Source organism: Aptenodytes patagonicus, chromosome 8 (genome assembly GCF_965638725.1).
Source record: "Aptenodytes patagonicus chromosome 8, bAptPat1.pri.cur, whole genome shotgun sequence".
NCBI classification, from domain to species: domain Eukaryota; kingdom Metazoa; phylum Chordata; class Aves; order Sphenisciformes; family Spheniscidae; genus Aptenodytes; species Aptenodytes patagonicus.
In genome coordinates, this window is record NC_134956.1 from 18,351,854 (window position 1) to 18,597,092 (window position 245,239).

Sequence of the window (245,239 nt, forward strand, 5' to 3'; positions counted from 1 at the left end):
TTAGAGTGAAAGAGTTAACCTGCAATAAATATTTTTTGTTAACTACAGTCTCTTCTGGAAAAATGTATAGCAGTTCTCATTATGCCACACTGCAAAAACCTGCCTATGGGTTGGCTTAAACTGACGAGGCTGCTCTCCTGATTCTCCAGCTAAAATGAACAATGTGACTGTGTGGTGCACTGAGGACAGATGTGGGCTCAGCCTTGTCCTGCTCTGAGCTGGCCAGATGTAGCTACCTCTGAGGAACCTCTGCCTGCCTGAGGTCACTGCTGCTCTGGAAACGATGCTGTGCAACTACCTGAATGGGTGAATTTGAAAGCCACTCTCTTCAGGTGGTGGGAACTTTCCCCCTCCTGCTCGTCTCTGGGAAACAAATTCAGAAAGCACAGGAAGATGACCAAAATTAAATTATGAATTCTGCAGATATCTTAGTGCTCACAGTTTTCTAGAGCTGGCAGTTAGTGTATACGGCATCAGATGTCTCTTTTCGTACTAGAAGGACAGTTATCGGCCAGCCAGAGTTTCAGATTCTGACACCTGTATTTACCTCAATCTTGAAAGCCTAAAGTGCTAATATCCACACGTTAGACTTGTGATGAGCAGGAAGGCTCTTTGAAAAGCCAAAAGTGACAGAACGTGTCTGCTGGGTGATGGAAACCAGACCAAAAGAGGAGCCAGCCATTCTGCAGGAACCACAAGCCGCTAACCCAAAGTGATCCCTGCAAACTGGGACGGGAGCTTGAGAGTCAGAGACAGCGTGGGAGGAGAGAAAGCTGAGAGAACAGTGTAAGAAGTGTCAGTCCAAAATAACCTTCCCGGCTACCCAGACTGAGAGCTTTTTTCTGCTTTCACATGTTGGGCACATGTTATTCTTATGCATTCATTTAGTGTCACCAAACCCCTTATGTCTGCAGGGAACAAGAACGGGACTGGCATTATAATATCCATTCCTGCATGTGCACAGTACAGAGGATTTTACAAGAAACATGGCAATATATGAGAACCTAATCTCTTTCAAAAAGAGCAAATAACCAGGAAACACTGGAGTGAGTCCCAAAAGAGATGTCACTGCATTTAATGTGTATTTATGCAGCTATTTAGAGGCAAACGAGAAGCAGTGATTATGTATAGAATAAAATGGAACAACAAATTGAGATTGTTTTAGCTTCCGCTTTATCTGATTAGCCAGGAAGAACAACAGACTGATATGCTCTGAACAAACAAAAATATGCTAAGTCTAAATGCTCTGGTCCTTGGGGGATTCATTTTTATTTACTGCATGAAACAAAGAGGGAGAACAAAAGAGATTTATTTCGAATCAGCTGGGAGGCTTGGCAGCCCAGGCTGAGCCACTCCTTTTGTGCACCTACGTGCTGCTGAAGGTAACGGGACTTCTCAGTGCCACTTCTCTGCTCCTTGGCTCAGAAGTCCTCAGTTAATTGTAGCACCAACAATGGCAGCTTTGCCAATCGGTGGGAATCGTGGCACGGGAAAAGGCTGCAGCACGAGGTATTCCTCTCCTAAACGCATTTAACAGCAGAATATTAGGTTCAATAGCTGAACCCGATGCCTCAGGGTCCCCTGGCTCAGATGTCTGCTCAGTGCTGTGAGACGCGAGCCAGATGCTGAGAGAATGAAAACCCATTACGGATATTGCCAGACAGAATGGAAAACGGTGATTTACGGGGACAGCCAGCGATCTTTCCAAACCCCGCGCACAGCTATCAGGAGCGGTGAATCCCTGAGATGGTTTGGCATGATCACGACACAAGATGTAACTGGGGAGACTTCCAGGAGCCAGGTGTTAAAGAAGGAAGCAAATTGTAATTGGGCATGAAGTCCTCGCTAGATCTATAACATGACATCTCAGAAAGACTGAAGTCACCAACCCGTAGCTATGCTCTCCTAGACCCCTGACAGGCACACAAAAGGGATGTGCTTGGGTTGAACAGGAGCTGCTGGATGAGCTCTTTGGAGTTGCATGATTTCATTCATCTGCCTTTAGCACATACTGTGGGATCACAAATCCCTAACGAGCGTCATTGCTCAGTGCACCAGGTGATGTTATATATTACCAAGGCTTAGGTACTACATTGCAATGGTAACATGTCTCGGATAAGTGACAGAGTGGGTGGAATAACTAGTTTAGTGGTAAAGGTAAATGTTTAGCAGCTTTTTCATGCAGCAGATAAAATCCTACACCAACAAAGTCCTCATGACCTAAGTAATAAGTAACAGTACTGGAGCAGGCAATAAGACTGCATGGAACAAGTATTTTGTGTACATGCAGCCATCGAACAAACCTTTCATACCACTGGGGAGGTCAAGCTAAATCTTGTTTACCTCCTGTTCTCTCGTAGGGCCATGCTGCTGTGGGCACCCGTCAGGGTGCAATGCAGTACAGCAGCAAGACATTCAATTAATTCATCACCGCTGGCCATCGGAGCCCTGCTCCCTTCCTGCTCTTTGGGGAGACAGTGGTGCTGTGCACGAGATCGGAAGCCTGAGTATACCCCAAAAGCTGCAAAACAACTGAAATATGGCTTAATAAATGATAGATTTTGTTCTCTCTCATCAAAATACAGGACACCAAGTGCTTCACTCTATTAACCTTTCCCTGTCTTCTTAAATGTTTTAATAATATTCTTTCAGTTTCTCAATTATGTTTTATGTAGAATGAGAAAGTGAGGTTTCCCCACAAAACCTGTTGTACTATAAATACCATTACAGACGTACTTAATAAATGGTCGAATAAACACACTGATGCAGAATAGGAAGAACTATTCCTACTTAGAGTCAATGGTATGATTTTCAACTTGCAAAAAGATCCTGTTAAATATAAAGAAAGGTCAGCAACATAATTCTTTGTTCCTTTCCCCAAAAAGGGAAGATTCATCAGAGAAAAAAATCTATGGTTTCTGCAAACACACTTTAGCAAATTTCTAAATGAAGAATGGCAATAGTTTTACAAAGCCTGGCATGGAAAAGGTCATTCGTGGAAAGGAGAGCCGGTAATGCAAAACCTGAGTGAAACAGAAGCGACTTAATAGCATATGTCAGAAAGGACTGTTCAGCTGTGATAATAACAAGGCTTCTGCATTTTATTATTTTTTAGTCTATTTTCTCAAGCAAGTGAGGCTCACACAATCATACTCCATGTAGCACTATGTGTCTATGTCTGTTCTCCCCGAGTAATTTTTAAATCTGTGGGGCTGTCTGCACCAAATTTGAAAGGGAACAGCAGTTTCAAAGGCAACTGAGATCCTCTGGCTGTCATGAAAACAGGTGCTGCTATCCCTGCTGGTGGAAAGGCTGCAACCAGACCTCATCCCGAGTCAGCCATGGAAGAGTCCACATGGGGAAAGGTGTTAGCAGCACCCCAAACCCAGGAGAATGTTCACCTGGAGTCTGCCCCTTCCTGGCTACCAGAAAATCAAACTACAGAGTACAAAACTGTAAGAAAACAGCTTTTATTAGTCCCACTGCTGAAGGAACTACTCATTTAAAATTCAACTTTTCTGAGCCAGTTTTGTAAGGAGAAATCTTTTTACTTCTGACTTTTACTCAGAGATCTCAAGGCCATTGCAATAACATGGTAGGCTGCTCATTGCTGAAAGCCAGATCTGCAGAGGACATGGCGGGAGAGGTACAGGCAGTGAAACCTTTTCTGCGACTCGTGGAGCCCAGGGAGGTGTTTCACCCCTTGAGCTCACCGGGGAGACCGGCCCCAGGGAGAGCTGCAGTCCCTCCTCTACCATGACCACAGGAACCCAGGATGCCCCCATGTAACTGTCCCCATGATGCCTTTAGAAAAACTACAAGATTGTTATCCTCTAACCTAAAGGTGTCTGGAAGATTTTGAGCTAGATTCTTAACCTCTGTAATGGGGCAAACCCTTGGTGGAGCCAAGGGAAATCCTATAATTTACTAAGCCGGGGGTCAGCGGTACTGTGTCTCTTCTAGGCTCAAGGACCCAGGCAACTCTCTTGGCAGCGTGAGGTCTTGCTTTTCATTGGGCATGCATTGGTCTTTAGACAGGTATGGGACTCTCATTTTGTATGGAGGAAGGGTGCTCTAACTTGTGGCTTTGGACAGATGTGTTCAGTTCTCCCTTAAACATGTCACTTCTTAGTGCCCAAGCTTCTTGGCAGATAAACACTTGTATCTCGCTTTTATCTGCACCGACACTATTGAAGCTACCCTGCCATTACAGCCAAGCTCTGTGACCACTCAGCTTTCCACCACTCGATGCAATTCAAAATACAGGGCAAGTTCAAAGCGCAGCTGGGGATGCACGTCTCCTTCCCAGCGGGGTGTGACTTTGTGAGAGTTTGCAGAGGAGGCTGCAGAGGAGAGGTCCTGGCCTCTCTCCCCCTCTCTCTGACCATCCCTTCTTCATTTCACACTTCACAAGTGCACAAAGTGCCCTTCTCAGCTGATAGCTGAGGGTCTCCGCTGTGTGACCCTACATTTCCCCATGCCAACAGGCTTTGGGGTGTGTGAAAGTTGGATGCTAACAGCCAAGTAAAGCAAAGCCTCTCCCTAAAGAGCCTCTCTCTCCATTCCCTAGGTCCCAATCTGTCATGTGGGGGTAAATGCATGAAAGACTGAGATATTCAAAGACCGCACCACAAAGCAGAGACAAACTAGGTAGACCAAAGACCTCAAGCAATTCCAGCCATAAAACAATATAAACCCCAGAGCCGTGCATGGGAAAGCAAGCCTAGCATGTCCTGAAAGACCCTACTTCCAGACTGGAGCTACCCTTTCTACAGGGTGTTGCACTGCCCCATATAAAAGCTCCCATTCAAGTCAGTGCTGGGTTAGGTTTCATGGATAGGTCAGGATTCGTTTTATGCTGTGAAGTACAGATACCCCTGACACAGTTCCCTTTGTCCCAGCCTCAGTGATACCTCACATTGCTCTCCCAGATTTTGGAAGGATGAAGGCAACCATCCTATTAAAGCATCACAGTACTTCTGTGCTACCCTCTGCAGGTCAGGGGAGAGGGCTGGGAACGTTATTTGCATGGGTAAGGAGGAGGCCGATTGAACTGAGAAGCAGCATTTGTAATCCTGATTTGAGGAAATGCCTGTGTTTATCAGGGCATTATACCCTCCATTTATCTGTCATCTCTTCCCTTCTTCAGCTGACCAGTGAGGTTTTACATTGGCCAAATTTGGCAGGCTTCATTTTGTGTATTTACTTTTTCCTTGTCATCCTTGCAAACAAATGCGCATACCGCACACTGACTAGTTTATCTATATAGCGCATACAGACTATCATCTCTTATGAATGCACCAAAAAGGTCAGAGTGTTCAGCTTGCATTGCAAATAGCACCAGTTATGTACTCTGACAGCACCAGATGTCAGCTCCAAAATGAACTGCATCTGTTCAGCAGTACACGAGGAGCAATGCATGAGAGGATGAGACTAGACTCTCGAATGGCCCCTCAGAGCCAGGGCTGTGGACTTGCATTGCAAATGCAGCAACGAGTCCATCTGCAGACAGGTTTGGACTTCCCTCCTAGGACTTGTTGCTCTGCTTAGGCTGAGTTGAGAATGAGCACTGCAGGTAAAATACAGCAGTCAGACAAAATAACTGACCTTGGGGCTGGCCTGAGCGTGGCAATTCGGCTTTCCCGGCTCTGAGCAACTCAGGTCTGCTCTTATTTTTCTATCAACTGTTTCCTACTCCAAATCTTGCTCCCCACTAGCTAGGCGGTGTTAAGAGACTCTATATTACATCTACAGCAGCCCCTTGCTCTGCCTGTTGGCTGGAGCAGATTACTTCTTTGCTGGGCTTTTGGGACAAGGGGGGCTTATCCACCTAAGCTTTCCAACCTATTGCGCAGGTGCCTCATGCCACATCAGTGGGTGGTGAAGTTTAGCTGAAGTTCAGAGGGCTGGTTTTTGCGGTGTGAAGAACCTTGTTTACGTATCATTTCATGGCTGTTTCAATCAAGATCTGACCTGACTGCAACTACGTCGATGGGAGCAGGGCCAGGGTTTTAGCTGGAGCTACGAAGTTCTGTGCTTTGCCAAGCAGCTCCTCCAATTAAAACTTTTCTAGTATATTTGCAAGCCAAATAATTAGCACCCTTGAGATATCCATGGCCCTCTATAGATGCCCAACTTCTACATTTACAGTAAATCGCTAGAAAACAGGTAACCGCTACATTCAACGAGCATTTCAGAATAAATGCAGTAGCACAAAAAAGGAAACACATTATCTGCTTTAACGTTAATTGTTCGTAAGTATTAAAAAACTTCATGCATTTTAATAGCTGTGACACACTTCCTGCCACCGTTTAGAAGAGGTTTGATGTTACAGACTCAAAGTGGTTCCCTTCATCTTGTCAAGCCCTCAAGTAGCATCTTCCTCCCAGAGTGCCAGTCTTCACTGACCCTGGGGGAAGAGCTGGTTTGGTAGCGACAGCCGGGGCAGGGCTACCTGCTCTGGCCCCAGGGCATCCAGCCTGGAAGGGCTCCTCAAAGTCATACCTTCTGAGCTAATCGTGTCCCTTGTGAGGCTTGGCAAAATATATGCTCACTGAATATGATGAGGATAATTTGGCTTGTTTTGTCTGTTTGATTTTTTTAAGGTAAGGGCAAGGAAGGTTTTCCTTTCCTCCCTTGCACACTGCACCTGACATGATAAATCTTAGAACAGTAATGAGAACAAGTTAATATGGGACTATATTTTCTCTTCTTGTAATGAGCATTGTCATGGAAATGGATTGATTTTATGTCACTTCCTTTTCTCTTTATAATTTTTATGTGTGGAATGAGGTAGCAAAATTTTCTCTCTCATAAATTCAATGTAAATTTGCCTTAGCCTACGCAACTCCGTGTTTATTTTGGCCACCTATTTCACTGCTTCCCTGTTTACAGCCTGGGAAAGAGGGGAAATGGCCAATCAATCAAAATCTGGAATACTGAAAAGGTCACAGCCATCCACACGATACCACCATCCCCTGCAGCATTAGGCATTTCCCAGCTGCTGCATCGCTCCAGATGTGCCTCGCTCTGTTTTCCCTGTAGTTTCCTCAGGCGCTGGAGGAACTGGGGGAAGGCAGATCTTACCTAAAGGAAACCCAAGCACAAAGCATGGGAGCGAGGGGTTTCTGCCTCCCCTCCAACCAGAGCAGATGTCCCGTCTGGCACACGGTGAGCAGCGTGCCGTGCTGCGATGAGCCAGCAAGCTCACGTATGGCAAAGCTCCTGTCACGCTGCTGTTATCCTGTCACTGATATTGTCAGCCCCTCAGAGGGAAAACGTATTAACTATTTACCAGCTTCTTCCAACTGCTCTTCCCTGCAGCCCCAAAGCTTGAGACTGTGGATCAATTCGGAATAATTTCCCCTTGAATGCTGCATGGCTTTGTCCATCCTCTCCAAATTCCTTGCGTACCATTTTTTATTAATCCTCTTTCCCTCCAGTTCAACAGCTGCCACTGTGACAGAGAAGCAATTTTCTCCCAGGTACACACAAATAAATGAGGGGCTGAACTTTAGGTATGCCTCCTTGTAGGGCTAAACTAGACACCTATGTGTTCATCGGTGCTCATCTCTCATCGCACAGACTAATGGAAACTTGAAAATCCTCATTAAAAAATGGAAGCATGGAAATAAAAAGGGATTTTCACTTTGTGCAGCTGACTATATGCAAAAACAGTTGTAACGGCTACAAGTAGGACAATTATCTTCTGCTGCCCACAACAACAAGGCAAAGTGTATGGATGGCCGGCGTGTACCATGGCAGCCTCAGGGTGTACTAAGGAGTTGGACTAGTCCCTACCAGGTAGGGATCTGGCCTCTAGAAGTCAAAGTGGATCAATAATTTGCACTCAGAATGAATTGGCACAGAGTCAGAGGCTAGCTCAACTCTCTGAAAATTGTAACCCTTTGCAGTAAAACTGCATATTCCCGTAATAAGAGACAAAAACATTGCTTAATGGGTTTTTGGATGATAACTCTTAAATGGGAAGACTGTATAGGAGAAAAATTAAGCGGGGGAATTGCAATTTTGCATTTTATGTGATAAAAACAGTGGGGGGATGAAGGGAACGTGGATGCTATTTTACAAATTGAGTTGTGGAAGCCAAGCTCCAGCTTTGCTCCCATTAAGGATTAACATCTGGAGATAAGAGTTTAAAATCCAATATTGCCTTGAAAATGATGCACAAACACAGCTTCAAGTTGCTGTCTTGGCTGCATGTTCACAGCTCACCAGTTTTACACTGCTTGTTTCCCCCTAAATTATTCATCCTGAGCATCCTGCATCATGTTTTCTTTACATCATGTCACAGCTGGAAAAGGAGGAAGACATCCTGCATGTACAGTAGCTCCTTTTGTCCCTGCTTTCACTGTCCAGGTGCAGCACATTTCCTACCTCCTTTACTTCCCTGCGACACCAGTGCAGACAAATTTGGGGTCTCTCTACCTTCTCAAACAGAAGAGTTTAATGCCTGTCATGTTAAGGTGGAAATAAGAAGTGGACAGGTTTGTATATAAATGGTCACAGAAAGCAATGAATGCATCGTGGATCATGCACAGCCCAGGAAATCAGGCATGATCCTACTTCAGATCCTCTCCAACCTGCATCGCTCTTCAAATAAAAACGAGATGCCACTCCAACAGAAAACAACATCCCACTTGAACTGTGTCAAATACTCCTCCACTTGTGCACGACACCCTCATTAACCACTCCCTGCTAAACCGCCAGCCAGTTGTTTCTGCTGTCTTGCAGTTATACCCAAGAAGTGCTTCCAAGCATCCATCAGAAAGGGAAATTCAGAACGTTCCCCCAAGCTCCCATGTGCCCTGTCAGGATACACGCTTACTGTAGGCACTACACAACCGCTTTGCTAAACAGCCCATCGAACACCGCAGAAATGCAGGGAAAGCTGAGGCATGGACCCAGGGACGTGCCCGTGGAATACGGTTGTGGAATGAGAATCTCCCTCTCCCGTCTTACTCTTGTCCTTCAAGATTAACTGTCCTCTATCAGCACCTCAAAACCATCACACTAATAAATGAGAAGAGAGACCCAGTCGCTCTTGAGAAGGATTAATTTTTGTCTTTACCTTTAAAGAGAAATTTAAGGAAATGTGAAAAAAAAAATTACTGCAGCAATACTGATTTAAACCACTGGAAAATTTTAAACCTCATTATATAAGGGGAACAAGTCCTAGAGAAGGAGAAAAACTATTTCAGCTATTGAACAATGCCAACATACAGACAAATGGGTATCATACGGCTTTCTGAAGGCATGAAGCTTGGAAGTTAGAAGCCAGCTTCCATTGACAAAGCAAGAAAGGAGTGTGTTTAGGTCCTATAATACTAATATTAGCAGGTTTGCATCCCTTTTCCTTCCACAGCGTAACTGAATATGCAGCCATTGATATAGAGAATAAGAAATCTGTAACATATAACCAATGCTTAAGAAGGAGATCTGACTGTGTGTTACATGTTCACAGAAGGAGAAGGCAAATAAAGAACTCAAGGTACTCTATTTAAAAAAACAAATTCCTTATTTTTTACAGCAAACTAAGTGTGTCAGTTTGCCTCAAAAGTGTTGGGAATAAATGTAATTGTAAATAAGAATTACTAGAGGTAATGTAAATAGAACAAAAAACCCCAGTCCAGTAAGCAGTGACGATTTTATGCTGAAATCATAGTCACTCTTGCTACCGTGGGTTCTGAAGTTTGGCAAAGTAAAACTTAAAGAGAAGCAAAAACCTTCCAAATCTGCCCAAACACAAGGCTGAGGGGTCAATGCAAGTGCAAAGCCCAGGGGGGCCCTTCTTTACCAAAATTTGTTTCTACTCCTGGATGAATGCTCCCACCCACTTAAAAAGAAGCAGAGCGGGAAGGTGTGTGCTAAAACTCAACTCTCGGTTCCAGGACTATGACAATTTGTTCGGTTGCATGGTGTTTAGCATTGAGCACATCAAGCAGCTAATTGACAGCTGACTGCCTTGTCAGCTCAAAATATTCCTTTCTGCCATAAGTAGTAGGGATGGGGAAAAAAGCCACCTGGGAGTCAGTATAAGTTTTTCTGTATGCAAAGCTTTTGGCTAAATCATATTTTCTTGGCAGCTAATACAGAATTGTCCACGGAGCTGTTCGGCACAGCTCCATTGCTTAATATAGAGGCTCTAACGTATTGTTCACATATGAATGGAGTTATGAAAGCATGCTGTGATTTATAGGCACCTTTCAGTTTATATCTCTGATTTAGCTAGGCTGTGATTTGATTCTTTAGGGAATTTTTCACTGGCATTTGCAAAGCACCGGACTACAGCAAGTTGTGAAGGACTTAGAAGCTCAAGAAAAATTGTTACTGCACATCCCTAACAGAGCCAGAGCTCTCTGAATGAGGACAATAAGAAATGTTTACCCTGCAAATGCTCTTTCAAATCCTCCTTCAAAAAGTCACGTTCTTCTGCAGTATTGCTTTGTCATCTTAGCTTTACAGCATGCTTATAAGGAACAACTCAGGGGACAAAACTTAGAGGAAATATGTCTTTCGTTTCCTAAATTGGGAAAAATACCTATTGCTCTAAATACATCTGGAAGAGGTAAAGTGATTTGAATATTGTCCTCTTTCCATCACCACCTCCTTGACTTTGCCATCTGTTGCCCAGCCTTTGCTGCAGGACAGAGCAGTGTCTGAGAAGACACCGCTCTCATACAGAGCGGTGTATGAGAAACCCAAGAGAAAGGTCTTAGTTTGCAGGTGCTGAGCAACCCCGACACATCGCCTCTTCTCCTCCTCCCTCAGCTTGCGCATTTGGAACTGGAGGACAATACTGATCTCCTTGGAAAAGCCCTTTAGGATCGATGGCTGATATTAATTTCAAAGCAGCAAATGAAACAGATGATGGCTTATGAATCAGGAGGGATGAGGGTAAACCACCCCCGGGACATAGCAGTGCACAATGGTGAACGACAGGGTTTATCACACCTTCTTGCAGAGCCCTGTGGGACCTCTTGCAGCTCTGTCTTCTGAGCTGGCTTTCCTCAAGCTCCTCCGTTGTCAGCTCTCCTTGGGGCCCACAACCTGCAGAAGGCAGCGGGCATGCTGTCACATCCACATACCTGGCTAGTCATATTTGCTTCTTCGTTCTCTTCTCCTCTCATCGATTTGCGCTGTTCACCCAGGTCTCACCTCTCTGCCCAGCCAGTAAATGCTTCATGCTGGGGCCATCCAGGGGAATGGGTACACAACACACAGGGAGCTGATACCATAATAAATGTAGTATTAACACAAAAAGAAAAAGGAAAGGGCTTTGACAGGGACCATGAAGTGTTAACTTGACAGAAACAGCCAATAATGTGATCATATCATTTTAGTCCTCTTTGCTGACTATATGGCATGAAGATTCCTCCTAGCTTCATGTCAGAGCTGAAAATTTAAATGAAACTTACATCATTTAACACTGCCTTGAACACGAATGACATTTATTTTCCTTCCCTTTTGCTTTCATTAATGGTAGTTTTGCTGTTAGATTTGTTTGTTAATCCTACAAATGAAATTAAACTAAGGCTGTTATACATAAAGGGTTTGCACAAATCAGATCTAATAATGTCATATTGTGTTATTTTATAAAAAATGATTAGCTAGTAATTGGTTTAATGGACGAAAAAATAAACAAAAGCCTCCATGAAATAGGTATTTCACATGCCACGCATGGCTGAAGTTATGCTAACTGTGCAAAGAGTATCAGCTACCTCATGCTGGACACAGTCTTGTTCCCACTTGAATCAGCAGAGATATTCCGGTGTTGGGAGCAAGCTCGGATGCAGTATGTCATGGACCAGACAATAAGCAGTTGATGTAATTCACTGTGGTTTTACCGATGCTGGCACTGCTGAGCTGACAGTAGCATATTCCGGTAATGAGCACATCTCCCTCTATAAGGTGTTCTGAGTGGTGCAGGAATATTTCACATTTGTTTCTCTGTTTGTGTGTGTCTCTCCAGACCTGCTTTCCTTTGCCACAAAAGCAGCTGTGATAAATGGCTGCAAACCTTTGAGACCTACAGTTTTGGTTGACCACCTTGTAACAGCCCTGATCATCTCCCCACACCTCTGTCTGCAATGGCTCAGGTCCCTCCTGGCTGTGGTGTCCATCCATCTGCATCACCCTGCAGTTTCAAGTCTCTCACAGGTCTACTGAGCATGAGGTTAGATGCTGCACAATGCCAGAACGACAGCATAGGGGCAGTTAAGGGTTTTTTAAGAATCTTATACATATAAAAGCTTACACATGCTGCATCAACATTTTAAGCATCATTTTGGTTTGGTGTCTGTTTAGAAATTCTACTCCATTCTGTTAATATCAAGGGAACTATGTTAATTTGCCCCAGAAGAGGATTTGTCTCTTGTTTTGATCAGTGGCATGACCAGGATATTTGTGTATTTTCCGTTCTAATGTCAGAGTGACTTGATGACATGCACAGGCTGTTATTCAATAATGATGCCTAAATGGAGCTATCAGAAGGGTTATTATCAAGGTTATTAAAAAGCAATTCTTTCTGCCTTCAGTTTAACCATGAATTGCAGAGCTAACCATCATCTAGGTGAGGATGTGTGTATAAATCAAGAGGCTTCCTATGGTCTACCTAGATATCCTGAGCCTGGATAATGATTGATTTACTCTACTCTTAGATTAGCACACAATCAACCGGGGGTGTTGAACATCTGACCAGCAGAGTTAATTCATAATGCTTGGCAACCATTTTGCAATTTTCTCACATCTGTTCTTTCTGGCTGAGACACTAGGTTTCTTTTAAGAGCCCAGAAAATGGCACATAGAGAAATGTTTGTGGTGCCGTATTCCCTGCTATCAAATGGTAACGGTCCTACTAAAACCCCTTTCACTCCAACAATTTTCCAGGAGAAATAAGCTTTCTATATAATAATATGCCAGATGCTAAAGTATGGAAAATGCCAATAATTTTTTAGTAATCATTTGAAGGTTGCTGCACATAACTGCATTCCTATGCAAACCAAATTTGATCAGGTAAGTTACTAATGAGCCTGTGAGCACCATTTGGGCTGAGTCACCAACTTTAGAGAAACGTATTTAATTTCACTTCTTGCCTTGCTTAGGTAAAGGGCAGCTCCATATCGCTCTCACATGCTTCTAGCAAACCCTGAAGTGCAACACGACTTGCATCTGTTGTTGCAATTTCTTTGAACACAAGCATGGCGATTCAGCTGGCTTGGGTCTTTTCTGCTGACTCTGCGCTATCGAGGCATACATTTCAGGTTTGGCAGAATTCTCGCAGTGCTGTTAAGCTAACCAACACATCTAGTATTAAATGGTTTCCCATTTGCTGTTATCATCATTTTCACAGGCTACACTTCAGCTTCGCTGTGCGCTTCTAACACTTTCAATATTGCTTTTTGCAAGTGAAGAGACCAGAGATGCCAAGACGCAGACACGTCCGCTCCAGCCCCTTTCCCCAGCAGCCTGAGGATGACATAATGAAAATTAAAAATGGTCACTAAAGGTGGACAGACTTCTCTCTGGTCTGTCCCTCAGTTATGTTATCAAAACCATTCATCCTGTCTTGGGAAGTTGTCAAAGATGAAGTGTGCAGGACAAATGTGAGGCTGGATTTAATAAAGAGTCTTCTGAGAAGTATTGCTTGCACAATCAATAAAAAGCTTTGGAGGGGCCCTCAGGGCTTTTGGACAGTGATTTGAGTAGAAGGAGCTGAGCTTCAACAAAATGGGAGATACAGGCACTTCATAGAGAGCACTCGAGATTCACCTGCTTAGACTTAAGCTTTGCGTGGCAGGTGATAGTGTGCTGATGAGCAATCCTATGATGTTTTTTTAAAACACTGTTGTGAAATTACAATGATTACACTGATTTGGAATAGCTGCCAAAAGTGAAAGGAAGAAAAGAGGTATCATTTATATGCAGAAAGACATATCTATCAAAAGTGAAGAGTATTCTGAATTTCATACCATTCATGGAGTCAGTAGCCTGGAAGCTGGATTCACAGTAAATTGAGTAGGACCAACCAAAACTAATTCACTGGAAGCACATGAAAAGCCTAGTGGAGAATCATGTCAAAAACCTACACACTTTTATTGAATAATTCAGTGGTTGGAAACTCATGTTTAGTTGCTTCTTCTGCTTATAAAGCAAAACCTACTAGAACTCTATACCTCTGATGTTATGGCATAAACTGAGAAGAGCAGCACCTTGCTCTGAGGAAGTTTAGGTATTTTATAATAAATATTCCTTTGTACAAATGCTCTCCCTGTTAGAAGAGACCTTACTACACACAGTACTATTAGAGTCCTACTTGCCATGGCACTTCCCCATCTGCCAAGCCCAACACAGAGCTAATCACTTCTGGAAAAGCATCTTTATTACAAGTCAGAAAGTACTTCAAGCTTCTGCCTTGGAATAGCCAATTCATCCCCTGGGGATAAATAAAGCAATACAGTTTTGCATCCACCCTTCAGAGCTGGATAGCAAACACAGATATCCGATCCTGCTTTAAGAATGAAGCTGCTGGATAAAAAGAGAACTCTTCCTGGAGCCCTGCTTTATGATAAAACCTATTTTTAGAGAGGATTTAGCAATGCCAACAGATGAAGAGCACCCAGCCCACAAATCTCTCCAGGGTACAGCCTCATGGGAGCTACAATGATGGAGTGCTTCTATGACAAACAATTTTAGATATGTCCAGAAGACAAGTTTCAGGGAACGGAGTTGCTGACGGCTTGGCTATGTGGGGACCTGAAGTGCCCTCCAGGGTGGACAGCACTGGGTTAGGGGTGCGGGCTGTAGGTGGCTTGGTTCTTCTCACCGTCAGGGGTTGTTTGAGCCCAGCTTAGCTCAGGGAAGTGGACTCCTGCGGCCTGATAATTTATGCCTTGTTATGTCTTAGCGCTGTAATTTACCAAAATAAAGAATAACATTCCTGTAACAGAGATTAATGGCTGTCAGGCTGCAAGGTAATTTTTCAATATGAAATGGAGCAAAACTTACATTTTTAGCACAATTTCCCAGTTCAGTGATGCACCTGGTAATAATTATGATTTACATTAACCATAACATCATCCTTCTTACATCAACTTGCCTTAGTGAAGAATGAAATAGGCCCTTGTTAAATGTTTCATGAAATAATTCAAATTACGTATGCTAAAATTTCCCAGCTCCCGCTAGCCAGGCTAAAAATCAACAAGAATAAAAATTATTTGCTGCTGCAAAGGCCCTGGTTCTGTGTTAAGAATTAGGCGAGTAGAGCCCTAAGAGTGGTTAATTATAACAACAGCTGACAAAAACCTGTCAGCAAGTCCAAACCAATGACGCAACTGCAAACCCCATTCTCTGCAGATTTTCCATGCACTGAAACTATGTTCAAGCTAACGTTGTCCTGTCAGAATTTGCCTGTAACAAAACCAAAAAGAAACAAAAAACCTACTGTCCCTGAAGTCAGCAAAGTTCAACCCTTCCAGACCACCTAATTAATTAACTTCCAGGCAGCAGGACTGTAGCAAGGCAAGGAAGCTTGTGATTTGTTGCTTTGCTAATCTAGGGCCTGAGTGTGTCTCTTGTTCTCTAAGGCACGATGAAACACTTTCCTAGTGGAGTTTTCTGCCAATATATAATAAACAAAGCACCTACAACAAAACCAAAAGACAATGTCCTTTCCTTGGCATCTGTGAGGAATGCAAAGCATTTATGTGCTAAAACATTACAGAAAAAAAGCACTGAAATAGTGTGAATTATTTGCCTTAGAAACATAGATAAATGAAATACAGAACTAATGTAGCCCTAAAGAGCAAGTAAATTTGTTTGAATAATAGGATTATGATTTATGATTTTCCTATTACAAGAACGAGTTTCAATTCTGCAGCCTTTAATTATGCACTGGCTTGCACAAAAGCTGCTCTATTCCCGTGCATGAAGTATCAGGACCCCAGACAGGATTCAGAGGAGACCTCAGGCACCATGTATAGACACGGCTTCAAAGTAGAATCACAGAATCATAGAATAGTTTGAGTTGGAAGGGACCTCTAAAGGCCATCTAGTCCAACCCCCCTGCCGTGGGCAGGGACATCTTCAACTAGATCAGGTTGCTCAGAGCCCCGTCCAACCTGACCTGGAATGTTTCCAGGGATGGGGCATCCACCACCTCTCTGGGCAACCTGTGCCAGTGTTTCACCACCCTCAGCGTAAAAAACGTCTTCCTTCTATCTAGTCTAAATCTACTCCCCTTTAGTTTAAAGCCATTCCCCCTTGTCCTGTTGCAACAGACCCTACTAAAAAGTCTGTCCCCATCTTTCTTATAAGCCCCCTTTAAGTACTGAAAGGCTGCAATAAGGTCTCCCCGAAGCCTTCTCTTCTCTAGGCTGAACAACCCCAACTCTCTCAGCCTTTCTTCGCAGGAGAGGTGTTCCATCCCCCTGATCATTTTTGTGGCCCTCTTCTGGACCAGCTCCAACAGGTCCATGTCTTTCTTATGCTGAGGGCTCCAGAGCTGGACGCAGTGCTCCAGGTGGGGTCTCACCAGAGCAGAGTAGAGGGGCAGAATCCCCTCCCTCAACCTGCTGGCCACGCTGCTTTGGATGCCGCCCAGGATACAATTGGCCTTCTGGGCTGCGAGCGCACGTTGCTGGCTCATGTCCAGCTTTTCATCCACCAGTACCCCCACGTCCTTCTCGGCAGGGCTGCTCTCAATCCCTTCATCCCCCAGCCTGTATTGATACTGGGGGTTGCCCCGACCCAGGTGCAGGACCTCGCACTTGGCCTTGTTAAACCTCATGAGGTTCACACATGTACACATGTTCATGCACAAAGTACTCCCCTTCCTGGAGTCCTGCATCTCTGACAAAAGGAGCGCCTTAGCCAGTGGGTCACCAGGAATCCAGGGGGCTAGAAACCCTCATCCCCCATAAACATGCTCCATTTTACTTAAACAGTCGCTAGAGCACTCGCTGGAGACAGGTATGACATTTCTCCCTTGTGGGTGCCCTAGCTTAGATTGCAGGATCATTTTCAGCCTCTCACTCCATCTTACCACATATTTGGGAGCCCACTGCTGTTTGAGGAGAAGCGACTGGATGCAGTTCACCCCAGAGAGGTGCAGTGTTACCCTGTAGTACTCGACCCCATACCTGTCCTGCAGGCCTGCGATTTGAACCCTATGCCAGCCAAATGCTGCAAACAGGGCTATTAGGCAGCGGCAGCAGCTGCATTAGGCATCAATGACCACCAGCGCTGCCCACGGGGTGGGTGCAGGTCGGTGCGGAGCTGCCTGGGTAGTGGCAGCTCTGCCTCGCCAGCCCAAAGGGCTGTTTCGTTTCCTCCGACTCGCTCGGTCCCTATCAGCCGCGATGGGTAATAGCTTGGTTCTGCTGCCACTGCCGGAGTAAAGTTCAGCACTGAATCATTACTTAGGATGACTGGATACTCTGGGATTTAAACTAGTGATTAATGAGCCTTTCCAGCTCTAGCTCCGTGTGAACAACTATCTAATCTAGTTCATGTTATATTTAATTTACTTAAAAAAACCTCACTAAGACAGTAAATCTTGCTCAGAAGAATTAGTGGAGGAAGAAATAACACTCACACCGCATTTATAATGTTGATTGCAGATTTTTATTCACATTCCCTTGCACAAATTCAAATGCCTTCTTCAGAAAGACAATATAATTCATGTTTTAGGGGATTCTTTGAAAATCTATTTAGAAATGGGAAATGGTGAAGGGGACATCATGATAGGGTAAGTAAAATGGGTATGGCAAATAATGCAAAATAAGTCAAACTAAGCAAAAATACAGTGCTTTGTTCTTCTTAATTTTGGTATAAAGCTCCTGTTCCCTTTGTGGTAAGACACTATATTCTGCCAAACAAATCAATCTCCCCGCTGTTAATTACCTTACAAAGAAAGTTTGAATTGTACAATTTGCATCATGCAGGTGCTGAGACATCCTAGGTTTTCCTGGTGTTTTTTTTTCCCTTAGGCAAAGGTTACGGTACAGAGGTGCATGGCAAGTGCATTAGAAATACGATTTTGAATTAATCTGTTCAGAGCATTAATCCACTCCTAAGCTTCCTTTGCTCCTGTATGATACGTAATCAAAAGCTGGGATCACAGCTGCTTGAGCAATGCTTTCCCTTACATCTGCATTCAGACACCATGAACCCAAAGGCCACCGGTCTTAACTAATTCCTCTAACTCTGTGTTCAGCCATCTCCCCACCAGGAGTCAGTCCAGGGTCTCTGCAAATTTCCATATGTTTGAAGTTTTCCTCTACTCTTTTATCTCTGTCTGAAAGCTGTCAAAACGCAGCTACAATTTCATAGGGTAATGAGGAAGAGATTAAGGAACGTACACATCTGTCACCTAAATACATGCAATAAGGAGAACATAAAATAAATAAAATTAGGATCCTATAAAAGCAAGCAGCAGCCGCTAAATTGCCAGCGCGGTCACCTCCCGCACCAAGCGGTGCACCGGGTTAACTCCTGCGCCCCTGAGCTGCAGCAATACTGCCTCTGCAAGCCACAGGCCCATCCGCCAGCAGCTCCTGGGACATTTTTATTACGGCCAGGCTTGTGTCCAGGGATGTAGATGGGCTGGGGGGAGGGAGGTGGGGTGGGTAAACCTGCTCTCCATCCAGTCCACCCCCCTTTGCAAATGGGCCATAGCCTAAACCACTGGCGATGCTCTGGCAGGTCTTCCCCAGCTGTGGCTCATCTTTCACATAGCTGAATGGAAAATCCCGAATTTCAAACCAGCTGCAAAACCCAAAGCAGAGTCTTTATGCAGCAAATTAAAAATCCACCAATATTAAGCTTAAAACATTGACAACTCGTTCTTTGGGTTTGCTCTAGCATCATCTCTAGAAACACCATCAGCCCTCAGTTTCCCATGTCTCTGCAAGACTGAAGAAATCAGCCCGAGCCTGTTCATGGGCAGGAGAGCTCCAGGTACATGGGGCACGTTGTTAGGCCTGTGGGCTGGGATGTTCGCACAGCTTTCTCCACGGGAGGTAATGGAGATTGTGGAAATGGGCTCATTCTCTTTACGTTTAAGCAATAAAGTCCTGGAAAAACTCTCATTTTCAGCCTTTATCCAGAAATGGTTAAGCTCCTAAATTAGATCCGTTATCACCCAAATGAAGACACATACCAGTAAGCTAATTATGTTTCTTACCAAACTCGTGAATAATTAAATATTTTATTATGATGTTACAATTTGTATTTATTATCCTTTGCTAAGGAGCGAAATTAAACATAATGAGGCCTGTTCGTGTCTCTCTTCAGAGATGAGCCCACGTTGCAGGCACCTATATCATTTGCACCAATGGTGATTAATGGGTTTAATTTACTTGACTTGCATATGTTGGAATCTGTGTAGGGGAGAGAGAATAGAACTCAGATTGTTAAAATCCTTTTAATTATACTAATAATGCCAAGTTTGCATGTGTTAACTAGGGTCCACTATTAATTAGTTTTAGTAGGCTGTTTTCTGAAAGGTGGCACTGTAGCATTTAGGCACGTCTTATGATCCCAGGAGAGCTATTAAGATGACAAACAGAGCATGACATTACACATAACTGCAAACAAACAGCCTTTAATCTTTCTGGATGACGAATTGGGGGTAATTGATGGACAAAACACTTTCTGTACTGTATCTGCCTCTCCCTCTTGTTGCCTTTACCGGGTGTTATTCATTCGGCTATGGCACGGGCTCCGCAGACCGGTCCATCCTCAGCTGTGGTAGAGCTGAACTAATGTTCAGGGTCTCAAGTCCCACAAAACTGACAGCTGAGGGCTTGGCCACAAGCGAGATGCTCACTTCTGGGGTTTCACAGCTAAAATAGCTCTTCCACCCCCAGGAGACAGCAGGCTGGACAGATTGGTCCCACTAGCAAACAGCCTTCCCTGCAGGTGCCTGGATGCTTGGCCGCCAGCAGCGCCACAGCAGCTCTTGTGCTTATGCTGGGGAGCCTGGGGCAGCCTGGCTGCTCTCAAGGCACCACCAAAGCAAAACTCACCGTCCTGTCTGCTCTCATGGGAGGGGCAAACTGAGAGAACGAGGGGCAGATTCAGTCTCTGATTAGACAGCAGGTCAAGCAAAAAAGCATACTGCCAAGCAGGGGTTAGGGAAGGGAGGCAGAGATGTCACTGTTGAGGACAGCAGGTATAAAGCTCTCTGGCATAATTTGGCTCCCAGTAGCATGGATGTAAGAAATGCATCTTTCCATACAACTTAATTGCTGGTTACCACACAGATTTTCTTCCACCATCAGAGCTCAGCACAATCAGTGGGCATGTAAAATTATCTCCAGTTACTCCATGACAGCAATTGGCACCATGATCTGTATGCATCTCCAACCCAGGGCCAACAGGCAGGACCTGAGCCGGAGCTGCCAACAGGAGCTGGGTGGAGCACAGGCTCCCCAGTTTTTTCTAATCCATATTAGCCAAGTTGTGCCACCACAAGCAGCCTTTGGGGTGTTCTCAGACCACAGAAGCAATAAAATTCCTGCCTCTTTACTGCTATGAACCTGGAGTTCAGCTGCACTGTCAACAGGCATTTATAACAGTTAGCAGTTTCACTGCTCGTATGGATGTCTAAAGGATTGAAGATTTCAATCTTCACTCGGCTTTCTCTGTTCATATTAAATACCTGTCAGTGTACTAATGTGTGGAATTTGCATCCATATCCGTGGAGACATTTTGAATGCAGAACAAGTGGGGATTGTGCAATAAAGATCCATAGTGCAGACAGGAACTGTAATAGAGGAAAAATGTCTTCAGTCTATTCTTTCTGCAGCCCCGTCACACTGTCCCCAAGAAATACACGCGAGTACGTGGTTCATGTCCCTGTAGACTACAGGCTTACTCAGCTATAATGACAAAGAAAGTTAGGTGCTTCTTGAAGGAAACAGGAGGGGAGAAGAGGTGTTTTGGCATACGTGCCAGGTCAGGAGTTTGGAAGCCAATGTAACCCTGTGGGAATGGAAAGATGCATTTTATATCACCCCAAAATCTACATGCGTGGGGGCAGGGGCGGGGCTGGAGTTACCCAGTTTGGAGGATCAGCTCTACAGGATCAAAGGAGAGATGGATGCAGCTGTAGAAAGACTGTATCTCTGCAGATCCCCCAAGGCCGTGGGCAAGCAGGGTGGATTTGGGACACTAGAGCCACCGCATGGATCCAGAGCAGAGGAACTACTTAGGAACAAGGAATTTGGGGTTAGTTTCATGCCATGAACACTTTAAAATGGATAGTATTACAAAATGCCCTCAATATCATCCATTTTCTCAAAAAGCTCTACTCCCATCACCCATGGCAGAGTCAGGAGGGAAGGGAAAAAAAGACCTTGCTCTTCATTGATCCGTGCCGAACAGGACACGGACACCTGGCTAGGTTTGCTGTTCCCAGTTCTGCTGGCCGCACTTAAATGAGAGTTATTGCTCTGGACGTTTCTTGCTTTGCTGCTCATTTACAAGAACTGCTTATGAAATGGCTTTGAGCTGGCACCAAAATGAGCCCATTTGGCAGCTGGAGCGATTGGCAAGCACCTGTGTGTTGGGATGCGCCGACTGGAAGCGGGGCTGAACGGGTGCTGCTTTCTGCCCCAGCCAAGCATCCCTAAGCCACGGCATCGGGGCTTGCTCAGCAGCACCCACACACGGAAGAGCTGCAACCCTGCCCACAGTTCAACACACAAGGCTGGTTAGTGCATCTTCTGAGGGTAAATAGTTGTATACAAGTAATCATTTATAAGTTTCTCATTTATTTCTCCTACCATTTAAAAACATGCAACATAGATCAGAGTGAGACCCTTTCTAGCCTAATATCCTCTCTCCAAAGTCCAGTAACAGATGCCCTATTTCTTACAATGACTGCTTGGTCTTGAATTATCCAATGTCCCCAGTTGCTAGAAATCTGAAAGCTAGAGGTTCATTTAATGGCCTCCAATGGACTTTTCTTCAATTAATTTCTCATTGTTTTTTATTCCCTTGGTCCTGCAGCATCCTGCAGCCATGGATTCCACAATTTCATTATGCATTTCCTTTTTTATTTCTGCTCAGTGTCATGTGATATCTCCCTCCCTCTGTCACATTTGTAAGAAATTGAGAATAACCATTTCCTGACATTTGTAATAGGAAAAAAGGCTATTTGTGCCTCGAAGGGGGAAGAGAGATTAGATTTATAATAAAAATCAATGATTTAGGGTCACTAAATATGTACAGATTATCTGAGTAAATAATTGCTTAATGTATGTTGTTTGATTCTTAAAGAAACATATATTGAATCTTTGAGTATGATATCCACCCAGGGATTCCCATGAAATGAATAGTAGGTCTTAAGTTTTAGTGGAACTCAGAAGCCAGAGATGTCAAAAACCCCTTTTGATTTATTGCTGAAATGTATTGACAGGTTAAATAATGTCATTTACTACATAATAGGAAGCCTATTTATTGTTTTGATTTCTATTTGGGTAGCAAGAAGATCGAATAGATATCCGCCTTCTTGATAGAGGTGTCTAAAAGTTTCCCATGTTTGAGGATGCTTCTCAGAGAGACTGAGCGCATTAATTCACCTGAGTGGCTTACTGTACTTTAGGCGCTACAAATTAACTATTATTTATTTAATAACTTTTAATATACCTATAAATTAATGATATTTAATATTTTCCACCCACAGCCTTCTGACTCTGCTTTTTAGCAATCTCTAAGGTAAATCCTGGCCTTCTTTGTCCATTTTCTGGGAGAAAATCTCAGTAAACCCAGGTTCATAAATTGCAATAGCCCTACTAGTATACCTGAAGCTAGGTCATGTTTGAGGGGACCAGTCAAGCTACAAACAATGCCATATTCTGCTTTACTTCAGCTTACCTACATAGCAACAATAAAACCAGAAATCCAGCTGACCCTCCTTCACAGAAGGTCATATAGCTTAAATTGAGCTCTTGCTGATGCACATCCCTTCACTCCCTACTTCATCTGCTCAACTGAAGTATTCAAAACGTACTGCCAGCCTTGTAGTCTGTTGCTTAATTCCCACAGAAGACCTGCTGAGTTGTTTTCAGGCTAAGCAAAGACAGATCAGGAAAGCAAAGCCTCAGAACTCAAGCCTGAAAAAAAACGTCGTGTTCCCACTCTCTAAAGCGGGCGCCAGGGCAGATACATCTTGCAAACTTCACAAGGACTGTCGAATAAGTGAAACGTTTGAGGCAGAGGAGTGCATGGCTGGCAACGCTGTTTGATCTATTTGCTAATCTATCTGTGGCAGGCAGCCCTCTGCATCTCAAGGATAGGTTTTCCTGCATCCCTCCACCCCCATAATTTCATTATCACTTAGATGAAAGCAGGTACTATCATCCTTCTGACCGACTGCTATGCATTGCCAAGGCGGATTGTTCTAGGGAGTATGTCCACATTTTTCAAATATTTCCATTCACACTTAGCTCACTTGTTTCCTCCACTGTGTCAATTTACCCTAATTCAAAGCCCACTGAAACCAACGGAAAGGCTCCCCATGATCTGGTTCGGACCAGGCCAGTGGGTTTGGCTTCAGGTCCCAGGTGGAGGCAATGCTTTGAGAATGGGGCCCCTAAACCCTGAGCTCATGTACTGTGTCAGCATCTGCCATGCCTTGGAGATGTTGAAACCATCAGCAGACTGGTCCATAAATAAGCAGAGGTTAAATTAAAGCAATAACCACAGAAGAACAGAACCATAAGAGAGAAAGTACCAGGGTGTTTTCAAGTCTCTCTTCCTGTGTTTCAGCCCACATCAGAGCAGCTTGGGGCTGCAGCCCCTGGGCACCTCTACGGCACCACTCAGATGAGCAGTTGCTGTTTAGCACAGGTAAGGACCACAGCTGAGCCAGAGATGCAAATCTAATTGCCACTATAACAAACCCTCCAGCAACACCTTATTTCATCTATTTTGAATGAGCACCAAGTGACCATCAAGACATTATCTGACAAGTGATATGTCTAGGCAATGCACTGGCTGTGTACCAGCTTCCTTTGGTGATGAGTGGAGGACTTAGTGGCAAATAAACCTATCTTTTTACCATTTACCAACTGCTAGGCTATGAGCTGGCTTTTCAATCAGACCTTGTCGGCCTAAATAGTAACACATCACTCTGAAGCGGTGTTCTGGGATTTGAAAGGAGACACACTGCAGATTCTTCAAGGAAAATGGGATACAGGCATTCATTTCTATTACAAGCATATCACTGCAGTTTACACCTGGTGCTTTGCACACAGCCACAGTTTAAAATCTGCCTTGCAATGAGGAATGAACTGGTACATTTCTCCCACAAAATAAATATGAATAAAAGCATGTTTTGTTTGGCCCAGGTTCCTTACCTGGCTGCAACGAGACTATGGCCACAAAGTACCCATCGCAAGAACAGATTGCAGAATCACGATAAGCATTTCTGGCACATACCACCTTCAAGAGGGGAACATACAAGGTTTCCTCTGTGACCATTTTGAGCACTCTGAGACATTTTATCCTGAACTGGGATAAGGTGAACTCTCAATTATGCTTAGATACTAAGAAAAGTTTCAGTCTGAGTCAGCTAGTCATTGACCTTTCTGGTAAAGTTTTGGACTTAAAACCAAGCAAATTGTGGATTAGCTAACATTTCAAACCACGATGTTATTTCACATTACAGAAATAATTTTAATCTTAAAAAAAAGATATGAAGTGAAACCGTGCTTTTAAAGCATCTTCAAATTCTAGTAACAAAGACCTGTAGGACTCACAGTTCAAAAAAGTAAAAACCACCCACACAAACTATAGGCTAGACTCTGTTCTTCAGGACCTAGTTTCCCAATAGGTTAAATGAGAGAAATATCAGATCCTTCGACATAGATGAGGAAATATGCTTATTTTTAATTCCTCCTGACAGGTAAAAAGTACCTATCATAGCAGGAACAAAGGCACCCAAAAGAAAATACCAGAAGGTGGTTATGGTAATAAGCTTATTTTCATTACAGTAGGATTATATTTTAAACCTTTGATTAGACTCTTAAAATTTCAGAACATGCTTCTTTGATCCTAGTTTTTTTAAAAGACAAAAGAAAAACAAGAAGAGAAAGTAAAGTCTTACTCCTGTGAATGAACCCAGTTTTGCTGCATAGAGAAGATCTTATTGTAAAGTTACGTACATTCAGAGGATGTCTTTAGTTCTGATTATGACTAAAATCACACATGTCTTCATTTAGGAAGTCCTATTGGAGTTTGTGTGTCCTAAGCACAGGCTCTGTGAAGCATTGCTAAGCAGGGTAATTTTATTGTACGAGTTTTCTTGTAAAAATTATTGTCTTTCTGGATGTCTAATTAAAATAAAGATGTAATAAAGAATTTATGGTTTTAATTAGAGCATAGATCTTAAAGCAATTATAGTGTGATTAATAATTCCTTAACAGGCTTTCTTATATGAGATGAAGAAAAAAGATTTGAGCCCCATGAAAAATCAATATGCATTACTCAATTACATTAATGAAGCTACACAAAGCAGTCTAGGTCCCAATTAAATTGCTCCTCATGTTAAACTGGCAATGGAGTCTGTAGTTATTAATGAGTCTTGATCTATTTGTTTAGTCATTGTGGGTTTTTTTGAACTATAGGGTTTTGTTTTTTTTTTTTATTGGAAAGATGCTGTTAACAGAGATACATCTATGGCTTCATCCTGCCTGAATACAATTTCAGAGGACAGAGTGAACAGGGTTTGCTCCAAAAACCACAAGACTGAGCACAAACCCTTTCTGCTTTGCCTTTACCTATATCGTGACCCAAGGCACAGCAGAGGAGCTGCTCATCAAGGCCAAGCAGATGCAGCGCAAGGCACTACGCCCCTTTCCAGTGATCTGTGTTCCCCACACTCGGTGGAGGGGTTTCAGGGGACCACCAGGACCTAGCCTGAAAGCACCCCCCTGGGCCAAACATGCTGCTCCCCTTATTCCATACCTAAAGATCACTGCCAGGAGCACTGTAGGGCTGAAAGGTCAGGACCCCAGATGCACTCAGTGTCTTGCTCCACTGGTTGCAGCTCCAGGTCCTAAGTGCAGGCACTGGAGACCAGCAGCATCTCCAGGAGCCGTACGCAGGAGCTCAGCACAAGGGATCCCTCACTGGGTAGCCCTTCATTTTTTTGTGGGGAAAAGGGAGCACAAAGGGTCCTGTGCCACACCTGCACATCCAAATACTTCTCTGGCTAATGGTGAACAGAAAGCTAACTGGCACAAAAGCCTTGGCCCTGACTCAGGCAAGCACTTTACAGCATGCTTAATTTTAAGTGCACAGAGGCCAATAGCATTATTTATGTACCTAAAATTAAAAATAAAATAACTGAGGGAGGACACGATATAGATCTACAGTGAATGGTGAATCGAAACTGAACAGGAAATGATTATTCCCTACTTCTCATAAAAGCAGGAGCTCTGGAGAACAAAACGAATGTACCAGGGAGCAGGTATGAAACAAACCGAAGAAAATATAATCTTGAACAACATCTCTGCAGAAGTTCCTGCCAAAAAGATATTGTAAAGGTCAAAAATATAAATTGATACAAAAGGGAAACAGGGAAGAGTCACTCGCTGATAGGGAGGTTTTCTCCTAATGGTTCAGATGCCAGTTTCATGAAACCCCTAATACAGGGATGGCCCAAGGCATCAGAAAACAACCACCTAGACCTGCCCATCCTTGTGTCCGTAACCATCAGCAGCTGGTTGCTGTCAGGGACAGGACACTTATCATACTCAGTACGGCTGCTCTCTTCTTCATTGGTTGTTTTTTCAGTGATAGTTTGGTAAATATTGACAAGAGGGTTTTGGGGGGAATGAGGGTTTAATGTACAACTTACATTAAACTTACGTGTCATCACTGAAATTTCTACAAAAAAATTTATTTTACCTTTTATTAATAACCTGGCTGAACTGGTAGAGCAGAGAACTAGATAAGTTCATATTTTACAGATTGAATGAACTTTAAAAACAACAATGTAGCTATACATTCACTCATGCACAGACAGCTCCTTTGATCAAGCTGCCCAGCAAATGAAGCCATACTAATTTAAGTGTACTACAGGGGGAAAATGACCTCACAAGAAACTTCTAATTTGTCATTCTGTAATATGCATTGTGGCTTGGAAACTCGTTAATTGATCATTAAGAACATATGGTTATAAAGGTGGACTTCTTGGTGTGAGAAGAACAAAAACCCCCAACTTGTGAAAGAAAGAAGCCACCATTCACTCCAAATAAATCCAGAGGACACTGATGTTTCGTTATGTTCAGACCCAGCTATAACAGAACACAGATTTAGTTTGGCCCTGTCAGCTTGGGTGCATCGCTGCCTGCAGACCTGAGCCTTCATTGATATCTGTGAGTGATGCTGCCCTCCTGCAGCAATGCACAAGGGTAAAGATGCTATTAGAGCTACCTGTAGATTTCAGCGTCCAGTAAAACCTATGCATTGAGCCAGATTTCATTTCTTGAGCACATCCTGTGTAGTTCCCTTTAAAAGTGCAGCTTCCTTCAGCCAAATGACTGCACAAATTCATGTTGATTTCAAAGAGTTGGTCAGGTTAAAAAAAGAAAAGATACAGTAATTGCAATGGGAATGATCGAGAACTATTCAATTCCAAGTTAATGCCGTGATTTGAGTGAATGCCTTAGACCTGGTTTCAGTTACCTGAAAATCTGATTCTAAAAATCCTTTAAAACACTTCAAAAGGAGTGCAAGGTTTTCCTAAGATTTTCCTTTCATATTATTGTCTCTCCTGCTCAACATCTTTGGGTTTTCCCAATACTCTGTGGCTGCAGCATTCACCAAAGACACAGGACCAGGGGGGCAGGCAGCACATTTCAGTTGCAAGGTGTGCATCCAACCAGAGATAGCTGGTTGAGCAGTCCCCCTTCTCCTCTTGCCATCAAATCTGGGCTAAAACCACCCTAAATGTGGGGCTGCAGGTGCAGTAGAGGAGCTTAGGGTGACAGCCATGTTCTCTAGGTAAATGTGTAAAGGAATCAAAGTGGAAAAACCCCACCTAATGGACTAGCGAACTGGTTAAAGCACTACAGACACGCGACAGCCATTTGTATTTAGGTTTGAATTACTGATGGCAGGATGGGCTGCTGTTGTGTGCCTGGCCCAGATGGACCCTGCATAAACACAGGCAAGACTTGCAAAAAGGCCCCATTTGGGCAGGATCTGAGACAAGAAGGGACCACATGGGCCCAGGGTTTGTCCAAGTAACAGGAGCTGTCAGCACCTCATGCCTTTCAAGGCCATGTCCCCGTTAGTGAAGAGATTTTTCAGGAGACCACATTCTGCATCGAACACTGAGGATGACTTTTGGCAAGGTCCTGCATTCAGTCTCCTGTCTCTAAGTACTATCTTTGCTTAACACACACCTTCCTCCCGTTATTTCTTCTCATATCCCTTTTTCCATCAAGAAACCATTTGCCTTGGCGTGTTTTTTCACCTTCTCATTTACATGTCTCCTGCAAGACTGAAACTTCAGCATTGATTTTACCACAAGATAATGTTAATAGGATCAATAAACCGCAATGACTATATCAAAGGGTCTGTTCTTCACCCTCCAGGACTGCAGAAGGTGCTTTAGTCTTAAAGTACATCTAAAACACCATCTCTCACTCTTCTTGTCTACTCTTATGCATGAGAGACTGTCTGTCTGCCAGGTAGAAAATAAATTATTAGCTTGCTGAAATAATTTAAATTTTAATATCACTTCAGCACATATAAAATATTACTGATGCAATTAAAAAATAGACAATCAGCTCAATGCATCTAAAAATGGGTGCTGTATGCCCTGACAGGAATAGATGAAGTCTGTTGGGAAGACTATTATAAGTACAGATTTCTCCTTAACCTAAAAATTTCTCAGCTGGTAAAAATCAGGTGTCCTATTTCAGTCAGGTCAGCCACCATTTAACAATATTTCTAGGGGAAGATTGGGAAAGACTTGGTTCAAAACAAGCTAGATCCTCTGAGGATGTACATAAGGGTAATTTTCAGTGGAGTAAAGGGAGTCACGTACTCTTTGGTTTCTTGGTTAGTTGTTCCATGTACTGTTTTAGACAGATCATTTCTTAAAGGTCGCAAAATAGAAATTGTCCTGGTTACAGGATGGGACAAAAGGTTACAATAGAAAGTTTGTTCTGGTTACTTCAAGTCCTGTGCTGTGCACCCCCAGCAAGCACTTGCCTGGTCCCAAGCTGGTTATTGCAGCCAGCTGCAAAGTCACAGGAGCAGAGATGAATAATGTCATCTATCATTTTAAAACAAAATATTTCCTTGTTCTTTTTGTGTTTTACTTTTCCTTATTCTTTTTGATTCTAACCAATAGCGACACTTGAACTCAAACCATTTTGCAGACAGGATTAAAAGACCTGAAAGTCAATCTAGTTATTTTACTCAAGATCACATGAAGTGTTTCAGTGAAACACTAATGATTTTGTTCAGCTTTGTGACCAAAATAATTTCACATTTAACTAGCAAGACCTGTGGCACTGGTGAGTTTGAAGGCAGTGCAGGGTCTCTGTACAGATGAAAGTTGGCCTGGGCTGACGCCAAAGGACATCTCTGTGTTCGTGTGAATGGGAACCGGGTTTTTACCTCAAGTAATCAGAATCATTTCACTGACTGATAAAGGTAAGCGGGTGTTACTCTGAAGAGGCATAAAGCTTTTAGACAGAGGACATGAAGGCAGTCTGGTTGAGAAGCAGCAACTAAAAGTCATCACCTTCCAGGAGACCGTGTGAAACGCAGGCGAGGGCTCAGCCCCTTTCCTAGTAAATGCCTGGCTGAAAGAGCCGTGTAAAACCCTGCCAGTCTGAGTAAATCAAACCCAGCAGACTGCATTTGTGAGACTTTACTGGAGATAAAGGCTGAGATTTATAAAGTGCCTGTGTAATTCAGCAACACAAGCGCTACCAAAAATTCTTCCCTAAGGGTTCTTGTAAATCCAAAACCTCTAAAAAACAGATTTTGTGACTTTTTTCCTATTGATTTAAATGGACTCTGTGTTATCCCCAGAGCACTTTAAACTTCTTATCAATATATTTTTCCGGTTTTGTTTGTATATGCCAAACAAAGCAAAGGCCTTAACATTATCTCTATACATAACGAAGCAGATTTATTCTGTCAGTTTAAGTTTGCTTAAATTTAAAACAAAGTTCAGGACTTTAAAAACCTAGCTGAGACATTATCATCATGTGATAGAACAGAACACCACTTTGCCCACACAATTATCTGTTTTCCATCTCTATATTTAAAAAAGAAATCTGGAAGCTTGAAAAATATAGCAGTACTTCTATTTAAATATTTAAAAGAGCACCATTATAAAAATTCAGCTCTAAAAATAAGTTGACAGTGAGGGCAACTAGCACAGTGTGCTCACTCACTCTGGTGCACATCAGTAATTTGGAGAGGGAGGGATTTTTAAACATTTTAAACCACCTCCTGCTCTATGCAAGAGCCAACACTTGCTCAGGTCAGCTGTGCATTTGTCTTGCTGAATCTTGAAATCCTGGAATAACTTTTGATTTATTCCAAATTTATCTTGGTGTAGAACTTGTCTACATAGCAAAACTAGGAAAATGTATCCAAATTAAAAGTAGACACCAGTGTAAAATGAATTTGTTGAAACATATTTACCTTTTTGTAGGCATGGTTATTCATGACTAAAAGAGCAATAATTTGATTTTTGTTTCCAAAGTAAATTAAGGTAAGCTCAATTAAATCCAGTCTAATTCTGTATAAGATTGTCTTTTCAGAGATTTAATGCAGTTCAGCAAGTTGGTTTTAAAAGATATTTTGGAATGGTTTGACTGAGTGCCTCCAAGTTAGATCAAGGACATTACATGTGCTTAAAAATCTACTTGAACCCTTTTGGGACAATTAAGGATCATTTTTTGGTCTTATGGATTTTTTTAAGTTATTATTTATTTTTAACTTACCGTACAAAAGGGGAATAGCTGGTTTTAAATTAGAATTTTATCTGAAAGAAAACCCCCAATTAAACACTCAGAAGAATATTGCAGGCTTACTCTCAGTAATGTCCAAGGGAGACAGGAGGAACAGACCCACTCTATTCCATGGGATTAGCCAGGTAACTAGGGATTGGGACTTAATTTCATTGTATAATTATAATTTCCCTTTATTTACTGTGATGAGTTAACTGTAGGTTGGCTTTCTAATGTCACCTTACCTGGCTCTGGAAAAAAGAGCAGGATGAAATAAGAATGAACGTGACGTGCTCAGCTGAAAGGTCAAATTCTGGTCTCAGCAAAGCCATCGGCTTCTGAGGTTCCCACCTGGGTGCAAACTTCCCGCCAGGGGCCCTGGCCACAGTCTGGCTCATGGAATCCCCAAACAGAATTTGGTCAAAGTACAGATGGAGAAATTACTTTAACCTTTCAATAAGTGTCCAGCGCTAAGCAGATATGAACCACTTCCAAGGCAAAATGTCATAGCAGAACAACTGTGAACAGTGGGGAAGTCAGTGAAGGAAATCAAGGCCAATTTACACTCAAAGAGACGAACACTGCCAGTTCTTCCTCTCTCCCTTCCCCAAGTAAGCATGCTATGCAATAATGTGGATAGCAGATTGGTCTCAAATAAGGCAAGGACTTGCCAACTTACTGGCACTCTTAAATAATTGCAGCGATACCTTTCCAAATTTCTAATTTGTATTTTTACTACACCTACAGTTGAGAAAATCAGATTTTTAAAATCCATTTTCAGAAGTCCTCTGGAGTTTACTTTCAGGCACGTTAACCACATTGTTTTCATTAGTACAGATTTTATAGATTTAATATCCTTGTCCAAGGATGAGAATGTCCACAAATGGCAATAAGGGTGAGCAAACGGCAGAGCTGGTGCAGTAAGAGCCTCTGAGAGCACAGTGCTCTGCTGGGTGTCTGGCAGATTGCTGTGCTCCAGTCCAAAAGGAGCCCGCTTGCGTGCCAGGGAGGATGTTTTCCAGCACTGAGGGAGCTCCGTGGGGAAAAGGCTGATCAAAGTAGTGATTAAAGGGGGATCTTGCAGGGTCAGACTGAGCAACTTTGTTCTTCTGATTTTTTTTTTTTTTTTTTTTTTAAAAAAAACATTTGCACTCAATAAAGCTAGCTCTTCTCTTCAGGACACATAGGCAATTAAACCCTTGTTTCGCTAGCTAGACTGTCTCAGATTTGTTTTAGAAATATGGAAGAAAGTGGCGCATCTAGATTCTGGTAACCTGAATTCTCTCCATGTCATTCATTTCTGCTCAAGCTGTTGAAGTTTTATATTAAGCTGTATTTCCAGAAATATATTTTCAAAAAGGCTGGATATACAGTTAAGCTAGTGAAAGGATGCGCTTCCTCAGCTGCTCAGCACACTCATTATAAACATTCTAAAAAAAATCATTATGTCCTTCAGTCAAAACTGCAGTAATAAAAAAAGCTAATTACACCATAAATGCAGCAGTCCCCATCATGTTTGAGGGCGCGGCACCCACAAGAAACTTGAATCCAAGAAATCTTTACCTGAAAGGAAAATATTTTTTATGGCTACAAACTTCTAAGGATAAAATAGGTCTGGTAATCTGTGCATAGGCAGGTAATGAGTGGTGATTTTCATAGGAAATGTGAGTTTTTAAGTGCAGTCTTCATCATTTGAAGACTACATCACCCTGAGGATGAAGGGGAAAGAGCACAAACACAATACAGAAACTTTGCACCATAAGAAGTGATCTTTGTTTTCTAATCTGTTTCTCAAATCAGAACCTTAAAATTGCTCAACTATAGTAACATCTTTTGAAACTAATCACCTAAACAGAGCCCACCTCAGAGGACAGTCAGATCTTTAGCTGCCCCACTCCACCTAACTGACCGCTCAATGTTGACCCAAGCACTCAGATGTGGGATACAGGAGCCAGAAACTCACACACAAAACCAGATTCTTTCCCAGGTTTTCCAAATGCGGGCCTTTCCTATAGGAGGTAACAAGCATTGCTTATTCACTCTGAAGTCCTGGTACATGGCACATTACCAGACTAAGTCCCTACAAGTAAACTTACAAAAATTCCACTATTTTCTAAGTTTTAGCAACCAGTTTTACTGACTTTAACCAGGCAATTTTTTTTTTTTTCTTTCACTGAGGCATCTCAAATTTTCTTTTCTTCCTTCTTGCTTTTTTGGCGGACTTATACAAACTGCATCTTTGTCATAGCATGAAATGTGGAAAGGCCCCATTACCCCACCCTGTTATGAACCATTAAAGAAAAGAGATTATTTTCTCCTTGTGGTTTTACAAAAAAGTATTTGCACTAGCTGGAAAGAGAATTTTTTTAAGCTACATGTTAGTTTCAAAAAACCTCACTAAGATTTTGTTCACAAAATGCTTGACAAGATGAAAATGATGCTGCTTCAAAAGTCTGCAAAACAGTTTGACCTAGTTAATACCAGTTCCCCAAATGTACCAATGCAAGAGTAGAATTATTCTGAACAATATAACTATTCCTATGCATATGCAATGCTATTTGCACAAAGTCTTGTATCTCCAACTTGCAGTCTTTACTCACTCATAGCCCCCACAAGGTTGCTCCCACAAGTAAGCCATCTCTCAAGGATTATTGATTGCCCACAACTGAAAGCCACGTGGAGCCCAAGCAACTTCAATCACAGCACTAATAAACCAAATTAAAATCTGACCTTTTACATTAGAACTTGCATCTCCCAAGCATGTCTCTTGCTCCATCACGCAGGAAAAAGCAGGGCCAGAAGGCACAAGCAAGAGATATAGACACCAGGCCAGAGGAGACACCTGACAGCAGAGGGAAGGTGGCCACATCCCTTTTCAGCCTTTAAATGACAAAAGGTGGTCAGGAGCTGACTGGTCAGGAGCAGGGTGATTTGGCCACACAGGATTGGTCAGGAGCAGGGTGATTTGGCCATGCAGGATTGGGCAGGAGCAGGGTGAGTTGGCCACTTGGGATTGGTCAGGTTGCAAGTTGTTCTCCAGATCTCCACCATCTAACACAAACATGTGAGGAGGATGTATAGCCCATCTCAGGTTTCTTCTGGAGGTAGCAGCTGTAAAGTTATCACTTTGGGTTTAATGAGTATGGGCTTGCTCCTACCTCAAAGAAATCTGTAGCAAAGCTCCCTTTGCCTGTGGTTGCATAGAATCAGGACAAGCTTGGATAACACGGTGTCCTTGGTTAATAGGTGTTGCTGTTCTTCGCACAAAGGGATGAAGAAAAGCATAAGAACCAAAGGAGAAGCCAGCCGTAGTATTAACACCACCAACACAGCCTGAATCCCAGGTGACTGGTGCTCTTGAAATCAGTCTGTAATAAGCTGTACTATAATGTCCTCTTTTGTATGCCACTGCTCTATCTGAAATGCCTTATATCAGGCTGAGGGACCTTTTAGTGGAATAAAACTCTATCTAGTGCAAGTTTGGTGGTGTATCCATAATGAAATGACAACTTAGTGTCTAGAGAAAGCAGCTTTCTTCCAGCATGACTGCACAGAGTGGTGAAGTTAAATTAAATAAATAAAAGTTAATTTTTCTCTCTGCTTGAGGAACTTCAGGTGCTGAAAAACCATGGTCTATGGAGCGCAAGTATGCAGCCCACCCATCTTCCCACCAGATTAACTTCACCAGAGGATCAGAAATGAAATGTCATATCTCGTACCCAAGTAATGCATTCTGAAGAGGTAACAATTACTTATTGCCAGGTAATATTGTCACAGGCTGATTAGGTGACACAGTGACTAATGCATTTCCTCAATCAGCTTGTAGCTGCAATGAAGACACAGCAAGATTCCCTTTCACTGAAAGCAAATATTAAAACAACATTCATTACCTTTTCATGAAAGGGGAAAAAAACAGTGACCTTGGCAGAATTTCTGTCTCTCCTTCTCCCTCTTTCAAGACAAAACCAAACCAAGGCAGCACCTCCCCCCCCAAGCCCATCAAAAGCCCAAGCAGGAAGAAGCATAGTCTTTTTAACCATTGAAGATGTTTTAAGATGGGCCTTTCCTACAGGGATTTCAGAAGCTCCATTGCAGCCGCAGCAAGCAAACGAAGCGAAGCATGGGCCACTGAGTCAAAGAGGGAACGAGAGCAGACACACTACAGTGAGCTATTTTAAACCATTATCGGAGATCTGTAGCTAAGCTCTCCAGCGGCCTGCTTCTAGCTAAAAGGCTTCCACTTGAGTGCTTCAGATCATGTAAGTTTGTTTAAGATGCATAATTCATGAAGGGTACATAACACCATCCTTGAATAACTTTTCACTCACCACCTGCTTGACAGGGAGAGAGCTGACAGAGTAGTGTGACTTCAGAAATCTGACATTAGCACGTTATGTGTCCCAGGAAGGGACAGGGATCACTCCATTGTCTTAACCCTTCGTTGGTATGAATGCACCAGCTAATTCCATGATTAGGACTATTTCCATCTGTTGTCATTACCATTAAAATAAGACAAATGACGTGGAGTTATAACTACTTACATTATAGTCCTTGAAAAGACTATGTAAAGAAAATATCTGGTTTTATAGGCTTTAAAAAAAAAAAATCTATTGCACACCAAAGGCCAAGTACAACCATCCCTACTCAAGCTGAGTAGTACCTTGCAACTCAAATAGTCCCACTGAAATCAATTTGGGATTATATAATGCAAGTAAGGAAAGCACCACCTGGTCTTTTGGTAGCAAAATAAGATGTGTAAGGAACAAATCTTCTGCTAAAATTAATGTGATTTGCCTTGTTATGGCCAATGGAACTGCCCATTTACATCAGCCTGGAGTCCACTGTAACAGCGTGCCTATTGTAGAGCACTTCGTTTTTAATTACCAATGGTAAATAGTACATCCTTAAACTTTATAGACCTTATATATTTGCCCTACTTTATTTTGTAGATAAAAACCCAACTGTGGCCTGATAGGCAATTTAGGAATGATTTATGGACTTTGTCTGCTGTTAGTAGCAGTTTGGAAGTCGCTGTGTGACAGAAGGAAGGGATTTTTTTCTAATTTATTTTGGGAGATAATGGTTGGAGTGGAACGGTCATACATTGCTTTCCCTTATAAAAGTGTGAAATATTTTTTTAGCAGGGCTTTAGAAAAAGGGAAAAAACCATAGGGCAAGATATAAAGAGAACAACAATAGACACAATAGATGGGATGAAGGATCTAGTGCATGGTAGAGAAAGAGCACTGCTTTCATAATTTATGCTGTGGGCCAGCCATCCCAACAGTGCGCCTTGTCCCACTCCCACCCGAATCCCAGGCTATTCTCCCTAGAACTCCATTTATTTTGGCTCCTTCATCACTGAAATGTGCCTCCTGCTGTTAGGCTTGACGTGATATTTGGATTAAGCACGGACACCTCTCTGTTCCATTTAAAAGGCAGAAACAGCAAACACATGCACACACAAACCAAGACAGGTTAATTTTCAAAAACAGAGTATATTGGAATTGTCATCCTGCTCTACACACAGTCCCTGAAATAAACATTTCACACAAAGCAATATCTTGCCTCCTGTGTACAACAGAGCAGTGAAGTGAAGCAGGACTTCCACCCAGGGCACTCTGAGCATGCACATTTTAAAAGAAGGAGTTTTTTCCCCCCAGGATTTCAGACAGGTTTTGTAATGGGTGGCTTATATGACCCCACTGTGATTTCTGCCCTATACCAGAGTGCTGAGACTACCTAAAAAGTGATTTGTAAGTCAGACAAAAATAGTGGAATACATGGACCTGGTGTACTGACGTGCACTTTATCCATCCTTCTGTTACTCTGAAAGCTAGCATGGTTTTCTGCTTTTACAAGGGTCATTTGAGTCTTTTATCTGAGTCAAATTCTGCTCTTGCTTCCTGCAGGGCGTACAAGAGAAATGACACCGAACATTATTCTCTTACCAAGGGAGAGAGATTATCCCTGAGACATGGGTGCTTCCTGGGGACAGCCAAAAAACTGACAGTGGGAAAAAACTGTCTGTTCCTCATGCCGTTTGTTCCCTGTTTACTGAGACATTGTTCGGAGAGAAAGAAGTTGAGCAAGCCTATTAATGTAATTATTTTGCATCTCTCCCTGTGTAAATCTGCTCAGAAAGGCTGGTGAGGCAGTAGGTGCACACAGGATGCTTTGGATCAGGCTGCCTTCCTCAGCGTCCCCAAGACTGACCTGGAAAGTGGCACAGCTCTCGCTAGCAGGTGTTGTGGTGTTCAGCCACAGTTTTGGATTATGGAAACATTCCCAAGAGGAATGGGAACTTATTATGGGTAGCTGGGATAAGCAATATAAGTAGACCTGGGAGTTTAAAGATTAGGGGCTGCTTTTGTGCAGCAGAGCTAAAAGCCAGGCTGCCTCTGAGCCATAGGCTAGAGGGCAAGCTGGAGAGGAGGGTGGGAACCACACTTAGAGCTCTGCCAAATTTCTGGGATCTGTAGGGGACAGATCCACATTTTCCCCACCAACTGTCTTGCAAAGGGCCCACATCAACTTCAGTTGATTTATCTATTATTACCTGCTTCAGTCCCTGTCCTTTTCCTGCCTGCCAGTGGTGACCTGATTTAACTGCCTGCTGATGAAACTCTGCTCAAATCAAAAGGCTGCCTCTGTGCAGGACTAAACCTTCTCCCAAATAGGCCTGTTGAAATATATATTGAAATAGCCTTTAAAAGTTTACAGAGTATTACAAGATCAGTACAGATCTGACCATTACTTATTAATTGTTCAATGCAAGGAATAACTATTTGATAGAAAATGGGGTGGAGACCTGGGAAAGAATGACTTTAATGAGGTCTCAGTGACTGATATTTGGAAATATATTATTAAGTTTCTGCAGTGCGGCACTGAGATTTCCCAGTGTCCTCAGGAAAAGGAATAGCACCCTATGCTCTTGTGTCTCTTGCAGGGTAGAAACATTAGAGATTAGCTCAAACGCACCCACCCTCTGCTAAAAACAAAGGGGGCTTCAGAAATGGCTTAGCAGGGTTACGCTCTGCCTTGCTGAGGGGTGGAGGAGCCTGGGCCTTTGCCTCTTGAAGCTACATTTTCCTCCAGCAACCTTTTTCCTCCTGCCTTCTCTTCCAGCTTTTCTATCCAAGTCCTCAGTCCATGTGACTGCACGCTGATGTATAAACAGGCTTTTTCTAAATCATCGCCCTGTCTTAAAATTAAAAGAAAGTATGCATGCATTGTGTTCCCAGAAATAAACACCCAAGAGAGGAGGCAGGAGAACTGCATCTCACTCATTTCATTCCTTTAGAGACGCAACATGCTCACAGCAAACGTAAACAAGGTTGTGCAGTGCCCTCCCACGACTGCATGTTCAAACAGGAGGATGTGTGAGGAAGTGTGTACAGAACAAAATAATTTCAAGTACCAAATCTTATATTAGCACACATACATGCAAAAAGCTATTTGTAGCCAGGATATGCAAAGAAGTATGTGTTCAACCATCCAGCCAAAATCTGCAGACAAGGCAATACAAAACAATCAAAGTGTTGATGTGCACTTGTCTCTGGCATGAGGATGTGAAAAGAATTACCTCTGTCCTCTCCAACAGGCAATTATTCATGATTCCTAATGGATAAAATCAGAAAGCAAAACAAAGCCCTGAAAACTCAGTGGTTTTCAGGGCTGATGGGAGGGGAGCTTTGAGCATGTCCCTTCCAATTGCCATTCAACCCTTTAGCAAAAGGATGGGTTAAAGGCCACTGTGTTGGACTTGGAAGGTAATACACAGCTCGTCCCGAGTGTAGATTTCCTATGAGAAAGGCTTGGACAGAGCTCATAGAAAATTGTCATACTAGGTTCACATCAGAAACTATAGAGAGAGATTAGATCATCTCGATTTCCTGGGGTACATTATCCAGTGAGTAGGCAAAAGCCCATGTGCAACCCCTATTTATACAGGGGAGCTGTACAGAAGAGAGCACGCATCCTTACATGAGAGGTGCATAAGGCTCCTGACCCACGTGGTAACATCATTCAATTGACACTTCAGCAGCTAAATAACCATCCTACTGAAGCATGTCACTGTGTGAATACAGTCAAATTTCCAGGCTTGAATGGAGAGGAAGGAATAAATACAAGTAAATGAAAAAACAGTTCCTGCACGCTTAGATGCACAGAGCCTGCTTTTCGGCTCTGCTCCTTATACAAGTTGTGTTCACATGATGTGCCCAGCCCGTGACCTCCTCTGTGGCAGGGGGATGCGACGAATTGCTGTGTTGCTCAGCTATGTGGGAAGGGAATGAAGCCCGCGTCCGGCAGTGCTATGAGAGTCGACAAACCCCTCCGTCCTCAGCAGGGCTCCATTTGCAAAAAGAGGCCAACAACATGGCAGGGCACATATTCTGCACAGAGCACCAGAGGTGCAGTAAACCTTGACGTACAACATATATCCACATAGCTGTAAAGAGGTTAAGACTCTCTTGGTAGGAACCAGTAGGCAAGAGCCCCAGGAATGACTATTTTTCTTTCCTGACTGCCCCATAGGAGAACATAGGGAACAATTCCTCCCGCCTCAGTTAATGGTCTCTCCCCGAAGAGTTTCGTTGCCTGATTGAGGACATTATTGTTTGTACAGAGACGCTGTAAGAATGACCACAATTTTATAAGGAAGGAAGAGATGACACCCAGTCTCGCCGCATCAGCATCACAAGTGACAATGAAGCAATTAAATCGCTAACTGGATCCAAACTGTATATAATTTTCATATTTGTTATGCTGTATTTTGGGCTTTCATTCTTTGATTCTTTGCAGAGGTTGCTAAAGATTTATGATTTATAAAAGCATCAGGCTGCACTGTGTTTCCTCGGGTCCAGTTAAGGAAATCCAATAACACGGGAGTTTTGTGTTATGAACATAAATATATTTCTTCCCCTGTAATGTTAGGCCTGTCAAAATGAAACTGATAGGTTGGAAATGAGTCTGCTGAGGAGCCAAAAAGGAGAATAATTTTACCAGAACTGGTGAAACCCATCACATAAGTATCAGAGAGCAGAAATTAGCAGAGTGTGCTGTGCTATTTGAGGAAGAAGAGGAGCAGTGGGGTCTAACTGGCCAAAGAGTTTAAGATACCCAGGTTTTAGGTCTGTTTCTACTGACAATCTGTTGTATGACCTTGGGGAAGCACCCTTTTTCTCTCCACACTCGCTTCTCTCACAGTTTGTTTTGCCTTATCCATTTAAATTGGAAGCTTTTAGGATGGGGTTTGGCTCCTAACGTGTGTTCAAACAGAAGCTAAAATGGAGAGACCTTCATCTCTGTTGTGGGGCTCAAGGTGCTACAGTAATACAAACAATAATAAAAAAGAATGAGTGATGCAGTATAACTGCATGAATAATAGGGTACCTTTTAAGACCGTTCTTCCTGCCAGATCATCTTTCTGCTAATAAGTTCTGTTTACTCAGGGAATATTCAATAAATAATAAATAAAACCTCAGGCTGAGACTTCCCTAGGCACAGCAGGTAATTTAGATGTGTCGTCCATGAAAATTAATGCAAAGGGTACATCTAAGTCCCTTAGTGCTCTCAGAAAATTCTTAGGTTGAACATTTAATTTCCAAGCTAGGCAACCGGCAGGGTGGTGTCCGTATCCAGCAGACAGTGGGGTAGAAATTAAAAGGAGTAATGGGTATACTTGGGTGCAGAGCTCTTACTCACCTGAGCAGCTTTACTGGTCATCTGATTGCTTTTGCTCCCCCGAAGTCCTGGGTGAAGACTCTGGGAATCAATCACTACGTGCCTACAGGGGATAGGGCTGGGCGACTTTTGCTTCCTCTGGATTCTGAAGATGAACGGATGGGGTAAAGAAAGAAAGATTAAAAAGGAGAAATAGCACCTTCCTTGTGTGCAATATGCCATCTACCTCTTCTACCCCCACCGCTCCAGCCTGAAATCGTGCTCCTGAGAGCACACAGTGCTGCTCTTGCTTTTGGCAAGGGTTGGTGTGGACTCATGGTGGATCCAGCAAACGGGAAATTTAAAGCAGCTCAGAGCCACCTACTCTCCATTTCTCATCTCCAAATTTCTTAAACCTAGTGCAAAGGGGGAGGAACAGCACCAGACTTATTGTAAATGCCACATCACTCTGTAGGACAGGACTGATGTGCTTCGAAAGGTGCTCACTGCAGCTTTGGTAGATCACTCTGTCTCTGTCAGCATGACAGATAACAGCCTCCAGACAGCTATGAACACATTAAAAATATACTTCCGTCTCCAAGCAATCACACATCGGTGCAGCGCTGTCTCACTGCGGAGAAGCAAAGAAGGCCGTGCCTCTGGGAGAGCTGTACAAACATCTGTGTCTGCTTCAGCTCTATTTTTCACTATTGTTCCTTCCTGACAATTTTGCCACCCTTGATAAAAACCCGAGCGAGAGGTAAAAATGAAATGAGTTCTTTCTGACGCGTGCATACATATTTAAGCATTTCTGTCACTATATGTTAGAGTTGCAGGCACTTTAACGATGCTGCTTAGCTCCTTGCTTCTTGCATGCTGTCAGGTAGTAATATTGGGCTATAAGGTTTCAGAAGCTGAACAAGTCTCCTCTTTCTTCCCATTTCATATTGGCCATTAAACTTATATTATCATCAGAATCACAACGAAACAGAGCAGTTTCTGTAATTCTGTGAGGAAATGAGGCCGACAACATCAGAACAAAATACACATCATTAACAGAGTCCTGCTCATAACACTCTTAAACACACAGCTCTGTGAATATTCATACTCTATTTTTGAGGGACACTAAGCTTAAATTTGGAAATTTCAGTTGTGCCATTTGTTCTTGGACCTTCTGGGATCAGAGCACCAAGGAAAAATAACAGCTCTCAGTGTTGTTCAGGGTATCTTTCTCTCAGTAAACAAGGCAGAGGCAAGTTTCTCTACAAAAAAGAGATGGTAGACCCGCATTTGAATGACTCGTACCTCACTTTTTAAAGAAGTGGATTGTGAATATTATGATGCTGGATTCATCATTAGAGGACAGACCAGATGGTGAAGGCTCAGAGTATAGTCTCATCCCTATGCAGAGTGATTTCTACAATTGCATATTAACTGTTATTGGAAGTTTCCATACACATGTAAATCCCTCTGTACTGGAATGAGAATATCCTTTAATGCAAAGCATTATGTCCATTACAATAAGTAGCATGAATAGCTAATAGTCATTGCAATTAAACTGAAAATCAATTTGGCCTGCTGGCACCTTGAACATAAAGCAGGAATTTTATAAATGATATCTTTTATTCAAACAGCACCTTTCATGTCAGCGACACCTTCACAGATAAATTAGCAGGAAAGTCCAGTTACGTGTATGTCAATGAGCCCCAGATAAAATTTTAATGTTCAGGATGTACTGAGAAGGCATTGATCTGCTTAAATGTAGTTCATATGTTTAGTAACATCTCGAGTATGTGTATGCTTATATTTACTATAGTAGATTTTTTTTAAAAAAACCAAGAGGTCTGTAAAACTTACTTAAGAAACATCACTGCAGTCCCAGATGAAAAAGCCCTAAGCACTTGCCTTTAATAAATACCCACCAAAACAGATTCCCAGCCTAATGCCAAAAATGCGTCACCAGAAGTGCTCAGTGCTAGTAGCCCTCCTGAGAGGTAAGGCCAGTTACCATTAGCATGGTCTTAAAGTAGCTGAATAGTCTATGAGACCCATGCTAGCCTCTTGGACCCATAGCATCGTTCCCTGAAAGCAACCATGTATCTCTCCTGGAGATACCTGGGTATCTCAAGCATGATCCTGCATGGAGTGAAATACTTAGGCCATCCTTACTTCATCATTTTAACTAAGAAGAGATTCTGCTATTTCCATACTGCACTGAGTTCTTGGGAAGAGAATTTCAGTAATATGTATAAGTTGTTACTACAGCCACAGTGGCCATACTGATAGGAAAAATATGCTTGACACCAATCTCTGGTTACTGCACTGATACTCAGTTCACTTGGCCATTTGGTCCACAAATGGGTCTGCAAATTGACCATGCTTCCTTTTGCCGTTGTCTATGGCTTCACAAACTGCTGTCCGAAAACTGTTGTGTGACCCACACTACACCCTCAAGCAATGGTTCTCCGTCTCAGAGAAGTCAGTGTATTTTGCTGAGAATAATAACAAATTCATACTCTGGAGAGAAAATATTTAAACATCTGTTCAGAGCAGAGTGTTTCATAGTCTTGGTGTGTCTAGAACTACTCCAATAAAATTACGTATTTTCCTCATTTCCTCATTCTAAACTCTTTTTGTTGCAAACAGCATTTAGTTACATTCACTGTATTGCAGAATTTTGCTACATTGGGATGAATTAAACTATCCTGGAGAATCTACCCAAAATTCAGTATTAAAACTGTGCCCAAAGTGAACTCAGAAAATACAAACCATAGAAATTATCTAGAGTGCTTTATCCATGATTTGTCTTGGAAGCAGAACTGGTAAATATATTTTGCACATGAACTTAGTGTTAGTTCATTGGTGCTACTTATCCTCAACCTCCCCTTAGCTGTATCCCTGGATGGAGCTCAGCAAATGCCCCTGCCAAGTGTATCAAGCCCATTGAGTCTGTTTATCATAATTGTTTTGCTTGGAGCTCCCTTTCCATCCTGCCTGACTACAGAATTTCATGAATCCAAAACAAGTGGAAATTATATGAGCAATGATTTGTTCTCCATTATTCACCCCTCAGAAGACAAAGACCTGGCCTCTTCTTTCAAGAAAGAATTTGCCTCAAAGTGAATTTATGACACTGAAAATGGAAAAGTTGTTTTTATGGAAAAAGCCTGCAAGCAATTCAGTTTCTCCTAGTAGCATTATAATTACATCCGGGGGGGGGGGGGGGGAAGTGCAGCACCCCACTACCACCACCACCCCAAAGAAAAAGCTTAAGCCTTCCAAAAAGCTGTTACTTACAAAATAAATAAATGTATTGAAATGCCATTATTTTTTCCCTGAAAAAAATTGTCAGGCACAAGTTTAATATTAAGTCTACTAGTAACTCACAGATAACAAAGGTCCTATAAACAAGTGAACCTTCCTGTTGATTTCCATGTAGTTGCATGAACTTAATCAAATTTTCAAGTCTTCCGATGAATCAAGGTTCTTACTGTTCTTCTTTTGTCTTCTCCTCTGTTGTTGGAGAGAGGACAAGTAGACCAATGGATGAATGGACACATCTTCAAAGAGGCCAGACATTTCAGTATGTCACACAATGCAAAAAGTTATTTCCATCCTTTGCTGCAGAAAAATTGAGCTAAAGTCTGGCTTTTTTTTTTTAAATGAGTCTACAAATTCAATATCACTTGCTGCTGTCTTGTCAGTGTGTGTGTATATATGTGTATAAAATGAAGTACAAACCTCTGTTTCAGTCTAAAAGAGGAAAGGCGTGCAAATGGAGGATCGTTGTAAAGCTGTGCAGAATATGGGGAAGTCGGCCAACTGCCCTTTCAGAAATGGCAGTCTTCCCAGCCTTAAAGTCTTTTGTGGAAAATAAAATATTCTATTACATTATTTTCCAATTTCAGCTATCTCCCTTGTTGGGCTCCAGGGTAGTATATTTCCAAAAGTTCAGAAATATTTTGCTGATCACCATCTGCCTCAATAGCTGGACATATTGGACATCAACACCAGGACCAAACATCTGTGGCCCAAGGACACCAAGCAGCCACCAGTGTCATACCAGTGGGAATATCCATGCTCCAAATCTCTGCAACCTCACTGACCAAGACATTATGGGCACACAAAAATAAACTCCCCCTCCCTACACACTCCCCTTCCCTTCTTGGTTAACATCAATACAAAATTGTCTTGCCAAACTAGGATGAGCTTGGTTTTAAGTGTAGATGTTTTACATTTGCACCCTGAATTTGTGAAAATGTGCAGTGTTGATTTCTCCTTTCCTCTGTGCAGAGTGTGCTGGATGTTTTCCTTCATGGTGTGTATACAAACCTTTGCACAGTCTCTTTTATGGCATGAATCACTATACAGTTAGTCTCCGTATGCATGGCATTTGTACAGCCCTTTCTTATAGTTCAGGCTCCTTCTCACGGAAGTACTTTTATTATTAAAGAGGAAAAATATTTCAGCGTGAGGCCGTGCTAGAAGTAGCCAACCAGCTTTGCACTTGACTTAAACAGGCTGGTCCTAATTAACTCATGCAGAGGCCTGAAGTACTACAAATCTACTGCACCAGGCAGGCAATGCATTATACTTCACAGCAGAAGCTTTTGGGAAGGCCAGGCAATGTAACCTCAGAGCTTTCCCCTAGAAATACACATTCGTGCTTAAAAAAAAAAAAAAGGTAAGATGACCTATTTTGACATTCACTTTCTTTCTCTTCCTTTCCCAGCCACTTTCTTTCTCTCTCTGACATGCACACACACATCTGTGAAAGAAATACAGCTGGTGGTGTTAGTGTCTAATGCTTTTCATCCTGTTTTGCAGTGTAAATTTTTATTTTTAGTTTGTGTGCTGGATACTGAAGAATACAATCAGTATTTTCAAATTTCATTGTTTGGGGGAATGGAGTTCTTTCAAATGAGGACTAGACACTTATGATGTTGGAGTCCTCCTTTAGAGCATACCAGACTGTCATGACTGAGAAGACAGTAATGCAAAGGATAATTATTCAGAACTATCTACTTTGCAGATCTCTCCCTGGGACTTTATATCCTGACAATCCAGAGGTTAATTTAGGAACAGACTCGATCAGATCAGTATTTCCAATGGCAAATACTAAACCAAAAAAACCCCCAAAACAACAAATTAAAACCATGATTCTTAAGAATTATGGAGCTGAACTGAAAGCCATGAAATTTAAAAAATATGTCAAAATTTCTGTTTTCTCAGTTTGGATATTTTATTGTGAGATGTGCTGGAAAAAACCTAACAGCTAGACAGGCTAGGCTCCAGGCTGCTTTACCCAAACAACACGATTTTAGACCAATTATCCTGAAAATGTTCTGGCCTAAAACCCCAGTATGCTTCATGGCAACTTCCTGCTCTTCTAAAAGCAGATGAACAAATTCTCTGAATCTGGAGTAAAGCAGCTGAAACATCTGAACTCTAGGTGTTGCTGCCACACAATTTCCTTGCTATGAATTCCCTAAATTCCAAACTATTTGCTCAATTCTCTCTTTGTTGGCTTTCTACGTGGTAAACAGTACCTCTGCACACAGATACTGCTCCTTTCCACTGGCAGGTGATAAATGCCAGAAATGGGCCATTCACTTACATATACAGTGGCAAAACAGGAAAACCGTGATCTACTGTGACCACTATAGAAAGAGATGCCTGTACTTCAGCCCGAACTAGAACAACATCCCGGACTTTGGTGCAGCCAGGAAGGAGGGGAAAGGAAAAATCAAAGTTATATCACTCAGTAATTGAACTGAAATTTCTCATTGCTTGTTTGCAGTCTCTCTCCAGAGAGCGTAGCAACAAAAACCACCCCTGGGATAGTTGTATACATGTTAATTGGCCATGTCACCCCGGAAAGGATCTTCTCTTTCCTTGTTAGACTGAAATCTGTTGGGGAAGGAGCTCAAAGGATGCAGATAAACACATCTCCCTTCATTTCAGTAGCATTACACTGGTTTACATTACTGGAGGAGCTGGCCCTGTAGGCTTGCCTGCACACGGCTCGGAACAGAAGAAACATGGTGGATTCAGGCCCGTGTACAATAGCAATACAGAAAATCTGTATAAAATTACAGCTGTTGCTAGAGGATACTAACCATGAGATTTGAGTAACTGATGCAGAGAGAGCATGGGGGAAGAGCTGGTATTTTCAGGTCAACTAGAAGCTATTGTGTTTGGAAGTCAGAGGAAAAAACTGTTCACATTGCTTTTATGAAACATGTAATTTTCCATCTCCCTTGCCATGCCTTAAGAGCTTAATTGGACACAGTTGATGCAGACACAAGCCCTGCTCCTGTCTCAAGCTTATATTTCCAAAGGTCACAGATTTCACGCTGATCCTCTGCATTATGCTATCATTTCCATGAGAACCTGAGGAGGGGAACATTAATTGCCTGTGCCTGTAATTGGCTTCATGATGGTTGTCAGGCCAGTGGCTAGGAACACACACCCCAGAACACCTGTCAAACATGGAACCTGGCAGAAAGTCACCAAGTGTCAGGAGCACGCTCTGAACAGGACTGACATTTTCTATGCCCACAGAGGCTCTGCGATCCAGACAGATCTCTCTACATAATGATTCTCAAAAGTGACTAATGTGAGATAGTTTCAGCTGATGCAAAGCAAAGATGCAAAGCATGCACAGTCTGTTGACAGCAAGGTTCATCTTAAATCGCAAAAGGGAAATGTGCTCTCCTAGACCTATGTGTATTCAGGCCATGACGCGATCGCTGTGGTATCACTGACATTCCTGGTCAAGGGTTAGTTTGAAAAAGCCAAAACCAAAGCCGAAAACCACTGGATAGTCACCAGGTACACATGGTCTAATTGGCATTAATACCAGACCTGGTTTCTCTTCTGCTAAGTTAAAACCAGTCCCTCTTTTGAAGCCAAATAGGGCAACTCAGATCAATCAAAATATCATCAGACAGAAGTCGTGTTCTTTGTGTTACTACCAGAAATATCAGTTCTGCTTTCTAAGACCATTGAAAAACAACTGTCCTTGATGTAATATGCACCAGAGCAGAGAGGTTTGAGCGTGCTTTTTAGATCTATATCTGCAAGTTATACAACAACAGCTCTGTGCTCTGCAAACAATTGCCTTTTCTTCCTGCTGGACAAGTCTCCAGCTTCCCTTCACCCTGATGGGATTCCTGCCTTGGAGTACCACGGTGTGTACTCCTTTCAAACCTATTCTAGTAACCATTGGCTGTCAGTGTTATTTCTATTTTAATAGAAAATTCTGGGCTCCACTGAGCTATGTGCAGAGAAAATCCAGAGTGAGAAGTAGTCCATGTCTCAGGGAGATGACTGTCTAAATAGACAAGATGAACAGGGGAGGAAAGGGAAAGAAAAGCTTTACTGACGGCAAGAAGAGGCATGGGTCATGAAAGAAATTGGCCAAGGTCAAAAGGAGAAGTCTGTGCTGGAGCTAGAGAAATAATCCCAAGGCTCCGCAAACCAAATCCAGTGCTTTCACATAGAACTTGCTCTTCCACAAATAAATACCTTTTGTGAATTTCAGCCAAGAGAAGGATAGTTCAACATGTGGTACCTAGTGAAACTGTTTTTCCCATTTTCTGCCAAAGAATGAGATGGAGCAGGGACCAATGGGAAAGATACGACTGTGGCTGCAGTCTTCCGGGTATTTGTTCAACTAGAAGAAACATGCTGATGTTTCAGCTCCTCTCTAATGGACTTTTTAGGCATTGTTCTCTTCTTGTGTTATTACAGGATTTTCCCTTATTTTCAAGCAGCTGTTTATCACACTAATGAAGAAGGTGAATTGAAAATGGAACCGTTAGTAAAAAGCCTTATTTCCTGAAGCCCAGCATACAGGAAACTGGTAAAAAGTCTATTAACAAAATGACTATATATAATGACCAAAAGGACTTAAAAGGTGACATATTTCTCTGTGGTTATGGATTTAAACAGTTTGCTGCGTATTTCTGCTGCAAAATGTGAGGCAGTAATCAAATGAAAATTCTCTCAAAAACACAATTATAGATCTCAAGTATCAAGCATGCGGATACTCACACGTGCAATTTCAGATTAGAATTATAGTTTCTTCTAATTATAGAACACAGCAAAGTACATCCAACAGCTCTAGTTACTTAGAGGTAAAAATGAACTTACTCCTTCACACACCTACATATTTACACAATTGCAGGAAAGAAAGTAAATACACTAAACACACACCATGCATATGTGAATACACGTGCACCCTGGAAGACAGCTGCTTCTAACAATGCAACACAAGAACATAAGAAGTACAATAGTATTGGTACATGCTTTTCTCCCGTCCCACAAACTGGGTCACACAAGAAAAAGCCAGCCCAAGAGTCCCAAATGTTTATTACAGTGGCACAAAGACTCTTCCCTTTGCGTGCAGAGCACTGTTTGGAGCAGACCACGCTAATCAGTGCCACCGCTGTTCAGGAAAGTAACATATAGGACTGAGCTTGCTTTTCACCTCAGTAAAATTAATCTTAATTACAGCAACTCGTTCACAACATTAATGTGAAATACACCGTAAGGCTGAATGTAAATTACAAATTCTACTCCATTTATACCTGCAGCAGCTCTTTTCCACATGGTTAGGGAAAGTGCTGTAAAAGCACCACCAAAATGCCTCTGAAGCCTTTTTGCTCTGCCATAAGAGCAGGAAGATCATATGCTAACAAGCAAATATACTCTTGGGCAGAGCTAAGGAACTTGATAGCACACTGAGTGAAGCCAACAGGAAGACTCCCCAGACTGCAGATGAGGCCATGCATATATTGCTTTGCCATTTGGATCTGGCTTCAAACTGTGTGAGCTGGAAAACAGAGAAAAAGAACAGCAGAGCCATCGCAGTGACCTCTCTGTGAACCTGAATTGGGTAGTTTTTTGCTCCCTCCCACACTTTAATTCATATTTCTGTGCTGACTGTAATGCTGTGTACTGGCCTCAGCAAGAATTAAATTAAATATTTATACTTTTGTGATGAGATACTTTGTAACTCTGTAAAACTTGCACATATGGAACTCTATTAATTTATGCTAATTCCTTATTTCTCTAGAAAAGCCTTTTTCTTCATTAGCATTTGATCGTTTAATACAACTTTACAGCACACACTAAATTGAAGCCCATAATCTTTTGTAATTGAAGCTTCGTGTGCATTCATTGTCATTTTTCAAAAAAAAAAAAAAAAAAAAGACAAAGAGAGCGAAGGGAGATGTGTATGGTAGTATTGCCTTTGCATGGCACGCACAGCTCCGAGAGGGGATTAGCTCTGCAGGGAGCTGTTTGCAATGCCAGCTGCAGGGAGCAGGCTACATTCGGAAGGCTGGACCTGCCCTTGTTTGTGTTGAGGAAGCATTTTCTGTTGACCTCAATGAGAGAAGAACCAGTCCTCTGGCATGCTGCCAGTGCCTGCCAGCTGTGTTTGAGGATGGTGGTAGGAAAAGAAAGTAGAGGTGGAATTTTCAGCCCACAGAGCACCTGCAGCAGAGAGAAATTGTCCAGTTCACCCTACCCAAGAGAGCTTCCCTCTTACCTTTGTCTCGGGCTACGGCCCATTGCAGTCCTCTGTTGTCCTTGCTGAACCTTGCCATTATGCTCCTGACATTATGTTGAGATCTGGAATTATTGGGGAGGAAATTAGTAATTCTTCTCTTGCCATAGCATTGTCTTTCATTGTCCAGTGGACCAAATTCACTTTCACTTACCCACAAGTCTAATGAAATGAAGCAAATAGCTCTGGCTAATGCAGAATTTGTCCCCCTTGCTGGGATTGGTCTCTGTTCTGGTACCAGCTTCCTAGGCTTATCTGTGGGACTCTTCTAATGAGGAGCCTCGCTCCAGCACTCATCTCTGGCCACAAGCTGTAAATCAAAAGTAAACCGAAAGATTTCCCATTTCAGGAAAGAAAGACAACAGAGTGGTTTTTTTCTTTCAATACCTGGCCTCAAACAGAAATCATCAGGGAACAGTGAGATGAAATGCTGAGTTTCACATTGCTCTATCTTCCCTTTCTCCCACCTTGCTATTAGCAGCTGAGGGTCTTCAGCACATTGAAGAGAGACAGCTGGCCAGCTTCTGGATTTTTCTAGCAGCACTACAGAAGAAAGTCTTTTAAATTTCGAGCAACACTATAAAAATGTATGATTTTTTGAAGTAAGTGTCAAATTTATGCTATTGGGCACAGAGGAACAGCTTAGTGCCTCTTGAAATACTGGTTTTTTTTCTAGCAGCAGTGTTCACTTTGTTCTCGATTTAAGGAAACTAGAAGAGACCTATCATTGCAACAATTCACCGAGTATTTGGAGGTTTTCAGTGCTTCCATGTATTTTACACACACTTAAATGAGGCCCAGCTTTATCTTGCTGAATTCTCTGTATTGTCTTTCAGGAAAAGAGGAACTCACACATGCTTGTGTCCAGTTACCATTGAACTTGAGTTGATAGGAGTGGAAGAACTAATACTTAAATAGAGTCTACTAACATGTTTCAAAATGCAGACTGCCTGATTTTACTAATATGAGTAGTCTCATTCAGGTTAGGACCTTCTGATACACCTGTGTCAAAATTACCTTGAGTTTTAGTGTAAGAGTTGTTGAGTGACTGCAGACTGCAGTCTGGTTTTATACATTCCTGACATCTACAGCAGCAAGGTTTACAAAAAGGCACTCAGCCTCCACCAGCACAGCTGAGTGATAGTTCAAAGCTAGGGCAGGGCTGAAAGAGCAGAAATCATCCAGCTGTGGAAGATTAATAATTGTAATGTACAGAGGCCCCACTACATCTTTGGGGAGGAGTTCATGAGCACTACCTTAAACGTATCCTTAGAATTGCATAGAGGGAAGCACTGGACTGAATGCTATCATCAGTTCTCAGGGACGCATTGACAAAGACATAAACAATGAAAAAGCTAAAAATGTCCATTGCCCCAGTTACAGAAAACACCTGCAGCCAGCAGAGCACTTAAAACTCATTTAAGTCTCATTGAGTTCGATGAGAGTTAAAAACATGTCCACTGGCTCTTCTTGAATCAAGGTGTAAAAGACAACATTGCTATGTTTGTGCTTGCATGTTGTGGACATAAAGCAATGACTTCAACACCAAGTACTGTAGCCTGAGTAAACACATCGTATCAGCAATTTACAATAAAAAAAAAAAAAGACTCTACATTTTTAAGTTTAAAAAAACCACTTCCTATTTAAATGCCATCTGCCTGCACTGATGTTTATTTAAATTGTCAGTTAATCAATGAAATCTGTTTGAACTAGCAGTACCTCACAGCAAATCAGTATAATCACCTTCATCTTCATTTAAATTTAACTGGACTCATCTCTTAATTCTGCCCCTGACCAGATGCAAGTCAGAAGTGAAAACCAAGAAGTATATTTTACCAAATGGAGTTATGTATCTACGCTGCTGAAGCTCCTCCTTTTGGGGGAGCACATCTTCATGTTCCAAAAAGCTCACTTCTAGTACCTTTTTTCCTAGGGCAAGGAGAGGAGGAGATTGGATTACTCACCTAGAAATTAACAGCACATCCCAAAGCTTGTCTAAATCCTTTATCAAACAGCTCTTCACATTTCCTTTACACCTGGCTCAAGCCAGGAACCAACTGTACCAATGTGTCCGCAAAATATGCTCAGATCTCTATCAAGGTGACTAATGGTCAGCTAATGAAGGCAGTGTGTTTCAAATCAGTGCTCTCAGCCAGTTACACTATCTTTTCAAACACTGATCATAAAATTACACGGTAAGTGCCTTTTAAAGACAGTTACCACATGGTTATTGCTGCTTTCCAAATTAGATTGTCATCACAAGTGTTAAGAAGTGAAAGATACAGGTAGGGAACCCGATAATTCCTTAGCTCTGGCAGGTTGGAGCTCCCAATGCTTATTCATTTTGCATTAGCAAGAAACATCAGAACATCTCAGCTCCCCACATCGTGAGGTAAATTATTCCTGGAGCACTGTACTTGGTAGCTTCAAGTTTAATTACCTTGTAATCTGCAGGTTGTGTTATTACTTCGTGGTTACATGATTTTTTTTTTTTTCATACCTACTTATATAGCCTATAAAAGAATGTGACATTGGAATGGATTTTTCTAAATTGGTCCCATGCATACAGTTCTTTCTGTGTCTGAAAAAAATGACATTCTGCTCTCAGTGAGCATCTGCTGGCTAAACCTGTATGCTGTCTTAAGAATGAAACACCTACTAATGTCTTAGCAAGGGACAATGATTTTTGTATAAAGCCAAAACAGATACTACAGTTGATTACTTCATATTAAACTCATGGGACCAGGGCATGTATTTAAGAAAGAATTCATATTGTTGCCAATGTGAATTTCAGTTTTAAGTACTGATAGCTGCTCCCAGTTCAGTTTGGGTAGTATTCCCTGGTGGAGATAATCCAGGACAGGCTCATCTCAAAAGATACTTTCAGATCATTGAGTTTGGTTTCTTTTATCAGTATCTTTTGTGATGTTTCCTTACATTCAGCATATTCAGCCATAAATAACAAAAAGCACAGACTGTTTGGTGGCTGAGAGCTAAAGTCCAAGCATAGACAGATGGTCAAGTTCTGCATCCTTCTATGTTCACGAATACTCCTCTCACCAAAACTTCTCTAGAAAGAAGAGTCCTATACTTGGAATTTGTACCAAACACAGTATGTGAGTGTATTCACAGGGGAGAAGCGTATCCCTCACTACTGTACAGAGGCACATCTCCATCACTGTGGAGAGATGCTGAGTTACAGCCAAAGATCTGTCCCTCTGACTGAGGTGGAACGTTTGAAGTATAAAGATGTCTTTTTTTGAAAAAAGTATAGGAAGTTACTGTAACTGTTGCTGATGGCCAGTTCTGTATTGCATTTAACCGCATAAATCTTTTACAGGTTTTCTTAATGTACAACCCACAAAGATATTAACCTTTGCAACAAAGAATGCATTGAATTTGTCATTGCTGCATGGTACTTGATTAATGTTAAATCAGCTCATTGGTTTTTAATTGTGGAGGATCTCAGTATGTTATTAGTGTATAATTTCTTACTACATAAGGGAAGAAGTACACGTTTTGCTTGCAGGCAACGTCTTTAAACTTTTCTTTATCTTGGAAGCATTACTAAGTTTTCCAATTAAATGTTACAAATTTGTGCAAGAATACTTTTTTAATGTTTTGACCATTTATCTGGTTAAGAGAGGAAGGACTATTTTCTCTGTAATGATGAAATTTTCATCCAGAAAAAAAAAAATCATTTCAAGCAGTTACTAGTGAAGTTAAGTATCTAGCTCATATAATGCCTAGTTTAGTCATTGAAAGATCTAGTTACTGTGCTGGAGAAAACACTATAGAGGCATGTGAGCTCTTAATTGGGAACAGGGCAATGCATTGCACTTATTGGTATGGATTCTTCTTTGTCTGACAGATTTAAGTTCCTAACAGATTTTACCCCCTTAATTGTCAAGTTTCCTTTGTGTCCTTTTGGAATACAAGAATCATCTCCAATATGATCTGCTCAGTAATAGTTTGAGCAGCAAGTAATTCACAGGATCTGTTTAGGATGAAGCACGGATTGAGGCGATGTTATTCACCTTAAATCTATGAATATGTTTTTCTTCCTTCTCTCCTCCCCCTACTTCCCTGCTTCTTTGTGACTCAGGAATAAACCCCAGATGCCCTTTGCAATATGAAAAAGGGTCGTACTTCTGTAAGCAGAATTTCTGAAGGCACCAAGCCTTGGGATTTCACCGGGTAAATCAGATGCTTGCAAGCAGTTCTGCTTATTTAGGGGAGTGCGTGGCTGTGCTTTTTTCCTGAGAAGCTACAATCAAGAGTGGTAATTTCCACACCCGAGTAAATAAATATGTAGTAACTACAGCAAAATATGCACAGGTGGAATCCAGAATCAGGACTTTCTGGGTAGAAAAAAGACAAATATTTTTCCTCTGTTCAGCTGAAGAGTTCTCAGTGCTTTTTACAAAACCAAGGGAAGCCTTCCCACTGCATGCAAAACACCCCAAGGTTTCATCTCTCATATGAAGAAGTAATAGAGTAATAGGAAAATCTTGATACAGCCTGATGCAGACTCATCTCAGGTGCCTGCTAATTGACAAAGCAAGCCTCAAGAGCCATCTAGAGGTTGTTTGGCAAGAATCATTTTAATATTTTAAGAACGTGGCTTATGCATGCCAGAAACAAAACCCTAGTTCCTCCAGGTTTTGTTGTTATGTGCAGCATGGTAAATCAGGCAGACCTCTAGTTATATCACTGGAACTTCAGCAATGTAGAGATGGTGTCAGAGAAATCATTCCCTTCACCACCGACACAGCTGTTTTACTAATGGGAAGCTGCATTCATATACTGCAAGAAAAAAGTATTACAGAAAGTGCTACGTGAGGCAGAAAGCATTTGGCATGAGGACTGTGCTCTTGTGAGCCCCAGACACGCTCGATAATAACAACTCAGCAAGGAGATAAGCAGATTTAGCCAAAACTGGCACACAGCTGGGATTTACTTAATTATGAAGCTATTACAGTCCTGATGGTATTGTCTGATCTGTTCTGGCTTCCCCTTAAGTCTGTGTTGAATCAAACCAAAATCAATAGTTCTTTGAACAGGGGCCATAGTTTGCAGGAGCATGGTAGAGAAACAAGTTAGAGGAAGAAGTCTGTGAGTTCACTCCCATTGTTTTTAGATAGCCAAAATGTGCCACCCTCAAATAGACACCTTCTTTTTGGATGGAATTGTGGGAGACTTACTTTTGAGGTACTTGTATGGCGGCTTAGAAATGAAGCAGAGAACAGAGGGAAGAGGGTTTTGCAGACACAGTGGTGGGAACAGTTCTCCAGTTCTAGCAGGTGTTTCGATTTGCAGCTCCAGTCTTTGGAGGACTGCGTTTTTGTTCAGATTTCAAGACATCTCCAGACACACGGGTTTTTTAATGCTACCAGTTGAGCTAATTTTCTGTCTTTTGGGTTCACATGTCTGTTTGTCAGAAAAGAGGAAGTATGACCTTTCACTAAATCAGACTGAAACCTCTTCTTGACGCCCTCTATCCTCCAGACAGAAGTCCAATGAAGTCCTTTTGGTGTAAGCTGCTTTGATGTTAATACATCTTCTGTTTATCTCAACAAAGAACTTGGACTTGAAGGTCTAAATATATTTTGCCAAATCAAAACTTTGCACTGACTTGATAAATACCAAGTATACCTATTAAAATCCTTCTGAGTAGGAAGCACGCACGTGTACAGAAAATAACACAGCAGGCGTATTATGTATTCGCTTTAGGTTAAAGCATATACTTTGGATTTAGAGGAATCTCTCTGGTATTTCCTGTGTAATTAATCTGCTGGAGGAAGTACATGAATACCAGACTGGAACAGCTGAAACACAGAGGGGGTGGACTGCTGATGTAGCACCAGTAAAACTGAGCCCACAAAGTTCTCCAGAGATATACAAGAGTCTCTGCTCCAGGGAAAGGAGATTCCTGCAACTTGGGCTTATTTGGATTTTCCACTGAGGTTGAGTTTCGTGGGGAACCAAAATGCAGCGAGCAGCAATGCAGCTTTAATTTCAGGTTATTAAAACTTCCTAAAATGTTTCTAAAGTGAAAACCCAAACAGCTGCCTAATGGATTCCCAGGGCTGCTCTCTTCAGGTCAGCACGTGCACCTGTGAGATCTCTGTACAAACACCGCCTCGAAAGCCACGTCCCAAGTGCAGCTCCGACTTCTGCATTATGCATGATCCTCATCACTCTCACCAGATGTAGGTGGAGAGGGGAACTAACGCAGATGCTGCCAGGGTAATGGCAGGGGCTTTTTGAATCCTGAGAGAGGGAAAGAGAGGTTTTATCAATACATATTATGAATGAGCTGAATTGAAATGTTTCCATAAGGGATTTCAGGCTTCAAGATGCATAAACTGGCTCGATCAAAATGCTGAAGGTAGAAGGAGACAACACAGATAAAGACTTCAGGGGTGCTACTGTTTACTATATGCCAGCTATTCCAGACGTGTCTCCGAGTGTCAATGAAAACATACAAATAATAGGAAGGTGGAAACTGAAAATCATGGCTAAAGGGTTTCTCCAACAGAGATGTATTTTTCTGTACATCTGAATTCAGAACACTGGACACAAAAAATAAGATTTAGAAGTTCTAACCTTTGGACAAACAACTGCACAGTATGAAAATGTGTTCTTGTAAAAGATGCCAAAACACAAGTTCAGTGTAACACAACAGCCGTGTAATTAACAAAAAGGAACAAGCAAAATATGAGAAAACCAGAAAGTATAAATAGAATGTAGAAAAAAAAATTATATGTACATGTGTACACACACACATATATGCAATATGAATATGAGGAAAGCATCTTCTGTTAACTCAGTTATGCTGCACATTAGACATTGTAATATGTAATTTATCAAATGGGTGAGATCAAAATAACATAAATGATTCTGATAATGTATCTCTGATACACTATGGCCAGGGCTGGCCCACAGAGAAAGGCAGGGCTCTCACTAGGAACGTAGTCTGGGTTGGGACTTCTGTAAGCTAGTGTAATATAAACATGATTAGGTCAATGAGTTATAAATCTGTTTGACTTTTGCATATTGATTCAGTGAGTAAAACTGTATAAACTTCCACTCAGTCCTAACAAGAGCTCAGAAGAGCAGACCATCCAGTAAATCAGTGATCCTGCTTAAAATTATTCAATGGGCTTTTGTAAAATGCAATTTTAAACTGTTTTTGTGTAACATGATATAATAAACAGTGGTGATCCTCCAACAGAAACAGCACAGGCAGCGTCTCAGACAGTCCTAGTATGTAGCATGTCAAAATCAAGTTGCAAATTCAAACTCAACAAACATAAAAATATAATAAACATCAGAAATCAGGTATATTTGTCTAACACTTATAAATGTTTCAAAAAATCAGTTATTTCCACATTTGCCTATTTAAATGGATTTCATAGATATATTCCTCACTGAAGAGAAGAAAATATTCTGTGAAACCCCAAGTCTGTGAAACTCTAGGCCTTAATGGATAAACCATTAAGGGTTCTTTACTCCACATCCTCACAATAACCATGCCTTCAGATAAAATCCAACTGCCTCCACTGAGAATAAGCAAGACTGAAAAAAAGACATTAGTAGGTAATAAATTATTGAGAACAAACTAAAACAGCATGTAAACAGCATGTCTTTTAAAAAGCAAGCTTTTGATGCTTTTTGGAGGCTTGAGAAATGAGCTTCTCTAGCCTAAGCTAAGTTGCCCAAAGTCTGTTACATGTCTGATTGCTTCTGACAGAGGGCAACGCTTCAGCACAGACATAAAGAGCCTAAAACACCCATAAACATCAGTGAAATGCAAGAAACAAATGCAGATAAGAGACTAAAAGGAACATCTTGGGCTGGATGTTTGCTGCCGTTTTTCTAGTAAACTAGCATCTATCTACAGCATGGTCTAGGAGTGATAAGGTCAAGATTTGTATTTAACAGTAAAAAGCAGACTCTTTTCCTTACCCAGGGATCAGTATTGTCTTTCTCAAATAGTCCCACAGAAATTAGTGAGATTACTGCAGAGTAAGGGAGCACTCAATGCGTACAGGTTGCAGGTGCATTTATGTCCAATTTCAGAGGTAACATTTCCTCAAAATAATCAACAAATATGTTGGAGTTTTCCTTTGTGTGACACAATTTTAAGACATTACTTTTTAATGTTCTTGTAACACATTTGCAGTCCCACTCACCCCCCAGAGAATACTGTGGAGTACATAGCAACAGTAAAACTTATGATATATAATCAAAATCTGTAGCATTCAATTAAAAGTATCCTTTAAAATTTGCCATGCTGCCAGCTACACTTAGCTACATACTTTACATGATGGAGACCGGCATGTACATTTTAGAATAGCTATTAGTAAATATAGAACCACATCCCACCTGTAGACATTTGCAATATGATTTTACCTCGTTTGCAAGTCCCCATGTTCATAAATTATAGGCTAAGATGTGGTCCAAAGCCAGGAAAGTACTTCAGAGCTTTGCTACTTTCGTTACTTTCCATCTCTTGAAGAACTGTAGTCTAGCTGTGAGCTCAAAAAGATGTTTAAATTTGAATTCTGTGTAGCTGACAGACTAAGAAAGAGGAAAAAAAACATAAGAATGAAAATTTCAGTATGTGCCAACATATAACTGAAAAGGTGTTGTGACCCTTTCTCTAGACCATGATCTTTGTAACCCTCTAGTTTTGCCACTGTGAACCGAGACTCAAACACTCCGTCTTTCCCAGCGGCATGTTTGCACCACACCTAGTTATCCTGCTGAAGGATTTTCATCAAATTTAGATGTTTTCATCTGCTGTTTTTCATCTGTGGCAGTGGGTTGCGCTGCATCAGATTAGCTTTTATCAGTTCGCAGTCTTGTTTGTCATGCAAGGAAATGCAACTCAGCTGTACTGAGGAAAAAAATCTCTCCAGAGAAATTTGTCAGGAAATGTCTGTGCTTGGAACAAAAATATCTGAACCAAGATGGAAGGCCTAAGGTTTTTTATGAGCATGAATTTTGGGCGGTGCCACACCAGATAAATTAAACTTTCATGTCCCAAATCAGTAGCTGCTTTTTTAGTTCCTGGCCCTGGTGCATCCACACATATTTTACTGTTCATTTCAGGGAACCTGAAATTAAACTTTTCCATACCTGCATCTGGTGATAGGATTGTATATTACAGGTCACCTATAGATTGCAAAATTGTAATCCCCATATATGAGATGGGATCCTGCAAACTAAGATATCTATGATGCCAAATGGCTTGTTTGCACAGCTGTTGTGTGCATGAGTTCTCCAGATTCACAGACTTAGCTTACCAAACTAGTAACAACCTTCCCAGCAAAACCTGCCATGATCATAAGCAACTTCAATCAAGTCAGTGAACCTATTCGTGTGATTGCATTAATTAATAAACATTAATGTTTACACACTGAACACAGAATCAGATAAAGAAGAATTACAAGTATTAAATTCACTCAGAAAATAAGAGTTTGGAAGGAGGGGCACAGAGCTACTCTCCAGTTTGGTTTGACGCAGAGAAATATTTTCAATTTCACAAAAAAAGATGTTTCTGAAAATTTTGAAATCTTTAGTTCTAGTGGTTTTCTCCTTAAAAATGGAATGCATTTCACTTTGCTCTTCTCATGTTTCATTTTGCCATTTCTAACTGGTGCTCCTTCCTTTTCTGTTTTGATAGGACATTTTTTTCCTGTAAAATTTAAAGTAGTTGTTTTTGATTAAACAGCCTGAAAATAAAAATACACTGCTTTGGGCAAACTGAATATTTCAAATGAACCCAAAATCACATTTCTTTTAGATATCATTTTTTGTTATTTGTAAAAAACAAAATAAAAACAAAACCCAGCCTCTTCTAGCTCAGTCACCTCCAGATTACACCCCCACCCCAGCTTTCAGCTTGGCTGGCACTTCGCAAGGATGCAGGTGAGCTGAAAACAAGCGAGGGCATGAGACTTGGAACCCCTGAACTTGCATCTTGCAGGAGGACACTTAGGAAGTACGATGCACCAGTTCTACCTGTGAAATCTTTCAGTTCAGATTACAGACACTAGAATTGGAAAAGGTCACTTGGGAGATCCCATTTCTTACTGGACCAGTTCAGGCCAACATTCCTCTACATTACATCTTCAGCTACTTCTTTAGCTTTAAAGATCTCAGGGCAAGAAAGGCTGACCTACAAGTGAGACACCTCACTTCAGAAGTCTCTCCCTGATATTCTTCCTCTGATATTCCCCGATATCTTTCCCTGATATTCCCTGAATTTGCCTTTTCTTATTTTCAGCCCATTACCCCTTAGGCATAGCCAGCTGTTTTCTGCCAAGACCAGAGCATGTATGATACGCATAACATAATATTAAACACGTTTTATCTACGGATTGTCCTGGACTATGTCTTCTGTGTCTGGGCTCCTTGCCAAACCTTTTGGCACATCCTTACCTTTTGCAACATCCAGAATGAATTGATGACTGAGACAACTTACATGATTGAGCAAAAGTACACTTACTGGAACTGACAACTGTGTTCAGGTCTCAAAACTGGTGAGTTAGTTAAAAATCAATTTTCCCTATTAGCCAATCAATAAACTAAAGGCAGCTTAGAGGTCATTGGAGCAAAAATGTCTCCCCTGAGTCGTGAGCTGAGATCACAAACAGCCCGGTAACCAAGGCTCTTCATACTCCCATTGCTGTAGCATTCACAGAGTAAATATCCCTTTTGTCTATAAAAATGCAACAAACATTGCAACAGTACCCTGGGATTCCAAGTGAAAAATCCTTGAAAGAATTGCACAGAAAATATTTTTATCCCTTTTTTTTGCTCTCCCGCATTGCTTTTCACTTTGCTTACAATACTCTTTACCCAGTACTTTCTTTTCATGATAACCCCAGTTTTACCCATGTCAGGAATGGCTGACAACGCGATGGAAGGGCAGATAAAAGCAGGAGAGACAGAGATAGACCCAGAGACATTTTGAGCACAGCACTTTCAGTGGGTGGGTTGCATGTAAAACACGGGCTTCTCTGCAAGAGGTTGAATTGAAGGTTTTCTGAAACCAGTGTCATGTGAAAGGAACCGAATATCCTACAGAACAAGCCATGAAGGCATAGTTTCTATTGATGTACTGTATCGTTGTACGTACAGAAATACTCAGCAAGGACTACAGTGTAATCCACGTACTTACTTCATGTAGTTTTACAATATGGAAACTAAATATCAAATTATTTCGTGAATGGGGAGCTAGCCTAAGCTTCTGACCCCCACGGAGGTTTCTAGAGATTTTCAGTTTGATTCACTCTGTTTCCTGAGCATTTCAGCATCTCCAAACCCTTCAGAATTTACAATTTCAGAATAGCTGTAAAGTCATGAAAGATCCAGTTAACCTCCTTTATATTAAAGCATAGGTAGGTAAATTACTTCCACAAGTAAACTTTATCATTTTATTTGATCTTCATGTCCTATTACTGTAGCTATTTGAGGTGTAATGTACACCTGTCCCATGTACAAGTAAAGGAACAAGTCTTTGTAAGGCACAGAGGTAAAAAAATGAAATCACTATTCTTACACAATAACCTCTGATGGAAAGGTAGCCCAGTCACACCTGGAGAGGTCAAAGTTTCTGTCACTAGTTTTAGAATCCTTTTTTTTTCTTTTGTTTTGGAAACCTACAGAATAATTGGGGGAAAAAAGGTTCTACAGGAATTGGTCTTCTGCACTGCTAAAAAATTACACCAACTGCACAACAAACACTCGAGCTGCATGAAGATGAATGGGGGGAAAAAATGCCTAACATTCCCTGAAAGTTTTCTGAGGTTTTTATGGAGGAATTTAAGCAGTGTATCTGTTAAAATATCTAGTGTTGAGGTTAGTTTACCTCTTACAGAACTTCAAATGCTCTTTTTATTTTGTGTCAGGGCAGAAGTATTCACACACATCAGTTTTACGCACAGACACAATCAATTGCTTCTTTTCTGACAAAACTCCATCACTGTAAAAATGTTCCATTAAATGTCTGGTAATAATGTTCTATAGATGTTCTATTGAAAAAACAAGTTTCTCTAAACCAAACTGCACACAGCATACCTGTAAAAATGTGAAATAAAACGTTCATGCAATGAAAATATGTCTGAACCAGTAAACAATATTGTAGAAAACATAGAGAAGAGCTCAGTAAATAAGTTTGATCCAGGCTATAAAAAGCTAGTGGTAATCAAGAAATGTCTGGTTCAGGTGGTTGGCTAGAATGATATTAGAGAGACTGGCACCAGGGAAAGGACCTTCGGTGCACTCGCTCCTTGAAAGCTGTGCTCCCTTCTCACTATTTACTCTGTCAGTAGCTCAGCATCCAGAGAATCTGTGTTGGTACTTTTGGGACAACATTTTTGCATGACTTTTCTTAATAAAAATTAATCCTTAACTCACCAAAATGCTGCCACTGAAAGTAACGTGGAAATATTTTGATTGTCTCTTTGAAATGTAAAGATGTTTTGGTTTTAGAGAAAAAGCACCATGTTTTCCACAGGAAAAACCAAACCCATTTTCTAGCCAGTTCTCCCTATCAGCTGTCTCCTCACCAGGCCTCCCACCTTCCTGAGAATCAGGCTATAGGGAAGTCACCAAAGCAGACAGACCCTTTTCTCTAGTTGCAGGAACTGGTTTTGGTATCTTCTCTCACTCTGTTGCCGATATTCTAACTGTATTTGAGTTTCTTTCTTCACCGGTCTTCAGTTCTTTTTACTGTATATTGTCCCTGGTCTTCTGGTTTATATTTTGTTCACTTTTTCCCATGGTGGTTGTTATCTTGTTTTTCCCTGTGTTGGTCACTGAACATTGGCTCTTCCATTATTTCTTATCTTATGCCTTTCCTTTCTACTATAGTAAATTCCCATATAACCTTTGAATCCTTGAGACAGAAAAACACAACGTCTTTGAGAAGGCTGTCACCTTTTGGGTTTAGGCATGTGTGTAACCAAGTGATTAAATTCCCCGCTCTTTTCTAAGGTCTTCAGATTTGCCACTCTTACCCCTATGCCCCAGTTTTAAAGGAACCCTTAACATTAAGTTACAAAACTCTGACCCATCTCACTGGGTAGGGTTTTTCATTATCTCCCTCCAAATCATGTAAATACTTTTTCTTGTTTTGAAAGCCTTTCCTTTTTAACTTAGTCCACGAAAGCAAGGCAGATCTTGAGAGGATCAGAATGGATGTACTATGTAGCACTGGGAAGCTAAAGATTAAGTTCAAGGGGACCAAGGGAGGGAATTGAACTGGTGGCTCTAGAAGCCCTGGACTTGAGGTAACAAATTAGACCAGTTCCAAGGCTGCAGAGATTATTCTTCTCCATATTGCATGGTATAACGGACTGGGCTATGGAGGACTCCAAACTCCTCTTCTGTTTATTCAGCATATAAAACGTATCTCTTGAGGTCCCACCTGAAGCACAAACAAATCAATTTTCCCAAAAAAGTTTTACAATGGCTCCAAGGGTCCTCCACTAAAAGCCTCCACACTTGTGAAAAGGAAAAGAAAAAGAAAGTGTGCCTCACTGTCTTACTTCTCATTTCTGAAGTGGGAGTAATCATATTTATTTTCTTTCCCCTTATTCATGCCTAATGTTCTTTAGAATAGAGATTGTACTGCCAGTGAGGTTCCTCATGATGTGCACATGATGTGTAGTGGTTGCTAAGAAAAGCTGTTTTAGAGTTATGTGTACAATGAGAGTCCAAACGACCTTCAGTGCAACTGTCACTACACAGCCCTGGAAGCACCTTTGAATTTGCTCTGGCTAACAAGCGTATTGGAGAGGAATTGGCTCTATCATGCTCAGTAGCCCATTGCTTTGGATGGCCCAAGGACATGACTGTAGAGATGCATCAGGTTGCCTGGTCTTCCTCAGACAGAAAGATGGTAATAGTAAATGTGGAGCTTTTTCCCTATGAAGGCCACATTGGCATGCCCACTCCCCTGCTGTACCCTACATTCAGCACACACAGTATAGCTTCTAAACCCACATTCAGATCAGGGATGTTTGTAGGGGCCTTATGCAAGTGGCTGGTTTAGAAAATAAAAGCAGATCTGTAAAATCATAGCGTATAATATATTAGAAATGGAATAAATTCTCAGGGGAATCTTCACTGAGACCAATGAGATGATTCAGCTGAAAAAGACGAATGGCTACTGCCCTTTTCTCCTGCCAAATAAACATTTCGTCCCTCACCATTGGAGCTGGGCAGCAGATGCAAAAATACAGCACAGAAAAAGAGCATAATTCGGCCATAAAAATGTTGCAATAAGTGTTGTTATATAACTGAAATGCCATCTCCTTTAGTGCATCCACCCACTCATTTTACAACCAGTTAATATTTTCCTGAAATTTTGTGTTGTATTCTATCCTGCCGCCTCTGCAATCTTTTTGCCCATTTTTCTGCCAAAGCCACAAGAATAAAGCTGTCAACATTGCAACTAAGCCATCTTTCTTGTCTGGCAAATTGTCTAGTGGAGACTATAACCTCCTGGCTGCTCCACTGTATAATGTAAGTATCCTGTCTTAACAAAACAGAATTTAAATATTCTTTAGATACAAGATATCTGCAGGCATCTGTGCGAAAACAAGTTAAATATATTTCCTTGACATTTTTCACTTTTCTCCAGTGGGAATGGCACAGACATTCATATTAAGCTGAACACGTATTGACATGCTTAGAGAGATGTTATATGGCGTTTCAACTGAAATATCTCCAGGTATTTGAACTGCAATAATAAATATGGCTGCTCCTGAGGGAAGGAAGAAGCAGCAAGAAAATTCCCCAGAAGACTATGATTAAGAACTGAAGTGAGCCAATGGCATACAGTAGTTATGCTTTGAATGTGGTTGGGATTTATGATTTCAATTAATGAGGAAGAACAATTTTAGAAAGTTATTAGCAAGCTACCGGCTATACAGAACATGGTTCATTTGTGCATTCCTCTAGATTAGCTATACCTTTGTGTAGTTTACAAACACAAGGCCGGATCCTCTGCGGTGTAAATTGGTGCAGCACAGGTGATGGCTGTAGAGGATCTACGCAGATACACACGGACCAAAAATGTGGCCTCATCTGTACGGTAGGTTTTAGTGTATTGGAGGAGCTGTAATCTTACATTTGAGAGATCAAATAAGAGAAACTCATAAGGGAGGAAAGACCAATCTCCTTTTCCCTGCCTTTCCATTTTGTGTCCCAGGGAAGGCCCAGGGCTGTGTGTTCAGCTGATGTAAATTTGCTGGATTTACATGACCAAGGACCTGGGCTCTCCCGAGGTTCACTCACAATTTAGAAACTAACTGAGGCCTGACATGGCTGTACGTGTGAGCATGTGCTGCATATATATATATATATATATATATACGTCTCAGCTTGCCTATATTTTCTGTAGACACAGCTCTCCCCAGTTGCCTCCTAATATCAGAATTTAAATGTCATCTGTATTTGTTAAGGTCCTGTCATCCCTTATGACCCATATGCCAGCTCCCAGCCTCAGGCAGGGTGCTGCTCTGCGGGGAACTCTGCACACTGCACCCAGAGCGAGCCCGAAAGCTGAGGTCTGGGTCCTAAACATGTCTTGACTCACTGAGCCGAATGGAGCTATTCATAAAGGCAAAGAAAATCAGGTGTAAGCAGCTGAAGGCTAGGGGATTAATGAAGCATTATGGAGGGAAAGCAGCAGAGTGTTTTCAAGGCAGTCCTGCCCTGGAGAACTGGAGCAGGGATAGGGAGAGGCACAAATCAAGTTGCTATTGCCACTGGCAACAATGGCAGCAAGTACAGGAACCTAGCTGCAGCCTTGTCCTCCTTCACCTGGTTCACTCACTGCCCCCTGTTTTCATTTAGGCCTCTTCTACACACACTTAGAGCAGTAAAAGCAGTAGACCCCTTACTACACTCATATCAGGTACTAAGAAATATTTACTGAAGATTCGTTATGTAGCTATATCAGTGTAAATACTTTGGTTTCTAATTATGGTAATGATAATTCTTCCCCAAAAGAAATACTAAAATCTCCATTTAGACAAGGTTTTATGTATATCCTCTCTCTCTTTGTACGGTTGCAGAACAAATGCAAGGGACAACAGAATTACATGTCCTTGTTCTCCTATTGCCAAGACTGCAATATTTCATACAGAGCAGTTTTCTATGAGAAGCATTTTCCCTTTCATTTGGAAGAGCAGCATATCAAAGCCTTGTGCCGGTTTTGAACTGATAACTGTGGCTGCCAGCATGACTCATAACTACTTTGGCATAACAATATTTGCCAGTGACTAGAAGAGAAAATCTCAGTGATGCTTCAGGCACAACTCTGTGACAACAATAGAGTAATTAACTTTTGAAGCTGACCATTTCAATCCATGCACAGCAAGAGTAAGAGAAGTGTTTCACCTGCAGGTCTGGTGTATCCCTGAACCAAGACATCCAGGCCAAACTGTTTTAAACTTTGTGAATTAAAGTTAAACTACAGAATCCACAGCTGAGGAAATGGAAAAGAGATTTTGATTTCCAATAGTATCTGTTACTTGCAAGTCCTGTTAAAGCCTGTGGGAAGGAAAAATCTCTGAAAAACCATCACTTGTTTAGAAATCTTGGCATTGTGAGAAGTACCATAGCAGAGACCCTACCTTTTGAAGTCTTGCTTTCAGAGGGCTTCACATGTGTCTAGACCACCTTTCAGCAAGACTCTTGGACACAAGCTGCACAATGTTGGGAGCTCCATTGAGGCTGTGAGCGTGAAGCTAGCAGGGAAGAGACCAAAGGCAGCCCTGTTTCATTCAGATCACAGAAGTGTCCTGTGCGAGCTGCCTTCTATCCAGAGCGATGAGAGATCCAAGATTAAGGTTTTGGAGTAAGCTGAGAAATTTGCTGAAGCATTTCAGGAGGGTCTTTTCTCTGGTTGTACCTGATAGAGCCACTGGAAAGAGAGAGGGAAAAGAAAACCACAGCTTGTGAGTGCTTTGAAAGCAGATGTTAGTCCTCCATAGCCTCCAGCACATTCTTATTATTACTCTACACTATCTGTTTTACAGTTTCAGAAAATTGTGGGTAAAATGTTTTTGGCTTGTTTGTTTATCTATCCATATGGCAAAGGCAAAGCTTTCTCCTTTGCTTCCATCGGATCTAAAATTGACAAGGCTGCTCTTCTTTAACAACTCATATAGCACCTTATTCTGCCAAGATGTCTTTGTTTGTGTACCAGCCACATCAAATGCAGTTAGTACAGGACTGGGAATACTGTTTATTAGTTAACCACAGCTGCAGAACTAGCAGATGGAGCAGAGCACATTCTTGTTGAACATCACAAAAGTAATGACTATTGTTCTTTTCTTTTTGCTTTTATTTTTAATCTGTCATTTCGTCATGATGGAGTTGTAGATTTCATTAGAGACTGCATATACTTGTACAGAAACCACAGTATCCGTTACATTTAATTACTCCCCCCATTTATTTAAACAGTGAGTGATTTTATTAAATTGAATTATTTTCCTCTGCAGCTTACATGAGAAAGGGGCATTATAATTACAATCAGGTTGGCATTTTAGAGTTATAACATTTGTAAACCACAGCAAAAGTTTCCAAAGCCCTGTAGACATTACATGCCTATTTAAAGGCCAAAAAAATTTGCTCACACACCACCTTTAAAAATTTCTTTCTCACTTCTGTGAGCTGAAACTGAGATCCCAGCTGAGGTGTAACACATCAAAATGACCGAGTGGCCAGCAAAATCTGTTTCCTCTGAGAGCCCCCAGAGCAAAGACAATGATGTGGTGCAAAGGAGACAGCAGTAAGACTAGGGCTGCTGGCTGTTACTTAGAACAATTCCCACTGGCTTAACTAAGTTCCCTCCAGTAAAACAAACAAACAGAAAAACAAAAAGTAAGAATTTTTAGTCTGGTCATTTATAGCATCCTGTCCAACGAAACCAGTATGCTGCTGTTGTTCTTAATCCCCACAGTTTCAGGTCATACCAGTTCCCTCCTTCTTAGAAACTTCCCCTTGTCTTTACAGTCTTTGCACTGGAGCCTCCACACCTTCAGCTTCAATACCCAGACCTGTAAGCTTTAGAAGAGATCAACATGAAGAATCAAGATGCCTGTCCCAAGGACCTGGTATCAGAACTGCAGTAACAGTTGTAGCCTCTGAACTGGATTTTGTTGCCCTTTTCATTTTAACTCTGTATCCATTACTTTCCTTTCTTCAGAAGAAAAAGAGATATAATTGGACACTAATGTTGGAAAATGCTAAGAATCAAACCTATTGCTACATCCTATAGTGCACATAGAGCATTAAGCTTATACTCATAGTCTACATGAAGAGATGAGTTTTGTCAGGGCTCTTGCTCCAACATACATCAGCAGAAATACTAATCCCATTAAGGATGGAAAATTAGCTCTTCTACAAATGAAACGTGGATATGAACAAAAGGAATAACAGTGTGATGTGATTTCTCACTGAAGCTAACAGAAAAATGGGGTGAATAAGAGGAAGTTTTCTTTTGGTTGATATATCAAAAGAGCTTTCTACATGCTGTTTGGGGGAAAGAAAACAGAGAAATGAAGGCTGAGTTTAGCAGTACGGTCATGAGATCATGTGTCACGCAACAGGTAATACAGTGGACTAGAAGAGAGGGATTTTCTTACAGCTCTGCTATTGCCCTGCTGCTTGTATTTGCTTAAGACCCATGGGGCTCCTTGTACCTGTGTTCTGCTCTTCTGTTTGTTTGGCCTTTTAGACAGGAGACTGCAGGCAATAAGTCTTTGTATGTGGCTCCACCACAACGGAACACCGGTCTTGGCAGAGGGTTATAAAAACCATAAAAACTACAAAAAAAAAAAAAAAAAGGCTACCCAAAAAAACCTGAATATGAACTAGTTCTGATGATGGCATTAACACATTCCCAAGATGCACCTTTACAGAACATGGCCTGCAGAACAGACTATACCGACAACGGCATGCAGAGAGAATATATGTTGTGTGCCGTGATTTCATGACCAAGTCTGTCAATGCTTCATACATCCAAAGAGCAAGTCATTTTAGTGTTTTGAGTCCTCAACCAGACTAAGATGTTGAGAAATAAATGCCAAATGACAGCAGCCGTTCTAGCTACAGCCAGGGTTGAGTGTCTGTCTAGGGCAAAGCCTTTATAAAACTTGAAGGAAATGAGCCATGGCGAGCAGAACTATTACAATGACGATAAAATTCTTCATTGCCAGTTTGTAACTCAGCCACTGGACAAGAACCACTGAGATCAGCAGTGGGACCCATCTCTGTAGGCAACTTTTATTGCACTGAGATCTATTACACTGGTCAGGGAAAGTGAAGATGCCATATCTCTCTCTCTTCCAGAATTTCCCCAAAGTATCCCTTACAGCACACAGCAAGCCTGCAAATGTGGTTCTGCACCAACTAAATGTCCCTCCATGATGAAAGAAACCTTTGCTGTCCATTTAAAGCAGCTTTAGCCAGCACGAAGATATAGGCCTTTCTCCTCAATAAGAAAATAATACATAGTGCAGGTCCCTTCCATGAGCAGCATTTTTCAATCTGAGTACATTGCTCTGCTTGAAGTTACTGGTATCTTGAAGAAAAATGGAAGAGGTTTCCCAGATTCAGAATTGCTGGGAACTGCTAGGATTGAGACTCTCTGAAAGCAAGGCTCTGAATACACAGAACACTGCTGCTCTGTACTGTCCTAAGGATGCTCAAAGCCCGCTCAGAGAGTCAGTTAACCAGGGTTAAGGTTGCTTTGCTGTACAAAATAACCTGACTGCACCTCTGGTTCATAGTGCATGGTTTATCTCCAATATTAATATGTTATTGATGTGAAGTTTCACACCAATAATGGTCATAAAAAATGTGAATCTTTCATCACTGTCATGGTTTAACCTCAGTTGGTAACCCAGTACCACACAGAAGCTCGCTCACTCCCCCCGCCCCCCTGGTGGGATGGGAGAGAGAATTGGAAGAGTAGAAGTGAGAAAAACTCGTGGGTTGAGATAAAAACAGTTTAATAATGGAAATAAAATAATAACAATAATAATAATAATAATGCAATAATAATAATAATAATAATAATAATAATAATAATAATAATAATAATAATACACAAAACAAGTGAGGCACAGTGCAATTGCTCACCACCCACCAACCGATGCCCAGCCAGTCCCCAAGCAGCGGCCCCCCCGGCCAGCTTTCCCCAGTTTATGTACTGAGCATGATGTCCCACGGTATGGAATGTCCCTTTGGCCAGTTGGGGTCATCTGTCCCGGCTGTGCCCCCTCCCAGCTTCTTGTGCACCTCCAGCCTTCTTAGTTGGTAGAGCATGAGAAGCTGAAAAGTCCTTGACTAGTGTAAGCACTGCTCAGCAACAACTAAAACATCGGTGTGTTATCAACATTATTCTCATCCTAAATCCAAAACACAGCACTGTACCAGCTACTAGGAAGGAAATTAACTCTATCCCTGCCGAAACCAGGACAATCACCCTGATCGATTTGAAGGAAGAATGAATCCACCAATATCTCTCTACCAGGCATTACCCCGCACCATGCTCTCTGACATCCATGTTACATCTGAGTCAAGCGAAGCATGAAGCACGCAGCTGGCAAAAGATGGTTAATTCCACAAACAAAGGCAGCCCCACTTCAAGCACAGGGGAAATGCTGCAGATGAAACCCTGCCACAGCGTATCAAATACAGGTTTAGCCACCTAGCTTTTATGTCTGGGAAACATCCCTTAGCAGCAGTTGGGCATTACCTTTGCTCTGCAGAACCTGATGATGACAAACTCAGTAGAAGGTTGGACGCATCCATCTCTCCAGGATTATTTCTTCTTGCAGAAACATGAAGTTCTCTCAAGCAAAAAGAGGAGAAGAAAACAGCGTTAGGGTCAGAAGATTGGTTAAAGACTCATAGAATTCAGGCACAGTGAAATTCTTTCTGTTTCTCCTCCCTACGACAACATTTGTCACAGACACACTCAGCCTATATCTATTTACATACTAATCTCTGTAGTGGGAATTTGGTTTGCATTCTAGCAACATGTCTTCAGCAGATATGTCCAACCTTGATTAAACCAAAGGAATTCAACAAATCAATGGTTCTACATCCAACTGAGAAAGTTCTGCATTTTTCTTCCCACAGACTGCTTGCAATTGCCACCTGCTTTCTAACCTTTTCTGTTTCAAGCCAAGAAGAGAACACAGTAGCCAGCCAATCAAACTACAAGATAGTGAAATAAGTCAGAGAACTGCAAGGCATCATTAAGAACAGAACACTGTATGCAACGCATGAGATCTTTGACGCCTCATTTTTGTAACAAAAAAAAAATGTTGTGCAATCCTAACATCATCCAGTATTATTTCAATCCACTGATAAACTGTACAACTGGAATGAGTGCTGGGCACTTAACCTGTTCTTGGGTTGGATTTCGTACTAGTAACGTAACCAAAAGGGTTATAGCAATTTTCTCAGAAATAGATTGTTCTCTCTGAAACAAGCGCATATGCAGCAGAAAATGGTAAATCCCTTCCGTGTAGAAATCTGTAAACAATAAAACCAAAATAGTTTAAAATTATTTGTGTCTTACTTCTCTGTGTAATAGGATCGCATAATCTCCAAGTGTTTGTGCAAACTGGGTTTATCAGTTTAAAGCATCTTTAATTCAGGAATTCTAGAAACCAATCAAAAACTAACTCAGTATCTAGGGCAGATAAATCTTAGAGGACATTTACAGAACTCTCTGCTCTTGAAATAAAATCAGCTTGTATATCCACATTCTAAAATGGGCTACCATGTATCTAGAGTTAATGAGGTCTTAGTAGACAAGCTGGTATAAGAATATTTTCCAGTTAAAATATTTGTGTATCTATACCTGATATAAATATACAGGTATATACATATCAGATATCTATATCAGATATAGATATATAGAGAGAAACACACACACTGGAATTTATTAAATTATCCCATTAACAGTTTTATAACTGCACAGTGTTATGTACATGCCATGCACAGCCTGAACATAAGACATCATCAAAACATTCTTTAAAAGTGTCACTTTTAATTTCAAAATAATTACTGGTACTACACTTTATATGATTCTAAATAATTTAGGACATCAGTTTAAACTTCAGTGTTCTCTTAAAAGTTATAGCTCCAGCAATTTCTAATTCATAAAAAAAATCGTTGAGAGCTTTATTACACTTTAGGTTCCCAAATACATAGAATTTCTCCTAGCAGAAGAACTTAAAGGGTCTGGGATGAATAAGAGATATGTTTGATTTATTGACTTATAGGGGCATTTGTAAAAGGGAGTTGGCTTTTGGCAACCATTCCATGAATCTTAAGGTATGATTGGGCAGCTTGGGAGACAGAGCAAGAAAAAGAGAGTAATACTGTTTAAATCCAAACCCAGACAGGGGAAGAAGTCCTCCATTTCCTTCATCATTGATCTTTGCTATATTTAAAAAAAAAAAAAAGTACATTATTACCACAGAGTTTGGAAATGAGCGTGCATAATGTGGAAGCAGGAGCATGGTCATCAGCAGTGGTAATAACCAGCCAGAGACCCAGAATGGCCACCCAGCACAAGCAACTGCACTGATTGCAGATATGTCAGCCAAATACATTATTATTCTCAAAGGCATCCCCAGGCCTTCAGGTTAAAAAGGGTTTGAGCCAATTTCTATAGGTATTTCTTAACACTTATGCATGCTTTGGGCACTTGGAGTGGCTGTCAGAGAAGGGAATCCTTGAAGGAGCCTTAAACAGCATGATCTTCCATACAGCCCAAATCAATGGCTCTGGGAAGGGAACCTATCATCCTGTCACAGACTCAGTGGCAGATGCTTGGCTAATTTTCTCTTGAAAACCTCCAACAACGGAGAGTTCCATCTTCCCTAAGCAATCAAGTCTGATGTTCACCCTATCTTTGTGAGAAGGCTTTTCCTAGTATCAACTTACCTGGCACTGATAAGTCAAGGCTTCTTATTACAACAGCACAAAGAACATTTTTCTTTGTTTGTTTGGTTTGGTTTGTTTTACCCTTGTTACATATTTGCAGGCTACCCTGAGATGTCATCACATGCATCCACATGGGTGTGTACCACTGAGCGGGAGAACTCTCACAAAAGTAATACAGTTCATCTGTTTGAAAGATGCTCCTTCTTTCCTTTTTGCTAGTATCTGTCAAGGTTACGCTGATTACAGATAGCTTGGAGATGTGAATTGACAGTAGCATCCAAAAACAACTCAGGTTGTGCCATGACTTTGGCAGAGAACCTGCAAAAGGCTTCATTTTAAAGCCATTTACCAAGTCTTTCACTATAGGCATTTTCGGAAGGTCAGGACCCTTTCAAGTGACGCAACCTGGGAACCCCAAAATGCAGATCCTCAGGATGACACATACCTCTGGAAAGCGTCAGCCAGGGAGTATATAATATGTGCTCAAGGAAGTCAATGTTCATTGAGGCAATTAAATATCATGCTTTATATTGCTGTCACTTGTAATCTAGTTAGACTGGAAATGAAGAATGGGTTGTCTATGCAATTGCTATGATAAACGTCACAGAAACTGTGTGGAAAGATTCACAATAAAATACTAAGTTGCTATTATCTCGATGGCAGGTCTGTCCTCTTACAGAGCGGTAAGTAATAACTCTTTCACATTTGCAAAAGAAAGCAATATTTGCACTGCAAGGATGTGTCCTGTTAGTTTGAAAATAATGTCAATAAGGTGCTCTCCTTAGAAACATCTCCACCATCCAATTGTTTCCCAATCACAATTCATTTACTCAAGGACTGCACTCTGCTAGAGAGTAGGAATGATCCTGCTTTCATAATTACTACTCCTATGTGCAAACATTGACAGCACACAGCCAATTCTGGCTGATTTAGCCAAGTGAAAGGTTAATGCTGGGTAACTGCAGCCAGAATATTTCTTCCAGCAGGAAGACATTCAGTGTGCAATAAAACCTTCTCGCCGGCTACTGTTAAGCCATTGTGCCAGGTCCTTGCTAAACATGGCTTCAAAGAGAAAGCAAGTGCTGAAGCACAGGGCCATTAGCTTGCTTGCATCATGCATACTTTAACATTGCACAACAAAAAAGCCTATGAACTTGCACGGTGAAAATCCTCAACAGTTCTGAATTCCCTTTTTGTACCTCTCTGGCACTCCACCAAAGGGGATTTAAGATAAAAATAATTATGTTTTATCCACTCCAAGAGGAATTGCAGCGAAAGACATTTTACCAATTATTGCTTTTTTTTAGCTGTGACCTCAAATACAGCACTCTCATAATAACAAGGCAGTTACTGCTTACTAGCTTAAACTCTTCAGGATGCTCCATCCAAGGGAAAGCACTCAAGGGAGTTAAGTTCCAAATTGCTTGATGGGCAGTCATTGATCTTTCTAAACTTTTAAGGACATCACTGGAAGTTGCAGGGTATTTATCAGTATTTATCATGTCTAAAACATACTAGATAAAAAGACTAAATTGAGTGATTTAAAGCAAAATACTGTACCCAAGTTCTTGTGCTATCCCAGACTAGAAATAAGTTGAATCAGCAGTCATCTAGACAGATAGATATATATGCACGCACGTTGGCAGCACTCCCATATGACATGCTGTAGGCACAGAGTTATTCACATTCACACTAGAGCTATATTCATCTGAGACCCACACTGAATTTCAACCGCTGACTTCTTAGGATGCTAGATACAGTCCTGGCCTCAGTCACGTGAAGGATCTGTTGGGAATTTATTCTAGTTAACATTTGTGCAGGTGACAGGTGATCTAGGGTGTCCTGTGTGTGATGGTTTGGAGGGGACTGATCTTTAGAGAACATTATCCAGTCCTCTGAAAAAAGGATACCCTTGTATCATGTCTCACACTGAGCAGCCAAAAATGGATACAGCTGAACCACTGCTTATTCCTGATCTGCATTTTGAAAGACAGAGGCTAAATCAGATACTGCCTTTGAAAGTTAATTCAGGATGTTTTAAACAAAAAATAAAGAGGGGTAGAGGTCTAATATTTTGCTATGTTTATTAAACCTCTCAGCATCTTTTCAAGGAAGTTATACTCTCCTTTGATAAAAGACAACTTTAATTGCAATAGGTGTAGGTGGCCACCTGGTGTATCAGTCGCTCTCTCCTTCTCCAGTGAGATAAAGCGAAGGGACTTGAAACTGCTAATGATCATGCCTATGAATACATTAGACAGCAACTATGTTAGTTCTCATGTACATGTATTGCAGCACAGCTGTGAGTAAAATGAGTATTTTTTTTTAACAGTATCCCTATTTACTCTGTCATCAACATAGTATTTTTTTATCATTCTTCCATAACCACTGATAATTACCTAATATATTTTGTAAACTGCAAGTCCATTTTCAGAGCAGAAATGGCACTTAGACACGGATTGACTCCAATTGGTTTCGCCGTCTGCTCCACAGAGGAAGGGCCATCATATGACTTTTAATCTCATATGAAACAAAAAGATTAAACTGTCAATATTAGGATGAGCCACCATGACGGCTGCCCTGATGGAATGGCGCTTCCGAACTGCTCCTAATAATATGTATGCAAGGAATAGATTTTTCTTTATAATGCATGTAATTAGAGTACAGGACAAAATGTTCTGTTCAAATTCATGACATGCACAACTAATAGAGAAGGAGAGAATGAGGCCCTTGGCTATTTATTTGCATGAAAAGGCTTCAATATAGGCTATACTGTAGAGAAATTAGTTTTTAATCTAGGTGACTAGATGAGATTTTGACCCTGAACTGTTTTTGAGTTGACCTGGGAGAATTTATGCAGAAATAAATGTGATGCCCTGGAAGCCAGACGGGTGTCGCTTTTTTCATTAATTTTGAATGTCTCGTGTAGTCAAGAGGAGCAGAAAATCGCTCCTTTTAAAGGCTCACCTTATGTGAATTTGCTTTGATGAGACACAATCAAAAAAAGCAGATAGAAATCTTAGCAGGAATGTATTCTTTGTAAATTTGGGCATTGAAGGAGTTAGATACATTGATTCAGCAGCGATTCCCCCTGCTTGACCTGTATAAAAGAGAAACCTACAACTGTAGCTTTCTATGAATACATTAAGTAGGGCAACTTACTCTCCCAGCACATTACAGAGAACTATTGTTCTACAATTTTAATAATAACTGATCCAACAAATCCTTGAAGGAGGGTTTCAGAACACAACTACTTTTTAAATAGCGTTGCTCGTTTCATGGCTGGTACAGGAAATATACGGCAACTGCAGGTGAAGATTTTGTATTGGGTCAGGGTACAAACCTCGCATCCCCAGGGAAAAGGTACTCTGATATATCTGAAAAGGACTTGCATCTCCGTCGCCTCACACCTTGATGAATCATTGTTAACAGCATGAAGTAGGGACAACAATTATTTCTAATGTGTCAGACCATTAAACTATTGCTGTTTCTACATGTTAGTAGTAACTCTTAGCTTGAAGTCAGATCTTTCAAGTTATTTTTGTACAAAAGCTATCTTTTAAATAATTGCCAGGGACTTGGGAGTCACCCTGTCACTGCTGGTGGTGTTTGGGATGCTGAGTTACCCTGGGCACTCATTAGGGCTGGTTTTTGCTTACCTGTTCCTCTTCACCTAGCACTGCATACAAGCTCCAGGAGAGACCCAAAACCCCACGGTGCTAGACATTCAGCACCTCCTCAGCATCCCACCATTGGGAGTTAATAGCATGCTTCTGCTAAGGGGAGTCCTGTCCACCACTGGAACAAGCAGTCAAACTCCTTCAGACAGGGAAGGAGTAACATAATGAGCATACAAGCCTCACAGCAGTAAAGGACATGGAGCCATAAATTATTTCTGTAAAAATCACCACATTAAATATATAATTTCTTTATGGTTTTAGGCTTTGAGGAGGGCAGAGAAGAAAGAACCTTTGATGGCTGGGGAAAGGCAAGGGCAAAATGTCTGCTAGTAGCTTGATAAATGAACAGGTCACAGCAGCAGAGATAAAGTGAGGATTTCTGTTCTAGCTGATGAAAAGGGTGTTTCTGTGAGCAATTACAGAGGTTGGAGCAGGCCAGAGCCATTTTGGACTTTGCCTAAGGCTTGGGCAGTTTGAAACACAATCTAGCCACAAATTTGTGTGCTAATTGCTAAATCTGCTCTTTAGGAAACCCAGCTTCCAGTCTTTGCTCTGCCATGATCTCCTGTGAAATGTAAGGCATGCTGCTTACACTTTTCATGCTGCACAGTCCTGCTTGCAAATATAGGAATAGTAGCCATTGAGTAATATCATTAATGACTCACAGAGGCACTATGAAGTGGCAGGTGCTACAGTAATGGAAGGAGGAGTAGGAGACAGGGATAGATATCCCTTACTCCTGTGCTTCCTAATCTGCAAATGTTCTTCTATTTTTGGAGTGCACTTGGAATTCAACATCATATAAAACTGCTCTATTCCTGATTACTGCTTGCTATAACTTTTGGTAAGAAGAGCTGGTAGACACACAGCTCATTAGATGAAGCTAAAGAAGTCTCCCAACTTCCTTCCTTTCATCCCACAGCCATCACGCTGTTTCTCTGCAGGGTTTGGAAGCAGGCGGATTTGCTGATGTGCACATTTTTCTGCTAGCAAAGATTCATCTGCCTCTAGATTTGAACCTAATGTTGTTGTCTCTCTTTTCTCAGAACTGAGGCACCTTTTTAAAACCTTGGTCCATGAATGCTTTCCAGTCTATATCAAATAGCAAAGCAAAGATGTGGGCTTAAAAGAAACTGCACCCTGCTATTAAACAAGGGAAACATGGGGACAATTTTATAGCTGTGGCATTTAAGAAGGCCTGGGGATGCGATAAAAATAATTGGCATTGGGTAAAGGCTCGACAGGACTTTTGTTGCTGGGGGCAGTGCAGCCATGTTGGTTTCTCAGCTCAGGTACAAACAAGGGAGGAGGAGACACGTGGAAGGTACACCCTGGCGGGGAAGAGCCATGGGATGGGATTTCTGAGTGAAAGGATGTAGGGGGCTGAACAGTATGCATGGGACACGTACTGCCCTCCCTAGCCCACCCCCTCTGCGGGCAGTGCTGGTGACACTGCCTGCTCTGTGCTGATCACAGAGCCCCAGGCTTTCCCCTCTCAGCCCCCAGCCTTGAGCCAAAGCCCTTCCCCCTCCACAGTGCTGTCAGAGGCACTAAAGCCAAGGGAAGGACAGCTGAACACTTGCACCCTGCGTCAACCCCTCCAGCAACACTTGGACACTTATTCACACACTGCCCAAAGTAAACTTCCTCCCAGGCCTTCCACACCCAGCATACTCCTCAAGGACATCATGAAGGTGTCCAGTACATCACCACATTTAGCACAACACGCAAACCCAACTCTGCCAGAGAAAGCTCTTATAAACCAATCTGCAAAGCTCTCAGGCAGGCAACATTTTAATTGCAACCTGCCCTACTTCCAAATCAGAACAGCAGTGTTCACAGCGAAACCTTACATCACCTAGGCTTCCCCCAGTCCATCCTCAAGCAAATGGTTAGGTCACTTCAAAATATCTATGCCAGCTCTACAAAAGTTGCGTACAAGTAGCTAGTGAATTGGATTACTTGTCAAGTTGTCTTCATACTCATTTCCCTGCCATTACTTTTATAAAATCTTTTGCTGACACTTGTCACTTACCGAAAGCCTCTTCCAAGCATGGATGCTCAAATAAACGAATGCCTTCAGGAATGACTGTGAAAATATTTCCAGAAAAATGTGTCCATTTTCATTCCCTTTCCCAACTTTATCCTCCACCATTGTCAATAGTTTTGTGAAAACAGATCTTTTTTAGCCTGGAAAAGAAAAGCTTATTAAAACCTCTGTATTTGTGGAGAAAATAACACAATTATTGTGGAACACAACATCACATAGATGAGAAGAGGAAGGTGAGATAAGTCCTGAAAAGCATTTTTTTCCTTCTTGCAGAATTGGGTCATGGCTTAAATAAGAAAAAAGCCCCAAAGTAAAGGAACCTCAAAAATGAGCGTGAAAGAAAGGTGAAGACTCTTCCTCTGATATTTTAGTTTGAGCACCTGTGAAGAGATGGAATAAAACTAAAGTGTAGAATAGCTAAAGTATGTGAATTCAGAAAAAAAAAAAAAAAAAAGACCTGTGAGAGATGCTATTCAGGTGTTGCTGTCCAGAGCAAGTTTGACTTATTTCAGTTAACCCATGGTGTGTCTTACAGCATGTATCCAGCTCTTCAGACTGTCTGTCTGTGTGAGTTTAGATTTTATTACTTGCTCAGATAACACTTGAAAAGTCAGTTCAGCTGAGGAGCTCCCACCACCTGGGGAACTAAGAGCTGGCATGAGAAAAGGGACCTCATTACAAGGTCTTTTGCTGACAGAGGCATTTGGTGGCAGCAGCTTCCCAGGTCAGTGCTCACCCTCTATTGTTCTAGAAAGGAATTAAAAAAATCCAAAGTTATTTAGGACCAAATCCAGATTGTGCTGAAACAGACGGGCATTTCCCTTTGACCGCAGTGTGCATGCGCCAGCCTTTGAAGGGTGACATCCAGGGTGAAACAAAACACTTCCTGATTGCTGTGAAGTCCAGAAACAACAGATCTGTAGGCAGCTCAAGAGCTTTCCTGAGTGCTGAGCACATCTGTACAGCACCTGGCACATCTGGGTGGTGTATTTCCTGAAGCGACTGTGCTCATGCTGCTTGACATAGTCAGATTTTTGTTTTGTTTTTCTAGATGATCTTGGCTGGTGAAAAAGAGAAATGCAGACAGAAATGCATTTGGAGAATGGTAATGAGGGGCCATAAAGAGTTTGCTAATACAGTTCGTACATTCATTGTATCCACAGCTTTCTTTATGGCCTAATTACTATGCAGGCTCATGTTTGGTTTCTGAGCAGTTGGGAAACTAGTTGGAAGGTGTATGCTGAAGCTACACTGTCTCATTATGCTACTTGCTTCCTCAGTTGGAAAAATCATCTCTGACAAGCCACTTTCCTGGGTGCAGAGCTCAAAAGACGCCAAGAGGCTTGGGGCTCGATGAAAGGTATTTGATGTCAATAGCATTTGACATATGCGGGTTTGATATGTTCCTGGCTTCTAAGTGATGCCAAAAATGCAGCTTATGAGAATAATATAAAGACAGAGGACAGAGATCTAACCTCCTTCAGATAATTGCTCTGAGTTGTTGCAAGGTGACCTTCATCCCCACACAGACAGCTTATTGGTGAGAGTGCAAAAATATTTCTCTCTCCCCGTTTTCTATGGGCACGTAAGAGGCAATCAATGCTGCTGAGAAAACATCGATGACCCTGTGTCTGCTGCACAGGTAGGTTAGATGGTAGCCTTTACATGAGCACAAGGGTAGCTGCCGTCAGACTTCCCAAACAGTTACTCTCTGTGATGCTTTGTAGTCCCCTTGGCAAGACCAAAAAATTTGGTTTGTAAGCAGAAACAGTCCTGCAGCATGAAAGCTTCCAAAGGTGTAAACCCACCTCTCCTGTCAGCCGCCTCCTTCTTCCTGGGCACGTGTCTGGGCACCTGGGCATAGAGAAACAGGTGCTGAGGGCCAACACTGCTCCTTTTTCCTCAAAAAGCAGGAGATGAGGCTTTCAGGGGTGCAATCCTGCACAGCTTTGCCCCGTCCCTCACTCCCCGGAGAGACCAGCTTATGTCTGCATCCCCTTTCAAAGGTATAATTTACTACAATTAAGCAAGTCCTGGACTGGGCCATCAGCTGATTATAATTAAATTAGAGGTGAGGCAGGACATTAATAATACAAAAACACTCAGTGCCTGCACGCTGAGCTGGAGGCTCGCTCTTCCCCCTGGCAGTCATGCAGAGACAAATACTGACATCGACATGAAGGGCTCCATTTCCTACCGTCCTCCTGCGGCATGGCGGTCACCGCCTCTCCCCAGAGACTGGCACAAGGCTGAGGAAACACGCTGGGGCACAGCACAGAAGGGGGAGCTAGGTCTACCCAATTTCACAGTGTTATTTGGCCGTGGGTGTAAAGCTCAGGGGAAGTCATCCTTCCCGCCTGCCCCGTGTTGGCACTGCTCACCCTATCAAATGGCCCTGGGCAGTGCCAGGGCAGCTCAAGGCAGAGCTGACGACCTGCATGGCTACTGAAACCACTGCCTTGTCTCTAGATAGGAAGGAAGGGCCCCCAGCTCTCTCCTACCTGCATGGCTCCAGCCTCCCGGTCAGTCAGCAGGGCCTCGGCGGCCATGCCAGTCCCTGTTGTCACCGGTGCAACCGCGGGGCTGGCCGCCATCTTGGCCTGGCGCCCTGCCATGAGGAGAGGCCTTCAAGGAGTCTGAGGTAGACGTGAGCTCCCCACCATCATGCAGAAGGCTCTGCAGCAGAGAGGGAAACCTGAGGGATGTGCGTGTTCCCCAGCAAACATGGCATTTGCTATTTCACCGTCCCAGTCACGCGCTCCTGAATCTCTCCTTCTAAGTCTCCTCTGCACAGTCCCTCCTGGTGTACCTGTGCCTGGGACAGGCTTAACCCCATGCCCGGTAGGAGATGCCAGTGCCCAACACCCCCCGCAGGCCCTTCTTCTGTGGCAATCTTAGCAGAGAAACCCATGGCAGGAAAAATGAGATCACTCCTCGCGATGGGGGTGAGGGACGGCTGAGGGCTCCCCCCAGGACAGTATGAGCTGCCCGCCCAGACTCAGGTAAATGAATAGCCATGACATACAGAGGAAATCGCACAGAATCTTGTTGTCTGGACTTTTCCATGAAATTTCGCTCCAAGGTAAAAAAACTGCTTTTCACACCGCGCTCCCAAATGTAGAAATAAACAGGAAAAACAAGCTTCTCTTTCACTGATTCATTTTCCTCGGTGTCAAAGCAGCACAGAGCCACAAGTCGGGAATATTAATGACGTTCTGTCTGGGCTGGGCAGCGCTGCATGGCCCCAGAGCCCCTTATCAACACGTGCATCAACCACCAGGAGGGGAGAGGGGATAGGTTTGTGCCTGCCTTTGCTCACTGACCATTTTCGTAGGTGTATTCCTTCTTTCAAATGTCCAAGAGAGACTTACCTCTCCCCAGACGTCATCAGTTGCAGTTGGTTCTCAGCAAATTGCTTTGCTGTTTAATGACACCAACTTCTGCGCTTGCTTAGATTTGTTGGGGCCAAAATTAATCTGTCCTTCTTTTGGGAAGATTTCTTTCTGTGCTCCAGCTGCCCCTGTTCAGATAGAGCTGTCTGCTGAAAGACCTCACACCCATGTAAGATGCAGTTGTTCCCAGTAAAGACACAGTCAGTTTAAAGATATCTTCAAAGCCTAGTTCACTTAAAAACTTTTGAAAACCGCTGCCCTAAATCTCATAGCTAGAAGTCATAGATGGAGGCAGGACATGGCTGCGATGGCCCCGCAGCTGCTTTTTAAAGCAGTGTAACATACCACAACACACTTCAGAATCAAGCCCTGTACATGCAAGAAGTGGTATTGCATTCCCAGGGATATCTTGCTAAGATCTCCAGAACAGAAAATTGCTATTTTCTACCATAAAATTCTAAATTCTATCTGCCTTTTTCTAGCCTCTAGCTGCAATTCCAATCTATTCAAATTCATACATTTTACCCATTGCTACAATATTTTACTGAGAGCTTGTATACTTGTAAATACTATATATCATCTGACTGTTTGAATTCCCTTTGGGCTAGGAATCGTATGTACACATAATAAGACATAATCCTGATTTGAAAGATGGAGACAGATAAATAGTAGGGTACCAAACTCCAAAGTGGAACTGTTGCATACAGTTTATATACTTCATATAGGTCCTACAGCAGCTACCCAGCTGGAAATCCAAACATCAGACCTGGAAATTGCTTCTGAAAACACAAGCCAAAGAGAATGAGCAATTTGCCAAAGACATGCAGGGAATCGGTGAGAGCACCAAGAACAGGAGCAAGATCTCCCAAGTGAAATTTAAAATGCTAGTCCTAAAACTCTCCCTGGTACAACACTACACATCTGTTTCTCTGCTTTCTGTCTTGGGTGTCCCATACCTGCTTCTTAAATATCTTTTAATAACATTAAAAAGGAATAAAAAATATGCAGGTGCTTCTACTTATGAGTAAGAAGCTTTCTTAGAAGTTCATAAGAACAAAAAAAATCAATGTGTGTTCCAAGGCACAATAAGATTTCTGAGCAAGCCTCCTTTATTATTCAATTTAAGTAGAACTAAAATATATAGCTGTTTGAAATTTGGTTCCGATCTGAAGCATGCCTTGTAGAACAATGTTTCTCTCTCCCTGTAATTCTGGCTCCACAACACCAGTTTTATTTGCCAGGCCTAGCGAGCAATGATCTATCCATCCACGTCATGCGTATTATGTCAAATTTATTACGGCAGCTTTTCAGCATATTTCCAGTCAAGGCTTCATTCTTCTTACAGATTCTGCAAATGAACAACAGCTTTAGTTACAAATGCCTCCCCGTGAGGCAGCACTCCTGACAATAGAACTGAACTTACTGTATTTCTTGCAGAATTGTGACACCCGTATAACCAATCATTATGACACGTTTCTGAGAAACACCGTTTTGCTCTGTGGTTGAAATATTCCCAACTCAAAATGAACAGGAGTGATACTGGGAGTCATTCAAGCCTTGATTAGTACTTGAATAAATCAAGCATACATCTTCATGTCCCGATAGAAGACAACCCAAAGAATTAGCTGCCCACAGCCAAGGCCCTGAACCTCGGGACAGGTTTGTCCACAGAACAAATAACACATATGTGGAAACAGGAATGTCAAATATGCACGGAGCATATTGTGAAACAGAGAGAACTGCAAGATGTTCTTGACAAATGGTGGCAGTGCTAATGAGCGTCTGGACTGAATGATTATATTCCCTTTTTGATTGAAAGCACTTACAGATTTACATTAGCTCTGACCCAGTAAAGCATTAACACCTGTTTATAGTGAGGCTCACTGACTGCAATGGCAGCACTCACATGCAGGTAGATAAATGAACTGGGGTTTGGGCAGGAAAAAGCCCTGCCTGGCTCTTCCCAGCTGGCAGGGCAAGCACCCAATAAACATGCCAGTGAAATACTATTTTCAAATCAGGAAATAGAGTCCTTGCTCTGCAAATGACTGTGTGGAGACCAGCTCTGAGCTGCACTTATAAAAGAACAGCTATATCATTCCCCCGCAACACCCATTGCCTTCTCCTCCCTGACCACAGCTCTCCTCTGTGCACTTCTCCCCTTCCTATGCCCAAGCAACCCGGCCATGGTCTCACCCCTCCTTCGGTTTTGTCTGCAGAGGCGCCTTGAGCCAGCCCTGGGGAGCTCTGTATGCTGAATGCAGCGTGGACAGCTGTGTCCAGGAGCCAGGCAAAGTAAGAAATGTTTGCAAAAAACTCTTTTTCATTTTGCTGAAGCTTTAACTATGTTTTCCCAATCTTCTCAACTCTGCAAGTCTCACAGTCCATGCAAAGTGTAGCAACCCTGGAATTTCTGTTGGCAGAGGTAGAACAGGGGTCTAAATGCTTCGGAGCATTAGTATACATGACATTCCCTGCTGCTCTGATAATCTGCTTCTCACAAAGGTATGCTGTATTATCAGTATCAGACCCAGAGAAGAAGATTAATGTGATTAGTCATAAATGGACTGAGGAAAACTCATTTTGGAGTTTAGAGGAGTGCTATTGGTTGCTCTTGGAGGACTTGCAAGTGCAAAGATATTGAGCATCAAATAACTATTTAACCTAGTGTGCCAACATTTCTCTGTGTTCGAAGTTTATACCAGAAACTGAAAAAAGCAGGATTTAAATAGCTGTCAGAGAAACTGAAAAGGCCTCACAACTCCAAAGGTTTGAAGAAAATAAATGCAACCACTCAGAGTATTTTCTAAATCACAGACAAATGACATTGAATAAGCTAACAATGGTGAATTTCATACAGCAGTAAATAGGAATATCACTCTTCAGCCCCAGGTTTTACAAAAGAAACCGATGTCCTTTGGCAGATAGCAAACGGAGGCACAAAGAAATAAAAAGTTTCTTTCTCCTGGTCTCCCAGGAGACCAGCTGGGAGTCACGAACAAAAGACAGGTCTCCTGCACAGCATTTCAGTGCCTTTCTTACTAAGCAACACTGCCCATCCACACAGCTTTTTATCTACTGCTGCTGATGCTAACCAATACGGCAGAGCTCAGTTCTGCAAGGCACTGAGCTCCTTCATTGCCATTGCAGCGGGGCGAGCCCGTGAGTTCTGGTTTCATGCCAGCTGGCGCTCCTCTCTCTTTGGAGCAAGCATGCAGGCTAAGCCATTCAAGTGCTGACAATTGCTAATTCTCAGCCACAGGGCAGCACTAATTTTATCTTCCAAATCCCAGTCATGTCAGGACCTGTACCAGATTCTTCAGCTCACTAGGAGAATCACTGAGCCCTGTAGATGTGCTTTGAAGGATGTCAGAATATGTGGAGTACCGCACAATGGAGGACCCTATATCATGAAGGGAACTCTCCACCAGGTCAGGTCACCAATTATTAAGCCATGGGTGTAGCTTACCAGAATCAGTTCTCCAGCAAAAATAGCCCCAGGGCTTAATCCTAAAGCAGCAGGGTTGGATGACAGCACTTAGAACTGGACGCAGGGGGACAAGGCACTCTCTCCTCAGGGGGTGCAAACAGTAAACTCCTCTGCAGGTCTCGGTTGCAATACAGCTGGAAGCAGGTGAAAGCCTAATAAACCCCTCAGAGGACAAAACAAACTAATAAAACCATCAGCATCCGTCCATCGTTCGTCAGGGAACACAACTGTCTTCCATCTTTGCTTATAGCAAAGCACATGCTTAAGTGGTTTCCTGCAGCGGGATGTCTTTGCTGAACCGAAGCCTGCAGGAACCATTGATCATTTCCACTGGTAAACAACCTTGTTTTTCACCAAGCAGAGAATACAATGGATGCAAAAATGCAGGCTGTGGACTAAAAGGTTTTGCAGCAAGCCCAGAATCTCAGGGAATAACTCTGGCCTAAAATAAAAAATAAAAAAAAGGGAAGAAAATTTTGGACTCCCCCTCCCTCCATCATCCCTTGGAGACCAATAGCTTCTTTTCCAATAAAGTACACAGCAGCTTCTAAAATGTAACATCATAGGTAGAGTATAATTTCTGCATTCAACATTTTCTTATCAAAACCAGAAAACGTCCAAGAAAAAAATAGACGTTGACTCTGCCACAGGAAGGTCAGGTTTTGTCATGCGAATCAATCAAAAACAGCACAACATTCCTTCATTTTCAGTATAAACTGTTATTTCCCAACTTTTAGTGAAAAACATCCATTCCGAATGGCCGTTTGTCTTCAAGTGCAAAAAAAAAAATCTTCAACCACAGTACTTCAAATGAAGATTATGCTTCTCATAGAAAAAAAAAACCCAAACATTTTCCAGTCACCTGTGAGTAAAACACTTTTTCTTCCTAATTCTAGGTAGGACTCTTCTGAGCAGAAGTTTAAGGTTATCTGTGACTGCCAGATTATGGATTTGAGGTGCTTTAGGGTTGGGTTGGAGTTTTTTTGCTTTTTACTATATTTATTTTTGTGGCCTCTAAGTGTGGTGGTGTGTAAAACATACTAGCATTTCTAATTAAAACCCCCATTAATAGAAATGTAAACAATTCAAGGGTCTGGAATGTTTATTTATTTACTGAAGATAACCAGGATCATTCAAAATATTCTCAGTATCTGAAACACTGGAAATTTCTTGGCCCTTGACATGATTTGCTTCTAGTGGGATTTTTCTTTTTTTTTTTCTCTCCAGATTTCTATATTCTTAGAATTATTTCCAAGACTGACCAACATAACCCAAGGTATGAGAGCTACAGGAAAGCAAGGCCAAGGAAAATAGCTTAAATCAATATTTTTCATATAAAGAGATTTTTTTTTTCTTCAACTCAAGTGAAAAAAAGCAGAATGACCTCTTACTTTAGCAACCACTGAGTATTTAAAAGACCATCAGGAATTTAACAAGCCAGTGCTGTATTTATCCCAAAATTAAAAGCTGCCCTTCCTAGAGGTTTAAAAGATTCTTCCTTGAGTGCACCATTTTTTTTCAAAATACCTATCAAGATGTTATTTTCTCCTTAAATTTCCTTCAAAAGTGTCCCCATCTGTCATTGTCTGCAAGTCTCTTATACCTTAGGGAAAAGATTGCTATAGCTGTGCTTTGGTTATCCCTTGTTACACCATAATTGCAATGTGTTTAAACAGAAAAACACTGTGATTTTCCATTTCATACAGAAATTGGAACCTGTGCTAGAGCTCACCCATAGCATTATGGCCAGGCTTTTGGCTGACTTGTTCTTCCTGTTGATGCCACGTCCCCTTCCCTCTCATGGAGGTAAGGCAAACATGGAGATAAGGGGCGGGGGGGAATTAAAAAAAAAAAAAAAAAATCACTCTCAAGTTTCTTGAAATACATCCCGCCTTGCTTTGGGCTGGTTTTGATTGGCTTCTGTATAATTAGTTCCTGCTCACAGTTTCTGTGATAATTGCACTCTCTATTAATTGAGCATATATTGCACTCCATGCAGTCAGCAAGTGATGAAGCTACCAGTATTTTGTTAGCTATTACACTGCCTGATTTTTATGGGCTGTTTGATATTGGTAACAAATTAGCTAATTTATACGTCATAAATAAGATTCAAAAGCCCTGCTTTATCAGCTGGAGAGAAAAATACTGTTATCTTGGTTGACAAAATGCTTGTACTAAGATTCCCAGTGCCTTTTGGCAGGAATTCATCAGAGCAGATGTATTCCTTCTATTGGGCACCATTTGGTTCAATTATTCTTAATGTTTAATGGCAGAATAATTGGACCAAATGGTAATATATACTCCAATAAAATACTGTCATCAAATGCTTTAATTGCTGGATGTCTATGACTGCAGTGCTGAGCTCTTTATTCTGCTTATTGACATCTGACAGACCATGATCTTATTACATTACTTTCATACATCTCTCGATGAGCTTTATCAGAGGTGAGCACTAAACCCATGGAAGCAGGTCCTCCTCTGGTAAATGGGCTGGGGAATTGGAACAAAGAGGGGAAAAAGCAAAGTGACATAAAGCTGCTCCGTCATAACCCCAGGCACTTCTGTGCAGCCACCCTAGGTAGGAGGAGGAACGATGAGGGTGGCCACGCTTGTTCTGTGCATTCAAGACATGCTCCAAGCACCTTCCCCCTGCTAGTGAGTAGCTTGGTCTAAGTGGCAAAGCAGCTTCTTGTTTTCTACTTACCGGGCATTTAAAGTGTTTGTGCTCAGAGTCCTTCCTTGGGCAAAACTCTCAGTAAACTGACAAGAGTTGTGACAGTGATAACATGGGGTCTGATCCACGCTCCATGGAGTCAGCATAGTCTAAGGATGAAAACAAAGATCTAGCACACTCCTGACCCTCCAGTGGTATTCTGGATTACCTGGAGACTAGAAAACAGGAGGATGCCAGGAGGCGGAGTGAGCAGGACGGAGGTGCAGAGCCAGGGGAGAAACTATAGGAAGGGGGAGGATAACTGTCTTCACTACATGCTGTATGCGGGAAATAAACGTCTGTCACCGAGGACTAATGGGGAATGGCTTACAAGTCAGGGGAAGACTTACAAACCAGAAGAGGATCGCCGGCTTTCCAAGGCACTGCCCGACTTCAGTGTTGATTGTCTGGATAATTCTGGGTACAATGGGCCCTTGGTCACTGATCAGGGCTCCTCGCTGCCAGGCAAAGGATGCAATAATCCATTTATCATGTGTCCAGAAATGGCCAGAAGCCAGGGAGGAGGAGATGAAGCTGCTTTCTTCCCACTTCTGGGAAATTCTCAGGCTATCAATAGTGACAGATTTTATTTTTAAACTGATACAAGGGAAAAGCACAGAAATATCTGCCAGCGTTACCTGCTCTCACGTATCCGTGTCCTGATCTACACACCACCAAAATCACTGCAGGCACCACACTGGTTTCAGTAAGTGCACCAGCTCTGGGACTTGGACATGCTTGTGCAACCAGGTGACATCCCAGTTTCTGCAAAAAGGAGGACTGCCCAGGAGGACGGAGCAGCAAAGAAAACCGCAAGAAAAGTGAGTCCCTCCTGGGCCCCCAAAACAGCCCTGCTCTGCTGAGACACCTGCTTTAACTTCAAACACTGAGCAAACAGTAAAGCGGTGCAAAACCCCTTGTGAAGAATTCTGCTGGGGATTGTTAGAGGATTAAACAGAGCAGAAGGAATGGGGAAGAGATGCATTTTTAAAGCTTCTCAATTAGTTTCTAATTGCTGGCATCCAGCCAGTCTGGAGAGGCAGTGAAGGGATGGGGCCGAGGGGCTGCAGCAGCTGCTCCCACCACAGAGTCCCCTACGGCCGGCGGAACAGAAACACCAGGGCTGCTCTGGCTGAGAGGGCAGCTTCACCCCGCACGCCCACTTGTAGCTTAGGCCTGAGAAATGAAACATTACACTGTCATGGATGTATTTACTGTGCCTAAATAATAAGCAGAATTTTATCCAAAAGTTGTTTTCTTTTTACCAGTCTGGTATCTTTTGTTTTTTTCTGGGGAAAGACAGAGAATTGATTGAAAATTGAAGGGGAAAGTGTGGCAGAAAGATCCTACCCATTAAAGTTTTCATCACAATATTGCATTATGTATACTACAAGGAAAAGCAGGAATCTTCCAGGGATCCTTTGGCTCCAAATATCAGTCCTGACAGTTCAGTTGTGAACAAATCTAAATGTCGGCCAAATTTTCACACTTCAAAATTTTAATTTTACCAAGAATCAAAATTTCTAGTAAAAGTTTCAGACAAACATTTCCAATCAGCAAATACACCAAATTGTGTTTCACCTGTCTGTGTAGGTCACAAAATCCTTCAAGCAGTCCCATTAACGACTCCATTGCTGCCCCGATGGAGTGCTGCAAACATGTCAGGACTTACCTAATATTTACCCATGTCCTGGTTTTGGCTGGGATAGAGTTAATTTCCTTCCCAGTAGCTGGTACAGTGCTGTGGTTTGGATTTAGGATGAGAACAATGCTGATAACACACTGATGTTTTAGTTGTTGCTGAGCAGTGCTTACACTAGTCAAGGACTTTTCAGCTCCCCGTGCTCTACCGACTGAGCAGGCTGGAGGTGCACAAGAAGCTGGGAGGGGGCACAGCCAGGACAGCCGACCCCAACTGGCCAAAGGGACATTCCATCCCATGGGACGTCATGCTCAGTACATAAACTGGGGAAAGCTGGCCGGGGGGGCCGCTGCTCGGGGACTGGCTGGGCATCGGTCAGCGGGTGGTGAGCAATTGCATCGTGCATCACTTGCTCTGTATATTCTATTTTTATTATTATTATTTTTTATTATGTTATTTCAATTATTAAACTGTCTTTATCTCAACCCATGAGTTTTCTCACTTCTACTCTTCTGATTCTCTCCCCCATCCCACCGGGGGGGGGAGAGTGAACGAGTGGCTGTGTGGTGCTCAGTTGCCAGCTGAGGTTAAACCACAACAACCCAGAATGTCTTTGGTGTATTAACAGCATGTTCAGAGTAAACTCCGCTGTCTGACCTCCACAGCTCAAAGACCTGTTATGTCCGTTCAATAACGCACATCAATTTTAACATTGTTTTTCTTCAGCAGAGATATTCCACAGTGACTGGATTTGAGACATATGACCAGATGACACATTCAAAAGGCATCTTTCCACAATCTCCCTCACCCAGCCTGTAAAAATATGAGGCAGAAAGACCTAGTGAGCACATTTCCAGTTTAGAGGCAGCTCAGCTTCACTGAAATAGGAGGGATTTACAGACGTGGTAGGTCTCAGCCACCTCTCCCTAATGTTAGAGCAGACGCGGTACTGCTATGCTAGGAGAGGAAAGGGAGTTACTGCAAACCATTGAAGTAGCACCTACTCTTGAGCTGCCAAATTAATGTTTCATTGTGAACCACATATACCGAGTTAGGGTTGGGGGGGCCTGGGACATCTGTAGAGATACTATACAGCTGTGTCCTGAAGGCTGGGAGAGACACAGGCATTTTCTGAATTACCCGCTTTTATTATCCATCTTAGAAGAGGCTCCGACACAGTGTGTGGGTGGTTCTGTTACACCAGCAACAGGTAGCAGAACAAAAGGGACCGTACATAAAAGTCCTGCCGTACAGGCTGCAAACATGGACTTTGCTTCTGCTGCTGTTCCTGCATTTTCAGATCTTTGCAAGATCTGGAAACGACTGCGGAAGAACTCAGAGCTGTGATATGAAAAAGCTCAAGCTTAATGGTGAAGCCTGGAAATCAATCATTAGGAGGCGGCACAGCTCTGGCAGACACCTCCGTGTCTTTTGAAAGCAAGCCATTTTCAACGGGCAGCCTCATGAGGATGGAGATGGGAATTTCCCAACTAGAAAAGTCAATGCAGCTGTCATGCAAGAACAGGCTGGCTTCAGCAGACGGAGCATGACAGCCGGAATTCTTCAGGCTTGCGAGCAGCAATTTCTACAATGGGTATAATCCAGAGGATAGTGGAAAGATCAATAGATGGATAATGTTAAGGAAATCAATAGGATTGAAGCTCTAAAGCTGAGTTGTACGCATGGAGAACTGACACTGACACTAGTCTGCCGTTGTCCTCAAAAGTTTTGTCTTGACGAGGAAGCACTCGGCATTCTGGACATCGGCATGAAAGCAGCAGTATCCTGCACCCATCATGGTGATAATGGAAAGAAGATTAATTCTCATTCAAGTGACATTCTGCATGTCTGAGAAAATTTACTTTCTGCTCCGAGTATTCTCTGAAGCGAATTTAAGGACAGATCACCAGATGTTTAGCGGACAAGCTGTGGAGGTGTGTTATGTCAAACATTTCACCAGGGCTACAAGACAATAGTTATAGAAAAGTAAATGCAAAATAATGTACTGCTTCATTTTCCCTGTGTTTTGCACATGCTTGTTCAGAGCACAACCAAAAGCGGATTAACATCTTCACATCTGAAGGGTTATTCCTCCTGCTGTAAATATGGGAAAAGCACTTGGGAAAACAGTAGAAAAAGCCGCTGGCACTAAGGGCTTTCCAGTACCTCAGGAACTCGGGGTTTAGGCTGAGCAGTGCTAATCATGAAGCTGAACCGCAGTGAACAGACAGGCTAAGAAGGTCCAAGAACAATATTGGGAATTTGTCTGACTTCCTATTAATACTGGTTTCTTTGGGCCAGCCCTAGCAATTTCTATTGACATCAGTCAGGAATGCTCCTAGGAACGCTACAGTCAGAATTCCTGAAAAGCCCTTCTTTTCATATTTCCCTCAGAAAATGGAAAACCAAAAGGGACAGTGAGAAAAGCATCCCATCAACCTCAGTGTGAGGAAAAAAAGAGGGCGAGTTCACAATTTGGCTTGCCCAAACATCTCCAGGAACTCCCTGCACAGACCTGCCGACACCGACCGGCTTCCCTGGCGCCCTTTTGAAAGGCGAGTCAAGCACATCCTAATGACCCATGCAGGAGCAGAGGATTTTAGGCCCAATATCTTCTAATGATAAAGGATTTACACCTTCATAGTAAAGTTCGAGCTTCTCTGTACATGGCAGAGAGGTGCAAAAGGGCAGGACCCACGTTGGTCTGCGTTTGCTATGCAAACCCCATCTCACCCATTGCTTGGTGGCAGAGGGAGGATGAGCCCTTTGATGTTCAATGGTAGCGCTGCTGCTCTCCTATTGAAATGCAGCATGAATCCCTCCAAAGCTGCAGGTTGCCTGTTTCCACAGGCCTTGCTCCCCCACAGACCAGGATATTACAGCTGTAGGAGATTAACACCACGCTGCTGCCAATATCCTTTGAATGAAGCCTCTGGTCCCACATAGCTGGGGCACAAGGTCAGTTTTGCTAAGCAGGCAGGCACCAGATACCATTTATTTCCTGAACTGTGCTGCCTTGCAGGGTAAAGCCTGTTAATGGAAGTAAAAGGGAGAGCTGTTACGGGGACTGAGCTGCTGCGTGTTGGCCAGTGTTTGGTCATGGAGCCAAACAGAGCAGCGCTCCTGAGCAAAATGGCATTTTCTAAACCCCTCTACTGACCCATCTGTGAAACAAAGGAGGAACGTCTCTCTTAAGTACTTGCTGCAATGCCCTTTCTTGCCTGTTATTTTTTATTTCTGTTTTGGAGCGGCTGGAGAGCAGCAATCAGCATCTAGCTGTAAAGGGGCTGCCACATGCAATTACAGAGGGAAAGTCTTGAAGGACACAGTGCCGAAGCAGAGAGACATTTGAAATAAACTTAAAGGGAACAGCTTTGTTTAGCTGCGTGGCCTTTTGCTGCCCTGTAATTCTTTATGTCGATTATAACAGAAAGATCAAATTTCTCATTTTCCCATCTCTGTATCTAGAGAAATGCAAAAACTCTTACACTTGATCTCTCCAAGCCCTCCTTTCCCAGATTCACTTACCGATACTTTGTCACTGTCACCTCTGACGATGGCCCGCTTGCATGCATGCACGCGTTCAGAAGAGTTGTTCTGGTAAATACGAAGGACCCAGTTTCCAAATCCCATCATGCTGCACATCCCAACAGCACTTAATTTGTAGAGTAACCTATTTCTGTCAGTTGCTTCCTTCTCTCCAGGCGTGACTATCCCTGTTAGATTTCCTTACAAATTAGCTGGGATTTAATCAGGAATTGAGGTCCAGGCTATTTCCCCACCTATGCAGACACAAGGAGGGCCAGAACGATGCGTCTCCTGTGCCAAGATGATGGGAGAAGGGAATACTGTCCTCCTGGCATTGCTCTTGCTTTCTCCTTCTTGATGATGCAGGAGTACTCCAAGGACGGCACTTATGGGAAACCATCACAACTCCAATGTGGAGCTTCTTGCTTGCAAGCAGTGTGAGATACGGAAGACCTGTGGAGCAGAGCCTTCCCTGAGGCCCAGTGAGGATCCACCTGCCATCCCCATCCAGTCCTGTCGGTTCCCCCCCAGTTCTTTGCCCTCTGCCTGCCTGTCAAGGCCACTTTGTACCTACGTGAACAGCACGTGGAAAGGGTAGCTCACCAGAAGCAGCCTGCATTCATCAACGCACCAGAAGGGAGGTGAGTCCTGTCTCCAGCCTGGCACTGTGATCCAAGATACACGGAAAACCTTTTCCCTCTTCAGTACTCTAAGTCCTATAGAAAAGGAATGGCCCCAAGAAATGGGGAGCATCATATGCTATGCAATGTTCTCCTATTACTGTCCCTACACCACTCAGCACCCACAAACATGGGCAGAATAAGGAAATGCAAAAGGCCAGATTCACATATGCACTGAAGATCCTTCTGCAGCCTGCAGGAGGGGGCTACCAGGACTTGGATAACTACTGTGAGATAAGATTTGACTTATCTCTGAGGAATAACATGCAATAATCCATGTACACTTTTATTTTTAATCTTTAGCTGGTACTTTCTGAGGCTGAACAAAGACACAGATGTGTTCAGGATTCTACCAAGAGTGCATCTGTCTCCAGATGAAAGGATCCTGACATCAAACTGACTGCAGCTGGGCTAGAAAAAGTTTTAAATCACTGAGATCAACACAAGTTTTGCACCAAAGTACAAATACACATACCATGATTTCCTCTGGGTGACAGGCAAATCCTGTTATTCTACTTATGAATGGGCCTCATTAAGTAGAAAAAAAATTGTTAGTGCAACCTGTTCCTTTTTAAATTAAACATATTAAAGTTGATAGATACCCCTAATTCTCTGCTCAGCCTTTTATGCATTGCAATAACACTGCTCCCATTGTTAGGGAAAGTCTTGAGTCTGCATAATCTGCTTTTCATTTCCCTGGCAGCTGAAGATCATTCTTTGTGACTAAATTAAAAACAGTTTCTTTCAAGAATCCACCAGATCTGTCCTCCTTTTTCCTCCCTGTACCTACAAGTTAGGAAGAAAAAAAGAAAACAAAACCTTACCAACAAGCATTAAATCCTATCAGATCGGGCTGGAAGGTCACCTCATCCATCCCTCTGCCCTGAGGCAAAGATCAACTCTTCTTAAGCCATCCCTGACAGATGCTCATCTAACTCTAAAAAACACCTATTGATGATTTCACAGCCCGTTCCTTAGCTTACCTCACGGCTACAAGTCTGACCCAAATGTCCCTGACCACAAAGCTCCTCACTGCTTGTCCTGTCCGCACTGGACTCAAGGAAGACCATTTCTCCTTGAAGAAGAGTATTTCTTCTCTCTCTGAAGCAGCCCTTTACACGTGTGTCGAGCTTTCCCATGCTTTTCACTCCTCTTACGTCTTATGAACGTATCTGTCTACAACTTTTCTGAAACAGCCCCATTTCAGAGCCCAGCACTCCTGAACAGGCAAGTCAAACTGCTCCTCAGCCCATTTCTGCTCCTGTGTTTATTCCCGTTGTCTAGAAGCGAGTGGAGAAAGCGGGAGGCCGAGGTCTTAGCCTCCCAGGACAGCAATGGGCAGGTAGGGAAGAGGCATTGAGAGGACTCTAGGACAGCCTTTAGGCTGACGTACACCAGACGCACCCGGTCACTGATGCCTGCTGGTAGCACGGTGTTAAGCTGGCGCTGGCAGATGGGCTGACCAGAGCACACCCAGTTCCCAGGCAGGCGGCTGGATGTTCACACAACGCATCCAGCTCCAGACCAGCCGGCCCAACCATGCAAACCCAGCAAAACCCAGCGGTGTGGGCTCTGCCGGTTTTGAGGACGACACCGTAAGTAGTGAGGAAGCACAGGGAGCGAGCTATGTGGGTGGAAAAGTGGGGGAAAAAAACGGAAGTTTAGTAGAGGAAGGGGAAAGAATCTGAGATGATAAATCAAAACGTGCAATGACCTGCTTTCCCCCACTTGCCCCTTGCTAGAGCTGACCTTGACTTCAAAAGAAACTCCAATGTTCTGAAAGGCAGCAAAAAGGAAAACAAGGCATGAAATCTCGCAATCAGTTCAGAGGCTTACAGCAGCACCTAGTACTAGTATTTTACATGTCATGTAATACAGCACTAAGCCTAAGAGGTTTTTGGATTTCTGTAACTAAGTTGACAGCTTTTATTACGGGACGTGGTTTTGCCAGCACCTAGCCTTGTGCACACAGACCTCCCGGCTCTTCTAGCCCAGCGAGGCTGCTCAGACCTGTGTTTCGGGCCACTCTTAGCACACTCAGCTAGTGCTGTGCTCAGCTCTCAGCGCAAGGGAATGATCCGGGCCAACCGGACACCTAACAATCCGTTGTTATCGTAGGTGCCCAGGTCTGAAAATCCCCAAGGTGACCGACCAGGCAAGGCTCACCTCGGAGGGCAAGGCAAGCGGCGCAGGGCTGCTCTTGACTGGGGAAGCAGACTGCTGCGAAAGGACGGCCCTGCTCGGGATCTCATCTGGTGACTGATTTGCACTGACATGCTGTTCCAATCACAGCAATTTTGCATGATACCAGCTGCTTTTCCGGATGTAGGGAGGAACAGGCCTGACAAATAGGATAGTAAACGCACGTTAAGGACATTACTCCAGAACTCCCAGCTGTTATACTTCCACTGTGAGAATTTAAAGGTATCTTGTTAAAGATGTAACACAATGTCAGCATTAACAGCTTCCTCCTGTTTTCCCTTCTAAGTGCCCAATCCTACAGAGCTTTATTAATACAGGCTGAAATTTCAAGATTTAAAGGCTAACCAAATCCCACTTAAAATTTTCACAACGGGGATTAACTGGAACTTACCCGCTGCTTACACTGCTGTTCGCTTTCTGCAGGAGGGGCAGTTCTCATGTATGTGCCTTGTGGGTTTAAGCTGTAACCGGCTGGCTGGAGCGGAGCTTGCAGCCAGCCCCGCGAAGGTGGGAGGGCAGCAATCGGGTAGAGAGCTGCTGAGGACAGCAAACCGCGCTCTTGCCAGGCTGCGGCTCTGTGTGCTTGAGCAAAGACAAAAGCGTCCCTTCTATGCGTTGCATTTACTTGCAACTTGTAACAGCTAAAATCACAGGAAATGTAACTAAAACGCCTTTCCAAGGGAGAGCAAAACTAACTTCACACATTTCCATACACAGAGAAATGACCCATGCAAATAAAAACAAACCAGTCCACAACGTCACCCCAAGCAAGCTGAACGCAGCGAGAGCGCCCCTGCTTACAGAGAGCGAACAGTGCCTTGGCGCAAGTGAAACGCCAAACGTTCGAAAATACAAACCCAGAGCTTATGAGATTTTATAAATTATAGAAAAATTAAAACTAAAAATTATAGTGTTCTATTCTGTATATAGCTTAAGAGAAATAAAACTTGTATGTACTGTCATTAGCCTACATGTAAGAAAAGATATATAGAGAGATAAAAAGATTTACTTTTCTAGATAAAAAGCACATATGTAAGAGTATACCAGTATTATCCAATTGAAACTAAATTCCTATGCATTTGATTTCACCCACCTGCAACAAAATGCTGCATGGAAGAACACAGAATACAATAGAGAAACAATTTTCTATTTTATAGAAAGGACAGTCATTAAGTGGGTTCATTTTTACATTTATTTGACGAAACGGTGTACATAGTGTTAATCTTTGCAGAATAATAATCGTGTGCAGACACAATGAATGGTTTTGAGACCAGAAGTTAGATACACAGTGTGCGACAACATTGCATAAACAGTTCTTCCACAGAATGCTTCTAATTCCAGTATTAAAATATATAAAATAGAGTGTGACTTTTTTATTTATTGTGGTGAGGTAAACATTTCTTCCTTCAAAGCAGTGTGCTTCTATGCACCTTCACGAGAACTAACAACGACACCCTTCTCCTTCATTCAGTCAATAAGTACATACCTAGTGGCATATTTATTGCTATTCTAATGGTCGTACATTTTTTCCTTGAGCAATACGTAGAGAAAGGAATGGAGAAGAAAAAACCTACAGTAACTAATGATAGCAACCTATCTATACTATTTGTGTCAAGAGCCAGAGATTAGTGCAGATAATTTATTTTGAATGTCACAGTTTTAATGGAAATGTCAAGAAAAATTTATTTACATTTTTCTAAGTAGAACACAGTATTGATTAGAGCCGCTCAAAAATCACAATTAAGAATTTATTAGACAAATTTTTACCTCTCTGCCCATTTACAACACCAGATCATAATATCCACTCATTTGTTCACTGTTCAAATTTATTGATGATTTTCAGCATGTAGTTCCTGGGCTGAGTGAGATTTGTACCGAGTTCTTTAGTTACACAAGCCATTTGGTATTGTCTTCTGTTCCCTGAATGAATGATTTGTGTAACTAACAGCTTGAATTTTGACTATTATAAAAGAATATATAATCAAAATAAATCTCGGTCAATATCTGAGTAATGAAACTTATATTTTTTTTTTCTTGTACATATTTTTACTGATGCCTGAGAAATCAAATACTTTAAAAATGGAAAAGTTCATTTGTGTTTTATTCCCAATAAATCAGAAAAGGTTTCTGGAAGTTAAATCAATTGAAGAATACTCCATACTCCTGACAGAAAACTGCTTCACGTTTTCATCGTATTTTAAAACCTCACAGCAGTGACATACTTATGAAAGAGGTTATTTTAAAAAATTAGCAGCCATTTTCTTGGTGGCAGACACATCCTCCTAGAGCTCTCTGTATGGCACTGTTACACCTAGAAATACCGCACCTCATTTCCAAAAACTAGAAAATAAAATGAATCACATTTTGCCGGCTTATAGGCACGGTCTAAGAATGGAAGGTCCTTTCGCTACCAACTACTCAATCCCTTTTCCTATTGTGAGGTATACTTTGGCATCTACAAAAGAAAATCATCTTAAGGCAAAATGTGTGATTTCTAAAAAAGAAAATAAACGTTATTCATTTGAATAAAAATAGATATTGTAAGCACAATTTTTTACATTATTGTAAAAGTCCATAAAAAATGTAAACCCATTATTAGTTTGCTGACTCTTTACAATATAAAAAAATGAATGAAAATATTGTGAACTAGGTGAACTACATGGGTTTGATTAAAGAACAATCCTGTTGATAGAAGTCAATTATTAATCATTGTATCTTAGCATGAGTTTAATCAGTGACAATTCTGGAAGGAAAGCAGAAAAAGAGCTTTATGAAGTCAAGTATTACTTATTACAATTCTGAACAACAAAATTACCAAAATTAGATGGACATACAAACTTTTCAAGAACGTAGCTGCAAAATTTCTGAAGCCTAACCTGCAAGCCTATGGCCTGAGTTTGCCATGTATTATAAATTCCGTCCACCAACACTGATGACTGCTTGGAAAAACTCCACTAATCCTCTCTGAAACAACAACAGGAATGACGTCTTGTGAAACACACACACTTCCCATGAGAATAATCTTCAAGTTGTTATTTTTTGGCCACGCTAGCCACCGCCTTCTTTGCTGCATCCTCAAGGTCATTTGCAGACATGATGGGGAGTCCGCTTTCATTCAGAATACGCTGGGCTTCATGAACATTTGTTCCTAAAAAAGAACATTGACTATAATTAGTAATTAATATTAATGAATAATAAGCACCTTCTATTAAATCCTATAAAAGTAGTTAATGCTTCAAACTACACATCATTTCAGTTTAACAACAGATTCAATGAGTGGTTTAGACTGAGCTGAGAAGAAGGAACTCAATTTCCATGACAATTTTGACAGACAATGCGATCTGATAATAGCACTTGCATCCACAAGAGGGGCTTTGTGAAGATTAGAGGGTCAATCCAACATCCACCAGAGTCAGTAGGGACATCCCGCAAGAGCAGTGGATAATGGATCACGTATCAGGCCTTTAAGACACTCAGAAGTTTTAACGCATTTATTAGCGACAATCAGCTACAGCTCATCAGCAGTCAGTGAATCAACTGTAACTCAAGTTCACCCATGTTAACTGAAAGCTGCAAAATGGGCTATTGGAAGACAAAGACTTGGGTAATACTGAAAATATAACTGGTTTTGAGTTGCTATTGAATACACTTTTTTGCATTTCTGCTATAAAAGGGGAACATGGAGAGCTCTGAAGCATTCAGCATGACATCGTTCCCTCCTCTGCTGCTGCACTGTATTATCCCACGTTGAGGGAGACTGTACAGCCATACAGTACAAGTGCTCCATTTTGTATATAAAGAGCTCAAATTTAGTCAACTGACTACATGCACAGTAAAGGAAAAAACCATAAATTAAAAAAGATGTTTCAGGAAAGCCTGTTTTTCACACTGTTCTCTTGTGTAAAAGGCAAGTGCATCACCTTCTGATTTACTCTAGCTCTTTCTCGATGGAAAACAAAGACAGAAAATGTGAATTCTCCAAAGCTTCGATCACTGGTATGTTCTGCACCAGAGGAGAACTTGGAGTCAGATATCCTACTGAGGAAGCGGAATCCACACTTTGGGATCACACCGCTAGCCACAAGCACAAGGCCCTGAGCTGATCCTCTTTAGGATCATTTCTAGACCCCTCCTCCGCATCAAGTTTCTTGTTCATTTGCCATGTCAAAATGCTTAATTACTTTGTAATTCCTAGACCTGGCAAAATGAATTTTAATTATATTTGGAACTATACACTAATTATACCCTTAATTATTAACCAAGCAAGGAACATACTCTTTACTATGCAACTTCCAGAATGCTCATTTTAAAGGGTTATTTTGGGTTTTTGGCAGACTTTATAAAATGTCTGAAACTGTACAGCAGAAGTAAAGAAATTCAAAAGTCTGTTTCATCAGCGTGCTCAAGTCAGGATTCCCACTCCCGGCGCCGAAAGAGACCAAAGACATCTCTGTCGCAGCAGGCCCCAGCACTTTGTGATAGGAGAGGCAGGTGTCTGGAAGAGGAGTGTGGGACCCCATCTGCTAGCTGTTTAAAAGCACTGGCAGAAGAGGTCACGCTTCCCATCGATATGCAGAGGACACACTGTGGGACTTGTGTAGGAAGGTCAAAAGACATCTGAAATCTCTGACAGAAGGGGGATTTGGTTGCATAGTAACATCCAGAACTGTACAGGACTTTTCCTACAGAAAAAAAGAGTATTACGGGCAAAAAAGAGCGTAATATTTTTTTTTTCCCCAACCATCCTATATAACGTAATGTGGAAGCTGCTAGTTGCCAGTACAGAACTGTACAGGGAAGTCAGAAGGCATTACGAAGGTTCTCTTCTCTGTTAAGTTCCTCACATTTGTATAGCGACTCCCATCAAGTCTGGAAGGTTTTATCTATTATTTAGATACAAGTGTGATAAACATTTAAAACAGTCAAGATTGTACCGATCTCTCAAACAGGATTCTACGAGACAAAGTGGTGTGAGGAGAAAAAAATGGAAAGAGGGAAAAATTTTCCTGGAAATTCTCCCACAGAGAAAAATATTATGCTGTTTGTGATAGCCACGTATTTAAAACTAACTTTTGCTCTTCACTAAGTGGCCAATATTAATTTACTAACAGGTCAGAGTGGGAACAATACATCGGATCTGTTCTGCACTGCATTGATTGCTCTGCACACCACTTGTCTAACATGCATTACAAAATCAATACAAAACACAGGCCGCTAAGAAGGGAGGGAGGAGTTTATGCAGACAAATGAAAATATGAAAGCTGAAAAAAATCCCACTGCAGTCAAGAGTAAGGGTACATTTTGTATATATTAAATAAAATACTGTTTTATAGGCAGGCCATACAACTAAGCATATTTTTCAGCAAATATTTCCTTTGCTGTAATTTTCTTCTTTTAATGATAGCTTTTTATCCCACTGTGATAAGTATTTTAGATGTATGGACAATACAGAAATTTTAATGAGATCCTGCTGAAAGCAGAGGTAAGAGTTTTAAAATGAAACGCTCAGAAAACACTGGAAACATTTAAGAATCTACAAAGGGTATCATCTTATTGCAGTAGATGTTAAAATAAACAAATAATCCCACTATTCTAACATTAACCTCCTGCCACTGGATGGTGTCAGAGAACTGTAAACAGAATCTCATACGCAGGCTATCAAAATAACCTGCCCTTCACCTACACTGTAGCCAACTGAGAAACGGTGAAAATTCACAGGACTGAAGGCTACAGGGCTTTTGTTGTTGTTGCTGGGTTTTTTTGTTTGTTTTTTTTTTCTTTTTTTTTTTTTAAACTTGACTTCTATTAAGGGAATGGCTTTCTGATGAGAAAAAGTAGTTTTTTCCTTCTGACACATATTACTGTCAATAACACTCCATGGAAAAACAGGAAAGATGTAATTTTATCAGCAGATACTTTCAGGCTTTTTAATCTAAATATCCTCCTTCTGAAACAACCTCTCTGTCTGTGTACATGCAATCACTCACATTTACACTTTTATTGCCTTGAAATCTCTGCTTTCACTAGCAAAGCGAATCTATTCAACTCATTACCTAAAAATCGTAGTAATAAATATTCTACCTAAGCATGTTCCTATAAATTGCAAGATTATACCAGCACACATTGTTACAAATGAGTCAAGAGGACTGCATAGGTTGAACGAAAACAAACAAATAAAACATCCCCGACCATACTCCAACAGGATTTTGATAACGCTCATTTATTCACTTGCACTGTCATAAAACCATTAGGAACAGGCTAAATTGCCACTGTGTAATGCTGATGGCTGGAGCGGATGCAAGACTCTGCAATGCCACTTCTAGCTTTTCAGGTAAGTAAGATATAAGGGGAAAAGACACAATTATATACATTTGGTACATCCTAAGAAATAGAAGATTAACGTAAAAGATAATCTGATCTACCCAAAACATTCTGCTATGACAAAATATTTCACAATATGCAGTACGTCTGACAATATTCTTGGCGTGAACACATTGCAACCGTGTTACATTACCAATAGTAATGGTTCAGCTTTGACATGCTACACTGATGAGCGTATTAAGAGCCAAATGTCCCGCCCTGGCACGGGTCCAGGTTATGTCATTTCTGCTAGCCCACAAGCTGGACACTCATAGCCTCTCGGGTCTCAAAGACAGAGGTACTGGAGAATAAGGAACAAGGTTTAAAGTTCATCACTAGCTAACATTCAGTCAACATTTGATTTGAGGTTTGGCTAGGGATCAGCTTTAAGTAATGATCTTTAGCTAGGGAACCTACGAAGTTTTGGTGGCTCACACATCTTGTAGCTGTTGGCTCTGCAGTCAAGAATAAACCAACTTTCACTTTAAGAATTGTCTCACAAGAGACAATTAAACTCTTTCTGTTCTGTCCACCCCATTTGCCCTTTTCTATCTTGAACTTTTCCCAAAGAGTATTTTAATCTTTTCCCCTGCCCCATGTTTACATCCAAACTGGGAAAGACTCAAGCACATTTATATCTGTGCTGAATGTTTAAACCCAAGATGTCCGAAGAGGTTGATACGAAGGAAGTTCTAAATGTGACTTTGCAATACCCCATTCTTCTCTCTTGACAGGCAATTTGAGATACTAAAAATCACAGGCATACATACTAAACCATATTTTTGAGCAAGATATACAAAATGGAGCAAAATTTCACTTGTGTGTAAAAGATTTCTGAATATAATAAAAAAATCATTAGATTCTGAAAAACACAGAAGATTGCGAATCACATGGCTGAAAATATAATAAGAAATTTTGGATTCAGACATTTGAATAAACACCAACTTGCTTCTAGCTGCGTTTCAACATACTAAGTAGTTCTAATTCCTCCCAAGTCTTCTTGTCCTATGACCACAGAAGCAAAGAATTAATTGTTGAAAGAGAGAGAATGTAAAATTTCTAGCATAGGAAGAGGACATCTAATTCACAATTCTTTTTTATTCTTTCCTCTTTTCATCAAACTCTGAGCTATATAAATGAGAAACAAGGTTTGGCTTCCATTCAGCGCTCCTAGTTAGTTCACAAAACTTAACTGAAGTACACCACACTTTAAAGGGGAAAAAATGCTGCATAAAACCAGCAGAAGTTAGTTTTCTACAACTGTAAAAGATAAAATTTGGAGTGTGTGGTTTCTCCATCTTTCCATGAGCTTTTTAAACAACACCAACCCCACGTCTCAGCTGGTGAGTTCTTTACTGATAAGGCAAGTAAATACATGTAATTATAAAGTTACCATTTTCAAAGAGGAGAGTAATCCTTTCTTTATCCACTGGTAAAACAGCTTGTAATTATTATACAACTGATAAAGATTTGTCCACAGAATCCTGCTAAATCGAGACAGATTTGACTGATTAAAACTCTAGTCATCAAGACATTTGTAGTACAGTGCATGAGGGCAAAGAGTCTTTAAAGTGCAGGTCACAAATCTGTTAGATTTATGGGAATAAAACATCAACCTTCTGCTGGAAAAATGGTCAAAATGGAAATCCAAAAAAGTGCTTGTTCTTCTTTCTCCTTTTGAAGTGTAAAATGTTATTGATGACATTTTAAAAAGTCTTGGGTAGCCTTATTACTTCCACAGTACTCATTATTAATTCAAAATCCTTGTATGTTTGGATAACCCGGTATGAGTTCAAAGAAGAACACCGAAGATGATTAAGGATCCACAGGGATTGATTTCTGAGAAAAGATTAAAAGAATCAAATATATATATATATATATTGCTTGGTTGGGTGATTAAGGAGGCAGAGAAAGCAGGAGTTACAAGCTAACAGTTTGTAAGTACAACATCTGAAGGCTGTAAACTTCATAGCTCTTCGTTTAGGATGAACTGGTAACACTAGGAATAAGAGAAGGAATTAAAAAACTTTTGAGATAAATATTATGCTGTATTATACTGGGACAGAGTTTCCTAATGAAAACATGGTATCGCCATCTCTGGAGACAGCAACTAGTCTAGGAGAAGCATTACTACAAACCTAGTAAAGAGTAAGCAATCATGGGAAGATGACCAAGAAAAGATGTTTGCATTAAAATCTGTGTTAGACATTCTAAAGATTCAGCTTCGGCCTCTGTGGATGAAGCAGCACATGAGACTCATAAAGGTCACAGGCTCAAGAGGAACAGGCACTATGCAGTCACCTCTGCAGGGCTTTGTGCAACCCCCAGGCAGAAGCACTCCTGCTCCACACCTTCTCTTCCAGACAAACTCCACAGTGCAGTAGCAGCGGGACTCTCCTCGTTCAGCTCAGGGACTGCTTTGCCTCTTGCAATCTCCCAGAACTCATGTTAAAAATAAAAAATTCACCCTTACTTGTGTACAATCATGGAAGTATTGAAAGTACTGGAGAAAGGTCAAAAAAACCCAGTGGCAGACCTACCAGACTGCAGTTTAAAAGGAGCAAGTTGATTTTCCTGTTTCTCTTAAACCGGTTTCAAATACCGCAATAGAAACAACTTTCAACTATCTTGTTCATAAGGAAAACTAACGTCTTTTCCAATATCTTCACTTAAAAAATAACAGCTACAATAGATGAGAAGCCTTGCAGATCTGACAGATAAACTTTTTCCCAGCTATGACAGACAGGAAATTTTTTTTGCTGTGACAAAAAGCTAAACAACATTGCCTAGAGCTGATAAACAATGAGATTTTATATTATGAAACTTTCCTGCTTCTAACCAACATCCATCAGTCTCTCCTTCATCCATATTAAACTATCTACTTACTCTCTTAAGGTGTTTAGTGGTGCTGCATAATCCAAAGAAAATTTTCACAATTTGTTTCTAAAATCCATTTTAGAGTACTTAAATTTTCCTGCACTTACCACAGCAAAAACCTACCCATGTTAAACCAAGAATGCACTCTGGAAAGCGTTCGAACCCTGCAGTGACATGCACAGCAGAAGTTTAACAGGACAAAATTGCATGTCGCAGGCTGTGGTCTCCCCTGATGTGAACTACGTATCGTGTGTAATGTAGCATGAGAACGAGGGATAGGAAAACCCTGCTTTCTCATGAAAGGCAAAACAAGTACCCCTCTTACCAAAGGGCTTCATGGGTAACCTGCATCTTCAAGTGGCCTGGTGACTTTAGTTTTTGAAAAGGAAAGAGTCTGGTGTATTCAGAACCTTTTTTCCCCTCTCCCCTCTATCATAACGTTAAAAAACACCTTATTATTTTCTATCTCAGGTACATAAAGGGATGCATATCCTCCTTTCACCACCAATGCTGAGTGATAGGACATTTCATGCTCTTTAAACACGCCCAAACATGAATATTGAAGTTTTTGAGGAACAGGCCTTAAAAAAAGAAACCAAAACAGAAAAACCTCTATTTTTAAACCTACTTGGCAAAAAAGAAATGTTTTAAGCTTACAAGAGTTGTGTGCTGATTTTGATCAAAGCACTTTTTCAGTCAATGGCAGAAGAAGAATCTCCTTTCCTCCTTCAGGGTACTTCTCAGAAATTAGAGACAGAACTCCATATCTACTGCCATTATATTAAAGCCAGTAACTGCCAAAGAGTGCTCTTCCTTACCTCTCTATTACTTGTTTCCAGTTTAACAATGCTGGATGTACTAAAAAAATATTCCTTACCATTACCAAATCTGCTTTTTAATGGATTTTAGCTGGATTGGATATTTGGGCAGAAGAACACATTACAGTAATCTCTCTCACACAAATACTGTTTCTAACATCTTTCTTTTAATTATGATATTGGAATAAATTTAAGAAAACTGTATGTTGCTACAGGTTTAGCAATAATGGAATTGCATTCAGTAAAAATCATTTGAAAAAGAAATACCTTCCAGTAAACAGAAACTGGCATCCAAATAATTTCTATTTGCAATGCAAATGTTACAAGCAAAACCAAAATGCTTTCACTGCAAAATTTCATTGCTTCAAGTACCACCAGGGACCAGGAATACAGAAATATGTAAGGAAAGAGTTTATTGACTTCAGGTCATGCTATGGATGAAGAATTGGACATATTCTTATTGTGTGGGACTAATCTGTTTAGAGATTAGAGACTGAAGAAAGCCAAAGTGGATTACTGTGCACCTGAGGGATGTTTTTTGTCTGAAACCATTAGCACTCACCTTCCAGTCTGACCACCAGAGGTACTTTCAGCTCAAGCTCTCGGCAAGCTTTGGTAATACCATTGGCTATAATGGCACAGTTCACGATCCCACCAAAAATGTTTACAAGTATTGCTTCAACCTGTAGGAAAGAAACAGAGGAGGAAATAGGTGGGGGTTTTGTTTGTGTTTTGTTTTGGCTTTGTTTTTTAAATAAACATGGGTAAAAGATCCAAACCAGGGTACAAATTCCCCTCTGTCAGGCAGGTTCTCATTTAGGGAAGGTACGAGCTTCACCTCTGTACTCAGAGAACTTGATTCTGAGTCTATTGTTTCTGTAGTGCGTAGCAGTGATTAATTGCCTTGGTCTGAACTGGCATGGTAATTAATGTCATAAACACATTATTACACAGAAAAGGGGAATTTCTACTGATAAGTATAAATAAAAAGAGATTAAACAATCTGTATTTTGGATTTTTTTAATGTATTGAATAATCATCAGAGGTTGGAGCTCAGAAAACACAGTGTATGAATGTGCAGACGCACATGCAATGAAATATTAATGTGGACACTTCACAAAACAATCTGGATATGCACTTTATCATAAGCAGTACAGAGGAAAAGGTAATATACTTGCCCTGACTTGATAAAGAGGAGTAAAAATCCCTTCTAATTAACAAGGAGAGGCATGTAATGAAGAACATTCATTACAACAGATTAATTGATAACCTCAAAAAACTGCTATTCATCAGTTTCTGGAAACTGAAATTCCTGCTCCCCATTCACAATTAAATTACCTTTCACAACATACAATGCATTAATACATAGAAGATATTAATATGGTTTTCTTTCCACTTGGTAAGGTAGTATAATATTGAACCCAAGTTCATATACCAGGCTTCCCACCATGGCTTATTAAGTCAAGGGGGACACCATACAGATGCAGCTATGCTGTTTCTCATTCCATAGTGGGGCTAATCCACAAGATTCGGGGTGCTCTACAATAAGCTTCACTGGGTGTCACAAACAAGCTTTGCCAGAATCACGCTGACTCAAAAGAAGTCAAGATAAAGACGGGATTAGGTTTGAAGGAACAAAATATCACTGAATTTCACTTGTGCATGATGTCAACCGCAATTATCCTTAACTCATTGCACAAGATGAACAGATTCACTTTGCCCACCTCCAGGTAGCCACTCATACCAGCACCAAGAAAATTCCCTGCAGTCACGCACGTTTATAGCTCTGCGCTATCAGGTTTAGTATTTCTCTGCAGACAAAATGTGACAATTAACTCCTGTGATGTGCAGTCACACACACACAGATTGAAAGCTCACCACTGTCAGTAATACTGCCATCCACAATGCAGCAATAAAAAGAAAAAATCTCAACACGTACTTTGCTTCCCACGTGAAATCAGCTCACCAATATCCTTCAGCAGTACCCTAGACTGCAAAAGCATCCCTTACTGTAAACATATGCTGCGTTTACATCGCACTATAGAACTCCAATGCTAGCAGAACAGTCATAAAATGAAGATGGCAATGAGACTACCTCGTTGACATCTCTCTCATCACCCGCTGCTGCTCCCAGCTCCAAGACTTCTCATGATGCCGCCCAAGAGTGGCCAGAACAGTTCCCATCAGACCATACGGGACACAGCACCATTTTCTCCTCTCAAGCTTATTAGACACCAACTCTTTCATCTAGTTGTCCAGTGCTGATGTGCTAGGATGCTGCCTGCCCCTGCTACTTTTCTCCTCCTACTATTTGCAGTGGAATCATCCAATTAAGATTTGCTCACTCTTCTGGGCACCCTGATACTATAAACAGAATTCTCGTCTGCATTTTCAAAGCACAAAACATCTCTAATGCTATATAAGTAGAACGATAATTAATAATAAACTCCCTTAAAAATCCTGATACCCAAATTTCTCCCTCTGAAATTAGGTACGATGATTCGGTACACATGACCCCAACTGCTCCAGTTCATAGAGCTTGCACAGTAACAGCCTGCATGTGGCTCATGACATGGCTTCCTCATTGCAGGCAGAGCACACTAGGTATCAGAAGGAAATTAATAATCCAGTTAAATCAAACATACATTTAATTGATTTTATAACGCTTTCTTATAGTTTAGACATGGGCCAACACTTTAATGTCATGTTAAATGCATGCATTTACCAGTCTAGGGTTTTCTGGATGTTAAGTTGGTGATGCCATTGCAATTTTTTATTTCACCTTCGCATTGTTGTAAAATCCTTAACTTTGTAGAATCTACCAACAGTGAAACTTAGAAGGCCCCTTCCCTGCCTTGCTCCTACTGCTTGTGCACATGCAAACATTCTTGGTGCTGGGAGGTAAAAACACATAAAGAAAAAATGGAGCCCTTCAAACTCTTATCACATTAACCCTTATGGTAGAGAGATATCTATGCGAAGCACTTTGATGTTAAAAGAGACTAGTGATGTATTCTATCAGCAGGACAAGCCACAGACACTGTTCCGCCCTTTCTAATACATGCTCCTAATTCAGGGGCACCGCGCCAGGCATGTGACAGATCAACTTAACCAAGTGTGTTTACATTATTAGCGATAAGGAGGAGGATTTTATGCCCCGTACAGATATTTTAATTCCTAATGCAGACATTCTCATTTAAGGATCTGCTTTTCAGCTTTCAAGCTGAATTCTAATCAGGTCTTCTAATCCATTGGCAGCAAAAAGAAAAAAAAAGGTTGAAGGAAATCAGATGCAGCTTGGATAATTGATGTTTGTATGCCTGGCTTTAATAAAAATACACTGTTAAATTAAAGAGGAGTCTAACAGGATTCAATCAATAAGAAACTGAATCAGGTCGAGAATTCAATCTTGGGTTTTATTGTAATCTTCCAAATAAGCCAAAAGATCAGTCCAAATGATGCTGAGATTCACTTCAACTCCACTGAAATTTGTGAGCATTGTTTATATATGCTTCTGTAGCCCGACTAGATCTTGTGCTTCCAGCTGAAAGAACTTTAACATTCAGACCCAGTACATGGATGAAAAGGTTTTCAGTATTTCATGTGCACAATCTCTGTGTTATTTAAGTCTGTAAGAAAAATAAACCTCCCATTATATACCAGAACAATAACATATTAACATGCTCAGTATCTAATGCATATGGAATATTAGACATATTAAGGAGAGGGCAAACTGTCTACATACAAGACAGGTTACTTGATAGCATTGTTATTCTAATAACCATTTTTACCCAACAGCATGCCTTATAAAATTATTTTGTATTTCAGCAACATTATCAAGGAAACTAAAGATAGCAGCATATCCACAGGTTGGGTTCTTTCCATCCACCAAAACAACTGATAGATGTGAAATCACTATCAAATGTACTCGCAACTGATTACAGACTCCTCTGGAGAAATAAGGGAACGCACAATAGCATGAAGACATCGCCATCAATAGTGGTAACAACCCCCAGTCTGCCAGGTCTAAGCACCAATGCTGGGAAGCCAAAGTGATAGCAACTAAGCGAGTGCTGCATTATGGCTGTCTTCATGCTAGATACGCTACTGAATCTTTGCAAATGCTGGAATACCCATTAATCCCACAGCTCCTAAATACTATATGCACATATATGCAGACACACAAATAGCCTCTTCTCTCTTTATGTAAGAAATTAGATATGTTTCTGTATAGCTATATCTATATAAAATCTACGTTGCTTTATTAATAAAACTAACAGTTTTAATTTACAGTGACTTTTTGTTAAAGTGAGCCTTGACAAAGCCTGCAATTCTGCTTTGAATGTTTAGCACCAAAAAACCCCCACCCCAAATAAGCGTGATTGTATTCTAACTGAAGTAATGGTGCTAGGAGATTACTGTTAGAATTGTATTGGATCACCGACATAATCCACAAGGCTGCCACGTTCCACGCAACTAAGGGTATTTTATGTACAGCAGAAGCAGATTTAGCATACCTGCCTGCACTCTAAAAATAGATATAGTGTGTGTGCATTTACTATAATTTCTTCTTTTTTTTTTTCTTCTAAAATGTTCTTAGCCTTAACAAAATGCACACTGACATCTGATCATCATACATTTAAGGATTAATATAGGCAGCACCTATAAAGCATTCCACTTTTCCTACAGCCCATTTATAAATCTATACACAGGACGTCTTGCTGTCTGCAGCCGTTGCATTCCAGTCTGCTGAATATCCTTCAGAGTCTGCACTAACACCACAAATTTTGCACATAAAAATAGAGAGGACAAAAAACTTGACACTTGCAAGTTGTTATTTCTCTTTCATTTTCCACCTTTGTTATTACCACAGAACAATTACAACAGGCGTAGGATGACAATGCGCTGTAGCACAGAACAATGGCAGATACTTATACAAGGTAACGCTCTGAATCTCACACAAAACAGAAATCTAAACACGAATGCAAGTTAACTTAGGCTGAGGTTTCATAATCATTTGAAGATGATCTAAGTATGGGCAGCCACCAAAGAAGCTGTCTTGCTTTCCCCCTCCCTCCCCCTGCACATAAACACCCCTCTCCTGTGCTCACATTAGCATCTGAGCCATGCGGATGCCAAAGCAGCTCCTGGATCTGACTGACCCTGCAGACACATGAACAGTGGCCCTGAAGTGAGGAAGAACCCCCAGCGTGCTGGTAGGACCTGGGATAAGGTGGGAATGTGTAAGCCAATTGAGCTATTGCCTTTCAGGATCAGAATGAATATTAGTTATGTACAAAAATGTGAGGCCAGAAATACAATTAGAGAACTGTCCGGTAAAAACCAAACCCCAAATCACCAAGACCATGACTGTACAGCACAGATCTCTTCCGAATACTACTGAAAATGTATACCGGAACTTAATGTGGGGCTTTTTTAAATGTATGTTTTAAAATACATGTTTTAACAAAATATTTCAGGGTGGCTGACATAAAGAGAGCTCAAAAACGTAATTATTCCAACATTCAGATCCCTTTAATCAAAGTTTCAGCTAGTGTATTTTTTAGGAGAAGCTCTTTCAAACCTCCCCCCTCCCCCTTATCTCATCTGATGACAGCAGGAAAGACTTGCAACAGTTTTCCAACTATTAGCCATGCACACACAGATGCATGAACACTCACACAGTGAACTATATTATAAAATCACCAATATAATCCCTTGCTGTAAACTGTTGCTCTGAAGCTCAATCCATTTATTTTAGCTGAAAACAAGCTGTTCAGCAACTGTCAGTAAAACTACATCTGCAGCAAATTAAAAGCTACACTAGCAAAGAACTTGCTTACAGTTTGCTTTGATAGAAATCTGAAAAAAACACCTTTACATTTCAAGCTAACTGAATTAATTTATTGACCACTCCTAACTCTTTCATCAGCTAAAAGTGTACCCAGACGGTATGAAGCAGACTATATTTGTCAAGTTTTCTTCTCCAGCATGCCACAGGTCACATCTATATGGAAGATGGTGGGTTCCCATGGTATAGCTGGCAAACATGTTCCTGCCTGGAGGCTTCTAGCATTTTTTGAGGTTAAAACATGTATCACGTCTCCCAATCCTTCTGGTCAACGGGGTCTAATTTTGTGTCTCCACAAAAACACATTCCTTTACCAAACTAAATCATTAAGTTGCCAGAAAATAAACAAGCAAAGCAAGCCAGCAGCATACTGCCAGGCATTTGTTTCTTCTCTCCTTCCTTCAACATAACACACACCAGTGGAAGGGCGATATCTCAAATTGCTTAAACATACCAAAGAATGTGGGAAGCTCACGTTGCAGGATGCTGAGACAGAAGCGCTGAAGATGCAGAACTATTCCCAGCTCATGGAGGGAAAGTAAAGGGGCTGTTACCTACAGCTGGATCCAGACGTCCAGTACTGCAAACATATACAAGCCTGACAAGCACTGTCACTTAAGAGTTTTATATTCCCAGTCTGATCTTCAGAGATGCTTAGCGCCTCAACTCCCAGGGAATCCCAGTTAAAAAGAAGGGTATTCAACACTTCTGAAATCAGATATCCAGGCTGCAGTTTGGCCTCGTGAAGATCCACTGGCCTTCATAATAGTGATAAGCAAGAGCTTCTTTCTCACAGAGCTGGAAGATTGTGGGAACCTTTACCAACAGCAAAGCAAGATACACTTACATGAACACAATTTTGCCAGGACTAGAGAATCCCAGGAACAGATACTTAATTAGCTACAGGTAAGCAAGGAACATTCTCTCATTCAACTTTTTAGCAGCTACACATTGCTTTTATTAAGAAAGAGATCTTCAGCATGACAAGGAGAAAGTGAGTCTCCTTGTTATCTGTTTTGGAGACACAGACACTGAGGAAGAGAGGTGAGGACATTTTCCAAACCCTTTGGAGATGGTTGAGTTTACCTGGACTACAAGTCAAACATTCTATGTCCCAGACAAAGATCTATTCCCTATGCCTTTTAAGAGGTAGGTAGCACTACTAAGAAAAAAACCAAACCACTGGGTAAAATGGGATGCATAATTCTTCACTTTGAATCTAATAAGGTGCATTTAATCCTTCCTATTATTCCATTGGTCTTTATTATTCATTTATTCAGTTTACAAAGTTTGTTTCAATGTGGAAGAAGCAGATTATATCCAAAACTCTCAATGTAATAAAAATGTAATAAACCACAGATGCCATACAACTGCATCTTCACTCTATATCTTTCTGCTCCAACTGATAAGTCAGATACAAACATTTTTAAATGTCTCTATATTATTATAACTTGGACCGCAGGTCAAATGTAACTTTTTCTTATCCAGTTTTGAAATATTACTCTAATCCTCTAGCTTTTTATATCAGACAACGTTTATGGTTCATTTGAAAACAAAGATTAAACCTACTGTAGCAGAGCAGTATGAAAAATTTACGAACACAAAACCAATTGCTTAAAATATCCACTAGAGGACAGTGCAATTCAATGTGGAAAAGGAATATAAACATCCCCTTGGAGAGAAGAGCAGGGTTATTTTTTTCTACTTAAAGCCAAACTATCTCATTTTACTTTACAAAAATGATGCAAAATCATTTGCTGATTGTTTCTTATGTGCTAAAACAGTCAGCCTACAGTCTTCAGTCTTTCCTGCTTATAGCAAATGCAGGCTCTAGAACAGGATACAATTTTATTGGCTTTTGCTGCTTTGAAAATGATTCAGCAACAGTCCTCTGCTAATTGACCAGATCCAGGCTGTGGCCCTTCAATGGGGTAAGAAAAGCATGCAGGTGAGCAGGGTTCTGTAGCAGGGAGAGCTTTGGTGCCCTCCGATACCAAAGATAGCTCCCAGAATGGACCGCCAGGAATGTTGAAGATTATCTTAAGTTATACTGAATCTTTTTATGTTTGGTTGTGAAATAATCAACTATAAGAACATCTTGATTTTAATAAGTTAGTTTTACGTTAGCGTTATGTATGGGTGCTGTGCTACTTGTTACCCGGGGCTGTGTTCCTTAAAGTTCCTATTCTCTGGACCCTCTAGACCATAACCAGAGCACCTGGGTTCTATTGTATATAGCACCTGGGTTCTGTTATATATAGGATGAGTTATTTGACAACCTGGCAAAGTAGATATCTAGCTGGCCAACTTGGCAACAGAACTTACTTTTAAGGTGTCCTGAAGTGAACTGCCTTCATTATAATACTAAAACCCACACCCATAGGTCAAGATGACCATTGCCCAGGTGAAGACCCTTCCCCTGTGCAAGCGTAGTAACAGAAGAGAATGACACAACTGATATTATAATTATATGTAAATCACTAACCAATCATTGTAACTGGGAGTGTATTACCTTGTAATTCTTGTGTATAAATGTAACGGTGATCTAGCCATAGGTGTGCTTGATTTGTGGAAATTCCACCTAGCACCCGGCGCCACAATAAAGAATGCCTGCTTTCTAAAACTCCAAATTGAGTCTTAGAGAGTTCCTCATCTGCCGACTTACGGTAACAGGAACACCTCCGTCCTGGGATTTTGTCTTACTCCTCTCTGTAGCACTGACATAAGAAAAAAATTAAGGGACCAGAGCTCACTAAATTAGTGGTATGAGATGAAATGAGGACTGGCAGATTACACACCACAGTATGGTACTGGAAACAGTCCCCCAGAAACCTTCCTTTGCCCAGCTGCGAGGAGCCCGTGTTTTGGGGACAGGAATATTCTAATTCTAGGCACACAGTCTCCTTCAAATTCCAAAATATCATGGCAGGCAACAATGTGACCTTGGGAACCTTCATTTCAATATTACTTTTCAGTGAGGAAAGTCTCGCATCGAGGCGGTTTTAGGAATGTTTCCTTGTCTGCAGGACACACTGCACACTCTGAGCCCTGGCACAAACACATTATCACAGTAATGCCGTCATTCCTGTGCAGCCCTTGGTATGTGATCACATTTCAGATGTGTTTATGAAGATGCAAACCGTCAGGTGCTTTCCATGCCTGTGCTACCACCTGGCAAGACATCAGACAGCTCCTGTCCAGAAACCATATACACCACGTCAATACAGTCCAGAGTGTGAGCTAATTAATCCTACTTCAGAATACAGGCACAGCAAGCGAGTGCCTGCAACCATGAGGGCATGCTCTTTCACTGATAGGAAGGCACAACCACCTCCTAATGTAACCATTAATTATGATAATAAAGGACAAGAATAAGGAAACAGAGGGAAAGAAAAACGTTGAGACCACAAAGTACTGTTCTGAAGTATATTTGAGAATTGGGACAACAGCTTTTAGTATTGTTTTGGGGACAAAATGCAGCTGGTAGTTGCTAGAACAATTGCATTTTTGGTGCCAATATGGGAGGATAACTCTTCTATCAGATCATGGGTACCAGGAATAAAAGTACATAAATTTGTTCTGACTATCATTTAAATGTCTGAGCTTCAAGGAGATCAAGCCCCTTTATGAGCAGATCAGAATGCAGACCAATATAAAATTAAGGGATGATGACTACCTACATGACCACATATTGCAAGATGGAAAAAACACACACAATCAGTTCTTGTGTGTCAGATGAGAGTGCAATATTTCAGATTTCTTTTAATTTCCTCCTTGTGCACCCAGAACTAAGGGTAGTTGCATGTTTAGGTCTGATTTGGGGGATTTTATTCTAGCAAAAACAAGATACACCCACACCACCCCTCTTGTAGGCATATGCAGTAAGCACTGGTCATTAAGTGCTTAGGGAATTCGTGTTATTTGACTGTACCATATTAGCAGGATCAGTTATAGATACCATCCAAAACCACTCATCCAAGACAGTTTATACAGTAGCATGACTGCAAGTAGTTCTTCCACAAGAGCAAAGTCCATTAAAATTCATGCAGTATTTGCTGAATTTTGCCTCTGCACTTCAGATTAATTTCTCAAAGGCACATAGTACCGTTTCTCTAACATTCTTAGTGTCTGAAGTTCAAATTAGATTTTTGCTAAACAATAATCAGCTTTCTGAAAAATAACATAGCAATGTGATCATCATTTAAGCAATGTGATACAACAAGTAGCATGTGTTCCTGTTATTTCAGCAACGTGCTATGCCCTGGGGTGCACCTGTGTACAGTTTCATCATACTTTATGATGTGTTAAAAGGCAAAAAGGCCAAACGATTTTCAATCATTTGAACTCAAAAAAATGCAATATTCCTCAAAAGAGGGAGTACCTGGAGACATGGATATATTATAAAAATGGAACTGGTGCAGTACACAATCCACAGCACGGGCTGCTGTCAGATGAATTGTTCAAACAGTAAGTTACACTGGTCAGTGCGTTGCGGTGTGTTACAGACACTTGGCAAATTACCAAAAAATGATACTATTAAATGATACAATCACAAATATCCACAGAAGGGCTTGACTAAATAGAACTGTTGATTTGATGACTAGTTCAAGTCTCCATGTTTATTTCAACAGCCAGTTAAAAATGTATGTATTATAAATTTGAAAACATCTTAAGGTGTGCCTTCTCTCTACCTGTTGGCCGTTGATTTGACTTTGACATAAGTCCAGCCAGAATGTGCCTTACTGTAAACAGTTACTTTATAATTCAGGGAAGAAAAAAACAAACAAACAAACACCCCCACACTAAGACCTGAAATCTTGATGTGAATAATGTTTGAGGACCACCAGTGAAATTTCCAAACAAAGCACAACATTTCAACATGTCACTTTAAAACTATTCCAAAACATTCATTTCTGAATTTGTTTCTGGAGTCTCTACATGTCTAATACCTATGTAGCCTTCAAAAGGCACATGGGATCCTATCAAAGCAGCCTATCTAACAGGAGTGGTCCGGGGAGAGAGCAAGATTTGTGTGAATATAGCCACTCTCCAAAAGAAGGCACATCCATGGCTGATGAGAATACCCACAGGTCTACTAGGTATCAAAAGCTCATGCTTGTGCTCTCAAACATCTGTCATCCACTATCTGGAAACAGTAAAAATGAATTTGTCCTGCAAGATACTGAAATGATATTTGTTCATGGCAACATTACTACACCTTTCTCTAAAGTATTTGGCAATGCCTACTTTCAAAGCAATGACTAATGCAAAACAAGTTTTGTCAGGTCTGTTCTAGTCTGGCAATTTTTAGACCTCCCAGTCTGGACAGTAAGAATTGTGCCCAGAAAAATCTCAAGTACAAAACTAAAATGCCTTTTGGTGAGCGTGCTTGATGCTTACATTTTTCTTACATTATGAACAAAATGCCCCAAAACAAAAGCAGGGGTCAAAAAAAGTAACATATCCTTGAAAATGTTTTGCAAATGCAGCATCAGAACCAGTTTCCACAGACAGAGAAAGGAGGTCCTAAAGGAATGGCCACATATACAAAGTTAGCAACCAAAAAGTCTGATGAATATTGCTAATTCCCAGGAAGACCAAAAAAAAAGGAAAAAAAGAAAGAAAAGGAAAAAAGGCAAGTCAATCATCGTGACTTTGCATTTCTGCTCAGGAGAACAAGAAAAAAAAAATTCGTCATCTTTAAAACAGACTTCGGTTTTCTCCCCATATTGAAAGTTTGGAACTCACTTAACATGAAGATTTCATCTTCTGTTTAAAGAAGGCACAGGAATCTAGGAGCTGGAATTTTAAGAGAGACTCCACGTGTTGAAAGATTGACACCATAAGACTTCACAGCACCACAGTCATCTGTCATTTCTTTTTCATATCATTATGTGTTCAGTTCTACACCTTGTTTTGGGTAAAGGACATGCCCAACTACCACTTTTCAAGCCATCATGGCAAGGGACTTATTTCCTGAAACCAACAGTCATCAAAACCTATCTTTATTCCCTCTTTAGAAATAGCCTTAGAAACATAAATACTATATTTATCTAGAGCATCAAAATACTAACTGATCGTACTCATCACAAGGGAGAAAAGAGATGAAGAACAGTTATTCTTCTGCTCTAGAAAGACTTGGGATCTTCCTACTTCGCCACCTGAGAAACATCCGATACGTATTCACCATGCAGAAGAGAATGAAATGCTACAGAAGCTCTTATCTAGGTCACAGTGTTTTTCTTACTGAGACAATGGAAACTTTTAAAAAGGAATTATGTACTTCAAGAAGCTTAATTAAAGTATAAAAATGCATTGTCATGGGTACTGAACTGCATATACATGTCTGAAATCTCCAAAAATGTTCTTTTATGGTAACATTGTAGTCACCGAAAACCTGAATTACTGTGCTCATTAGGTTCTGAATTACTACCACAAAAATCAGCTAACTATTAACATGTAAGTAAATCAAAATGGAAATAGTAAAACTGAGAAAGGTACGAAGAAGAGTGACAAAGAGACTGAACAAGCTTTGTATACAGAAAGACTAAATAAACTAGGACTTCCCATCTTAGAAAAGGAAAGGTAAAGGAGGATACATAGCAAAGACTGCAAGTAACAAGAGAAAAAGGAACAGGGTGCAATCATTTTGTACCTGCCTCCAGGTAATTTTATGGCTTAGTCCTTAGTTCTTGTAATGCCAGAGATGGTGAAAATACAAAAGGGGTCCTTTTACTGTTATTTTTAAATATAGCATACAGTTATTGTGTGAAACTCATTGCCACAGGATATTGTTTATATCAAAAGCTTACATGAGTTGAGAATATACAGTAACAAATTCATGGAAGGAAAGTCACCAAAGAGTCGTAAGTACAAAGATATCAAAGATTACTAGAAAACAGGCGGAATATATCAGGAAAGTGCCCTCACACACTTGTCCTCTTCTTGTGTTCTTCTCTAGGAACCTGCTTTGGCTACTACTGGGAAAAAAAGATCAGATCAAGACAGATCCAAATCTTACTCAATGCAGTTACATTCTTCCATTAAAACAAAACGTATATCTATCATTTCTTTATTACAGCTATGCACCCCCACCCCCGTCCAAACTAAATCACAAAATAGTTAATGCTTGAGTCATACGTTCCTTTATCAGTTTCAATGATTACGATCCTGTCTAATCTCAGCAGTTACCACTTAATATTGTTCAGGTATGTGGCACTGGACAAGTGATCGGAATGGGTGATTTTGATTACTTCTCTTTTCATTTTAATACAATTAATTCCTTGCTCTTTCCTATCCTTTCAAGGCTAGGAGTCCAATCAGAATTTGGAAACTGAAATTCATACCTATGACTTTGTCCGTATGGGGAACAAGTTTAAGAATAGCTTATGTATGCCCTCTTCCTCTTGCTTCATTAAGCCTACTCACTAAGCAACCGGTGGTCAACCAGAGGGAGAAGAGCTAGTTCCCTGGGACGTACCAAGCCCTAGGTGGAAGACAGCAGAAGTAGCATTAGGACATTTCCCTCCCACCTTGCTAAACTCAGCCTGCAACATTTCCTGACCAGCAGAAGGAGATGTGGAGCAGATTACTACCCATCAGCTCAGACTCTTTCCCAGTCTGCACCAGAAGTAGGTGACCATCAGGACCTGCTACCACCTAAACGTTAGTGAGAAATTTTGTTCCAGAAATGTCTCTTCTGAAGACTGGCCGTTCTGGCATCATATATTAAAGACATTCAGCTCAGAATAGGACTGCTGAAAGATGGATAATGATATTTATCTTCTGCAAGGTTTATATAAAGTAATTTAAACTAAAAAAAAAAAAAAAAGTGACAGTTTAAAAATTAATGACCAGTAATAACATCCCCACAAATAGGATGCTAAGCTAAGAACTGTATTATTGCAAAATGGGATGACTCAGGAGTTGACAAAGTGGTTCTACATACCTTTTGGATTGTCTTGCTACTTGCAAAAATCATAAAATGCAACTTAACATTTTTTTCCTTACAACAAGGGCAAAAAAATTTGGCCTGACTCTTTGAGAAGTACAAATCAGTGATGTCACTTTACTCTTCCTAATAAATTAACCTATCACCTTCATTTTCAGTCAACTTTTTAACCTATTTTCTGCACTAAAAAAGGGAATCACCTTCAGAGAAATAATTACTCAATAATGATCTACCAGCCACTTTTCACAAATTTATCACAGCATCTTGTAATAAAAACAGAGCTGAATGTTTTAACCACAACCCCAAAGTGATATAATCAGCAAATCTGAACTGTGAAAGAAGTTATAGAGCTACATTAAGAAACAGATGGAGTGAGCATAAAACAATCACGGATAAGCTGGCATAAAGGAACTTAACTTTGGATTAATCAAGGTTGAGATGCTCAAGGCAGCCATGGGGAGTCATACACATTAAAATTAACAGGAGATGCATGTAAATCACAGCCTGCTTCTTATATCTCAACCCAGTTCTGTGCAGAGCAACACATGGAATTGTACGTGTCTCTGTTAACCGTATTACCTTGCTTCACAAGTGATTTTGCAATATGGTCAAGGAAAATATATCTAGGAGAGCCATTTTTTGAGTTTTCCAAGCCTACTTAAAAAATCCAGATACCTGTTAACTTCAATGAGAATTAGAAAATTTTATGAGGATTTAAAACTCCCTCATTAAATTGCAAAAAAAGTCAGAATGAGCCTCAAAATTATGCAGTCATAACACTTGAAACTAAGCATGATGAAAACAAACATATAGCCAGCAAATATTCAGTTATAAAACCAACCATCTATCACACAGCCAAAAGCTGTCACTTGGCTTCAGTAGCAGACTTTTTCTGAATTCAGATTTTCTGCGGTGATCAATACTGTATTATACTGGCAACTTAACAGTAGTTCCTTGGCGTAGGAAGCCAACTCCCAAACAAAAACGATTTCAGAACCTTACTATAGTGCAAAACTCAATTGTAATATTTAATACTAAGCAAACAGGTACGTCCAGCACTGTCTCATACCTTTTGATCTCAAAATCAGATAAGCAAATACATCCAAAGCTGATTACTTATTCTACAATTTGGTAGCATAAAAGTGAAATTATGGATTTGTATGTTCTTATGGCAACTTTTTTTTTTATTTCACTGCTGAATGATACACAGAAAGATTCTGACAATGGGAAATTTTTCCTATTTCATCACCTGAGAAACGCACCTTGTTCTCAGATACACAGAGTACCAAGAACCAATCACAATCTGGGCTAAGCTGTAAAAAAAAAAGTGAATTCAAAGTCTCTATTTCAAAAGAAAACAATACAAATGGTTACAAGCAAGGAAATTAATGCAGGCAGACACAGTTTAATGCATGTATTGCGTGTAGTTTTTGTTAATTACTTTTTAAGTACTTAAGCACAGTAGTAGCTAAAGAGAATTTGAAAGAGAGATTACATAAAAGCGCTTCCAAGTGGGTATTTCATGCTGAGCCACAGTCTGCCATAGTAGTGCTGATTAATCAAGGAAAGCCTTTCCTTCACTTTCAAGGCCCTTAATGGCCCATCATCATCTCAGTCCCACCCTCAAGCATCAACAGGGTAGGTACCTGCCTAGATTCTGTCCTGCCAGTTGATGGCAGCCACCAGCTAAACGTAAATAGTCATCTTAGTGCACTTTCTCATGCCTGAAAGAAGCTTTCCATTAAGATCTCCCCCCCCACCCCCCCGCCCATGTGCCCCTCCACTGACACCTTTTAGTCATGACATCTACAACCTCCCAAAAACCTCACGGGTTGACAAAGGTAAGACTCTTGGAAACCTGAAACCACTGTGATTGTAGCTCTCCATCTCCATTTTCCATCTTGGACCCTCCTGGAACCTCAGGGCACAGGTTTCTGTAGTGGCTTTAATTCAATTAAAGCATGAATGGAAGGAGCGAGGAGCAAGACCTTGCCTTTTCACCTAATATGACTTAGCTGTAATGCAAAGTCATATCCTAGTACTGTCAGCTCTTTGGATTAGAGACTTGGTTTTTATGCTGCGTTGACATACTGTCTGGCACAATGAAGTCCTGGTCCATCAAGAGCCAATACAAAAGGAGAAATACTACCAGTCACAACAACAGTAATGACACTGTAATATCGATTGACCTAATCCAGCAGCTGCAAAATGACAGTGGTTCCACTGTGAGCTAATATACTGGTCCTGAAAGCAAATCCACATGCGCTTCAAGCTATTGCCTTTTAACTCACTGTAGTTGCCATTTGAGTGCTACAATTCACCTCCACAGGAAAGCACTTTAAATGAATGCAGGCACTTGCAGCCACCCACCACAGCGACCCGTGGCTATATTCTCACCAGTGCTGGCCCTACATAGAGACAAATTATAGCTCTGGGAAGCAAGTAGATGACACATGGAGGTGTGTCAGATAAGGCCCAGAAGACCTTATCCAGGTCCTTTGAAAGGGACAGAAACTCAGTGGTCCTCAGCAGTGCTTGCAAAAAAGACGATGGGCAAACTGAACACCTTCGCAACAAGTCACTGTTCCAGAAGGCCCTCCTTTTCTGGGTGGAAAACATTACAAATGAGACGTCAGTCCGAAGTACTCTACCACATTTGGTCTTCATGGCACCAACGCACGGCTGAAGAACTTTAATTGAAGAACTGTTTCTTGAATTTATTATTTGATTTGATAAGGCCATCTATCAATTAAGTGTGGACACACACTAAAAAACCCAAGCTGGGTACTTTTCAAAAGCCAAGATACCCTGCAGCACTCTCAACGGCTCTCACCTCGGTGACACCTTAGAGTGTTTACAAAGAGCAAACGAAAGGACTCTGGTTTACTTCTGCCTAATTAAAACGTTTTAAAAGAATTTAATTACAATATGCCAAACTACACAAATGTAAAGATCTCTCCTACAGAGAATTAGTGATGAATTGAATGATTTTTTTTTTTTAATCAAACTGTTGGCAAGTGGTGTGGGTTTCCTGTTTGTAAACAACCATACGAATGCTAAACATATTTATTCACAACTTGACACAAAATACAGCTCTGTAATTAATCATTTCCCTATCTAATTCAGACAAAATAAAAACCCAAACGTGCACCCCTCTCTTATTATGAAACAGTCAGTTACACATAAATGAATAATTATCTGAATTATCAACTATCTACAGATGCACGGCTCTTTTCAGTCCAGACAATGGCATACCCCTGATGCATGCTGGTAATCTCGCACACGTTCACTTATTCTTTAAGTGAGAAAATCTCCTTATATATTAAATAAGCTCAATCACGGGCTATTAAAACTATTGTTTCAGGTTATCTATTAATTGCAGGCTTCCCTATCTATATTCATTGCTAAGATGCCAGCTCTCTTATTAATTGAAAAATGCCTGCATGAGTGGGTAAAATGTTAAAGGCCATGGGTTAAGACTAATTCTGTAAAACTAAGGTAACTCCTAAGCTGTGAAAAGTTGTCACTGGAATTAACTGCTTGAAATCCTGTCTTATTTTGAAAACATAAAGGCTGAGTTTCAGATATAAAAAATATTCATTAGAGCTTATTTAATTTCACAGGCTTAAATAATTTGCAAGAACAGTTTGCCTTCCATACCAACAAGTGTTTAGATCTGAAAGACTGTATAATTACACTTCCTGTAAAACCTTATTTTCATCTTCTGAAATGCAACAATTAGGCATCAATACGAAGACAGAGCAAACTATGTTGCTTACGTTAAAAGATTAAATTCTTTGTAGGACTGTTATATTAATCCAAAATAGACGAGAAATGTAATCCGCTGCTTGAATACAGTTTTGAATATAATGGCAGCACTTGCATGCTTTTTTCCTCCACTTAAATGGGAAAAGTAAATTTACAAGACCTTTACAAGCTCATTACATTCAAATAGAATAAAAGTAACATGCAGGCATATTGCACAAGTGACATCTTTGACAGACAAAAAACTTCTGCTGGTAAAATAAACAAAAAACTACAACACAAACAATTAAGGACACAAAAGACGTGCCAAGACCTAGGCTAGAATAGCATGATGCCACTTCTTTCTAAATGTTCTTTTTCATTATAGTTAAACCTTGAACTAACAAAACACCAAATTTCTTACAGACTTAATACAAGATTGCTCCAGAACTCTAATACAGGTACGTAAAAATCAACGACTTTGTTTAAATACCTGTAACTCATGTATAGTATTGCAAACTAGTTTTTGGTGGTGTGATAGAAAGAGGAGGGGGAAAGGAGGGGAAACAATTTAACTTTATAATCCATGAAGTCAACTGAATGATTCTTGAATAACAACAGATAATAATACAATCATTATCAAAGTTTCACTTTTGTTGTTTGTCTGCAGTGTCTGCAGCTGACAGATATACTAATTTATAATCCTTTGCCAGTCGCAGACTGGCAAACTCTTTTGAATTACTCCCTCGATTTGAGCCTATGAATTTAATTCTTTCCACAAATGACTGGGCAATGTTTCAAAACTTTGTTTCAAGACACCCAGAAAGTCCTATATCGTACCTAACAGAAAAACCAACAGGTGTTTGGTGTTCCCTGGTGTTTGCTGGAATGCTGATTCTCTTCAGAATTAAACACAACGTGGATGAAAAATTTAAGAAGTATCAAAAGTAAAGTATCAAGAAAATCTCTTTGCCCTACAAACTTCTAAACAGTTCCAATTTTGAGCCAAATTAGAAGCATATCTAAATCTCTAAGGACTTTCATTAAGTAGCACTCAAAAAAAAAATTTCTTTGTTTTTAAATCTGTTCCACTGCCTACAATTCCTTCTCACCATAAATGCCTGAAACAGAGTGAAACTTGCCGTTCATCTCAATGAAGAAAAATACTCTCCTTCTGAAAGTTACAAACTTCTTTGTAAGTTCTCTTCTTTGTTCCAAAACCAAGAGTGAAACACTACTGAAACTGCATAAAGAAGAATGTATACTTTAAAAAAAAAATTTTCAACAAATTAAAGCCAAGGTAAATGTACAGTGATTACTGTATCACTCCTTTCATTTGGGATTATGCTGATCACATGGAATTAGATTGTTCACAAAATCCTCTATGAGCACGTGATCAAAGCTATCTCGGAAATGTGATGATTACCAATCGCAACTCCAGGCAACACATTGCTGCAGACAAAATTGACGCAAATCAGAAATGAGAAGCACTGGAAAAGTGTGATAGGTCCTTGTTGAAACAGTCAGTACATTTCTCTCAAATACTCAAATACTTTACAGTCACCATTTCATGATTTTTCAACTAGCTGGATGACAAACCCAAATATTTGATTACAATATATCAAGAGGCTTTAGAATTCAGAATGAAAGAAAGAATGAACTGTGTCAGCAAGTTGTGGCTACTCATGCATTGTAATGACAATACACAAGCAGTTGTAAAGGTTCTTCTGCAAGAGATTATCAAAGTAGTAATTTGATGTGGAAGAAAAAGCATTGTCACGGAGTAAGAACAAGACAGGTCGGATTCAGAAAGCAAAAAGCAGAATGAAAGGATCAGTGTTCATTTTGGCAGATATCTAGCAGTGAATGTCTCAAGGTTTCATTTAAAATACATACAAGTTCTCTAGAAAGGTGAGGAGTCATACAGCCAGTGGTCCAAAGAAAGCAAATTAACTGGCTAGTCTCGATGAAAATCGGAAGGAACAATAATACAGCAATATTGAAATGATCCAATTTACCAGTTCCCGCACGCTCTCATCTGTGAATGTATTCCTCTGCTCAAGTAGAGCAGTAAGATTATTGTACGTGGTAGTATTTTATTCATCCTGTCAAAAAAACACCACCTGCTCGAAGTCCAAATAATCAAGTTTGGATAACAAAGCACCTAAATACATGTGCAAAATTCTTAATTTTTATGTGTTTTCAAATATTCAACAAAGCAGAGATTAGGAAAAATCTCATGCAGAACTGTTCTGCAATGGATTCAAATGTAAACAGGTGTGGTACTTCACAGAACAATCAACACAGCTACACTTGTATTTCATTAATCCTTATGCAATGAATATATTTACTTGTTCACATAAAGAGAACATTCTTGTACAGTCACCACTATCAGAAGTACAGAGAATATATAAACCAATTTAAAATAAGGCATTGCTATTGAAATTATATTCTCAGATTGACCTTTACAGATATATTTAACCACTCCAAGCATATGGATTTTATTGTTGAAAAGGCAATACAAAGTTTTAGTAAATTTTTTAAAAAAAAATCAGGAAATCTGAGTAAGATTTTTTATTTTTGGTTTGTAATTGCCTCTAATAGGGTTTCTTTAACCCTTCTTGTCCTGGTTTCGGCAGGGATAGAGTTAATTTCCTTCCCAGTAGCTGGTACAGTGCTGTGGTTTGGATTTAGGATGAGAATAATGCTGATAACACACCGATGTTTTAGTTGTTGCTGAGCAGTGCTTACACTAGTCAAGGACTTTTCAGCTCCCCGTGCTCTACCGACTGAGCAGGCTGGAGGTGCACAAGAAGCTGGGAGGGGGCACAGCCAGGACAGCTGACCCCAACTGGCCAAAGGGACATTCCATACCATGGGACGTCATGCTCAGTACATAAACTGGGGGAAAGCTGGCTGGGGGGGGCCGCTGCTCAGGGACTGGCTGGGCATCGGTCAGCGGGTGGTGAGCAATTGCATCGTGCATCACTTGCTTTGTATTTCTATTTTTATTATTATTATTATTTATTATTATTATTATGTTATTTCAATTATTAAACTGTCTTTATCTCAACCCATGAGTTTTCTCACTTCTACTCTTCCAATTCTCTCCCCCATCCCACCGGGGGCAGGGGCAGTGAGCGAGCAGCTGTGTCGTGCTCAGTTGCTGGCTGAGGTTAAACCACGACACTTCTAAACCCTTCTAAGTAGCCATCTGTTAAAGGTTACTCTCAGAGATACAATAACTAGCAGGGATGACAATTCTGATCCAAACTGGTAATGCCTTTGCTCCTGTCCTGTGTCTATTGATTCTGTATTCTTTTCCTTGAAGGACAGGCTACTTGGGGTACAGAAAGCTGACTGTATTGGTGTTTCAAAGGAGGCTTATTCAACATCATCCTTTAACGCAAATTGCCAAGGCAAGACCAAGGACGTGACATATCACTGTCACCAGGATGTTTGGATTCTTAGTCTAAACAGTTATGCCTCAAACTGGCCATTGGTTTTTTGCACTTATTTACAACGAGCACTCAATGTCATCGTCTCAGTTATTTTCTGGCCTGGACTTCAAGTTCCCATAAAATTTCCCTTCCTGCAAAACAACTGTGGTCCGGTTAATCACCATCATAGCCTGCCTCTATTATTACCTGCTAGGTTTTGATTACCAGGACCTCAGCAAACCCAATACCACTGATTTCCCCTTATGGCTGCAGCTGTGATGATGACTTCTAGAAAACACTGGAACTGGCAGAAAACGCTGAAGTAGTTCCACACTGAGAGCTTGCTGCTTCCCCTTTGGTATAAAATTCATGCACGAGTTACAAAGCTACATTTGAAATAATTTTTTACTCTTCAGGCTTTGAAATCAAAAGCCAGCAAGTCCTTGCAAGCCCTACTTGTATCTGTCTGAACTCTTCTACCATACCCAACACTGTGGAATTGCAACCCTCCTTTATGTCCCACATTTATTGTTTGACAAATGAATTCCACAAGCCCCTCTAATAGCAGAGCTGTCAATGCTCCCAGTTAATAACGGTTCACACGAAGAAGGCACCAAAATTCTTTCAAACATTTTACAGCCAAACAACTAAGAACTGACTTACTGTCAACTCACAAAATCAGACAACTGCTTTGGTCAGGATCTACGTTTTGCTACAACCATTGGTTGTAGCACAGGCAGGACAAACTCTTTTAAAACACAGAACTCTGCAACAGTTCAGCGTATAGATTGCTAGATATGGATGCCACCAGGACGCTTGGATTCTCAGTCTAAACACTGGTTATTTTCAGGCCTTCACTTGTATGGTACACATTTGTGAGCATTCTTCCAAAAGCATGTTGGTCCATCCATATGTCAAAAAATAAGCATGGACACAGTTGAACGCTGCACACAACTGCAAGTGTTAAGACTCACATACAAACACTCAAAGACACAAGAACCATTTTATTGACTTCTGGATAGCTCTTTTGGTTTTCCAATTATGAAAAAGCTACAGGTAGCAGTTTCCTTCAGTGTAACACAGTGCTGAAGTTGTTGCCTGTTTCTCATTAATTTTTCGTTTCTACAAGAAAAAGCCTTTTCTGGGAGCACTCAGTGGCAGTACAAGTCTGTTTCATTCACTTTTCAACACCAGACACGTATTTATTCATAAGTTTGCAATTTCATTGCATAGCTTGCTATGCAACTTGCACACATCAACCACAGCAGCAGACAGCTTTTCACCAAAAACTTCTAACTTGACATATACCTTGTCTTGCCTTAGGCTTAAATTGATTAATTCATCTTTCACTTGTGGTAAAGTCTTCCATTTAAAATGTTTTAGTAGGAAGAGGCAGATTTTACAAACTGAACGAGAAAGAGGACTTTCAGCATCTTTGTCACACTTTCAAATTTGGTATCATGCACAGCTGTTAAGGAAGTCTTTAACTTACTTTTGCTGTTGCTATCTACGTTAAGTTTCTGGTTTTCAGATACTCCCTTCCTGTGCAAAATACGAGGACTACAAAGCAATGGCTGTCTCGGTCATTTCTCCTCTTAGAGTTGAGTTTAATTCTCACATTCTCAGATTTTTGGCAAGAAAATGGAGTCGGAGAAAGCAACCATAAGAGCTACTCAGAACCTCAAAAATTCACTTGACTGAAGAAACTCAATCTATTACAGTACTGAATGGAAGATTACAGAATAACTTTTGACAGAAGATATCTAATACTTTAGAAGGTCACAACATACTACAATAGGAAGCACAAACTCTGAAAATTCAAATGGATAAAGAGGAATCTCAATCATGAAAATAGATTATCCATGGAAAAGCTTACAGATATATGCTTGGTATCTGCCTAAACTAATGAAGTATTTACATGAAGATTGAGAATTTCTTCTAAACAAGACACACGCTAATTCAATCACAGAACTCAAGGCAGGAACTTCTAGTCAAGAGTTTGCAGGAAGTCCGACCAGATGAGCTTAAAGGTCTTTCCTAATCTTCAAATCTGTCTCAAGGAGCACGTACAGATTTGGTTTTGTATAACCTCCATGCATCTTAACATATTGAGCATATTACAGATACAAATTTGTTTTTACCCCAGAGTAAAAAAGTAGCTTTTACTTCGCTTTCCCTTGCATAACTAGTTATGGGTGTAGAACCAGCAGATGCAAGCCTGCTCACCTGCATTCATTTTGGTAAGGCTGTACCAAATGAACAGTTGTCCCACAGTTTTTGAAACAAGTTTGTCTCATTAAAGTACTGTGTATACAAGGAAACGGAGTTCAAAAACACTGAACTGGAACAGCAGATACTTGATATGCTGCAAAAAGAATATGCACCTTAGTAACAAAAACAATAACTGAAAGAGATTCTCAAGCAAGTGAAGTAAATCAAAGCTAGCGTTTCCCTGGATATACATTCAAAGTCATAGAAAGAGAAACAACTAGGGCATCTTCCACAATACTGATGCTGACAGTGCATCAAGAAGGAAACGGAAGAGGCTACAGTAATTTCAGGGTTCATTAGAAACACAGAGGGTGGGGAAGAAATCAGTGTTTGCCAAATAGAAAAAGGGCAAAATCACTAAAGAAAGAAGCTTTAATTTCAAGCTTCTAAAGTGAGTATTATGAATAATGTAAAGTTAAAAAAAAATAAAATAGATTCCCAAGTATTTGTGTCTGTATGCTCTAGAAATGCAGACACTAAGTTATGTAAGTACAAGCTTCTGCAAAACATAGAGGCAACACCCCAAAGGTTATACCTCAGTGATCCTTTTTCCTACATGCCTTGAGCATCCTGCCTTACTTTCCCTAAACATTCCTAGTGGGTGAATACCTATTGACTGGAGCACACAGCAGGTGCTTCTTGGGCTGAGAGAAGGAGAAAATGAGTGACGTAGCTTCTATGTGCCACTCCAAAACCTTGTCTGGAGCTTCCCAGAATCCATAGAGAATCTTCCATTGACTTAAATGAGCGCTGGATGTGAGCAAAGGCTAACCGTCTTTTCAGCAGCCTAACTATGCCTAATAGCAAAAGACATCCCTTCAGATTCTTCTGCTGGCTTTCAGTAGTCCTAGAGAGCTGGAGACATTGTCCCATAGGTGGCACCTACTATAAAGGAACACACACTTTCAGTGATCATCTTTCCAAAAGGTACTAGTTAAGAAGTCAAGAGTAATTTAAGGTACTGAGAGTGAGAGAGTGACATAGCATCATCCTAATGAACACTAAAAGCAGCAGCAACCTATAGACACAATCAGTGTCATAGTACAGTCATCATCAGCACATTCATCAGCTGCTCCCTTGACAGCTCATTGGGATGGTAGGACATGAGATGAGAGCAGGGGACTTCAACCTAGAAAATAAACTAAGCATATACAGAAAGCTGTGCTGAATGGAGCAAAAAGAGAAGAAAAAACCCTAAATGTTTTGTTCATGAACTTGCTTAGTTTCGTAACCCTAGGTGTGGTAACCTTAACAAAGATAAAGACGAGCTGATTTTCATCTGACATTACCCCTCTAATAGCACAGAGTGTGGTAAAGATGCAAAACACTCCTCATGTGGTAAATGTTGTACAAACAGCAGATAAAAGCAGTGCACTTTGGAGGTTGCTAGAAACACCTGTTTCCAGTTAACACTGCGCATCTGCCATTCCAGGTGACACTGTTCTCTGTCTTGCAGCTGAAGGCCAGAAACTGTGAACAGCACCAGCATTACCAGCTTGATTTTCACTCGTATTTGAGACACAGAAGGCCACTTCTAGACCTTTTCATACACAAAGCAAGTCTGACTAGCAGGAAATAAAATGCTACACCATGCTGTTCTGCAAAGGACTGTAGAGAACACTGCTGCTGAACACCAAAGACAAGGAAAGGTATGTCCCTTCACAGGCAAACGAGACACAAGCATGTACCTACCATGTGCCTGAACAGGGGTGCAGAACAAAGGATGTTTAACGGCAGCCACGGTATCTCATTTAAACATGAAAACAAAGTTAGAAGCACTGTTACATGGCCTGTTCTCTAACCGCGCAGCTGTACACACCTTACATACACGTTTCTAAAATTGTGTTTATCCTGATGTTAATGGACTTCACAGCCTGAATTAGCGAATAAAATAAAAGCAACCTGAGCAGTGGAAATTGAAAACTATTATTAATCCTGTAGATTAATAATATTAGTGACTGTTCACCTGGCATGACATGAGAGAGACAGGGTAGCTACTAAACCATTCAAACCACGTATTTTAGAAGTCTGTATGATCCTTCCTCTCTCCCCCTCCTCAAATATTTATTTTCTAATAGCAATAATGACCTCAGTATTCAAGGCAGCCTTCGAAGATTAATGACCAGTGGAGGTTAATGGTCCTCAGCTATTCTTCGAGCCATCAACTCCTCCCAGCCAGTCATTAATCCCCAAGAAATGCCTTAATGCTTCACTTACTACTGCTTAAGCATCAAGCCTGTAAACTTTCAGGGCATTAAATCTCAAAAAGTAACCTTTTTCTCTTCATAGGCCACTATTTCAACGAAGCAGACAGATGACATGAAATGAAAGTGACTTCGTTTTATAGGGATTCTCCTCAGCTTTACAAAACAATAGCATTTATTTGTGTTTATTTGCATTTATTTGTTTTGGACACTAATAAATAACATCTCCTTTCCTGTCAATTCAGTAAATTTCCTGACAAAATGGTGATATCAAACTGTCTTCAGCCAGAACGTCAGCAGGAAAAAAATCTTAATGAGAACAGTTTTTATTAGTTTCTTTCTGCTGCAGGAAAAACAACAACATGGAGGAACTACTAGTGCTCCACACTTCTGCTGAATGTCATTGATCTTTGATATCTATATAAATATATACAGATGCACTTCCCCCACAACTCAACACCAGTGACATCTGCAGCAGGAGACCACACTAGAGGATGTGGCATTACACAAATCAAGGCCACACAATCTGGTTTCTAACACAGGGTCTGCCACTGATTGTTGCGTAACCTTGAGAAAGCCTTGCTGCCTCCAGAGATCATCTTCTTTTCATGATTTACCTGTTTAGATCAAACTGCTTAAGGAACGGAAGAGCTCTACTGTAGGATGCTGACTAAGAGACCTTGATTTCAGCCCAGGTTTCTGTTCAGTACCGCTACGTAAACAGTTACAGCAAATCTCTTCCAAGGGCCCGTTAAACTCAATGTTCACATGGAGGTGCTTTTGTACACCAAAGTGGTACCGCATGTAAAAATTACCTTTCCTCCAAACTATTTATTAGTCTTTCGGAAAGCCACAATACATGGTAAAGTACTTAACTGTCTCTGGATGCCAACAGAATAAACCAGAAAAAATGGCAAAAAGTGAAAGTCTTTATTCAAATAGTGACATCATCAATCAAATGCAATCTATATCCATTCAGAAGGTCAGTTATCCAAATGTGTCTAAATTGGACTATACCTGATCTAGGCAGCCCATCAATCATTTAAAGGGCAGCCTTTCTTTGCCTTTTTCTTTCCCTTTCTCTCATTTTTTAAATGGACATCAAGTTTTACATTATTTTCCTATTGTCATACTCTGGCTAAGAAGACCTGTTTTACAAAGCATTCACAACTTGAATTCTTGGACGTTCAAAAGAAAAAGAAAAATTCTTTGTAGGGTTCAGTGTCTGCAGATATGACAAGCAAAGCAAGATTTCATTATTTCTCAATCATTTTCTTTGAGGAAAACACCACAACAGATTCAGAAAAATGTTGACATTACAATTAGAAAAAGACTAGACATAATATCAGACTATTATCATACTCATTTGTATTGGCACTCAACTAGTATTAGTTGTGAAGGCAACAGGGCTAGCTGTCAAACATGCGCAAATTGACAAGCTATTAGAATGCCAACTGGATGTATTCAATTAGAAAATTTACTCCAGCACTGGAAAAGCTTGCTTTTAAGATAAGGCAGAAACGTGGTGTGTGTTGACCGGGAAAAAATGATAGAAAATTAATAAGCATAGACAGAAATGTATCTCTTCCTTTCTGCAATAAAAGCTACAAGCAAAGATATTAACTCCAAAATACTAACTCTAAAAAAGGTAATATCGAAAATGAGTCAAAGGAAAACAGCGTGGGCAAGTCTATGCCACGGTTCTGCTCCAGTTACTGACAAGCTCTGCGACGTTCTAGAAGCCACTTTGGGACCCTGACCTTGGGACCCTTCGGTCTTTGACACCGGCTTTTTCCCCCAAGTACTGAATAAATTTGGTTCTCTATTTAAAGCAGAGCCGTGGGATTTTTAACAGCTCTGAAGACAAAACAACGTAAGACCCACAACCCAAACCTGGAACACCAGTTAACCCCCACCCAGACACATCTTGGCATTAAATTACACCATGTCCGTTTCCTTACTTCTCTTCCAGAGTAATACTTGTTTCCTCCACCAGTGAGGTGTTGAACTGTGGAGATGTACTCGGTCACCACTTCCTACCAGGGAAGTGGATAAAGCTCCGTATTTGGAAGTGCAAACCAGAGTGCAGGGGCTGAAAGGTAAATGGGTAAAGGAGGAATGAAAAGCTCTTAGGAATACAGGTTCCCATATGGGAAAGGATGAAGATGCAGAGGAAGAGGGAGGAACTGCAGAGGTAATCCCTGTAAAAGTTTGGACCTACTGAGAGAACACATTTGAAGCCAGATCCCGTTACCAGATGCAAATCTGGAATTGTGGCACAGCCTCTAAAAACAGCACTTACCACCTGCCATCTTCTGTGCATGCCACAGGATCACTAATTAAAAAAACAAACAAACAAACAAAAAAAAACCTATGAGGAGTTCCAGTTACTCTCTTGACAGGCCATGAAATACCTTTCCGTTTTTAGCCTACTTTTTAAAATTTTCCAGAGATATGGCTTCCATTTTATTTTAGACATTAAGTGCCTTTTGGCTGGATTTTGTGAACAGACATGCAGACTGGGTAAAGTGAAGAATCTACTCAGCAGACTCCTCACCTGCATTAGGAAGGGCACATACCAAGCTAATTTCAGGATCAAAGTCTTACACTATAGCTCTTGCTGTTAAGAATTTTTTTGATGATATTCACTGTTCTTTGTTTTTTAAAAATGTTTAGTTCCAGTTTTACTAAGATTAAATAACTATACTCCCTCCCTCATGTTTACAGCTTTTATACGCTTCAAAATGCTCTGCATGTCCCTCTTCCCAGGGAGTATAATTTTTTTTAACACTTCCCTATAACCCTTTCACCCCCTGCCTCCACTATTTTTGATGCTCTCTTTTATTTATTCAGACACAGAAGTTTTACTGAGGGAGAAAATGAAGGCATTTATGCCAAGTCCCATTTATCAAAACCTACATAGGAATGATTTCAAAGGGTAGGAAATAAAAGTTTTCCCTATTCACATATTTACCAAATGCAATCAAAATTCACCACCTCCTTTAAAAAAATATTAACAAGAAAAAAAAAATAGTGAACACTTTTACTGTACCTCAGGGTATGAAAGGTATGATAGAGCTTAAAAAACTCTGGACTGGAGAATGGCAGCAAGATAAGGGAAGTTTACTTGAAACTGTCATGATAAAAATGTGTATGGAACATGCATGGAAAACTGGTATGCATGATAGAAAAAAAGAATAAAAATTAATAGGAGATGGTGTTGGAACCTTTAAAGATTTGACTGCTGTGAGCTTGGAGTGACAACACCTCTTGTGGGTGCCAGAGATATGAATGTCCTACGTGGATTTCCCCCCATGAGTGACAATAATCATAAAGATATAGCATCTGCACCGTCACATTTTATTTCATGCCATTTATTTGGTTTCGGCTTTTTGATGTTGGTCTTTTGAGGAAATCAGTTTCTATAGAAACAATTCTGTCACTGATGCAGCACGTGAAAAGTTGTACCAGTAAAAAGTTAGTTTACATACTATTTTGAAATCTGAAGGGTGGTTTGGGTAGGAAAAAACCAAAACAAACTACTGAAATGTCTGTTATATCTGTGGCTGCGCCAACTACCTTTACCCAGTGGACAGTCAGTGCTTCACTGCACTGTATGGAGAAACCTTTTCCCTTCGCTCTGCAGGCAGGCAGGCAGTTGCTGAGAAAGAACAGTATCTCAAAAATTTCCAACTCCAGTAGAATTTGGACCTCTCAGACACACTCCCAAAGGAAGGATTCTGTCTTAGCATCCCACCTTAGGCAAGAGAGGAGTCCTGCATTCAACAAGTTATCTGCCTTTGATCATAAGTCTCAAGAACCAGATCAAGCCTATCTCATCTATTCCTGCTGGCTTTTCTGATCTGAATGAAATTACTCCAGTTGTTCTCGAAAGGTATGAGACACCTCCTCTTGTCCTCCTGCTAAGATTTTCCAAGAAGTGCTGCTACAGAGCTGTTGTGACCATAGGAACCATGTTGTGTTAGCAAGGTGGCTGGAGCCCCAGTCTTCCACCAAGGCAGCGAGGCAGTTCTAGTAACTTCTTGGTGGCTCTACTTTATTGTCCCTGCCACAGTCTGTTTCTTTCTGGAAAACTGAAGCTGTAAAAGCGCTATAAAATTACAGTCAGAAATCCTATGTGGAAAATAAAACCAAAGAGGAATCTACAGTTTATGAAAACAAACCCCACATTCCCAAAATGTCGCAATGCCAGCAAGCAGTATTTGGCTTCAAAGTGCACACAGTTATGTGAACACTGCTTAAGACTCTGTATACTTGCATGTACATAACTGCATACATGCATTACCTGGAAAAAAAAAAAAAATCAGTTCATTAGTTCACTCTGCACAAGAAAGAACTGAGCAGGTAATAAGGACCTGATGTGATTTTAATTAGATTAATGCAAAACAGCACTAACACTCCAGTACCAGGAAATTTATGATTAATAGAAATATTTCACTGAGGGGAGAATCAGGCCTTGACTGCTCATGGAAATAAATCTTTTCCTATGACAGTTTTGAAATTTCATCTATAATTCTGAAAAAAGAAATTTGAAAATTATTTTCAGTTAAATCCATAGAAGCACTGACCTTCAGTATCTATAATATTCAAAGAAAAGACACTTCCACTTGTGATTGACAGATCCATTGCAAATACAGTCTCAGCAGCTCCAGAGCAAACGTTGAGAAATGCAACCTGAGCGTCCATAACTCATTCATTCTAACTTATTCAAGCAGTTTTTCCTCTGTCAAGAGAATGTCATGATTCAAGATTCAGCCCTACAGGTAACAAGCAATCAGGAAACCACTCTCACATATGAAGTGATCTTAAGCATCATAGTGACAAAAATAAAGCACAAGTTCCTATAATATTCCAAATCAATAGGAAAACACATGCCTCCAATCCAAACCTCAAATTATCCTATTTAACTAATTGGAGAATTCATAAGCAGTTTAGGTAAAATACTAACTCTGAAAAAGCCCATTATACCTTAAAATAAACTCCAAGCTGCAAATCAGACAAACCTCAGCACAATGACTATGCAAGTCTGGTTGGCATAAGGTAAACCCATTATATTCATTCCGGAGAATTGTCCCATATGGAAACTGTACCTGACATCTTCATGTTGAACTATTAAGTTGAAAACAAACATTGTACTTGATCACTTTTCAGCTCCTGGCCCACTACTATGAAGCAACAGGTATGCAGATTCAGCTGCAGAAACTGCTTTAACATCAGGTTTTTCTAACTCCATAGCAGCAGAGCTGGGACCTGCAGTTCCACTGCCAGGAACGAACAGAGCTTTCTACCATAAAAACTGCTCCCTGGAGCGACCTTCCTTGGATCTTTCCAGTTTGAGATTCCAGAACTGACTCCAACAAACTAAGAGCAACCTTTCTCAGCACAAATCTTCCTTTGATAGGCCAGCCCCCTTGCAGATAATGTAGCATTAACATAAATGAAAACCAAAGCACACAAATGTCACAGCCCCTGCCCTGCGTCCCTCAGAGCAAGCTCCAAACCAACCCAAAACAGAAAAATACATCCCAGGTATGGGCTAGGGATTAAAAAAGAAGCATGTGATACCATTAACTTTAGCGAAAGGTACTCAAAAACTCTTGAAGAATTGCTGTAAAACCTTTCCAGAATTGGAAAACATTGTTACAGCTTCAAGTGCTTTTGCCTCAAACCTTTCAAGACCCTCTGTTATCTAAAACGTTAGATAATGCCTCAGTGCATTACTAAGTTAAAATCCCTAGTTCAGGGCTGAAAAGCTCTTGAATACACGAGCAAGATCAAAGCAGGTAAGCTCAATAAACTGTGTAGTCACTGTTTAGGGGCTTGAGGAGCATCGCTTTCACTGCATGTTGGAAGTAATTTTCTCTTGTGACATGCTATGTTTTGTCTTACTGAACATTTAACCTCTAGATTTGGACAGCACACATTTGGCACGGGCACATTTCTTTAGGGAACACCAGAGTGGTTACTTCAAGTGACAGTTTTCTAATTATTCTGTCAAGCATCAATCTGTAAAGTTCCCAGTTCCTCAGCACCCTGACTGACAGGGCAATCAGTGCTTTACTTAAAGCCTCTAGAGCTGTTCTGTCCTGACAAATGCTTTTTAAAATACCCCAGCCAACCCCTCCTCCCCAGTGTTCAAAGGGAGGGGAATATTTGACTTCCAAAACAACTCCCCACTTTCTGCAAATACAGTTCTCCAAAGCAACCAAAAAAAAATCACATTAGTACTTATAATGCAGCTAGGGAAAGAAGAACAGACCAAAACAGTATTTTCTTTTATATTATAGTAATTCATTTCAGGCATTTTATTTTGGAGCAAATCAGCTGATAGAAGTACATCAAAAACAGAGAAGGAACTAAGATAATGCAATCATTTTTACTAGAAAGTTTTCCTTCTCTTGAGAGGAAAAAAAAAAAAAAACAAAAAACCCACAAAACACCTTCACAGCACCTTTAACTCGATTTCAAGTTCCCCTTATTTCTGATGAATATCATCTTCCTCTGTTGAGAGTGGTATTGTGACTTCTCTTGGGGTCTTACAGCACCACTGACTGTAAGAAGTAGGAAAATGAGGGACTTTGTGAGTGATAAACAATTAGCCCCGTACCAAGTTCAGGGAATAATACAAGCTATTTAGTAGTCATGACCATGATTTCCTAAATAACATGAAAGTACTTCATGCTCTTTATCTACGGTGTAATTCAATTCAACACCAGGGCTAAGATTTTGACCAATAAGTTGGCACTACAGTTAGACACGGTTTGATTTATATGCCAAGGTGCTTCATCTGAGAATTCAATAGTGGAGTTGCTCTTCTTGGCTTGCTGGGACAATCTTGTGTAAGTACTGTTCAACTTAATACAAAGAGGAGACCTCTCACCGTACAGAACAGCAGCACTAATACCAGCATGCCACTAATACTAGTTTCTATTGCGATCAAATTTGTGTCGAAGTTGCTCCTTCGGTTTTTAAGGGTAAACTATGAATAATGCAGGTTTGGTGACTAGCTTTTGATCGTGAGCACTACTGAGTGCTCTATGGTAAAACACCCTGATTGAACTCAGCAAGACTAACAAATAAATGAAATATCAAGTCAAGTGTCAAATGAAGGGTGGAAGAGTACAGCACATTTTATCACCAGAGTGAACTGCAGAAAATCTCTCTCTAGATTTAATGTTTAATTCTCTTTTTCTGAGGACATTAAATATGTAAATATATTCACACACACAAAATTCTTTTTTTTCTTGGATCTGAGTCAAAACTCCCAGTACACAGACTACCTGTGATTTATGAAATGAAGAAAGGAAGCCCGTTCTAATCAGAGCTCAAATCTAGTCATAGGCCAGCAATGGCTGCGTAAATTTTTTGGGTTTTTTTTTTCTGGGCAGCTTAACACTAGATGATTTTTATATATAAATCATCACCCCCATCAACAATATCAAATTACTAATTTTCCTTAATGAACCAGATTCCTTTTGGAGAAGATTATGCTGAACAACATATGACCAGAAAGTAGTTTCACTGAACTCATTAGGAGCATTCAAAGATGGAAGCATCGTGCAGTGCAAGGAAGAACGCCTGAGTCTGGCGTGAACAAGGGACTAATGGTAGGCTTGAAGGACTGAAGCTTATCTAAACCAGCACCATCCTCCAGGAACTACTCATCTGACCTAGTAATGAACCAGTTCGGGCAGCCAATCTATTTCTGTTTTTACAGGTTTAGTCTTCTGCCAATGTAGCTCATTGAGCTTGTTCACTGCGGTGTCGGATGAGTGCGGGTGCAAATGGAGGGAAGGAGGGTGCAGCCATGGAGTACTATCTTTGATACACTAGAACTGCCACAGACCTGATTCCTTGACAGAAGGGAATGACAGAGCTGACCGCTGATACTACAAGCGGAGGAAGGAAGTTCTCTGATAAAAAGCCTAAAAACTGTAGTGGTCAGTAAGGGGAAATCTGTTCCACTGGCAGGGGGGAAGGCTGAACCCATCTGCTTTTCTTACGGAACTGCAACAGACTTTTAGCATTATTAAGGCAGCTAAGTGAATGTTGCTGAAATGTAGGCACCATCTTTGCTTAAATTGCTTTTATTTTATCTTTTCAGTTCAATTACTTCCATAGTTTGTGTGACTAGGTGAAAACAAAAATGTATTTGAGATTCTCTCTAAGTAATACACACAAACCCCAAAACAACTGTACAGGGCCCCACGAAAGTTTTGATTAAAGGCAAATCCTTCACAATTCAGAGAGCACACACTCAGTAAGTGGTTGAAAAGGAAAACCTCCAGGGAGCAGCAGGAACTAAACAATTCTGATAAGGTTTCTGTGACTTTCCAGCAAATAGTAATTTGCTCTTTTATATTTCTTCAATGAGAAGTCAAGCATTGCAGTCCCAAACCTTTAAATCAAATGATTTGCTGGGCATCAGGCATTCAACATTCACCACCTACTATAAAATATTGACTCTGCACATTCATTCATTTCTACCCAATAATTGATTCTTCTTTTTTTGCCAGTTACAGGCCTGTAACAGTATTCAGGGAGGTTGACTTAATCAAGATCTAGTTAAGAAAAAAGAGAACCTCAGCGTTTTCAAGTTTTATTCTTGTCTACACCACATAAGCATGTATGTAATCTATTTTCTTAATGAGATACTTTTACTCTTTTCCCCTCTTATCACTATTAATTCCAAATTTACCATGCACAAGAGCCATCCATAGTCTACACCAAGGTTTCTGCTTTAATCACAAAGTTGGCATTACTCTGTCAAAGGACAGAGCTTCTTGTTAACTTTTGCTTAACGACCTTCTCAGCTGGAGCCCGTCTGTAAATACAGCTCAAATGGCCCAGCTGGCACAAGAGAGATTTCATTCCCTTTTCTGGTAAAGTGAATACTGGCTTACACAGTCAGCCCAAATGTCGTCCACTCAGAAATGCCATTTTATGGCATTGGTGGCAGGATTGCTGCGTTGCTTACACCGAGGCGCTTCAGAGGTTCTTGGTTGGAGGAAGGCAGTGCTCTGCCATGACAACTTCAGCTGGCTGCTCCTCTGCATTGAGCAGCTTGCTAGCAGCTCCTTCTCCCCCACGCTCGCAGGGAATGCGCATCTGGTGCTCTGCAGCTCTTTTGATTGCTCAGGCTTACCCTTAAATAATTAGAAATGGTTTCTGAAGTACAGCAACACCCAACGCTGCATATAAAAACATTGTGCAAACAACTTGCTAAGAGCAGCAATCATATATACATATGCAGACACTCACACATACACACTGCCATTTACACTTCACTGTAGCAAACTACATGTATAAAATTAAGAAAAAACAACAGTTTGCCTTTCCCTCTACTCATTTGATGAGTAAAATGTATATAAGTGAAAAAGAATAGAAAAAGGTATTTTTAAGCCATAGCAGAACATTCAAGGTGAAAATGGTGTTGTGTAAGCAGTGAATATTTTTTTCATTCGGAATACCTGAAATAGTACAGTACCTGCTCCACTCTGCCAAACGTAACAAATTATATAACAATTTTCAACAAGTAAGGCTACCTTATTCTTGATCAACTCTTCTAATTGCTTGAAAAATTATTCTTAAAAATTTTTGGGTTTTTCTGCTAAAAAGCTCTGAATAATTTTGGGAATCCCAGTAAAATCTATTTGGTCAGACATTATCCACCTGTCTTTCCACAAACAGGCACTTATTTTCTTTTAGCTGGAATTTTCAAAGCCATTTGGCTCGATATGGTTGAACATTTTTCCATTAAAAAAAAAAACATTAAAATCTAAGTTTTCAGCTTTTTTTCATTAAGTCAGTCCTCTTTCCTTGAAGAAATGTGCGGTCTTCCACCAACCCAAAGAAAAAAAAGTCAACAGTTTCCATTAAAAAAAAAAAATCTCAAATTTTCAATTAAAACCCTTCAGTTGAAGTGACAGTTTCTGTTATCATTTAGGTACTGCCATGGCAAAAAACCAGCTTACGATTTCTATTCTGCTTTACAATAGAGACATGGTAAAATGCTTGGGAATTGGGACTCACTTTTCTCTTGACAAGCAGAGCCTATACAAGATCCAAGCTTTGTAACCTATGCCAAAAGACAGCAGTAGCCCAGTTTGTAGCCCCCATGGCTACCTGCTGCCTTTTCCCATATGCAATCCCTTCCCTGGGCACTCAGCACCAGAGGTAACTCCCCTGTAATTCAAGGAGAAGTACCAGCACCAGAATGAGGTACGTAACTTTTTCCAGCTAATTTGTAAGTACACTTTACCCAATTAAAAAAAGACTATCTAATTTTGCTTATAGATTTGTAGGAATGAATCAATCCTTGTTGGTAGAAGGTTGAATTATTAATTTCAGTTTTCACTAGACTTTCTGTCCACATTTTAGGAAAGAAACCATATTGCCATTTTAATAATGGAGAGGGAACGTGTTTCTTAAATACAGGTATTTAAGATTACTTTCCCATCCGGTGCTTTAGAAGGTACCCACATAGCAAATGAAGGCTGCATTCTATTGAATAAAGAGGATAGAGAAGTAACATCCTCCAAGTTGCTACAAAAGGAAGGGAAATAGAGGGGAGCAAAAATTTCCTCTTTTCTATTCACCAGAGTTAGACAGAATCTACTATGGTGTTTGGGAGTGCAAAACAAACAAATGTGGATTTTTTAGGATGGAGAGCAAAGTTTAAAAAACAAACCAACAAAAAAAATCCACAGGGAAACTATTTCCCTCCCCAAAGGTATTAGCTAGAACCCTAAAGAAAATTTAAAAAGTTAATTAAGCTCAGGGCTATACATCAAGCCAAAGTCACTGAAAGATCAAGGGAACAAGATGTGTTTACTGTAGCTGATATAAACAGCACATAATAATGTGGTTTTTCTCAAGGACAGTTAGAATCATAGAACATCTTGAGTTGGAAGGGACCCATAAGGATCATTGAGTCTATGAAGATAACCACAAAATCCAATACATCCACAGAGAGAGTCCCCAAGTTTTGCCCAGCTTTTGACTGATGTGGTTATTTCTGTGGACCACGTCCTTTACACCCTCATACTGCTTTACACAAGCTCTATGCACCGCTATTCCCCACTCACAGTTGGTAACACGAATACTGGAGCCATCGAAATCAGTTGAACTTCTGTGCAACTGAAGGAACCGTGGTTAGATGCCCACAGAGCCTGTTTGGAATATTCTTCCTCTTCCTCCGCCCCCCCAGACTACATACATAAAAAAAACTGGGCACTTGGAGACGGAATAACTCATGTTTTCTGCAGATTGCTATCAAAAGTATGAGCACTAAAAGAGATAAGCTCTCCGCTTTTCACACTACTCTAAAGAAAACACATGATTTTAAAGACTGCCTAGTACGGCAAAATATTGAAGGGTACAACACAAACGACATTTTGAGAAATAGGACTGATTTTCAACTTCCTATAAAAAAATAGTTTTTCTATTAGATGATGAAACTAAACCTCTAGCAACAAGAGTAAGAACTACTCATCTGTGGTAGATGTGCACTTGATTTAGCAAGTACTTAAGCACACAACAAGCTTTAAAAGTGAATAGGCTCATTTAGTTCAACTTTACCCATCCACTCAGAATAATAGATAATAAAATATTAAAACTTGGAACAGGTTTGAAAATCTTGTTGAATGGGAGCATGAATAATGAAGTTGTGAAATAATTCAGTCCCACCTGAAACAAAACAGAGATTCAAGGGAATAAAAAAAGCTTTTCCCTCTTTCATTAAGCCATATTTCAAATAATTTTTGTCTCTTCCAAAGCTTTTTCATCATTCTGTGCTCAGCTACGCAAATGAATGGATGAACTCAGGCCAAAGGATATTTTTCTTATTCAAATATAAATTAAATACATTCTTCTGACTGGGAAGACAGAGTGTATCCTGCTCCAAAAACAAAGTTTACACACTATAGAAAAATACATTCCCCACCTCAACACTAAAAAAAAAAAAAAAAGGGGGGGGGGGGGAAGCCTATACAGTGGAATACAGAAAATATCACAGGATACACTGCACCTCAAAATCCCATTTCCATAGAAATGCATGGATGTTCTAACAGATCTTTTTCTTAACAAGATGCCAATGAATTTAAAAGCTGCATATTTGCCAGACCTGCACATTATTCTTGATCATATCACCATGCCAGTCATTTCAGATGGCATATGGGATTAATAATAATAGGTTAGAACAAGATCACCTATCATAATCTATTTCCTATATTAGGATGCAAACCAGAGCACAAGTGTCACAGCAGAGACGAGTGCAACATCTGTATTTATTCATGCAATTCTCCCTTCTTCCCCAAGAACCACATCACTGAACCTGACACTGCAGTATTAGGTCACTTTTTCAGCTTAGAGACAAAAAGCTCATTTTAAAAAACTGCTTCACATCCCCCACGCCTTTTTCTTTCCTAAAGTATAGACATCTCTTTACACTAAAATTCTTAGCAAAATCAGGTCCTTTATTCTTCTGTCTTTAAAAAAAAAAAAATTATGATGGAAAAATGTGCATTCATCTTGTCATGTTTCACCAGCTTTTTTCCCAAAATTGAGTCTTATTCTTCAACCAACCTATGCTCTATCTACCTGTGCTCCATCCATCAAGGATGCTTCTGAAATTGTAAGTAAAAACAGCTGACATTCATTTCACTGTCAGAAGGGCATGTCTTACCCAGTATAAATGGCTAAAAGCACCTACTTGAAATATACAGTTCATCATCTAGGCCTGTATCTAACAGGAACAGATGGAGGTAAGGTGATTAATTTCTTCATTTTGATGGAAAGAACAAACGCTTTCCTAGACAGCCATAACACCTCAAACCACTTAAAAATAATGAGTATTAAAATGCGATTTTCTCTACAGAAGAGTTTAAGTAAGGACACCTACAACTTTTCTTTTAATATACTATTTCTTACCTATATTATCAAATGATTTGTCTATCATTCTCCTGTAAGTATGCTGGATAGATGATGTATAAATAGATTCATAATAAATTACTCATCTCACCAAGATGAATTACCAAACTGAGATTCCTAAAATATCTTCCCTTTTTATCCTCACTAATTGTGAAATGAGTCATATAAATTTTCAACATTTAATCAATTTGTAAAGTACAGTAAAGGATTAAACAATTTTCTGATGTATTATGCATGGCATTTCCTTTTACTAGGCAATACTAAGACACACAAACATAACTGCACATTATATTGCACACGCTGGATATGACATCAGGCATTTGGCAGTTAGATGTGATGCTGGCAAGGTTTTCAAGATGGAGATTTACTGCCTGTATCCGTCGCCCTTCATTTTAGGCCCTGGTTTGGAGTGAGATGGTGATACCATGCTATGACATTACAAGAGAGATGTACTATCCCATAACCATTACCACATACTTCTCTTAAACACTTCCCACCGCAGGCTCACCCATACTGGCTCATCAGTGGATACCTCAGAAAAGTCCAGATTCTACAGCCCCAAGCAGTAATGAACAAAGAAGCCAATAAAAAAATCCTTTATCACTTTCACCATTAATCAAATGTACCTCCAAACAAGTAGGAAAATACAACAAGCCTTGACCACAGAGCAGCTATCTCAAGAGGGTGAGCCAGATTGTCTTCTGAGGAAATGGAAATGTCTGCTCTTCTGTCCCTATTTTTGTAGCGGTATCCCTTCTGAGAGGGTGATTGGCACACAAACATTTCAAATTCCATCCAAACCTAACAGCTCAATTTTTACTTCTGCAAATTTTTCAGCATTTACCTTCTAAGGAAACATTTGTGATTTTTCCTTATTCAGCCAAAAAGGAGGCAATTAAAAAATCTCTTCAAGTTTTCCTCTTGCTTACTAAGTATATTTTCATATCCAGTTTGTAAGATTAATTATAGCCAACTTTAAAATGCCAAAAGGCATTCAACTTGTCAGTGCCTATAAATAATGGCAGACTCATGTTAAAGTATATTTACATATCAATTACTTAGGACTCAATACTACACATGCTCTTGAAAAATACATTACTCTTGATTATAAATCAAGACAATTCACTTATGCATTTTAAATACATAACTGTCCTCACATTTTCATAAATATTGGCAATACGCTATCAGTCTCTAAAAATGCTTCAATGAAATGAAAGCATACCTTTTCAATACTCTAAAAGATGACTAATCATTTCACATTAATTCCTGCAAAACTGCAAAGACACATTAGAAGAAATCCTTGTTAAAGTTCTATTAGTCTGTATTTTCTCACCAATGCAGCGCTAATAGAAGTGTGGGGAAATTCCTAAATTACTCCTATAAACTCAAATCCTAAAGTATCTATAAAAGAACTACAAGCTGCTCCAATACCCTTGGTTAAAGGCAAAGTATTTTTACAAATTTCTGAGGCAGAAAATACAATATGCCTTTGTCAACTTTTCCCAGCTTTACAAGATGTTTCTGTGCTCTAATATGTCTTTTCTACCTCTACAAACTGTCATCCTATGATAGTAATTTTAAACTTCGACAAGCTGTGAAAGCCAAGGCATTATTGCCCATATAAAATTACTAATCACAGCTTTAGGTTTAGGGCTGTTCTCTGAAAGAGGAAAAGAAACCTCCAGTCCATTCATTGGCCCCAAGGCAGGATCAACTCTTCCTGAATCACCCTGGATAAATTTTTGTTTAGCTAGTTCTTAAAAACTTGCGGTGCTGGATAACCTGTAAGTTCCTAAAATAAACTGCTGTAGGACTCAACTACCTTTTCTGCTGGAGAATTTTCAGAACAGCTAACCTAACTTTCTTTGCTGCATTTAAACCTTACTACTTCTTGCCTTACAGAGGCAGACATTGACCTGCAACACTGGGCAGATTAGCCAGGTTAACTGAAGGTTTCCTTCACCTTTTTGTATCTGGTTCCTCTTTCAACCCTTGAGTCTTCTGTATATTTTAAAAAAGAGAAAAGGATGCTCTCTCCCTACATGTTTACACACCCCCAAGGCAAAACGGGCTCTCTACATGCTATTAGGAGATAATATTAAGATGACGTAGTAAGATCCAGCTTCCAAAAACTATGTGGTATACTTCAATGATTGATTAGACATCGTCTTACACAAATGTCAAAATTGCAACACAAAACCAACAGGTTTATTGATTATGACTTTCTTTTTTAAAATTTAATATTTCACTTCTACAAAAACAATGCTGAGTACAAAACCGCCAGTAGGCTAGAGCTCTGTAATAAGCAGTAAAGGAACAGTGATAAGTTTTATCATTTCCATAGCACTTAAGTTTCTTTAATGGACTATATAATTTTTGATCAGTGTTGATCAAAACAGCAGTCATCTAAGGTAGATGAGTATTATAACCCACAGTTCACACAGAAGGGCAAAAACAGAGCAGCCAAAGCCTGAACTTTCGAAAGCATCCACTAAATTCAAGTGCCACCATTTTCAGATACCCAGCTGGAGCTATAAAGGGCTATGCAGAGGTGTGAACACTGGACGAGCAGTTAGCACTCGTGAAACAGTATAACACACTGATATTTTTCACTACGATAACTCTTCAGCTACAGCCTTTAGAGTACTCAGAACAGCATATGACACTTCACCCTCTTGTGTGAATCAGAAAAACACAGAAAGCATAAAGATTTTTCATGCTGTGTAAAGAAGAGCTGGGTAATGAAGTGTGTAAAGGGTGCATGATATTTGAATGAGAAAGCAAAAAGATTTCTAATGACTAGGGTACTTCTGCATTATCTGAAATAACATGCAATCTGACAATTCAAACAAATCCAGTGCTAACACTCTATTATATGTCCATAACTGAATGCTATTTACATTTCGTTTTTTTCTTCAACATTATACACATACAGACATAGGCTGTATGTGTGATAGGGAAGGTTATCTCATCCTGCTGATTTATGGTTTCGCATTATTGTAACACTGAGAAATCCACTACTGACAGTTAGTCAGTTAAATGCAGAAAATGCGTGACAAACTATTCACAACCAACCTGTGCTCTGACTAGGATAAGGCTCACTATCACAGCACGTGTGGACATTTTAATTTTTATATTTTTAAACCCTCTACACACTATTTTTTATTTATGACTTTTACAGCTTAATAGTCCCCCTTCCCACTCCCCAAAGCACCCTCCTCTCACTCTACACAAAAGTTCCAGGCCTAACAGCAATAATAACCATTCTCATCAATGGGCAAAGGCAGCCCTAGAAGAAAATCAAACGAGGTGGTTCTTTGTTTCTGGATGTTGCCTTTGATGTTCAAGCTGCAACTCTTCCTCTTAGTCAAGACAGACTTAATAGTCTTGCTTGATTGGCATGACTAATACCGTAACAAGACATTCTGCAGATCACATTAAACAGCTGTGCAAACTGCCTGCACTCACAACTTGGCTGCTGACATTATTTTTATTTTTATTTGATGTGATTATAATATCTCAGTGACCAATCCTGGATCAGAAACGCCATGTGACCACATTCCCCTCTTCTTCTTCCACTCTCTTTTCTCCCAGACTGTTTGAAACGATGCCTGCGTGGGCAGGATGCAGGGAATAATTGGTTGGGAACAGAATAGGCACCTGGCAACTCCTAAGAAGCCTATCTGCCAAAACCCCTTTTTGGCTCAGGCTTTGTAACCCAACAGTCAAACGCCTAGGCACAGACTCACTGAATAAGACAGATTTTTGCACAACTTCCAGGACAAAACCCTCAGCTATATAGTCAAGCCTAGTTAGAAACCATACTCAGAAGAGCCTTTTCCCCTAGAACTGGGAACAGGTCCTTGTTTAAAGCTGCAGAGTGAGAGCAAACAGTACAGTAACACACTGGTACAGTTACTACACTCCAAACTGCCTGAATGTTTGCAGACTTTCTGAAATTGTCTTAACTGAACTAGCTCACCCAATTCTGAATTAATTCACCCAAAATAAAGACCAAATAAATTATACAAGGCAACCTTAATTTTATTTCTGAAATCTGAGAAAAGAATATCCCAAATCTTTCCTCTTAGAATAATGTTATCCCTTCTGTTGCCACATAACAGACTGCAATGTAAAGAAAACTAATACTAAAAATCCCTCAAGCCAAAAGGATAAACTGGTGATAAAAATGTCTTATATAATAAGGATGGATAAACTGTATTACTTTCACACCAAGCGCAGCTGCAAAATAAGTGAATTGCAAAATTATGATTTAATGATACCCTCTTTCAGAATTCTGTTCACTCTCTCAGATGCCTGGAAAATAAAAGCCCCAAGACCTCTGCTTCACACGCAACTTAATGGCAAGACACATCAGTGCCATTACTTTTCCCATCACTGAGGTGGACAGAGAGATGCATCTGACATTACCAAACAGGCGAAGCAAAGCGACAGGAATAAGGATGCCTATTCCATATTAATAAAACAATAATTTGAACTAAGAATAGCTAAAGGAAAAAAAAAAAATTAAATTGTGTGTGTGTTTGATATTAGTTATTCCCTGGATATGAGTTAACAGATGTCAATATGGAATATTTTTTCCAGAGAGATGTTTGTCAATCTGTCAATAGTATTTTGCTTATATGACAAACAAACAGTTGTTAACATCAATTGATTTGGTAAGCCTTTAGTCGTATCATCAATGACAGGCTTCAAAAAAGGCTGTCAAAGGAGCTTTAGGGGGAAAAGGACAACAAGAACAACAAACAATTTTGGCCTTTAACTGGCCGTATTTCAGTGTTACTTTCTATTAGGAGTCAACTGTTAAGTTAGGGACTAGAGCCAGTCAATGGCAAAACAAACCTGCTTACAGCTTAGTTTGCTTTACTCATATTTCTGTATTTTAGCTCCTGTTAGGGAGGCAGAACAAAGGTAAGGGATGGTGTATAGCCAAAAGTCTGAGGAAAGACTGTGTAGTCCTACGTCTGGGTCACATCTCAAGTACACACACCATTTATGTCAGCATGAATGGGCAACTCTCCCATACCAGTAACCTGTACAATATTATTTTTATTCTGTCAAGACAGCATGGGAGAAAAATGTAGAGGATGTGACTTGCTTCAGGTTGTAGGTAAGATGCTTCTGGCCTTTGCCTAATTGTAGTCACTAAATACATCTCACCAAGAGCCTAGTCATTATGGGCTCTCATACTCACTAGGGTCTTCAAAAACACGATTCAGCCAGCCCAACATCTGAAACTTGATGTTGACTCTCTCTGTAATGTGTATAAAAAAGCTGAGAGAAAAACCTGCAGGAATTTAGGAGAGTCAGATATGTGGGATGACTCCAGGCCAAAGCTGAGGGCTGAGATGGCAACCAAGTTTCAGTGCCCTGGGCAGCAAATTTATTGACAAGACTGGTTTTTTTAGCCTTTCCAAAACCTTGTTGAATCCTACAGTCATATGGGAAATACAACAGTCCAGGTCTTCAGCATGAATAAAAATGAGCACCTGTTGAGCTTGGTAAGGATGTGAGAGTACTCAAGGATGAGGACTTCAGTGAGGATGGCTGAAACAGCACTTCATACATGCAGGGGAGAGCCAGGCATCACTCAGAACCTCTGAAATACCAAAGGAAACAACCTCTTCTACTTGACCGTGGGACAAAGAGGAGCAATGAAATTCCTGCAGTGTCTCCCAGCAGCTCGAACACCCAGAATCAAGCCATCTTCCCCTTTCCTGTTACTACCTGAAAAGAGGGAAGACAGTTCATTTTCTGCCAAAGCAGACGCACGGCACAAACTCATAGAAACAAGACAGGCAGGAAGGAATTTAAAAAAAAAAAGTCTGGAATTTAGATAGTGAAAAGAAAGGAATTCAGAACCACTGCAATGACCTGTCTGACCTAGGAAGTATTGGATATGGCAGACTGCAAACAAGACCAGCAGAGTATAAAAGGGTCACTGACCCTATGGACAGCATTTCCATCCAAAAGCTAGTGGGTAACCTTTTGCAACAAAAAAAAAAATTTACTTTAAAAAAAAAAAATTATAGACACTGACAATAGCCAGATTAAACCAGCCGCAAACCAGCCAAGATCTTCATTTTTCTCAAAAACAATATCCCCAGCTTCACTAAATCAAATCATGGCATACCTGTATTTTTTTTGCTTTAATACAAAATAGACATTTTAAAGACAACTAAAGAGAGGGAAAGAGATCGATTTCAATGTGCAGTTAAACATTTCCTTCTGGAAGATTTCTTCTCTTGCAATGTCCTTAACACTGCCAGTGCCATATTTCAGCGCAACTAAAAGACAGTGCTTCTCCATATTACAGCCCTGCAGACTTTTTGTTTGTTTGTTTAGTCATTCCTCAGAGGGTCAATGTTGTTTGGAGACATTTACAACAATTAATTGCCCCTCAAGTTCCAAAGAGCAAATTTTTATCCTCTCAAACAAGGTGGGAATCAGGTTATAGGTTACAGGGAAATGACTGACCAGATACAAACTGTGTATGCTGCATTAGCCACAATGACTCTTGGGATTGAAGGCCTACTATTAGTTAAGAAAAGAGAGGATTCATTCAATTATTGTACTGTATATTAGTGAGCTAATGGACATGGCATATGAGGAGAAGAAATAACAGACATTTACTATCTTTTCTGAACAGAATGAAATAAAACATGAAATTTTTTTTTTTAATAGCTAGTAAATTTATATTAATATTCATCTGCAGAGGAGTAAGAAAAACAAGGGCTTTGATGTTAGGCTGATATAACTGCCAGGGCTGCTACAGTCTCCTATTATGTACCGGGATATCAGCATATCTTCCCTAATCCTAATTTAATCTCATACATATTCTTCATCAGTTACCGTTAAGAGAAGTTTTTCACCTGATGTCATGTGGAACTGAAACAGTATTGCTGATGGTCACAGTGACATAAAATAAAGGCAAAATCAGTCAAACTGAAAGGGCTAACAAGATAAACAGTTCAGAAATGACTCACTTAAACTTGGCAAGCCTCTTAGGGATAAGAGCTGTGCTATGACTGGTCACGTGCAGGGCTAGGCTCAAAAGAACTAAAGTTAGTAACTCTAAAAAATGGGCGACAGCATTAAATCCCAATAAAAACACAATGTCTGTGGCCAACAATGCTGTCACTTACGTACGTGCATCCAAGTTTGCTATGGGCTACGTTCCCTGGAGCAGACAGCTTTCAGAAGCACCCTCTTTCCCCTGCACCATACCAAATAACAGTCTCTAGTGCGACTCTAAGCAGTCATCCTCCCTTTTTTTCCTGGAGTGCAATAAAGAGAACAAAAGGGAAATGCAATGGAGCTGTTCTGTGATTCTTCCTGTGAATGGAGAGAAGATCAGAAAAGGCACTCAAAAGGAAGAGAGGAGGCAACAAATTAATGAGGAATGAGTTGTGCTGCATTTAGGCTAAAGCATTCTGCATCTTCAGCCAGTCAAAGCCAGGAATGTAACAGCTACAGCTGTGCATAGACACGAGCGTAAATGACTATTTCAGGTCCTTTCCATGCTACCTTTTACTTTGCCCCACTGTCTCAACTAGCATAGCTTCACTAGCCCTGGTGCAAGCAGCTAGTGTTAAGTAGTGATATATAAGTGGAAGATGTAATAGAATAAGGATACATTTACAAGTCAAATACCGGGCATGCAGATGTTACACAGCCGAGAGCTACTGAAATGCCTTTTTGTTTTAAAATTGTTTAAACTCAGTAAGTTTCATCACCAAAATTAATACCTGCTGTTTGTGTTGTAGCAGACAGAAGAACCTATTTAGCATAGTGATAACCATCAGCTAAGTTGTTTATCTAAGACTTTACTGCACCTGCTTCTCCACCACTAACACAAGTTTCAGGACTAAATTACATCTCAGCCAAACCTTGATCATCATACGAAGCACACACTGCAGAACAACTCACACACACACAAACAAATCTTCGTGTAATGTCCTGAGAATAGCTAAAACTCACACAAATGAAGACAAGCATAAGTGTCTACTAGCATCAGACAATGAAGGAAACTATCAGGTTTTCTAGCATGAATCTCAGGTCCCATCCTGCCTCCCTTCTGCCCCAGACAAGATATCTTGCTTCTCTACTTCTCCAGGTCTGTGTTCTTGTAGGCATGTTAATGACTTGAAGCTTATAAGATCACTAAGTAGAAGGAGACAACCAGTTCTCTTCCTGTGCATCTTGGGAAGAACATGAACCTAGACCTCTACAAACGAAAGGTCAGCATGACCCAGGTCTATGGGAGTGCAAAAAGATCCAGGAAGAATGTTTTAAATATTGCAGATGACTCTCTCTAGTACAGTTGAGCCATCAATGTACTACGTGCTTTAAAAACATGCAAGGAGACTTAGAACTGCAAAGAGCTTACAATATGAAGTTGACCTGTGCTTATTTTGTACTGTTAATCATCTTCCTGATTCTGCCTTGAAATTTTGCTGCAAACAATATCCGTCTCCGTTTGAAAAGTCACAACATTTTGTCACTTACTGCTGCACAGGGTATACAATTACAGTAATGTAATTTTCACAGGAAGGTGGTATTTAGAAGAGCTAATATCACAGACACAATGAACACGAGGAAAATGGATGGAAGCACAGAAAAAGAGAGACAAAGGAGATAAAGCCAGATCCACAAAAAGAAGCAAAATGTTGAAATCAGGACTTCCGCAGAGATGCTTAGGTGCAGGAGATGGAAAAGATGATCAAAGCCCTTCGGCAGATTTTCATTAGTAAAAAAATCTACAGCAACTTAAGTTCTGGCTACACACAGAAGCATAACTCTGCGTTGGCAGGGATGGTCAGCTGGCACTGCTCCAATGCCTACTCCTGATCAATATTCTCTCAGTAGACATTCTACTTCTGTCTGCAAAGAGGACCAATGACCTCAGCATGCTAACATGAATCTCTAGAGAACTTCTACTCAATACACACAGACTGTCTTCTGTTGTCCAAAAAGAAAAGAGCAACTGCACCTCCATCTGCAAAAGGAAGTATTAGAACGTACCAGGCTACAATTCAAGTCTGTGAATGTTAATTAAACACAGACTATCCTACAGTGCAGAATCAGATATTTTAGAAACCTCAAGCTTAAAAGAGTACAAATCAGCTTTAGAATTAGCTATTTGCTTAATTCCCATTTTTCTTCTCATCCTACTGTGGCACTACACTGTTAGGAATGCTATTTTAAAGTTTCTAAATCTCCTCACAAATTCCACTTTAGAAGCCAGATGTTCAAAGTTCAGCACTGCAATGCATTACCACATCTGCATTTCTGTGTTGAACTGCCTTGAGAAAGTACCCATTCAAGACTGACCGGCAAACCTGAGTGCGGATCAGGAACTGGAAAGTCAGTCCAGCAGTTCACAGTGAAATAATTTTCCTCCCAGATCACCCCTTTAGTAACTCATCCTCAGTGTTCACACCATTATCTGTATCTTTCAGCACACTATTCATAGTCCTGTAACACAGCTGTATTGCTGCACAGGGAAGCTTCTGGTGCAAAACCAACTTTTTTACCTTTGGATCAGCAGTCAGCAGCTTAAATGCTTGATATACTTGTGCTTCTTTCACACCTCCACCGAGATCCAAGAAGTTGGCTGGCTTTCCACCGTTCAAGGATATTATATCACATGTTGCCATTGCAAGTCCAGCTCCATTGACTGTAATTGTAAACATCAAGTGCTTATATTTCACATAAAAGTATGTAACATTTGGGAAAAGGCTTAAAACATATCAGCACAACCACATAACATGGCTCAAAATGTTACATAAATATTATTTCTTAATAGGTCAGTACCTATTCAAGGATATTCAGTGCAACAAATAATTCAAAATCTGGTGCATACACACCAACATTTAGATTCCTTTTTACAACTCTATCAACTTTACGACTTAGATGTGCATCTTCCCTTAAGCATGTATGAGCACTGGAATGCTAATTGTGGAAATGCAAAAACTTCTGATTTTAAAAAAAAAGACACACACAAACTTCTGGGAATAGTGATCAGTGATCACATCACGAGACATGAAGGACAAATTGAGTCCTTAAGCTCCCCTCCCATCTGACAGCAGTAGATAATGCTTTGTATTACTGTAAAACAGACAACTAATTTTGGGGACAGATATCAGATGCTCCTGAAACTGCCTTTTATTTTGTGTTTACACCAGTCTAGAAGCATTCCCATGGGCACAAACATCCTCTAAGCTAGGAATAGTAGATGTGAATTATTTGTCCGCAGTAAGTTGTTCCTGCTGGACAAAGTAAGGCTTCTGTGTCACCTGTAATTCAACAGCAATATCTAAGACTGAAAAAAAAAAAAAAATACTGTAGTGTTGCCAATTATTGCTTGGGGGTTTTTTGGGTTGTTTTTTTTTTTTTTTAAATCGAGATTAAAATCTCACTGTCACTTACTGAATCAACTGCAACACGTTATCAGTATCTTCTAGATTTGTGGTTAGAGTACACATCAAAGCAATGTAAATACTGGATATTTACTAAAACCAGTCATTCCACCAAGCTGAGATAAAATGACTAATTCAATTAGAGTCATAATAAAATGTTTTACTGGCTAAAAGAATTTGTACAAAGTAAAAATTATTTAGAGCACAGCTGACTTTTTTACTTATTTCTTCTAAACACAAGAGTAATTCCTGTTCTACAGAAACTTCAGAAAAATAAGAAACTGGCAGTTTCCTTTTAACAACCAAGCAGCTTCTTTAGCGACTTTCCTTAAAGGCAAATGGAGCTCAATATTAATTTGTAAACAAGAATACCATGTTCTTACACACACACTTTTGCAGTGCCTTCTGAGTAACACAGTCTCATTTTTGAAAATTAATGATCAAATTTTGATTACTTTTCTTGTTTTGATTACTGGAAAGACCAAATGCATCAGCTTAAGAATTCAGAACGTAGAAACCCCACAGGCTTCTCCCTTAGCCTGTCTTCTCTCTGACTCACACATGCCCTGCCTGTCCGCTGCTGTGGCCTTCATCACAGTTTCAGCACAACTTTGGTTTCATTCCTGCAAGAACTTGTGGAAGGACAGACAACTTCAGCAAAATAGACTGAAATACTGTCAAGGGTGGACTGAACGTCAGTATGTAAACAAAGTCTATACACTGAACAAGTATGAATTTGTCTTCAAATGTCTTTTGGATTTATTCGTTCTTACCAAAGCAAGCAATATTTCCATCCAGTCCTATATATTTTAAGTCATATTTGGCAGCTTCGTTCTCTATAGGCTCATTTTCAGACTTGTCATCCATGGCAAATATTTCTTTTTGCCTAAATTCTGCATTGTCATCAAAGTTTATCTTGGCATCAAAACAAACAACTAAAAAAAAATATAAAACAACATATAGGCATTTAGAGTTTACAGTTAGTCAGAGCTTCTGAAATATTACACCAATTAGTACAGCAGGGACGGGGAAAGGGCTGCTTAGGGAGTGATGCTGCTTCCAGCATATGATCAGCTGAAGTTCTAGCACTGAGTCCAGTAGAGAAGGGTAAGTTTTCCCCAAATCCTATATTGAGAAAAGGTACAGCAAGCATCTCCACACTACACAGTCATGTGCCTTTGTCAAGGGATGATCTTCTACGTTTGCTTTAAACAAAGTTCCCCAAAATTATGAAGGCAGTTTTTATGATGTGGACAGGTGGTCTGCAGTAATTTCGTAAGAGACTACTTTCAGTATTTTGAAAGTATGACAGATATAACAGGTAACAGGTTAGCAATCCAAAGCGATGTTTGATAACATGCACTCATTTATAGTTAAGCAATACAAAATGCTTTCCTTAGCCATATTTTTAATTTATAATGTCATTAGGTATACATACATTATTTCCCTGAAGATCTAAATTAAAACAACTTTAAGCCAATGTATGTTAAAAATTATCAAAAGATGACTTTTAAACAAAGAAAATTTAAAAAGTAAATACAAAACTTCTCATCAATGTCAACATCCACTATGGCTGTAAAAACAAATTAAAAAGTAGCTAAACCTGACTATATTAAGTAATAGATACCAAAGACTAGCTAGTCGACATAATATTCACATAAAAACAAACAGTAAAAGAAATGCATGTAGAGTGAACTGGTTATTTGCCTATTTACTGACTTATTATTTCTATGGGTTTGCATAGGCAAACACCTCATTAGATTAAAATGTTCTAAGTAAATATAAGACTATATGCTTATCATTTCACTATTCAAGTAATTTGATTTGTACTATATCCAGATTATAATTACTGACTGAATTATAATTGATTTCTCAACGCAAACCAGTCAGATTTAAGTGCCTTTAAATGCTGCATCCAGAAAAATCAAATAGTTTTTCTTTCTGCTGTGTTTTGATTCATACTGCCATTGAAACATACATGGTACACATGCACCTGCTCATGAGCATTGTACACGTCTCTGCAACTAGAGCCCAAGTACAATTAAAAAGACAATTTTTAGTCTTTGATATAGATACCCATCAACTAAAATAACTAATCACACAATCTTTTTTGGTGAACAAATACCTCTCTCTCTCTTTTTTTTTTTTTAATATACAATTGCTTAACTTAGGAGAAAATACCTACGCAAACAGCAAACAAAACATTTACACAAATAGGAGAGTCTCAATTGCATGTCTTGATTTGCATTGGGTTTTCTTGTTTTGGACTTCTGATGTTGCTGGGGTTTTTGTGGTTTTCTAAATACATTTGATTTGTAACCAATACCAGATTAAATTAAAACAGGATCAAATTTAGTTTCAGTGACTGAAGTTTCAGAAAACTATTCATGAGCGTGTGCATATAATAAATCTCTCTCGGAAGAGTCTAGATCTTACCTGGTCAACCATCATGTGGGAATCTGCCAAAAGGAGAAATGTCTGAAGATCATGATATGCTTCCATTGTACTAGAGCTGCTTTAATTTTTTTTAACAATTAACTAAGACCTGTACCATTTTTCTTCTTCAAGCTTTCAGTTCCTTAAATTGCTAAAACAACTCAAAGCTAGAGTAAAACTGCAGTTTCAGAGCTCTTTTTACCTTAGACATGAACGTCCTCAATGTCACATTAATAGAATCTCATTTCTACAGAACATTCATCTTTAACAAAGGCCATGCTGTACAAAGTAGCAGGAAAAACACCTATTAATATTTATCAAACCATTTTCACCATCAAAAGCACATTGTTACATGCATGACGGATTATACAAATGAAATTTTCTTCTAAACAAGTATCAAAGAAAGCTCCAACACTTCTATTCAGGGAGTATTTTTGTTGTTTTTGCTAGCAGTGTAGGATTTTTGTCATCTGCCAATTCAACAGCTTACACTGAGAGCAAACAAAACAAAAACACCCAAAGAAATTGGCAGTTACAGGCTTCTGACCCAATAGTGTTAACAAAGAATTTGCTACAAAATTAAACAAAAGGAAATACATACAACAGTGTATTTTCTTATGGAAATTCACATGAGTGAAAAACACAAAAACCAGCAAGAAATAAATCCATCTTAACTGTTACTTTGACAGGAATAATGGTCTTCATACAGAGACTTATACTTTATCATTAGAAATAACTGCATTAAGCTGCTCAAATGTTCTTCCATTTGTTTTATCTTTATTCTTCTGTAAGACATTTCAGATGGAAAAACTGCTAGCAAAAAAGAAATAAGCACAGGAAAACTTCTGTGTATGTCTGCTAGTAAGATGGCTTCACAGCTTGAAACCCACTGTTTCTGCTCCTCAGCTTCCTGAATGCGAAACACATGGGGAAAAACCTCAGAGAAAACAGCATAAAAACTCCTACCATCCCTCAGATTAAGTCCTGCTCACTAAATATGCACAGCCATTCCAGAAAAGCTAACTTGGCAACTTATCCAAATCAGTTCATTTTTTTCCACAGTGCTACCTCATAGTACTCCAGCATGGATGCAAAGTTAGTACCAACATGGTTCTTTGGGTCCTTTTAGGACCACCAGTTTTGTTTCCTCTCATTCCCAACTGTCCTCTCCTTCACCTGCCCCTACTTGTCTACTGATTTCCCCTCCGTGTTGGTACCCAGCCAAATACATCCTCAGCACATCAATGATGCCCCTATTCCGACAGCGCTGTCTCTGCCCTTCTCACTTCCTTTTCAGTGTCTATAGACGTCTACAGCGTCCACTCACTAACACTCAAGACATACTTAAAGGTCTTCCTTGCAGGATTACATGGCTGAGATGATGTAGGTACTGAACTGAGGATTTTGTCCTTTGCTCTGCCAAAATGGCAGAATAGTAAAGTGCTTCTATACAAGTCATCTGAGCTAGTTTTGAACCAGCAAGTGTGAATACCAGAACAGCCTAGTCCTGGCAGAAAGAGCTCACCTCAAGCTCACTTCTCTGCCTGATAGAAGGCAATTGTCATAGATGTCCCAATTTCTGACATCTGACTGAGCATAAGGACTACTGGGTACCTTCCATACTGCCCTGTAGTGTTAAAACATCTTGGTCAATTATTCTACTAAAAAAAATGATTTCAACAAGTTTTGAGGAAGGAAATTTTGTTTTTGCAGTATCAATGGTCTTGAACCCACAAAACAAACCTGGTAAAGTGTATCAGTCATAGCAGACAAACATACCAATGAATTTGTTTTGAAGTAAACATCATAATCCGCAGGAAAGTTCCAGCAGTTTTTGTTGTACCTACTTTAAAGGTCCCATTCATCTTCAAGAGGTCAAAAGTGTCATGTGTTGCACATTGCTAGAACTTGAAAAATTCAGACAATTCATTTTACAAGGTCCTATTTCATTGTTCTGCTTTAACTTCACTGTGCAACACAAAATGAAAATGTCCTTCTCACCTCATTCCCGACTGGTTTTAATAAGGCCAATGGATCTATTTAAATGGCGGGGGAAAAACAACAGTCTATTGGGTTCTGAAGGCAAATTTTCCATTTCCATTTAAAATACAGCCTACAATAGAAATACACTGGTCAACAGCAGGGCTTTTTGTTTCTCTCCCCCAGTACACATTTCAGAAATTGCATAAGAACCAATGGAGCTAGAGTTAGTTGCTAAGAATTTGACTTACACTTATTAAGCTGAGTGAGGTTTACAATGCGGAAACTATTGATTCAACATGCACGTTATTGTGGTACTTCGAATGAGATGGAAATCTGAGCACACAGTGCTGCGAAAGATTCTCAAATAAAAAGAGTTAAAGCATTTGGTGGAAATCATTCTCACGAGGTAAACTCTGTCCAGAGAGCTAACGGATTCTGGTGGTAAGAACACCAAAAAAACTCAACCAAGAATTATTCGAAAAAGGTCAGGAAAAAAGGTTTGAAAAGCAGAATGCATACTTTTAGGTCATAAATATGTTCTTCTAACTTAGTTTAACCTGAAATCAGCTCATTACATAAAAAAAATTGACCGGACATTTGATCATTATCATCATTGTCTCTGAATTATCCTCATATACTTTAATAGACAAGGTATTCCTTTTTGTATTTGTTTTTAAAATGTCACTTTACAATAGGGCATTTTAGTGTACCAGAGCCCATTTTATAACAATGAGCAGCACTTTATAAGATGCGTTAATAAAATGGGGCAGGGCAGGATTTGTTTTACATCTTTTAGAGCTTTTTCAGACTACATTACCAGCAGAATTTTCCTTTTAAGCTGTGGACAATTCTCTGCCAATTCTTTTGCATTTGGTTTGCTAATAAAAATGGAAAAACAAGGTTGGACAATTGGAAGAGACTGCATAGTTTCTAGCCACAATTCAACTTTTGAATTCCTGACCAACTGAGCCAAAATATGGGGTTTTAGTGAAAAGCTGTTTACTTTACAAACTAGCTGTGTGCACATAAAAAGTATTCTTAAAATGCTAATTCTTTCAATTGGTACTCACTCCTATGAGGACCTCATGGTCTTAACTGACATAGCAATTATCTTTTTCCAAAAGTTTCCAGAACTGCAATGAAGCAGCCACATTCCTAATGTCTGTTAAAACGGGTAAAAGCTTTCTCTTTCCATTTTCTAATTTCCACTTTAATCTATAGGCATATCTTATAAGTTGGTTAAAAACTGGAATTGTCTTTCTTGAGTATTCTTTATCAGTGCTTGTCAAGAAACACCCACCAGCACTTCCCAATGCCAAAGACTTCTCTCAAATCACAAAATGATACTGTAGGTAGGGCCTCTACTAGAAAGTCACTAGCGCTTGTGAACCGCAGCCTTTGACGTTGAAGTCTCAGCTAGCTCCCCCTGAGCTCCACAACTTCTCACCTTTATCTATTTAAATTAAAGAGAAGAAATAAAAAGGGAGAGGGGGCATGGATATCATAAAATATTGGCATTAGGAATGAATGCAAGGGTAAAAATGGTCTGCCATCAAATGAAACAGCAAGGTGGTAACTATGATCCACTTGGATCGGCCCTACTCTATTTCAATATACCACAGGCATCTTTAGTTCCTCTTCTCTTTTGTTCAAGTTAATTGGACAAAAATGACAAATGGGAGGAAGGGTTTCAGCTGGAAAACCAACTACTACAATGACATGAAAGCTAACCCAGCCCCTTTTATTTACCCTATACCTTCTTAGCCCTGTATTCATGGTAGAAGCAGATCAATTACCCTTTTTCTTCCCAAAGGATGTAGCTAAGTGTCCATTCCAGCTGGAATTTCTCCTGTGCTCGAGTAGGTTGCAGAGTCATGCACTTATGATTTTAACTTACTTATATGTTTACAAATGTAAAATAAGAAGTTTCTTTCCGCACAATCTCAGGAATTCTAGCAACATTAACAAAAACATATCCAAGACAAAACAAAACCAAGAAAAACCCAACTTTGTACAAAGAGCAGAAGAGCAGAAAATGTTGCTGTTTCCCACCAAGCATAACATGTAGAAGCCGATACTTCCAGTATTTCGATGAAATAACAAAAGGTATTGAAATGTAAAATCTGCCATGGGAATATTTATGAATGTTGCTTAAATTACATTACAAAATGAAATTAATGCAAAGCTGCTGCTACAACCTTCTATGCAATTTAATTTATAGTTTGCATAAATAAAGAACTATAATGCATTCATTTGTTTCCTTCAATTTCTTACCTTGCCCTTCTGGAGTTTCACCAAAGGGATTCACTTCAACCTGAGTGGCATCAATTTTCAAGAAGAGATTATACAGCTTCTTAATTTGATCTGCTGCCTAAATTTGATCAAGCGATTTACAATTACCACACAGAAAAATAAAAGTTAATGTTTTCAAGGCAAAGGTAAACCATTATTGATTATTTTTAATGTATTAAATTGCACACTAGTTCTAGATAATTACTGCTTTTATTTCTGTTTTCTTAATCATATTTATATAGTATCTAAAATAGCTATAACGTAGCATTATGATACTGCATAACATTTAGTAAATGTGCATTTAAAGACTACACGAACTGGGGATTTTCTACAAAATAAACAGCACGATTACTATGACAAGTTTAATTTGAAAAGTGCCTAACAGTTCATAATGACATATTCGCTGGTATGCTGAGATCTAAGTTGCACTCATGTTCATCAGTCTAAATTCAGAAACCAAAAAGCAGTATGTGCACATTAGTGACTTTAGGAAAAAAAAAAACCCAACATTTCTCCTTCCTACATCAGTCTGAAATGTTTTCTTGAACAAATTGTCAGAAGCATGCTTGTCTACTCTTTATAAGATGCTCTTGCTCATTCCTTATTGTTCCTCACCATCTATCTCTGACTGGTTCTGTGGCCAAAAGTATTGTGACTGACTACTAACTTCCAAGTCTTTTGTTCTTACAACAGTCTTCCATTAATAGAACAATTTAAACAACAGCAACATGAACGTGCATAAAAATAATCCCTTTGGTTCATTACACACTGACAACCTATTAGCTGAAATAAGTTTGCAGATGAAGAAGTGCACTAACAAAGAAAAAATCAAATTTGTTCCTTCATTACTGATCAGTTAACTGAAGTACAGAAATCAAAAATATTTGGGACCTCTCCTAATAAGGACAGTGAATGAGAATAAAAAAAAAGAAGTCAGCTTTCTCCCACAACATCATTCATAAGAAAACATTACATTATAAAGACTCAACCCCAATACTGCACTACATCAGGAAGAACGTGGTGAGGGATGTTCCTATCTCCCCCTACTCAGTGCTGACAAGGCAGCACCTGGAGTGCTGTATCCAGTTTTGGGACCAACATGCTGAAGACTCTTTAAAGAGTTACAGTTTGGAAGCAGCATACAAACTGTTTATGAAGTCTTCCCTTCTCAAAATTCATCAGCTGAAGCATTCTCATTGGTTTTGATTTTTAAAAAATTACCAGTTATAAATCTGCACCCACCAAGGCAGCAGTTTCCTTGGCATGGCCACCGTGGTTGACAAAGTATCCTAACACCACATGGGTAAGGCTATCAACAGTGACGCTAAGGAGGAAGTCCCACCGTGCAACCCCACACTGATTCTTGGCAACCTGAAAAGCTGTTGTTGCCCTAGTACACTGCTGTAATTTTAACAGATCACCAGAATCGCTTAACTTTTATTAAGGGCTGCTCCATCTTTCAGCACCTCTCTGAATCAGGCAGCTTAATGTCAACATTTCTCTTTCTCAAGGTCTACAAGTACTGAGCCTCTTTGAGGCAAAGCATAAAATCCCAACCTAGAAATAGCAAATGTATAAGTAAATACTGGGATTTGTCTGAATAAAAACTATGTTCCTATGCTTCAGTAAATTCATTTGAGTTGATAGCGCAAGGAAAGAAATGCACTCACTGCAGCATTATTTAAATGTATTGTTAAAAAGTCCACATATTGCTGTTAATTATTAAGTACCAGAACTCTTCAAGGGTTGAAAGGTTCTACATAATCATTCCTCCTCATTAGATATACAGCTAAATCTCCAAATGTGTGTTAATCAACTTAATGATTACGCATTTGTTAATTGCACGGTTGGGATAGAAAATAATTAAAATTGCTGAATTAAAAATAAAGGAGTTCTACAAAAATGACAGTTTGACACTATAGAAAAAAAAAGGCAAAAGTAGCTTAAACAAGCTTTTTCTCTGCAAAATGATTCACAAAGGCAAAATATCTTGCATATTTATGTACACTATGGAATTCCAATATATATAAAAAAAAAGATACTGAAAAGACAACAAGCTGTCAGACTTTTCGTTTTGAGTTGAAGTTCGGAAAAAAAAAAGGCTTCAATTGCACAGAGAGATACACTTTTACTTCTCCCCATATTAAGGGCCAAATTTTCAAAAAAGCTCTACCCGTGTAATTCACTGAGCTCCAATGGAATTCCAATGAACAGCACATTGTCATCAATTGCTTCAACTGATGAAGAGACTTTCACTTTGGAACAATAAGGACCTTATTCAAATTGCTAAAGCCTGATGACAATTATATAGGTGCAATTTAATATTTAAAATGTCAAAATGGTCCTGATCTAACGGACACTTAGGCTTTCATGTCTATTTGGAAAGCATTTATTCTATAGCTGGGCTAAAATATCTTCAGTAAAAACTGAGGGAGTAGAGTCAAGTTACCTGCTGTTGCAAAAGTCCTTTGAAGCCCAAATTTTTTGCCATCTGCAATGCCTGACGATCCTTTATACCTTCAAAAATATCTATTTCCTCCTGTAACAATAACGTGCATAAATATAACTAAATAGTCAATCTGAATGGAGATTTATAACTTCAAAAGGAAAACAGTATACATTTGCAAATTAGTAATTAATGCATGGCTGTTTGCCAAGTTCTCCGAGACTGAGGCTATAGCAGCTGCCTATAGGGTATGTTATAATTACCACACCAACTATGAAACAGTCCTTCCAAAAAATATTTAATTCTTCAGGGTGGCATGCTGACAAGACAATGTGACACCAGTTTTCACTTTTAATTACTGTACAGATGGCGTTGACGAATATTTAGTCTGTTAATTTTTATGACATCTTCTGGAATATTTTCAAGGCAATGGTGTCACTGCCCAGTAACACTGTGAAGTTTATATAATTTTAAAATGCACATTAAATATTTTTACAATTTTTTGAATAATTACACTTGATTGTATCAATTATTTTCCCAGATGAATAGCTTGTCTACTCATTATCATGCCACAGTAATAAATACTTAAATGTAGTCATCGTTAAGAAAGTAATTACAACAGTTGTATTTCAGATGCAAGAGTCATCCAGGTACAAAGAAATAATTAACAACTCTGTCAATTAGAAAAAAACAACCACAGAAACAATAACCATATTGGCACTGACCCACTTGTGAAAAAACTGTGTACCTTTCTGAAAGTGAAACTCACTCATTAAACATTTCAGATATTAAGTTTAACATATCACGTAACAGTCAGATTTAAGCTCTTTTTCTAAATCGAGCTGGAGACACAAACACTAACAAAATCAGGTGTTAAACATGCTTCATTCATCTACTAGATGACAGGTCTGATCCCCTATTTGGTGAAACACAATTTTTATGGTTCTTACTGTCTTCTTTCCATATATAGAAGGAAAAATGGAAGGAGAAGGCGGGGGGGGAGAGAATATTCTTTTGGATAACTGACAAGGAAAATTTTTAGTCTAAAATATTATTTTAATACCTTAAAGATAAGTTCTGGGCTAGTAACTGCAACTTCTTCTATGTCAACACCACCCTGTGGACTGCCAACCATAACAGGTCCATTGCAGGCTCTGTCCATCAAAATTGCAAAGTATGTTTCCCTGGAAATATTCAGTGCTTCTGCAACCATCACCTAAAAATGAATACAGGGAAGAAAAAAAACAGCGACAGTTCTGACTGGTCCATCTACCTGGTGACACTTAATCTAAACATAGCTTTGCTTCCTTGAGATGTCAAGAGTAGTAAATGTCATAAAATCTTTTGCAATGTAAAAAGCAATTAAAAATTAACAGAACCAATAAGGGACAATATTTCCCTCTGCTGTGATCAAGCAGAGAACATTGTGGCTCATGTTTCCTGCTTTGCCTTAAAAGGCAGCAGTTTGATATTTGCTATCCTGAAAAGAAACGTTTGTTTCATTCCTTTTAAAGGATATTACAACCCAGTGATTTTTTTCCCCCGAGAAATCCTCTCTCCCTAAATAAGAGACTCCCCTGATGCTGCTGTTCTCACTGGGGTATGTAACAAGCAGTGTAAACCAGGAACACCTAACTGTTGGGGTTTTTTCCAAGAAGAGAATCGGAGCTGCTGCTGTGTCCATAAAGGGGACCTCCGTATTACCTTTTTATTCCCCAAAAGCACTTTAACATGCTGCCCCCAGAAAAACTTGAGTCACAAGGGACTACAGTCTTGCAAATCACATAGATGTAAGAGAGCATATGTTGGCCCTCTAATGCATCGCATCAGTAGCCCCGTTCCTTACCAGTAAAGCCTCAGGCTTATGTTCTCTCCCTCATTCTGACAGAAGGCCATCCTACACTTAGAAGCTCAGCACTGAATTCCTGCCCTGCCTAAGTATTTCCTAAGGAAATGGGTTTACATGTAATTCTGCCATCCAGCTGTTTACTTTCAGTTTAGAGAGACAAGCAGATGTGTAACCTTCAGATACTGGCACATTCTAGAAACATAAAAATTTATTCTTCCAAAGAGCTACTCATTTCTATTTTTTACTATAAGCTACAGAACCCTTTCATACCGATATCTGACAGATACCTCAGCACGCAACAAAAAAGATGATTCAAATCCTACATGATTGGAATCTACAAGAACTCACATTAAAATTGGGGGGTGAAATGGCCCATATAAATCCTTTGTTACTTTTTTTTCCTCTCCTCCCAAAAATATGCCAAAGTCCTTTCCATTTCAGTATTACAATAACTATAACTTCCTCTTCATCTGAGCTGTCAATTTTTGCAATAGTTTAACAATAGCTATTGAAGCAATTTCAGAGATTAAGTAGTTTTACACTTGGCAAAGGACTCACAAAACTATGTTTTGATGCAAGAATACTAAATTCCCCCAAATATTCTTCATCTTAAAAAAACCCAAAAAAACTGCATATGATCCTTACTAATTATTCCTTGTGATCATAACAGGTGCCATAACCTCAGGTGCAAAGACTGTAGTTCTGCTCTGCACTACGGTTTTGCTTTTCAACCTGGAAGTTGAGCAGCCACCTCTGCCATTTAATTAGCACTATAGCTTCTCCTTCTGACAATCAACTATGTTCTTCCTTAGCAGAGCTACTATTTCCTACCTTTCAATGGAAGTAGTAGAAATCAGGAAAATCACTTCCCTAAGATTAATATAATTAAAAAGGATTAAGTGGCAATGTCTTTCTAATGTGGTCTGTTTACAAAGCGACAGCTTTGAACAATAATTGTAGACGAAGATCATCACTCTGAATGAAACATAAGGTGAAATTCATTCTATCAGCAGCTCAAACTCCTTGGATCCGAGAGGCGTGTATACACCTGCAGTCTTAAAACTCTGCCTACCCAGCAAGATGTGTTCCATCAAATAAGTATTCCTGGGGTTTTCATAGTTCAAGGACTATAAACAAGAAAGATGCACTATACTTTCAACCCAAGTCGCTTTTCTGATATTCTACTCCAGAGTACATAAGAAAGAATGTACTTACCTTTTGCCAGGCTGTACGTCTTAACAGAACAGGAAAAAAAAAAGTAAGAGACAAGGAATTAAATAAAGCCCTCTGTGCTCAGAATGGAAGGCAAGATGCTATTTCTTTATGGGTTTTTTGACTCGGAAGAAATTTTCTTTATAGTAATTTTGTTTCCTTCTATTTTTATCTTGCTTTATTCATAGAACATAGGGTGATATAAAGGAATAGTTCAACTAAGTGACTGTTCAAAAGCAAACTAAAGAAAACTAGGTTGAAGGAGACAACTAAGAATGTAGAAAACTACCGTACTACTTAAAAGCATCTGCCTATTTTTGGCTACTATAAAGGGATGCTAAAAGCCAACTCACAAACACAGCTTGTCAGCTACCTGCCAAGATTTGTCAAATTAACAAGCAAAGTTATGGAAAGCATCCTTGATTTGCTACTATTAGTCTTTTTACCTGCATGCATGTTTTCACCTTCTTACATATCCTGAATCAGTGTATCTGAAAAACGTGAGTCACTTGCTTTAGACATAGGTCAAATAAAACCAGCTGGCCCTACCGGATCTTGTCTGAGTTGTTCAGAGTTTCCAAAGCGCTCAGGATCGGGGCCAGACTTAGGATGGGAATCCACTCAACAAGTCACGAGGAATACATTTGCAAGCACAGCAGGTGGAACTTACATTATTAAATCAGGTATCTTTTCAACTGCTACTTCCAACCCGAGTGATTATCCCCACTATTGCTAATTAACCATGTCAACATCAAATACTTCTCTGTCTTAATTCACAAAACTATTGAGAGTCTATCTACTTCGTAGTAGGCAAGCTTACTGTAGAGTAAAAATTGTCAGGCTGTAAAACATCTCTCATTTCTCCCAACAAAAAAGTTACTTTCCTTCACCATCCTCCCTGGTTGATGCAGAGCAAAGCCAGGGAAACTGGTGTTCAAGGTCTTTAAATATTATTTGTTAAAGTCTACCTACCATTCACATGACAAAACTAATGCAAACACACTAATGAACAGTTAAGAGTACTGAGATTCAATCTACAGACTGTTGACTTTTCTCGTATTTTGTCCGTTTTGCTTATGATAAAGAATGTGAAGCATCGTTATCTGTTTACCACATCAGGTTTATATTTAAAACGTCCTGGGGAAAAATCAGTTTTCTTTAAAACTTCCTGTAACTTCAAGCTTTCCTTCTTAAAAACAAATCATTACCTAAAAGTTTAAGTCACGTAATTTCATGAGGGTAACTATAACAGCTCTTTTATATTGAATCAAATAGTCAAAATGTTAATTCTGTTATTGCTTGGAGAGAAAACACAGGTAGCAAATTCTCAGGTTGTCATGATAAGAGAAGACTGTCTTCTCAGATAACCAGGCTCTCCAAATTCCAAGATACCATAAGAGGATTTTATGTAAACTCACAAAATAGCTTCCAAGTTACAAGAGAACTGAGGAGACTGCTATTTAAGAAACATCAATCTAAAGAAGCACAAACATGCTTTAAATTCTGTAGTAGGTGCACAGCTGAGAAAGAAAGCTGAAAACTCCATTTCCTGTTCCATAATTATTCTAATTGTAGAAAATTTCTATATTTTATTCCTTCCTTAAAAATGGACGTAAAAGGTACGTGACTTCCACTCCCTGACTTGACACTGGCTCATTGTTTGCCTTGCAGAAAGTGACTTAATAACTATTTTCCTTCTGAAGGACGTTTATTACTTTTTTTTTAAAAAAACAAACAAACATGAGTTCACTCAAACTTTCCAGAACACCAGAAAGTTTAAAACCCACAGAACCTAAGAACATGCCTTTTCTTTTCTTTGTGAACTGTGATTTTCTTTAAGTACACGTACACACACATATTCTTACATACACATACAGAGAGAACATATGCCTTGAAATAGAACAAAAATGCCTGCTATTAATTCTCTACTTCCCCACTGCTCGTAGCAAGCTCGAAGAGTCTGTCCGGCATTTTCTGTGCCTTAACTACCCACTGCATTAAATGACATTTTAGACATAGCTAAACTCATACTTTTAATCCTATTACTGTAGTTTGCTCCTTGATTAAAATTTCAGTGTTTGACATTGTAGTCTTGACACTACATGCCTGAATGCCTCAACTCCTTTAACTACTTTGAAGATCCTAGAGTGAGCTAACTATGGAAAAGATAAATGCTTTTAAAAGACGTTAGTTTTTCTGGGAGATGGTCTTTTGATGACCTAGATGCATCATTTTAAACATGCTTTCTTCACTGGCTAACAAGCAATGGGGAAAACGTTAGCATACCATTGGCCAAACTTATATAAATATTTAAAATAGGGTGTACGCTCTTACCATAAATTACCAAGAATAAAGATCTCAACACCAAAATATCATAAAACATACTACTACCTTGTTATACATGTATGTGATGAAGATATGAATTGGCCTAGGGCTTTTAGAAGCCAACTCTATAATCAGAATGGAAATCTATGACAAAAGATGATCAGCTTCTCCCAGTGAAAAGCACTACACCAGTTTATCATGCATCAGTATTAAAATACTTGCAAGCTGTGTCCTGAAAAGCTTCCAAGTAACTCTATAGCAAAGGAAAAATACACAGTTTATCAAGGCTATATACGTCCTTGTACCACCAAAATAAATATCTGAAGTTCAGTTGTGCAAACTTCACCTTAAACTTCACATAGGCCCTAGTTGCTTACTCTTGACCGCTGTTTATTCATACAAGCAACATGTAGATGGGGAGTAAAGCAATTACAAGTTAAATCTCCTATAGCTATTCTATACATGGTACAAAAGTCATCTGAATAGAAATCCTTTGAATAATCCATTTCAAAAAACCCCAACACCTATACCTTTCTTTCATTTCTATCAATTTTGAAGAAAATGAGAAGTTTCTTTTTCAGAACTGAGTATGTAAATGAATGAACAGACTTGCACTCAGACAAAAGAGTGAAATTTCCTGTATTGATGTATTCAAAGTAGGTCAACTAGGGCAAAAGAATTTATAAAAGAAAGCTGTTTTTACAATACAAATTTTTCAAAGCAGAGTGCCTTGATATGGGAAATTTATATCCTTTTTTATATCCTTAGTATTATCACAGTCTCTGACAGACATGCCTTAATGGCAATACTGTTCCTTCTTTTTAATATCTAGTATTTCTTTTTAACAACAACTATGAGGAGCGATGGTAATCTGCTCTCCTTGCTCCCCAAGAGAAGAACTGCCGAGCACCTTCCTCCAGCCCTCATTAGACAGTATCTTTCCAGACAGGTGTTCCCCTTCTATGCTAATATACCAAGCCGTTCACAATATATTAAAAGCGAACTGCAGTTCTTTTCAGCTCATGCCAAATTATCTCCTGGCATCAAATACAGTGTGGCTCTTGACTACATACCTGTATGAAGATCCTTGCTCAGTAAAACAAAGCAAGAGATGAAAATATATATAGTAGATAGGCAATTGCTAGGATTTGCTGACTTACAGAATTTTACTAAGATAAAGGAAAATCTTGCTGAAGGGCTATCTATGCTTCTCTTACTTAGGCCAATACAGAGCAATACATTTATGCTGAAGTAAATCTTGGCACCTTGCAGTATGCACCGTCATAGATAAATGAAGTACCATATACTAGCTGAACCACTACCATGACCACATTTTACTCTGTATCTGCAACAAGTTAGGAAGAATCTACTTTCAGACACCTTTTTTTTTTTTTTTAAATTGAGATCACTCTCATGCAAAGTCATCTGTCCCTATCTTTAATAACAGGTGCCCAAAGCTGAGGGTGAATGAAATACAGATAGTATTATTACTACAGGTAATCATGTATATATTACTTCTCTGAGCAGAACATCAATAAGCATGTACAGTTAATGCTATATACAGTTATGCTAGCATTTAGTATGTATTTGATGAAGGATGAACCTATGACAAAGGATTCCCTTCAACACAGGTAGCAGAAATGAATTTATTTTTCCACCACTAGGTATGCTGAAATTGATAGACAAAACCACATAGACACAAAGAAAGAAAAAGTAACTTTTTTTTTTTTCTTTCCTCAACTAGATGCAATCAATCAGGCATTGGAGAAGGAATGAAAAAAATAAATCTATGTCATACACCCCTGCATATTAATGCAAAATTGCAGCTGAACACAGTTCTCAACTTTCAAGAGGCAAAACTCTTACCTTTTTAACCGTCACACCATCCTTTGGAGTTTGCTTTGTTGACAGATTGTACCCAATCATCTGTTTAGCAAGCTGTTCAACAATCTTAGGGCTACAAAGGAAAAAGGTTAGTTTATTGAAAGATATCAAAAGAAACAGTCACATAGCTATTGTAAACAGCTTAAATATTACAACAGAAGCAATTTATTTATGCTTTTTCAATTTTAAAGACTTACTCTTTAGTTAGATGAACTCCTCCTTTCAATCCACTATTGAAAATACCCTTTCCTCTCCCTCCAGCCAGAATCTGTGCCTTCAGAACAATTTCCTTTGCCTCTGTAAAAGAAAAACACATTGCTCTTCTATCGTGTGTCATTTATCGAGCTTGTTAGTGTAAGGTTAAAAAGCATTTCCAGGTTAGACTCTTTAAAAACAATGAGAAGTTGTTCATATCTAGTGAGCGATAAAACAAGAGTCAATTCAGCCTTTTTACAAAGCAACCTTGCAAAAAAGAGTTGTTCAAGGAAGTTAAAGGATAAATATACACTACTTATTAGCTGGATAAATACGTCATTAGGTAGATCAAAACCATGCTATTAATGCTACATGGCCTGCACATCAAACCATATAACCAGCATAGAGTTTGACAGCTTACATTCTGGCACGGTTTTTAAAACATGAATCAGATCATATTTTGTCTTAAATGCACAACAAACAAATGCTCATCAAGGAAAATAAATTCCATTCCTTGCTCTGAACACATGTAGGCAAAGCTATGGATGTGGTCCTAAAAGAAGAAATCCCCATCTCCAAAGGGCAGGTAAGCGTAGAGTAAGGGCAGTAGCTGTGAAAACATGTTCATCTGTTTGTGAGGCATCACATGAATCTTTGGCAATGCAAGTGTAACAGTATCTTAGTAACAAGAAAGTGCAGCAAGACAGAGTGACAAAAGTAATTGCACCAAGAGCTACGTTCCAAACAGAAGCAATCCTGACATCTTTACAGAGTAAAACGGAGGGGAAAAGGGGAAAAGAAAAAGAACCAACCAAACAAAAACATCACTCATTATCTCTGCAGATCCACGGACCATAGCAGCTTCTTGAACCATAAAGACCTGCCAGGTGTCTGTAAGATGTTTATTAATACTGAATACTGTCACCTTGCACATTTATCATAATACTGCCAGGTATTTTGCAAAGAAGTCTGAGATCCTAATATTAACATACCATTAAGCAGTGCCTAGAAAAGGCTAACATTGTTATCCTTTTTTGAAGTCTGTGGAAATCTCCGATTTCAGTGATGTTTGGATTAGGTTACACCTTGAATCACAATATTCTATGCAAGGATCCAAGAAAACATGAGAATCTGCTGTTAAATTGACAAATTTACTGTTTAAGTCACACAGAAGATATGGATACTTTCATTCAAACAAACGCAGGCTTTCTAGGCTTGTATTACATAAAAATACTTTACAGATGATTAAATACAAGTTTGGAGGTGTGGCAATTTTTGGTGCAGATCAGCTCTGACAGAGCGTCATTTCAAAGTTCCAGTATAATAAACTTCAGGAACTAGAAAAAAAGTTGGATCTTAGGATAGAGTAAATATTCTGAAATAAATATTCTATTTCCTGTATTAAGACAGAAATGCATTTTTAACACACCTGTTGGAGGTACTGTACTAAGAGATGTCTGATTTCCAAGCTTCTCAAAGGAAAATCCCTCCACGTTTACCCATTCAGTAACACTTGACATGTATCATTCTGAACCTTAAAAGCATTCTCCTTGAAAATACTTCATGCATTCCAATGTATTCATGTTCTGGGCTCCCTATTATTCATTCATTCAAGGATTTGATATATTATTCATTCAAGGCAGATAACAAGAAAATTTAAATGCAACAAAAAGTTTTATATCAAGTGTTTCCTAAGCACAGAAATTATTAAGATGAATTAAAACTATGAATCACTTTCCAACCTGCAGAAACAAACTCTAAAATCACAATAGCTGCTGTGATAAAGAATCTAATATAGTATTGTTAATAGATGCCGTAAGCATTTAATTAGATCGGTTTTAGGTGCCAACCATCCCGACAACATGAGTTTTGATTGTCAGTGATACGTGATATCAATTATGTGAGTGATCATTACCCTCACTCCTAACCAGCACGCTACACGAGTGCTGATTATCCTCATTTGGCTACAACAAATGAAGTTAGAGAAAGGAATTAATGTGTACATTTTTATAATCCACTAGAGGACTATAAAGGCAATACAACAACTTCAGAAAAAACAACTATCGAAAACATAAACAAACACACTAGAAAGTAAGCATGACCATGTAAAGATTAGACCTGAAGAACTAATCAATAGAGCAGCTCAGCAGAGCACAATACAGCAGGTTCTTCCTGCCCTGGGGGAAACCAACAGGAAGCAATTTAATTCAATAGTTATTTGCCCAAACTCTGTAAAATGAAGTAAACCAGCCAGATCTTATTTTACAGTAAGGAGGCTTGATCATTCAGTACTTACCAAGTTGATTCACTACTTAACGTCACCATTTTATTTAAAGAGCCAGTTTCGAGAAATGCTCATACAGAGCTTTTATGCTATCTCCTGCCTGAATTCCCTAATTATGTTATGAAAGACTACCCCCCCCCCAAAAAAAAAAAAAAGTGGTTTTAGCTGGAATATATGAAGTAGTTCACCTTCACTTGTAGGCTCTAATATAAATAAATATTTTTTTTTAAAAATCTAAAAAGCAGTATGCAAAGTCAATATTAAACCCATTAAAACCAAAAAGCTGTAATTAATTTCCATTAGCACCCTTCCAAACTGCTGTAGTAACACTGGATAAATGTTTAAGCAGAGCTGCATAGTTACAAATACTGGATTTCAAGAGAATCTAGCACAAGCAACGTGTCTTTACACTACCATAAAGTATAGTGCCACGTTTTCAACAGCACTGCAACTGGTAATTAAGGCTTCAATGAACTTCTGTTTATGTCCACTGACTGACAAGCCTTTGTGTAAATTAAAAAAACAAAAACCAAACCAAAAAACCAACCAAACAAAAAAGCCAAACCCAAATAACAAAACAGACTGCTTCTTAAGTGTGCATAGATTTTTTTTTTTGTCACAGATCTAAAATTTTCTTTATCATTCAAAACAATACAAAAACGGACTGCTTTTAAGTGTCACTAATTTAGCAGCAAATAGCCGCAAACTGCTCCATGCAGATTAATGACAGATTTCTGGTAACAGCATGTGTTCTTAACTAATTATAACTTGAATACATTAATATCTCAGAATTAAGAGTTTATTCACTGGATCTTATATTTGTCTTTTTTTACATTAATCTACAGAAGAAGAGAGACATGAACATTTCCGAAGAGTCCTTTAAAAAATGGAGCAAAATACAGCTTGTCCCTAAGTCAGATGCCAATAAATAAGCAAGACCTTTACTCCTCAGAAAAGTCCTCAGAGTTCAAAATTTCACAGCTGTAGTTGGGTCTAACCACATTTCTAAAAAAATTAAATCTAACCACACAGGAAAAAAGCCTTAAGTATTTTTCTTTTAAATAAATTCAGATGTTTCAGCAGAACAGAATATAACACTCTGAGGGACAAGCATCCTCTACGTTGCATTCAACAATGTATCTCCCTCCCTTCAGCCAGCGCTGTGAATACAAATGGCAGTGATACTCCTTGCAATTGTAATAGGCTCAGTTCTATAATGAAAGCCTATTTAAAATCAATAAAATCAGTCCTGCTTTTGGGAGCTATGATTACTCTGGTCCACTGCTACTGCTTGCAGCAAAAATGAACAGCTTGTTCTCAGCCCACTGCTGTGTATATTTAAATACTGAATTCTTGATCATGAAACAATATACTGAGAACCATAGTTCTGCTAGTTATATGGTATGCTAATTTATTACCTGTGAACAACTTTCCATTATTATTGATATGACTGTGTAATTGCAAATTAGGCGTGTTAACAATTACATTAAAATGTGCTGTAGCTTATCAAAAATAAACTACTGTAAAGAACAGACAAAGTAAGACTGCATGGTAATAGGCCTCACTCTTGCCTGTTTATGAACAGAAGATTTTCTATCAGAGAGATTTTTCTATCAGAGAGTACTCAGGACTACTTTGGCAAGGCATCCTACACTACAGAATTAGAGCACGGGACTGAAAGGGAGGAGGTCTCACATGAAATCCTAATCACGTTTCTGTCTCACCATGTGACTTTCACCAGTTCGGCTTCTCTATCTGCAGGGGCTCTGTGAAAATTAATTACCGTTTGCACCTCTTTTAAAAATGCAGAACCTGATTCAGTATTACATTAGTGTATTTCTACCCCAGCGTTAGGCAACTGACCACAGGAGAAGGGCTGACTCCAAACCCCGGCAGCACCGTAAGTACTGCAGCAGAAGCAAAGCATCACTGGAAAATGCACTGATCTCTTGTAAGGAGCTTAGTACACGTTGCAAAATAGATGGAAGCAACTCAGTGTCATGGGAGCAGTGCAATGAAGACAAATTGAGGACATGCCAAATCAATGTCTTACAGAAACACTGTCTCCTTACTGACCCAAACGTGAGCATAAACACTGAGTTTATAAACACACGAGAGCTGTTTCCACAAAGGCAGCAGGCGTTAATGAGACTCCTCCGTCCCTCTGTACACACCGGAGGACCCCAGCCCTGTGTGGTTAGGCAGCTATTAATTAATTTCAAGAACTTTGCTAGTCACCCTTCTTTGCCTAAAGTCATTAAGCTGTGCTTGACGAGCAGAACTCCTCGAGCACAGCCCCCTTCCCAAAGTCCTGGGAGAGCTAGATGGGGTACATGAATCTGCAACCAGCTCCAAACTCTCCACCTCTTAAAAGAGGCAGAGGCCAATCTAATGATGTATTTGTCTGGTAAGACTCCTCTGAGCTTCCCTTCCCAAAGCAAGATTTTTCCCCCACTCTGCTTTATAATTTAGCTTTTGTAACATGGAAGTTGAGGAAAATAAGGCAGATATTAAACATTTTCTGACAGCAATTATACTTCATTTTGGATAGCACAAGAACTACAAAGACGTCAACAAAACCCAGAACGCCTACGTGCCGCTCCTACTCCAGTTTCCTCATCAGTGTTGAAGCAAAACCACAAATGCTCAAGTGATCTGTAAGGGTTCTACATAACCTCTCCCAAACTGCAAATCTGCAGCTCAGAGCTTGTCTTCCAAAACACGGGGTTCCCCTTACAAGCCCTGAAAGCATCAAGTTTGGGTTGGTTTGTCATTTTTTTTTACCTACCTCTAGCTGATCCAACAGTAAGGAAACCTACTTTTTGGGGTCTCATCTGTCCTGTTCTATTGTTGTTACTTGTTTCTTTCTTGTTTTAATGCTACCACTACCATCTGACTTTCTAGCTTCCCTTTGGGAAAGACTGGCTATAATTATTTTTCCAAATTTCAACCATCCTGTTATACTGCTCAGGCAAGAGCCTGTCAGGTGCGTATTACTTTTTAACAATACTCCTGTCCAGAAACACTCTGGTACACTTCAGCACAAGAAAGAAGGGAGAAGAGTAAAAGCTACAAGGAAGATCATAATAAACATAATACAATTATAAAAAATGGTAATAAAGCCTAATTCCCCAATTGAACACTGAATCTTATCTGAAATCTGAGACAGCTTTTCCGAAGGAGCAAGTATTGCTACCACTTCCACTGCTCCCCATCTTCTGAGTACCCTGGGGATGCAGCGCCTGAGACAGTTCCCATGCTCTGCCAGGTAAGCGGACTGAGGTGGGAGAAAGCAGCTGTCCACAAGAAGATACCTCCCACATCTACAAAACTATTGGTGTGCTTCAAGGTCTTTAGAATGACTTTAAACAATTGATTTTCCCCCCTTTAATTTTAATCTAAATTCCCTTCCTCTGTTATTTTCATTCTTCTGCTCTGTAACACCAAAAAGAATTATGTTCTTACATGCCTAGTTTCCACAACCTTTGGTTTTCAGACTAGTTTAGAATTAAAGTTAAATAAATCATCCTTTTTATAACTCCATACTTTTGAATATATTGTATATTTATTGCTAGATTATAAGCCTCATTAAAATCTATAATGATAAATTAGTCAGTCTCTTGATTCTGTCACTACTGTTATTAATTGCTTTCATAACCATTACTACACACTTCACCGGTGATAAAAATTTTAAAGCTAGATAAAATCAGCTAAGCTAAAGCTCACTCTTAATATTGCACTCTTAAACCTTCTCAGAGTAAAAGTAATCAAGTATTCACACGTCCTACATTTAAGTTAAACCTGATAAATTACTTATACAGCAAACGGAGCCTCACTAGATCCAGCAGCACCACTACAATGCATGGAAAAATATGCACATTAAGGCAGAGATCCAGAAAAATTGTTCTCACATTAAAATTGTTCATTGTATGTGCTTGTTTAAAACTCCATGGGATATCTTATTTCTGGTATTTTCCAGCCTTTAACAGTTTCTCTTTTCAACCTAAGTTCTCATTATTTTCTATGTAGATTTCCTCTGTAACAGACACAGGGTTTAGAAAAAACTACTATTTGTCACATTTGCTTACAAACTCAAGAGGAAACATGGTTTGAAAACTCAGTCAGGAGGGGAACAAGTTCTTCATTTGGTGGAAGAGCACTGAAGTCTATTGACAAGTGAGCAAAAGCTTTTTCTGCCAGCTCTCAGGCAATATCCATTCTATGGGTAAAACAGAGACGGCCACTTTCTGTAACCTACAACGTCAACCTGGCATCCTGCACCATGTCACACAGTAAATACTGAACAAAATGGAAAAACTCATGCAAACTGATACAGTGTTCTTCTGTCATTATACCCACCAGTTTCATTCTTGCAACTTTTAGACTTCGTAATATTCCTTATAATAAGCCCAAGTCAATATTATTTTTCTCCTCTTCTGATGATTTCACTTTAAGAGTCTGCAAAAGCAAGCAAAGAATACTTTTCCTTGTGTATTAGTTGTGATTGTTTTTACCCGACACCACCATGGAAGCTTCTTAGGATAACCTATGATGCGCGGAGAAATTTGGGCATTTTAGTTTAGTGGACTTGAAATGTACCCGTTTTCCTTATAAATATAAAATACACAGATACATTCCAAGACTTGCTTTCTAAAACCACTGTCATTTAAAAATTTGACATTTTACCAGATTTTTAGCAAGTCATTTCTCTCCACCCTTCCCTTTTCCCTAAACTACAAAAAAAAGTTATAGTGAAATATATATATACACACACACACACTGTCAGTTTTCTTTGCATCTTTACCTTTTGAAGCTTACAGGGATTTCAAGTTTTCCTTGCCAAAATATCCTGCAAACTTTTTTTTTCTTTAAATGAAACATATTTTAGAGTTAGCAGACTCAGGCAGTTCAAGTGTGTCCTAAATTCTTGATCGAATACCATAACACCATTTGTTTTAATGCAATTCAGAGAACAGGTTTTATGCAATCTGTAGTGTTGAAGTCAAGTAGTCATTAAGAACAAACACTGTTCTCGCCCCTAGCTGCAACAATACACACACCTGTTTTCCTGGAACGCTTTCAAAATTTCATTCTTTGTGATTACATATAAGGCACAAAAGACAAATAGTCTTCTCTGAGTGATTCTAATTCTTTTATCCATTATTGAACTGCAGAGATGATTTTGAAAAAATTGTACGTAGTGTACAAAATATAAAAACTGGGGAACATACATTGTTTTTTTCATAATTCACTTTTAAGCATAGAAGAGTTGTTGTAGTAGAAGATATTTTCAAACATGGAGCACAAAATAAGAAACCTAAGCAAGAAACCAGGGAATTCACATGGTAAAAAAGCAAGTAAATATGCAGAGAGTAAAGACAACTGCAACGTTACCACCATTACTTAAGAAGTGTTAACAAATTCATAATGTAATATATGTGGCAGGTGAACCCCGTTCAAGTACAGACTTGATAATTAGTCCTTTGCTGAACAGTCTTTACATACATGCCTGCTATGCCTGGCAAGATCCTTAAAAAATAAGCATTAAAACAGAGGGCAAAGCTAAAAGAAATTTGGAGCACATCACACAGTGGCGGCTGGGCACACAATCAACAGCCTTCAAAAGCATGAGAAACAGGCCACGTGCTAAAAGGGAGACATCTGAAGGTGGAGCAGCTTTAGATCCAATTTCTGCAAGTTTGCCAATACTAGGGCAGGACTAAGTCCCTTCAGAGGGCTTCATCATCTCCTACTGCCTTGTAAATACCAGGACAAACTGACCTGATAGCTTAACACGTGCATGCACTGCCCAGCCTCAGGGGACCTTCCTCCTTCCACGGCACCCGACATCACATCAGCAGTGGTCATTTCTCCACTTTACAATAATTTACAGTGACACAATACTGCTGCTTTCATCAAACAGATAGTTATCTGGTTAATTTTAAGCATACGCTAATGCCAGCTTGCCATTTGGGTGCACGCGGAAATATTTCCCTGACAGGGGCTTTGACATGTTTCACGAAGAATTTCTTAATAAAGCTCCAAACCTAAGGCTCTTCTACCGTTTGCATTTTTACCTAAAGTGATGAAAATACTAAACAGCTGTTAGCTGAAAACTTACATTTTTAGCAAAATTAACATTTCCCTTCCAGAAACAGTTACCATTAAACAATTCTGCTCTACCTCTTAGCCTTATATCCCTTAGTTTTTGTTTCATTGGATAGGGCTGCATTAGATACCACACATTTTGCTGTTCAGACCATAAATAAATCAATCCACACCAAAACTAGAAACATGCAAAAGAACAGCAAATCTGGCGGTATTTTGATCTGAATCAAGCCCAGTAGTATCAAAAAGTCCTCCAGTAGTCCGATTCATTACCCAACTTATGTGGTGGAATTAAGCACAAAGTTTTCACTGTATTGCTAAAATAATTTATTAAGCCTCTGAAGAAATTCATGCTAGACTGATCATTATCTAGGAAACATCTGGATGAGAAAATGATCACATACAAGAATTTCTGTCTGCCTCAGTAGTGCTAAAGACAGAAAGTTGGAAAGCATTACTTTGGAGCTGCTATTCTACATATGCCCTTGATTCCTGGCCCTGATTTTGAAGCAAGAGTAAAAAATGACACTGATTTGCTACCCTGCAGCCCCCGCCAAAGAAACCAAAACCGCCAACACCCCCTCCCCCAAAACCAAACCACAAAAAACCAATGACCACCAACAGAAAACACCACCACCACCTTCCCTTCTGCACATTAAAAAGAACTACATAGGGATAGGAATTACATACTTAAAAGAGGACATATTTAAGACCACAGTATTTACACCACTCAAATGTAGTCTCATTTACAGAGGTATTTTCTATTTGAAGAAGAAAAGAATATCAGACTCCACAATGAAAATAAACACTATCTCATTTTAAAGAAATAATCTTTCTCCAGCATGGCTTCTAACAGACATCTGATAGCAGGTGTAAAATCCAGATGGAGAAGTAAAAATCTAGTAACAGAGATGCTGGGCAGAGAGCTTCTACAAGGCTATGTGACATTAAGTTCTTTTGCAGATATAAGTGGGACTTAAGTGATGAACAGGTATGGCTCCGGCCATCTGGAGTAGCAATGAATTTCACCCAGAGTGAAAAGAAAAACCAAGAAGAAGAAAACTATCTGAATTGGTTCTGACATTTCATTCCTGTCAAGTGGCGGTTAACTAATTGGAGACTTCTGGGCAAAAGCTTATTCATTTCCAGAGCTCCAGATCTAGAAAACAGAGTTATCCAAGTTTGAAACAGGCAGAGAAAGCTCACCACATAAAGGTTTAAAGAGGACAAGAGACAATGGAATACAAAAATAAATGGAGAAATACCTATTTAAAACATAGAAACACTGCAACCAGAATAATAAGCATATTTATTCCTGGATATGTTTTCCCGCACAGTTTGCTTAAAATCCTTCTAAGGATTACTGATGTTACTTTTCATGGTATCCAGCTTTTCATTTCATAAAAAACCCTACTGCATTAAGCAGTACAAAAAGAAATATTTTAGCCCTCTGGCAACTGGTAAATATTAACTACTGTAGGCGGATGAAGTTTCATCTGTGGTAAGCACAACCGTTTATAACTTAATGTCAGATAATACCAGTAATACACTAAGCACAGCTAACAAGGGAGAGGATGTACTATCATCCTCCTCTTATTTCTGTTTACTCATCACATATGTGAAATAGAAGCAATTGCCAAAATAATCTAATATTGGAAAAAGGTTAAGAGGAGACCCATTATAAGAATGTTAATATTTAAATTCAAAACTTCAGACTTAATTATTCCATAAAAAGGGCATCTCACTGATCAATGGTGAATTTAGATTCAAAGCCAAAAAAACTTTGTTTAGAACAACAAGTGTCAAATCTTTATTACCTGAATGATGTTCTTTTTACAGCTTCATAAAGTTAACCAACCTATACAATGCCTTCACATGCATGTGGCACACAGAGACATTCAACATAAAACCATTCAGAGCGCATCCCTAATAACGCATCCCTGCCAACATTAATTAGCCTTCTAAGAAAAATAACTGCCTTTAGACATTTTTTCTAGATTTCTTTTTTGTTCTGTGCTATTTTTCTTAATATCACACCATCTGCACTTTTCAAAAACATTGGAGAAAGGTAATTTAGGGAATGTTCCTGATAAGGAAAAAAAAAAAAGTCCCACTGTGCTTTTCATAGCTTGGTAATTTTTAGTCTTTCATCTTGGTGATTTCTTCTTTTTAACACCATTGTATTAAAAGTCTTCAATTTTGACTGTTTGGTAGAAGCAAGATAATGCAAACTTTACAGATTCAGCTCAGAAGACTCACTGCATATTAGGAGAGATTAAGAGAAAAAAATCTCGAGGTTTAAATTGTTACCACTACTCATTGAACACAAGAGAGACACAAGCTTGCAACAACTTAGTTGGGTGGACCAAACAAGTTTCTACTTGCTACATTAGGAAGGAAGATGAAAGTAAAAAATGGGACAAAAGCCTTTTATCCCCTGAGACGAGCCTTTAATTCATGAACCTAGAAAAAAATATTAATGATTTAGATCATACTGTAAAGCAGTTATCAAAATACATATTGTATCCTTGATTTTAACCAGTAGCTTGTTAGCTGAACCATTCATGACCGTGCACTGTACCAATGTACGCAGCTTCTCTTCTTGTCTCGGCCTCTCTTTGCCCCTTAGTTTTCTTTGCGGATTTATAGAGTTGCTTGTTATTATATGCAGCTACAACATGCTCTGTATGAGGACACTGGACAAGCTGTTAGCGCTATTAACTTAATAATAGATTTCTGAGTGTGATTCCCAATTAATTTCATTTTCCTCATTCCATGAGAAGCCAAAATTACAGAGCGCCATATGGTGCTTCATAAATAACAATTAAAAGTTATTTTCTAATCTTTAGGCACTAAAAAAAAACCCATAAAAATACATATGGTTGCAATGACATGAAGGAAATTAAGCTTCGGAATGTCTGCAGATGTCCAGGAAGCTCCAAACACTTCCTCAGCCTTTTCCCCATTCACATATTTCTGGTCCATGCTAGCCCCTGGATGTTACAATTAATCCCAGTGTATGCCTCAAAGATTATAAGAAGATCTTTCTTCTGAAACTGGAACTTCATAACAACAGCTTGTATGAAGATCTGTGTAGCACAAGTTGTGTTGCGATTCTGATACTCTTCACCTTTACCTACTGCATGGATTTGTTAATGGTTTTGTTCCGACCCAGCCGTAAGTATCTGCAGAGCTCCGCCAGCCAGAGAAATCACGTCCATGTGTCAGAGACTGGACTGGGATCTGGAAGCCTGTCAACTTACTGTAGGATCTTGTCATTTTTCAGCGAGTAAGAATTCACACTATCCAACACAGGCATGCAACTGCAATTGAAAAACTATTCTACTCCAAGTAAATGAAATGTAGGCTGCTGGTCTAAATGATCCCTTAACAGCCACCTTCTTCTTTCCTGCCCTTTATTATGCCTTGTGTACGTGCTCTTACTGTAAAATGGAAATAACAAGGCTACCTGCCTCATCGAACTTTTTTTGGAATAAACATACATAAGGGGAGAAGTTTCCTTAGAAGCACCTTGGATAACTGCTTTTACTACTGCTCACCGCTGTAAGTCAAACTGACGGGCAGGGGTATTTTATTGTCTGGCATGAGAATCCAGACATGCAGAGCACGCACTGGCCTTGGGTACCTGGAAAGCGATATTCAGCTCTAGCACAGTCAGGTGTCAACATGTTCACTCATAATATAAATGATTCTTATCATCTGTGCATTTCCTGGGGATAATATTAGCAGGAGATTTTGCTAAACAAAAAGCATTAGGAAGAAAATATATTATAAACTTAGGCACAAATGGACTACTTTAAAGTCATGGGGACTGTATCCCTTTCAAAATATACCTATCTTTAAATCTGCAGAATTCTTGCATTCAAAAATACTGTACACTGTGGTCCCTGTCAATTCTCAAGAGTGCGATTTTGTCAAATTCATCTTTTGTGGGAAGACATTTTGAGGCTATACTGAAGATAAGCCAAAGAGAAGAAAATCTACCATCCTTTCAAATTCATATTCACAGAAATATTTTTTCTCCCTAACATCTATGTACTACTTCTATATACACACACATATATGCAGATCTACCAGCATAAAGATTTCATTAATCTAAAAACTTAAAAATGGAATATGCATGCTTTAACTTATACAATATAAAAATTATGGTGAGTGAAGGGACAAAAGAAGCAGAAAAATTGCTCTCATGTTTTTTTATTAAAAAAGAGCTCAATTTCATTGCTGTTTGCATAAATAAATACAGAAATATTCAATTAGTGTCAGGCCTGTAACCTCAGTTAGTGCTAATATAACCTAAAAGCTTAGCAAGTAGGATACACACCCAAGGACTTCACAGGTCTGACTATTAAGATACATATTACAAAATAATATATGTATGTACACACACCTTATAAATTTAGCTATTAAAAGAGAACAGAATGCTCAGTAACATTGTTGCCAAGTGTAACGATCTTTTCCCAAAATCTGCACTTCCATAACATATTACAGGTAAGTAGGTCTAACATATCTCACCAACCTGCAGCAAGCCAGACACAGTTACTCCTGTACCTTACTACTCAGTCATAAAGGGGCAATGTCAAACCCATACAGATGTCTAGACAGTATGTCACAGTGTAAGAAATGGGGTGTTCCTTTTGTAAAAAGCTTCCCTGTTACCGAGCGACGCGTGGATCTTCCTGTTACTATGAATAACTGAAATTCTGTATTAAAGTAAATCTGGTTTAAATCACCAATCTTCTAAGTACGTTGTTGGAGACACAAGAAAATGAGCCCTGGCACTGGGATCTTTCTTCCTGGAAAGACAGATAGATATATATATATAGCAGTCAGTGCAATCGAAGTGTACATCTGCATCGGGGGGTGAGTCAACTCACACAGTCCACTGCTTGCATTTTCTTTCCTTGGTATCCCAGTGGGCATTTCATGGATGGATTTTCAAGAACCTGCAGCATGGTCTACATGATTTAATCTAAGTTAAGACATGATGCACAATAGTAGAAAATGTTTGGCAGCAACCTGGGTGCAAAACAGCTCTCCACAGATGCTTCCTCATAAGAAGAAAGCTACAACCATTTAGCGGGATACACTAGCTCAAAGATAGTCATAAACATTTGTCCGTTTTGCCTTTCAGAATTGCTTTTAAAAGTTCTCTGGGTATTTAAACTAAAATAACATTTTTCTAGAGAAAATGGATGAAGTCTGACAGAAGACAACAATTTTCTAAGTAACCCCACATAAGTGCACATTTTCATCAATTAACAGGGGGATAGATTTAAGTATTTCCTGAAGATCTTTTCTTAAGAGGCCTGTAACTAATTAGCTGATTAAGGCTATACAAAGAAACAACTGTGTTTCATATTTCCAGTTTTACCTATTCCATAAAACCGTGGGAAAGTGCATCCTACAAGGTAATTTTAAGACTTGAATTTATGATCTGGATATACACCTTCAAACTTTTCTCTTGTGAGTCATACTGTAATGAGTTAACTGGCAGGGGATAGAGGGAAAAGAATTCAAATCCTGTGTTGGCTGCTTACAGTGCAAAGCCAGTATCAGTAACACTCTTTTTGGCTGTTAATACAGTCCCAAGCATAAAATAGTAATATAATCCCAGTGGCTGACTTTTAAAAATTCCAGAGCAAAAATAAAAAATGGTTATACCTTAAAAAACCCAAATATTAACTAAAAGGAGGATAGAAGTTATTCTTTTTGTATTAGTGACATTATAAACCTTATCAATGTTTTAACTCCCAACAAATACTGAAAAATAGCATTTTACCTGCTAAATTACTGACAAAATACCACTACTAAAATTGTACATCTTAGCGTAGTCATTTATGTCCAAGTGACATTTCTAAAAGCAATCACTGATTTCATTTAAATTAAGGCTATAAAAGTAATTATCAACCATACTCATTGTTTTCCAATTTTTTCCCCCAAGAAACATTATCTCTAGCATGTGTCCTAAACAAACCCACATAAATCTAAACCATTCCTTATTTTCTTTTTCAACACTTTCTTTAACACAACCAATTTTTTTCTTCTTTGTATATACAAATTCTTATTGTTTCACAAGGGAAGACTGTTTCAAATTCATCACAAACGTGGCTGTTCTGGTATCAATAGATTTTTCTTCAAAGTACGTCAGATGCACAGCCTCTGGACTAGAGTTTTAAAGCCAAACATATTGGATACATGAGAAATTAAATCAGGTAACATGCACAATAATTTTCTTTTAATTTATTACCACTGATCTGAAACTGAACACCTACAATCATGCCCGTTCTTTCAGTTGACTAACACCAAACCGCTTTTCGGACATTACCTCAGCTGACTTTTGCAGAACCACGCCTGCATTTGCCAAAGGAATTTTTAAGCAGTGGCAACTAAATTGAGGTCAGGTCCTACTCACTTGCAGCCTGCAGCAAAGTTGAAACATCAACAATTTCCTGGGTTTTCAGCATAGGGAACATTATCAGAAGGCAAACAGATTTAAACAAAAACCTAGTATGTCACAGAACAATGACCTGTGTAAAATAAAATGCTCCACCCTTCAAGGCAGCCTGTATGGTATCCCAAAAGGCCAAACCAGAAGACAGAAGAAAGCATAAAGGTCCACTATCCCCAAGGCAAAGCACTGTCAATGTGCTTGTAATCTAGGAAAACTGCAGAGGGACAAGGGACCTGGCAGCAAGAGAAGAATATCAGTGATGAACCTGAACTATCTTGCGAAACAAAGTAATTTCCCCTAGGAGTGGGTTGTTTCATAGCTCTGTACAGTGCAGCTCTAGAGAAAAGCTTCAGCTAACAGTGCAGAAAAGGTGTTGATAGAGAGAACAAGACATCTGAGGCTCTGACCTTGGCCACCCGTATTAGTCATGTGTGCTCCATGCAATAAACTTTTCATAAAGCTCTCAACTGTCCTAGCTTAATGAAAGAAGAAACAGGACAACAAATAAAATTTAAAATTAAGAGTGGATTACTTTCAGCAGAGAGCTACAGCGAACTTCTGCTCTCTTGTCCAAGAAGTGAAGTGATAAAGTACCACAATGGCATTTCTATGACATCGCAGACTGAGCGGGTGGAGTCGGCAGTTTTCTGTCGACATCTCTCAGGAACTATCCCATTACACAATCAATTAAGCAAACGGACAGAGAAAGAAAAAACTTGCAAATGCACACAGTTAGAAAATCAGGCACATTTCATTACTACTATCATCATTCTTCTACGTGGCTTATCATCACTCACCTAATTCAGAACACTGTCATTAGAAGTTAAGATTTAACTCCACAATAAACAAGCTACAAGTAGTTTGAAGTGGCTCAAAATCTACGTCAATCTAACACAGAGCCAGATTTTTATTGCCTACATAATATTGACATCAGCCTTGCAAAGCTATTACACAGGCACCCAAATTTAAGGTCTAAAATCAGTGGATTTGCTTTCAAAGCTTTCATTGGACACACTTGACAACCACACTTGAAGGAGATGGTTTTGGAGCTTCTCAATGTTTGAGGAAGTCTTTCAAAAAATCACAGGCCTAAACTTTATAAACCCCTAGTCATTTGTGACAATCATTTGGTACCATTTTCTAAAGGTTCTGTTTTTCAAACGCTACAGTGCAGAGTACCCTTCCCTGAAAACACCAGACTCTCCAAAACATCCCAGAGCTGCCAGCTACAATTGCTGGTTTTGAAACTTCAGACCATCTGTATTTGAAATGAGCATTCTGTAGATAGTTATTTGCACCTCTACCACACCAAGACACGCCAAAGTACAGAGTCCCAAATGTAAATGCATTCTGCCTGCATGGGTAAAGACCCAAACATACTTATACAAAACATACATACAAAAATATTTTCCTGCAAAGATGCACCTCGAGTCAGAAGCAGCCTGTTCATTTCTTATAGTACCCATTGAATTAACATTTAGTATGGTTACAGAAGCGATGCCTACACAATAATTCTCTCCAAAAAGTGGAAATACATTAAAGTCAAACACTTCTGTAATTATTTTCAACTTTTTACATTTATGCAGAAGATAATGAATATACTTCGTAAAAGGTCTTCCAAGTTGTTTTTCAGTTCGGAGTGGTTTTTTGTTTGTGTTTTAAAGAAAGTTTTCACACTCCTCCCTTCTGTTTTTCCTGCTGACACTTTAATCTCCTCCTCTCGTAAATATGAGCCTACAAGAATAAATCACGTTTTATTTATTAAAGGTAAAAATATGATTCAATATAAAGCAGAAAAGCCAATCTCCATAAAGTTTCCCTCCACAGTGACTGAAATTAGTTTTTATATGAAAATTCAAATATGTATCCTGCAAGGCATTTAAGCAAGAATAAAAGTACTCTTAACTGTACGTGGGACTGAATATTTTTTCTCTTGCATTACATAACATGCTTAAAAAAACCCGATAGCTTTGCCCAGCTCTAGAGAAGTAAAATCAATGGCAGTTCTTTAAAACATAAGTATTCTGCAACGAGGAACCTGACACATCTGAGAACTGTTGCCTATATTAGCACCAAAGAACTCCACAAAATTAATATAAATTAATATTTTTTGACTTTTATATTCAGGTCACTTTTACTCCCAACACGGTTGATTCAGAGGGGAAAAAAAAAAATACCCTTGATTCTTCTGTAAATGTATTCTGCTTGGAAAACTGCCTGTATGAAGCACACCAGGGAACAGGAGTGCAAGCAGCCCATATCACCTTGCCCTTTGTTTAGATGGTCAGTTTTTCCTTTTGATCTTTCTTAGCAGCTGAAGAACCAAAAATTGATTTTCCCAGTTGAACTAAAGTAGAAAAAGGACAATGTTTTATTTAAGATCCTTCACTCCCGCACATAAGCCTATTTCTTTCTTTATACACAAAAGAAACTGTCTTTTTGTTCTTGTAAAAAAATATTTTCAAGTGGGGAACGCTCTCAGTGTACTGACTGAGGTTTCATAACAAAAAAGCGGGGGATGTGTTTAAAAATCCCAAATACCGGCCTCCTGCAGAGGAGCACACACACCTCACAAACCTTCTAGTTACAGAAACTGAGCTTCAGGGAAGCAGTACTCACACTTGTTAGGTGTTTGCATAAACCCGTGCTACTAGCAATGATACACTCAAAACCTTGTTTATGGGCAAAGAGAAAGCACAGCTTACATATTTAGATACATATAAAGCCAACAATATAATGTAAATATAACTATAATCTTAACAATCTAATAAAAAATAATTTTTATTCCACATTTACTTATTATAGAACAAGAAAGAATACCTATATGTGAAAAAGTTTCAATAACAACGCAGTTAAAATTGTCAGACAACTATTTCCTAATTTCTATCCCTTTTCCTGGTGTTACGCTCATCCTTCCAGTGCTCTTCTGGGTCCTAAGGTCGACAGTTTCATTCTGGTCTAGGGCTCTTAGAGCAAGTCATCACCATCTGGAGTCCTTTGTTGGGAGGAATATGATTTTCATTTTGATGGTTTCTTCTTCCTCACTCTAGGATCCACACACTTTTAAAATTTGCTCTTTTTTCCACTGGTCCACGGTCATTTGAATTTACTATATACAGTGCCTTTTACGGACGGTAGATACCAGTTCTTTGTTCTCCTTGTTAACATTAGAACTGTTTTATCCTGCTCATGGTCTGCATTTCTTTAACTGACCATCGGCGAGTTATTCATTGCTGTGGGATCTCCAGCATCAAGCCTGTGCTCTGTCTCTCATCACCCCATACCTGTACTCTGCTAGACCACACCTTACGTCTCCACTTCTCAAAGCCTCTTATTATACCAGGTCTGTATTTCTCTATGCTACATGGTTACATTAGTCGTAAAACCACAGTGGCATCATACAAAGATAAACAAAAGTAAACCGAATTAGCCACAGATACCTGGTCAATTAGAAAGAAATCAAAGTTACAAGCAGGTCAAGAAAAGTGACAGAGAAGGTCTGACAAGCCTCAATCCTGGGGCTCTGCAAACTGTACAAAGCTTATGGCCTGTTGCTAGCAATAGCAATACCATATTACAGGGCTACACCATCACAGTGAGAAGCACCAGGTAGCAGAAAAGCTCCTGATTTTTATTAGTATTGTGTAACAGTGAGTAAATGTAAGTAAAACCGAAAGAACAGCTGTGCAAATCTCAGATGCTGAGATTTGCCCATGTCCCACTGAAGACTACCTATAGTACCTTTTAAGAGCAATCTTGAGTCACCAGACAAAGCCACGACTTCTAGAACAAAATAAATTATGTTCCATTTCATGTTTTCACATAATTCTCAAAGATAAACTTTGTAACTTAAAAGTTTTGAAGTTTCCCCATGCTCACCATGCAGACAGTGAGCCCCTTAGACATCCTTCATCAGGTGATAATGCCATCTATCATCTTATTTGAATATAATAGTTAATCATTGAATGAGAAATACTGTGTGCTCTAATAGGCTAATTGTTATTATTAAATACACATTTTAACCCACTGTGTGACCAAGATTATTGAATTTAATAAGTAAATTTCTTCAATTGTGGTCGTAACTTGCATTTCAGAATGAAGTGTTGATATTGGCAGAAAACAAAAAAGTTCCCTAACGCCTACAGGTATTATTGGTACTCATGGACTCCAAATTTCCTGTGTTACCTGCATAAATTCTTATTAAGTCCTTGAAGAAAGCCGAGCTTACAAACTGCTGATTTACAGTCACTCTTGGACCTCACAGGAAAGCTGAGGACACACACCCTCACAAATACCCACTTAGGAGCACAAGAACCTCCTGCCCATTGCAGGCCTTCCAGTGCCTCCCTTGACTGCTCCAGCCTTTCTAATCTCTCTTACTCTGCGAGCTTGGAAAGGCTTACACAGATTTGCCCAAGCATTTCATTTGAATCAATTCAGCATTTGATTTGTCACATAAGATTTTATTCAGAACAGTTTGCTAGATGGCATAGCAAATTCTGTATAATTATGACCAAACAGTCTGTAGTGAGGCCAACCACTGGCAAGTTTAAATCCAAGGAATACAAACTGTGATTCTCCTTAAGATAAACAGTTACCTTTTTAGAACTTGCAAAGAGGAGGGAGGATACATAAGACAACCAAATTCCGGTATCCAACAAGGCACTTTTTAGTTGGTTAAAAGATACGGAGAGCACTACATACACTAGGCACATGGCACAAGTCTCAATTATTAGTAGTGCTGAACTGATTATTTAGAAGCCTACTTGCCTTCCTCATACAATAGCTTGTCCCGTGTAGACCTATCCTAGTCCTTTGAGGGAATACATCCAACTCACCAGTTTTAACAGCTTAGCATTTATATCTCAAGCTCCAATCATTACCTTCGCAGCAAAGATATAACTACATATACTACAGTTAGACCTCATGTTTTTCAGGTTTCCTAACATTAAATTAGCCTAGAAAAATGAGTGAAAAAGCAATAGAGAGGCATTAGCTTTTGGTTGGCAGTCAGCATTTACAGGGAAAGATGCATCTCAATATGATGTTGAAATCAGCAAAGCTGTTTCATTTAGGCTTACTGCAAGATGAGCTCTGTAGGGACTTTGCAGGTAGGTATTATGCTTGGAACTTGAATTCCACATATTTTAATGAAATTGCACAGTCTAATCACAACGAGCGAGCAGTCGTATCAAACTGGAATTTGCAGCTTTCTCAACTACTCACATATAAAGGGAATTTTTCTGGGCAAAAATGTAAAATTGGAATAAGCAGCAACAGCGTTTGCAAAGAAAGAGAACGTGCAGCTGATTTACGTGTTTTGAACCCGTGTTGAACCTATAAAGGGACTGACATAACAGGTGAGCAAGTACATCTCAAGTGTTCACATTCTTTATGCACTGTGCCATTCAGCAACGTCTCAGCTTCAGACGAGCAGGACTGTAAATCAAATCTGTGTTGAACTTGTCAGCAGTAGATGATCATATCTGTACCCCACCTTTATAACCATGGTCCAGCTGAGAGTTTGTACGTTCAGCTAATCTGCTATTTAAGTGACAAATATGTGACCTGAGTACCACCTCAGTGACCCCTCCTATGAATCCTCAAAAACAGATGCTCTCTCTGACATCCCAACAACTGTTAAGAACTGGTTAATATTTCATTAACTTAAGGTCAGCGCGTTGCTTTACCACATTGGAAAACTCACTTCTTGGCTCCTGCGCAGTCACTTAATCGTGTCTGCCTGGTTTACAAATTAGAAGAGGTAACTCCTGAAAAGAATGCTCGTGTAGATTATTACTTTTCTGTACTCTGCAGAAAATAGTTCCAGATTTTATTGAAGTGTCAGGTATAGAATAGGCCATTTTTTCTTTAAAAGGCAAAGTTTTCGCATGATGTTTTGTTCATGCTTCTGCCATCTCTTCCACTCTCAACCTTCTCACTTTGAGGTCAAGTTCAGAAATCATATGTAAGGCAGTATAAATTACATCTGTGTAAGTAACGGTCACAGTTAACTCCCAGAAAGTCTCCTGTGCTATAATTTACCTAATAAGATGCAAAAGAAGACGGATCTAAATAGTTAAAACAATTCATAGAGAGACAAGAGAACATATAATTAACATTGCCCTACCTGCTGTTAACTGCACTAATTGCATTCCTTTCTGCACAACTGACAAGTATCACATCATATAGATAACTTCAGTGATATGCAACTCCTGTTAACTGACCTCTGAACCTTAGCCCTTAAAAATCTCTGTCTAGTATTTAAGTTGACTGGTTTATTTTGTTTCTTCATCAGCCTAGAGTTTTCTGAAGGAATGCTTACTACAGTCTATGGAAGTGCGTGCATATCACTATTTACAGGATACTAAATGTGAAAAACTCAATATAAAAAATAGCCATAAATTGGAACCCATAACATTAAAATTGTGGAAACAGACACAAAGCTGAATAAACTCAAAAGACACAGGAGTCTCATTTTGGAAACCGACAACATGAAATATGAAAATACATGAAATTTTTTCATCTCAAAATTGTAAAATAACTTTTCAGTATGAAAGCATCTTTAAACATCTAACTTAGCTCCTTATGGATCAAAGAAATAACTACGTAAATACTATCTGCATATGCACTTCAAATAGGAATGTCACTCAAAAGATAAAAATAAGCAAGTTACTTATAGCACACGTTAATCACCATATTTAAATGGCAGATTACTTTGTGGCATGAGACATAAGCCTGTACTTATAGGGGGGGAAATTTTATACGAATAGTTTTTTATAAAATAATTAAATTTGCAGTAATCAGTCTGAAGTCTCTCTTGTTCCACTTTTATCCGAACATATCCAAACCAAAAGCTGTATTACACAGAAGGTAAGATGTGGAAAGGCCAATAAGAAAATCAACCACACCAAACATTTAATGAGCTAAACCTGTGTAAGAGATTTATCTGTGGTAACAAGAACAAGAGGGGGTGTTGGACATGCAGACACAGTATCAGGATTATTATGACAATAATCTTCAGTGGAGCACAATACTCACACACAATAAGATTAGGAAAGCTACTACTAAAATACACAGATGAATAACTGGAGGAATAGAGAGTTAAGACTTGGCAGGGAGTAGAGGGAAGCACAGTGCAGTAATGGTGAATCTTCCCAGTGACTTTATATTGTTAACTATTTATACAGTAAACTTTTCATGGCTGCCTGCCTTTCCTCTTTCTGCAAAAATCCTGGGGCTGTTCTTAAATATATTTATTGTTCTAAATGCTTAAGATTTATAGCTTGAAGTTTGGCCCTATTTATCTTACTCAGGTGAGCAGTCCAACTAAGCCCAGGGGAAGTCCAAGAAAAATGTTCTCCTTCACAATGACGCAAGAAACAATAGCTAACTTTAACTGTAGGAAAGGGTAGAGTATACCACACATCGGGTAAAACTGACAACTTCAGATTTTTCTTAACAAAACAAAAATCACTTAAAATAAGAGCATAGCTAACTTCTGGAACTAACCTGAACATGATTCTCGCTAAATGTTTTTTGTGATGACATTCTTAAGGGTTAAAGCCTCATTTAAAATATACTGTGATGCAGGAAGTCAGATAATATCTCCCAATTGAATCCAGCAGGGCTACAAAGACACATTTCATATTCATAAGTATGTTGAAATATTTTACTTTTCTTAAACTGCAAATATTTGAAGAAATGTAGATAAACATATTTTAAATTCACAGCACTTTCTCAAACATGAAGTAGCAGATTAACAAAATGTCAGAACATCCTCAGCTTCAAAAACTGCTCTACCATTTTAGGTAGGGATTATCTACCAAAAAAAAAAAAAAAAAAAAAAAATCACAGCCTCTTATGATCATACTTCTCAACTGCTGATATATTCAGAATATCAGCTTGTAAATTGCTCCCATCTTTAAAGATAAAACAAGCTCTTGCAAGTCATCCTAACCTTTGCAAAATATCGGTTAAGATTACTTCATAGACTGGAGGAGGCTGAGGGAGGAAAAGAGGGGAAGGGAATCATGGTATGGAAGCTGTATGCTGTGTGTTCTCTGAGCTTTGTACAAGTTGTAAGGCCAGCTGTGAGAAAAGATTTCTGGCTTGGTTCAAAACCATGTGCTTTTATAGCAAATGTACAAGCTAATATCCTTAGACGTCAATCACAGTCCATCCTAAACCACCACCTATTCCATAAAGACAAAAGGTATAACAAATTTAACAGAAACAACTGACAGATTAAAAAAATGCAACTTCGTCAACTGAATTACATACAGAAAGTGGTTATCTAACAATAGTACCTTCCTGCTGTACTCTGCGTCACCTGCAGGACGCTAGTGGAGATCAGGGAAATCACAACAGTATCAAAGTAGGGCAATAACCAGAACTGTTGTCTTAAACACTCAGAAAATGGTAGAAGATGGAGCAATAATTCAGTTGAAGAAAAGCATCTGAGTAAGAGCTGTTTTTTCAGTGTAAGTTTAACTATTAATTTGGAGGGATGTATCACTACTCGAAACTTCACTGTCTATAAAGTTTCTCAGTTTTCCTTTCTCTAAACCTAGCCCAGTTCCTCCTGTTTTTTATTGTGCCAGTCATCTGAGGCCTGACTACAAAATGAAAGGTCTCTCCATACACCTAGGAACGACGAGGCAGTAACCAGAGCTAATGTCATATTTGTCCCCTTTGCAGATGAAACTGCAGCCTCAAATAAAATCAGGTTCAAGCATAAAAATGTCCACAGTACAGAGGAGGGAACAGATTATGTATTTCTTCAAAAAAATTACTACAACATTACTGACCATATGAAAGAGTTTTGCTAGTAGGACCTAGAAGAGGGGCTAAGTATTAACTATCCTCGATTCTAGACTGTCATCACTTTGCTCTTAGATTTTCTATTAATTCAATTCAACATGACTTCGCTATTAGGACTCCCATTAAAAAGTTTAAAATAAAAACTACACACCCCATGTTTTACAGACATGTCAATTACATTTTTTGACACCCTTATACAAGGGATTACACACTGACAGACTGATCACGTAGAAGATGCAGCACTACATAGTGCAGACCCATCAATCTCAGAAGCTTTGTCATCTCATTTCAAGCTTCTAACTAATAAACACTATTTCAAAATTAATACCTAAAACATGTCTCCTGCTGAGGGTTTATACCATGTAAAGAAAGAAGCACGATTCTTCTGACCACAGTCACCCCAAAGATCACACCACCAATACCGCCGTAGTAATGAGGCCCAGGGAGGAAAAACGGACTGCCAGCTGAGAATCAGATCTTTTCCATCACAAGTTAAACCCATAATATTTGCGCTATTTGTTACCAAAAATGTGCTAAGCTATAGTAACTATCAACACACAGATTTCTTTTAAATAAATAAAAACATCAGGCTTCACAGGAAGTAAGAGAATTCTCAAGTGAAAGTGGCACATGGCTTCTGGACAATAACCATTATTTTATACCTTGACCCATATAGTTGTTAAAATGCAAGTGCCAACTAAATGATTGTTCAAAGAAGCTGGTATTTCTTTCAACAGTGCTGTAGTTTATACCAAATGAAAAATTTGGGTTCAGTTCTGCCTTGAAACACATGCAGTCAGTGATGACAGAATCCTAAAAAAACCAGCACAATTCATTTATCTTCCATCAGGAACGGACATTCCCAGAAGGGGATACACTGTGGCATTCAGATAAAAACAGCAGCTATGAAGACAAGTGATTTGGGGGGGGGGGGGGAAGACTATTTAGTGTCACAGGTGGTTTACACAGGCTTTTACAAATTAAAACCAAAGCAAATGCTTTATCACATGCATTCCAACGCAAGCCAGACTAACAAACAAGGAAAAACAAAAAACCAGAGAAGAACGAAATTCAGTTTCAGTAATTGGCCCCCAAATATTTAGAAGCAGATGAGCATCTAGAGAGTGTGGAAGGTGTGATTTCTCTCCTTTACACAGCTGCTAGTACTGCAGAGAAAACAATGTCGTTTAGTGTTTCATACCTTATACATAAAGCGTGTCTAATGGTTCTGATTTTATGCATTAAAAAAAATGAAAATTTCATGCAGCTGCTTCTCAATTACGCATCTGGTTATTGTTTTGCAGCTGCAAAACTACCTTGAAGAACTATAAAATATGGTGTGACAAGTCTGGAATAAATACCAGCAGTCATCTTGTACCTTCCTTGTGAAATGTTGCATTTTTTACCACCTGTTAAAATTCCTGAATCAAGAGGTATGGCTTCTGTCACCTCCTTGTTTTATAAACAAAAATCCACTAATATATTTAACACAATTGAAATTTGTAAATGACCACTTTCTGTGGCACACATTAAATATAAAATTCAGTACCCTATTCCTAGAGTATTTTTTACTTTGTGTTGTTACTTCCAAGTAGCTATTTTGGTAATTTGATCAGAAATCCAACACAGAGAACAATAAGTCAGCACAACATTAGTGTCAAAACATCTGAAATGAGATTTTGATTTGTTAGCCCCCTAGCCATTACTCATATTACTATAAATCTATTGAATATGAAGACATTTGGTGACGAAGAATGGTTATAAAATACCCAACTACTGTAGCAGTCTCAAGCTTGCATTTACTGACTCTCACTCAGCATGTAATTTTCTAACAAAGGGAACAGATAAGAAAAACAAAACAGATTTGTTTTTCATAACAATGCATTTGAAATTAACTATTTCTGTAATTCCTCACGAGACAGAGGGTCCTTCGAAAAATTGCCATACCTAAAATATTTAAAAAGCAACGATTTGTAATTTAACTTGAAACAGAAATGCTCAACTTGAAATAACACAATACCCAGTGGAAAGCTTCGACAAAATCTTTTATTAATTTTGTTTCAAAAATAATAAAACTCAAAATCACAGTTAGGCAAGCTGGAAGTTTTTCTGCCTGTTTTTCTGGCATGCAGGATGCAACACGTGTGGCCATTACCAACAAATGCGTGTGCTGGGGCTTATGTGAGAAAACATTGCTAAGCTGAAGAGGAGGAATGAGGCGTGCAGTAAAGCTAAGCGAGAGACCCCTTGCAGGATTTACCAAGGATAATGCACTGCTTAAATACTGCTGTGCTTAAAATTTTGCCACTTCTCAGCAGCCTCCGTGAAATAGTTTCTTAGCACAAAACCCAGAGGAAGGAGGGGAGCAAGGGAGAGGAAGAACAAGCAGTTAGTACAAGATTCAAAACCAACCAAAACATGAACACAAAGAGGTGAAAGCAGTAGTATTTTAGGGCTCATGCCCAGTAAGAAAGGTCCTGCTACGCAGCAGGGCGAACAGCCATCGTGTATGAAATCCTCAAATAGAAAGCCTAATTCCACCTTAATTGTGCCTTTGTGTGGTTTAGCTTCCAAGACAGATTAAGTTAAAGCACCTAAAAGCAATCTGAGAGCAAATGAAGAATGTCCATAAAAAGAGCTACTATCGAATAAGTACTATACTCCAGCTTTGTACTATAGCTATATCACAGCAAATTCGCCATGACTTTCTAACAAAATCCTTAGTAAAGCAGGTTTCAGTGAATACAACCCTTCAACACCTTTCCTAACTCCTCTGATTTTCTATGACTGATTTTTTCATCTAGTAGATGGGTTAAATCAATTGGATCACGGACAGATTATTAAGCCTCCCACAAAAAATTACTTTAAATAATGGTAACATACAAGGCATTGTATGTTATGAAGGCATTGCCTTCATAACTTTTACTCTAGTTCATTATTTTCATCATTTTCAGACACGAGTGAGATTTTTAAAATTGTTGGCACAACAATTAAATTTGGAAATTTTTTCCAAAAATCAAACCATTTCAAAGTGGACAAATATAGAAAAAGTATTATTCGAACTGTTAGCAATCATTATTTGTTTTCTGATCACACACAGAAACATTAATTTCTATGACCGCTATGTCAAGTAAATGGTGGCCTAAGCAAAGCACTTCAGCAAGCAAAAAAAAAGTATGCACACAAACATACAGTGGCTTTTAGCAGTACAGAATTGCTAAATATTTGTTGTAAGTAGGGTAAGATACAACTGACTGTTTAGCACAAAAAAGGAAGAGGCTTCTCTCAATCACAACTCATAAGGTGGAAGATGGCATTAGGAAGAAACAAGAGAAAATGGATACAATGAGGAAAGGCCTCTAAGAAAGAATAGGAAATTAGACAAGGGACAGAAAGAGATTAAAACCACAGATGATGGCAAATTTTGTGGAGCTTTGAAACGGATGCATTCAAGAGGTGCCTATGAAGACTGGGAGTAACAGAGCATTAACAGGCATTTCCTATTATTGAAAAGTTGCAGGAAAATGTAGATTCCCTCTAGTCTTAGATTTCACAACTCAGATAAGGCAAAAATCCATTAACTGGAAACCTGCTACACAGAATAGAGAAATACTCATGCTTAGTAATGCTGAGCATGGTCCAAAGGCAGCTCATCCACCACTAGTTTTCTATTAAATTTAAAAGGTTGTTTTCTAAATACTTACCCATTTGAGAATAGAATCATATTAGTCAATAACTTATAGCGTTATTTTGCCTGAAAGGATAGTTTCAGAATGTCATAATTTAAGTATAAAGAACTTTAATAAAAGCTGTCAGTGAAAATAAGAGGACTTATGGGAGAGCTGTTCCTTAACCGTGAGCAAGTTCTTTGCTTACAGCTCCATGGAACACTGTTTCAGCAACGTGTGATTTTTCAACATACGCGTAGAAGCATAATCCAAGGGGCTCTAAAAAATAACTAGTTATAACCACTAAGTACGTAGGGTTTTTTGAGAAATAACTCATTATGCACAGGTGAAAAATTATTACTACACAGTGAACCATACAATGGAAAGAAATACGGAAATCACAGAAATGCTGAAGGAGGCAATTCCTCTCCTACCTATCCTGATGGAGAGAAGAAAGTGAATTAAATCATGTAAGCAAAGCACAGGATGACAGTAAAAAAAAATCAGCTAAGTACCCAACAAACTCAAAGATTGAGGAGTAAATAAAGTTACTTAAAGATAACTTTAACAACAGAGATCTGGTCTGTACAGGATACTCATAGAAAAACTCTTCCAGGTATAACAAAAAAGAACCTAAATTCACATTTCTAATATGCTCAGAAACGTCAGGTTCAAGGATCTTTTTCATTTTTCCTTAGATTAAACGGAGACAGCATTATCACCAACAATTTCTTCATAATCTATACAAAAAAGGACATTACTAAGCTAAAAATCAGTTTTTTATCCCTTCTAAACATACGTTGCTTTCAAGTGGTTTTCCCAACTTGTATTGGAGAGATGAACTTTCAGATAAGGAATCCAAAATAGCATCTAAAAATGCAGCCTTCCATCTAAATTAAACATAGCCAAGGGAAAAAACCCAGCAGGCTGAGATAGGAAGGAGACTGGTGATCACATGACTGAGAACTCTTTCAATATTCTAAAAAATGGTGAATAATAAGTTACAGGTAAATGACCTCATGGCAAGAGGCTTCAATAAACCTCTTCTGCTCCTTATAAAATACATGTTTACCTCTCCAGCCTGATATAAAAAGCATGCCTTTAGTCCAAAGCTGAATTTTATGAGTTCCCTCATGCATAAGGCAATAGAAATAGGATATGCAGAGACTATATTTTGTTATACTTTTTTTTTTAAAGAAGAGTGAATAAAAGCCTTGCACTCAATTCAGTTGCATTTCTCTGTGATAGAGTGTGAACACTGCACCTTACCGATTCCTAAATGTAATGAAACACTCTAAGTGGCAACAGGCAGCACTCTATTGCTTTTGTTAAAAATCAGAAAAAGAAACACATGCCAAGCTTCCAGCATCCATTTAGGATTGTCAGCATTTTCAACCACCTCTGTAAGTTCTCTACTGATTCAAAGACCCAGTTGACAGTACATAGTAACACCCTCCAGCGTAATTATAATCCCTCTCAGCTTTGTCCACCTACTAGTTTAAAATGATGGTTCCCTTAATAACTTCTCCATCAGGCAGAACATAAAGAACAGTGAACGAGCTGAAGCAGACTTAAGGGCCTCCGGTGGGGAAGGCTAGAGAAAATGATGGACCCTGAAGTGATTCACAGTGCACCTGCCCAACACAAGCAACGAAAAGGCACACACCCTAATAGTCTGGGTATATGTATGCGTATATGAGGATTTTTTTCCTTATATCAGTACTACAGTATGAGGAAAAGAAATAGCAAGAAAGGAAATGCCTTCTCTGGCTAAACAAGCCCTTAATGTACCACTGCATTAAGCAAGAATCGGATCAGAAGATCTTACGTTTCAGACAAAAACTAAGCTCCCAAATACTTCACTTTGTTCTGCTAAATAGCTGCACTAGAACTGCAAGAACTTGTTTACAGGTTGCGTTTCTTCAGATGGCAGGTCAAGCAACACCACACTGTCGTAGCAAAACAGCACAATGTCTTTTTCTTTCCTCTCTTGAAAATATAGCAATTTTAACAGGAAACACAAAACCGCTTGTGACTGCATTTCTTGGTATTCTGTAAATATCACCTTCTCTACAAGAGTTACACCTGAAAATTGCTTAGCATGTAAAAGGCAATGAATTCCTTGGGGCCTAATCCCGTATTCCTTATTGTGTACAACTTCTTTTGAAGTCAATATTAGTGATGTCGTTTTAATTTTCTTCACATCTGCCATTCTTATCTTAGAAGAAAAAAACCCAATCCTTTAATTCCATTAAAAATTCCTTGTAGACTGCCTTTTGTACTGTTGGTAAGTTTTGAAAATCTTTCTGAGAAAATTAATATTCAGTGTATTCAGTGTACGTATTAATAAAAATAGAGAGAGCAACAGAGGAAATGAGCAAACTATAACAGAACTGCTGATACTGGATAAAGGCAAACCCTTTCAAGAACAAATGCATTAACACCTTCCTGACAAGCGAAGACAGCAGCAAAAGTGATCTAATTCCATCTCTTTCCATTGCATCAACAGGAAATCCAACAACAGCAAAACTGGTGACCACAGACACTGCAGCAGTACAGACAGGACTGTCAAGCCTGTAGTATTTAGTGAAATTGTGAAATTAATTTGTGAATATCACACATTGCAAAGATCTCCGTGTCAGGAATTTGTATCCCTTTATCCGTACCTCTTTACACACACACAGACCCATGCGAGTGATGTAATGCAGTAAGACTATAAAGGAAAATAATTGTTTCTCCTGTATTCATGATGACAGGTCTATAGAAAGAACCTCCTTTCACAAGAAAAATACTGAACCTTTGACTTTGACGTTTTGATAACTTTATTCTGTTTTTATCTTAAAAATACATTGGCAAGCATCCTTTCTTGTTTGCAGAAGCTAAAGTTAAGGACAGCTGCAATGTGGCACACAGTATTTAAAACACCAGATTTTTGAGCAGGACTCAGCAGGGGTGATTAGCCTCTCCTTTCACCATCTTTTACTGCAGAACACCTGTCTATCAAGATCCCAAAGCTGCCTCCATTGGTTATTTTATTTTGGAATATTTTATGCCTCCTGTAGGCTGAAGTTTTTTGTTTCCTCTGTAACTTTTTACTTTGTGTGATTGCATATTCAGAAGATGGCAGCCCGTATCAAAATGTGCAGATAAACCTGAGTGACAGAGATACTACTAGTCTAAAGGATCATAAAGAAGATAAATCTGATGAAATCTTGGAACAACAACGACCACGGCAGCAAAACTTGTGTTCTTGATGCTTAGTTTTCAAAGTGCATGTTAAAAGTACGACAACAGCACACTATCAGAATGATTATGAGGATGTTGTTAATTATTTAGTGGATCAATGGAGTGTCAATCATTTCAACATGAACCAGCTTCTACACTATAAACCACAATTCTCTAATGCCCAGTGATGCCGCATGGCTGAATGCAGTTACATAAAATGAAGAAAGGTACCACTGACCTATAATTTTTGAAGTGTTAACAAGCCAACCTAGTTAAAATACATACAATTTACCTGATAAAGTTCGATTAGCAAATAATTTTCGGTTTTAGATTTTATTTTTGATTATTTAAATTTCAACACATTTTTTTTTTTTATAGACCAATATTTCTGTGATTTGCAAAGCAAGCAAGCTACAGAGACTATTTAAAATAAATCTGGCATCATAAACCAGAAGAGGTTCACTGCCTTTAATGGAGTAATTTATTTCTCAAAATAGTTATAGAGATCGAGAATAGTAACAGTTATTGGATAGACCAATCCGTTTATGAGTTCAATCATGAAGAGGAGAGTTTAAGTGCTATAAGATTTGTGAAAAACCTGCCACAGCTTCAGATAGCATTTCTTGATTTTCTCAGACATCCAGACATGAGGAAACCCTCCAATATTATGAGCTTTGGTTTGTGTCAGCATTTTTCATTTTGCACTGCCAAATGACCATAACAGTTGCATTTAATGTTTTTGTTTCAAATATATTTTCAAATATACTGGCTGTCATAAGAAGGTTTTGATTACTTAAAAATGTATCACCTTAATAAAGTTATAGAGATTTAGCAAGCCATTATGCTAATCCTGTTCAGCTACTTGAGGTCTGATGAGATCTTTGGTATGAGTTAAGTTGTGTTAATTTACTTTCCAGTGTGCAAAGCTGAAATGCATTTAATTAAGTGGCTTGTACATTATGTAAAACATAAAACAAAAAACCTTCCTGTTACTACACAATTAGACTACAATAATGTCTGTCCTCTGGCATTTTGATGTAAGATATACTAACATTAACAAAAGCTAAATGAAAAGAGGAAAACTATGCAAACTACTATTAACTTTAAAAAGTAGAAAACTTCTTTCAGAGTTAGAACTGGGCGACAAACGTACTTGAATGCATTTCCTTTTGAGAGAAAAGGTATTACATAAATTCATTTCTGACCCACATTATCATCTTATGTTCACTGCATTAAAATGAGGATGTTCTCGGAGAACAAAAATGAAGTTCCAGAAGCATGGTCTTCTCTCCCAGCCACTGTCAAGTCCTTTTGTGATGGCAGGTAACTCAACTCACCTCTTCTTTTCTCTCCATATGGACAAACATACATGTGAACAAATATACATGTATATAATTCTCTCGTACATATTTTATTTCTTCACAGAATCATGGAACAGTTGAGGTTGCAAGGACTTCTGGAGATCGTCTAGTCCAACCCACCAGCTCAAAGCAGGGTCAGCTAAAGCCAACTGTGTCCAACCGGATTCTGAATTTCTTTTAAAACGGAGAGCACACAACTTGTTTCTTCCTTTGCTTTTTAATAGAGCAAATTTTTGTTTGAAAACAACTTTTTACACAAGTTCATTTACTTCAGTTCCTTAAATTATATCAAGTATACAACAACAAATAATTTTGCCCAGCAACCATTCATTATGTTATTCTGAATTATTCAAAATTACATAAATAATGTTAATTAAAGACTTCATGTTACATGCTGCATACAAAACATTTTAGAAATAAAGTTCTAAAGAAATACTGTTGTTATAAACTTGTTCGCATATGAAATTAATCATATATTTATCGTCTGGATATTATATCAAACCTTTTCAATAAGCGTCAGTTTGAAGATTGTGTACAACTTATTAGAAAGCAATTTATTTTCCAGATTGCTATCTGGTGAAACAGATTCCTCCCATTATCAGTCAACTTACTTAGTCTCTGAGCAGCCTCCAGGGCATCATTTGCAGAATCAGCTACAAAGAATCTCTGAACTGTAACCCCATGGTCTGCCATTAGTTTTTTGCTTTGGTACTCCTGCAGGTTCAGCCATCGTCTAGGGGTTAATTGAACAGCCTAGAAAAACGAGAGGGGAAAAGAACATAATGCTCATTAAGAACAGTTCATGAGACAGCCAACTGAGCTCTTCAGCCTTACGGTTATCTCAAACCAGCAGTTAAACAACACTCAGAGAAAAGGCGAAATACGTATTGATTTACCTAAGTGCCTTTTCTTAACATCTGTGCATCCAAAGTACTCTGAAAGCTACAGATATTTTTAAAAGCTACACAAGGCTCACTGGGTGATCTTGGCTAGACAAAATGTCTTGCATTTAATATCAATGCAGACTGGCAAACTTGGCTTGAACTCTAAAGTCTAATTATGTTTTTATGTTATCCTGTGCTATAAAAATATTACCAGACCGTTACCTTAAAACAACTTCATTGTTTCATATTAAATATCCTTGTTTACACTAAATTTTATATAATTCTTCCCTATAAGTTATTTCTACTGATTCTGTGCATTTATTGCAGCATATCTGAGAAGAAAAACAACTGAAATGGAATTAGCATCATCTTGTAGGAAACTATATACTAATATATATAATTTCAGTGGTCTGTTATCTATGTTTAGTTGGTTGCAGTTCTAAATATATTTTGCTGAGGGTGCTAGCACAACCATGTCAGCCATGCAAGGACAACAACAGCCGGAGAAGAAATTACTTTCATTCTCAACATGCCAGTTTAGATGCTTGCATGTGCATGCATATATATATATATATATATATATGTAAATAAAATCATGAATACAAAGATATGGCAACCTTATACACACACACACAAAGACATCACATTTGCTTGTCTTGGCAGTAAACATTGCGTATAGACACTACAAAAGTCATAGGATCATTACTGAATGATTTTAAGAAAGGACACATTGTCCACACAGGATAAATTGTTACAGACAAAAGCAATAATCAAGGAGCTGTCACTGACTCCTGGCAATGGTATAATGGCAAAGGTGGCACTGACTCCTGGCAATGGTACAATCCTATTTTGTGCCAGCAAAAGAGGCTCTTCCCACATGGAGAGATGAACCGTTGTTCTACTGGCAGACAGCCCACAATCAGTTCTTGGTTTCTCCTCAAGTAAGGAGCACAGTATGCAAGCTAGCACTATATATTTAGATATGTTAGACAAAGAGGATTATTTACTATACCAATACTTTGATCTCTAACAGCATGATAAAAAAATATTAATCCTAATGCAACTTTATATTAAAACCAAAAAACCTCCACGCTAAAGTCTTTCAATAATACATACCCTTTTCACAATACTAGAACTTTAAATGCTGCGTTGTATCAAAAGCAAACCTCCGTCTGTTCCTACTTGCTTTGAAACATAGCACAAAAGATTGATCTTTTACAGTATATAACTACATTTTCTGTAAAAGTGACTCCCACAGAACTTGAACAGTTAGAAATAGCTCAATGACATATTTTAAATTCTTTTAACCATAACCTGGTTAACATATTTTAGAAGAATAAAATGACATTTTCAGTATGCTCTATGGCTATCTCTAATTCTAGGCATCATGCAGGCACCTCAGTATGTTTTATATTCCTCCATGTTATTCAGAGACAATATGTTATTACATTTATGCAATGCCTTCAAATGTAGGGTCAAAATTTAAAGTCACTTTCATAATTGTTGACATTTAATTTGTTTTCCTATTATAAGATCTCTGTTAGGCTCTAACAGCTATTATTTCATGATCATTTCCACAAAGGGATTAACACTAAGAGCCAAGAGGGACCCTGAAGGTCAATTCTAGCCTCATATAAAAAAAGGCCAGAGAATTTCAACCAAAAGCTGATGCCACAAACCCATAGTTTCTATCAAGCTACAGAAGAACTTTTAACGTGACTGGAGAAAATACCAGTTTTAACCCTGACAATCATTAACCTTCTCTTTTTCATTGTTTCTCTAAAGACTACCTCATAATAACAATATTATTATTATGAGGACTTCAGAATACATCATTATTGATACATGCATGTAATCCATACATATATACACACACGCACACTGAAGAGAAGCACCACCTGAATCTTCACAGGCAGCCAGGAGCCTACTAACATCTTATGTGACTGCTACCATAAGACTAAAATACATTTCCAAAGGCCCCCCCTTTCAGCTGTAAGCAGCAGCAAAAGAAAGAACATCCCAGCAGCGATCAGAAGCCAACCACATTTGCAGAGGGAGGGAGGGGAGGAAGGAGGAAAAACCAATGCACATCTCCATCCTACTAACTGGCTTTCAGCCATTCTGCTCTAGTTAAAAGCTGTAACTGATGTGTGCACTCCCTCCTCAATGCCCAGAGCTACAGCAGGAGAACATCTACAAAGACATTTCTCAATCCATTTCTCGTGAGCAACAAGGAATTCAGCAATCTGACTTCCAGGGTTCAGAAAAATAAGCTCACACCTTTAGTTAAAGTGGACTGACTTATACCAAAATAAACAGAATCATCAATTCTTATTTAAATCTGAAAGGAAGAAACCTTGATTTAAACAATCAATTATACTCAAATTCTGTATCTTTACTTTCCAGAAGAAAGGTTAATTCTCCTTAGCTGGAAGTTAATTTGAAACAAAGGATAAGTCTATGCTAAGTTTGACAGCACTTTTTGCTCATCTGCTATATATTTATAAATCTTATAGATACCGTTCTTTATTTTTAGGTTATGTAATCTTGTATTTACTAGGAGTCAAAAGATTTGAGACACGTCAAGCTGATCTTGGATAGAATTAAATAAATACAGAAAAAGCAATGTTAAAGTTGCTGTATTAAGTAAAAAGCTGAGTTAAAAGTTTTACTAAGGATTGCTCTTATACATGTTTACTTACAATTTATTCTTCTCTTATACTTAAATCTGTTTATTTACAACTAACTGGTTTATATAAAGATTTCCACAGCTCAGTAACACAGCTGATAAAATTTTGGTCACTGGGTTTATAAATTAAGAACAAGTCTTCAAAACAGTTTTTATTCCTCATTTAGAACAATAAATCAGTTTCACATGTATGTGCTACTAAGCTGATCTAAATCAAATAACGAAAAGGAAAATATTCAAACAATCTTATTCTGGGGCAGACTTTTGTTGCTGTTGCTTGACAAAAATCTCTTTCAACACAACTTGTTTTCAAATTTTCTGTTTGGGTGGGAATTAAGTAGTTAAGGAATTTGCAATGCAGCACAGGGTGTCAACTGACATCTCCACTGTTAGTTCAAACCAGCAAGGTTCAAGCAATAAAATCTTTTAAGAACTCTCTTATATAATATGGACTGCAAAGGGCCACCACCTAATAAAGGCCACCAGTGATAACTCACAACACGTGACAGATACGGAGCAGAGATGACAGCAAGAAAAACAGCCAAAGCTCTGTTTGTTTTATGAAGAAAGGTCTTCTCCAGTGGCACCCATCTGGTGCGCTGCACTCCAGTGTTAACACAGCTCCAGCCTAGTTAATGAATAAAGCAAGCCTAACAGCTCCAACGGGAACCTGCAGTAAGATCTGTTCCCAACCACCCTCTTGGCCTGTTACAAAAGCTTTTGGTATATCAGTTTTACAACTTGAAAATATAACTTAAAACGTTCCACGGGGATACTCAAAATCATTGCTGAGATGTTAAAAATCATGTTACCTAGACATACAGTGCATATATACATAAGCATATGGATATAGGTCTGTTCTCTCATAAAAATTAAACAATTAAGAGATTATGAGAATATTTCCTTCAAAAATGATGAACCAGACAGGTCTGAGGAACACAGACAGAAAATAAGAGAATAACTCATTTGAAAAAACTGTCAAAGTGGTCCTAAGGGTGACAAAACAAAGACCTGACCAAGAACTGTTGGCACAGAAAAGCAGAGGCTACAAACTTAAGGTTAGTAAGCACGTACATTTTTTTTCCTCTCCTATATTATAGGATTCTAAGAGAGACCATCTTACTGAGTGCCAGCTGAAGACTTTCAACCAAGACTTTCCACAAAAGACAAACTCCTGGTTGTGAATGAACTACTCCATAAAATGAATTAGTACAGCCTACCACTGTATACAGGAGTACAATATATTTAAGAAACCAGCTGTGACAAAGTCTGTATTAGAAGCTCTGAAGAGCAAGCACCATGAAAAACTTGCTTCAAAGCACTTGCAGTATACACACCGTATATCTTCAGAAGAGCAGTAAACACACCATATATCTTGAGAAGAGCAGGCAAAATAAAGCAGCTACAAGAGATGAAATAAAGCAAAAGCTTTGAATCTGTGAAGACGACTACTCTTTCAAGACCATCTTGAAAAATCAAAACAGTTGCAAACATATGCATTTTAGGCTTAAGGCACAAAAAAAAAGTGACCATGAGATGTTAAAAATGTGAGTAAACAGATGACTCCCTGAACTAATTCCCAACTGAAAGATGTTTTGGTTGCAATAAATATATATCTGAATGATTTAAAAGGGACAGCAATAGAAAGAATCAATTAGTACAAGAATCTTGAAAAATCCTTGCCAGATGAAGTTCCCAACCCTCCTAAATACATTTATACCAAGCATTCACAAGAATTTGAGATGGACTTCAAATAGCACAAGTTTCTTGGGCATCATAAATTTCCACACATCCTAGAGATAAACATACACCGGAGACTGACCGTAACAGTTCTACTGCACAAAGGTACAGCCTTAAGACAGCCTAGACAAGAGTCCACAAAGTTTTGAAGGAAAGCTATTCCCCATACCTAGTCTTCTACAGGCAGCCATAATCCATCCCTTCCCCCTGAGACTTATTAGGAGGACACTTTAACATGGCACAGAATACAACTCCAGCGTCACGTGCCTTTGTATTATTTATTTTCCTATTCTGCAGCTCCACTCTTGTCAACAATTTAATTGCTCTCAGCAGCATTAAACAGCACTGCTAGATTCAAAAATGCAGTCCTGTCTCTCATGAAAGACAGACTGAGGAATTAGGTTGTAAATTACCATCAGAAAAATAATTTCAATCTGACAGGGGACAGGGGGGAAGCAAGTAAAAGGGAAACTAAAGCACAGGAAAGCAGAGGCTACCTTTTAAGAATTTCTGTTCATTATTGATTCTCGCCACCTTCTATTCCCAGCTTATTCCCTGCTTGAATACTTTCATGTCCTCTCCCCACATACTAGTCAGAAAACCATACTGGAAAACACCATACATCTCTCAGATCTTTCCATGAAGCTTTGTCTATGGTTGAAACACAGTATGTTCCAACAGTTTAAGATATATCTGTTTCATCTGTTTCTTTATTGCAAGGGCTGCACAAGGAGTACACTCTGTCACGCCAGCCTGTGAAGAAGAGACTGGAAATAGTACGTGGACTTAGGTAAAACCTGACTCCCTATGTGACATCTTATGTTTCATCTTCGTAAGATGACAGACAAGAACTAGAAAATTTTTCATTGGTGGCATTTTCCTGTCATCCTTAAGACATTTTTGCTAGCAACAAAAAAAGTTTTAAAACATCTTACTAAACTTACACATTCACATTACTGTAAATACACCTTAATCTTGGATATTAACTTCTTCTGTCAAGCTCTGAACAGCCCGAAGAAGGATTGTAGGTTTAAATACATCTTTCTAAATCTTTTTTTTTTTAGTGGCATTTTACTTCTTAGCTTGTTAGCTACAGTTTCTATAAAAAAGAAAAACTTAAAATCACTCCAGTGAGCCTAAATGAAAATCCAGACAATACATTTTCATGGACTGGAATAAAGAGAAACTCAAACTAAAGGATTTAGTCTTTTGAAAGCAAGTTGTTACTAAAAGGCTAAACCAAATATCATTCATGGCTCTACTGAAGACTTCCAACAGACCTTACATGACTACAAGAAAAAAAATACCTTTCATATGAGCTCTTCATGTGTGTTGTGTATTGATATACACATTGTAGATGGAGAATAGCTCTTATTTGAGATTCAGATATACCAGGTAAGTTGAAAGGGTGTTTTTTTCTTTATTTTGAATCACAGATAAGCTTTAAGAATATATCAGTTCATAAAACTACAAAAAACATCACTAATAGCACACATCCATGTTTTTATATAATTAATTAAAATAATAAAGTTTTAAAGAGGAATTAAATTCTTCCTAATGAGATATTTCTTAAGATTAAACTTCTAACATAAGTGCTTATCAAAGAGATTAATATACTTAAATAGGACTCTATTACAACTGATAACGTTTCCTTAGAGCCTGAAAACAGCATCAAAAATCCCAAAACTCAAGTAAGTGGAACTCAGCTGAACAGTAACATGAAGTAAGGTGAAGGCAGAATTATTTAATCAAGTACAAGTTTCACACTGGATTCTCTCCTGCTGGCTAGAATTATTTGGCATTTTCCAAAAGCACAAAGAATTCGTATGGTTGGGGTTCACCTCTAATGCCCCTTCCCTTCTCCGCTCTCCAAGATTTTTGTTACCAGTCAGAATCGCACTAATATGGACCAAAGATCTACAGACACGGAGGATTTCAGAAAAGTACTGTTATTAGTAATTGCGCATTTTACTCTCGACAAGCCTTCTGTTCAAAGTTACTTCTTTATATACCTAAATACCATGTTTGGTCCAATTAAGTATGTACAGTATCATTAAGATAAGTGGCAGATGCATCAAGAAATCAAACATCTCTTCTTGACCATCTTAACAAGGGCAGGTGTTGCGTAACTGTATCAGTGGTTTATTGACTACTGCTAGAGAAAAAAACTGATTATTCACATAACTTGCATAATCTCTTATTTTCCACCTTTTTTTCTTCGTTTGTTTTTTATATAAAATGCTAAAGGCTCTGCACTAACAATGTATTTGGAGAGTAGTCGCATTAAACTCTTTCCACTACTCAATTTGCCAGTTCTTGAGCTGTCCCATGGCAACAAAAAAGAATTTGCATTATTTGAGTAATATGGGCTAAATAAGAACAATATAGTTTAACAGGAGTGGAACTACAAATACATTTTATAGCAGGCATCAACTTCAATATACATAAAAAAAGATTTAGAAAACATTGCAACAAAGAGACTTCTTTGTCCTTTTTTATATATGCAACATTAACTACTCTGATGTGCAACATCTTTCAGATGACCCAGGAGATATCTTTTGAGTGCTTGCTTTTGAAAAAAGAAAACACACAAAGACAGGAGAAACTCTCTTAAAGTATTCGCCAAGAAATTTGCAAATTGCACGTTAACTACCTCAGCAAAACTCTGCTCAGAAATAAATGTTCCATATAACCACAAAACAAGAGCAGCATCAGTAATGCAAGCTTCATCAAACTAGACTACTGATTATTTCTTATCTGAACCTATATGCTCAGTATTAGCTCAGTAAAATGTTTTTTTCCATTCTTTGTCCTCCCTGGTAAAACCACTAAGGTTGACTCCAAGACTGACGGCTTCACATAAATACTGCTGTATAGCATGTATGCAGCAGGTACCAAATAGCACTGGAGCAGGTAAGATAAGCAGACAAGCTTTAATAAACAAACAAACAGAAAACACCACAATGACATGCACGCATTTAAAAAAAAAAAAAAACCACACCCAAAAAAACCACCACACACCAGTGGCTTTCTGAAGCCAAATCAGGTCATAGCAGAGCCTTACAAGTAGCTGTGTCAGTAGAACAAATGAAGCTTGTGATGGGAACATTTTTAGCCAGCAGTATTACCAACCACTATAACTTTGCACTTACCCTTCAACTCAGTGATAAGCTACTATTACAAGATAGCATTCTTCCAAAAAGCAAAATAAAATAAAATAGTTTTTGAAAATAGCAACAAGGGCTGGAGAACAGTGTTTTCAGGCAGACGCCACTACCTACCTGTAGAATTCTAACTGTTAAGCACCACGTATTTTCTTTAAACATTAATGAATCACTTAACTCTCTTCCGTAACAAGTGTATGAAGAAACTGTCGAAAAGAAGAACTGAAAGCTCAAGCCTGACAAGCAACCAAAGACTCAAATTACAATCTCTATTACTACCGAGACCTTCTGGGCTTAAGAAAATTAATTTCAAAAAATTTTGTGCCATTTCATGCCTAATTCCACATGGAACTACCTTGGCTAAGCATCCACAACTAAGTATTTTGCTGTATCGAGTTCAGTGATTATGTTTAGACAATTTCACTAAAAACACCCTTAACCTTAAAATACTTATTTTTCTCTTTGCAAGTCTCTTCAGGTCAAATCTGTACTTTTGGAAAATGCCAAATAATTCTAGCTAGGGGAAGAGAATCCAGTGATAATCAGCACTATTAAAGAAAACAAAACCAACAACAACAACAAAACCACCACTAAAGCAAATTTCTGGGATAACTGGACATCCCTTGACACAGCTATATAATTTGAGCAGCGCTACTGTTTACTTTAACCTAGCTTAACGCATTTTATTGCATGACTGTTAAAAGGAAGACACACTTTAGTGACATCCAACATTCCCTTTTCATTCATAGTATGAATGGAAACCAGTATTAACATCATGAAACAAAGATGGATCTCTTAAAAGCACTTGACAGCAAAGCTGGTCAAATAAATGCATACTACTTTCTTCCCCCTCTGCTGCTCCACTGAAGTAATGTAGCTGTAACTATGCTAATAGATCCTGTGCCAGTATAAAACAGCTCTACCAACGCAAATTATCTCTGCATGAATGCAAATTATGTGTCAAATGTATATAGTATCAAGTTTTATAAATATGGACTACATAGTAATAGTTATACTGGAAATAAGTCATATGGGGAGAAAAACTGTGGTGTCTATGGGGAAGTCTTTTAGATGCATCCCGTACCCAAAATAAAAAGAAGTGTATGTAGCATAACTTATCTAAAATAAAAGCATTTAACCAAAAAAATCTATTTGCTTACCCAACACATTCTACAGCATTCCAGTTTGATTTGTGCGCTCTGACCTGTAATACAATTCCAAGTGCATATGAAAGAAAACAGATGCACAAAGATGACAGTAATGAAACACCATACCATTCATCAATATAAGAAATAAACCTTTATTATGTTTATTGACATACAGCTACTGTAATTGACAAAGTTGTAGAAGTTCCTATCAAAAAGGAACCATCAGAAATACAACTAAATGGCGTACCTTCATATAAACCACCTCAGGTACAGGTACATTTTATTAGGTCATATACTTGAAATATACCACATAAGACACTGAAAACAAACTAAAACACTTATTTCAGTTTACTGGCAGTGCTGACGTAAAGAATAAGTATCCGTAGAATTAGTCTGACAAGAAACAAATTTAGAAAAAAGGCACTACGCTAAACAGAAAAAGTTTATCACAAATGTAAGTCATAAAAAGCAAACGTACAGAGATTACTACACTTTGTTCTGTATGAAAGCAAGTATTTCAGGCACAAAAGAAAATTGAAAGACTCATGGTAAGAGTGATCGGCTATAAGATCTGCCACGGTAAGTCAAACCACACATCCCCTTCTCTCCAAAGACGATTAATGCCACGCACCTATGGGTATATTATGAAAAACAGGACAGCAAATGTCCTTCCCAAGTAACGTCCTGCTGGCTACCACAAATCAACAATTTTAATCTTCCAAAGCAGAAGTTAGCATCCAGACCATCCTATTTAAAAGCCACAGAGGAAACCATCTTCCATCAACATCCCAAACTGCTCACTTTAGGTTGGATACAATACGGCAGTGAGGTCCCTTTGGTATCAGCAGAGACCATCAGCTTCATCCAACACTGAGCATTTTGATCAAAGTCTCAATCTAGACATCTGTGATATATTTACAAAGGATAAAACTGATTCTGTAAGCTAGTTTAGGAAGAAGTCTTAATATTTTCCTGACAAAAACAGAGTTCCCATACTTTTGTCCACAGCAGTTAGGAATCGCTTATTTCTTATAGTTTGTATCAAAACGCTGTAAGCAATCTTGACCTTTAAACATCAGCATTTGACTTTAAAATCTTCCACAGGTACAGCTGAAGACCTTTTAAGATTTAAGTTCCATTATTTATTCCTACAAATGGGAATTCATGTCAACTGAATTAAAAAAAAAAACAAAAAACCTCTAGTTAACAGCTATAGGTCTTTTAGTTCCAAATTTATTACTTAAAATACACCACACAAAATCACCACACAAAATATCTCGAGCAGTAAAATGCAGTATGTCTCAGAGGGAAAAAAAAAAAAAAAAAAAAAAAAAATCACACTTCCCAGTTCTTTAAAGGCTACGACATTTCGCTCAATAAACTGTAGGGGCAATTTATTGTTTTATACTACTGAACTGTACACTCACTTTTCAGAATGAGTGAGATCTGTCACTGCAATTGTTAAGGTCTATGTAACTCTCAACTTCAAATAAAAAAAACCCTAACATGAAATATGCCACTACATCGTTGTTTACTAAGGCTAGACAGCCTGTTCTGATGGGTAATTATTACTATTCCTAACAGCTATATGACTCTGAAACAAGATGACTATGTTAAATAACTAAATTATTATCTTCATAGGCGCAAAAAAATAGAAAAATTGGGGGCTTGGTTATAAAAGGAGCACGCAGTTAATATTATTATTAGGATTTCTACTGTTAAACTCTTTACAAAAATTAGACTCAGACAAACAGTTGAGAGGATGGCCAAGAGCTTAGAAAGCGTAAGTTTTAAGTATGCAAACTTTAAAAATTTCAAAAGAGTGAAACAGGCAACCATTTCTGCTCAGAAGTCCACATTACTGAAAATCTAGGCATTATGTTGAGGGAGCAAGTCTTGATAGCAAAGCCCAAAGTTAAATTCTATTTTGGAAAATCTTTGCCCAGCATTGCCTTAATATTGTTTTTCAATTGCTCAAATGAGGTTATTCAAAACCGAGCGTTCTGTAGCCTATGAAAACGCTAATCCACCCTTAAATCAGACTGAAGAAGTGTATCAGCTCAATCCATAGGCAGTTTAGTGATATTTAAACAGCAGCACACTTGAGCAATCAACCAATTGCTCCCCATGTGCTTCTGCAATCCAGGAAAACTAGTGCTGCGTTACACCTGTCTGCCTTATGCAGTTTTCCAACCAAAGCTGGCACCAGTTTAGACTTCACCACCGCTCTCCCATATATTGCTGACATACCCTCACACAGCTATATGGCCCCTCTAAAAGCCTAGTGCTTTGTATCACTTGAAACCAAGAAGCCAAGGTACTGGAAGAAATCATTACTACAGGGCTGTCGTTTCCCATTTCTGCTCAGGTGATCCGGAGGCAAGCTGCCACCATGGCTCCCCAGCTGCCCGCTCCTATGCCCTCCCTCGTGTCCCCTGAACCTGAAGTGGAACTAACCCAACAGAAAGCTGCTTTTGCTGCCCACTTAGCTCCGCGACCCAACCCACCAGAGGACCAGGTGAAGACGAGATCCAGTGCAAGAGACACACCAGCAATGCAGTGGTGAAGGCAGGACCTCCCCTTCTGACAACAGCCTGCTCTTACCCCAGGGTAGCAGGGACACTAGACTGCACTGCCTCTTGCAAACCAAGCCTGTGGAAGACAACATGAAACTACACGCTAACAACTCAACTGCACATTTCCTTCTGAAGCCATTACTCAAATTCACTGCAATTCATTGTAGAGAACAGCAACACTCCAGAAAAGATATAGTTCAGCAGTCTACAGTTTAAAAGTCAAAGGTTTTTTTATTTTTTTATTACTATATTAGGTGTTTGTGTCACCATTTTAATTCTAGTCCATGCAATCAAAACAAACACGTAGTTAAATCTTCCCCTGAAGACTTTCACATAGTTCAAGGAAAAGCCAATTTCTCTTGTCATGTTGCAAGGTTCTTTTAATAGGAGCCACTGCAAACAGAGATAGGAAGGCAGGAATGACAGTGCATCACAGCAGGAAACATCAAGATGGTGACAAACACCAAAGAAATAAAGGGAAGAGCTTTCTTGAACTAGTAACACATCAATTTTAGAAGCTATTTTAACTGGAAAGCTAAAGAAGGTGTATTTAGTCATCTCCTTTTTAGTTAAGAGAAACTACTTTTCTTCCATCGCCAGGCAGCAGTGATTATTCTAATGCAACATAATAAAGCAATGATATAAACTACAGATTACCTACCTGTAGATAACAAAGCATACTAAAAACTAATAAATGCCAGTTGACATCACTTGTCTGTTGAGAAACAGGCAGTCACCAATTACTAACAGAATGACAATTTGTTTAATGATTACGCTAATTTACTGAACTCTTATTAGACAGATATACAGGCAGTATTGATGAGTTCCATAAGGCATTATAAAGTATGGCTGAATTGTTTCAAAACAAATTAAACCAGAACATATTGTACACTATTTAAAGGAATAATAAAAGCCTGGTAGTGAGTGAATCCTCAGGATGAGCCCTCTGAAAAAGGCACAAGTTTTCAGAACTGTATGGACCTAAAAACCTACTGCTGCAGCAGAAAACTTCACATCTATGTGCATGGGAACTTACACCCTGGGATTCTGACCCTCCTGAACACAGGTGAGAGAACGTGCCCATCTGGCATACAAGTGTCAGCACTTCATAAACCCTTGCAGAGGCACATGCTGCATCGGGCATGTGTTAACATACGTCTGCTCTAACAGGTAGAGACTGTTTGAGAAACTGAGATGATACCCCAGCTCTACTGAGCTCACCAGGGCAGAGGTTGAAGGACTCAGATTAGGGACACTGAAGAATGTGGTACATTGCATCTTCCACACAACCACCTACTGTACCTTTTTTTTTTGTTGTTGTTACTAATAAATTCTAACCTATCCACAGGAATAGTGTAGTAAAAGGCTGTCCATCTGCAGATTTAGTGCAGTACAACATGGCCCTGAAAACAAAAGCAGCTATTAAACTTTCAACTCATAATTTCTCTTTGTTTGTGTTGGGGCTGCGTCTAGTTTCTCTTTATATCTCTTAAGAATTTTAAGTTCCTAAATTAAGAAGGAAATAGAAATTGGTTTTTCACTCAAGAGTCACTACAAGCAATATCTGTCAATTTGTAATCATTTATTCATACACAATTTAAATGAGAAACAATATTACTTTCTCCTTCAGATTTCAGGTCTTGCCAAAGGAGTTTTATTTTAATAGTATCGTAGAAATGAACAGCAACTGATATAAAATAAACACCAATAAAATACTCTCTACGTGATATGGCCATATAAGTCATGCTTCTGCTTTTTAAGGAGAAAATACAAAGTCAGACACACGAGACTGCAGCAGGGTGCGCTTTTAGTCAGAGTAAGAAGGTCTGACATATATGTGTAATACAGGACAGTTCAAAGTAGCAAGGTCCTGCAGGAACCATTTAGAAAAAGAACAGTTTCAGCCTTAACCTGAACAGCCTACCCTGAATGTTAAAATTAACCTGGGAGAGTGAATGATTTAACTAAAGAAATAAGCCTACTGGATTTGACCCCAAAGTAAAGTCATGAATCAAACTCCCTCACTCTCTATTTGAGCTTTTTAAGATTAAAACTTAAATGCCAACATGACTGGGGGGATTGAACATTTCATTCACTACCCACTACCTCAAAATTAATTCATTAATAGATACGTAAAATACTCATGAGGATTTACCTCTTCCACCTCTAAACCAACATTCCCTGCTACTAAAAAAAAATATTTAACTGTAATGACATATTAATCAATATTCTGTTTGGAAACATATAATGATACTTTGACATCCTTCTTTATTTTTGATTCAGCATTTTCTTTCCTCTCCCAGTGGTGGAATCCTTCGGCTGGGAAAGAGGAACGTTAGGAGTGCATCCATCAGTTCTGAAGTGGCTGGATGCTGTTGAGGCTTTCTTTGCTTTAATTATCTCTTTCATTAAAACTCACCTTCTAAATCTTTCCACAGTGGCTCCAATACAAAACAGTATAATTTTGCTGCACTTTAACAAATGCCACAGAAACAGAAGAGGACTCCAGAAGACAGCACCAAACTCATTCACATATTATGCACAATTCTGAAACATAGATTTACAAAGCCATATAGATTGGATTAAAAATTGGAACAGTATCTATTCAGAAACCTTTCCATTTTAGCTAAGGCATAGCAATACGCACATGAAAAACACAAAGTTTTAGAAGCATCTCAGTTATATCTTCGATATTTCACAGTATTGCAGATAAAATGGTAAGGATTATTTAAAGCTTTGCCAGCCTCTAAGTAAATGTACTCAGGGTGGAAGTGGGGCTGAAAATCCTGAACTGTTATTTTAGCAAACCCATAATGCTTCCCTTAATAGTTCTCCTGAATGTTCCTGCTAGCTGTCTACTGCAAGAAACCTTTTTACTTCAAGGGTTCCCGAACGTCTCCCTGTATACCCTTCTGTCCTACTATGTTCTTTTGATTTTATCTTGTACTCCTCCTTGTCCTTTTATAATCAGTCTGATTGCAAACTGATTGATCCCAAGCTCAACCTCTGCACTCCCCTGCAAATGATGCAGCGTGGTGTGATGCTCCTACACTGCAGAACTCATTTGGGTCATTAGCTCAAGGAAAAAAAAAAAAATAAACCTACACAATTCTGTTCCAACGTGCCTTTAAATCACATTTATAAACTCAGCTTTCTGATTTATCCTTCTGTTTACTTCTCATGCAAGGAAGCAGAGACAAGAATGAACTTGAAGCAAGTCCTTCACTCACTGCAGATTTAAAGTCTCCAGTAATGATTATACTTTATAGACTTATTTACAGCTTGCTTACACACAGGGATTTTGACAGCTATTCTGTAAATACACTCTCCCACCCACTAAGCTCCATTGTAAACTACCAGGAACATGCACAGGGTCAGACTCGAGCTCCTTCTGTCATCCTTATTCTCCTTATCTCAGAAAACCAGAATCTGAGCCCACATCCTTGTGCACTACAAGGCAGATCCTAGCAGCTACCACCTGGATGATCTTTCTGGGTGTCTGCAGATGTGGTTTTGTGAGGACTGTAGTGCTCAAAAGTAAAAGAGGAGACGGTGGAACACTACTCCATTTCCCATACCTTGCCAGCCTATTGTTCAGCAGTCGTTTCGGTCAGGCTGCTACAGATTGACCTCCAAATTAAGCAGGACATAGCCAAATCCCTGACAAACTGCATCCTGCACCTCCACCCAGGGGAGTATCGAGGCTTCTATTTACATGCAAACACCAAAATAGAAATTCCTGCAAATTAAGTGACAGCACACTTTTGACACTGAGCAGTTCTCTGATGCATTCTGCTTAGCATTTAAAGGCTGACTGAGCAGAACTGAGTATACTCCAATCCCACTAACGTTCACCTGAGCAGTGAATCATTAGTAACTTCTGAAAGCCCAGCCATAACACAGCAGGCTCCTTATTCGATGAGATTACATGGAAACTTTCTATTTTGAACAACATGCCTAAGGTCACATAACAAATAGATGTCAACAAAACAAAGCAGCCTGCCCAAACACAAAGCTGCTAGTCCACTCAAAGGGGCAAACAATTTTGCACTAGGTAGGGAACATGCCCTCCCCACTTACTTCAGAAAACATTTGCAAAACATTTTTTTTCTTGCATTCTTTAACCAAACTTCAGCAGAATAAAACAGTATTAGAAATACTTATTGTACATCCACATGTGCCCAAGAAGCAAGCGCACCTACAGAAGCTTTGTACTTCCAGAATCAATTTTCAGAGCCTTTGCTTGGGTAAAGGAAACAAGAATATGAATTCACAGATTCAATTTCTGCTTTTGTCAATGTGCTAGCCATCAGTAGCTCTGCTTTGCATTAGTAATTAATTTTAGTCAAATTACGTTCATTTTTTCTTATTTAAAACTTCAAAGCTTTAGGAAAAGCATACTTTCCTGACCTAAAAAGTAAGGGCTTTGAAGTATCTGATGAAAATAAACACACTGCCATACACAACTGCATAATCAGTTGCAGAAAATACCGTAATACATTCCCTGCCTTTGCAAATGAAAGAAGATTGTTGGTGATATGCATCACATATTCAAAAAGTGAAATGAGCGCTCTTCTCCACATAAATCAGAAATATTCTTTTATTTTAAATATTTTGAGGGAAAATTTCATATTTTTGTTCTCATCTCATAAAGTGTTTAACTTCCTAATTTTTTTACAAGATTAAAATTATACTTTTATGCGACTATGAAGAAATGCTTTAAATATTAAATACAAACCAGGAAAAAATAATTCTAAAACTATTTTACCACTAACCATGAGATATAAAGAGTATGCTTTCCAGAGTATCCCCACTATTGATTTTTTGTACACTTCATCCTAATTAAGCTTCCTGAAACGTTAGAAAACTCAAAGCATGGTCAATGGGTTGATCAGAAATGTTTCTGAATTCCTGTCTCAAGTAATCATATCTATCAAACCAGCATTTCATGCCTACCATACCCTGGAAGAATACTTTTTCAAGTGTTAGGAGACACTGATATTTTAAGAAAAACACCAATAAAATGCCAATTTAGACAGTTTGAGCTATATTTCTCATCAGAGAGAAGCAAATATGAAACAATCACTGTTTTTTGTTCTAGCTCTTTAATACTTGAAGTCAAACCATAATTTCCATGCTACCTAATTATGTCATCACAGAAGATTATGACTTTGAGCACTAAGCAGCATAGCATTCCCAAGCAATAAAGATGCAAATGCCCACAGCAGTAGAATAAAGAAATATAAAAAGGTATCTACAGAAACAGTTCTACTGCATGCCTAAGTCATAGTTGGTTTACCAAACTAGTGCAGAATGGACTGTAACAGTTTCTATCCTGGAAGCACCAAAAAAATGACTGCTACACAATTTTTGTTTAAATCAGAATGCTTCACACATTTTATTGTTCATAAATCTTGTTTTGATTAAACCATTTGACTCAGACTGACACGAAGCAAACTCAAAGGAACAAACATACAAGAAGAAGACAGCCTTCCCACTGCTTGGGCAGTTAGGGAGAAACCAGAAACTGCCAGAGTAATTGACGAAAGTATGCTTTTAATAGGAAGCAAAAAGTTATGAACATTTTTCCTTCCTTTGCAGGTTATTTCTTTATTAATATTTCTTCATTATTCACACTGGAAATTCACCCTGCTGCCATTCTCAAATCTCAAAGCAAGCCTAGGACACTATGAGCAGCAGCATCTCTTCATCATCAAAGACTCTGACCTTAAAGCAGATTCCTACATTTCTAACACCACTGATCAAACTTTCCAGGCAAATGAAAGTCTATTTCAAGTCATCCCTAAAACAAAGCAATCTGATTTCTTGCTTCCTGGAAACGCAGGCGCGTTCAGCGCCCATGCTCAGCCATTTGGAATGATTGAGACTTGCAGACATGTGGAAGCTGGGTGTACAGTAAAAGCTAATCAGCGAGCAAAGGGAGTAGGGGAGAGCAATCCTTCATCAGAAGCATGTTCGTTGAGTAGCTCTTTGAAAACACTGCCTACCTGCCAGCTGATAACATTAATCAGGCACTATGCGACTGAGGTCACCAGCAAAGCCAATGCCCACCCAAAATGGCTGCTCGTAAGAGAAAGCAAAGTAATGCATCAAGCATTCAGTTGCTGGCAGAAATCCAATCTGTAACCAGCCAGAAACCCCCCAGCCAACCTCCCGCACGAGGGGGACGAGGAGGGAAGTGCCAACTCTGCAGGGTCAGAAACTCCCAGGTGCTCCTCCCGGGCCTGGGCTCCTCTTTCACAAACACCAAGCAAGACATCCCATCTCCACCTCAAATCTCCCACTGCTATAGGAATGGTCTAAAAAAAAAATCCTAGACAACTGGCTATGAGGGATGGTTTTCAGAATATCTGTGTTACTAGATCTTCAAAGGAATAAGATGTATTACTGAGGTCAGGGACTTAAACACACATATTTTGCTTTTTAATCATAAAACCTCATTTTATTTGACCCTTAACAGATACTACCAATGTGGTGTGGGACGAGACATCTCTGCACCAGTTGAAGAAAATACTGAAGAATGACCGGACATTACAATCCATAGTCTGTAACAGGCTCCAAGGCTGCGGAGAACTTGAAACTCCTCACTTCCCCATCTGACAGACTGACACCTCTGTCTGCCATGTTTTTGTCACCTTGCACAGACTATCGGGCAGCTAGATTTTGAAAACGGACTGACCAAAATAACCTCTCCATTAGCACTACATAGAGAAGCAGTAACTGAGAGGTCATGGAAAAAATCCCAAATAGGTTATGCACCAGGGTTTTTCTACCCTTGGTTGATGCCTGACATAAAAAGATCTATGCAGCTCCTAAAACCCAAACGTATAATAGTCATAACATAGATCGCAGGTAAATTACACATAGCCTTAAAAAAACTCCAGTCAGAGTATTCATGGTTCTGAATGGCACTAATAAACTTATTAAAACATACGGTCTGACTATATGGAGGGAGAGGAAGGGAAAGGGTTTTAATCCAATGGAACAGAACTTCCAAGCCTAAAGGATGATGGCATTATTTCAATGATTAAGGAAATTAGGAATATTCCCAGCCTCGCTCCTAGTACCTTATTACAGCCCATGCTGTATCCGTCAAAATAAACAACATCCACTGCTCTTCCCTCAACTACAAAGCCAGTCATCTCACCAGAGAAGGCTATCGGGTTGGCCAAGCATTTCCTCTTCATAAATCCAAGCTGCCCTGATCTTCACATCCCCAACCAGTTCTTCCTTGTTTGTACACGTGAGGTCCGGTAATGTCTCCCGTTGCTGGCTCCTCAGTCATCTGCATTAGGAAGTTGTTATCAACACTCTCCAGAAACCTCCTGGATTACTTGATTACTACTGCCTTGCTGCACTGTCACTCCAGCAGATACCAGAGTGAATGAAGTCCCCCGTGAGGACCAGGGCCTGCTAACATGAGGCTTCCTCCAGTTGTCTGAAGCTTCATCTGATTCTTGCTGATCAAGCTGTCTGTAGCAGACATGTACAATAACATTGTCAATGATGTTGGTCTGCTCACTAACCCTGACCCACAGGCTCTCATCTGGGTCATCAACCCTCCCTAGATGGAGCTCCATGCATTCCAGCTGCTCTCTCACATAAAGTTTCACGCTATGTTTAAAGCAAGCTCCAAATATCAGTCCCTCTATTCCTGAAATTTATGGTATTACTTTAGGCTATTTTAATCTCAGCCATTTAACTGAAAAACAGTTAAAAAAGTGTTCCAACAAATAAGTGCAAATACTTGCTATTTTTCAATTCCTTCACAGTCAATATTTAGCCACTAATTATACAAGAACATCACCATCAGCATAATGTCACAAACAAAAAAAAAAATCACCACAAAAACCTCACCAATCTTGGGTTCTTATTTCCACTACTATATTAAAGGAGGGCTTCAGCTTACTGTTTAGAATCTGTTTTAACTATCATTCACGCAACAGCGACTTCAACAGCATCTATTCAACAGCACAGCATACCTCCACTATTAAGAAATTTTTCACAATAGTCAATCTTAACTTCTCTTAGTTTCATGCCTACTCCTGCTGTGTTATCTAGTTAAAATAAGACCAATAGCCAGCTATTAATTATGGATCAATGTTTAATTACCAGTTCCAAAGTTACTGTCATAATCAGTTGCACAGATAACATGATTTCTATGTCCTGTGTTTTATTAAAATGCTGTGGAGCAGGGAAGAGATGAGTATACAGCTAACTGATTCACAGATGGCTAGAAATAGGCTTTCTCAGCAGACAGTATTAAAGATGGAAATTTTCTGGAGAAAATCCTTAGGGTATATGCTCAAAGCTGCAGATTATAGTCTCAAACACGCACAGAAAGATTGGACTGGCCGAGGCAATAATGAGCTGAACTACCCACTACACGTGTGGTCAACAGCAACAAAAAAATGTATCAGTTGGGGTTAACTAATCTTGGAACTGTACCTATGAGTCCCCAAAATGGGGAGGGGGAGAATCACATCTCTAAGCACTAAATGAATACATTTCCAATTTTTGCTGAAAATGAACCTTCCAAACAAGACAGGGGAAAATATAATGGAGAAATTATCTACTTCCAAGAAACAACCAAACCGCAAGTGTTTCTAAGCCCTCATCTCAGTTTTCTGTATTCCCAAAAGAACCTCAACATCTTCACACATTCTTCATAGCATCCTTGTTGGCAGTCATCAGCCAGAAAGACCAAAAGACAATTTAAAAAAAAAAAAAATAAATTTGCCACATGCACTGACAATATTCCAGAGAAAAACAGAAGGAAACAATCACCTGTAAAGAAAACACAGAGTTTGTCTATTGACACTTTACCTAGTGCCTCAGGAGGCACATCAATGAAAAAACACTTGCTTTTATAGCAAAAAAATGAATCCTAAATATACCCGAGCAAGGTAAGGGGTCTCTTTGGGTAAACTGGTTGGGGGTTCAGACAGACGGCCAGGAGGAAGGGCTTACTTATCCACAGCCAGATTTAAGACCACAGGTGTCCCAGCTAATTCTCAACCTAATGTCATATTCATGAAGGCTGTCTCTTCTTATCTAATTAGCTCTATCCCCTGATTATACCTACATGAGGTACAAAGAAAGGTAAATAAATGCAGCAAAGTACAGCTTTCTACTTCAAGACTAAAGCTGTGAATGTCTGTGCCAGAGCCAGATTGCTCCCAAGGCAGAAGTTCCACTAGTATAAAGCTAACTGAAAAAATAATTTAAAAAAAAAAATAAAAAAAAAAAATCACAGTCTAAGTTATATTTATGTTTTCATTTCCTTCTTTCATCTCGAAAAAGGATTCAATAACCATGTGTTTAATGGAACTGCCAGGGAGGAGTGGGCCAAACATCTGCTCCGCTTTGGCATTTCAGTTTTGTCCAGAGTTTGAAGAGGGCTTTCTAGTCATTTGGTTTAGGTACCTAAAGGAAAAACTGTTTGTGAAAGTCTGTAGGCTCATGTATTTCCTGCCTCTAAACATAAAACCTTAAAAATTATAGCAAAACTGTCAACCAGGAAGAGCCAAATAGGGAAACAGTCTGAACCTTCAAGAAACTTTCAAGAACTTAACACAAAGCCAAGGAAAAAAAAGTAAGAATTTGGCACTGAAGTAGCTTCTGAAGTCATGAATTGAAAGTTATTTTCAGTAATGTTTTCTGTTGCATGGAAGATCGTTAAACTCACAGCTGATAGCTTCTTAACAAAGACAGAACTTTCTCAGTTCAGCGTTAGTGAGGCTTTATAGGTATTCAAGTCTAGGAATACAAGCAACCTCGTACAGTTCCCCATTTTTAACGTATATAGCATTCAGCAGATTTTATAACAGGAATATTGTTTAATTCCACCTTTCCCCCCCCCCCTTTTTTTTCTTTTATATTTTCAACATGCATGAAATTTGGAAAGGTTACAGCAGGACTGAAGACCGTTTTGAAGGCTAGCATAATGCACCAGCCAATCTGCTCACTGTATTAGAAAACTGGAGAGTTACCGTAAGCATTTTTTTAATGATTCTGATTTAATTGTTCCTTATTTATATTCATCACTGAAACCCACTGCATCTGAAGCTATTTTGAAAACACAGCATTCTCCCAAAGGGCCCAATCCAACTCCCATTCAAATAAACAGCCTTCAATGGAACCTATTTGTTGCTAGCCAACAAGATTGAATTCTGCTGCAGAGTGGTCCTTGGAGCATTTGTCACAGCTCTTTACAAATATTGCTCCAGTAAGAGCAGGTCTAAATACGCTTGTCCACCTGCACTGCAGACAACTGAAATCTATCTTTTATCTTCTTGAAACACTTGGTCAGATTTAAACTCCAAAAGCACAAAGAACTGAATCTATCAAGAATATAAAAAGTAAAAAGAGCAAAAAATGTTTAACAGTTATAAAAAAGGTAGAGCCAAAGGGAAAGCAGAAGGACAATAAAATATTTTTATGTGATAGGACCAAGTACTTTTTATTCCACCCTTAAAATGAACTTACACAGAAAAATGTTTGTGTGTAGATTATAATGACAGTATACAACCAAACTTCTCAAAAAGCTTGTTTCAACACAGCTATGAACAACATCAACAGTTTTGAAATAATAGGAAATTTTGCAACAGATACGAAGTGTACAAACACCACTCCAGTAGTAAGTCATGAAGGTTATGAAGAAAGATTTTAAATCTCACCAAGTACCTACTCACACAGGGTTACCAAAATAACAAAGTTTAATGTTGATGTTTCTTGATTATATCCTTCCCGTACGGAAGACCCTTATCTGTGAAAAGAACAATGTGATAGGCTTTGAGAAGACGACAGGTTTTGCTGGTTTATGGCAAATAAATAAATAAAAGTAACAGCGTAACTTCCGGTCTGAGCTAAGTAGTGAATGATAACAAATGAGAGAAACTCTTTCAGTGGAAGGACTCTTACTCTCAGAGGCTTTGTCCTACTTTGTAGCACAGAAATCCAGACCCTGGCTGATGAACTTATTTGTAGTTTAAAGTCTGAGACAGTGGAAGGTTAGGAGATCATTTAGATGCTAATTCTATAAGCAACATTGCGAAAATGAAGACCTTTCTACAGGAAAGTGTTTTACTTTGAAATTAAGAACTTGATTTGTTGTTACACCGTATTGATGTGGTTCTTGAAAATAATCTACTTGGAAAGCACAGATCTTGAGAGATGCTCTCAATATCTGTCAGAGTTCAAAAATAGAATAATAAAATGTGATTTGTAATACAAGTTCAATACCTCTATTTCATAAGTAACACATAAAAAAGATTTTAAAAAGTTTTTTTAAGAAGTTGGCCACCTTAGTATCCCAAGAATACTCTTGAGAGTCTAAGCTGATATCCAGTGATTTCAGTGGGGTAACTTACAGAATGACTCCACGCTTTGAGAGATGACAGAATAGAGCGTGAACTCCTAGTTTCCACCTCTACCTCAAATCCCCAGCAGCACCAGATAAAGACAGGGCTTGAAACCGAGCTCAACCAAAGCACCTTCTACACCTCACTCTGAGATGACTCTGTCCAGACAGCGCTCCGTACTCAAGCTCTACAAAAGCCCTCCATATCAGAGCCCTACAGAAACAGTAGGGACGCACACAAAAACAGGGAGGTTACCTCCGAGTTCCTTATTGTAGGATCAGTCGCATAAGTCATGATGGCAGGAACACCTCTTCAACCATATAACGCATACGCACCAAACACTGTTGGGACTGACAGGATTGCTCATCAACACAAATAGATTTAAATATGTATGTATGTACACAGATAAATATATGTATATACACATTCATGCGTATGTATATATACACACACACTCCCTCCCTGTCTGTGTATATATGAAATGGACATACACTAAATCAATTAATCAATTGCACCGAATTGCCAAATACTATACCCACCATCAAAAAACGAAAGTTGGGCACAAAAGATTCCAGATTTAAAACCGGGCTAGCTAACTTCCTTCAGGTTAAAAGATAAACCACACAAAAGTAGATGTACAGCGTTCATCATTACGTTCAGCACCAACACCATGCTTTATCCGACAGCCGTCCCACGCAGCGGTACACCGGCAGCCACGAGCACCCCCAGCAGCGGCACCTGCAGAGCAGAACCAGCCAGAAACCAGCTTTGTTCACTCCGGAGGCTTTTGCTTCTGGGAAAATACTTATGCTCATAAGCGTGGACCAAAGTAGATTACCGTGCAGCTGCTGATCTGATAGAAAGACAAAATAAAGAGGCTGGTTGCCAAAGGCACCAGAGCTGTCTAAAATGTACATATCTCATTTTACCTTCAGCATTTCTGCTGTCAAGGCAAATAAAGAACTCCCGCTACACCTCAAGAGAGCTCCTGAACACGAGCCCTTCAAGGAGGCCCATTTACTCTCTCCCATCACACTTCTGAGATTCAAGACCACCGGGAAGTCAGAGCAACGACCAGCCTTTCCAGGTGAGCGCAACTGGGCGTCCTCACTCCAGCCTGACCTCAGCCACCAGCACAAAGCCAAAGCCAACCCGATGCTGTCACCCAAAACGCGTGTAGGTAAATGATATTACTTCGTGCAAGGTGTCACCTATTTCTGCTACTAAAATAGTTAAAAGTATTTTTAGTTTTAGGGGCAGGGAGGCTTTCAGAGCTGGTGCTTCAGGTCACGCTTTGGTCGGTTCAGCCCTCACCCGGCGGAGCGGCTGACCGGGGCCGCAGCGCCGCTACCAGACCTTTGCCCCGACCCCGCGAAGCGCCAGGCACGATGGAGCGAGGGCCGCTTGGTCTGTTTACTTCTACCGCCAAGAGCACAGCGCGGCTTCAGGCTTAACGCATCCTCCAGGCGACGAAACCTGAGCAGCAGCCCGAGGTCCGCCAAGGCGGAAAGCGAAAGATCTCCCTCCAGCTGCAAGCAACGGGCGCGTACAGGGGGAGGCTGCGAGGGGGGAGCCCCAGCGGCCGCGGGGGAAAGGCGGCTTCAGGGGGCGGAAAGCGGCGGTTGAGGGGATGGGGAGCAGGGCGACTTCTGAGGAGAGGGTCCCCAGAGCGCGAGGTGCGCGGCCCGCCGCCCTCCCTCGGCGCCTGGGCCACGAGCAGAGCCGGCGGGATGCGGCGGCCGGGGCCGGGCTCACTCACCGGGAAGCCGCCCCACAGGCGGGCAGATCTCAGGGACAGGTCCCGCAGCACAGCCCCCGCCTGCCCGGCCAGGGGAGCCGCCATCTTAGCCGCGCCGCGTGCCCTCGCGGCGGCCGCTGTCTCCGCCCTGCCCCGCTCCCCGGGCGGAAGCTCGGCGCGCCCCCGCGGCGCCCACCCCTCCGGAGGGGAGGAGAGGGGACGGGCGTGGCGCCCGGGGCGGCCCCGCTGCGGGGCGGCGGGTCTCGGGGCAGGCTGTGAGGGGTCGACGGGGGCGGGGGACCGCGTGGGGAGGCGGGGAGGACATCTTGGGGTAGGGTGCGTGACTGGGGCCGGTGTGAGGGAAGGGCGCGTTTGGGGGTAACCGTGCCGAGTACGGCTGTGCGTGGGGCCGGTGCGGGTGGTTAGAGCAGGAGGGGGCTCTGTGGGGAAGGGCGTGGGGAAGGCAGTGGCTGGGAACGGTGGGGCAACGATGTGCGGAGGGGCTGGGTAGGGTGAGCTGGCAGCCTTGAACTGCGGGTCGTTGCCTGGTAGAGGTACTGCCCTGACTGGTTTGCCTTCTTTTTTTTTTTCATGACTAAAAGCACTTTTTTTTTTTTAAATAGGCAACAGTAAATTAACCCAAGCTAATAAGACCTAATATGCCCTGCTGGGATCCAGCTGACTCTTCATAGGCACTTTAATCTGAACTCCACAAAATGCCTCTGTTAGTTCTTCAGCCACAGGTAAAACCTGTTAGTTAATGCCAAAACTGAGATACTGAATTCAGGCCCACCTAGGGGACAGTGCTTAAGACCAGAGCCCTGCTAGCTCATGACTCATCATGTGGATATAAAAATCTAACATAGGAGTTCCCAGTCTGAGCTGTGGTTCCATGAAAGTGAGTCCCAGAAGCCATATTTGTGAAAATACCTCATTCCATCCATCAGGAATGACTTAGGGGCTGATGTGGACACAGGTGTAGCGGTCTACAATCCGAAGCAAGCTCAAGAGTCAAATGGCCTGGTCTTTCCAGATACAGTCTCTATGTGAGCCCACTGAGCATTTCTATATCTGTTTCTAGTTAATGCACACTCTGGATAATCCACCTAGGAGTAATGGACAGTTGACTTTAAATAGTTCACACAAATTACCAATTAACGATGGTTTGAAAAAAAAATTGCGACAATTGAGCAGCAGATGAGATACCCTTGCAATTTTACAACAGTTCATATTAAATTCACCTGTATTGAAGCATACGAAGTTTAACATTATATGCAGGCATTAGTTATGCTGAACATTATTTATTCAGTGGTTTATGATGAAATAGTTGGATAAACAAAACAGTCAAATCCCCATCTGCTAGTCCAGGATGTGAGTGGGAACAAAGGAGAATGCTCCTGTCAGTGCTTAGAACTTAGAACTCCTAAACGTGTTTTTAAAAAAATCGGGACTGAACAACTCCTTTATTGGAATTTAATCAGCAAATAAAATATACTTCTATTAGAAAAAAATCTGCAATTTCATAAAAACTGAGGTGCTAGAAAAATCTGAAATTGAACAGTTTTGTCTTTGTCATGACAATTTAAGTAATGTAATAGGTTTCAATAAATCTGAAGATACAGCTTTTTGATAGCATTGAGCAATAACGTATGGTACCCAGTATTAACCTAGGTATTACTGTGTGCTTGTTCTTACAGAATATTATATACTGACTTTGGTATTATGATGGAGGAAATATAATTTCATTTTGAGTTTCATGACTGTGGTTCAGTAAGCACAGTGTTTCCTATTCATACAAACTAGTATGGCTGTCTGCATTAGGTTTATATATATATATAACAGGTATATAAGCTTTCAGATAATGTGTGTGGGTTGCACGCAACACTATTATTTAATGCTACGAGGAGCACTTTCACTGCATAATATAAATAGTGGAGAACCTTCTTTACTATATTTTTTATTGTTTAGATTTAGTAAATGGAAAAACACTGTGCAAATGCACAGTCTGGGTTAGTCACCAAGACATGATTTTTTTGTATCTCTAGGGTAGGAGATACCTGATCTTTAAAGTGTGAGGAGAAGAGGTATAGCACTTATTGTCTTCACATTCAGTTTCCTTCTATGTGTGTGTAAACCAAAGAAAATTTTGATTGAACAGGTCTCTGAAGCAATTAGCAGAGCAAGCAACAGCCAGCTTTCTTGGAGTATGGGGTACAAGGATATGAGTGTGGGTGTGTAAGCGAAGAGGTACACAATCACAGAATCATTAAGGTTGGAAAAGACCTCTAAGATCATCGAGTCCAACCGTCGACCCAACACCACCATGTCCACTAAACCATGTCCCTAAGCGCCTCATCTACACGTCTTTTAAATACCTCCAGGGATGGGGACTCAACCACTTCCCTGGGCAGCCTGTTCCAATGTTTCACCACTCTTTCAGTAAAGAAATTTTTCCTCATGTCCAATCTAAACCTCCCCTGGCACAACTTGAGGCCATTTCCTCTCATCCTATTGCTTGTTACTTGGGAGAAGAGACCGACACCCACCTCGCTACAACCTCCTTTCAGGTAGTTGTAGAGAGCGATGAGGTCTCCCCTCAGCCTCCTTTTCTCCAGACTAAACAACCCCAGTTCCCTCAGCCGCTCCTCATAAGACTTGTTCTCCAGACCCTTCACCAGCCTCGTTGCCCTTCTCTGGACACGCTCCAGCACCTCGACATCCTTCTTGTAGTGAGGGGCCCAAAACTGAACACAGTATTCGAGGTGCGGCCTCACCAGTGCCGAGTACAGGGGCACGATCACTTCCCTACTGCTGGCCACACTTTTTCTGATACACGCCAGGATGCCATTGGCCTTCTTGGCCGCCTGGGCACACTGCCGGCTCATGTTCAGCTGGCTGTCGACCAACACCCCCAGGTCCTTTTCCTCTGGGCAGCTTTCCAGCCATTCTTCCCCAAGCCTGTAGCGCTGCATGGGGTTGGTGTGGCCGAAGTGCAGGACCCAGCACTTGGCCTTGTTGAACCTCATACAGTTGGCCTCGGCCCATCGCTCCAGCCTGTCCAGGTCCCTCTGCAGAGCCTTCCTACCTTCCTACCCAATATGAATTATTGTTAGGAAACTCACTCGGGATGCAGGAATTTGGGAACAGCTAAGGAGTAGTCCCAACACACTATCCTCACAAATAAGGAGGGAAGGGGAGTGACCTGCAAAATAAAAAAGGGTAGAGGGAGAGAGGCTGATTTCAAAGGACATTCCTTCTGGGCTTCCAAACATTTCTCCCTGTATCTATCATGGGTATGCAGCATTTGAGGGTGCTGCCTTTCTCATATCTTCCCCAGGATGCATAAAAAGCTAGATTGTAGCTAAGCTTTTTAGCAGTGATCTACGTAATGCAAACCAACCAATAATGTTTTTACAATTAAGTTTAAAAAAACATCGCATAAGGCATAACTCTTAAGAACTTGTCCTTAAGCCTAAATAGTTGATAGTGTTCAAGTGAAAACATTTAAAACCAAAAAAGTTACCTTATCACAGGTAAAGCATAATTTTAAGTGTTTTTGCATTTCCTCTTCATTGCAGCAGTACTTGGTAACAATGAAATAGTATATTCATTTTCTCGTCCATGCAGATTACCTCCCAAACCATTATTCGCTAAAGATGGATGTCACACCCAGCACATGGATGGTGTATCCAGACATTTAGAAAGGTTGTTTATCATTAACTTTTCATTAACCATAAAACCATTTGACAAGTACAAACTCATTATAGCTAGCAGGGCTGAATGGAGTTTTCTTTCTTAATAATTTTTCCTGAGTAACGCATCTGAGCTCATCCTGATACATGTCAGGAATAAACCCACTATTACAGCAGTGAAGCAGGGATCATTTATGTTTTCATGGATAGGATACTCTTCTAACTTAGACTGAAATAGAATTGGGCCAAATACATCTTTTCTTATTCACACGATTAGTCTTACAACTTCAGTAGAGTACCTGCAAGTCAGGTGAGCCCTCACACTTTCGCTTTTGCTCACTGATGATATGGTTGCTCTAGTCTGTTTTCGATGGGTTGTAGCCTCTTTTTCAGAAAACTGAAAACAATGAACTGAAAGACATTTCATCATGTGCATATTACTTCGTAATTATTCTTGTGTCAACTATAGAACTTGAGCTTCATATCCACATAAATTTCCTAGAGAATAACTTAATCTGTATGTGAAAGATACACCACGCACAGCATCCCCAAAAACAATGCATGAGGGTAGTAAAACTGCAACAAACTCACTAAAACAGTCCCACTGTAGGTGACTGAAGAACGGGAAACGATCATAGACTGAGTCTTATGGTGACACTATAGAGTATGAGTCCTGATGCGCAAGTCCCTCTCAGTCTATGATGCTGTCCCAGTCCTTCACTGTTCCTCATTCCTTTTCTCTGGTCATGTCTGCTTGTCTCCAAATGTAAAACCAAAAAGAAAAATGTATGGTAAGTGATAAATATAGCAATGAGTGGAGGAAGGGTAACGGAAGATTAAAATTAAATTAACAATGTTCAAGTCTAGAAAACAAAAGAAGGATAAAATAAAGAATGAAAAATAGCATATTAGAATTGTAAATTACCTCCTAGGTCACTGAGTTCAGTCATTGCATACAGCCGCAAAATTTCCATTCATTAAAAAATTAATATAATGGGAGGGATCCTGAAAGCAAGCAGGATAGGGTGTTTTTTCGCTAGGTAGGATCAAATTTTCTGGTTGCACTGTCTTCAGCAAATACATGAGCTCTATCACTGCATCATCGATCTATGTATGTAAATATCAGTTTGCCTTTTTCATTGTCAAATTGTGTGCACCTCTGCTGTATGTAGTGGAACTCGTATGAGGCTAGGAGCAAAAGAATAAAGTGAAGCCTTAAAACAGTCTTTGCTTCTTCTGTTTGATGCTGTGGGAAGCTAGAGTGCCACATTTTAACACTGCATGATAACTTTGACATGTAGTTAAAACTAAAAACTGAAAAGAAGTGCCTAAAACAGGGAAGACTTTAAATAATAACATTTAGGAATAAAGAGAAAAAGTGCTGAAGCAACCCACTTTAAAAAGATTTATAGCAAGAGAGGCAATACCAATGGGAGTAATAGGAACAGTAATGCTCCACCTTTTTGATATCTAACCATTTGACTCTGTGTAAAAAGGAATCATTAAGGAATTATGACATAAATTAATTGGCTGAAAACAGCAGAAGTGATGCATCAATTTACAAGAGATGTACTGCTACCTTTTGCCAGTGGCCTGCTGTATGATAAGGCAGACAGGGGAGTTCAGGTTTCTCAGCAGAGATAGACTGTAGGTCTATAACACTCAGTTCCAGCAACATTGAGAACCCTGATACTGTGGGTAGAAAGACAATTTTATTGAACTTCTGTCAGAGACAATATAGGACTGTGAATACAAAAAGTGTAAAGATCTGAGCTGTGGGATACAGTGGAAGAAAACAACCTCACAGAGGCTGGGCCTCTTTGATAAGGTGTAACTATATCCCCACAAAGCCTTTGAAGCATTTAGAAAGTATAGACAATCTAAATTCGGGAAAGAAATGTCTAACAGTCTGGAAAAAAAAAAGATAAAGAGTTACTTGGGGGAAAGGGATAGAGGTTAGAATAGCAGCAAAACAGTGATGTAATGAAAAGGCAGGCTCTGTCGTGTGTGCTAAGCAATTCAGTCTGTTATGCAGGCAAACATTCTAAAAAGAAACACTATAAGGTTTATGAAATATGAAGCAGAATCTTGGCTAGATCAATGCTATTCTGTACATTGTATTTAAAAACATATTTAACAGCAAGCCATCATATTTAAAAACATATTTAACAGCAAGCTATCTAGAGTGTAAAGGAAAGTTCACAGATAAAGAGATTGCCCAGTCAGTCAAATGCGGAACATCCATACCCAAGGGCACAGCTTACTGATAGGAATCTGTGAACTCTGTGTGTGCCATGCAGTAAAGCTCTTTAACTATTTCACAGCAGGGCTGGAATACCCATGTGGAAGAATAAAGGCAAGATGTCGCTGCCTTAAGAGAAATTACTTGGATGCTGACATAACAAGCTTTGTTATGTAGGATTGTTTGTGTCCTGCACAGTATCTGCAAAAAGGTGAGCGTTTTCCAGGAATGAAACCTGGATACTGCTTGAGACTGTAGACAGCTGTAGCTAAAAAAGCAGTGTTTGCCTTTACCAAAGGGAGGCTAGGGAAATTAGGAAAGCTGTAGGTGTTCACATCACATCTGATACATGTTTTAATTCACAGGTTGCAAAATACCTTATAGCATGATGTCCCAACCTGTTACAGGGCTTGAAATTGTCTATTGTAATTAATTTCTAAACCTGTAGGGTGAAAGGGCTGCTAATATGTGAGGGGTAATTTTTTCTTGATTAATTTTATGGATTGCAGAGGGAGGGAAATTGATTTTTCTGCCGAATTAAGTATTGATTTAAAAGTAGCTTTCTATGCTACCTAGTTTGGGGTCATGGGGTACTATTTCAGTGGATTTTGTAGATTGCTTGCTGTGTTTTCCTATTTCAATAAAATCTTTTGGCATGGTTGCAGGTTTCACTTTCATTACAATTGGCTGGACACCAGCAAGTGGTTCAGTGATCACAGAAGTTCATGAAAACCATAACCTTTCTGAACAGCCTAACAAAGAAGTGCAGCACTGTGTAAAAAATCTTACAGCAAAACCTGAATGCACCACTAGAGAAAACTGAACTGCCTAAACATAAAGCAGGGTAACAACAGTTACTATGGTATTTGGTGCATACACTCGCTGTTTTGTTGTCTAGACTGCATATTTGGACATTTACAAGTATGGAACATAAAGGAGGATTTTTTGCCTTAGCTGGTGACAAGAGTATTTATGCTTAATGGAACTGTGCTGTCTGCAGTCAGAACTGTAGGCAGACTGCGTCACCCGTGGTTTGAAAAGATCTCAATGCCTTAGTGAGATCTTGGAATAGCACTCGCTTATAAAACGTAACTCTTGGGCTTGTACTTCATACCATGCAGAGATCTGGTATGTACTATACACTACACTACACTACACTATACTACACTATACTATACTATACAGGGGGCATAATATGTGCTGGTATCAGACGCAGTACAGACTATTCTGGGTTACTGGGTGCCCTGCATCAATTTGCCATTCAACAATTTATCGTCTCACTGCCTCTCTGTACGGTTTATTCCCTTCCAGTTTGCACCTCCTTCCATTTCTTCAGACAGTGTTTCAGTATTTCTTACTCTTTGTATTTTAGACATTAAGTCATTTCATTTTTACTTTTTCCTGCACTGACCTCATGTCATTCGTTAGTGGATAGTGTCATCATCAAGCCTTGAAGGGCTTGCAGTGAGAGAATGGAAATGTCAAACATGAATTCTCCCAAAGTGCTTCTATATAAAAAGGCCAAAGTTTGTAAATTTTTTTCCATTTTTGGTATGTTGTCTGGGCTCAGCTCTGAGACCAGCTGTGAGGAGAAGAAGAGTATCTACAAATGCAACCACACAGATAAGGTTGTGGTGATTTATTTTTTAATCTGTTCCCTTTGGAATAGAAACTACCAGTGAATAGCAATCTTCCTACACATAGTACCGGTAAGGGGTGCTTTCAGGTGTCTCTTTTGCTAGCTGATGTATCAACTACCAGCTAATGTATCAATTGCTCAAAAAAGAAAGTGTAGTGAAAATGTACATTTCTGGAGTAGAAAAAATGGGCTGTGAATATTTCTGGACATCCCTTCAGATTGCATGCAGGAAGCCTTTAGGAGCCTGATGAGAACATAAAATATAATTGAATAAGAACTCACCATGCCAATGGTGGAATGTAAATATTTTCCTGACCATCTAGCCGAAATAGTTGCCAGAATTCCTACTACATTTGCAAGCATCACCTCCCATACACAGAGAAGAGTAGGAGTGTAAATGAACTGCATTAGTATTTGCTGTTTGAATGGTGTTTGCAAATTCTATGGAAATTCAAAGAGAAAATGGGAAGTCTGGAAAAAAACAAAGGCTGTATCCTCATGGGACAGTATGTATATGAACAGATTAGTAGGGAGGGTACAGACTCATGGTTGCTTTCTACACAGATGCATTTTATTCAGTAAAAGAAGCTATATCATTTACACACTAAGGAACAACTTCATTTTGGAAAAACTTTTTTTAGCCTGTAAGCAGAACAACTCCAAAATGTTTTGCTTATGAAGATTGCTACAATCTGTAATAAAAAATATACATTCAACTAATTTTATAAACTCATGGATATGGACATACACCAATAATCACACTTTCAAATCTTACGTCTGTGTATACATATACAGGTTTTTCATGCTTCAGGAAATAATAATAGAAAGCTTTTTTTCTACTAGTAGAGCTAGGAGGAATCAAAAAGAACTTCCCCATGGCCTATCTTTTTAATAGCTTCTACAAAAGTATGTAGGAATTACCATATTTTTAATTAATATGCATTTGTTAAACAGATCAAAATGGGAATGCTTTAGCCATCAGCTTGGCTGTAGCAGAGCCTAAAAAATTCCTCTTTTGCATTGTGCATCAAAAAGGAAATTGGAATAAAATTTCTCCAAGCAACTGATAGTTCTAGTATCCATCTGATTTAGTAAAGTGGCATTTGCAAGCTTAGCTGTTAAATTTAACGCTATCAGGTATAGCTTCTGCTATGTATATTGTTTGTCCTTAATAAATATGTTTTGATGGTTTTGTTTCTCTAGGAAAGTTGGGAATGTTTTAGTGCACACAAGCAAGTCTACAATCAAAATTCTACCCCAATGGATATTTTTGTACTATCAGTCTGTGCTTCAGAAAATGGTGCATTTTGTCTTAAGCAGAAAACCAGTGAAGACCAATTCATTAAAAACAACTGCCATAGGAGGTATGTGGTTTGTTTTGAGAGTCACTTAGGCTCAAATTGCATACTGTCATAAAAATTCAGGGAAACAACAGAAAATCTACATGGACAGCTCATTTAAAGGCTGTGATGATTTTATGTTTAAAATTAAGGTAATATGCATCTAAAGTGTAGTATTCTGAGAAAATCACTCTTTTATTCACTTTAGATTTAGCTTCTTTAGACTTTTAGTGTATTTTTAATGAGTGTTGAGCTATATACTGAAATGAATCAGTTTGTTACTCAGGGCTACATGTGGCTTACTTGTTGGAATTCAGAGTAGGATTCCCGACAAATTACAGACTTTGAAGGGATAAATGCCAAGAGTAAACTTTCTTATCTCTGCTGGTTTTTGGGAACATAGTTATTACACTGCCTATGGCCCATGGTTCAGTTCTATACAAAATACTGAACTTACTAATACTAATCAACCTGCAAATATTAATGCAAGTGCATAATATGGTTTTGACAGTAGGAATACCCAAGTCATTAAGTGTTATTTATAATTGAAAGAGTTTTAATATTGCCAACGAATACTACCCCAAATTCTAATGGAATTTATATGTATGTAAGAGTTTATGAGTGTTTCCTTCAATAATTGCATATAATATTGCCAGCCAGGAAAGAAAAACAATACTGTATGACTTGTATGACATGTGCAACTGCCTGCCACGTTTCAACTGAAAACACAACTATTACCACCCTATAAAACTGAAGATTATTACAATTAATTCATTACTTCAGAACAACAAATAAATGAGGAATTTGCAAAATACATCAGTGTTCTGTGAAGAAGAGAAGAATTTGTTAGGCAATAATTGTTATGAATTAATCACTTAGCTTTAATGCTAAGTATGATCTTGTGATACAGCATGTAAATACGAGCTCCAGTCAATAAAGAGACAATGAACAGGCTTGAGAAGGGATTTGTCTCTTGTCCAGAGTTCCTGGAGAACAGCAATGAGTCTTTATTTTAACCCTCACCTCTCAATGTAAGGAGCAGTTAGGTTCACGCTGTGAACCTAAGAAGCACAAGACTTAAGCAGTGGCACTGCGCCTTATACAAACTTGTCACCAGTATATCCTGCAAAAGTCTCTCATTCTTCTCAGGCCAGTGGGAGTAATAAGTCAAAGATTTCTGGCACCATATAAAGTACAGAAGATATGTGTGTATATATAAAAGTGTGTGTGTAGGTACATATATATATAATGGAGATCTTTACTGATGGAAGATTTATATTAAAATATATGCTAAAATATTATAAAGATCTTTCTTCTACTGTTTTTTTGTGACATTAGGAATTCTGCAACATTTGCCTTCCTAATTCCTCCAGTTTCTTCCTGCTTATTCAAAACTGTGAGGAAGTTTCAGTACACCTAATATTCCAGAGACCACTAGCAAGCATGTACAGATTAATTGCATATAACACAGATCAAATTGCATAGAATTGTTAAGGTAGCCCAGTCCTGCCCTATTGCATTGGTGCTGTCAGACTGAACAGGTCTGTCTTAATAACCCAAAAGGCTGAGAGAGTGAGAATCAGCTCCATAAAACTCCACCCAAATGAGAAAATCAGTCCTTGATGAGCAGTGAGTACAGACCATCAGAAGTCATTTTTCTTGATGGGCAGATGGAGAAATGTGTTTTTGAAGGTAGGCTGTTAAGTTTTTGAAAGGCAACTATCAGAGGTCATTTTAGCCTCCGTTGATTATCTCTTAGGCTTTAGCTAAGACTAAATGGCAAGTTCTGAAGTCTCATATGTAGAGCTGTGGTCTGCAGAATGAAGGGTGTTTACTGTAGACGAAAGTTGAAGAAAAGAGACAAAGTCAAAGTCCACAAAGAGGAGAGTCCTTCCTTTTAGGACAGCATGCTTATTGGTGAACTGAAAGCCAGGGATTGTTTCATGTTGTGTGACACTTTTGCTCCCTCGTCTATGTGAAACCAAACCAGAGTGCATATTTGTTATGCAATTTCTGCTCTTCTTGCGAAGAATGCTGATTTTGTATATCTAAAATACTTGGTCGTTCCTCAGGAAGATAAGATGATCTGCAACTTAAAAAAAAAAAAAAAAGGAGGCAGCAAGAGCATACAGAAACCGTCCTCCTAGTCAAAAAGGCATTAGCAGCATGTCCTTATCTTTGTGATGTATTTCGAAGCCACCAAACAAAGATGAAGCAAAAGCTCTCAGAGAGATATGGTGTTAACTTATTTTGTTTCATTCCTTTTGTTACCTGCTAAAGAGTACAGTAGTCACATACGACAACTCTCCTTTACAGACAAGGTTGCCATCCTAACTTCATCCAGCTCACCTATAATGGTCATGGTGTCTCAAGGCAAGTGGTTTGCAGTATTGCTAAGACTTCTGGTCAGATACCGCAATGACACCTAAACAACGGTCCAATCTTAAGGCAATTCCCCTCATTTGTTGAAGTAAACTGAAATTTTCATCAGGGAGTTATTGCTTCTCATTTATAAAGAAAAACATCAGCTATTATGGTAATAATACAGAAAGCTTCATTAATTGCAGCACACAATAAAGAATAAAGCGAGTGTAAAGAAGCCAAGCAGATGGTGCATTATAATCAGACTTTTTAAACAGTAACCTTCACAGTAGGGAATGCTGTAGGTAAGAGTGCAACTTAACTTTTATTAGAACTTTTTTATTTCTATGTTTAGAACATAAATGTATTTCCAGATATGTTCTTTGCTGAAAGTTGAATTATTCTGGAAAGCCTGAGAAAAACAGAAAGTAGTACAATTGCTTTCTAATTACAGAGATTATAGAGTGGAGGAGAAGGGGATATGCTGTAATGTTTTTACTGTTTTCTATCATTCCTTCTGCAGCTTTGAAACATACTGTAAAGAAAAATTTGCTAAAAACTTTTTTAGGAAGAAATTTGGTGGTTAGCAGAGACAAAAACAGGGGCAGATTCAGCTCTCTATTTTGGGAGTATGGAGTTGGGGGAGATGAGGCCTAGAGACCATTGTATAAAAGGAGAAGCCTTTGAGGTACCATTTTCCCCAATGGGAGGGAAGAGGAGGGTGAGAAAATATTGCTATATGTTAGTGGCAATTTTAAGAGACAGACCCAGTAAGGATTCCTCCATCTATACTCAGCATTCCTGTATGCCTAGGAAATTAAAATGTAACATGCCAGTTTCCCTTGCAAGCATCCAGAAAATATCTGTAATACAAACCTATAAAATATTTGATTAGAAAAACGATACCCATACAACTGTGCATACCATAAAATGAGCAAAACTAAGTCTGTGTGGTTTAAGAACTCAATTCCCATCCAATAACTTACTAGCAGGATTTATTTCAATGAACTAAATGAATGCTAAGAAAAAGCTGCTCTCTGCTTCAGTGCAGCAATGCAAGAATATTGTTCATATCTACTGGGTAACTTAACTGACCAGCCCCAGGAATGACAGATACTCAGGTAAGAGATTTTGTGTCCATACTTACCGTCTTTGTGGGCTGTCTAAACTCAGCCTGTGTGTAAATCCCATCTGCCTTTGCAGACGCTGCAGTGGGAGCAACCTCAAGCCTTCTTTTTTCTGCCCAGTATCCTATGATTTCAACAGGATAACAGAGAGGATAACAGAAGGACTAGCTCTCTAGTAGCAGCTGAGAAGGATCTATGAAAGAGGGAGGTCTTGGCTATTGGGCAGGTTTGATGCAATTGCCTGATAGCTACAAAGCCTTATCTGGAAGCTTTATTAAGAACATGGACTTTTTGCTTGGGGACAGTGAGTTTAAAGTAGTTTCTGTTCAATCTTCTAAAATTATTCAACCAATTAGGCTTTATTAGATTGTTCTTGAAATAATGTATATAACTGTAGCTATTCACACTATACACTCCTGGTTCTTTCAGCTATGAGTTTTCTACTGCCTTAGTGACATACATATTACACTTTAACTTTATTGTTAATGAAAATCTAAGATTCATGGCAATACACTGACATTCTGTTACTTTTTTCTTCCTGATGTAATTGGCAATTAAGTCCAATTTACTTTTAGTCTGGACATTCAGTGGCAAGAAAACAACAATCAAATAGTCTATATAAAAAAAAAGAAAAAAGGAACATATTAAGAAAATGCTTCTATACTCAAGCAACTGTTACTTCAATTCTGAACTGTACAATCAGGTGGAACTGGATAAATTAATTTTGTTTAACCTTTTGGGCTGGCATGTGTTTTGAAAGTGGGCAGTAGGAAGCTTGGATTCCTTATACTCTAGCCCACTTCTTGTCTCAAGCTTTTTTGTTTGTTATCTCTGAAATTGCAGTTCCCCTATATAAATATCCAGTGTATGGTAGGATGTATAGAGAATATTCAGAGTAAGGCTGGGTTTGTGGCTGTTCTTCTAAGGTCTGGGGTGATTCACCGGCCAACCCACCCATACATTATACCTTGTTTTACAGGTCAGGATGTCAAAGACAGCTCCATATGATCCTACCACAGTTCTCCTTTGGGTACCATTGCCACTGACATTGGCCTGCCCTCAGCATGCCAGTCCAACAGGACTTAGGCTTAGGCAGCTCATGGGGTTTTTTTTATATATCAATGGTCATATTACTCTTGTGGCAATAGCAAGAGACAAACCCTATCTCTTGAAGAAAACTCGCAGTTTGTCAATGAAGCTTTCAGTCATCCCTCTGAAAAGATATCTAGCTCGTGTTCACAAAATACTTGTATGAAACTGTGGCAGCTCTGAAACTTAGGAAAGGAGCTCTTTGCTGCCATCTCTCAGTGAACTGAGAAGAGAGGGAGATGTATGTACAAACTTTTTGGCATATTTATTTGCCCACGCTCTTCCTGAGGGGCATTTTTACTGATTTGCTAAGGAATCATTAACATCTGGAGAACCAGAGAAATGAAATAACATTATACTTGTTGTTTGGTGAAGAAAATCAGAACTGTGTTTAAATATAATCTATTTAGGAGTTATCATAACTGAACCTCAGTCTTGCATGGGGTAGTAAATGAAGCTGAGTCCATATGAATATGTAAGTACATCTATTCCTAACAGATCTGATGTGTTGAGTGTGGTGAAAAATGGAGTGGAGACATCAGCATGACAGAAGATGATGGTAGCATCATTTAGGTACAATGATACAGATTAGCACTGACAAAGGGTGTAAATGGGGGAGACAGTAAATTGCTTCCTCTATGAAATGAGGCAGCCCTTCTTGAGAGTATTTGTGGATTTGTCTATTCCCTTTTTTGACAGTAAATTATGAAAAGGGTGCAGCTAGTGGGCAAACTGTGAAATCATTTGTTCATCAAATGTTCAAACCGAGTTATAGAGTGTATCCAAAGATGCTATGTGTGTCTTTCTTCATAGGTGCGACAGAAATACTTTAAATATCAACATTTTGTAGAAACATTGCTAAGCAGTTGGTGCAAATCAGTGCTGAAATCCATTTCATCTTCATTTGCTAGTTTCAGAATCAGACAAAGCTCTTCAGAAAGAATTAATACTTCTCAGTGAACTCAGAGAAAATGTTTTAGTTTTTTTATGAGTTTATGGGTTATATTTTGAGCTACTTTTTGCAAGTTTTAAGAAAAAATAATAGTAACTGAACCTGGTCCTTCTTGTTAGCAACAATATTTGGAGGAATAATTTAACGTTTGTATCATTATGGGAAGTTTCCTTAACATAGTACTCATGAATAGTCTCATTAAAATCAAAGAGCATCACTATATGGCTATGCAAACACAGAGTTTGACCCAGAAGAGGAGACGTGCTAGAGTTTCCCTGACATCCTCCAGGGATTTCACTATTGCTATTGATTTTACATGAAGGCACTCAGATGGTACAGTGATGGACGGCAGTATAAAACCCTAAGAGAGATGGATAGACATGATTAAGTGTTTATTGGCCAGCAGTCAGTGCCTTTTCCTTATCCTCTCAGGTCCCAATCCACATATGATATGCTGTTACCGCTTTTAGCTCCAGGGCTGGTCATTAAACTCAAGCAGAAATAGCTGATATATTTAGGTTCAGAGGTCTCCAGTTCATTGCTTGTTTATCTCTGTGCTGCAGTCTAACATCGTTACAATATTGAGGCCTAAACAAATAGCAGAGTTGTGAATATTTAATTTGTTTAAAACTTTTTATTCAAATATCATTAATCTTTAAAGTTTTCAGCTATTTTGTTTGTTCCTTGGAGAATTTGCAATTTCCCTTGAGATTGTGGTCAGTTTTTACTCATTCCAAAAGAAACATAGAAATCATATTTTATCCCGAAAGGATTTTATCCTCCCTTCATGTTCTGTTTAATGTTTTTTAGTTGAATAGCGTGAACTTTTTTAGACACATTTCTGGCATTTATGCATTAATATCAGACTCCAGATGGAGAGGCTTTTTATCAGATAAGCAAACCTGGGAGGAAGTCCTGAATGTTAACACTGGGGACGGAGACTGGTACGGTACTCTTTCTTTGAACAAATCTGATGATTGCATTTGAATGACACAGAAGATAGATAGAGTACTTTTATTTTATTCACTTGTTCTATTACTCCCACAATAAACTATATAAGCTCAGTAAAAATTTTCTGGGATGTGGAAAAATTCGATAGCAAGGTGTACTAAGAAGCAATGAAGGTATTTTGTAGTTTACTAATGCTTGGTATTTAGATGGCCAACTTTCTTAGTGCTTTCAGATCCTGCAGATCAATATTCTGCTAGATTCTGAATTTAGAGTAGTTGATGGTAATGACATCAATGCCTTGCTACACAGCAAGAAGTCTTTCTGGAATCAAGCATGAGGTCCTTACCCAGAAAACACTTCACTTCTTCTCCAGCTGTTGGCATAAGTTGATAGGGCATTGCTGGTTCTTGTCCA

General features: G+C 39.6%; 1 protein-coding gene across 1 annotated transcript; it reads right to left on the minus strand.

The window, feature by feature from the left end:
• Positions 1–97,808: 97,808 nt before the first annotated feature.
• SUCLG2 (succinate-CoA ligase GDP-forming subunit beta) lies at positions 97,809–229,630 on the minus strand. The gene is made up of 11 exons (XM_076346618.1): positions 229,454–229,630; positions 204,721–204,862; positions 172,168–172,267; positions 171,953–172,043; positions 165,764–165,916; positions 164,704–164,793; positions 162,237–162,333; positions 156,317–156,478; positions 154,659–154,801; positions 107,252–107,372; positions 97,809–99,782 (listed from the first exon to the last, which is right to left on the minus strand). Exons 1-11 carry the CDS (start codon positions 229,535–229,537, stop codon positions 99,667–99,669), a joined length of 1,299 nt encoding a protein of 432 aa, XP_076202733.1. The 5' UTR covers positions 229,538–229,630; the 3' UTR covers positions 97,809–99,666.
• Between the last annotated feature and the right edge of the window lie 15,609 nt (positions 229,631–245,239).

Excerpts from the sequence above, each read along its gene's own strand:
- SUCLG2 (XM_076346618.1), bottom strand. The coding sequence starts at position 229,537 with ATGGCGGCTCCCCTGGCCGGGCAGGCGGGGGCTGTGCTGCGGGACCTG. Across the intron at positions 164,794-165,763 it reads GCCCAGAACTTATCTTTAAG|GAGGAAATAGATATTTTTGA; the intron begins GTATTAAAATAA and ends TTATTGTTACAG. Across the intron at positions 154,802-156,316 it reads TGGAAATATTGCTTGCTTTG|TCAATGGAGCTGGACTTGCA; the intron begins GTAAGAACGAAT and ends TTACAATTACAG.